This window comes from Paroedura picta, chromosome 5 (assembly GCF_049243985.1).
Source record: "Paroedura picta isolate Pp20150507F chromosome 5, Ppicta_v3.0, whole genome shotgun sequence".
NCBI lineage: Eukaryota > Metazoa > Chordata > Lepidosauria > Squamata > Gekkonidae > Paroedura > Paroedura picta.
The window spans coordinates 67,878,364-68,166,641 of record NC_135373.1 but is presented as its reverse complement, the minus strand read 5'-3'; the positions used below and the strand labels follow the sequence as shown (position 1 = coordinate 68,166,641).

Here is a 288,278-nt window from a genome sequence, read left to right as displayed (position 1 = left end):
TCAAAGCTATTTATTAATAGTCATATTGGAAGGTGGTATTTATATCCCATCTTATCCCCTTCAACTCAGAGTTGCTAATATTACTACAACAGATTGCAAATATACAAAAACAACAGAAAACCAATTAGCAAAATAAAAATGCTGCACAGGTTTAAGCACGCACATTAAAAGTATAACCAAATTTGTGAAAACAATTCACTCTCCATTGGAGCTGCCAAGATTTTTTTTTTTTTTTTAAACAGCCTCATGAAGTTAGTAGAGGTTCTTACCAGAAGTGACAAGGGGTAGCTTTGGGCAATTCCTGGTAGTATTCTTTGTCACTGCTGGTAAGAACTTCCAGTAACTGCATGAAGTTGCATTAAACAAACAAACAAAAAAAATCCCCCGTGACACTGCTCCCTAATCTTCCTGCTGGCTGCTTGGCCGTGCTTGGCAAACCTACTCTCCACCAACTGCCTGCTGAAATAAAACAGTTTTACACGCAGAAAGTGAAGGCACCTCTGGTAGTCATTCCAGAGGTCTGGGCCTGCAACAGAGAAATAATTCCTATAAAAATTGAGCATCTGTTGAAAGATTACTATGAAATAAACAGGATGTGCCATCAAAGGAACTGGGCAAGTATAAGCACTGATTTATATTTAATTGAACTGAAAATGAGTACAACAAAACCGGAGTCCAATAGCACCTTTAAGACCAACAAAGTTTTATTCAAAACATGAGCTTTCAAATGCAGGCACTCTTCCTCAGACTAATGAACTACCATCATAACAGTGGAAATATAAGGCAAAAGCTAATTATGATGAATTAGTAATCTATGTCACAGCATCCAAATTCAGCCATATGATGCCATATGATAATTTTTTGCTAAAACAGCCAATCAGTCCCTTTGAGTTCAGTTGTAGTTCACAAAAACATTGGAGAAATAAAACTGTCAACATTAGTGATTAACAGCTGTCACTTTATCATTTGCTGCTGGCCCCATCCGTCTCCACCCAAGTGTGAAAACATTCCTGCAAGTCAAAAGCTGTGCTGGCAACTATCTTGTCCTGAGACTAGATAGTTAAATTCAAAATTATATATTACTAACATCACATTGTCTCAAATAAAACAAATTAAAAAGAGAAGATTGTGCGGAATGTGGAGATACGAGTTGAATAAGGTTAGCATGCATAGTGAAATAAAAACCTATGTCCTTGTTGAGACCATGGTGTGCCATTGTTTTGAGTGTCATAATTACTAGCATCTCCGCAATCTCCATTCTAGTTTGTTCTTGAAGTTCTTTTGCATTAAAACAGCTGAGGTCCTTGTTGAGTGTCCTGGAAGGCTGAAGTGTTCCCCTACAGGTTTTCAGTCCTGTGATTTTTGATGTCAGACTTGTGTCCATTAATTCTTTGGTGAAGGGTTTGACCTGTTTGCCCTATTTTATTTTATTTTTTATTTTATTTATTTAGATTTTTATACCACCCTTCCCTACAGCTCTGAGCAGTTTACATAAAACATTTACATAGAACACTATCAAAATCAGTATAACAATAACAATAACATACCAACTAGAACAACTAGAACAGAATTTCAACAATAACTTTGATACTCCCTCAGAAGGTTCGATCCCTCAGTCTGGGGGGGGGGGGGCGGGCTGTAGATGGTATGGGTCAGTTGGCCTTACCAAATGCCTGGAGGAAGAGATCCCTTTTGCAGGCCCTGTGGAATTGTGGAAGTTCTGTCAGGGCCCTGATCTCCTCAGGGAGCTCATTCCACCAGGTGGGGGCCAAGACTGAAAAGGCCCTGGCCCTTGTTAAGGTCTGACATGCCTCCTTAGGACTATGTAAAGAACAGGGGGCATTGTTGGCATTTAATGGCATATACAATGTTAGAAAATGAGCATGTGAATAAGCATTTGATTGTGTAGGTCAGTGGTCCCCAACCCTTTTATCGCCGGGGACTGGTCAACACTTGACAATTTTACTGAGGCCCAGGGGAGGTCGTCTTTTGCCAAGGGATGTCGCCGCTGCCTGAGCCCCTGCTTCACTTGGTTTCCCACCATCGCCCCTGACTTCCTGCTGCCTGCTGGGGGCGCTGCCAGCAGCAGCTGTGTGCCACGCCAAGGGGGAGCCCCAGCCATGGCGGCCACTGGAGAGCACCAAAGGTGAGCCAGCAGCAGAGTGGCAGGGCAGCCCCCAAGGCAGCAGCCAGGGAGGAGGATGAGGAGGAGCCGTGGCCCGGTACAGACTGATCCATGGACCGGTCCTGGTCCCTGGACCGGGGGTTGGGGACCACTGGTGTAGGTGATGTTGTTAGGTCTAGTGATTGGCACAGTTTGGTGGCTGAGTCAGCTGTGGTGTTAGAAATTGTATGTAATTCTATAAAATGAAGCTGAGCAGCTCCCTCTGCTGGTAATTCACAGTTTAGTTAACAAGACCTTTAAGGCCAACAGAATTTTATTCAAGGTATGAGCTTTCATGTGCACGCACACGTCCCCAGATATCAGGAAGTGTGGGTGCGCCTGAAAGCTCATACCTTGAATAAAACCTTGTTGGTCTTAAAGGTGCTACTAGACACTAAATTTGTCCTGCTGCTTCAGAACAACAGGGCTACCCACTTGAGTTTAGATAACAGTAAGGTAGAAGAGCCTCTTGTGGCGCAGAGTGGTAAGGCAGCCGCCTGAAAGCTTTGCCCATGAGGTTGGGAGTTCAATCCCAGCAGCCGGCTCAAGGTTGACTCAGCCTTCCATCCTTCCGAGGTCGGTAAAATGAGTACCCGGCTTGCTGGGGGGTAAACGGTAATGACTGGGGAAGGCACTGGCAAACCACCCCGTATTGAGTCTGCCATGAAAACCCTGGAGGGCGTCACCCCAAGGGTCAGACATGACTCGGTGCTTGCACAGGGGATACCTTTGCCTTTAAGTCATAGGTGAAGATCATTTAAAACTCTTGCCTTGGCTGATTGAAAATTGGTGTAAATTGCTTTCTTGATCCGTCACAGTCACAAGGCTTCTTACCTTAATTCAACATTTTTCAATCATATGGATTTTTTCCTCAGAATATTTTTGGTCATATTTCAAAAGCCTGATTCTATGTAGAGTTACTCCATTTTAAATTTAATATAGCTGGTCTTCCCAATTGCAATGTATGGCTGTGAAAATTGGACCATAAGGAAGGCCAAGTGTCAAAGAATTGAGGCTTTTGAACTCTGGTGCTGGAGAAGACTCTTGTGAGTCCCTTGGACTGCAAGGCGAACAAACCAGTCAGTCCTAGAGGAGATCAGCCCTGACTGCTCCTTAGAAGGCCAGATCCTGAAGATGAAACTCAAGTACTTTGGCCACCTCATGAGAAGGAAGGACTCCCTGGAGAAGAGCCTAATGCTGGGAGCGATCGAGGGCAAAAGAAGAAGGGGACGACAGAGAATGAGGTGGCTGGATGGAGTCACTGAAGCAGTAGGTGCAAACTTAAATGGACTCCAGGGAATGGTAGAGGACAGGAAGGCCTGGAGGATCATTGTCCATGGGGTCGCGATGGGTTGGAAACAACTTTGCACCTAACAACAACAACATAGCTGGTCTTAGGTTGGAGAACTCTGCATAAGAGTATGCTGATAGTCTTCTCTCTGTTCTGTTTTATGTTCAGGGATATAGCAGCTGTGAAAAAACAAGAGCAAGGGATGCTTAACCCATTCCTTTGAAAATTTGTCAAAGTACTCTTGAATAGGTGATTTAGAACAGAGAAATAGTGGTCAGGGTGTTAAAGTATCCTCTCCTCTGCCCTTTCTCCTCAGTTCCAGCAACTTCTGAGGCCAATTCCACAGGGGCAGAAAAGGCCAAGAGGAACTCATCCCTGCTTCCATATGATACAGCTGCTGGGCAGGCACCCTCACAGGCCTGCCATGGATCAGGCCATTGTGTGGAATGGCAGCTATTGTTTGTTCATAGGATCTGGCAAACAGGTCTTTCTACTGAAAGAACTTAAAGTCAGATAAACCCCCTGTATCCTCCAGAGACCTGGTCCTTTCCGACATTTGAAATATATTAATCAGCCAAGAAGTGCATGCTTGCACACAGTTTTTATATGATCCAATTATTAGGACTCTGCTGATTGTTTCTATCTTTTAAGTGTGACTCATAAGCCGCTTGGAGTGTTTTCTCCCCTCTGTCTTTCTATTACTGCTGTGCAGAGTTGTATGCTTTGAAAAATTAATGAGTAGTAATAAACTGAAATGCCATCTTGAGTCTTGTTTTTCCTTTTGGGTGTTTAAAAAATTGCACAAAGCTGTAATACTCCCTTTTTAAAGAATAGCTTCTTTTCAGTGAGGGCCAAAAATCTATTTTCGTATGATACACTGGTTACATGAAATCATCATGGTCTCTCAGCTACCAAACTCCCTGAAATTCATGGTCAAAGGTGGGAGAAAATTATTAGTCACTTGTCACATATTAATTTGACCCATTTCTTGATGGTGGTTTTTATCAAATGCTAAATGCAGACTGCTGGGAGATCATTGAGAATACACCCAGTCACTGTCAGGTGGATTCAACCCGTTTCTTAGACACAACTGAACTGTCAGATGAATGTATCATCTGGTTCAAGCTCCAGCCTTACTCCTCCTTGTCTGCTCAGTTACTGCTGCCTCTGCCTCCAACTGGGAGAAATTTGTACATCTTGCTGGTGTGTTCCTGGGGTAGAAGCAGAATGATCTCATCTTGGGCCTTCCAGGGTGCTGTGAAAGACCCAGCAGCTAATGAGGAGATTTAAATACTGAATAACCGAGGGAGGAAAGACTGACTGGCCTGAATCATCATCCAGATCACTAGCCTGCTGACCTGTGAAGACTGGCTTGACAACCTCCAGCCTTCAGTCCTCCGGATGAGAGAGATCAGTTTCTCTGAGAACATGGCTACTTTGGAGGCTGGATTCTATGGCACTGTCCCCTGTTGAGGCCTTTCCCCTATCCATGCCTCACCTCAGAATCTCCAGGAATTTCACAGGGTTGGAGGGGCCAACCCTACTTGTGGTGCCATGAACATGCTGCAAGGTCCCTCCTTATATGGAATCTGTCTTCATCCTGGGAGATGATTTCTCAAGACCACCCAGGTAGTTTCATTTAAATCTGTTTCCCACATCCAAGCCCAACCATGACTATGAAGGTCAGTAAGGATTAGAAGCTTGTCTCTTCTATTGTGTTTAGTCTGATCATACTATTAAAAACATATTTGCTTAGCAACCACACACGTGTTTGGAACAATGCCAAAGCAAGATGTGGGCAAGTTACTACGCTACTGCTCATTCTTCCCTTTTAGCAACTGTATCTTTTCAATTTGAAAAGTACCTCATATTATCTGCTTTCCCTTTAGCATTCATTCTTCAATAAAAAAATTAAAATAAAATCCAGCTGCTAATGTCAAGGACTATGTATTGCTTGCTCCTGTGTATATGTATAGCTGTGTTAAGAAAGGAGTGCTTTCGAAAGCTGATAAATATGCGCTTGTTGCCACCTTAATAAAGCAAGATCCAACAAGCTTATCACAGAGGTGGATGTTGGTATCTTGCTAATCCTGCACAATCATAGAAAACAAATTGCAAGGAAGATTTAGAGGCACCAGCTATGAAAGTAATTTGCAGTGCTATCCTGTGTAGAGTTACATCCTTCTAAGTCCTTTAACTCAGTGGTCCCCAACCTGCGGGCCACAGCCCGGTGCCGGGCCGCGAAGGCCATGGCGCCGGGCCGCGGCTCCCTCTCCCTGCCTCCCCCCGCAGTAAAAAACTTCCCAGGCCGCAAGCTTGCGGCCTGGGAAGCTTCTTACTGCGGGAGGACGGGGAGAGGGAATCAGGGGAGAGGGAATCACGGGCGTGGCCCGTGGGGGCATGGCCCGATGAGCGGGTGCGGTCCACGCGGGCGCGGGCGCGGCCCGATGCCCTGCCGGTCCCCAGCCTGAGAAAGGTTGGGGACCACTGCTTTAACTTTAACAAACTTTGAAGGGCATAACTCTGCATAGGATGACACTGTTAAGAGCACTCTACACTAAAGGAAACTATCTGGAATAGAGTGTCACTTTTTGTCATTGCTGTTGTCTAGCCCTGCTTCAGTGGGGCAGGTACTTTTGTGTCTTCTCTTTTTAGCTCATGCTATGCACCCCATGGTTGCCCCAGTTCAGCTCCTTACTTTGCTAGGATTGATCCCTCCTTGAGAGTAAGCAAAGGAAATCAGTGCTAATACCCAACCCAAATAGGCTATTGGCACTATCAAAACTGACAACACTATCAATTCAGAATTGTCTTGTTTTTATCAAGGTATTTTTATTCTGCTTTTTCCCCCTGAAAGAGGCTTCGAGAAATTTCTGTAAATAAACAAAGGACACAAATTGACATCCTGGATGGGATGCCTAACATAGGCCTTAAGACCAGGGACCAACAGCTCACGGGCTCCTTCCCAAGGGCCTGTTCCTCAGCCATGTCCAAATTCAATAATTCGCAAGGAGAGAAGAAAACACAATTGCACTAGGTGGTATTTAGCTGCTGCAAGCAAGCTTGCAAGGTCTTCTCAGCTTCTTCTCCTTCATGCATTTGTCTCCAATTCAGCAGAGGTGAAGATCAACCTGAGATGCAGGGTTTTTTTTCCCACACAGTGCTATTTGCATGCAGGCCAGACTGTGACACAAAGGATCCTCAAGAGAATGAAACCTGTTGTTACAAACAGATTGCCCTTGAAGGATTAGCATGTTGCACCTGTTATGTATGAGGACATGCAAACAATGGTTTGAAGGCCAACCAGTCGCTGAACTAACTAGACTATTAATGAACTAATCCATAGGCTCTGATAAGGGCCAATCAGGCCCCTCAGTTAAAGGCCAATCAGGGCTCTCAGTGGGCCACCTGAAATGTATATAAGTTGTGTGCATGCCTGTTTTCTCTCTTCAGTGTTTGAGTTGAAGTGTTTGAATAAGAAGCTGTTGTTTCTGAAGAACTTGGAGTCTGTGAGAATTTCTACACATTAGTAAAGATAGTATCACACCACAGGATGGGAAAGCGCTAAATAATATTGTGCCTCCCAGACCCTCCTCACCTTTTTGCTTTCTCACCGTTGTCTGTCTTCTTTTTGCATGTCTTGCCCTCCTCATCTGCTGCTGGAAGAGGCAGACAAGAGCAATGTGCCTTATACGCATTGCACTTCTGCTAATTTTTAAAAAAATTATACTTCTCCATTGCAATACCTATGCATAGAATCATAGATGCATAGTGCTTGTTGGATGCCACCCCTTATGGGATCACGAGTCCTTTGATAATTTAGAAAATTAATATAGTTCCTGATTGGGGGTTGGAGAAAACTTTCAAGTGGCATGCTTTGTTGAATAAAAGTTTCTTTTATTTCTGGAATCAACTACACACGTGCTCATCTATTTGTTGCTCCAGGCATGTTGACATTTTAAAAAAGAAATTCCCATCCCCAGGAACAAGAGACAGGGAGGCAAGTGTGAGGGCAGGATGAAGCAGGAGACTTTAGCGTATTTGAGCCTCCATACCTTCCTTCTGAGCCTCCATACCTTCTGCTGGTTGCCTGCTGGTTGGTCTCCAGCAGCTAGTGCTTTTTAGGATGTTGAATCCAATTTATGCAATTCCCAAAGAAGCGCTTTAAAATGGTGGGTGCAGGGAGTTGTCAACTGGATGTGGGCGATATCATGTGCAAGGGCCATAATATTCAGCTTGCAATCAACCGGCATGAGGTTACATTTAATGGGTCCAGAAATGCCCTTTGTCTTGCTGAACCCGCAGACCTATTACCATCCATCTAAAACTTAATTTATGATAAGAAGCAGCCTGAAGATGCATCTCTGTGACGTGAGTTGCCAAATGTAATCCCTCAGCAGATCTAGATCAAACATTTCTGGTTCTGCACACCCTTTAATCTGACGAAAGTCAAATTGTAATATAATAGTTTGTGATGATTATTTCCCTAACAGCATCTTTAGAATTGTGCCGGAAAGAGTAACATGAGAAGCAGCTCTTAATGGTTTACTGGCACTTAATCTGAAAATCGTTTTCAGCATTTGAAAGGTAGATGTTTAACTTTCCAACTTCAGTGTTACCCGTGGAAGCTGCTACTGTTTCTTAAACACTCATGCCATTCAGGATTTAAACAGGGGGAGGGAAACAATGTCTTATGTTTCATAGCCTGCATTAAACAATGTGTCCCATTATACATAGAAGTGTTAACTGATTAAACAAAATCTACTTTGGATGAGAGCATTTATCCATGAATGTTTCAACTATGTCTTGATTAAAATTTCTGGAAAAGAAAATAGGTGTGTTTTGTTTGTTTGTTTGTTTGGCACATAGATATAGTAAATGATGGCAGTCCCATTCAACGAGATGTTTGCATGACGTAAATGCTCATTTCCCCATGCCTTCTGTATCTTGCACAATTCAAGGCATTTCTAGTCTAGTAATAATACCACCTGATTATGTAACCTGTTGCATTCTCTAACTAGATCAAGATTCTCCAATACATTTCTCATAAGCTCCCAGTTGCTTGCCAGTAGATGCAGAGTAGCTTCTTGCATCCTCTAGAGCAGGGGTAGTCAACCTGTGGTCCTCCAGAAGTTCATGGACTACAATTCCCCTGCATTTGCTTGCAGGGGCTCATGGGAATTGTAGTCCATGAACATCTGGAGGATCACAGGTTGATTACCCCTGCTCTAGAAGACCCAGGAAAATATCACAAGGATCAATTATGCACAGCGGCAGCTGCACTGGGCCAGCACTGGTTCTGTGTAGTGGGGCAGCATACCCTGACACTTCTTGTGTATGCACAGGAGATGAAAACCCCCAATACCCACGGTCCACTCCAGAGTTATGTATGCACATGCACAACTCCAGGGCAGACAGGTTCCACAATACCATGGCAGTGGGGGTGGGGTGTCCCTACATGAGGGTGGGATAGGGTGGCAATGCTATCCCACCATCGCAGGGTCAACAAATGTCCTATTTGGCTCTGTAACACCACACAGACCTCCTGGGACACTTAAAGTTCTAGATATGATATCGCCAAATGCAGATATCAGATGTCAAAAAACAATAGGTTCATCTGTACACCGCTCGAGGAATGGTATAAATAATTCACTAAGGGGGGGGGGGCAAGTCTGGGATAGGAAACAGGGGCCAAACGGAAGTTGGTCCCTTGGTCCTGGACCAGACTGACAACAGAAGGGGGGGCAGGGAGGGGCAGGAGGGAGGGCCAGCCAATGCTACCCAGCCCCCGCGGAGCGCTACCCAGCCCCCGCGGGGTGTGCTCCATGGGACCTCCGGGGTGTCCCAGGCTGCGGGGTGGGGAGGGAGGGTGGGAGGGGGCCGGGCAATGCTCCCCAGGCCCCACCTTGAAGAGGCGGTGGGTGCATTCTGATGGGCCTGGGGAGCAGTGCACATCCGCAGTGTGGGGGAAAGCTGGGAGGGGCCCACAGCCCCAATCTGCACAACGACAAGAGGGCAGAGGCAGAGGGCCAGGGAACGCCCCCCCCATGCCCCACAGGCCGCACCCACCACCTTGAAGTGGGGGCGGGTGCACTTCACGGGGCCTCGGGAGTGGCCCAGATCTGCAGGGGGGAGCGGCCAGGAGGTGGCCAGGAAACGCTTCCCTGCGCCCCCCCCCCGAGCACAGCTGCGCCCTCCCTTGGCCGCTGGATGTGCTCTCTATGGGGGGAGGCCCTTCCAGGCCTGTCCTTAGGGAGGGAATCTAGTACTATCATAAGTGGTAGAGGTGTGAAATTGTACCAAAATTTTGGATTGAGATACATGGGTTGATGCAAGAAATTATGAAATGTACTTTTCTTATGAATGCTAAATACATGCTGTTATGTTTCCTCCCCTGTAACTTACTGCAGTAACTAAGAGAAATTTTCTTCTCTGCAACCACTGCTGCTAGACTAATTATAGCGACAAAATAGAAGCAGCCAACTCTATCAGGAGCAGATGAATGGACAAACAAGATGAGTGAATTTGCATCTACAGTGAAGCTAACAAGCCTCCTAAATGAAGAATCACCAGAAAAGTTTCAACAGTATTGTGAATGTTTTTTAGAATGCTAAGACGTACAATGAAAGTAACCGAAAAAACAATAAACTGTGTTATGGATCAGACTGCAATAAAGACTGCCTTCTACCTTTCTAAACCAAATAAAATGTCTATTAAGAAAAAGAAAGAAAGAAAGAAAGAAAGAAAGAAAGAAAGAAAGAAAGAAAGAAAGAAAGAAAGAAAGAAAGAAAGAAAGAAGACCTGGTTACTGTACATTATGAATTAGTTTTGGTTGCATCTATTTTATGCTGTCTTGTAAAATAGAATAGTTTCAGGGAACGAGGGAAATGTAGATTATTTCCTACTCTTGCCAAAACCCGTTCCATGAGCAGCATATAAAGCAGACTGGAGAGGATAGTTTCCATTCTCGTTTCCTGTTACTTTATTTCAATGTTCATGGAAGGCAAAATAGAGCCAGTGTTGTCTAGCGACTAGAGTATCAGACTAGGATCTGGGTCACCCAGGTTTGTATCCATACTCTGCCATGGAAGGTGACCTTGAACCACTCTCATACTCTCAGCCTAACTTACATCACAAGCTTGTTGTGAGACTAAGATGGAGTCAAGAACTATGTAAACAGCGTTGGGTTCCCATTGGAAACCGATGTTTGCCTATTTCGCACTACATCCACAGCAGCCTTTCTAGATACAAATGCCCACTGTACCCAGTTGTTTGCAGCTGTAGAGCTGGGTGAAATAAAGCCAGATATACTTTTTAGTGGGCCTGAACAATGTGGTGTTTTCTGTGCCCCAGCTCCCCTTCTTTAGAAATATGCTCATAGAGACCATTTATGCACTGGGAACTTCACTGCCCCAGCTCCTGTGCAGGAGCACAAATCAGGGGCGGATGACGTGCACCAAGCCAAATGCTCCCCCATGTGGGTGCAGGAAGAGGTGGGGCAACCTGCCACAACTAAAACTCCAGCCTGCAGCCCAACATGAAACCTCCAGTGCATAAACGGTCAGAATGAGACACATAAACACATAACCTGTGTTCATTCAACTGCCTCACCAATATTTAGGCTTCACATATTTCAAAAACAGAGGGATGTTTATGCTGCAGACATGGGGCAAACAGGAAAGGGAATGCTCCATTCCAGGATGTGTAAGAGTCTGATATTGCTGTCTCATTGGTAGGAAAGTAGAATTGGCTCTGAATTCCTCTCCCAAGGTTATGCTTCAATTATCCATCTCTTTTACCCCAGTTTTCTACATCTTGGTCACCTGGTTGTTTCAGAAATAATTGATCCTTGTTGATGACAGGCCTTTTCAGAGGTCACTAATTCATTGTACCCCCATAAGCTGAGGTCAACTGGAAGTAGACAACATACACATTCCCCTTGTCCACCCAGAAACAAGCACTATACAAACCAGCTTGTTATAGTAGTTAGGAGTGGCAACCTTTAATCTGTAAGAGCCAGATTTGATTCCCCACTCCTCCACATGCAGCCAGCTGAATAACCTTGGGCTAGCCCCTGTCCTGTTAGAACTGTTCTCACAGAGCAGTACTGTTAGAGCTCTCTCACAGGGCATCTGTTGTGGGGAAAGGAAGGCATGGTGACTGTAAACTGTTCCGAGATTCCTTCAGTTAGTGAAAAGGGGGATATAAAAAACCAACTTCCCTTCCTTCTTCTTTGAAACCAGTGAATGCATTTCAGATTGCACAGCATTACTTATAGGACTCCATAGCAAGGAACACCAATGCAATCTCAAATTCAAGTGAACACAGCATTTTAGAATGTGCTTTCCTGGGTTGATCTAGACATTACTAAGGGAAGGCACTTTCTTTAGAACTAAACGTTCCCGCCTCCCCTCTTTTTCTGCAGTCCACTGACCTGCCTAAAATGCTGTTCATGAGGAAAAGGTTGCACTATGAAAAGCAAACATCTTTAAACCGCCCGTGGCGCCACGGGCGCCACGGACTATATAATTCGTTAAGCCCCCTTGAGGTGGGCTTTGTCCGTGATGAGGAAGGGTCCGGATTGGACCCTTCCTCACGACAGACAATTGGGGGGACCAATTGGCAGGCGCAAAGCGCCTGCCGATTCGTCCCTCCGATTCCCAGCTCCAGCAACTGCGAGCCGCGCGAAGCACGGCTCGCAGTTCCCCCTGGCCTGACGCGGCGAGAGGCGCTCCGCGCCTCTCGCCGCGTCAGGCCGCCGACCCAGGGAGCCCCCGGCAGTCGCGCAAAGCGCGGCTGCCGGGGGTTCCCTGCCTGGCGGGCTGACGCGGTGAGAGGCGCGGAGCGCCTCTCGCCGCGTCAGCCCGCCGCCGCCGGAAGATCGCCGCCGCCGACCAGCCTGCCGCTGCCGACCAGCCTGCCGCCACCGACTCAAGTAAGCACCTAGCGCCCGCTGCATTCCCCTGCAGCGGGCTTGCTTACTAGTTTATTTATATTTTGCTTTCCCCGATTGGTTCTGGGTAGGATATATAATTTCCCCCTTCTCTATCATCACAAGAACCTGTTAGACTGAAGGGGAGTGACTGGCCCTAGATCACTCAGAACATTTCATGTCAAATGGAGATTTGGGATAGGGAAAATTGCTGGGTATGGGCAATGTTCATCGGCTACCATTGTATGGAGCCACTCTACAGATCATGACTGGTTGATGCACACAACCAGAATTCAGGATATACGTTTAAAGGCCTTGGATCTTTCCTAGTTTTTGATGGCAACTCCCTGTGTGTCTTAAATGCCAGTCATCATTATAATTCTACTGGAAAGGGAGAATGCAGCCTTTCTACCTGAACGTCTATGATATTTTGATCAGTCTTTACACTTGTTACATAAGGAGGACATTATATGGTCCATATATAGTGGCAATCTTGGTATTGGCAGGTGTTGGATGGTTACTAAAATACTCATCTATTATCCTTGTTGTGAGTCTGCAGCATTTCACATTCACGTTAAATGCAGCTGAAAATCAGAAATGGGGAACCTCCAGTCGTCTGAAACAATTCTGGAAGAGGCCTCTTTCTGCACCATTCGCACACTTCTCCATGAGCAGCTGTGAGATTAATGTAACTCCCAATAAATTGCCAGAGCAGCTGCAAATCAAGAGATAACATGTAGTTATTTTTGCTCCAGTACTTTCTGAGTGAAAATGAATCCTACATAAATATTAGGAGTACTTACTGTTATGTTTGAGCTGTGATTCTGGGAATGGTGCCTACAATTATTCTACTTTATTCATACTTCCATATGCCACAGAGTATCAAATTACTTCTCAGCTCCACCTGCATATAAAATTACAATCAAAATATGTATATCTTTGTTAAGTACACACTTTCCTTCTGAAGCAGTGGGCATCCCTTATTACACTGGGTTGGATCTAGAGTGGAAAGAGCTGGCAGAGGAAGATCTTTTCCCCACTTTCACCTTTCCACAGGTGCTTCCTTGTGCAATTTGAATATGCTCTAATCCTCTATGGAGTACCCTTACAAACAAAATGCATTGTAGCTGGGAGGGGTGGGGTAGAGTAAGGGGATAGTAAAGTGAAAGTGCAAATAGAAAGTTTATTCCATCATTCCAATAGAAGAGAGAAAGGGAGAAAAATTGCCTAATTTCCTCTTCTCACTGCTGTCACCTATGCCATGGCACATATATGGGTTTTCTGACACCCAGCAGAGATTTTCAAGGGGGCTGCTGGAGAAAGACAAAGAGAGGAACAACATTCCATTTGTTATGGGATGAAGCCCCATGTAATGTGTTTTTAACTGGCATGAACTGAAGACTCATGTGCTATAAGTCCTTGGACCAAATAGAGAGAGGAAGAGTTTGTTGTCATCACCTTATTGATAACACAGAACCCTAAACCTCTCCTTAATTGGCTTCCTGGGCAAACTTTAAAAAGGGGAGCTCAGAATGAAGAGCTTATAAATACATTTGAAATTCATATTGTGAATGAGAAATTTGGTATTTGAAATTCAGAACTTCCTTTGAATATGAAATTTTAGTTCATAAGTTGACACTCTCAGGTAATTGGTATTAGTTGGTATTAGTTGTATGTCTGATAACTCTAGCTCAGATGGTGATAGAATGCTAAAAGAAAGGAGGATTAAAGCATTCAGGAGCTCCCCCAAAAGAAGATGAGAGAGAGAAACGTCTATGTTGAAGCAGCCTTTGGCTACTGTATTACTTGGAAAGTGTACTGGAATATATATGAACTTGTATGTATGCATGCATGCATTAACTGAATAATAAGCTTGCTGTGAAGGGTTTGCATTTTTTTTTGCTTTAGAATAACTTCCAGTTATTCAAATATTATTTTCGTGAAGTTTTGACCTCATGAGTCCAAGGTTTTCCCTTGAGTTGATGGTTTTCATGTGCATAGTCTCTTGATTTTTCTGATAAATGAGCTTGTAATCACATGAATTATATGACTCTATTTGATCATAGAATCATAGAGTTGGAAGGGACCTCATGGGTCATCTAGTCCAACCCCCTGCACTAGGCAGGACACTCACATCCCAATAGCTCATCTACCTGCCACCCCCTTGAGCCTTCACAGAATCAGCCTCACTAAACTTGCAGAGGATCTCCAGCTGCCTCTTGTCTACCTGCCCTCCAAGTTTGTCAAGGATTTGCAGTGTCAAATTATGCCCCCCAAAAGAAAGTGCCCAATCTTCCATTGTTTCCAAAAGAGGGGGGAAGCAGCAAAAATTTTGCAAGGGCAATAGAAGCCCAGCAGAACAGAATCAGTCCCAGAGGATCCGTGCAGAGAGGGGCATTTTTGCAAGCCCAGTAGAACTGATGTAGTGCAAATCCAAAAGAAGTAATATTGAGTCAGGGAATCTCTGCAGCAGAAACTGAAGGTAATGGGGACATTTTTGCAAACCCAGCAGAACCAGTGTAATGTACAGAGTGCCCAGCCATACCAGAGGTGATTGAATATACTTGAAAGTTTGTGGAATGTTCATGCCAGTTAAAAAAGGTAAAGGTATCCCCTGTGCAAGCACCGAGTCATGTCTGACTCTTGGGGTGACGCCCTCTAGCGTTTTCATGGCAGACTCAATACGGGGTGGTTTGCCAGTGCCTTCCCCAGTCATTACCATTTACCCCCCAGCAAGCTGGGTACTCATTTTACCGACCTCGGAAGGATGGAAGGCTGAGTCAACCTTGAGCCGGCTGCTGGGATTGAACTCCCAACCTCATGGGCAGACAGATTCAGACAGCATGTCGCTGCCTTACCACTCTGCGCCACAAGAGGCTCTTGCTCATGCCAGTTAGCCAGTCACAAACTTTAGTTCATGAATAATGAATCAATGAATATTCATCACAAACTTTACTTCATGAGTTGGTTTGTGTCCACCCCTATCCCTGAGAGCCTGTGGAATTACTGCCAAGCAGAATAGGCAGTACTGACCTTCACAGCATGATGTATGCATATATGATGAAAGATATAATCTCAAAGGAAGATGCCATAGCTCTGTGACAGAGCGCCTGCTTTTCATAAAGAAAGTCCAGGTTCAAGGTCTCCCAACTCGAGGTAAAAGAGTAAGAGAACAGGTGATGTGACTGCTTTCCCTGACACCCTGCAGCATTACTGCTGAGCAGAGTAGGCAGTCCTGTTCTTCATAGTCCAGGGTTCTGACTCAATATACTGCAGCTTCATCTGTTTGTGTAACTATGACTTGCATCCAGTCTTGGCAACAGCAGCTATGGCCTTTGTAAGAAAAGCAGATTTTCTATGATACTGTAGTATTCTCTCTCTCTCTCTCTCTCTCTCTCTGTGTGTGTGTGTGTGTGAAGGAAAATTCAGTCATGTAACCTCCCACCTGCGTTTTGAAATGGTATAGTGCCAGGAATGAACCTATGTACATTCACTGATTCGTCATGCAGCAAATGTAAAGTCAATGTAAAAACCTCCAACAACTGAACTGCTCATGAAGATGTCATCACAAGTACCTTTCAGTCATAGTGTTCAGATAACTGATAGAAAAGAGACTCAGATAATATAACCCACACTTTCTAATCTGTTTTTCTGATAACAAACTTTTATACTCAAATAATTGTCTACTCAAAGCTATATTCAAGAAGAAAACCAGATAGGTATCCAGTTATCATAATCTGATCATTATATTGTAATCTGATCATCGTTGCCCATTGGGGCTGTGCCTCAGGATTGCAGTCCTTTCCTTAGGAACTCCAATTTGTTGCTGAATTTTCTACTTCTGTGGGTAGTAATAATCTGATGTGACATAGAAAAGAGGTGAACTGTGGTTTTCATACATCATTTGTGTCTTAAAAGAAACAGAAAACCCGTTTGAAACCACATTTTCTAATTATGGTTTGGAAGTAAACTGTGGTTTTTGGAGAACATAGTTTGCTGTGGTGTTTAAATGAACTAAACTATGCTTTCCAGAAACCACCATAGTTCATCCAGTTCCATAACCACAGCAAACTATAGTTTCAATAAACCAGGAAGTTGAAGAAGAGACTGGAATACATGACAGGAGAAATGGAAAGAGGTAAAAGTAGTAGGTAAATCTGAGAAATAACCCCAACAGGTGAATCATGATTTGGCCATGATATCTGAAACTATGCTGCAGATCTTACAGAACTTTAAATTTATTTATTTAAAAAAAATAAAAGCTATATAGAAAAAGGCTGTAAGAAAACTGGTGATTCCAATACAAAAGCATCTGAATTGTTTATTTTCCCCAATACTTTATTGTTAATGTGAATTTTTTTTTGCAGGGCCTTTTCAACTGGAAGCACAAATGTAATACATAACAGTTATTTGTAGAGTGCTTTATTCAATTAAACAGGTTTGGTCTCAAAGACCGTTTATGCACTGGGAACTTCACTGCCCCAGCTCCATTGCAGGAGCACAAATCGGGGGCAGATGAGGTGCACCAGGCCAAATGCTCTCCCATGTGGGTGCAGGAAGAGGTGGGGCAACCTGCCACAACTAAAATTCCAGCCTGCAGCCTGATATGAAACCTCCAGTGCATAAACGGTCAAAGAGAAATCTCAAACAATAGGATTTAATACTTGGAAATATCTGGATAATGATTGAACAATATAACCCACTATCTGAAAAAAGAATAAAGACGCAGAATCCATCACAAAGTAACTAAAATTATAGAAATCAAACTTTAAAGTATTTTTAATAGTCTCCTCCCATCCAATATATTGTACAAGATCATCCAGGTTTATCTTTGGGAGTGGTTCTGTCCCAACAATTGAGATGCCCAGGCTTGTACAAAAAGTATTGCACCCTCTGGAAGAATTATTTTAATAAGTAAGCATCATACAGCTTTATTGTTAAGCAAGAGACTTAAGAAAGACTTATGGGACATGCATTCAAGGTTCAATATAATTAGATTAGGTTTTTTCATTCTTGTTGGACAGTTTTAACTCATTACATCTCAAGGCAGATGTTGAAATTTTTTTAAATGTTGCAATTATCTTAATTTTTCCATTCTGTTTGAAGAATAATCCTAAAGTATATCAGGCCCACAACCTTTGTGTCATATCTCTTCTGTGTTTATATAAATGATCAGCTTCATACATCATCATTATATACTAAAACAGATCAAATGAAATTATCCAAGCCTGAGGGTAAAATGAAAACTTGGCTCAGGCAATGAATGTAGGTCCCTGAGGTGAACTTCGATGCCTAAATGGTTAGGTAAACTTCATAAATAAAGCTGTTTTGACAGATACTTTCATGCCAACACAATGATTCCATCTCAAAATGTCATCACATATAAGAATGGAACTGCAGCTAAAGGAGGAGACAGCTATTTGCATGTATTTTTCAGGAAAATTAATTTACCATGTGACAGGCTCTTCCTCTTAGCAGCTGACAAGATTTCTCATTAATGTTTAGTGATCCATCAACATATTTCCTGTGTTTATAAGCTGTTAAATATCATCCTGTGGGGTGATGTTATGAATTTGTGAGGCAGCTGAAGATTTACTTCAAAATGTATACAAGGAGATTTAAGAGACGAAGAAGAGAAATTCACCTCAAATTTTAAGGACCTGGTTTGGGAAACATTCAACATTAAATGTTAAGATTTGCCCATTGTGTTTTGAGAGCATTTTTGATGGTGACTTTTTATGTCTCTTACGATGCATTTATAAGTCAAGTATGGAAACTACTTGAGATGATTACGAAGTCTCATACAGGTATAATATAGAGATACACCAGAAAAACAGGGAGATATGCTTGCATAGCACCCTGCTGATGTTAAGCTACTGTAAAGCTGAGTGCCTGCACAGTTATTCTAGCACTGGAGGGGCTATACCTTTTTGTTTGCATATTGAACATCCTTAGAGCATACTTGGGGATCTTCAGTAATAGGACCTCTAATCTAGAGAAAGATACCTTTGCACAAAGAAGGAGAACTTTTTGCATACAGCCAATCAACAGACCAATATATTGCTAATATTTCTCTGTTTAGAACCTAAACTGTTACTCCACCTCAGTGGCCTGAACCTACCACTCCTCCTACTGCTTCCCATACAGGTAAGCCAGGGAAGGAGATCCCCTTTCTGCAAATGTATCCTCTCATCCACAACTCAGCAACTTTTATCCCTCAATGGCTGTCAGCAGTGTGTCCCATAAAGGTAAGTATGCTTAGTGCAGAAAGTGGGGCCCATTTATAACGATATACTGGCAGAACTTCTCCATAATCCTGGTAGAATGTCATACCAGTATAACCCTATGTACAAGCAGGGAAAACAGGGGACACAACTGCATTGCTCAGTGATTGCAATCACTTGAACCCTTGCTACTGCAAGCCGAGCAATCATGATGCCTTTTGCCTTGCAGAGTCAGAACCCAATAAAGTAGCTCGAGCATAAACTGCAAGAGATGGCTAAATGTTTTCTCAGACTCTTCAATGTTTGTAATTAGTAGCAACTTTGGTGAAATGTAAGAGGCAGAAGCTTGATAGACAAATTAAACATTGGCATAGTCTCATTTGTTAGCATTTGTGTTGCTTAGTGGTAATCATTATTATTTGTCTGTTTACATACTGGCCCTCCATGGCTTGGAACCAGGATATCAGAAAGGCTGTCTTCTCCATTACTCTCCAGCCTGGAATGAAGAACACAGGGGAAGTGTCCAACCAATCAAATAAGTTTATCTGGTGGGCACACGAGAGAAGGCCTTTCAATGGAGCATTCTAACAATTATGGAACATGGAAGCAGCAGAAGAGAGTTTTATTTTGGACTGCTTTTGACTAACTTGGTTTATATTTATTGGCAGTCCTAACAGAGATTTTAATGGTGGTCTTTTGTGTTTTTATTATTCTTGTTTCATCTGCACTGTTAGCCACCTTGAATTCCACAGAGTATAAAAGGTAGCCAATAAGTGAAGAGGGAGGGAGGGAGGGAGGGAGGGAGGGAGGGAGGAAGGAAGGAAAGAAAGAAAGAAAGAAAGAAAGAAAGAAAGAAAGAAAGAAAGAAAGAAAGAAAGAAAGAAAGAAAGAAAGAAAGAAAGAAAGAAAGAAAGAAAGAAAGAAAGAAAGAAAGAAAGAAAGAAAGCTTTCCAACACCAGGGTTCTCAAAATGGTTTACATTAAAACCATAAACCTGTACAGTGGGAGGGGTGCCTGGCTTATGCCTTTATCCTTTTGGATTGCTCCAGTGATGCAATTGGAATCTAGGGAATCAAACCTTCTACTGGAACACCACTCAGGCACAATGGAAGGGAACCTGCCTGCTTTCGTCCAGTCCTTCTCATGAAATTATTACCAAATTGTTTTCTAGGATGTTCCATTTACTCTTCCAGATTCCATTTGCTGCATAGAGCCATGGCGCACAGCCAGAAACTAGAGGCTCCTGACCAGGGCTGCCATGTTTACAAATGCAAGTTAAAAGAGATGATAGGCCCACTGTTTTTGACAGGGTTCCTCATGGTGTTCTGATGGATAAACTAGAGGACTGCAGTGCAGACTGGCCATTAAGATAGTTTGATGGATAGATAACTAGTAGGAGAACCCAAAGAGTAGCCATCAATGGTATTTCATTTGATTGGAGGGAGGTGAGCAGTGGGGCACCATGGGGCTCAGTTCTGAGCTTGGTACTTTCAATATTTTTATAAATGATCTGGATGACAAGGTGCGGAACTACTAATTAAAGGTGTAGATGACACCAAATTGGGAGAAGGAGTGAACACCCCAGAAGATACAGAATGTAACAAGATCTGAACATACTGGAAAGGTGGGTGGAACATACTGGAAATGGGTGCAATTCAACAAGGATAAGTGCAGTGTTCTAGACCTGGCTAATGAAAATGAGAAGCACACATACTGGATGGTACGTATCTTGGTAGCAGTGTGTGTGAATAAGACCTTGGGGCACAGTTATATGATAAGCTAAATATGAGTAGCCAGTGTGCTGCAGTAGCACAAAAGGCAAATGTGGTCTTGGGATGTATCAACATAGGCATAACATCCATATCACAAGATGTCATAGTCCTGCTGTGCACTACATTGTTCCAGCCACACCTAGAGCACTGTGTACAGTTTTGTAGGTTTCACTTCTAAAAGGAAATGAACAGAATGAGCAGGTGCAGAGGGGAGTGATGATGATCCGGGGCCTGTATCAAGCCCTATGAGGAAAGGCTGAGGGACTTGGGAATTTTCAGCCTAGAGAAAAGGAGCTTGAAGGGGGATATGATTGCTCTCTTTAAGTAGAGGAGGACAAAAAACTGTTCCTGTTGGCAGCAGAAGATAGGACTCACAATAATGGGTTTAAATTATGTGCAGAATGGTACTGGCTGGATATTAGGGACAAATTTTCAGCAGTGGAATCAACTGCCAAGGATGCTCCAGGCTGGTCCTGCACTGACCAGGGGATTGGACTGGATGGTTTTCCAGTCCCTTCCAACGCTATGATTCTATGATACTATGATTCTTGACAAACAGGTGGGTAGAACCTACAGCCAAATTTGGTGAGCCCTTCTTTGAACAGTGATTATTCATAGCTGGGCCCCCAGAACTCCCACCAGATTCTGGACACTTCCTCCTGAATACATTTTAACCTGTTTGCATCAAGCCAGCACCTATTCAGACAAGCAAACCTTCATGAACAAGATGTCCCCCTGGAAATATCAACAATATTCTTCACCACAAATGTCATTTCTTCTCTCTCCTTGACTACCACATAGTTGTGGGTCATTGCCAGTCCCAAAAGGGTGCCTCCCCACAAGGTATCCTCCCTTACCAGAGGGAAAGAGAGAACACCAAAGATGTTAACACAGTGTGACAACCCCAATGAGTGTGCTCAAGCATTTCTCAAGTGCTTTTCCTCCCCTTTTGGGGGTTTTGTGGTCTAGGTGTTCTCTTTGTTGCTACACCCAGTTTTAATTATTCCATCTGCTCAGCACAAGCTAGTTTGTCATCTCTTCCGGGAAGAGATCCTAATATAAGAAAAACCCACACAAAAGGTCTACAGCTAATTATTTCTGTAAGCCTTTGTGTATGGGGAAGACCAAGGAAGCCTTATTTGTTCTATGTCACATACTATATAAGACCCTTTTCCAAAGAGCCAGTGGCCACATATAAATTCTGTACTGAGTTCTATTCTATCTCAGTTTCAGTGAATGGTGGAAACTGTTGCTTCATAAAGATGATAACTTGTTCTGTCAGAAATCTTTGACTCTTCTTAGAGCTACACTGACAGCATGTTCTCTTTCTCTGCAACATGAGTAATCTCAAGCTGTTTCTTGTATTTTCAGGAACCTGATTCCGTTCAAGTCCAAACCTACTGCCTGCCTAGTGTCTTATATTGATTTAATTATTGTTTTATTACTAGTACAGTACATCATAGTTTTATCTTCAGTAGACAAAATGGAATTTTACATTTTATAAATAAATGAAAAAGGCTCATTTGCCCATTAAGGAGTTGAATAAGCAACCTAGAGGAAGGCATTTTAGAAAATGACTGAACAAAGTGCAATGGAATAGCAAGTAGAGAGGCAGAGCGGCACAGTGATTAACATGTTCAACAAACACAAGGGACACCTGAGTCTGAATGCCACTTTGCCACAAAGCATGCTTGCTTGACCATGGGCTTCTTAGTCCAACTTACCTTATAGAGCTGTTCTGGTAATAAAATGTGGGAGGACATACTGTTCATATATACTGCCCTGTGTTTCTTGGAGAAAGGACAGGATAAAAATTTAAAATACAGAAAGATGCATACACATATTTTAAAATGGCCATTTAAATGGGATGTGGTCTCAGTGCAAAAAATGTCCCTTTCTATTTAGCTCTGCTGGAAGCATAAATCTCATTTAAGATTTTTCTGTGAAGGCACTGAACTTCAGCTAGGAGACACAGACGCAGTGAAAGGCATATGGCATATTCCATTTCATTGTAATAGCTGTTTCCCTTACAAGAAAATGAGCCCACTCAGAACTAATTAATATGTCAAACCATGTTAAAGCATACCGGGATTCAGAGTGTGGCTGCTGTCACAGCTCAGCACTCGGAGATTATTATTTACTAGAAATTAAGCCCACTGTAGCAGCAAACGGTGGCAGGGGCTCATGGGAACTGTAGTCCATGGACATCTGGAGGACCACAGGTTGACTTACCCCCATGCTAGAGCATAGGGAAGAATAAGGGAGGAAAGGAAGATTGAAGAGGGAAGGATGGGAGTGAGAAAGGAGGGAAAGGGGTGGGTGAAGGGATGAATAGAAGGAAGACAGGAAGGAAGGCAGGAAGTGTGTTAAAGAGGAAGGGGGAAGAGAGCAAGTGAGAGAAAGAAAGAGATAGGCAGGAAGTAGATGGAGAAGTAGAGGAAGTCAGGAAGGAAAGAAGGAAGGGAAGAAGGAAGGCAGGCAGGGAGGTAGGTGGACTTGGAGGGCAGTGGGGGGAAAGGAGGGGGGTATTTGAAGGGTCCCTGGGGGGGAGTCGCAAGGGTCAGCGAATTGGGAGGGGGAGTTGGGGGGAAGAGATAGAGAGAGAGGAAGCAAGGGAGAAGGAAGGAAGGCAGTCAGGGAGGTGGGTGGGCTTGGAGGGGAGTGGGGGAAAAGGAGGGGGTATTTGAAGGGTCCATGGGGGGAGTCACGAGGGGGGCAATTTGGGAGGGGGAGGGGGGGGGAGGGGCAGGAGAAGGCTCTTGGCCAGGGGGGGTGGCGCGGCCTTCTGCCGGCCCCAGTAGCTCCCTAGCAGCATGCAGGACACCACGAGGGAGCGCCTGGGCCCAGCAGAAGGCTTGTTGCGGTGGGGTGGGCGGCGGGGCCTTCTGCTGGGCCCAGGCACTTCCCCGCAGCATCGTGGAGGCTGCAAGGGAGTGTCTGGGCCCAGCAGAAGGCTCTTTGCAGCAGTGGGGAGTGGCACGGCCTTCTGCCGGTCCCAGGGGCATCCTTGCAGTATCCAGGATGCCGCAAAAGTGGCATAGGGCTGGCAGAAGGCTCCTGAGCAAGGGACCTGGGGCGGAAAAGGAGCAGGGAGGCTGCGTCTTTGACACGGCATCCCTGTTCCTTTCCCAAGTGGGAGGAGAAGCCGGGTGGAGGACTCACTGGGTGGCCATCCTTATGTGTCTGCGTGGTGATTCCCTGGCCGGGCCAGGCGAGGCTGGGCCAAGCAGCCAATGGGGAGCCGCACAAAGCTTCGCGGCTCCTGATTGGGCCCTCCGAGTTTTTATCCCGGACAGAACCCGCCCTTTCTCCTCCCACATTGCCCTTACCCTTTTATTTAATACTGCGGGAGTGGTTACAGATTGTTCTTTTTATTTACATTGAGTCTTTGATGCTCTTGAAACCATACAGGATAAAAATAAAGATACAGTCCTTCTACTACAGTGTGTATATGCCCCCCGCAAGGCCCTGTGCTCTGCGAGTGAGAATCTTCTGGTTGTTCCCGGCCCTAGGGAAGCACGCCTAGCCTCGACCAAAGCCAGGGCCTTTTCAGTCCTGGCCCCCAGCTGGTGGAATGAGCTCCCAGGAGAGCTGCGGGCCCTGCGGGATCTTTCAACGTTCCGCAGGGCCTGCAAGACGGAGCCCTTCCGCCAGGTCTATGGTTGAGGCTGGGGCTGCTGTGGTACATCGACTGCTCTCCTCCGGGCTTCTTCTTGAAGACCATTGACCTCCTTCTCCTCCACCCCCCTTTTTTTTAGGAAGGGGGGTAGGAAGGGGATCTTATTATTGTGCCACAATGCTGTGACATTTTAAAGTCTTTTAATGGGAGTTTTAATGGGGTTTTAAGACACTGTAACCCGCCACAAGCCATTTGGGAGTGGCGGGAAATCAATCTAAATAATAATAATAATAATAATAATAATAATAATAATAATAATAATAATAATAATAATAATAATAATAATATAGAAAGGACTTTAGAAGTTCAGGCCACTATTGGCTGGTGAAATACGGAAGTTCTGTGTAAATGATTCAAAAAGGATATGAAGAATATCCAACAGGGGGCATCGAAGATGTATATTTGGCACATTCCACCGTGAGTTATTCTGAGAAAGGGTGGAATAAAAGTCAAAACATGGACAGTCAGACCGACATATGCTGGATGGATGGATGGATGGATGGATGATGATAGACAGACAGACAGACACACAGATAGATTTATTTTATTATTTTAAGCAGGTTGGTACTCTGTTCCTCTTTGTATATTTAAATTCTATCAACACTGGGCACACTGAACAGCTATAGTCACCCTTATCCATGGTTCCTCTATATATTTATGAAACAGCCTAGGGGGTGGAGCGTGTCCGGCTGTCCAAGTTGGAATAGGGCCAATCAGGGTGCAGCCAGAAAAGCTTTCTGGACCCTTTCAAGGCCCATTCTTAGGAATGGGCTTTGCAGCTAGTTCACAAAATAATGCCTAACATGTAAGGCTCAAGAACCTACTGCTGCATCTCAATGTATGCTGGTGGTTCTTTGTTCACCAGTATGAACACATTGTTTCTACAGTAGAATGCATACATAGTAACTTCACCATGTGTGCCAAGTTATTTTTAGTTGCTGCTCAATGTTGTATTGCAGTAGTCCCCAACCTTTTTATCACCGGGGACCACTCAACGCTTGACAATTTTATTGAGGCCTGGTGGGGGGGGGTAGTTTACTCCTCTGCTCTCAACCACTGCCCTAACGCTCTCTGATCGCTATGGTAATGTTTAAACATCCTTTCAAAATAAGATACAGACATGCCACAACAATGAACATAAGGAACATTTTATTTTCATGGAAATTTTAACTCATAACAATGACCAATCAATGGGAACCCCGAGCTTGTTTCTCTGCAACGAGATAGTCGCATCTTGGAGTGATGGGAGACAATGACACCTGAAGTGTAAAGGGCCGGGGGGGATGAAGTAAAGGGCCGGGGCGGGGGGGGGGGAGAAGGCGTCCTTTGCGGCCCACCTCCAATTAGTCGATGGACCACATATGGTCTGCGGCCCACAGGTTGGGGATCGCTATTGTATTGTACTAAACCATCCATCTTCAATCATAAGTTAGGGACTCTCAAGTGTGTCAGCCTTTAGCTGGCAACTGATGATAGGATGATAGGATAAGGAGGCGGACTATTTCTGAATTGGAGTCCCCTCCCCATGTCCATGTTTTTAATGAACCAAAGAAAAAAAAAGATTTTCATATCTAAATTCACCTATCCAGAAGGATATTCGAATTTCACTCCAACTTATCATGTGTTTTTGAAATCCTCGGAAGGGCCAATATTTTCTTTTCTGTGAATGCTAACTCTGATGTTTAATGGGGAATTCCTGTATTCACTTCCCCCTGCCTCCAGTAACACCATCTGCCATCTTGTGGTGCCTTCTGTCACACATAGACCCTACTAACCATTTTGATAGTTGCCTACACTGCCTACACTTATGCCCACATCCTTTGGTCATCCTCCAGGGACAACAAGGATTCTCTTCTCAAAAAAAACCTGTTGTTCCATCTCCTCATCTCCTCCAGCGTGATTCCACTCATTTTTAAATAAAAAAATTAATTGTGTTACATTGCAATACAGCACCAACATTATTTTTAAATTATTATTCAGTTCTCTGGTTGGAAGTTTGTCTGTTTTGTTATGTGAACGATTGATCACTTATTTTTCTGAAACTGCACACATAAATCATGACTGTAAAAGGCATCTTCAAACTTAAGAAATAGTATCTTATCACTGCTATTTTAAATCCCAGCCACTTCTGTTCACCTACAGTGTTTGCTGTGTTGTATGTACTTGTGTTCTACGTTCCATGATATGGGGGAAGGGGAGGCAGAGGCAAGCCCAGCTAACTGATCAGTTATGGAGCCAAGCTTCACCCTCTGCTCCCTCACTAGGCTTCCTTTATGCGTTCCACGTGGAACCAAATTAGATGATGGCGAAGAGACAAGGAAGAACTGTATGCTGCGAGGAACTGTATTCTGTGTTTTTGTGACCAAAGAATCAGAAGTGGGGTCATTCCATTGTACAACATAGTTGAGGAACCTGAAATACACGACATTTCATTGCATGTTCTTACCAAAGAAGAATAAGAAATTTCCTCCAGCAGGTAGTTTTCATACCCAATGGGCCATGTTTGACATGTTTATGCAGAAAGGATATTTCAGCCTGATTCCCCACATCACATTCTGTACTTTTAAAGAACTTTTTAAGAATGTTCAGGGCAAGGTTTCATAATCTGTTCAGAGGTCAAGAATGTCAGCTGGAAGGGACAAGCTGGAACAGCAGCAATGGCTGCAATAGCTGGATCAAAAAGATGTTGGAGGCAGGATTGGTAGTGAAATACAGAAAGATGCATACACATATTTTAAAATGGCCATTTAAATGGGATGTGGTCTCAGTGCAAAAAATGTCCCTTTCTATTTAGCTCTGCTGGAAGCATAAATCTCATTTAAGATTTTTCTGTGAAGGCACTGAACTTCAGCTAGGAGACACAGACGCAGTGAAAGGCATATGGCATATTCCATTTCATTGTAATAGCTGTTTCCCTTACAAGAAAATGAGCCCACTCAGAACTAATTAATATGTCAAACCATGTTAAAGCATACCGGGATTCAGAGTGTGGCTGCTGTCACAGCTCAGCACTCGGAGATTATTATTTACTAGAAATTAAGCCCACTGTAGCAGCAAACGGTGGCAGGGGCTCATGGGAACTGTAGTCCATGGACATCTGGAGGACCACAGGTTGACTTACCCCCATGCTAGAGCATAGGGAAGAATAAGGGAGGAAAGGAAGATTGAAGAGGGAAGGATGGGAGTGAGAAAGGAGGGAAAGGGGTGGGTGAAGGGATGAATAGAAGGAAGACAGGAAGGAAGGCAGGAAGTGTGTTAAAGAGGAAGGGGGAAGAGAGCAAGTGAGAGAAAGAAAGAGATAGGCAGGAAGTAGATGGAGAAGTAGAGGAAGTCAGGAAGGAAAGAAGGAAGGGAAGAAGGAAGGCAGGCAGGGAGGTAGGTGGACTTGGAGGGCAGTGGGGGGAAAGGAGGGGGGTATTTGAAGGGTCCCTGGGGGGGAGTCGCAAGGGTCAGCGAATTGGGAGGGGGAGTTGGGGGGAAGAGATAGAGAGAGAGGAAGCAAGGGAGAAGGAAGGAAGGCAGTCAGGGAGGTGGGTGGGCTTGGAGGGGAGTGGGGGAAAAGGAGGGGGTATTTGAAGGGTCCATGGGGGGAGTCACGAGGGGGGCAATTTGGGAGGGGGAGTGGGGGGGAGGGGCAGGAGAAGGCTCTTGGCCAGGGGGGGTGGCGCGGCCTTCTGCCGGCCCCAGTAGCTCCCTAGCAGCATGCAGGACACCACGAGGGAGCGCCTGGGCCCAGCAGAAGGCTTGTTGCGGTGGGGTGGGCGGCGGGGCCTTCTGCTGGGCCCAGGCACTTCCCCGCAGCATCGTGGAGGCTGCAAGGGAGTGTCTGGGCCCAGCAGAAGGCTCTTTGCAGCAGTGGGGAGTGGCACGGCCTTCTGCCGGTCCCAGGGGCATCCTTGCAGTATCCAGGATGCCGCAAAAGTGGCATAGGGCTGGCAGAAGGCTCCTGAGCAAGGGACCTGGGGCGGAAAAGGAGCAGGGAGGCTGCGTCTTTGACACGGCATCCCTGTTCCTTTCCCAAGTGGGAGGAGAAGCCGGGTGGAGGACTCACTGGGTGGCCATCCTTATGTGTCTGCGTGGTGATTCCCTGGCCGGGCCAGGCGAGGCTGGGCCAAGCAGCCAATGGGGAGCCGCACAAAGCTTCGCGGCTCCTGATTGGGCCCTCCGAGTTTTTATCCCGGACAGAACCCGCCCTTTCTCCTCCCACATTGCCCTTACCCTTTTATTTAATACTGCGGGAGTGGTTACAGATTGTTCTTTTTATTTACATTGAGTCTTTGATGCTCTTGAAACCATACAGGATAAAAATAAAGATACAGTCCTTCTACTACAGTGTGTATATGCCCCCCGCAAGGCCCTGTGCTCTGCGAGTGAGAATCTTCTGGTTGTTCCCGGCCCTAGGGAAGCACGCCTAGCCTCGACCAAAGCCAGGGCCTTTTCAGTCCTGGCCCCCAGCTGGTGGAATGAGCTCCCAGGAGAGCTGCGGGCCCTGCGGGATCTTTCAACGTTCCGCAGGGCCTGCAAGACGGAGCCCTTCCGCCAGGTCTATGGTTGAGGCTGGGGCTGCTGTGGTACATCGACTGCTCTCCTCCGGGCTTCTTCTTGAAGACCATTGACCTCCTTCTCCTCCACCCCCCTTTTTTTTAGGAAGGGGGGTAGGAAGGGGATCTTATTATTGTGCCACAATGCTGTGACATTTTAAAGTCTTTTAATGGGAGTTTTAATGGGGTTTTAAGACACTGTAACCCGCCACAAGCCATTTGGGAGTGGCGGGAAATCAATCTAAATAATAATAATAATAATAATAATAATAATAATAATAATAATAATAATAATAATAATAATAATAATATAGAAAGGACTTTAGAAGTTCAGGCCACTATTGGCTGGTGAAATACGGAAGTTCTGTGTAAATGATTCAAAAAGGATATGAAGAATATCCAACAGGGGGCATCGAAGATGTATATTTGGCACATTCCACCGTGAGTTATTCTGAGAAAGGGTGGAATAAAAGTCAAAACATGGACAGTCAGACCGACATATGCTGGATGGATGGATGGATGGATGGATGATGATAGACAGACAGACAGACACACAGATAGATTTATTTTATTATTTTAAGCAGGTTGGTACTCTGTTCCTCTTTGTATATTTAAATTCTATCAACACTGGGCACACTGAACAGCTATAGTCACCCTTATCCATGGTTCCTCTATATATTTATGAAACAGCCTAGGGGGTGGAGCGTGTCCGGCTGTCCAAGTTGGAATAGGGCCAATCAGGGTGCAGCCAGAAAAGCTTTCTGGACCCTTTCAAGGCCCATTCTTAGGAATGGGCTTTGCAGCTAGTTCACAAAATAATGCCTAACATGTAAGGCTCAAGAACCTACTGCTGCATCTCAATGTATGCTGGTGGTTCTTTGTTCACCAGTATGAACACATTGTTTCTACAGTAGAATGCATACATAGTAACTTCACCATGTGTGCCAAGTTATTTTTAGTTGCTGCTCAATGTTGTATTGCAGTAGTCCCCAACCTTTTTATCACCGGGGACCACTCAACGCTTGACAATTTTATTGAGGCCTGGTGGGGGGGGGTAGTTTACTCCTCTGCTCTCAACCACTGCCCTAACGCTCTCTGATCGCTATGGTAATGTTTAAACATCCTTTCAAAATAAGATACAGACATGCCACAACAATGAACATAAGGAACATTTTATTTTCATGGAAATTTTAACTCATAACAATGACCAATCAATGGGAACCCCGAGCTTGTTTCTCTGCAACGAGATAGTCGCATCTTGGAGTGATGGGAGACAATGACACCTGAAGTGTAAAGGGCCGGGGGGGATGAAGTAAAGGGCCGGGGCGGGGGGGGGGGAGAAGGCGTCCTTTGCGGCCCACCTCCAATTAGTCGATGGACCACATATGGTCTGCGGCCCACAGGTTGGGGATCGCTATTGTATTGTACTAAACCATCCATCTTCAATCATAAGTTAGGGACTCTCAAGTGTGTCAGCCTTTAGCTGGCAACTGATGATAGGATGATAGGATAAGGAGGCGGACTATTTCTGAATTGGAGTCCCCTCCCCATGTCCATGTTTTTAATGAACCAAAGAAAAAAAAAGATTTTCATATCTAAATTCACCTATCCAGAAGGATATTCGAATTTCACTCCAACTTATCATGTGTTTTTGAAATCCTCGGAAGGGCCAATATTTTCTTTTCTGTGAATGCTAACTCTGATGTTTAATGGGGAATTCCTGTATTCACTTCCCCCTGCCTCCAGTAACACCATCTGCCATCTTGTGGTGCCTTCTGTCACACATAGACCCTACTAACCATTTTGATAGTTGCCTACACTGCCTACACTTATGCCCACATCCTTTGGTCATCCTCCAGGGACAACAAGGATTCTCTTCTCAAAAAAAACCTGTTGTTCCATCTCCTCATCTCCTCCAGCGTGATTCCACTCATTTTTAAATAAAAAAATTAATTGTGTTACATTGCAATACAGCACCAACATTATTTTTAAATTATTATTCAGTTCTCTGGTTGGAAGTTTGTCTGTTTTGTTATGTGAACGATTGATCACTTATTTTTCTGAAACTGCACACATAAATCATGACTGTAAAAGGCATCTTCAAACTTAAGAAATAGTATCTTATCACTGCTATTTTAAATCCCAGCCACTTCTGTTCACCTACAGTGTTTGCTGTGTTGTATGTACTTGTGTTCTACGTTCCATGATATGGGGGAAGGGGAGGCAGAGGCAAGCCCAGCTAACTGATCAGTTATGGAGCCAAGCTTCACCCTCTGCTCCCTCACTAGGCTTCCTTTATGCGTTCCACGTGGAACCAAATTAGATGATGGCGAAGAGACAAGGAAGAACTGTATGCTGCGAGGAACTGTATTCTGTGTTTTTGTGACCAAAGAATCAGAAGTGGGGTCATTCCATTGTACAACATAGTTGAGGAACCTGAAATACACGACATTTCATTGCATGTTCTTACCAAAGAAGAATAAGAAATTTCCTCCAGCAGGTAGTTTTCATACCCAATGGGCCATGTTTGACATGTTTATGCAGAAAGGATATTTCAGCCTGATTCCCCACATCACATTCTGTACTTTTAAAGAACTTTTTAAGAATGTTCAGGGCAAGGTTTCATAATCTGTTCAGAGGTCAAGAATGTCAGCTGGAAGGGACAAGCTGGAACAGCAGCAATGGCTGCAATAGCTGGATCAAAAAGATGTTGGAGGCAGGATTGGTAGTGAAATGCTGCTCCTGTGGAAAGGGGTACAGCAAGAAGGGTAGAGTGGACAATGTCCAGATAGGGGCTTGGAAGTATAACAGTTCTCCAGATGATAGAGATTAGTCCCCTTGGAGGAAATGGCCATTTTGGAAGATGGACTCCATGGCATTATACCTTGATGAGATCTCTACCCTCCCAAAATCCAGTTCTTTACAACACTGGATTCTGTTGCAGGATCCGGGTTCAGATTGATCAGAATTTGGCAGGATTGTGAGTGGGGGTGGGAAGCGAGTGCAGACAATACCCAGGCCAAAATATTCCTCTTCAACCAGGCTTTTACGGAAGAGGTTCAGGGTGTTTTAGTCCCAGCCAGTGGACTGTTGCATTCACATCATTTTCGAGTGTTCTGTTTTATAAGTGAAGGACAGAAACTCATTACCAGTCAAACTTATGCTATGTGGAAAGCATCTCCCACAAGACTGGAAATTCTGGCCTCAATTTCATGACTCTTTTTTTCCATGACATACTAACATAAAACGGGATGGAACAATACGGCAGAGATCTGCTGGGGGCGGGGTAGGGAAACAAACACCGGGCTTAATTTAACCATTATGCAAATGAATAACTGGCCTTCTGCTCTTTCTTGTCATGTTGTTCTTTCTTTGCTCAGGATTATGATACACCAACAATATGTAGGCTTCCTTGACAAAGCCCATGCCTCCTACATCACCAGTCACCCTGAGTCCATGCATTTGTTACATCTTATTTGATGGTCATATCTAGTAGGAGCATCGAGCCTTGTGGATAAACAGAGAGCATCAGAAGACATTGTTACAAGCTGTATTAAATCCCTACAATGTTACAGTACTAGGGGGGAAATATTAGATACTTCACTGTTGCAATAAAAATGATTCAGTTCTTTAGCTAGTTGACTTCTACTGAGCCTTAGCAATAACTGTGTTCCTAGTGCAGAGCTGGAGCAGGGAGCTGCCATATCACATGGGCAGCGGCTAAATGGCAGCATTGGTTTCAGCACCTCTACTGCTAAGGCAATCTCTTTGTATGCAAAAAACAAGGCCGGGTATCGGAATACATGGATCACACACCTCAATACAAATTTGTACTTGTGTAAATACAAATTAAATAAATAATGTTAATTAAAAAAAAAAAACCATGCTACGGGATCAAATGCCAACCTTCTTTGCATAGTGAAAGGGAGCTTCTATTGCAGTCGAAAGCAGAGTTACTCCCTTCAAAATCTATTCAAGTCTGTGAGTGTAGCTCTGCTTAGGATTGTGCTGCTAGCCACACAAAAGTAAATGGCTCCATGAGACCATTGTTATTCCCGGTTTTATTGCCTTGTCTCCTTCTCCCTCGCATTCCAATACAAAAGACCCTGTCCCACTGAGGCTGAAGTTTCTAAAATGGGGTTTCCATTATAGTTCTGTTTTCAAGCACTAATGGACTTTCTTTTCCCAAGAATCCTCTATTTGCAATAATCTTTGGATGTATGGCCTGTCAATTCAATGTAGGCTACTTCTAACTGCTGGAAATTCCAGTATAACCAGAAAGCTAGTAGTCTTGTGATAGAGGCTGATTCAATAGAAACAATCACTGTACATATTCTAGGTGCTGATGTAGTATGGAAAACTTGGGTTTATCTTATTTTTATGTAGAACAGCAGGTCTGAAAAGTTACCAGAAGGTTATGAGACCTAAAGTGCTTACTCTTTGGGAGGAATCTTTCCTGCATTACCTCCTACAGTTTAATTCGATTTTATCTGTTCCACATAGCTGAGCCAACTAGGAAACACATGATACCTTTGTGCAGTGAAACAGTAAACATGTAAGTACAGACCTTTGGGGATTATGCATGCTGAATATTAATCATGCTTCTGGAATTCTTCAGTCATTATTTAGAATGCTGCATATAATAATAAATATGATGCCTGGTCCAGCCCAGTAGACCTCCTGAAAGATCCCCACTCCAATGGGCAACTTCAAATTATGATTGATCTTCATAGCAATGCTAAAATATTCCCAGACTGGTTCACCTGGCTCATGGTAATTGGGTTGGTTACCTTTTCTTCTCTCAGATAAAATTCTAGCTCATTCCCCCAAGCATAGCAGCATGTAGGTCAGTGTCATAAATTACAGTTGCTCCAGTGAAATACAAAAGTTCTGGGCTGATTACACTTCTTGTTTTTCTTCTCCCAAAGGTCAGTCTGTCATCTAGCTGGGTTCTGTTTCCATGCAACTTCTGCTATTGGGGAGGGCAGCAATACATAGGAAAAGGGAGGCCAAGGAATGTATGATAGCTTCAGCGTGCACTGTCTTTTTCTGGTGGGCAAACAACTGTACAAATTTGGAAATGGGACTCCCATAAAATCATGATGCATTTTGTTTGTACACATAAAATCAAAAACTTCATACATGCTTGCAGATATTCTTGGCTACATAGGATCTATACATCTAAATTTTAACCATTCCTTCCAACATTTTATTATCAGATTACCATACTTTGCTGCTTGGGATGTAATCTCTTCATTCTTGTCTTCTAAAAATCTGTCTTTCCTGGGTATTATTGTGCAAAACCATTGTTATGAGTCAGTGGCTGCTCAGTTAAGGGTTAAGTGTGAGGCAATTCATTGGTTTCCTGAAGCTATTTTGTGAATAAGGGCTCTGATAGAGGAATAGAGCTATATTAGCATGGAAATATATCTGAGCAGACTTTTAACAAAAATGTGAGATAGGTTAATCTGATATCTTCCATTATAAACCCAGGCTACATGTTATCGGTTGAATCATACAGGCTCTACACAATCAACCAGACCACATTTCTGTGTGACAGGAACATTACGCACAGCAGGTCGTCCTCACCCCTGTATATCAGGTCTTCCCATACTGAAGATGGTGCAATAAAATTTGCATGGATAACTAATTAAATAATGTGATTGCATCTATATGATCCCTTAAAGCCCTTGTTTTGTGCAGCACTGAATAAGAGCACAACTTTCACATAAGACTGTATGAGGAAATAAATAATTTAGACGGGTGTTTACTGTTCTTACATACGCATCCTATAATTGCTCGTTTAATGTTATCACAAGCCCTAATATGAGAGATTTTTTTTGATAACCCATTTAATTTCAATGGGAGAAAGGGTGTGGCATGCAATCCCACAAAATTTCACAATAACGTGCCTTCATTTGCCTGCTACATTAATAGCCATGTGATTACTCTGAGCCATTACTCTCTACTTCATAATGGACTCTCTCAGGGAGTTTTCAACACATGTCCCATGGGAACTCTTAACTCCTTTCATCTACACCATAGAGATGACCAAACGTTGGAATCCGTTGAATCATTTGTGGCTCCTAACTGAAACCACAAGAGTTATTTAACTGCTTTGCATGGTCCTGAACATTCATTTGTCTGTTGTTTGTAATGTAGTGTCTTGCCTCACCTTGACTAATAGTAGGGCCAGAGAGATAACACTCTGCCGTTTAATCAAATGAAAACAACGGCTCTAGCTCCAAGGTGAAGTTTTATTTCTAAGAATCAAATGGCTTGGTGGTGGTGTTTTTAATTGTCCCAAAGATCAGTAAGTTCTCTTGAGTGGCTGTTAAAGGACCAACACTTGAATTGTTATTTGACTCAATTTTTCAGAATTTACTAACACCAACAGAAACATTTGCTCTCTGGACGCTTTTCAGTCTGACTTCAGGTTAGGCAAGGGACAGAGACAGCGCTTGTGGCTTTAACCGATAGTCTCCATCTGAATGCAGGCAAAGGCCATGACTCCTTGCTGCTCCCACTGGATTTATCTACAATCTTTAACACTGTAAGAAAATGTCATTTTGTTGAAACCTTGAAAGTGAGAAATATGTATCAGGAAATGTTCTTTCACCTCATTTAAGTCATTCCTTACAGTCCAGACTCAAAGGGTTGTTATTGTGGGGTTTCACAAAGTGCAGTCTTATATTCCATGCTATTCAACCCCAATATAAAGCCCTTAGGAGAAACCATTCATTGTTTTGGAACTGGTTGCCATCAGTACATGGATAATTTCCAGATCCATATTTCTCTGTCCAACTCCCCTGGGGGGGGGGTGCTAGAGGTCTCCAGCACTGCCTGACTGCTGTGGTTAAACATCTGACACTAAATAAATTGCAGCTCCCCCTGACAAGACAGAGGTACTAGAAAGCCTGAGGTCTTGAAGGATATCATGCTTCCCATTTTTAATGAGATTCAGCTGTTTTTGCACTGATTTACATTATATAATCCACCTTGAGTTTCTGTGAGAAAGTTGGACTATATGTAAAGAAATAAATAGGCTTATTTTTGTAATCACAGCATTTAATTCAAAAAGCACATGACTGACAAGGAATGTCTAACATAGCATTCTCTTCTAGATTTGAATCATCCAGGGATGTATATTGTTTCAGCTTGAAACCATTTATTTGATTAATTATTTGCTTATTTGTTACATTTCTATACCACCCTCCCCTAAGGCTCAGGGCGGTTCACATGAAACATGGGAACAAGAACAATACAGAGAAAATCAGTAACCATAAATAACAATAGAACAATAATAAACAGTTTGAACAGCAAATTCATAACCAGCAAATTCAAAAATCTAGATGGACCTATGATTAGTCGGTTTAGAGATGAATGTCAAGGGAGGGGGCCCAGTGGAAGATGTTGGTTCTGGTCAACCTCAACCAAATGCCTGGTGGAAAAGCTCTCATTTGCAGGCCCTGCGGAATTGTTCTAGTTTCATTAGGGTCCTGATCTCCTCTGGGAGCTCATTCCACAAGCTGGGGGCCAGGACGGAGAAAGCTCTGGCCCTGGTTGAGGTCAAGCAAGCTTCCTTGGGGCCAGGAATAGCATAAGAACACCACCAACACATCATCCATGGGCACTGGAAGGTGTGTGATATGGCTGTGTTAGAGGGAAGCACTATTGATGCATTTATGAAATTTATGTTACATAATGATCACTTTCATATGTATAGTTTCTAAGTGGCTGATACTGCAGCTCTTGGCTGTTTGACCCACAAATTCTCTCTCTCTCTCTCTCTCTCTCTCTCTCTCTCTCTCTCTCTCTCTCACACACACACACACACACACACACACACACACACACCAACAACAACAACAACAACACACCACATTCCTTGACATGCAACATCAAAATTATTAGATTATGCAGGATTGTCTCTTAAGGATAGTATAGGGAGAGTCATATACATGTGGTTCTGATAATTGTGGATATTTCTAGCAGCACTTAGTCATTGTAAGATATTTAAAAATGACCATAGTTAAAACAAATACTCTTAAAATGCATTCCTGTTAGGCGGCCTGCATCTCGGACGGCCTCAAGAAAATAAAGCCTTAACATCTTACTTTTTGAACCAGCTTACTCTTGGCAATTTATATAGAAGAAACTTGACTTGATCTGTTCTTCTCTGCAGTGCCACCACTGTGGAATGGCAAAGGATAGTACTGCATCCAAAACACAAGAGGAACCAGGCAACACAAAGAGCTGCCCAGGTTCCATAGGGCTGCAGTTATTCAGGTTCTAATTGCATCCCAGTTAGATCTTTGCCATGCACTCCAACTAAGGCTGCCTTTGAAGGCTATTTGGGATCTCCAGCTGGTAGAGAATCCAATCGCAAGACTACTAATTGGTATGCCAAAGGGGAGTTCCACAGGCTCCCCATCTGAGTGCTGGTGTTTAACTTTAAAGATCTAAATGGCCTGGAGTAGGAATCCTGAATGACCACCTGCTCACATCTGAACCTGTCTAGACATTAAACTCTGTCCCTGGGGCTCTGACCTGTGTGCATCCACTATGCAGTAAGACAGTGAGCACTAGAGAGGGCATCTGTTTTCCAGTGGCACCTCACCTGCAGAACTCGCTCTGTGCTGAGATTTGCTGGCCACCTATGCCTTGAAAATTAAGGCATTAGGTTAAGGTAGCTTGGTGCCCCTGAGAATTAATGAGAATTCATTGTGTTGATTTTCTGATGGTTTTAAAATATTGTGAGTCATTTATAGTCCTGTCTGGTTTGAGGCTGTTGTACTAACATTTCTGATACTTTGTTCTCATTACTGATGCTTATTTCACTGCAGCAGATAATTTTTTGCTTATCTTCTTCTTTTTTTCATTATATATGTTTTTAATTTGTTGCAAAATTGTACTTTTTCAGTGGACAGACTTGCAAATCTTTGGGTGAGTTTCTACAAGTATTTTCAGTAAATGGTCAATGCATCTTGGCTCTGCAAAGCTGCAGACTCCAGCTTGGCTTCCTAGCCTGAGCTGCATACTGAACCAGTCATCTACCTTCACCAGTGCATTTTCATCTTACTGTATGCAAGGGGAGTCCTTTCCCCTTTGCTGTGAATCCCTCTTCCCTCATGAATTAGTGGTGGGGCATCTGCTTTGCATGCCAAAATTTAAGTCCCTGGCTTGTTATAAGTCAGTTTAAATAAGAGGCCTGGTAGGATGCCAGCTTTACATGCAGAAGGCCCCAAATTCAATTCCTCGCATCTCCAGCCTATTAGGTCAGTGGCAGGTGACATGAAAGCCCTTAGCTTGAAATCCTAGTGAGCAACTTTGCCAGTCAGAGCAGATAATACTGATTCAGAAAATGGATGACCTGACTCACTACCAGGCAGCTTCATATGTGCTGGTGAAGACACATCATAATTATCCCCACCAATGACAAATGGCAGCAATTTGGTTTGTAATAACATAAGCTTTCTGTAATATATCTTTTGCAGTGTGTGGAGAGGGGAGGCATACATAGATGGAAAGATTCACTTAAAAAAATAAAAGAAATTGTAGCGTAAAAATCATGGGTTCTGGTTCTGGTTTCTGTGTTTCTTTCCCTTGCTGAGTAGAAGATCAAATGCCATCCCAAGTCTTTCTGGTATGCTTCTTTCACCCAAGATCCTCCCATCCCTCAAGGCATTGGGGCCTTGGTCAGCCCTGCTGGTGGTAACTGGAGCCTATCCCACATTAAGTGGATTTAGCTATGCTATGGATTAATAACTTGCTGGGGATAGGCTGGGTGTGCCGATGCCTGTCTTGGTGCAGGGTGTTGTACTAACTTCGAAAGCAGCTCTCCCTTTTCATTTTGTTCCTCATTAGCATGTAGCATTCCTGTAGCTGAGATGTCAGGGATGCAGCCCACACTGAAGGCAAGGGCCAAATTCCCATTGATGTAAAGGAGCTGGAAGGAACTCTTGGAGAATCACCACCAGTTTTTAAAAATGGTTGCATAATCAAATTATCAGGTATATATTCCATGGCTCATTAAAAGTTTAGCTTGGGGCTTATTGACACAGCTGTTTCATGCTATAATAAGAACATTAAATGCAAGAGAGAAGAAAGGTGCTTCAGAGAAGTGGTTCTATGGTGTTTTGGGTGCTTCTGAGCAGAACCACGCTGGTTGTGCCAGATGTATTGCCACTGCTAACATGGCAAGGGTTGTCACATTTATATAGCTGTTTCAAGATTGTTTTTTAAAAAATATTTATTTAACTCTCCATACCTGTTCTCCTGTGCTCAAGGCAACTAACAATACTCAAAGCAACACATGAAACAAGGCACTAAAAGCAGCCCAACTTTCACATGTTATAAGACAATGTAGCATTGTATACTAATCAACTCCCGAAAGGCTTTCCCAGGAGACAGTTCTTCTCCAGTTCTTAAAACTTCTTAAGGTCCCGTGCTCAAATGATTTTCTCAGGAGAGGATCTTCCACAGTCCATTGCAAAGTAATTGTTGGTGTCAGACTTGGATTTGGAAGATCCAGGTTCAGATCCCTATGGTGCCATGAAAGCTCAGTGGCTGACCTTGAGCTAGTCACACGCTATCTGTCTCACCTACCTCAGAGCTGATGAGAAGATAAAATGGAGGAGCGGGAAATTCTATTCTAAACTTCCTTGGTCCCCATGGGGGAGAAGATGAAGATTTAGACATATGTCTACAGATACATTTCTGTCTACCTTCCAACACCGGCATTCCATTATTTCATAAACAACATCTTTCTGAAAAATTCATTCTTTTTATAAGAATATAAGATGAACACTCCTGGGCCAGGTCAGGGAGCCATCTAGCTTAGCATCTCATTTTCCAGAGTGACTAACCAGAGGAAGAAGCCCACAGTTAGAAGCTAATAGCCTTCTGTTTCTCCCCATCATTGGGGTATTCAGATGGATGCCCTCAAAACACTAATGTCACATAATTCTCCCTCTTCCGCATTTTATCTACAGCAGTAACCCTATGAGGTAGATTAGGCGGATAGACATGACTGGTCCAAGATCACCCAGCAGACTTCTATGACAGGCTGAATATTCAGATCTGGGTCTCTCAGATCCTAGTCCAATACTCTTATCCACTAGACCAAATTGGCTCTAAACAGTGTCACATCTCTTCACACAAGTACAAAATCTCACCAACGCATGACTTGGTGGGGTCTGTCTCTTTTGCTGGATAGTTTTCAAGTAGGTTAGATCTCACATGGCTTGGCAGAATTATTTCCAGAGTGTGCAAAGGGATGTTCAATGCTTTAGATATGCAAGGTGCACATAAGATGAAAAGTGGGTTACAGCAGCTCTGGGATTGTAGGCAGCCATCTCGGTTTTCTTCCAATTAATTTTCAAACTTGTTAGATGCCAGATCCTAGCTTGTGAATTCTTGTTCTGCCTCCTGTTAATTCATTGTTCTCTGCTTCCACTGAGTGCACCATACTGAGCAGGATTCTCATTTAATTTTAAGTATTTTTTTGCCTGTGATTTTATCATTTTCAAGGCCTTCAGCCCTGAGCTATCTACATTATACTCTCCATATTTAGGGTTGGAAGAAGCCTTCCAAAATTCCAAACTGTAGCCTCGCAGCTGATAAGTCATCTACACCCATAACACTTACAATTATAGTCCAGATTTAAAGAATTATGAAATATTTATAAAGGCATTTTTAGCCCAAGTTCACTTAATGGGCTTCAATAGCAGAGTGGAGATGTAACTCTGGATCTCCTAGATCCTAGCTTGAAACGTAACACCTGTCACAATCATCCTCACCAGCAATGAGCATTCATATGATAACATGTTGATCTGCTCTCTCAGGAAGCTGAAACAGCTGTGAGCTCATTGGATGACAGAACGTACCCTCAGCCAACTAAATCAATAAAGTGTGATGTGTCACATTGAGCTGTGTTCCTGCTAGTCACATCCGAAGCAAGCAGTTCATCAGATTTGCCCAAAGTAGTCAGGCACAATCAGCAAAAACTTAGGGTCACACTGCATGAGAGGAGATGCTCTGTGTGCTTACTGAGCCATTGGTGTACAAAGGATACTGATGACAATGAGTGATTGCAGAAAAACTTCCACTCAGACTGATTTAAGGAACAGCAATCAGTGATGCAATGTGGATGTTATATGCTTAATTTCTGATATGGCTCAACTCCTGTTCCTGCATTCCCTGATAACCCCAGACCAGTAGCACCAAGCTCTTTAATGAGGCTCAAACCTATTAAGTTCAATACCCCTGATGGAACATTCCCAGTAGGCCCTCTGCCCATTCCATAGCTGCCCGCATAAAAGCTGTGACATTTAAGAAACAAGTTAACAACTTAACAATTCTAACAATAAAATCCCAAAACTGTCTTATAACAGGGTGGGTGGGTGGGAGCTCACTGCTCTCTGCTGTGTCAGAGGGGGAAAGAGAGTGGCATGACACAGTCTGCACCTTAAATAGGTGCCACGGCACTTGCATGCCACCCACTTCCTGTGCATGCTCCCCCCCTTTCCTCCTCCCTTTGTGCAACATGTGGACGAAGGAGGAGCAGAAGGAGGAGGAGAAGGAGAAGTAGAGTTGGTTCTTATATGCCACCTGCCCTGCCACTTTTTCAATAGCAGCTTGGGGTCATAAGTCCCCACCCACATTTTTCCTTCTTGTTATCTGCACAGCAACCTTGCAAACTATACTGCACTGAAAGAGAAAGGCTTGGTTAGGGATATCAGTCCCCAGGTGGGACCTGGGGATCCCCCAGAATCAAAGCTCACCCCCAGACTAAAGAGATCAATTCCCCTGGAGAAAATGGCTGCTTTGGAGCATGGAACATTATACTCCCACCCAAAATCCTGCCCAGTCCCAGTTCTGCCCCCAAAGTCTCCAGGTATTTCCCAACCCAGATCTGGCAACGCTAAGTTTGGCTAAGATCAGGCATGCACCTATGCAGATTTGCACCACACAGTCCAGCTGCAGAATCTGGGTGGGAATAATAATACAGAGTGTTGTTTTGATTATTATGCATTTGAATGCTTGTATTCTTGACATTGTTGCATTGTTGCCCATTTGAACCCTCAAGACTAGTCAACATCAATGTAAATTTGGTTTTTGTTTGGGACAGACCAAATACAAAACATTTAACCAGGTTTTGCATTCGGCCCCAATTAACCATGTAGATACCAGGCTGTGATCATGTAAAAAAACAAGAAAAAAAAGATTAGAACACCTGGAATTGTCCTCAGAGAAAAGTTCTACATTTTCTCTCAAGTGGGTTCACAAGTATTAAAGCAAAGGTACTGATGTACAAACAGCACAGCATGAAATAATTAAAAAGAAGATGAAAAGGAAATTAAAAGGCATCATTCCTTTGAAACTGTTCTCATTGAATGTCCTCTGTGTCTCTTCTGCATTTTTCCCAGCTGGTTATTTGTCATATTTTCCTATCAATCTTGCAAAAATTCCTCTTCCCAAAAGATCACATACCTGAACTGCATTTCAGGAATAGTAAACAGCTGCAGAAGACTTTAATCCATGAAACTACTTGTTATTTGGATTTTGATCCCTCTTTGGTGCTCTTTTCTCATAACATAAGAGAGCATGTATGAGAAAAATATTTCAAAGAGAAGAAAGCTAAGTGGAGCAGATCAGAGCGCTAGCAATAAAAGTCATATGTTCTCAATAAAAATTATTCCAGCTATTTTAACAAGATAAATCAAAGTCCTCAACTTGACCTGTCTGGGTAATAACAACCATGGTGCCACAAAGACTCCTCAATAGTACCACTGCATGGGGGTTTTCAAAATGGCACCAGGGAGAACCCTCCCAGCCTATGCTTGCCATTTCTAGAGCTTGAATGAAGATTTTTAACCTTAAAAAATGCCTACTATTATTTGTAGTGGCCAGTGACGGGCTTGGAGGGGGTGCGATGGGGAGAGGCCTCGGCCACTTAAACCTCTGCCAGCTGAGGCCCCTCTGACTTCCCAGGGGGAGAGTGGCAGGGCAGTGTGGCTAGCTGACATCACTTCATGGTACCTCAAAGCCTGAAGAATATTTCAGTGGTACGTCCATGGTCAAAAGATTGGAAAAGGCTGACATAGCACTTTGAAATTAGTTTCAACATCTGTCATCCAAATTCCATGTAATTTCTGAGGGAGGTACTTTATAGCAGCTGCAAGGGAGGTGGATAACATAAATTCATCTAATGATTCAAGTTCATCTCTAATGCTATGGATAAAAAAGAAACCCTATCCATATAAAATCTATTTAATTATACCTTTCTCTAAGAAGGCAATTAGCAGGCTAGGTCTAGCTGGGAGGTATTTCACTGAATTCCTTCTCTGTCCCTCTTGAAACAGGGTCCAACATATAAATGCACCACCTGCTATTCATTTTGTAAAATCATGAAGCAGATTTCATGCACAGGCTTGTGCAATGGTACTCTGTGCTTCAGTTGACCACCCATGTTCTTTCTGCACAGTGCTTGCTGCTCTCTGAACCTTGCATAGGAACTGACTGGAAATGAATCCTCTCACCCTCACCTGCTAACTTCACTTCAGGTTTGCAGACCCAGAAGTAACCAGTTTGGCTAGGACAGCAGAACTTCCCTCACTACGTATAGGGGTGCTGCACATTTCATGCTGAACAGTTCAGCAGCCAAACCAGAATTACAGCTCATCTTCAGTTCTCCTGAAGAAAATGGATATTTGGATGGTGGACTCTAGGGCATTGTACCTCACTAAGGTTCACCCCAGGGTCTGCTCCAAAACTCCAGGAATTCCCCAGCCTGGATATGGCAACCCTACCTCCCCCCATCCGCTGCTGGTGACTAGGGAGGACATGGACCAACAGTGAGTCTGGCTGGAAGGGCATCAGCTTAGGAGAGGTTGGTTGTTAGGAGCAGGTACTGTTCTGCTTGCAGGCCCCTAAGTTGGAAAGCACAACAAATGCAGAGAAGGTGGAGACTCTGCTCAGAACTCACAGCCATGAGCCCTAGGCTTGGGGAGGACTTAAGGGTGGGCATGGAAGGCAGGTGGGTGGCACAAGGCGGATGGATGAGCAAGAGGTGTGATGGCAGAACAACTCGCAGGACTCCAGGATCTTAGGCAGAGATCTTTCACATAACTGCCCAGCCTTTAAACTAGAGGTGCCAAGAATGGAACCTTCTTCATGAAAACAGGGCACTCTGCCACAGAACCAAGGCTGATCCCTATGAACCTTTCATGCCCATTGACTCCAATGGCAGAGATTTAAATCTGAGGTTAGCTTTGTCATGAAAATCAACAAGACATTAAAAAGCACTTGATTTCAGCTGTTCAAACCCAATTGTTGTTTGTTGTTATTACTATTTAACACACCCATTTTCTTCAAGTATACATAGTTCCTAGCAATTTGAAAAAAGGTGGTCTGAAATATTCAATTAAGTACTCCACCAGAAAATCATGTATCCCCTTACTTACATGGCTCTTGGTAGAATAACTGTTTTCCATCTTGTTTCCAAATACACGCTCTTTTCATGTTTCTTTTCTGCCTGGGGATGTATTCCATTTTACCAAGTGGCTCTAATCACAGGCATTGATTTGCACAAGAAGCAGAAGAAGTAGGTCACTCACCATTATCAGCCTTCTTGGCTGCAAATACATTTTCCTGGACAGTTTAAAAAACCACATGCTGAGCTGTTGCATGTGATTAAGAATTAGTCCTGAATAAATAGTGACAGCTTGCATCCAAATAGTTTAGCTTCTACCTTATTATGCCTAACAATGAAATAATCACTCTAATGGTGATTAGATTATGCAGTCATAGAACAGAAGCATGGGCATTTACCCATAATAGGACAAACAATGTTCATAATAAGTAGCAAGCAACTGTGAATGGCAGGTCTTTAATCCAACAAACTCCTACCAGATTTCTTCTTTCAGCATCAAGCTGTTTTATAGGATGTTGTAGAGTTTAAATATGCAAAGAATTATACAGCACTGGCTGTTTAAAAGAATAACAGTTTTCATTAGAAAGAGATATAATTTTGTAGATAGGAGATGAGGAAGAGACCTAACTTACTGTCTAACTGATGTTCTGCATTCAATATGCCTGTTCTGGAGACAAGCAGGGAAGAAGTGCGCTCAAAGGAACAGGAAGTCAACTGAGCCAATAAGGATATAGAAGAAAACTATTTGAAAAAAAATATTAGTCTATTCTAACTAGACTAAACGCACATCTCTGATGCCCCCTGCAGGTTATTCTTCACATCCTTTTGAATCATGCACATGACAGATCTTAAAAATTCCAATATTGGAAAAATGGCTTTCTAGAATGCCAAAGGTAGTCTTCTTGAGACACAGACTGGGTGGTGAGAACATCCCACCAATGAGGAACAAGGTAGAGGCAATCTAGAGTTGTTGTTGTTGTTAGGTGCGAAGTCGTGTCCGACCCATCGCAATCCCATGGACAATGATCCTCCAGGCCTTCCTGTCCTTTACCATTCCCCAGAGTCCATTTAAGTTTGCACCTACTGCTTCAGTGACTCCATCCAGCCACCTCATTCTCTGTTGTCCCCTTCTTCTTTTGCCCTCAATCGCTCCCAGCATTAGGCTCTTCTCCAGGGAGTCCTTCCTTCTCATGAGGTGGCCAAAGTATTTGACTTTCATCTTCAGGATCTGGCCTTCTAAGGAGCAGTCAGGGCTGATCTCCTCTAGGACTGACCGGTTTGTTCGCCTTGCAGTCCAAGGGACTCGCAAGAGTCTTCTCCGGCACCAGAGTTCAAAAGCCTCAATTCTTTGACTCTCGGCCTTCCTTATGGTCCAACTTTCGCAGCCATACAGTGCAACTGGGAATACCATAGCCTTGACTAAACACACTTTTGTTGGCAGGGTGATGTCTCTGCTTTTTAGGATACTGTCTAGATTTAGCTTTCCTCCCCAGGACCAAGCATCTTTTCATTTCTTTGCTGCAGTCCCCATCTGCAGTGATCTTGGAGCCCAGGAAAATAAAATCTGTCACTATCTCCATTTTTCCCCATCTATTTGCCAGGAATTGAGAGTTAGGAACCCCTAAAGACCTTGGGTAAATTGTGAGCACTGGACAGAATTACACCTTATTTCTGGGGCAAGAATTAACCCTCTTAACAGGCCACTCATCCCTATGATGATTGCAAACAATGAAGAACTCAACCACCAGATTTCAGAGGTGGTTTTGGAAGATTCAGGAGTTCAACATAAAAATTAAACACATAGCTGGTCACAGCAATGTGGTTGTCGATTTCCTTTCTAGGAAGGACATAGACCTTTAAAGGAACATAGGGTCTTATACTCTTGTATTCCTATGTGTAGTTATGTGCTGGATGACTTGCATGTAGATTATTTACTATCTACTATGTATCTTGTAAATTTCTTTAAAGTGATTTGTTTGGATTTGTTGTATCTTGGAAAAGGCAAGTGTGAAGGAATGTGTTTTTTTCTTTGGTGATCTGAACTGAAGAAAACCTTCACTCTTTTGAGTTTTTAAAGTTTTGGTCTCTTGGCAGAGAACAAACAGGAGGGGGGAAGAACATTCAATACCTTTCCTACCTCACCTCAGCCACCTTTTAAGAAATGCTAATAGCTAGAGACAATGGAATGGTCCACTTCTTCCCCCTCCAAGCAGGAAACAGAGATTTGGAGGAATAAAGATTAGAAAGATTTCAGGGAGAAGCTCCTGGATACTTCATGAAAAACTTCTTTGACGTAGCCTGACTTGGTCATTGGCTGGGGAAGGAGAAATGATAAAACTCCTGGGAACAAGGATGAAGGGTGCCTTTGGTACTGATTCCATTGAAACATATCTCTGGAGTAGGAAGTCATTGCCATGTGCTGGCTTGTACACAAGAGGACTTGAAGGTAATGAAACTCTAAAAACCTGTAACTTTCTAAGCTAAGGAACCTTGTTTATGTTTAACAACTGATAGGGCATGTATAGAAGGAGGCACAGAGGAATTGTATTGTATACTTTTCTTTTGAATACGTTGCTTAATTTGCTGCTTTGCTAAAAGTATGCTTGTGAAAACTTTTTTTTTAATAAGTGCTTTATAACTTTTTATTCTGGTAGTGGTTTCCTGTGCCACATAGACCTCCATCATTATGGACTTGGTATTTTAAAAGGAGTGCCCAGGAGGAAGGTGAGAGCCATCAGTTGACAAGGGGCTACTCCACTAGTAGTGCACAAGACAGCAAGCTGTCACCATGGTAACCAGACTCTGGATAGTGGGTGACACAGAGACAAGGCCTCAGAACTTGGAAGGGAAGCTGGGAGTCTTGACCCTCCCAGTGGGTCTATAGTGTTCTGTATAGATCTCACTGCTATGGCTCTCATAACTGGAAAACTCAAAGGCTTTTCACATCTACACTTGAGTATGATTCATCTCAGAATGAAAAGGCTGTCTGAAGGGTATTCTTGTTCAATGGCCAGGCTGTGAGCTCACTGAAATCAGCAGAAGAATTTCCATCAAATTGAATAGACCTTGGTCCATTGAAGTCTTCTGTAATTTACTGTGAGCCCAGTAATACCCCCTTCATAGTCAAGGGTCTGGCATTGCCAAAATTTGAGGGCACTCACAATTAGGCAGCATTTTCTGCTTTGTAAATCCTTGCCTTCTGTTTGACAACCATTGGATGCCTTCTATACAGCACACTGGACAGGCCTGTTCCAATTGGCTTTCCCTAAGAAGATCCACCAATCTGCACAATCCTCAAGAGAGTTTTTTTTAAGGAGAATGTTCTTTTCTTTAGCTAAGGAGAAAACCCTAAATGGAACTGTCTACTGGATTTGTCAAGCTATTTGAGTTGCCATGGAGTCTGGAAAACTACAGTTGCTTTCCATGCATTTCCAAAAGCTTCAGCATGTCTATCAAGCCTGCTAGTCTGAAAAGATCAAAGCTGAAGACTGATGGGTGGTATTGTAAGTCAACTGCAAAATTTTCTGGAGGTGTGGGAGAAAATGATTGCTCACCTATGTCACGGCTTACTCCTATCTTTGCATCCTCTTGTTCATCAGAGTATATATAGCAGGTTAATTTAAGCATCTTCTAATTACCAAAGAAAGAACAATAAGGCAGGCATCTTATTTGTATAAGATGACAACTTGTTGGTGCTGCTCTCCATCCATGTTATTGTTAATACTAGTTTATGCGTCTCCGTTTTTATCTTTCTGCTGGGTCTGCTGCTCAGCTGTTAGGTTTAAATTACTCCCAGACATTTAAACTCTCCTGATCTGATCCCTGCTGCTTTGGAGAAATGGAGAGAAGAAAGCAAAGGTTTACATTTTAAATGGCTCACAACCCCATATGAACAGGGTCAGTTCATGAACTGGCATATCCATTCATTCATGTTCATCTTTCAGCCTGTGGTTCAGTCACAGTCTATGAACTGAACAACAAAAATGCAGTTTGTGCCCATCCCTATTTTAAAGTATTGAATCCAACATGTATTGACTTCTTCAGGGGACTGGCACATACAGAACTGACCTTGTGAATGGCTTGATCCTCACATGAAGGTGCCAGGTATCATTCACCTCCTATAAACTCTGGGATCAGCTTTGTCACTCTATGAAAGAGTAATTCATCATATCTTGGTAGTAGGGTTGTTTATTCAGTGAGAAGCCAGAGTGGTATTAATGGAATAATAATATAATAATAAACCTTTCTTGGCATAAACATTAATGGAATATTGCTGATCCAAGGATGGAAATGGACACATTTTCATATTTATATTAGTTTTAGCTCATCCTTCCTCCAAGAAGCTTAGGGCAATATACCAGGTTCTCTCTTCCTCTGTTTTACTCTCACATCAATCCTTTGAGGTGGGTTAGCCTGAGAGAGAGAGTGACAAGTCCAAGGCCCTAAAGAGAGCATTGTGGCCGAGTGGGTCTCCCCAGTCCAAGAATTTATAATCCAAAAATCTAACTGATCCAGACCACTGGCTCTCTAGGAGTTTAATGTTAAAAAGAGCCCTACACAGAATTGCATTCTTCTAAACCCATTATATTCAATAACCTTTCCAACTAGTTTTACAATTATATTGAAAGCGTACAAGTAGGGATCTGCAATCTGAACCAATATACCTCCCGAAACAAATTTCTCATTGTGGTATGTAGAAAAGAATCTTCTCCATCATTCACAACCAACATCCTTAGAAAGTAACACATTAGCTGAAAGTCCATCATTATAAATCCTAGCATGTATTGTTCAATATTTTTAATGTAGATTGCTTCCTTCCATATCTTAGGAGTGGTCTGGAACAAAACTGTGTAGATCTTTTATCATTTATCATAAACAACTTCATCCCTGTCCCATTCAGATCAATGGAAACTTGTTGTTCTGAACTGTGGATCGCACTTAGTGTGAATAATTCTGTCCGTTGTTATCTACCATCTACCAGTATTCATAATTCATGAAGTCAAAGTAACAACCTGGAAAAATATGTCCAAAGACATTTTAACATTTACCTTCCATCCATTTGATATTTTTCATGCATTTTATTAAATTCAGAACTCATTACTTAGCTTACTTATGCTGATAAATTTTTAGATACTGGAAGTGTGACTTACACTGATAAAGCATATCATGTATGCAAAGGGAGAGCTTTCAGAAGCATGCTGAACTTTCCTTCTGTGCAGCTTGAAATTGGATATCCCACATTCATACAGGGAACACAATATTCTCTACTTACAGAACTTAATTGTCTCCAAACTCAAGGATCGGATACCCAAACACTTATGAATTCTTTATGTGTGATTGTTTTAAAGTTCCTGAGTTCAAGATCAGCTTGGAAGGCAACATTATTAATTATTACTCACCTGACAAGCCATCCTCAAAGAGTTTGTGCAGCCCAACAGTTTGAAAAACTCTCTTTCTTACTGTTGGCCCCGGAATTCAGCTGTGTATTTTGCCCGGCTCATTGTCATTCAAAGAACACATGAACTTAGTGAAAATCAGTGCCCACATTTCTAAGCAGACATGTTTAAGGCTGAGGCTCATGTCTGATTCTTACTGTTGCACATGGATGGAATTCAGGTATAGGCAAAACTGTATCTGTGACCTTGCATAAAAGGTCCTTACCTATCAACACTGCGTCCCTTCAGGTGAGACTACTGTAAACGATCTAGGACTAAAGATGGCCTTTCCCTCTTATTGCCAACTTTGGTTTCTTATATCCTTTTCTCATACTGAAGAGAATCTGTATGCCCACTATCTGAATACTTTCACTGAGGGCCGTTCCGCATTCGTCCAAAATAGCACAATAGTTACTAATTGAAATCGCTACAGTTTTGCCGTTATGCACAATGTCGTTGACAATCTGCAACACTCCTGAAACCGATCTGCAAAAAGCGCTTCGTTGTAGCGCTTTCAGGGAAATCCCAAAAAGCGGATTCACCCTCCGGAAAGCGCTACACTCCTGCAACCAATCTGCAACACTAGCGGAAAAGTTCTGTGCGTTACCATTGTTGCAGTTTCTGCAAAGTCCCGCCCCCTAGCTCTCTGCTCTCGCCATTTTTTTTCTTCTAGCGAGCGGATATCAACGCACTGGCAAGCCTTCGTTTACCCAGCGAGGCTTCCCCGGCTGCAGTCCCTCTGTTTAAAGTCACCAAGCACAAGCAACACAGAGGCCCGTTTGCTGGTTTATTTTCCCTTTATTTTTCACACTATTTTCGGCTGAAAATCGCGCCCGTGAGGGGGGGGATTTTTTTTTCCACTCGGGGGGAGCGTGGCAACGATGAAATGGCAGCTCAAACACCACCTGCTAGCTGGATGGGTCTCTCCGTTGCAACGAATCAATGCAGATTCGTTGCAATGTGTATGTGTGTGTTTTTTTTAAACCTTCCTTAAAGGGAAAGGGGCTGCTTGGGAGCATGATAATGGCCGCCCATTGGCTGCTTGACGGCCAGGGGCAGGACACAGCTCAGCAATATCGCTTCCTGTCTAGCGATTTTTGCCGAGACTGGAAACCTGTGGGAAACGATAGAAACGCAACTGGATTCCACTACAAAGGCAGGTATGCATAATGACGAATTCCACTATTTAAAATGGCAATTTTTCATTCTGCAAACAATTTGCAACATGGATCCGGTGCGGAATGGCCCTGAGTTTTAAGCAAATTAAAAATTAACATATTAGCAATATCATCTGCAGCAAAGTTCCATTCCTTTAAGCCTATTGACCTTAATGGCCTTATAGGAGTGCAATTCTGCTTAGAATGCCATTATGAAAAAGTAAAGAGAACTAGTGATTGACTCATCATGCTTTATGGTTATTTGCATACCATTTTCAGTCACTCATAAAATCTGGCCACAATACAAAAACTTGTTGACATAGAGAGAATGGTAGAACCCCTTTGAGTATGCCTATGATCTGCTGCTCATGGCTCTACTTTCCCAAACCAACATTCATAGCAACTCTTAGGGACAAAATAGATACAGGTATTCTTCAGAATCCTCTGGCTCAGTTTCTCAGGTGAGAACATGTCTTCAGTGGTGAGAACATATATATTTTAGAATAAGTAACCATGAGGGGAAGATAGATCCGGATGGGAGAGCTGAAGAAGGAAGTTTTGTGTCCCCTCCATTCCCTTTACGTGTTTGAAACTCAACCTTCCAGAATTCTTTTATTTCTGGTAGGTAAAAAAGATGGGTGTCCTCTCTCTGCTGGTATTTCCCCTATCTATACTAAAAAGTTTTTATCAATAAAATGGCATGTGGGAACGTATTAAATGCCGTTTTACCCAACTACCAGAGTCCTTTTTTAGGAGTCAAAAAACCTGTTTTTTAAAGCTAAACTACTGAACAGGGGATCTGATTACAGATACACAGCATAGCATGTATGCTGGTTTTAAGTACACTATGCCTGGACTGTCTGATTAAAAAATGGATGGCTAATCAACAAAATATCTTCAGCCCATTTTATTCTGCTAGTATATTTTATTCTGCTTAAAGAGAATGAGACTTCATGACCAATGTATGATGAAATATATTTAAAATTCTTTCGAGAGTACCAAATTCAACAGTTGCTGTTTCTCCAAGAAAGCCATCTACGTGAAATGTAAAGGAATGCAGAATGTTTCTGAAATGCATAAACAGGATCTGAATTTGTGATACGTTCCCCATGCCCTGTGGTCAATGGTATATAATCTTATACTAAGTAAAGGATCGAACTAGCAAGTGAGAAGACCACCAACAGTGGGATGGTTGCAAAAACACTATGAAAGTCCATCAGATATAGGATCAGAATTCTTTAGACTCCAGTCAATAGAACCCTAGGATGAGGCAGTCGAGCATCACTTCCTGCTGAAGACAAAGGTCACTAGTATCCAGTCCAAAAAGGAAAATATTAAATGAACTCTTGGTCTGAAGAGGTGTTGCTTGTTGTTGACTGCCCACAAACCCATGCATAAATTGGTGGTACAGACTGTTGAGAAAAATAAAAGCACTGTATAAAAGAGTTTATCATTTTTTTTTTACAGTTCCTCATTACAGCTGGCAATTTCAGCAACAGATGATCTCATCGTCTGCAGTGCGCCTGCCAAAGAGCTTGCATACAAATAGATGTCTTTGTACCATGGGCCATAGAAACCTGCATCAAATTGGCCTTCTTTCCTTAACTTGAGCAGCACAAACAAAGATGAGCTTGTTGCTAACCAAGAAGCAAGAGCTTTGTTTCATAAGACTCTCTGAATGTAGGATGCTTTGCCACAGGAGAAGGTCCTCAGCTTTTTCCCCCTCCCCCCCCCCCTTTTTTTTTTTGAGGAGGATAAAAATGAGGAGGGAGAAAAGAAAACAGCAGAAGAATGGAAAGCGGAAACTAGCCAACAAATCAAAGTGTATACTCCACTACTAGATATTGGTGCTGAAAGTATGGTGAACCCCCACCCTTTTTGTGCATACTGGTCGCATTTCATGAGCTGAATAAAAATGAAAGGGAAAAGAGCTTTAATTAATTAGATGCCTTTTGATTTGTAGAGCAAAACTGCTAAAGCAGATGCAGTAGAAAAGAGGATTAGATTGTCCCTTTGCTGACACACTGAAATTTTCTTTTGCCTTCCCCCCCTTTTTTGGGTAAACCCCCTTTCAGGAAGGTTTGCCTTTAGTAGATTCAGCACAGCTAAAGAAACTGTTGTATTTGGTTACAATGGCAGTTCTCATAAGCCTAGACAGAATATGTGAGGAGAGAGCTAATATTCATTGAAATGTAAGGTTTCATTAAGAGGGACAAGGAAAAGAAAACTGTTGAGTCTGAATTCCTTCAAAACATATGAAATGGGTACCATCAAAAGGAAACTTGAAATAATCCCAATTAGAGACCCTCATTTTGAAGAGTGTGAATAATAAAATTCATATGCCTAAATTTGGTTTACAAGTTTTGGATTATCCATCTGTTTCTTCATTTTAAAATCTTTATTGAGTAATTTCTGTTGTTCAAGAATGTTGTAGTTTGATGAAAAACTGAATTAAGAACTGTTATTATTTGCCTAATTTGTGCTAGTTGCCATGATATCAAGATTTATTTTGGATTGTTGCCCAAATACATTTCAATACAACTTCTTCTATACCATGAATCAACAGAGCTTCATTATGCTTATCTATCTCATTTACAGCTCATTGTTCTATGACTGAACACTTGCTTTGCAAGCAGAAGATCCTAGATTCACCTTCAGCCTCTGATAATATGTCTGTGAAAGCCCAGACCTTGGAGGTTAATCACTGTTGGGTCTCATGGTCCAATGACCTGATTCAAGTCATGTCCACACATCCTATTTATTTTTAATTAATAGTTCTAATATACATAATTTAAAGATAGTATAGTTCTTTAGGTACAAGTTTTTATCCAAAACAAAATAGAAGGCACATTATAAATATTTCCAAATAAAATTCCAAAGCATTTCATCTAAATTCAAAAACGCATCTTACATTTTGATCAGGCTTGAATTTGTTCTAATCTAAAGTGAATGGTTGCCAGGTTTTTACACATTTGCCTTGAATATTCTTCAGCTTATCCTACATATTTTTAATTCCAGTTATTTTGTTTTTCATCAGGGTGAACTATAATTTGCACATTTAACTTTGACTTCAGTAAATTTAGTTTTTTTCCAGTGTTGAGCCAGAGATAATCTTACTGCAACCGGTCAATTTTCTATTGATTTCTTTCTTTCTGATTTCAAACAACTGGAAAACATACAGTATAAAGCAAGCTTACGATCCATTAACAAGGTAACTCTTAGTGTTTCTCCTAATGCGTTGAGCACTTCTTTCCAGAATATCTCTGCCATAGGACAAGACCATTGAAGACAGAAAAGTGAGACATCTTTACTACTTTATCTCCAGCATCCTTTCAAAATGGTCTTCCCTAATTTAGCTGCTCCGTTTAGGGTTCAATACTATCTGCATAACATCTTCACTATGTTTTCTCATATATTTATATTCAGTGTACTGTTCTTAATATCCATATGCAGATAAAGCCATTCTTAATCTCTAATATATATCTGTAGATCTCTCCCCCCCCAAGCTTTATAAGAGAAAGGATTTTTGTCCAGGTGTATTAAAAATCAAGCGACAATGTTTCTCGTCCCTTATGTGGAACATCTACATAAGGGACGAAAATCCTTATCCCCTGACCACTCCCTCCTCCCCCCACTCCCTTTCCCTACCTGCCTGTGTGGCTCCTGGGCACAGCAGCTGGTGCAGCCTTGATGGCTGGGTCCCGCACTGGGACATGCTTGCCACTATGGCCGCTCTCTAGAGTGTGGGGAAGGCCTCGAAAGCCTAGCGGGGGGCAGCACCAATCCAGCAAGGCCCAGCATCAAGGCGCACTTGCCACCACCAGCCCAGCAGTCTCCTGAGGCTGCTCCTGCTCCTTTGAATAGTGGGAGTGGCCTTGGAAGACTGGCAGCAGTGCAACCAAAGCAATGAGCGCACCTCAGTATCAGGCATCACTGCTCTGGTGCTACTGCCACTGCCACGGGCCATCTACTGGCACACTCTCTAAGGCAGGATAACAGATGTCATGTCTTTCTACATCTCCATTTGCCAAATTAAATACATTTATCTATATTCTACCCTAGCTTAGAGCTATTTATAGAAGTTTTTTCAAATTAATTTGAAATACTGACAGTGTTTTAACATGTTATGAAGATGATGCCTATGAAGGTTTATTTAGTAGATACATAGATCCCCTTCCCCAGGTCTTTGAATATTCCTTCTCTACAGCAGCAACTGTAACTTTGGCCACATCAGGAGAAGGAAGGACTCGCTGGAGAATAGCCTAATGCTGGGAGCGATTGAGGGCAAAAGAAGAAGGGGACGACAGAGAATGAGGTGACTGGATGGAGTCACTGAAGCAGTTGGTGCAAACTTAAATGGACTCTGAAGAGTGGTAGAAGACAGGAAGGCCTGGAAAATCATTGTCCATGGGGTCACGATGGGTCAGACATGACTTCACACCTAACAACAGCAGCAGCAGCAGCAGCAGCAGCAGCAGCAACAGCAACCCCATGGCTCACAACAATCCTTAATACCTCCTTTTGGCTCTCTGGTTGCAGGAAACCTATGGAGATGTACATTTCTGTTCACTCCAAAAGTCAGTTCAGTGAGGCCTTGATGATGCCTGAGCTATAAAAGAGAGTCAACATGCACAGTTCATTCCATATTACTGACATGTGGAAGGCTGCTTCCATATGGTGACTTTCCTGTTCAATACAAAGCTTAAGTGCTATTAGTAGTTAACAAACTGGAATACCGAATACTGTCCTATCTCCCCCCCTCACCCCCTTTGGTCTTGGATAAAATATGTAAAAAAATATTTCATAGCACTTACTTGCATAAATCTATCAATGTATCTAGACTCACTGCCAGAAGAAAAATACATATAAATGTCCATTTTTATATATTATTATTTACTAGATTTGTATACTGCCTTCCTGCAAGCAGCTCAGGGTCTTGAACAACATGAATAAATAACATGTGAAACATAATAAAAATAAACATTATTATCTTTAAAATTTAACAAAACTGTTATTAAAAGCAGTTCAAGATGTGTTTCAACAGTTGTCTGATCCTGGTAGACTTTGACTCTATTCAGTTGATCTCCCATGGGCATTTCATCTGGGGCATTTTGGTGGGGACCCAGTGGATGTTACCAAAATACTATTTCAGAAAACATTCACCTGCTTTCCTCATGCCAATCAAATGAAAATTAAGTTTCCATTTATCATAACTTCCTGGATTTACCAGACTGCCTTGATAGCCCCTATTTATTCAGAAATATATATATGTCCAAATACATTTATAGTGCAGTACTATTCTGAGATACTCCCTTAGAACAAAGTAACTACATAGGATGGCACTGTAACAGAGGATAGGTACAACATGGATTTGTGTGCATCTTCTAAATCTTTACATTTAATAGAAAGTGAGCAATTTTCTTTTGCACAGATATTGAAGACATGTCATTTGATTTCACCTATACTTTACAAGCTGTCAAGAAAAAATCCTCAATATATGCAAACTGTTAAGTGAATTTCATGTTGTTTTTTGATATTCATGTTGAATCCATCTATCCTGTATTGGATCTCAAGGTTTACCCTTTATTCCCACTGGACTGGCACAAAATAAGTCCTACCTGGACCAGCACAGTAGGCACAGGTAGCATTCCTTTACCCTCAATCAGTTGTTCATCATAATACTCATCAAATTCCACCAGGAGTAATTAATAGGTGTGAAAATCTTATTTGTTTTTCTTTGCCTGTGAAGAACTGTGATACAAGTTTCCTGCCAGCTAGTTGCACATCAAGATGAGGCTGAATAGTATCAGTTACAAAACGTTTGCACTGAAGGATAACAGCAAAGCAGGAAGTGTGTAGTGTTGTTAGATCTAATACTGGCTATTAACAGTTATTAATAATATTAATATTATTATTAATAATAAGTTATTAATAAGGAAGCACTACCTGCTGGGAAATGTATGGTAGAACAGAACCTACTTTGTTTTACTGAGTGGAGTAATTATTGTTATAAACATACTTAAATGCTATAATAAAACTAGTTTGGAACTTAAATTGTATGAAGATGATGGATACAACAAAATGCCTGGATGCCCCACAGCTTCAGTAGAACAAGAAGCAGACTTTCTTTCAGAGCTTGTATCCAGAGGTTGAACCAAATGATCCCTGTGATTACAAAAAACAGGTTGTTTACTTTGGCAACCAACCTCTTCCTCCTGGGTGGAGAACAGACAGAACCCACCTACTAGGTCACCTGGGAAGGGCTGCCTTGTGATGTTCCCAGTCCCGCTGAGACCCAATGAGACCCTACATTTTTTGCCCATTTTACCATATATTCTTTCACATTTCCTTCAACTGACTCAAATTTCAACAAAATGTTATACATCTTAGTAATGACATGCTCATCATTTGTACATAATTGTATTTCAAAAACAGTCTTAGCTTAGTCAGAATCATGTGCTTTTTCATCTATCTTTAATCCTTCTAGTAATCGTACATAAAATAACTTCTTGTGTAGAAATCCATAATGCTGTTTTCAACAATAATCTGAGTCTATATTTATTCCAAATTCATAAAATGGTACATCTAGTATAATGATTTTTACACCTTCATTTGTCTCACCATAGTGCCATATTGTTCTCAATAACAAAAGATATTTCAATACTGGAGACATTACCCAATATTGCAAAGGTGTCCAGCCCAAGCATGTCAGTATTTGATTAACCATAATCTGGTTCCTCTTATCACGTTTTTCTCGATCAAGAAGGGCACTCAAGTCATTAATTTATACTTCATCCTGTTTCAGAAGTGATCTTGACTCACCTAAACTTTTGTGTCACTTCACTTCAACCAAACTAAGGTATATTTATCATGTTGCCTTATCCAGGCTTATCTAGTTACTTAGGTAATTAATTCTTAGAAACCTAGTATAGGTGCTGTACATTTTTATTGTGTCCAATTGTGCTTGTGACATTGTTCTGGAATAAGAACAGGCAATAGTCACTTTGACTAGTGTATATATTGATGGTACAATTAAATTTGGTAATTATCATTTTCTTTACATTCAGTAAGACTAAATATATAAATTATAAAACTACAGTTCCAGTCATATTGGTCCAGAAAACTTCCCTTGCAAGTTCTAGTATGGCATCTTGCTTTGCAAATTCACATTTTTAAAGGATTAGATGTAGGAAAGTGTTATCCAACTCACCGCTATCCAACCTCAGTGTTATTATTGCTGCTTTCAGCCCAGATGAGATCTTGAAAGATCTTTCTGTTTGAGTTGAGTAGAGGTCACTGAAATAGAGCTTTTGCCCATTCATGGTTTTGCTGATGTTAGAGTCATCAGTCAAGTGCATGGCACAGAGAGCTTGGGAAAAGTCATCTAACAAGTGAGAAGGCGGAGAAGTGGGACAATTTTAAAAGTAAAGGGATTAGTTCAGCAGGAACAAAACACCTTGCTTCTGGGACTAGATACTTTATATCACACCCCCCCCCTTCTTCCAGCTTCTCAAAGAAAATCAGATAGAAACTCAGGATAATTTGGCAATACCAACTTAGGCTATACTGAAGCCCATTCCTGTAAATTTATTATTTTTGTCCTATTGGACTTATCTTTACTAATTACAATCTGTAAACACAAATGAGCAGTAATCAGGTTGTTGTTATGGTAGACTCCTCAAAGAATGCTCTGCCAAATATTCATCTTTATTTGTCCCTTGTCACTTCCAAATTTGAAAAATAAGGTACCCTGTAAGCTTTTATGGGTTGATTCCCCTCCTACATTTTTCTCATGTTTCCAGGGACAATTGTAAGGTACAATTTTATTAAGATATTTTAATTTACAACCTAGGAAAGATTGAAGATTGTATTTCAGTTTCATTCTGCTACTCTGAACAACAACGTGCCTATCATTTAAAAAAAGAACTGGGAATATTACTTTCTGAATTCTCCTTCATAAATCTTAATGTTTCATATTAGTTAATACTCTCAGCATCAACAATTTCACTGGGAAACTTCATAAAAAGAGAGGAGAGGAAATGGATTGTTCATTGTTTAGACAATGGATGATTACTATGCTTCAAATGTAATTTTCCTCCACAACATGAAGGCACTCCATTATTTCCAGAGATTTCCATTGCTTCTGGGCAGCAGGCAGGACTGTATGTTTTGGTTTTTGTTCTTTCACCTAAAAACCTATGTTGACAGACTGAGCTAATGACCAGAGGATTCAGAATCAAGGTTCAAAGTGTGGGATGTACTTAGACACAACAACCTTGCATTCTGTTACTCCTAGAATCTCAGCTGTTACAAATCAAGTCACCTATATGACTGAAAGCAGTTGACTGGTGTTATTACAAACTGTTTTTCCTCAGTCTGTATCCTTCTTCATATAAGACATATCGGAATAAAAGAGAAAAATCATTAAGACAGAAAAAGACATTATTTAACGGTGGTAGTTTCCAAGCACAGCTCTTTCCAAGCCTAACTCCATTCTCTTATGAAAGAAGGATCTTTAATGACAAATTGATGAAAAGTACCATCAAGTTGAAGCTGACCTGGCAATATAACATAGTTTTCTAGGCAGAAAACAAACAGAGGTAATTTACCTTTGCCTGCCTCTGGGTAACAACCCTGGACTTCTTTGGTGATCTCCCATTTAAGTAATGACCAAGGACAACACTACTTAGCTTCCAAGATCTAATTAGTTCAGGCTAGCTTGGGCCAGTAATCGGGGGCTATTATGCACATACAGGTTTTCACCAAAATCAGCACACTGACCATTTTAAGTTGTCATTTAGTAAAACAGTCATGTTTATGTCTGTGCTCTGATACTGCATTTTTTTCTGCATATGATTATAAATTTGAAAGACTTAAAATGGCAAATCCTTAAGCGAGGGGAGGGTAATTCCTCCATTGTACTGGATGCTTATTGGCAGACCATGGTCAGCTGCAATGTCACCTGGCACATGCTGTTGGCAGGGCCTCATGGAAATTTTAGTTCATGGACATGAAGACCTTAAGAAATTTCCATGGGGACACACAGACTTTTGACTGCCAACACTATAACATTTCCCCATGAGAGGTATGCTGTTCCTTGTAAAGAGTGGATTGAAATGCCTCTGAGGGAATGAATAAATTAATTTCTGCTGGTGTGATGTTGTTATAGCAGAGGTGGGAGAGTCTGCACCAAACAAGGGGTGCCTCAAGCTCCCATTGGTGGATTAGGGACTAGGGGCTCTCTGTCCCCCCCATTTGTCTGTAGTGGCACAGGGGAGGAGACCAAAAACACACTAACTTTTATGTATGCATAAACAGGTACATTGTAAAACAAAAGTTGTAGTAAATGTAGTTTCAAATACTGTGATGAAAAGATGCAATCACTGCTATGATTGGGGAGAACAATGCATATTCAAAAATACTATGATAGGTTTTCGGTGGCGAAAACAGCGTCACATGCAGAATTTTTTAAAAGTGTTTTTAAAAAGACGTTTTACGATGTTTCCTGCTGTGCATAACAACCCCTGGTTTTAATAAAAAGATTTTTTTAAGTGGCCCTTGGGAAAAGACAGCAGACTTTGAGTAACATTTGGTTCAGGCCAGTGACATCTTTGGCATGATGTTAATAATGTCCTATGACCTTAAATTGGAGACAGGATAATAGCTAGCAAGAAACATATATGAAACTAATGCAAACCATATTCTTGAAAAAAGGGTTAAAAGAAAAGTTAGACAACAGGCAAGAAGTGAAGTCAAAAAAAGCTACAAGCTATGAAGTGGATATTTTCAGGGGTTCCTAAATACCATGATGGCCAGTATGGTTACCAAGCCCAAAGTGGGGCCTGGAAATTACATCTGATCTGTAGACTGCAGAGAACAGTTCTCCTGGAATCAGTGGCAGCTTCGGAAGGTGAACTCCATAGCATCACATCCCTGCTCAGCTCCTCCTCTCCCCAGACTCCACCCTCTCCATGCACTCCACGAAACTGCCAAATCTCAAGCAGTTTCCCAAGCCAGAATTCACAACCCAATCAAAAAAGTTCCATTTTTTTTTTTGGGGGGGGGAAGCATTACTCAAGCTTCTACATTAGTAAGATACTAGACATGTCTACTGGAATTTGGGGTTAGTCGGCTTTTATGGTCTGCTGAACACCTTTGTAGCAGCACTCATCTTTATATGTTCCCATCATTGCAGCTGCAAGATAAGCTTTGTGAGAAGGTAAGGGAGTTTGCAAAAAAAAGAGTCAACTGACTGCCAAGTTGGCAGGTGACAGGAAAACATTTTGAATAGGTCAGGTAGGTTTGCCAACTCCAGCTTGGAAAATTTCTGCAAATTTGGTAGTGGTGTCTGGTAAAGATGGAATTTGAAGAAGGAAGGGAGGATGGTCAGTGGAGAGGTGATGAAATAGAGTCTAACCTCTGAAGCAGTCATTAACTCCTGGGGAATTAATCTCTGTCATCTGGGTATGAACTCAAATTATGGGAGGGCTCCAAGCCCTGTCTTGAAGTTGGATCTCTCTGACCATTCAGTTGATTCTCATGGGAAGCCCAAGCTTTCTCCAAGAATCCTCTGAAAACCTTTGAAAGAACAGTTCATTTCAAACCAATATGAGAGTAGTTGGAACTTTTCTAGTTGGATGTGGTCTGCTGAAATCATAGCATGTCATTTCCTATTTGAATACTAAGTATTCCAGTTGATACCCTTTGCATAACCAGGTACCACACCGAGGAGGGAGAAAGCTATGTGAGGTGCTCAAGCACAGAGGCAAAGTACCTGTTTAAGAAAAACCCCTACCAAAGGAACCAGGAGGCCATCATTTTCCTGTGTTATTTTATGCAATCAGCTCCACAGTTATCGGTCCCCTGAATCACATTCAGAATCAGAATCTATTCCAGTGGTACAATGCTTTGATTTGTAACAGCTTGAAATGAATTGTTCCTGTGTGCTGCATGAAAGAAACACAATAAGGCATTTTTGCCGCTTAAGTCTGACGCCCTTCATGTTTGCCTCTCTGCTGAGATGTTATGAATGCCACAAATAATCTCTTAAAGAACTCAGTAAAAAGAAATGAGGAAGCAGAACTTTGTCTTGATCACAGAGCCGACAGAAGCTCATGACATTCAGTTACTGTTAAGCTTGGGTTTTTCGAACTGCTGTTGCTTGGCAACTGAGTCACCCTTCTCTTCTAGAGGTGTCATTTGGTTAACTGAACTTTCTTCTCTTCGCACCATTGCCTTAATAGTTAGTAAATAATATCAGGAAGCAGTTAATGCCAAGGGCCACCCAGAGACACTCCATCAGCTTCGTGCCATTTATTATTTATGCCATCGCTTTCTGGTTGCTGTCTAATGACCCACATTTTAGCAGTGGTAGAGATGAAAAGATATAATTGGCATATCAGTTGCTATGGAAGAAACTCCTTGAGTATAGCACCCTCCTTCTCCTCTCCCTGCCACCCTCCACAGAAATACAAAAACTTCACAAGAGTTCCTACTGACTATAAACTGTAGGGTGATTTCCTAGAAACCCCCATGCAATCTACCCAATATTCACTCACCTTCTTCAAGTTAAAGTGATTGATTTTTTAAATATCTCTGCAATATCAAATATACAATATTATCGAGCTACTTCGGATTCAGCAGATTATTACCCTGCCCTTCTTCCATGAATCTCTCTTCTGATTCAGTGGCACCAACTCTGTGAGAGACATCAGGCTGAGGGAGATGACCAGCCTAAAATCACTTCGAGAGTTTCATGGTAAGTAGGGATCTAAATCATTGACCATTTTTGCACGGAGGGAGTTGCAATCGTGGGTTGGTAAATCACACGTTTGAAGCCCTCCTCATGGGGAGACCCCTCCCGCATTTTCCCTCTGCCCCATTGCAGCTTTTTGCCTCTTTATGAGGCTGCAAGGGAAAACAAGCTGAACTTCTCCCTCCACTCCTTGACTTGTCAATCACAGCAAGCCACCAATCACAGCACAGCAGTTCACTCATGGACAGAAACTTCCCCCCGCCCCAAATTAATTTTTTTAAGGCACTTCCACTTTGCTGTGTGGTAATGCCACAACACACATGCATTTTTTTAAAATGAAAATCAACACTGTTGTGTTGCTAAGGAGAAACACCAGAATGATACAGCATTCCCTCCCCACTTTTTATATTCCTATTTTTTTTTTCATTTTATTTCTGTTTGGTGGATTTCTGTGATGCTGAATATGGTCCCTGGAGCCCAAAAAGACATTTTGTATTAATGGTTGGCTTAAAAACAAGGTGCTGAAACTTCTGTATGATCAGGAGAAGGCTGCTGGATCACCCATCCTCCCCCTTTCCCAGCTCATTTCCCACCTACAGGAAACAGAAACGGGACTTTTTTTGCCTGCCTGCATTGTGAGAAGGCTGTACATGGTAACTGAGGCCCCAAAAGACATTTATTTTTGTTGATGGTTGGCTTAAAAACAATATGCTCAGACCCCTGTATAATCGGGAGAAGGCTGACCAATCACCTGCCCCCCTATCTTTCCCAGTTCAGTCCCCACCTCCAGAAAACAGAAAAGGGGCTGTTTTACATGCCTGATCCCAAAAAGACCATGGACACTTTTTAAAAGATTTTATTTTACCTTTGACAATGTAGCTTTGCAAACTGCATCATTAAAAAAAAATTACTTGGAACAGGAAACGGAGAGGGAAATGTTTGTGAGGGTGAGACAAAGTTGCCAAGACTATTGCACATTTCCCCCTCCATACGGGCTTATCCCTGGTTGCTCACCGATGGGACATACAATTTAGAGATATAAATCCAGTTTTGGCAATTCCTGAAATCGTGGGTTAAAAATGGTCAAAATTCAACCCAGCTACTGGATAGCCTTGGGATGCAGCTGATGTCATGTGGAGGGGGCTGTTAAACCCACCAACATTTGAAAGCTGCCCGGCAAAAGATTCCTTGTGCAGAAATGGCCTAAATCTCCTTTTTCCCAGGCCTCCTCCTGACACAATCAAACACCTTCCCCCTTTAGTGAGTTTACTCTGGACCTAGGGCCACTGCTTCAATGAGTCTGAAGCAGTCATTGCTGAGTAGCAGGTAATCCATGCATCCTGGAAGTCACAAGCTGTGCAGGTTTCAAATAGGCATACCTATAAGTAGGAATGTTGGGCATGTGATGTCATAAATATAAAGGAATAATGTTTTGCCTAAATAGCAGCTGATCTTAACTTTAAAGCTAACTCCAAGTAACTTTCTTCCTTGGCCACTGAAGCAATGGGAGAGCTGCTAACAATAAAACAGGCCTCAGTAGCTAATACCAGTTTGAGCTACAAGCAATTGCCAGGTAATATCATTAACTTCATGCCATAAAAGTTAAAGGGACAGGAGACCCCTTACCCATCCAAGTAGGCAACACTGGGTATTAGTGGTGATATCTGGTAGTAAACCTTGCTTATTCTAGCAAAGTTGTTTTTGATGTATCTTCAAGGAACACACAAACTATAAGCCTGTCTCATACAATAGCCTCCTAATGTAAAAGCAAAGGAAAATGAAAATGCAACTGAAATGAATGCTTACACGGGGACAGACCATAGAAAAGCTTCAGGCTGTTAGGTCTTTATGACAAATGGCTACTGTTATTTATTTATTTATTTATTTATTTAATTTATGCCCTGCTTTTCTCATCCATGGGGGCCCAAAGGGTCTGACATCATTCCTCTCTCTCCTCACAACAACCTGGTGAGGTACGTTACACTGAGAGGGTCTGATTGGCATAACGTCACTCCGCAAGCTTCCATGGAAGGGTGGAGGCTCCAGCCTTGCTCCCCCACATCATAGCCTAATACTCAAACCACCACACCACTCTGGCACAGCATAAAGACTGTCCTTAGCAAGAATTTATTCTGAGAGTTAATTGGGCTAGTGACATTGTTCTGGGACATGGAAAGAAGAAAAAACTGGTCTAACTGCTCAAGCTGAAAGAACAGCCAGTATCAAGTGATCTTGCTCCTAGTGCAAAATCTCTCCAAAGATTTTCCCACTGAAAGTAAAGCAGCTCTCAAAGGGAAAATCTGCTGTCATCCCAAATGATGCTAGTGCTGTGCATACTGGGGACATTGTTAATGGACAGAGCCTCTCACACTTGGAGGATCCCTGTATCACTGCCAGTGTCAGTTCCTGAATGGCCTGATTTGCCAAGGAAGTGCCACTTTTGTAATATACACTTTAGCAAGCATGGAAGCAATTCCCACTTTCACACCCACCTCCTGAATTGGCATGCTTTGCCCTCTTTGTGCCAGTGCTGTTGGCATCCTATTCGCTGCTATTCTGCCTTTCGTGGAAGGTCAGTAGTGCCTGCGGTTGCTTGCAAAGAAATTAGACTTGCCAGTTTGTGGATTTCATCAAAGGCACACAGGAGAGCCAAGACCCTGATCCAGAGCTCCATGTGTCCTCTAACTCACATATGGAGCTCCTCTGCTGACAAGGCTCCCCACTGACTTCAATTGAAGGGACATTTCAGTATGCTGTTGGCTCCATCAGAGACAATGGAGAAGCTCTGAGGACTGGATGTGAAAGTGTGATACTGAACTTCTTACACAAGAAACCACTCACTGAATTGTGGTGCCACTGAATGTTTATATAAATTCAGGTGGTAATAGACCCTTGCCTACTGCCGTGTAAAAAGCCTTTGCTACACATAGCCATTTACATCATAAGCCTATTCAGCTGATTCTGAGCAAAGTTTTTGGACCAGTGCAGGATTTAATTTTTATTTAGCCCATGAGATGAGACACAGAAGAGTCATGTCCAGAGACAACCACTGTCTACACAGAACAGGAGGCAAATCACAGTCTGTTGCTTGCTTTGAAATGGTGTCTGTATTTTGAGCTAGGTAGGCACAGTCTTCCAAAAGTTGCTGCCCCCCACTCCTACTGAAATGAATGGATTTTGATGTGTTTTCACTATCCATAAAAATCCCTTCAGTTTCTGAGACTGTACCCTAAGATGTATAGCTTTAGTTTGCATCCCATGCTAAGTTTGCCCTTGCTGGAATCCTGCTCAGATCAATCTATCCAAACCTATGTGATTGTCTAATGATGGCAATAGCAATTAAGTGTGGCATGGAATGCAACATGTTTGCCAATTAAAATACTGATTAATGACTTTAATGTTCAGTGGCAAGAGACAAATTAGCAGCCCCATGGTGAACTACTGATTAGAAAAGGGTCACTGAGTTTCACAGGGTCTTTCCTTCATACTATGGCAATATGGTCTTTGGGAAACCCGACCTTTTAAGTTTGCAGAAGGGTGGCAAGATCTATGGAGATGTCCACAGTGACATAAAGAAGAGTGATTATTCAAATCATGGGGAGGAGAAAAAGCACTACAGAGGATGGAGTACTGAACCTGAAGAAGTGCAGGCATGGTGAAGAAAGAACAAATGGGCATTGGAAAGCAGAACGGAATGCAAAGTGGATGGCCTGAATGGGAAGCGGGGAAAGGATTGTAAGGGGGACTGAAAAGAAAGGGAGGGGCTGGGGACAAAGGGTGAAGGTAAAGAAGGGGGGAAGCAAAGAGCGAGTTGAACACAGCAAATGAAGCGAAGCTCAAGAAACGCCTTCAGCAGGGCACTTAGCGATGAAGGTCAGGACAGCTTGGAGGGCAAAATGAATTATCCAGAGGCTTGCAATTTAAAAACTTATAATAAAGACAGAAATCCTGTGGGGGTTTTTTGAATAACTTTTTTTTGAGAAACTTCTGAGTTTGCTGAGTAGCAAACATTGTCCCATTTCACAAGTTTTAGCTATGGAATACGCAGTTTGAATTTACAAATGCTACAAATTTCACTTGAATATGAATTGACTAGGCTGGTAGTGGCAACATGGCATAGCAATGCCGACCTCCAGGTGGGATCTGGAGATCCCCAAGTTTTACAGTTCATCTCCAGGTGACAGAGATCAGTTCCCCTGGAGAAAATGGCTGCTTTGTAGGGAGGACTCCATAGCATAATACTCCATTGAGGTCCTTGCCCCCCAAATCTCACCCACTCCTGGCTCCACCTCCAAAGTCTCCAGCTGGCAACCCTAGGCATAAGCTTTCTTGGTCTCATCCGCATACAGGAATATGCAGAGCTAGTGTGGTATAGTGTGACTCTGCCCCAGATCTCCTGGAATTTCCCAAGTTAGAGCACCTAACCCTGTGGGTGAACTTGGGTCAGTCACATACTCTCAGTGTAGCCTGCTGCACAGGTTTGTTGTGAGGATAAAATGGAGAAGAGGAGAACAATGTATGCTGCTTTGGGTCCCTGGTGAGAGTGAAAGGCAGTGTATCAGTGAAGTAAAATAAGTGTGCTCTTCTTGTACCCTTGAAGTAGCTAATTAAGAATGCCAAGCATATTAAAATTATATATATATATATATATATATATACTAAAAAACACATAATCATCAGAAAGCCTTGGAAGATGAGCTTGTATTTTAAGCCACACTGAGAAATATCTGTGGGGACCATGTTTCATCACCTACCCTTCCTCTCCCTACGACAGAGATCCTTGTAAGACTGAGAGAGCTCTGAGAGAACTATGACTACCCCAAGGTCACCCAGATGGCTACATGTAGAGATATGGGGAATCAAACTCAGTTTTCCAGATTAGGTAGTCCTTCAAATATCCTGGTGGTCCCAGAAGGTGCAGGGCTTTGAAGGTCATAATTAGTACTTTGAAATCAGCCAGTAAGTGAATTAGTAGCCAAAGTAAATTTTAAGATGGTAGGTGACATGTGTGCTTTGTAACTGATACTAAATAATTGCACTTCCTGACTTTGAACAAGTTGAAACATTTAAATGGACTTTAACAAGTCAGCAGAGCACATTGTGGTCCTCTAGCCTGGTTATAATCAGAGCAGGGACATCTGGAGCCAAATCACCTTTCCCGCAAACTACCCAAAGCAGGTCAAAGGTGCTGGAGATATTTTTCTTACAGCTCTTCTAAGCACCTCTGTGTTTACAACTATTTCAGCTATAAACACTGATCTCATAGAATCCCCAAATTTCAAAACTCTTCTTTTCAGGGAACTACACAGGCTGGCTCCTCAATCCTTGATGTGGAATACATCACATAAAACCTTTATTGGCATTATATGGAAGAAAACCAATTGACAATAGTACATAAAACAGATAGACATGGAACAGAGCAACCAACAGAGCTTCCATCTCATCTGGCTCTCTCACCTATTGCTTCTTCCATCATTTCTTTAGAAGAAACAGAGCTGTGTATCATGGATTGGGATTATTAAATCTTTTTACAAGTATAACTGCCTCTCTGCACAAACAATATTGAATACATGCATCCTTGTTGAGTATCTTGGGCATTGTATGTCTACATGCAACTGTTAACAACAACCTCAGTGGGAATGACTACCATTATTCAGGCTTTCTCAGCCAGGGTTTTATGAAACCCTGGGGTTTCTTGACAGCCCTGGAAGGCTTTCCCAAATTGATGGTAATTAATTATTATATTAAATTTGTTCAACATTTAATCAGGTGATGTGACCATATATGATAATGTCAATTTGCTATCCACCCCCCTCCCAAAATAGCTAATGTTGAACCAGGAGGGGAGGGGGCCCCAGGTGGATATGTACACAGCTATGCTTCCCAACCATTTTCTGCATGATCTTGCCACTTCTGGGGTTTCTCAAAGCCTGAGGACTGTTTCAGGGGTTTCTCGATGGCAAAAAAGTTGAGAAAAATGGCATTATGTGATCACTTATTCTAGCTGGGAAAAGAAGTGAGTAACAACTTTGTGACTTTGCTAAGCAGTGCTCTCTTTCAGTCCACTAGGACTTGATTGCAAAACAACTTCCCTGATTTGAAGCCACACGTCATACTTTGGCTACAGAAACAAATCAGTGACTCTAAGCGAGAGAATGGGTTGATATCCTAAAATAATCATATAAAGAGGTGCTTAGAAGAGCTCTGAAAGTAAACAAACCCCTGATGATTACATGTTCAGTGCCAGAGAAATAAGATGTTATGAACATCTACCCACTCTTTCTGATGGCAAGAATTGCATTGTGATATATAAATCTGTGATTTACCATAAAAAGGAGGACGTGCTGGAATAAATGCAATCAACTTTGGCGAAGGGCAGTTGCAAGTCAATATAAAATATATTTTTGTCATATGGAAGACATGCTGCTGATATGTTCTCAATTTTTAAAAAAATATTTAAAGCATGAAAATACAGTTCTGACTGAGAACGGTGGGATCTGGTGAAACATTATTTGTATTTGCTGTCCTTATAAAATTTCCAATGCATTTATGGGTTTTGCATCTATCATGTCATGAGTTTGGTACAAATGACTGGATATTTTGTCCTTCTTTAACAAATCTTAAAAAAGAGTATTCTCTCCATGAAAAGAGATTCTAAGGCTTAATAAAAATAATAGAATAAATTGGAAAAGTTAACAAAATGCATATAGTACAAACAAATGTTCCAAAGTTATTATTGATGTCTTCTGCAAACAAATCTGCAAAGAAAAAAAAGTATTTTGTTCTGGCTGTGAACAGTTATTGTTCCTCTCCCATAGTCCTTCACCTTCCTTTGAAAGTTCTCCTTCTTCACAGTACTCATGGTTTTAAATCTTGAAAGTATCTTTAGTATTCACGGCACACAGCTCAACACTATTGCCAAGAGATGCAAGTCACAGAGGCTTGTGTCTTGAATTGGAATCTTTCAGAGCTATATTAGAAAGTGGTCTCACTTGCTGGCTAACATGCTATATAACTCTGTTGTCATGTCCTATCAATTTGAACATCTATAAGTATTTTTCTCTAACTTAAAACACACTGGCAAGATCTGGAAAGTGGGCTGGGCAGTGGTAGCGGCTATACAGTGAAAGCTTTGCTTCTGGACACATAGTAAAGCAACTGGAATTCTGTTGCTGTCACAACTGGAAATAAGTCACTGGATACAATGATATTTTCTGTATCAAACAACTTAATGCAACTTTTACAAAAAGCCAAGTTCAGCTAATATAATGGCTGAAGGGAAAGCAGCATGATACAGCATGATCTCGTCAGATCTTGAAAGCTAGCAAGGTCAGCCCTTGTTAGTACTTCCATGAGAGACTACCAAGGAAGACTCTAGAGGAAGGTAATTGTGAACCACATCTGCTTCTCACTTGCCTTGAAGGCCCCTTGTTGGGGGTCACCATAAATTGGCTGCAACTTGACAGCACTTTACACACATACAATGGTCGTTTCACCTTGGGAAGTCCAGCTGCAAACATGCACTGGGGGCACATTCTCTAAAGTATGTGGGACAAGAACGCTTTGCCACCCTAGCCTCCCCATCTCCCCTCTAGCTAGGCCAAGGCCAAGTGAGAAAACCAAAGGAATTGTTAGTTGATGGAGTGGTGAGGCAAGGCCAGAGTGGTTAGGCCAGAGCCGCTTCTCTGTGCCATTTCCTTGTTTCCTTTCTGAGCTGGGTCTACCCAAGCAGACTATGCTGCCCCCTTCCCCCTTGTGGCAGCTGGCTCCACCATTTTCACCTCTGGAGGGGAAGCAGCAATGGCTGTGAGCTCCATGGTTGGCTGCCAGAGGTAGCATGGCTGGGCGGCAAGGAGCCCCTCTGCCCCATGGCCTCCTCCTTTTCCTGCTCATCTTCCCTTGCTTGAACATTGCCACCAACTCATCCATGGCTTTCATTCAAGGGCTCTGTGGCTGCTAGGCTAGAGAGCTGCTGAGGCAGATCTTCACCCATCCTGGGAGCCCTTGACCTGAAAGGTTGTTCAGCATGGAGGACAGAACTGCATTTTTGAGGGAAGCGGGTCACTGTTGATGCCCCTTTCTTTGCCTGCCGCCCAGAAAGCTCAATTTCCTGCCCAAGGAAGATTTCCCTAATATCCCTGAGGCCTTTAAATGGCTGCAGAGCAGGGAAAGCATCTGCAGGGGCCCGCTCTGTGGCCTTCATGCTCCCAGAAGTGAACTATAAGATACACCACAATGGTCATAGCATTATTTAAGTTTTGGGTACTTATTGCTTCTTAAATTACTTGGGTTTGCAGTCCAAGTATATACTCACAACTAAGTCCTTCAGTATTCATTGGAGTTTCCCCCCCAAATAAATGTGCATAGTGAAAAATATATATCTGCCACAGATTAGCAGCAGTAAGAATCTAAGCATTCATACACAGGAGGATATATGAAGGCATCATTTTCATCTTAGCCCACACAATAGAACTAGAAAATAGCCAGTCTAGGACTGTGATACGTAGTGGTTGTACAGCTATGAGAAAGAAAGAAAAAAACCATATGCTGTGTTCTCCTGTTTGCCTGACAATGTAAATAAAAGTGGATACAGGTTGGTTGTTGGCAAAACATCTTTGAACTCCATCTACTTTGTATAAATTGTGCAGCAACTTTCAGATAACATTTTGGAAACCTCAGAAAGTACACTGGTACTAGCATAAGCAGCAAAGGTGTTGTGAGAAATGTTCTACTCAAAATGAAAGGAAAAGGGAAGATGGGAGCAAACCCAAGTTAACTTGTTCATAGCCTAGCAAGCATCATTTCTGATTTCATGCCCCTCTGGCTGTCCTGAGTTGCTGTGAACAAAGCCTGTCTCGGTTCCTCTTCCCACACAACAAATGGCACCTGGGCAATGATGCCAGATTTTTTTTAACACTATGTAACCGATAAGATGAAACCCACATACTGGCTGTGTAGATTAAAATTTTGTGACAGATTGCATGGATGCACTGTATGCTATAAATATACTTGAAATGGTAGGGTTCTGCAAGGCTTGTACCAAGGGGGGGGGACGACAATTCTACATAGAATGGTTTATGACAGATAGCTGTTGTAAAGAATCTGAAATGAAATTTGTAAACAGTTATGGTAAATATACAATTATAAGTTCCACTATAGTTATAAAATGAAATGTGTTTTGTCTACATCACATTTTCTCAACCAGAGTTTCATGAAACCCTAGGGTTTCTTCATGGCTCTGGAAGGGTTTCCTAAATGGATGGGAATAAATTAGTTTTTAATATATATTTTTAAATTTGTTAAACATTTATTGGGTGATATGACCCTATATGATCACGCTGACCCACCTTCCATCCCACAGTGGCCAGTGATGGGCATGGAGGGGGTGGGAAGGGAAGGGGCCCTAAATGGGCATGCACACAACTACTTTATTTATTTATTGGATTTTTATCCTGCCACTCCCAGACAAGCTGGCTCGTGGCAGTACACAATATAATAAGAACACAACCCCCCCCAAAAAAAACATACAATATAAAACAGCTAAGAACAACACAGATGGCAATCACAGCAATCCCTCATTAGGCCCTCATACTTTGGATCATCTATTCCTGGCTATGGTAACTAGACATAAATCTGGGGGTGATGGTAGGCCTCCTCTCGGGGGGTCCAGATTGTTCATCAACATGGAAGGACCCACTCTTATCACCAAGTATTTGGTCCAGCATTAACCAAAAACCTGGTGGAAGAGCTCCATCTTGCAGGCCCTGCAAAACCCAAAGAGCTTTGACAGGGACCTCGGCTCTTCAGGGAGCTCATTCCACCAGGTAGGGTCCAGGACCGCAAAGGCCCTGGCCCTGGTTGAGACTATGCTTCCCAACCATACTGTTCTGGGGTTTCTTGAATCCTGAAGAATGTTTCAGTGGCTTCTCAATAATTAAAAAGTTGAGAAAGGCTGGTCTACATCATCCAATTAGCTACGACAGATGGATTCTGATTAATGTGGCTTACAGAGTAGGGGAGTATGAAACATATATCCATGGAGAATTATTATCACAGAATAGAACAATTACCAGTGGAAAATGCAGGGTGTTAGCTAAACAGCATTGTTCATAATATCATATTGAAAGTCTTGCGGTGGCCAGGTTGCTCAGCCAAGAAGACTGGCCAATCATAACTCTCTTGAAAATGCAGTGTCAGCAATAATCTATTCCATTTAGGCAGCATCCTCAATTCTTTTTTTAAAAAATCCTTTGAAAAAACAAATGTTTATTGTGAAATACAAACTATCCTCCTCTGGTAAGCCTGGTCATGAAAAAGCTCTTTAGCCTCAGTCAAGTCCTAGAGAGCTCTTGGCTTGAAGCAAAACAAGTCAAGTTTTTATGACAAAGCTGGGAAAAAAATCCCATAAAGGTTTTCGTCTATAAAGAAAATATTCATTATTGGTTTAAGTGGTTAAACAAATAACCATCTGTGTGAGCAGTTTGCCATACAGTTTGCCATACAGTATTGGCATGCCAGACCCCTTCACATTTTGTTGGGCTGGCATAAACTGGATTAACATGGTAGATCATTAACACTAACTACTTATTTTGGGGCATTTCAGGTGATCACTAGCTGGGGACTGTTAACCTGTATGGTTTCCAGGCGAAATTTGTGTTATGAGAGAGATCTCTTTAAATCTTTTGCAGGGAATTACACTTCCAAGAAAAGAGTTTGGATACCAAGTTACATAATTCATGGGATTTTATTGGTATATAAACTTTGAAAATAATTTGTCATTATTTTATCACATGATTTTCCCCCCAGAATGTACCCCTGCATGGGAAAATAGGTAGAATATAACCCCGTGTAGAGTAGCATACCGTGATAAAAGTAGATCAGTTCCCAATGAAAACTGGTGGGTGTTAGCTGAACAGGATTGTTCACAGGATCATATTGCATATTGATCTACTGGTTAGTAGGTCATATACTGTTAACAGATCAACAGTTGTTTGAGCTGTCTTTTCCAGCCCTTGAAAAGTTTTAAGGGCCTGCTCAAGACAGCATGAAAAACAACCTCTCCCTGTGCAACTGTTTTTCATGCTATTTTTCACTTTAAAGGGACTGTAGAAGACAGACAGCTGCACGGCAAGGAACACCAGGAACTGGTTTGGTTTGTTAAAGTGCCTTCCAATTTGGTTAGTTGTTCAGTTCATGATTCAGCCATTAACCAAACTGCATTTCCCCAATTTGTGCTCATTTCTATCACATTTTACATGAAGTTCACTGCATCTCTAACTTGAGCACATTGATGGGACTATTTAACAGTATGTGTGTGACAATTTGTAATTAAGAGCCAGGTTTGATCCCCCATTCCTCCACATGCAGCTTATTGGGTGACCTTTGGCTATTCACAGTTCTTAGAGCCCCACCTACTTCACAGGGTGTCTGTTGTTGGGCTAGGAAGGGAAGGTGATTGTAAGCCACATTGAGGCTCCTTTGGGTTGTGTAAAGTGAGGTATAAGAACCAACTCTTTTTCTTCTGATCTACCTGGTAAAAGCCAGGCAGGAATAGCTAGAATTGGTGGTGTACAACATTGCTTCCAAGAAAGCTTTACACGGGTGGCTGTTCAAGCCTTTCTCCAATAATCTGGTTGATAACACTGCCTACTGTTCAATTATAGTGTTGCCAACAAACCTTTACTCTGAGTTACCCTGTATTTATTCAGAATATTTAAAAAACAAAAACACTAAAATAAGACAAGTACTTTAAAATGTGATTATGTGATTAAAATCCCAGCAATGAAATTCTAAGCAATGAAATGAGTAAAATCAGCAGTATAGAAATTTACAGAAAGCTGTAGTAAGAACATCAACAGTCAATAAAAAGTTACCTGAAAGCCTGGGTGAAGAGAAATAGAATCAAAGAATCATAGAGTTGGAAGGGGCCATACAGGCCATCTAGTCCAACCCCCTGCTCAATGCAAGATCAGCCCAAAGCATCCTAATGCATCCAAGAAAAGTGTGTATCCAACCTTTGCTTGAAGACTGCCAGTGAGGGGGAGCTCACCACCTCCTTAGGCAGCCTATTCCACTGCTGAACTACTCTGACTGTGAAATTTCCCCCCCCCTGATATCTAGCCTATATCGTTGTATTTGTAGTTTAAACCCATTACTGTGCGGTAATACACCATAGGGAAGCTGGGGGTAGGGGAGGCTTCCTACAGCTGGAAATCACAACTGAAAGAATACTGTCCTAACTTGCCATTTGCCTCACATCTGTAGATGAAAAGAACCATTAGCAGGGCTTATGATAACAGCCATTTGATGCCATTGGTCACAAGACTGTTTGTGATCACAACCTCAGGGCCTAGTAGATGTTTGTGGTATTACTTCTGGAAATGTCAGACCAATCAAACTGAGTTTATTTTCTTGAAGTTGCAAGATTCTGCTTTTTGGGAGGAGCAGGGCAATAAACTGAGCACAAATTGTTCATCTAGAATACCGCATTGATAGAGAGATTTGATCCATACTTCTCACCCCTCTTATGTTACAGGTGAGAATGACAGATTATTTTAAAAGCACAATTATCATTCAGGTCTGTTCTTGCTAAGGAAGCAAGCTTGTGTATCTGCTGCATTACAAAATGCTATGAGGAATGCTTACACTGCAGGTTTAGGCATCTCAGCAATCCGTTGCTTAAGTGTGATCAAACTGCTAAACAGCAGCCACAAATCCTTAGATAACTTTTATTGAGGCCAGTCCAACTGACCCAAACATATTGCAAGTTTTATAGAATCCTTTATTAAGCAGATGTTGCAAAACTTTAAAAAATGAAGGAAGAAAAAGGCAAAAATCATGAATCCAGCCCTTGTTGAATCAGCTTTGATTCTGGATGTTGGCAGATTCACAGTTTTTAGTATGGCTAGTACAGATGTTAGATTATAGTTCTAGTATTCTGAGAAGAAGAAATAAATCTAAAGGAAATCCCCACATCCCCTTCCCTGAATATTAGTGCCTTGAGGCAACATTAGAATAAGTCCTCAGCCTTTGTTCCCTGTCATTAGTCCTCCAGAAAAGATCTAGACTCCTGTGTGAGGCAGGGTGCTAGATGAGATGAACCACTGGTCTGATCCAGGAGCACTGTTCTAATGTTTTTGTGAAATTCATGAGTTCCCTTTGACCATCAAAAGGCCATGCTGGGAATTATAAAACCTGCATGGATAAAAAGTTTGTGCAATGGGGGCTGGATTAAAAAGGTAAAGGTAAAGGTATCCCCTGTGCAAGCACCGAGTCATGTCTGACCCTTGGGGTGACGCCCTCCAGCGTTTTCATGGCAGACTCAATACGGGGTGGTTTGCCAGTGCCTTCCCCAGTCATGACCGTTTACCCCCCAGCAAGCTGGGTACTCATTTTACCGACCTCGGAAGGATGGAAGGCTGAGTCAACCTTGAGCCGGCTGCTGGGATCGAACTCCCAGCCTCATGGGCAAAGCTTTCAGACGGCTGCCTTACCACTCTGCGCCACAAGAGGCTCTTCAAGAGGCTTTAGGTGAGACAGAATGAAAAAGATGGCTTGATCCAACCTGAAATCTAAAAAACCCAAACAACTGAAGTTATGGTGGCAAAAAAAATCCCTGTTTGAAAAACAGAATGTGAAAAGATCTTCACTGTAGGAGAGGGCAGGGTTGTCTCCAATAGTAGGAATTAAATATTTTACTTAGGGTGTCTTGATACTTTTAGCACCCCCTTACTGACCCAATGTTGCCTACAAGTAACTTTTATCTTGTTTTATTTTAATTTACTTCATTTGTTGTCATTTACCTTTCTTAAGGGGATTGATAAATAATAGACAAAACTCTTTTTCCATACGGAGATTCCTCCTCCTCACTTCACAATGCACCCACACACAGTGAAGGAGAAGCAGTGTAATAAGAAAGACTAAGATCCTGGGCAGCTGCTGCCAGTATGAGTAAACAAGGCTGATTTTGATAAACTGACAGTCTGATTCAGTATAAGGCAGCTATATTTGTGTATATTAGGCTGTATGGATTGTTGTCTGGATTGTAGGCATCAGTCCGGGCTGGTTCTGCACTTACTTTTTTTTCCTGTTGTCGATCCTGAATTCAGATCCATTTGAACCCAGGTTCCTTTTTTCAAAATTGAAACAAACTGTGTTCTATATTGTGTGGCTGCTCTCTCCTTCCTGCTTGATTGCGGAAGCTCAGAGGGGGGAAGGAAGCGGCGGTCACAAAGTTCCAACCGGCATTGATGGAGCACAAGGGGTTTATTTCCTGCCATTCAACAGCCAAAGCAAGTGTGTGTGTGTGTGTGGGGGGGAGGAATGGAGTACGAGGCTGCTTGCTTATTTTTCTTTCCCTGAGCAAGTGAGAGGGGATCAAAATAAGTCTTGCGAGGGAATGGCAACTGGGAACCAGGTAGTCTTTGAACTAACGCCCTGACCAATCAACAACAGACTGCTTCGCTACGTCAGCATTGGAGGTGTGGGTAAGGGGGAGGGAGTTAATCCAGCAAACCACAGAACATCTACACTTAATACTGGGACTTTGGAAGTGGTTTTCTCAAATGTAACGAGTTATATCTGCTCCTGGATATTGCAGGGGGAAGGCAGTATCACTGCAGATCAATCATAGACCCTGCAGAGGGAAAATTTAAAGTGCTAAACATCAGAATGGAAATCAAATAATGTGTAGATGACTTTTTAAAATTTGGGGTCACCAGGGATAAAAAGCCTATTCCAGATTCAGCCTTGGTTACTATTCACATTGTCTTCCTTTCCCTTGCAACACTCAGCTCTCTGGGAAGCCATGAGGAAAAATGGGTAACAGCAAGAGCCTGCACCCATTCATCTCAACCTGTCAACACAAGAACAGTCAGTGCCTGTGCAAACTGTGGTCTTCTTCTCAGTTCCAAGGCCAGAGGGGGTGAAGATGGAGAAACTTTTGCCTTTGCCGGCTCTGGAAACATGCCCAAGGCAGATTAATACAAAACAGTTTTTTATGTGAAGCAGGAACTCTGCTCAGTAAAATTCCTGACAGGGGGGCTATGCCTTTCCTATTTGCTCCACAGGGATCTCTCAGTTACTGGATAAGTTGCATAGCATTAGTAATGGTGGAAAAATTTCTGAATTGGGAAGGTTTAGAAAGAACTGCCTACACTGGGAAACTCAGAGATCAGTACATATCAGTTAATAAGCCCCTCTGTTCATGTCACACTTTTAATGGGATCAGCCTTGTACCATGCTTCTCATTTTCCATTCTGTCTTACCAGGTAGTTGTGGTATTGCATTGACAAGATACCTCATGGTTTGGATCATTTTATATTGTTGGGTCTGCCATAGCTAAAAACTGCCTGGTAAATGCCGTTGCTATTCTGCTTATATGGGAACATAACAGTACGTTGGATTAGACCAGTGGCCCACTTAGTCCACTACTACTAGTAGTAGTAATAGTAGCAGCAGCAGCAGCAGCAGCAGCAGCAGCAGCAGTTTATTATTGTGGTCATAGACCATCAAGCATGTGACCAGCCAGTTGCCTTGGAGAACCAACAAACAGGCCATAAAGGTCTAGATCTTGATACTATCTTCCAGCACCAATATTTGGAACTTTGCTGCCTCTATCTATGGCAGCCTTTCTCAACTTTTTTACTGTTGAGAACCCCCTGAAACATTTGTCAGGCCTCAAGAAACCCCAGAAATGGCAAGATCGTGCAGAATATGGTTGGAAACCATAGCTGTGTACATATCCACCCAGGACCCTTGCCCTTCCCAGCTCCTCTAGGCCCATCATTGGCCATTTTGGGAGGGGGTAGCAGGTCAATATGACCATATATGGCCATATCACCCAATAAATGTTTAACATACACACACACATTAACTTCCACCCATTCAAGAAAATGCTGGTTGAGGAAGCCTGATCTATGCCGACTCCCTTAACTTACCATGGCCAGTGACCACTGATAGACTTATCCTCCATGGATCTGTCTAAGCTTCACCTACACATGGCCATCACTTTGTCCATTGGCAGTGAGTTCCATAATTTAATTACTTATTGAGTGAAGATATATTTCCTTCTGTCTGTCCATCAACTTATTTGGGTGACCCTCTGTCACTCTCTTATAAACCTCTGGCTACGCACTCAACCCCCATAAAATAGCTAAACCAGGGTTTAAAAACAAAACAAAAACAACTTTCTGTTTTTTCAATGGAAACTACCATGGGGGGGGAGGGAGGAAGGAAGGAAGGAAGGAAGGTTGTGCAGATAAGACTCTTGGAACAGGGCTGAGCTTAAATGAGTTTTATTTTGCCTGATATGAATCAAGGCCAGACTATGGGGAAGCATACAGCATCCATCACTAGATATTGTCTTCATCTGTTCCATTCACCATTCCCAGGGTAAGTATGGTTTCTATGTTTGCAGGACTCTGGATCCTCCTGATGACTTGCTGGCCCCTCCCTGGGGGACCTCAGGTGTGATACTAGGCTCTTGCCATGTCCCCCCATTCCCCTGTCTAGAGGTTTCTCATCCTTCGCCCTCTCAGGCTTAATCAGGTAAGTTGGCACCTCTCCACTCTCTCTCTCTCCCAAAATGTCTTTTGGGTGGGAGATTGAGTGCAGAACATTAGTGATGAATGTAAAGAGTTAACCTTTTCCCAACATTCCCTTTCCGCAAATTGCCCTTTTCCCAACTGCTTTTGCTTCTTTGGAATTTCAAATGCACATTTGGAGCAGCAAACATACTTGGAAATCTGAAGGAGGAAAGGGGTTCTTGGGAATGTTTTGAAGTGGGGAGCTGGCATCTGAGTTAAGGGTTTACCAGTATCCCTAATGCAAGTCCTCCTCCCAAACCTGTTTGTCCTTAAGGAATGTGGTCATCAGGGTTTTCTCACATGCATTTGTGTATCCTCTGCTTGGGTGGTTGATTTGCATGACGAAAATAAAACAGCATAAAGGGGGGGTTGTCTGGAATCTAAGATGGGGTAGGTGTCTCTGGCTGGAGCTAGAGTTTGGCCTAAAAGTTACTGCTTGGAGTATACAATTTCAGGGGTTAGAGCATCTGCAGGTACTACAAGAAATACTATGGTCTCTCAAAAGGCAGGTAAACTTGGATTATATATATTATAAGGCTGCCAAAAGCCAGAAGTGACTTAAGTCAAACACACGCACAATCAAAAAGAAATACATTAAAGGTGAATTAAAACTTCTTTGCATACAATGTTTTAAATGTTCTTATGAGTGAAACCAAACAGCCTCTCTCTAAGAACTTGCATGAACTTGCATAGAAAAATAAAGTTGCAGATAAGAGCAGCTTGTTCCCTAAGGGTGAGTACTTCTCCCAGTGAGACTACTCCCTTCCTGAACTCTCAGCCCTTGTCATAAAAGAAAATCTGTGCAACTGCTTTAATATGTTTCAGGGAATGGATATTCATTTGATGCCCTGTCGAAGATAAAGAATACCATGTAGAACAGATATTTTCAGCTCCTTCAATTATTATGATAACCTGGCACCTTCTGGTTAATGAAGCAATCGATGTGTTTGAAATGGTAAAAAATGTGAATAGGCCACTTTGTCATTACTAATAATACATCTAATACTGAGCTAACATGAATCCTGTAAAAATAACCAGAACAACATGACAGAAAGTATAATGACATTTACAATATTAATTGGTTCACTGTGGCATAAACATGTGAGTCATAATGCCCCAATAAACCAGATTGTCTCTAAGGGTCTGTGGGACTTTTTGTTTATATGAATTGACTTGGAAGAACAAATTATGTGCACTTGCAATCAATTCTGGTGTCTTCATTACTGAGCAGACTTTCTTTTCATTTCATAAAATTCCATTTTCACCATAAACCACACTGATGAGGAAGAACTCAGCAGGGGCTTAACTGACCTGGGTGATCTTTACCAATTCAGCATCAACTGGAAGATGGTCCCACCTACTCTAACTGGATTGTTTATTCTGTCAACTGGATCTCACTTTTGTTTTTATGCTGTATGCAAGTATATTGCATTGCTTAGTTTTAAAGACTAAACTTCATTGTGTGGTAGCACCAGGCTATAGGGATGCTAACTTCAAACAGGATTTGGTGATCCCCTGGATTATAGCTTATCTCCAGTTCCTCTGGATAAAAATGGATGCTCTGGAGGATGCTCTATGGTGTTGTACCACACTGAGGTCCTTGTCCTCCCCCAAACTCAGTCCCCAAATCATCAGGAGTTTCCCAACATGGATCTGGCAACCCTGCCTACCCCCATCCACTACCAGTGGGTGGGTGGACCTGGCAACTCTATCAGGTTAACATGGCTATCCTTTGGAGTTCTGTATGTATAATTCAAACATTTATGTATTTTCACTCTAATTACAATTATTCCACTAAAAGATGTCACATTACATATTTTGTCATAGCTGGCAAGAGCTATCTAATGAATTTTTCACCATCTAAAAGCAGACTATAAGCTACATTTATCTATTTTAATTATGCCATCCTTCTGACAACCAACCAAGGAGCTCCATAATCCTCTTTTTATAATTGGAAGTTAAGGTTGCTAAACATACAGTGAATGATATATGGCTGGTGATTATTAGATGTGACGTATTGGATATAATGTTGAAACAAATGATCATTCCCAGAGATAACGTAGACCAAACCCACTGATTAATTTCTAATATCGGAGGTGCCAGGTTTCAAATCACATGCTCTAACCTAGAAGTTCCTCCCTCTGATACCAGACACAGAGGACAGCTGTAGTTACTCAGGATGCATCAGATTGCTGCATCCTGAGTAACCACAGTTATGCTCACAACCAGGGGCAGTAGACCACAACAGGAAAGCATGATAATGATAATAGTCTCTAGAATGGAAAGTGCCCACATTGGGCAACCCACATTTGTACCTTGATTCTGTGCATGCATATCTAGAAATATTGCTGAATTCATTTAGTTAGAAACTGCTTAAACTGTCCAGAGATCTGCTTGAAGTGGTTCATGGCATAAAAACAAGAGAACAAGGGCCAAAAGTAGCCAGCTTATCTACTTCAAAACCCTTTGTCACTCCATTACATGTTACAAATGGCTTTTATCCATGCAGGTTACATAATCCCCCTCTTGGCCCTTTTAGTAGTCATGTGAGATCCCATCCTCCTTTTTTCATCAGAGAAAAACTCATTGGATCCAATCCAAAACCATTTAAAAGAACAGCAGCTGCAGTTAAAAAAAGAAAGCCCGCCAGTCATAAAAACAGAGCAAATAGAGTAAATACAGTAAATACGGCAAATACAGTAAAGAATAGTATTCAGCAGATAAAACATAATAAAACAATTTAGCTGGGAACAATGAACAGGAGACATTAATCAGCCCTGAGGTGAGAGGCAGACCATAAAAATAAGGACAGCTAAAGATACAGAATAACCACTTAATTAAAATCCTGTATAAAGAGAATTATCCTTTTACCTGTGGCCTAAAAGTCAGTAGTTAAAAATTCAATGGGACCATTTTCAAAGTATGTCTCCAAAGAGCTGCCATTCTTTGGAGGTGCCAACCTCAGGGTGCCATTCTAAGGAGAGTCACACTCATCTTAAGCCCATTGACTCTGCTTAGAATGGCTCTGTTAGTGCATGAAGCCAGTTCCATGGGTGAGACAGCCAGTGATTCTGAGAGAATGAAGCGTACTCAGATTGAAACTGCAGGGAAAGAACTTGCATTCCCAATCCCCATGCTCACATTAAGATCAGGCTGAAATACAGGGATTAGAAGTACAATAAAAAAAATTCTAGAACACTTGAGGGAAAGTAGAACTTAGCTGTGCAATGTTGCATAGACCCAGCATCTTATCTGGACCATGTTGCTATGCAGATATGAACCATTAGCACACCAGTACTACATCCAGGCTATGGATCTTTCTGCTTTGTACATGAACCAGGAGTCTTGTTTAAACAAGATGCTAAGTGTCTGAAGCACTGCACAGGTTAAGGTCTCCTTACTGTAGATCAGATCTTGATTTTGCCACATTTGTCAATGCTGAACCAATAAGGAACATCCAGATTCAACAGCTTGCCAGAAACAAATTAAATTGTTTATTGAAGTACAATGAACAACATACCCATCATGATTCTCTCTTCACTCTTGATAAATAACAAAATATTCATATAGTATAGATATAAAATGCCATCAGATCCAGGATGTCAGAAGTTGTGGAAATAGCAGCATAATGTTGGAAATAGCAGCATAATGTTTAAGACAAATAGCAGTTGGAAATAGCAGCATAATGTTTAAGACAAATAGCAGTTGGAAATAGCAGCATAATGTTTAAGACAAATAGCAGTTGGAAATAGCAGCATAATGTTTAAGACAAAGGATAATCATGACCATTAGAATCAGTGTTTTGCTAAAGGTAGGAAGGAGTTTGGAATTTAATTATAAAGGTAAAGGTAAAGGTATCCCCTGTGCAAGCACCGAGTCATGTCTGACCCTTGGGGTGACGCCCTCTAGCGTTTTCATGGCAGACTCAATACGGGGTGGTTTGCCAGTGCCTTCCCCAGTCATTACCGTTTACCCCCCAGCAAGCTGGGTACTCATTTTACCGACCTCAGAAGGATGGAAGGCTGAGTCAACCTTGAGCCGGCTGCTGGGATTGAACTCCCAACCTTATGGGCAGAAAGCTTCAGACAGCATATCGCTGCCTTACCACTCTGCGCCACAAGAGGCTCATCTGGACAAATTCCAATAATATGGGAGAGATTGTATCTTCAGTATGCTCACATTCCCACATAGACATGTATGTATGTAGGTAGGTAGGTAGGTAGGCATGCATGCATGCAGTATAGACATGTCCTCACCCCCAAAAGTCCAGAATGTAAGACAATCCCCTTCAAAGATTATACAGAAAAATTGTTTAATGATTATTTACAGTGGTCACCTCTTTTTCTTAGTCTTTTTAGTGCATGTGAAAAAGCCCAGTCTTTTTTTTTCAAGTAAATGCACAGAAAAGAAAGACACCATCATTCTAGTAAGGTTAGTTTCCTAACTTCAGCTGATTCAGGGGCTGCCCCTCTCCTTCTCAGCACACACATTTATATACCTTCTTTTCTGAAGCAGTCATCAAAAGACACTACAGTTACACATGAAAGTAGTTCTGAGGGTCCAACCTGGGGTGGAAACCTTCTTAGTTTCAGAATTGTACAGGGTTCTCTCTCTATGGACTTGTATTTCTTTGTAGCTTTTGCTTTCTGCTGGCACAGCTCAGCACCCATATCTCATTACTATGGCATTAGGCTTTGGATCTTCAGTCAACTTCCAGACATCTACAGAAGATCACAATTCTCATATCATGAAGATCCTTGCAAAATCACTTAAAGTGACATTTAAAGATACTTTGAGCCTAGCAACACCTTTAAGACCAGCACGTCTGACAAAATCTGTATGCGCACAAAAGCTTATATCCTGAATAAAGGTGCCACTGCTGCTTCAAACCAAAATGGCTATATACCTGAAATTAAAAGGAATGTATTTTTTCTAGGGAGCATGGAGTCCATGGCTTTGTACTACACTGAGGTCTTTGTCCTTCCCAAGCTCAGATCCCAAATCATCAGGGTATCCTAACCTGGATCTGGCAACCCCATTTTTGATCTTCAGCCAACTTCCAGATATCCACAGATCACAACTCTTATATCATGAAAATCTTTGCACAATTATTTAAAATGACATTAAAGGAAATGTTGAGTCTAGCAGCACCTTTAATATCAACACATCTAACAAAATGTATATGCATGCAAAAGCTTCAAACCAATATGGCTACCCACCTGCAATTAAAAGGAATATATTCTTTCTTAGAAGGATGGAGTTTATGGCATTGTACCCCACTAAGGTCCTTGTCCTCCCCAGGCTCAGTTCCCAAATCACCAGTTTTCCAACCTAGATCTGGCAACCCTACCCCCCACACAGACACCCCTTGCCAATGGCTGAGTGAACCTGGCTCAAAAAAAAAATAAAAACCCTAGTATACCAGAATTTTGAAGAACATAAAGTTGTACATTCCATTCTACCATTTAACCTGCTGCCAGTTCATTACCAGTTTATTCTGCAGTGAGCTTTACAGCAGTCTGGCGTGCCTTCAGGAGCTAGGGAAGAGGGCTACTTCACTCATGATTTGGGGCATGGATTGTGTATTATAACTGTGACATGCTAAACCAGCAGGAATTGGCAGTGCCAGCATTGGTCTTAGGCTGCCAACAAGCCCTTGAGACCCTCTCGGAAGCATTTCTCCAGCATTATTAGGGTGTAGCGGTAATTAGGTCTTAGAAGACCCAGGTTCAGGGTTGCAAGCTCCAGGTTGGGAAATTCCTGGATAATTTTGGAGTAGAGCTTGGGATTTCAGTGGGTATGCCATGGAGTCCATATTCCAAAATGGCCATTTTATCCAGGGGATTGATTGCTGTTGCATGGAGAGCAGTTGTAATTCCAGATTTCTAGCCACTACCTGGAGATTGGCAATCCATTTTGACTTACTTTGATTCACCCAATCAAATTTACCCTAGCTTTACTTACTAGGCTATAATAAGGATACAACGGTGATAACCCTTTATTCTCCCATAAGATCCTCTAAGGAAGGATGGGGTTAAAAAAAAAAAAACATAACAGAAGCATAGGGTACGTAAAAAAAAATACCGTTTTGGATGTTTAACGCAAAATTTGCTCCCGCAAATGAATCAACCCTCAGCTCAATCAATGCTTCTAATAAAAAAAAGATTACTGCTAATGGAAGGGAAATCTCCCCTCTCCACGGTGGGGTTGAGCGTTACCACGACTGAGGTGGTTCCTGTGAGACAATGGCTTGGCCGCCGTCACGTGGTCCTGTTGAGCAGAAGGGGGGCAATAAGAATCACTAGTCAGTCCAGCCTCCTTGCATTATTTAACTCCCATTTTTGCCCAGCGCTGGCTTCTTCACGGGAGGGAGGATACCAAGTCTAGCAGGGGGACCTTAGGCTAATTTGACCACAAGCATTTGAAAAGGTGGTCATATATCTCTCGCCCCTCACTCGTTATTGTTACCTCCTTTGCTCGCACTCTCTCCCTCCCCCGCTCCCTTCTCTCAGCCGCGCTCGCGTCTAAAACCAAACGGCGAGCCTCCCGCCCGCTCCCTTTGGAGCGCGCGCCTTCTCACGCTCGCGCCCTCTCTCTTCCCCTCCAACCGCGCGCGCGCGCCCGCTGCCCGACAGCGCCACTGCACTGGAGAGAGCTGGGTCTGAGGCAGCTGCAAGTCTCCGGGAGATGCGCTTTCCAAGTCGGTGCCTGCCAGAGTCTCCCGCGGGTTCCTGCTGAGAAATTCCTTCTGGTTCGGCTTCTGTCGGGACCGGTACAGGCTGGAGCGGTTGACCCGGTGAGAGCGGCGGCTTGCTTGGGAGAAGAGAGAACTCAGCAGCGGGCTAGCTTTGCGGGAGAAAGCCGAGCCGGCTTGGAAATGCTAACCCGCCGGCATTGGCTGCTCGCTTTCCTCCAGCTCTTCTGCATCTTCCGAATAGGTGAGTGTTGTCGGCCTTGGGCTCTTACCGCGGGGGGGGGGGGGGGATTCACATCCCTTTTTTTTTTTTACGAGTGCCCGGTGGAACCTGCTGCCAGCATCAGGATCTCCCAGCTTTCCCTTTGCCCAGAATGGCCAGAGGGAAACTTAAGAAACCGACCACCGTTAAAAGACATGGGGCGCTGGACTACGCATTCAGCTCTAAGCATACACTAGAAAGAAGGGCTGGTTCTCTTTGATGAGCTGGGTGTCTCTTTAAAATCCTTGCGATCAAGGCGATCTGGCACTGTTTGCTTCTAGCTTTCCTTCTTCCTCTGATGCTGCAGGAGCCTCTGAAGAAGTGGGGCTCTATCACAGGAAAGCTGAGGCTGGCCTCAAACGTTGTCAGCAGGTGCCACAAGACGCTTTTTCATTTCCGATGTTCCATCTCCAGCCCCTTCCTTTCCCTACTGCCAGTGAGGGAAATTGATCTGGGAGAGTTCCACTGCTGTCATCTGCTCCCTTCCTTTGCACTGACTAAAGCCATCAGGTACCCGAATCCAAATTGCATCGCTATAACCAAGGAAACTCCGAAGGCACAGTGCTTTTGATGGGGGGCTGTTCCTGCCATTCCTCCTCTCCCCAGCAGGCAGGATGAGGCGCTGACATCTGCAAAGATAAGAGAGAAAGATAGGAAGACTGCTTACAACCCTGCACAGTGTCAGTAACAGGAATGTACCTGCCTTGCAGCGCTTGATGTTAGATAGTGCTGCATGTTCAAACAGTTAGTACTGGGTAACCTGCTTAGGTGATTCTGGCTCCATTGAGATGAATGGCACTCACTGCAAATATGTTTCGGAAAGGGATGTTGCGACCAGAGGGGAATTCCTCAGCTTATTAATGCCTGCTGTGTGCAAAATGTAAGCATCTGTGCAAAAGCAAAACAGCTAATCAATCCATTCATGTGCAGGACCCCCATATTCAGATATTGATTCTTTTTATTGGCAGTGCTATTTATATAACTAAATGAATGTGCTGGATGCATTTTCTGTTGTATTACCTCTGTGTTGTTGGGTAGCAGTTTATTGCAAAAAAACCCAGTAAAAATGGTAGTAGTGCTATAAGCAAGTAGTTTCAAGTATTATTTATAAAAATAAGAACTGGATTCTTTGATTTATATGTGACATGCAGTAGTGTTTCTTGTAACATTACTAGCCAAGCATACTTCTGGTGGGGAATGTTTCCTGACCTGTGAGTGAAAGCATTGTTGCAGTCAATCATTTATATACAAGTCCATTTTTCCAACAGATAAAGTAGGTATTAACCTACATTTTTATCCAATAGGTTCTGCTGCTTTTGGTACATTAAACCTTTGTAAACCATGAGGATCAGTGTCATATCTAGCTAAGCAAGAAATTTAATTACAATAAATGTATCAGCTGTTGCACATATAAAATAAATCAAGTGTCCTTTTGAAAACTTTGTGAAGATTAATTTGTATCTAAATCTGAGTGGTTACATGGATGAAATTGCAATATTTTATGCAATATAATGGCATTCTTATATCTTCATTAGTCACTATTGGATGTTTTGCCTTGATGAGTTCAGCTTAATGGAAATTAATTGGCCTATGGAGGAGTAGACTCAGTGTATGTTGAAATCTATACAAGATGAAGTAAGTATGAGCCTCAGAGGTTTAAGGAGTATGGTATGCCAGAGAACTTACTGTGCAATTCTGAGCATGCACACTCAGAAGTACCTGCCACTGTGTTCAGTGAGACTTACTCTCTAACAAGAATGCGTAGGACTATAGGAATATTTCCTTATAATCAGTTAACTTGCAGTTAATGTCTTATTTTTGTTTATATTATATTATTTGTTTTTACTGGAATGTTTCTTTAAACAATCAAGGGGTGAATTTTTTTTTCTGTAAACACTAACTCTTGTTTCAAAGGTGTGAAGCAGAACCTGGCTTGCATAGAGTGAAATTCTCCCTCACTGAAGCTTTGGAAAGATTTCTGTGAATTTTCCTTTAGGGAGCAAAATTCTTAGTTGTAATACATGAATTCATTGGTGTGCTCTATAAAAGTGTGTGACACAGATCAACGTCTTTATTCATACATCAAGTATACCATCAGCTTTTCTTGAAGAGCACATAATTGTTTTCAGGCATGACCTGAAGGGGTCGTTTGGTCTCAGTAGCAGTTCAGCAGTTCATTGTGGAGGACTATTGAGCCAGACTACTTTGTGTGATGAATGATACAATGGTTTCCATGCTTGTACTAGAAATTAGATTATAAGATTTCATTTGGCAATATGTTGGTCCTGACATAAGTTTCTTGTCCTAAGCTACTGTGTCAGTTTTTACACTCTTGGATATAATTTTGTTGTAGATTCTTTTATTTCAAAAATTAGTTCCAAAAGTTGGAAGGAAATTGTGTGTACTTGTGTGAAAGGTACTTTTGATAACTCAAATAGTCCTGATGTCCAAAACTTTTGGTTGTTGGAGACTCTGGCGGTTGGTTTCAGACATAATATGGCAAGGCTCCGTAGACTCAGTTTATGCTTAGTTTCTGAAATTTAATTTCCTTGAGCATAGCATTTGTCATGCTTATAGTATATTTCCTTGGGTTCTTACAGCCCCCTCAAACTATTCTTTCTTATCACTTAGACCAGCCTTTTTCAAACTTTTGACTGTGGAGGAACCCTTGAAATATTTTCCAGGCTTCGAGGATCCCTGTAAGTGTTGAAGACCCCTTCAGAGAAGTGGGCACAGAAATAAGATGTAGGAGCCAGCAAATCAGTCAATCAATTGATCATTTACCATTTCCATTGTGGAGAAAGATACTAGGCCTGTAGAGAAACAGGGAGAATAACCTCTAGTGATGTCCATGGCCATTCAGACTTCTGGGAAAGGCCATGTAACCTCTGAGGAGCTTTTGCATAATAGTTGAGAATCCCTGTCAGACCATGGATGCACAACATATGGCTTGCAGGCCACATCCAGATCAGCCACACCATGCTGAGTGGCCTAAGGCTGGGGGAGGGAGGTACTGGCATAGCAGTATTAATACTAGAAGAAGAAGAAGAAGAATTGGTTCTTATATGCCACTTTTCCCTACCCGAAGGAGGCTCAAAGCGGCTTACAGTCGCCTTCCCATTCCTCTCCCCACAACAGACACCCTGTGAGGTGGGTGAGGCTGAGAGAGCCCTGATATCACTGCCCGGTCAGAACAGTTTTATCAGTGCCGTGGCGAGCCCAAGGTCACCCAGCTGGTTGCATGTGGGGGAGTGCAGAATCGAACCCGGCATGCCAGATTAGAAGTCCGCACTCCTAACCACTACACCAAACTGGCTACTACTACTACTACTACTACTACTATTATTATTATTATTATTATTATTATTATTTGGACTTGCATACCACCACTCTCAGCAAGCTGGCTCGTGGCAGTTCATAAAGAAGAAACAATGTACAAGTCTAAATGTACAAGTCTAAATAAAGCCGTAAGGGCTTAGGGGGAGGAGTTAGGGCGGGCTCTGTCCGGGATGAGGAAGGGTGCCGATTGGCTGCTTCCTCCGGACAGACCATTGGCGGGGCCAATCGCGGCTCGCAGTTGCTCCCTTCCCGGCGGCCTGACGCGTCGGGAGGCGCAAAGCGCCTCCGATGCATCAGGCCGCTGGCCAGGGAGCCCCCGCCAGCCGCGCTGCACGCGGCTGCCGGGGTCTCCCTTGCCTAGCGCCCGCTGTATTGTGACTACAGCGGGCTTGATCACTAGTCTTAAAAATAATCCTCAACATCATAAAAAGGTGGTATACTCTATATACTAATAAAATTTCTGCTCATATATTGGACCATCGGGCCAGTGCTAATGGAAATATTGACTGGCAATATATAATAGATGACATAGGATCCCTAACGCCACCTGATACTGCACACAGGGACCGAAAAGGGGGGAGGGGGACCAGATTGTACACCCTGGGGTTACCATCCAGCCCTAGCCAAATGCCTGGCAGAAGAGCTTCATTTTGCAGGCCCTGCGGAACTCAAAGAGTCCTGACAGGGCCCGCAGTTCACTTGGGAGCTCATTCCACCAGATAGGGGCCAGGACGAAAAAGGCCCTGGCCCTGGTTGAGGCCAGGCATGCCTCCTGGGGGCCTGGGACTTCCAGCAAATTTATACCCACAGAGTGAAGTGCCCTGTGGGAGGCATAAGGATTGAGTTAAAGGTAAAGGTAAAGGTATCCCCTGTGCAAGCACCGAGTCATGTCTGACCCTTGAGGTGATGCCCTCGTGCATTTTCATGGCAGACTCAATACGGGGTGGTTTGCTAGTGCCTTCCCCAGTCATTACCGTTTACCCCCCAGCAAGATGGGTACTCATTTTACCGACCTCGGAAGGATGGAAGGCTGAGACAACCTTGAGCCGGCTGCTGGGATTGAAAGCTGCCTTATCACTCTGTGCCACAAGAGGCTCATCCCTGCGCCACAAGGATTGAGTTACAGACATCTAATCTGGAAGTGACCGTTGCATGGATTACAGTGGCCAAGTGTTCTGGGGACAGGTAGGGCGCTAGTTGCTGGGCCTGGCATAGATGGAAAAGCACTGCCTGACCTACCTTAGTGACCTGAGCCTCCATAGAAAGGGAGACATCAAAAGTCGCTCCCAAATTCCTGGCTTGCAGAACAGATGTCAGTTGCACCCCATCCAGGCAGGGAAGATGCGTTTCCTGCTCCTGTCCCCTTTAACCCAGCCACAGAACCCCCATTTTGGTTGAGTTTCAGGTGACTCTTCCTGATCCATCCAGCTACCACTTCCAAACAACTGGTGACTGTCTCAGGGGGAACATCTGGTCGGCCATCCATCAGGAGATAGAGCTGGATGTCATCTGCCTATTGATAACATCGCAGCCCATAACTTTGGACCAACTGGGCAAGTTGGTCTTGATGTGTCCAGCCTTTGGATTGCAGCAAGAAGTCTCTTCTCCCCTCACAAAGGGCTCTGAACACCAGTTCTCAGCTGTTCTCTGGTCTGAGAGGCAGTGTTTTGACCTCACGGATACAAGAATCCCAGACGAGACAAGGAAAATTTCCCAGGGAAGGGGGCAGAGAGAATGCCACCTCACATCACAGAGACCATTTGAGAAGCAGCATTCTGACACCACCTTTCCAACAGTTACATGTTACAATGGAGCAAGGTAACATCATGCGGTGGCTCACTTAATTCTTATCAAGATCCATCATGGCCCCTCTCCATCGTTCTATATTCTGCAGCTAGATATATGCTGACTCATGTCTTTCATCTTGCACTGGCTTGCCCCAGAAGAATGGGCTTTTATTTTCCTTACTTCCTCTTTCACCTAGGTTCCATTTGCACAGTTGTTTGTCTTTCTGCTTACAAAGAATAATCAGAAATCATCAGAACAAGAGCTGTGCCTGAATGTCAAAGCTTTTACAAACAGGAGCACTAGTAGATTACCATATATTATTAGCAGGTTAATACAGCATAATTAAATTGATTGCAGTTTCATGTAAATGTTAAACTGCACAGGGGGCAAGATGGAACCCCCTAACAGAATAGTATGGAGGTGTTCAACTGTCCCCAGTGCCCCTTTCTGGAACTGATTAGCTGGTAGTAGTGTAGTACTCTTCTCTAGATATACAGTTTGGCCAACTGATGCTGGAAATGACAATGGCATATATGTTTTGACAGCTCCTCAAGAGATCAGGAAGACCCAGCTGGTTCAAGCTCTTCCTGTCCCTTAACTCAGTCATCAGGGTGACTAATCAAATTTTTACTCCCAAGGCAGATCAGAATGTAGTTTGAATTGAAATCTTTTGAGAAACCAACAGTGCTTAGAAGTACATGGTTACAACCCACTCAATCATTTTACCGAAAAGGGAAGAGTATTGTACCAAACTATAGACATAAGTTCATATGAGTCCAAGGGTGGCTTCTTCAGGAAAGGTTTCACAAAGTACACCTTTCTTTAACATTTTCAAAGTAATGGTGGTGAATTGACACTACAGTGAATTGTTGCCATGGCCCTTGTTTCCCTCACAACATGCTTGAAAATGTTTAGACCCAATCCACAATACAGTTGAGCCAAAATACTGGATTTCAGCTTGTATACACCCATTTACTTCATTGTGACTCAAAAAGACTTCAATAATACTTTGGTTTCCTTGCTTTATCTTTGCATGTGAAGTAGTTCTACTGAAGACTGTGGGATTATTGTGAAGTAATTAGTTTGAGTGCTGTCATCTTAGCAAGTCTTGTTTTCCTTCTTTTTTGCACTTGTCATTTAAGTGGTCAGTTCCCACTGTGGCTCCTCTAATTAGGAATTTAAGGGGTGAGAAGGTTCAGCTCTCTTGCTGACAATTTCAATTCTTTTTCAAATGGGCTACTGTTTTTCAGGTTTCTCTTCCAAGAGTGAGAAGTCTGGATTGGTTCCAAAATCTTTGTATCACAAATCAGAGCCCTGTTCTTAGAACTTCAAGCACTGTTTGTGAGGTGTCCCAGTATGACATATCCCTTGGCTAATCAAGATACTGTGTTCATATGCTACTTTTCTCATTCGGACATGTTACAGTTTGAATATATCACAGGATCCTGCACAGGAAAATGTACATGTGTAGGAAGAAAGGTATTAAGATTTAAAGTAATCAAACTGAAAATTCACTGAACAGCATAGTCTTCCAAATAAACTGGCATTGTTTATTCCAAAAGCTAATTGCAATTCACATAATACCTTTTATTAGGACCAGCCAAAATGACCCAAACATTATACAAGCTTTAGCGTTCACCAGAACTCTTCATTGGTCTGGATGATCCAAAGTAAAAGGAGGCAGGAGCAGGGGGAAAACAGATGTTTTAGGCTATGATTTGTAAGGTCAGTTCTAGTCAGCATTCCTGTGCTTGATGCTGGTGAGCTAACTAACTAAACAAGTAAACAAACAGAGTTAAACTGTTGGGTTTTTTGTTTTTCATGACCAAATTGGTGACACGTCATACTCCAACATATGATTTCAGAGGTGGCAACAGAGCAAGTGACTGTTCTATTTTAATGTGTCATGTAGTTTACTTAATTGGACAGCTACCATGTTGGGACAAGTCTTCATAGCAGTGGTAGCATTTCGATGGACTTCTGTTAGGGATACTAGTAGAATTACAGTAATATTTAGATCATACTTTTCTTGGCTGCTTCAAATACTTCATATACATTATCTTAGTATCTTAACACAGCCCATGGCGCCGCGGGCGCCGCGGACTAAATAAAGCCGTAAGGGCTTAGGGGGGAGGAGTTAGGGCGGGCTCTGTCCGGGATGAGGAAGGGTGCCGATTGGCCCCTTCCTCTGGACAGACCATCGGCTGGGCCAATCGGCAGGCGATTGGCCCGGCCGATTCCCGCCCTGCCGAGAAGGGAGCAACTGCGAGCCACGCGGCTCGCAGTTGCTCCCTTGCCAGCAGCCTGATGCGTTGGGAGGCGCAAAGCGCCTACAACGCATCAGGCCGCTGGCAAGGGAGCCCCCGGCAGCCGCGCAGAGCGAAGCGCCTCTCGCCGCGTCAGGCCTCCGGCCAAGGGAGCCCCTGGCAGCCGCGCTCCGCGCGACTGCCAGGGGCTCCCTTGCCTAGCGCCCGCTGTATTTTTATTACAGCGGGCTTGATTACTAGTAACTTATATGTTGTCAGGTACAGTAGTTTTATTAGGTCCATATTACAAATGTGTGAAGGCTGTGTGTGTGAAAGAGACAGCAGCTTGCCCAAGGCTACCAATTTAGTTCATAAGTGAAGTGAAGTTTGAGCCAGAATCTTCTTGGCTCACAGTTCCTATAATCATTACCATACTGTAGCACTCAAAAGTACTAAAAATGCTGTCAAGTACACCTTGCCTGTGGCAGTCTGCACACTGTACTTTTCAAGTAGTATGAAAGCTGCCTAAGTCATAACAGTGTTTCTTCACAGGAGGAGCCAATGCTGGATTTTACAGCTTCAAGGAAGAAAAGGGTTAACACACTGGCTGAGAAATGGTCATGATGGGAGATTATTGTAAGGTTACCATTTGTGGAATCAGGACAGTTCGAACTGAATGTGTACAAGAAGGTGATATGGATCTAATGTGCAGATAACCTTTCTAGATGTATGTGTTGCAGTATTATGCAAAGCTGATACATAGCAGGGGGGAAATGAGTGGCATGATTGGCTTGCACCGTTCTGTACATTGTCAAAAGTACGCACTTATATCAATCCATATGTACATACTGACAGCTTCACATAAGTAGAAATGCAATACAGTAGTTCAGTAGAAATTGTAAGTGTTGCATATTAAAGCAACAATGAAGTTTGAAAAGCTCATATAATGCTTTCTGCTTCCTCAGGGAGACCGGATTGCCATTTAGTTCTATAGCATTGCACTTTCAGGATCATTACCCTATTCTTTAAATTTATGCTCAGTAAATCAGTCCTATGTATCATAAAGTGGAAGTGTTAATTGCATCCCTCCCTGATTATCTGCAGCAATTCCTGCTTATTTATTTCATCTTTCTTTCATCTTTCATTTTTATCCTCACAACTACCCTCTGACTAGGCTGAAAACATGTGAATGGCCCAAAGTCACTCGGCAAGCTTCCATACCAAGTAGGGATTCAAACCCTGGTCTCCCAGGGCCTAGTTAACACTCTAACACTACAGCACACTGGAGATCTCTCTCTCTCTCTCTCTCTCTCTCTCTCTCTCTCTCTCTGTATATATATATGTATGCATGTATATATACATACATACATACATACATACGTGTATGTATGTGTATATGTATACATACATACATTTTGAGAAATCTACTAATTTTAATTTTATTATCCAGAATTATCCCAAGCCTAAATGTGTACGTTTGGTATGTGTTAAAAATCCTGACTTGGTTGATAAATGAATAAAGCTTTAATCAGCAAAGGAGTTAAGTCAGTTCTAATCAAGCCAGTGGGAGTTTAAGCATTTATTTATTTACTTCATTTGTACCCTTTCTCCTACTCTCTGTGTTATACTCATAACAACCTTGTGAGATAGGCTAGGCTGAGTTGTGTGTGACTGTCCCAAGGGCATCCAGGAAGCGTCCATGTCAGAGTGGGGATTCGAATCTAGATCCTATTCTGATATGTGAACCACTAATACGCTGGCCTTTTCAATAGAAGTGCTGTATAGATTGGCTTGTAAGCTTATTATAGTTAAATAACAGTTATAGCTGAGTTAATGTTAAGTAGTAGGAAATGTTTGAGTGCTGGAAAGTTTTTTTAATGAAATGAATGCATTACATTTGGGGACGGGGATTTCTGCATACATTTCGAGGTTCCTTCTTTCAAGCACAATGCATACTGAATGCTGCATACAGAATGGAGCCAGATGTATCTTAATGAATAAAGACCTGTTTCTGTGCTCCTGCTAATAGAATCTCACACACAGTCATTAACGTATGTAAATTTTCTTGGCAAATCATTAGGAGGTTCCCTTTAATGTGACTAGCTTACTGTTGACGATAATGCTGTATCAGCTAATTTTGGCATTCTAACACTGAGTGAAAACTATTAATTTGAACTTAATAGGAATAGTTTATTTTTAAGACATTAAGATTGAAGGGGCATGTCATCTAGCACAAATCAAACCTCTGGGGCACTATAAATTAAGAAAGCTAGAAAACTCACTGAATACCAACATATTAAAGGCACAAGGTTAGCTTCCCTAGGGATGCAGACAGTTACCAAGGGAGAGATGCATAAGCTCATTTTCTCTTCTCCTTTTTCCTCCAAAAGTGATGTTGCCTGGGAAACATAGTTCTAAGTCATCCCCTTCATTAAGTGCAATATAGGATACTCAGTTTGCTTTGATTTGACTCAGCCTTGTAGTTAGCTATTTAGCTTCTTATCCAGGGCAAGGAGCATTTCTTTCCAGGCAAATAGTGTTCCTGACATTCTGTTCAAGTATGTTGTGGCATGCATGTATACACACACAGGAATATGTAAGCCATTGGGCTGCTTATGTGTATTTGAGAGCTAGGCTTTTGTCTTTATCTGTGAAGCTGTTCTGTCTTCCAGTGGTGGCAGTCAATGGAAAAATCTGGAGCAGGATATTGTCACCTTTTGATAAAAGAGCATCAAATACAAAAATTCAGAACAATTTTACAATTAAAAATGCACATTATCTCTCAAGCTCTGTGTCCTGTACCACATGGATATACAATTCTTTCCTCTAGGTTAGATGAATCTTTACAATGCATAGGCTCTCAGTGAAACTGCCCTGTTACGTTAATCTGTATCCAATGTTGTATTTCTACCTGCTTGCACTATTCATGGGGAGAAGTAACAATATGGAGATGCTGTTCATATGCCAAATGGGTATGAATGTTTTCTCAATATTCTTTTTTTTCTAGGACATTTTAATGTATTCTCACAAAAGAGTTAAAACACAAGCACAATTCTCATGTAGAAAAGATAGCCACAGTTGCATAGTGATTAAATATATATTTACAGTGTTAGGGAACTGGTGATTTGTGACTTGACTGAAGATCATATGACCTTAGTTTGTTCTAGAACAGGGAAGATTGTGGCTCTCCAGGTGTCCATGGACTACAAGGACCATGAGCCCCCTGATTTCATATCACAGTTTGTCCACCCCAGTTCTAGAACAAGGCTCAGCAGCTGCTGTAAGAGATGTTTATAGTAAAGTTTATTTTAACTAGAGTCACCAACCTCAGGGTGGCACCTGAAGATCTGCCAGTATTACAGTTGACTTACAGACACCAAAAATCATTCCCCGAGAGAAAATGGCTGCTTTGGAGAATGGGCTGGCATTATACTCTGCTGAGGCCCCTCCACCTCCAGGCTCTACCATTCATATCTACAGATATTTTCCAACACACATCAGGGAACCCTAATTTTAAGCCACCCCTTATTGTAGTAGTCTGTCTATGGATTAGAGTTGCCAGGTCTTCCCTGGCTACCAGTGCAGGCAGTAGTACTGTCAACTCCAAGGTTGGGAAACTCCTGGAGTTTTTGGAGGAGAGCCTGGGGAGGATAGGGACCTCAGTGGAGTATAATGCCACAGAGTACATAGAATCATAGAGTTGGAAGGTACATCATGGGTCATCTAGTCCAACCCTCTGTACTATTCAGGATAGTCACAACCCTGTCACTCATCCACTGTAACTTACTGCCCCCTTATGCCATCACAGAATCAGCCTCTCCGTCAGATGGCTATCCAGCCTCTGTTTAAACATTTCCAAAGATGGAGAACCCACCACCTCCCGAGGAAGCCTGTTCCACTGAGAAACCATTCTAATTGCCAAGAACTTCTTCCAAATGATCTGATTTATGATAATCTGTAGGTTTTTCAAGGCAAGAGACAAATGGTTATTTGCTATTCTCGCATCTGCCTAGCAACTAGGGTTGCCAGGTTCTCTCTGGCAGCCAGGGGGGAGGGGGACACTGGCAGTGGGGAAAGGCCTATGTCAATATTGCAGCAGCTATGAAGCAATGTCACTTCTAGCATGTATAAAGTGCTAGAAGGTACCTTCTAATGAAGGTAGAAGCCATTTTTATCATAGAGTTTCCCCCCAAATACCAGAACATATGATATCATAACAAATCAGTTGCTTTGTGCACTCTTTAAATGCCTGCCTACTGTCTCAGTTGGGGGTGGGGTTAAATGGTGTGGTGAATCGCTGCCTGAAAAAAGCAGGGGGGAGTATTTAAAGGGTGTGATAAATCGCTGATCTCCCTCCCTCGCCACCCCATGAAGCAGAGAGCTGGCTTGAATTGGGGAAGATAGATATATGGAACTCTGCACCTGCCCTATCTGATATTTAAAGAGCCAGCTGCTAGTTCACACTGGAGAGAGGAGGCACAGGAACCCTGCATCTGCCCTCCTCATTGTGTATGGGGGGAAATTTGGACCTGTTCAGATTCAAGTGAATCAAATTGTCCAAATGTGAGCCAGGGAAATGTGCTTCAGACCATTTCAGATTCAGCCCAAATCGATTCAGATCAATACCAAAATGGTGTGAATTTTTTCCCTGTGTACATGTCTAATAATAATCATCAAGAAATAAAATAGGACAGGCATAACACTCAGCAACATGCATTCTAACCAAATATTAAACTACTATTCTGTAGATAATCCTTGAATTCTTTCTTCATTCATTATAATACTACTGAGGTTCAAGCTAGGTTGAAGTGACTGGCTCGTTGAGCATTATGACCCAAGCAGGGGTTCCAGCCAGATTTTCCAAATCTGGCATGTAGCACCGCTTCAGCTCTTTCTACACATCCACTCTAGTTTTTCAATAAGGATTCTCATTTAAACCAGCCATTCAGAATACTTCCCTCCAAGTAGATATGGCACAAGATGCGGATTAGTTTGATTTGGGAATGTGAAAAGCTTTCCCTTCCCAAATGTAACTGCCCTCCCATAACTGAACTAAAAGTAAAGGAGACATTTAACTTTCAATGGCCAGTTTTTACTTTTGTGCCTTTCTATTTTCTGTAGAGATTTATAGCATTGAGAAGAAAGCAGAACCTGCTCAGCAATGGGTTCATTTTCAAAAGTCTTGTTTTAGCCACCCCGTATGAGTTTGTATGTATGTTTCTGAGCACACACATACACACAGGCAACCTCATAATTTCTGGTTTTTAAAATAATATATCAGATTTCCTTGGTTTTCAGATTTTATGTTTCTGCCTTTAATATTAGATGTGCTGGTTTCTTGTGTTTGTGTGATGTGTGATTTGTATTTTACATTTTAATGGTTTCTTGTGTTATTTTTATGCAAGCCTCTCTGAGCAAAATTTCATCATATAAGCATGGAGTTGGAAGATACCTCCAGGGTCATCTAGTCCATCCCCATGCACAGTGCAGGAAACTCACAGCTACCTGCCCACCCAATTTCATGGCCAGAGGATGCTACCCACCCCAGAAAGTCAAAATCCCTGTTCAGTCTGGCCTGGAGGAAATTCACTTCCCAAACCTAACATGGTGACTGGCATTTCCCTGAGCAAGAAAGGTTTACAAGAGCCAAGCACTGATACAACAATTCCTGCCCATCCACAATCCTCCCAACATATTTTATTTCTCCAGTTAAAACATTTGAAAACAGCTATAGTATTATTTAAAATTTAATAAGTAAAGATCTCATAGAACAAGGCTGAATCTTGTTGATGGATGATGAGAGATGACAGACAAGGCAGAATCACCAGTATCACTAAGCATCATCACTATCATCACTAAACACGAAAAATAATAAAGCTCAAATTGCGTGCAGAAAACTCACTCCCTACCTCCTTGGTCCTCCCTGTGGGCTTGCCTTCAATAGGGAGAGAGCACTGTCTCAGTGAGGGCCAATAAGTTCAAATTGGGTGCAGATAGGGAGAGAGCACTGATTGTCCCCAATGGGGGTATGTCACTATCCCAATGAGGGCCAATTAGTTCAAATTGCATGCAGATAAGGAGAGACCAATGAGGGCCAGCCAGTTCAAATTGCTGCAGACAGGGAGAGAACTTTGTTTTCATCAGCTCAAATTGTGTGCAGACAACTCACCCCCTACCTGGCCTTCGCTGGGTATGTGTTGCCAATAAGGACACTCTTGCAATTAGGGCCAATCATGGGGCTTATCTGTCCTCCTCTTCCTGCTACTTGCTGGATGGAAGAGATGACGGTCTCTCTGAAAGGCACTGCTGCTGATAAGTTGCCCCATCCTCAGCCTCTTCCTACTCTCCATCTCCCCCAGGGAAGGAAGGGAAGCTAGCTGCTTCCTTTATCTCCTATGTTGGTCTCAGGTTTCAGTTCTCTGCTAGAAAGAAGCACAGATGAACTGATACAGGAAGGCAGAGAGAATCAGTATTTCAAAAACAGAATGCTAAGGGACAGACAGAATTCAATGAATGTCTTAACTCAGTCCAGGGAGTCAAAGGCTGGTTCAGCAAGTCCAAGGGTATCAGCAGAAGGAGCAAGTCCACAACCAAGGCCTTCCAGCCTCGAGGAAATATAGGCTGTCAGCAGCCTCTTAGTCCTCATTCTTTGATGATTCACAGTCTTCTGCAGTTAGCAACTGTCTCGCTAACATGGTGTAGTACCTTTTAGATTGGAGCTCTCTTCCAGCACTTAGCTGATATTGCTTAATTGGCTTAGGTAAGTCAGGTGAGCTGACAAGGCAGGGAGCTGCAGCTGGAGGCTGGGCAGAATGAGGAGCTCCTGCAACAACTTTGGGATCTAAGCTCTGATTTGTCTGCAGCTCCATTCCCTCTTGGTGGTCAGAGCTCTCTGCCTGTTGAACATCTGGCTGGGCTAAGCTCTCATCCAGCTGAGGCTTGAGTAAAGCTCAGAGCTCCTGGCAAGGCTTTTCCTTTGAGGAGTCCTCCCTAACAGGACCTGGACTCCCAACACTTCCCTGCAGCTGGCCATCAAAGTGCTCTTTGCTTTCCCCCACCCTCCTATTTTTCAGATGGGTTGGAGTGATCCAGCAGCCTTCCACACACAACCTGGCCCTTGGAAGATGTGGGGGAGGGGAAGGAGGCAGCCCCTCTCCCACAGCCTTACCTGTCCAGCCTGTCCTTTGGGAGATGTGGAGGGTAGGAGGGGAGCAGCCCCCACAACTCTTCCTGCCTGATCTGTCCTTTGGGAGATGTAGGGGGGTGCTTCCCAGCCTGGGAGATGGGGTGGGAGGGAAACATGCAGCTCCCCCATGGCCTTGCAACCCAGCCTGGCCTTTGGGAGATGTGGAGGAAAGGGCAGGAAGAGGCAGCCCTGTCTCAGCCGTCTCTACCTGGCCCAGCATTTGGGAAATGTGAGATGAGGCAGAAAGGAAGCAGCCCATCTGCCATGGCCTTCCCAAGGAAGGTGGCAACCCACCCCTTTGTGGCCTTCCCAGCCCAGCCTTTGGAAGATATGGGGTTGTATGGGAAGGTGGGGACAGTGGGGACCTGTGTAGACAGTGTTGTATGTGGGTGTGGGTAGTAGGTTCAGTGTCCCTTCAAAACAGCTGTTTTTTCCCAAGAAAACTGATACCTACCTTCTCTTCCCCTTTATCTCTCTTTCTTTCTCCCTTTTTTCTCCATCTCTATCTTCTTTTCTTAGATCTTCCCAAAGATTTCCATGACTACACTTGGAAGTTGGCAACCCAGCTCGCTGCATATGGAGGGGGAGTCAGGAATCAAACCCAGATCTTGAGATTTAGAGTCTGCTACTCTTTACACAAGAAGAGCCTCTTGTGGCACAGAGTGGTAAGGCAGCAGACATGCTGTCTGAAGCTCTGCCCATGAGGCTGGGAGTTCAATCCCAGCAGCCAGCTCAAGGTTGACTCAGCCTTCCATCCTTCCGAGGTCGGTAAAATGAGTACCCAGCTTGCTGGGAGGTAAACAGTAATGACTGGGGAAAGCACTGGCAAACCACCCCGTATTGAGTCTGCCATGAAAACTCTGGAGGGCGTCACCCCAAGGGTCAGACATGACTCGGTGCTTGCACAGGGGATACCTTTACCTTTACTCTTTACACACTTAACCACATTGGATCTCAATATCAAGGGGGAGGGGAGGACCAGAACCCAGAAGTTCATGGTGCAGGTCTGTGTGCTAGCACTATTGTATTCTTTAAGATCTTAGTGTTGGCCAGGAATATGGGCATGATTCTTGGTGCCTTCTTATCATCGGAGGCACAGACCTCCATAGTAGCTTGCCTGGCATGTTTTCATCTATTCCAGGTGAGGCTACTAGTACCCTATCTGTCCTCAGAGGACCTGGTCATGGTGATCCATGCAACAGTCACCTCTTGGCTGTAACTTGATCTACGTGGCCTTTCCTTATCCTTGAGCCAGGGCCATTTCGCACAAGGACCAATGTTGCCAATTGCTTTCACAAAGCGGAAACGCTATTTTAAATAGTGGAATCTCGGCGTTCCGCATACCTTCATTTGTAGTGGAATCCAGTAGCATTTCATTCGTTCCTCACAGGTTTCCGGTCTCTCAGGAATCGCTAGAAAGGAAGCGATTTTTTTCTGTGCTTGTTCCCGCCCCTGGCCATCAATCAAACGGAACAGCCAATGGGCGGTTGTTATCATGCTCCCGAAAGCCCCTTTCCCTTTAAGCACAGTTTTTTTTTTAAGCACACAGTTGCAATGAATATGTGTTGATTCGTTGCAACAGCTGGCGTGTGAACTGGCGATTCATCGTTACCACATTGTTTCCCTGAGTGGGAAAAATATCCCCCCCCCTGCACAGACGCAATTTTTGGCCAAAATTAAAGGGACTGGCGAACAGGGGGCTGTGTTGTGCTTGGGGACTTACAGGAGCTTTAAAGCACTTCTGTGGAGGGACTGTAGCCGGAGAAGCCTCGCTGGATGAATGAAGCCTCGCTGGTTCGTTGCTTTCCCCACTCCGAGGGGGGAAAAATGGCGATCGCTTCACCGGAAGTTCAGAGGAGAGAGCCAGGGGGAGGGACTTTGTTGCAACCGCTACATTGAGAACGCACATGTCTTTTTCGCAAGTGTAGCAGGTTGTTGGCAAGAGTGTAGCGATCTTCTGAAGGTGAATCCACTTTTCCCGATTCCCTGGAAATCACTACAACGAAGCGATTTTGGCGCTAGTGTTGCTGGAGTGTTGCAGATTGCTCACGACGTCATGCGGAACATAGTTTTAGTGGCGAAAACAAAATGCAAGACTAGTGCTATATTAAAGTCGTGCGGAGTGGCTCCCAGTAATTGCAGCTGTTAAAGAATGCAGTTGATAGGGTTCTCACAGGAACATCTTAGAAGGACATCTTGGAGGACCCATATCCAGCCAGCACTGAGGCAGCTGCACTGGTTGCCAGTTGCTTCCCAGATCAGGTTTAAGGTTTTGGTATTAACTTTTAAGTCCAACAGCTGTCCACATACCTGAGGGACCTCCTATCACAGTATGTTCCACACAAGGTTCTCCGCTTTGCAAGTGGAAACCTGTTGTTGGCCCATGGGAAGTGTGCCTGGCCTTGATCAGAGCATTTTTGGTCCTGGCCCCAGCCTGGTGGAATGAGCTCCCAGAAGAGCTGAGGGCCCTGTCAGAGCTTTCACAGTTCTGCAGGGCCTGCAAGCCAGAGCTTTTCTGCCAGGTCTTTGGTTGAAGATAGGGTAGTTAAGATCAGTGGGCCTCTCCTCTGAATCATAGAATCATAGAGTTGGAAGGGGCCATACAGGCCATCTAGTCCAACCCCCTGCTCTACGCAGGATCAGCCCTAAGCTGAACAAACAGAACATCTAGCTACTCTCTTTATGTCTCCTGCTGAGGCATGGACTTGGGAGTATGATGAGCAGGAGGGAAATGTTGGGAACAGTTAGGACTCATATGGATTCTTGCCACTGGGGAGGGACAATATATTAAGATTATTGTTTTTTATGGGATTTTATTGTGGAATTTTTAATCCGTAACCCACCACAATCCAGCTAGTTTGGGAGTGATGGGCAATAAATCTGTAACTATGTCTAAATAAAAGAGGTAAGGCATCCTGGGAAGAGTTGGTGTTAAGGGTTATGGGCCAATCAGATCTATCATTGGTGCCTGTAGGCCTCTGATTGGCTGTCCACCCATTGTCTGCCCAGTTAGATTAGAACTCCCACTCCTAATGGTCTTTCGACAATTTTGCTGCTTCTTCACAGTCTCTGGCGCCTTAGACACCGCTCCTGAGGTGAGTGAGCTGCCAGAGGTGCCTGAGGGCTCTTCAGCTTCGCCCTTCTGAGACAATGGGTCCTGCCTACGGAGCTTAGGGAAGCCAGCTTGTGTCTTCTCTGAGGGGAGCACCTGCCCCACCACCACCTCAGCCGCCACCTTCCCCCTCTTATGGACCCTGGGACACACCAGCCGTTAGGATGTCCCTCCCATCTGCCTAACATGGAGGCTACCAGCACGTGCCTCCACACCGCCTCCCACCAACTCTGCGGCATGCCCAACAGCCCTGGCCTAAACTGCAGAGGGGAGGGCCAGGGGGAAATACCATGGAGAGGGGAGGGCCCCTAGAATTACGATTCCAGGCTAAAGTGTTATCCTAGAGAGCAAATGGATGCTTTGAACGGAGAACTAATCGGGGATACCAGTTTTCAGGTGGGATCTGGGGATCCCCTAAAAATATAGCTCCAGACTAAAGAGATCACCTCCTAGAGAGAAAATCGATGCTTTGAAGAGAAAACTTTTGATACTGCAATTGGGCATACCATTCTCCATGTGGGACCTAGAATCCCCTAGAATTACAGCTCTAGACTAGAGAGATTAGTTCTCCTAGAGAGAATTTGGGTATTTTGAAGGGTGAACTCTCTGGTACTGTAATTGGGGATGCCGGCCTGCTGCTCACCTAGCCCTCCTTGGAACAGTCCTGGGTGAGTGGCAGGCAGCTTTCAAATGTTCTCCACCTGGGTGCTGGGCTGCCCTTGGTGTTTGTTTCCTTGCTTATGACTGGTGGTGCTCAAAGACTGATAGGGGAGGCTAGGAATTCCATGCTGCCCAAAACACTCCTGCAGGCTGCTCTGCCCAATTTCCTTCTATTAGAGAGGAAGGAGAAGAGTCCTTCCTATCCTTGCCTTGGGAACTTGCTGACATCATGTGGAGGATGAACCATGCCTTAGTAGTAAATGAGGTTGAAGTCTGTCCCAAGGTTATTTGGGGGTACCTCCTTGCCCCAGTGTCCTCCTGATTGTTCTAGGGCAGGGGTGGCCAAACTGTGGCTCTCCAGATGTTCGTGGACTACAATTTCCTCTCAGCCCCACCTCCCACACAGGGTGTTAAGGGAAGAGGAAGGCCTTCCTCCCTTTCCACCCACCCTGAAACAAACCTGACTCCCACTTGCATCCCCCCCCCCCAAAAAAAAACCTTCCCCAACCAATCTAATGCAGCCAGGCCCCAGACCCCTTTCTCCAACACAAATGGCACCATGGCCTCCAACACGAGCACCTTGGGAGCTGCATGCTGCTCTACCCAGCTTTCCCCCTCTGTGAAAAAACCCTCCCCACCACCCTCTGCCACCCAGCCCCCTTGAAGCCAGCAACCATTCTCATCCAACCTTCCCTACTCCACTTCACAACCATATCACCACTACCACACACCCATTTCCCACCACAACACCACAACCCACACACACAAAACACCCCTTCACCCCAGGACATCCCTCGCCTTCCTCTTTCCACCACCAAGCTCTAGCTCCCACGGTATTCCTGGATATAATAGGCTTTACCCCTAGTCTAAAAATAAATACATTGAATAAATAGAATTAAATATTTTCCTGTTATGATTTTTTTAAAATAATGTGGTTGAAATATTAACAAATTTCTGTTCTCCATCATGGCACAGTCTCTGGCATACACCCCACTATTAGTAGGATACACCAAGAGCTAGCTTGATGTAGTGGTTAAAAGCAGCAGCTTCTAGTCTGGTAAGCTGGATTTGATTCATGCAGGCAGCCGGGTGACCTTGGGCTCACCACAGCACAGATAAAGCTGTTCTGACCGAGCAGTAATATCAGGGCTCTCTCAGCCTCACCCACCTCACAGGGTGTCTGCTTGGGGAGGGGAAGGGAAGGCAAATATAAGCCACTCTTGAGACTCTTCCTGGTAGAGTCTCTTCATCTACTGGTAGATTTAATAGTGTCTACTGTTTACCCCGGTAATGACTGGGGAAGGCACTGGCAAATCACCCCGTATTGAGTCTGCCATGAAAACGCTAGAGGGCATCACCCCAAGGGTCAGACATGACCCAGTGCTTGCACAGGGGATACCCTTACCTTTACCTTTTACAGTTTACCCACTGGTATTTTTTTTTGTCACCAATTCTTGTAAGCCTCCTCACTGCCCACGCTCACAGTTGCTCACGTTGCCTGCATGCCCTTTGCCTGAGCCCTGTGAGCACTGCGTGTGGCTGCTTTGGCTGCCCCTGTGACTTCCAGGAGTGAAGTTCTATTTTAGTATTCCATTGCTTCCCTTACTTAATTAGAGTACTAGAATATACTCACACTGAGGTGCATGAGCATGAAATAAGGTTGCATAAGAAATACAGGACAAAACTTTAAGGAAATGAAATATGAATATTATGATAGTCTTTTATTTTATAAGATTCTTTAAAAGCATCTGGAGCATTAAAGCATTGTAAACATTCTTAAATACACTGAAGTTAATTACAAGGATCTCATAAATTGTGAATTCAGTTGTCATATTTTGTACATATTTTATTGTTTTTTTGCTTCAGGTTCTCTTTGCAGTGATTCCTTTTCCCCACAGCAAGCATGAAAGGAACAGACAACATATTTTAAATTATATTTATTCATTGTCAGGCCAAAGATTTATTCCCTCACAGAAAAGCCATTAGGTAGCACTATATAATAACAGCTAATAACAGTAAGAATTGTTTAATTTACCCTGCATTGCCTGATCTTTATTTTATTACATCTATTATAAATTACCTATTCGACATCAAAAAGCTTCATAATAATTCCTTGCTTTTAGCATATAATTTGTTTCTTGCTGGAAATCACTTTGAATGAAAAGTGTATTGTTTTAGAACACTGCCTTCTTTCATACAGACAAATCAATGACTTGATGAAGGTGAACTATATAATCAAAGCATGCAAATCTGATTCAGCCTTGATCCATTTTACATTACCCATATTGGCAGAAGCTTGATGTTCTGTAGGCACGGTTGAAAGCATAAGTTTTATATCGCTAAACTGAAAGCCTGTCTATCTCTGGTAAGTTAGTCCAAGGCCTAGCCTCAATGATTCATGGGTGTACAAGGAACACATCAGTCTAGTGGCTACATTTGAGTTTGGGGTCCCCACTCTGTATCTCATGTAACATTCAGAAGTGAGTTGTAGGATCTCTTCAATTCCTAATTTTTGGTACCTGACAGATTGCACATGGTGGTACACATGGAAAAGAGGCTTCAGTCTTCCCTTTTGTGTCATTTTATTGACCTTAAACATCCTGTTGTAGTGTTAGTGGGTGAGTTGCTGTTTAACAACATGCTTGAATAGTCAAACAGGATCAGGCAGCTACGGGCAGTCTGGTATAAAGTGAGATCATTCAATCTAGTTTGTACCCCTTTGGGTCATTTTTTTTACTAGGTTGGGCCTTGCATGGCTGAAACTTTGACTGACCACTGTGTCTTTGGTCTGGTCCACTAATATATGGGTTAGAGGACCAAAAAGCCTATATAAATATCTTACATTAGTTATTTATTTTCTTTCCTTCCTTTGCACAGCTCTTATATATGCAACCTTTTGCACATTTCTTTTAATAAGCCTTATTTGGGGGATTTCAGTATAAACCCAGTACCTTGACCTATTTTGGCTACAACTACCAAAGTCAGCAGCCACCCAGGGAATCAACTTACCAATGTCCTGGGCAGCAGAAGTGTTAGCAGCCTTTAGATGGCTAACAGGTGGGCCAGACACACAGCTTTCAATGATCCAGGTCTCAAGAGGCAGGCTTATCAAGCAAGGTTCACAGAGAGAAAACCAACTTCCAGCAGCTGTGTTGAATAGGGTAAGAGTGGAGATAGGCAAGGGAGACAGAAAAGGGGAGGAAGAGAAGAGATCAGGGCAGGGCAGGGGTTGAGTATAAAGGGAGTTCTGGAATCCAAGCCAGAGAAGATTGTAATAGTGGGACTGTGGATGCAAAAAGGCCATGAAGACAGAGATGACTCCACATGGTCTGGAGAGCCTGGGTCCCATTCTGAGGCTTGCGGGAGTGTCCCAGCAAGGGTCTCAAGATGGTGGAAGGTGATGTCTTTCTAGGTGCCCAGGTGTGGTACTCTCCAAGTCAACCTTTCTCAACTTTTTTACCATTGAGACACCCTTGAACATTCTTCAGGTTTCAAGACACAACAGAAGTGGCGTGATCATGCAGAATATGGTTAGAAAACATAGCTATGTACATGTCCACCTGGGTTCACTCTCCTCCCTACCCCCCTGAAGGCCCATCATTGGCCGTTTTGGGAGGGAGTAGATGGGTCAACATGACATCTGATAGAACTCTGGCATACAGTTTTGGGATCCACTTCACCACCATTTTAGTGTTAGAAGAGGCTAACTCACAGATAGAGAGAATTAACTGGGGGAGATAACAGACAGAAGCATATGAAATTACTCCCTGAGGATATAAATGAGATGAATAAGAGAAAGCTTTCAGTGCTGAAAATGGATATATAGTGTTGAAGTGGAGAAGAAAGTCAGCCAGACTGTGGCCTGGAGGAGCCTGTGACACAGAGAAGTAAGAACCCTGTATGTGTGTGTATTTCTCTCTCTCTCTGTCTTTTTATACAGAGAGAGAGTTTGTGTCTATATGGGAATGTTATCCTCTGGAATAACACACATCCATTATATGATTTACAGAAGATACACAAAGTTGTGGAATATGAAAAGAATGCCACTAAAATAAAATTTCCAAATATAGGAAGGTCATTCCACTGTTAGCACAATCTGTACTATATGTTTTTATAATAGGTACATAATCTCTTAAGACTTCAAAAATGTTTTGTGTTTAATTAGGTAGACTTGTACATTTCCTCAAATATGCTCCCTGGAAGAGCTTCTTGTGCCGCAGAGTGGTAAGGCAGCAGAAATGCTGTCTGAAGCTGTCTGCCCATGAGGTTGGGAGTTCGATCCCAGCAGCCGGCTCAAGGTTGACTCAGCCTTCCATCCTGCCGAGGTTGGTAAAATGAGTACCCAGCTTGCTGGGGGGTACACGATAATGACTGGGGAAGGCACTGGTATTGAGTCTGCCATGAAAACGCTGGAGGGTGTCACCCCAAGGGTCAGACATTACCCGGTGCTTACACAGGGGATACATTTACCTTTACCTTTATGCTCCCTGGAATGTTAGCATAGAAATGTTCCAAATAGAACAAAGGTTAAATGGATTAATTCAAGCGTATTTCTATAAAAGCATGATATAGCTATACATATGAGGAAAAGGGACATTTTTAAAAGGAAGAAACACTTTCAGCTGTGTTCTGTGTCTGTGCTGTTTATTGGATTTCTTGTTTGGGCAGCAAATTCGTTCCCTGTATAGGATGAGCATTGTTGTATCTGTCCTTGACTTATGAAATATTTTTTTTCAAAAACACCTGTTATTAAAAATTGCAATTAGTCCCAAAACAAATACATTTTCAGCCTTTAGGATCAAAGGCAAATATTCTTATCTTCATAATTAGATTTAGATCCCAGGTGAAAAGGAGAGACCCTTTTATTAAAACCCATGGGTTTAGCTCAGCAGAAAATTACTTCAGTGGACATTTTACAGAGCCCTAGGTTACCTAGGGGAAAGAAATAAGCAACATACTTATTTCGTGATAACGTTAATGCTGACAGCATTTCTGTATTTGGAAGCTTACTAATAAATTGCTTGTTCTCTGAAGAAGAACACAAAGATGTATTCTGCATGTGATAATGAGCCTAAATGTTTAGCTGTATGATTATCTGTTTATTTCTGAAAGCAGAGACATTCACAGAGGCAACAGAAGATCAACCCTGAACTTTGCTTGCCTCACTCCCCTATAGCTACCATTCACCCCCTCCACCAGAGAAATTGTTATCTAAAAACATTGGAATTACTAGGTAATTATAGAATTATAACAACCTATTGCAACAGTGTGCTAATTCAGAATTTCAGTTTTTAAATAGTACATCTCAACCCCTTTTTGTTTCTGAGTTCCATGATGTGTTCACTCTTCATCTTTCCCCATATATCTCTGCACTGAAAAGGGTCAGATAAAAGCTAACAAGTACTAGATGGTGGCAGTAGATTACTATAATATTATAGTGCTATGTAGTGACATAGGAATTCTACTGTGTGTGTTTTTTTAAGAAGCAAGGAAAATGGCACCAATGTGATTGGGATCTGCAAAAATGCATAGCTTCTTCTACACAGCATCCAAGTTGCTTTGGGTCTACCCAACTAGATTAGGGAAAGATTGCAGCAAAGCAAGAAAGAAGCAGGATGAATAGAGGATGATAGTCTGTGGATGTCCCTTAAAGACAGTGCTGTTGTAAGACAGCTGAGATTGAACAAAATGTCTGCTGAACAGTGACCGTGTTCAGGTTCAGCCTAAAACAAATCTCAATTTGCCCCCTTTCCGCATCAAAGTGGGATAGTCTATCTTTTGTCATAAACCTATTCTCTGATACCTATGCTATATACATTACAATGAATTATGCCATCAAAAATACTTTAAATAACAGATTTAAAGGACTGGATTTTCTGAGCTTCTTTCACTGGTAGGGTATTTGTTCAATGTAGGAGGATACTCCTTGGTTCAAAATTTCAAATTTACCATAGAAATTTTGGAGCAGAAATGCCACTGTGCAAGTAAAAGTGATGGTGGGAGGATCATTCAAATAGTTTTTCACTAATTATTCTGCAAATAATTTATAGCTAAGAGCTGCTACTGAGCTACCAATGATTAAGACCTCGGCAAGGCAATATAATACTAAGTTATGGAGTCAGATTCCATTGGTTTAAAATATGGTTTCAAAGAGGATTTATCACAGCACAGATTTGTAATATATTGTTAATGTGCTAAGTACAACTAATACATACTCTCTAAAGGTTGAATAGCAGAGCTTCCTCGTTGGAGAGTGTTCAAAATGGAAAAGCCGGAGATGAGACATTTTTGAGTTACCTTATATAACTCAAAATCTTTTTGTTGTTGTCCAAGACGCATTCCCTAGCTTAGAAAACAGTCTACTAAGTTGATATATCACATATTTAAGATTCATGTGAACATTCTAAATATTGTGCACACAATAGTTTATTGTTGCAGGGGATGTATTACAGCTTTAATACGGGCTTAGTATTGGCTGTTAGTGAAGTAATGACTCCAGAGCACAATATAAAGCTTTAACATTTATTACTCTATAGGAACACTTCAACTTTGTTGTCAGAGACAAAAGCAGTTAGATCATGATTACTGTGCCAGTGAAATCTTGGCTCTGTTCACAGATTTAGATACACTTTCAGAGATCTTGTATGAATAGTTGGGTTCTGAGTTTGTGTCCATGGCAATCTGTTTAATGTGTAAAGGAAGTTACAATGGCGTTAACCCATGAAAAGGATCAGTTGTTTTCGTGGAAAACAGTAGAGACATGCTTTGCATTCATATAGCCAAGATAATCGGACTTATGGTAAGTCTAATTCACTAAAGACTTTTATTTCAGGGATGGCATTGATCTGTGACCTGCAATGATCATATATGTTTGTGTGTGTATACATTTGTCAGTGCCAGTATGCTTGATGCAGTTTTCAACACAAATGTAGTTTCTATCAAAGCAAATTCTTTGACAATCAGATGAAACATACTTAATATTAGAAAGTTTTGAAACATAATATGGGAAAATGTAGGGGCCATATAAATATTTAATTTTCCTGTTCTTATTTGATAAAGTTTTTACAAACCGATGTCTCTCAAGACCAGTTCCATTCATTCTGTCTTGGTACTTCGAACTGAGTGAAATGCTGGCTGAAATACTGGCCAAAGTAGAAGACAGTGGACTTCAGCTAGCCAGCAAATCAAAGACTTCTGTACATTAAAATCACAAAATGACATATCAGAATCTCTCACTGGACTTGCATCCTTAAAGATCCGTGATAGAAACATAAGATCCAGTCCCACTCATACATCTGCCTTGATCTGCATGAACGGTTACACTTTACTTTTTTGTTCTCTATGGCAGTGATCCCCAACCCCTGGTCCGGGGACCGGCAGCGGTCCGTAGATCAGTTGGTACCGGGCCGCGGTTCTGTCTAAGAAGTTAGGTGCTACAGCCCACCAACGTCGACCCAACTTTGCAGAAGTCCAGGTCACAAAGCTCCCCTTCTCCATTCCTGCTCTGACTAGGACTCCCTCATCTCATGTCCAGGAGCGCCGTATTCCCAGGGCAGCCCACACAACTCCGCGGCAATGAGGTTCCTGCCTGCTGCCTTCAACGACCACAGCGAAAAGAAACAGAGGCCAGCTTGCTCCCTTGTCCTTCTCATCCATTTGCCCAATCAGAGGAGCCGTAGTGGCCGTCAGCTAAGCCCACCCCTCTGGCGCCATCCAATGACGGATCCTCTAGTAGACTACCCCCCCCGGCCCTCAGTAAAATTGTCAAGCATTGACCGGTCCCTGGTTATAAAAAGGTTGGGGACCACTGCTCTATGGAACAATCCATGTGGTGTGCTCTGTTTTGTAGCTCGATAAAATTTTCTCCATTTCTGCAGTGTGTTTTGTGTATCCTGGATAGTTCAATTTAAGCACTGAATACTTGTTAAATAATATGACAACAGCAGTAATTTGATCTGAATCCCTGGATGTTAGGATCAGTTTAACTTTGTCCTTTTCTTCCTTGTAGTGAGAATAATAATGATCATTAATACCATAGAAAATAATATAATAAAATCATTTTGGGATGAGTAACTCAAGAAATTGTAAAACAGATTAGAGTCCAGTAGCACCTTAGAAACCAACAAGATCCATAACTGGGCAACTTGCCATGTATACAGAAAAATGTTAATTTGTTGTGGGGTTTTTAACAAGAAATACTCGCAATTGTCCAGTTATTACTGGGCATGCAGATTGCCATTTGAGACCCACAAAGGTTCAGGTAATAGAGGCATCTGTTAAACAGAAGGGGAACAAAAATGCATTAGTGATCCCTTTAGTGCAGTTGTGTCAAACTCATTTGTTATGAGGGCTGGATCTGACATAAAAGTCACTCTGTCATGCTAGACCATGTGTACCATTAAATGTAATACCAGGTACTGGAGATATAAACTTTATAAAGGACACGGACAAACACAATATGTTTTAGTCATACACTAAAGCAGTTGATTCCCAGCAGTGATAGCAATCAATGTACTGGGGAAACCACAAAAACCCCAATAAATATATTTAAGAAAAAGCTCTGGATTGCTAGCTGGACGGGGGAGGGGGAGGGGAGGAGACGGGGAGTTGACTCCAACGAGTAGCCATCTTTTAATGCACTGGGGATTTTAAGGCTTGTGTATTTTTATTATTTTATTGTAAACTGCCACAAGTCTCTGAGAGTGGCGGTATATGAATCAAAGAATAAATAAATTAAATATGCAAGAATACATTCCCCCCCCTCGAACAGCTACCATAAAAGGGAGGATATCTTAATTTCCATACAAATTAATTACTTTTTGTATTTATACTGCTTTTAGGAGACAAGTCATCTTCCTTGCAAGTAAATAGGGTGGTTTTTCAACACACACACACTACACCCAACCTCAGCAGCCAAGCTTGGCAATGATTAATCTCTTGCTCTTTATTTCATCTCCTCCAACATCCTACCACTGAGAATTTTGGGGAGGCGCACCACACTTCCCCATCACTGTTCCACCCGTATCATCATCCTTGTGAGATAGCCCAGGCCGAGTGACCAGCCCCGGGTGACCCAGACAACAGGCTCCTGCCTCAGGAGGAGTGGGGACAGGACCTGGTTCTCAGATCTACCCCCATGTTCTCATCCATCCTATATCTCTCACAGAAGTGGTGGGGCTGAAGGAAAGGCCTGACAGAGAGGCTGTTTCCAAAACCTCCAAGTGGTAAATTTTGTCCTCCAGCAACCCCTTTTCCCTCACAGAATTAGAACATGTGATGGGTAGAAGGGAGGCCTAATACCTGTGCCAGAAATCCCAGCAAGACGTGCTGGCACAGGGTTTACTACAGAAACTTGCTCACCTGGGCTGATTCTGCAGTTCCTTTATTTTTTCCATTGTCGATCCTGCTGAATTCAGATCAATTTGGACCTGGGTCTTTCTCCTCCCCTCCTCCTCCCCAAATTGAAACAGAAAGCCTTCTGCACTTGATTGGGGAAGATCAGAGGAGGGAAGGGACTGCTGGTCATTAGGCTGCTTTGTTTATTTTTCTTTTCCTGAACTAGCGAAGGGGGGGGGGGGTCAGGTGAAGTCCAACTGGCATTAGTGATTTATTCTCTTTTGACTCCTGAGCCAGCAGCAGCCTCTCAGAGAATTAGGCAAATCTCTGCTGAGAGAAGTGTGGGCTTTTGAAGTGTCGTCACTTTAAAGCAGGGCAAAAATAATAAGTCTTGGGGGGGAAGCCTTACAACCGGGAACCAGGAAGTCTTTGAACTGATGCCCTGGCCAATCAGGAAAGACTGCTTTGCTATGTCAGCATTGCAGACGCAGAGTAGGAAGTTAATTCACAAAAAAACAGTAATCTACACATATACTGGTGGCTTTCAAAGGCTTTCAAATATGGCGACTTATATCTGCTCCTGGATATCACAGGGGAAACGTAGGGTCACCAAGGATCAATCATGCATGTTGCAGAGGGAAAAAAGTGCCCCAAATCAAAATCAACCCCTAGAGGAACAATCAGGCCGTGAACACCCTATTCCGAACTGCCTCCCCTTTGCCTACCAGCCGTACGAAGAGGCAGCAGTCAGGTAAGCTGGCCCCTGACCCAAGCAGATCCATTGCAGCCTTGCCAGACCTCAGCAGAGCTGCCAGGTGTGTGGGGGAGGCAGGAAGCCCCCACCAAAGCTTGTGCCTGCCCTGAGCAGCCCTGCCGTGGACTCGCCAGGCCTCAGCAGAGCTGCCCAGATTGGGGGGGGGGGGGAGGCTAGAGCCCGTTGTATTTTTTGTACAATGGACTTTTCTGCTAGTATTCTATAAATGTAAAATAGTACATAAAAGCAGCAGTTAAAAACACAATAAAACAATCCTAGCCACTATGTGGCAACCCCAGAGCATCTCAGTTTCCGGGGGGGGGGGCTCCATATAGAGGGAACCCAAGATGTTAACTGAGTCATCCATATCCATACTGTTAAATAAAAAGGCCTGAAATGACCTTTAGAGGAAGATAAAATTATACTTAAAACACAGAATAGAGAATAAAATATACCACTCTGTTTTATTTCTTTTTTGTCATAATTGGGGACTCAGACTGTGAAACAGAAAACTGGACTTTCTTAAGGAAGAGCAGATTCCTGGAGCCAGTCCAAGTTGGGATTTGTTTGATCCCAAGGGTTTTTTTCTAAATGATTTTTTGTCAGAACCTGAGGAGTAAGGGCAAAACAGTCACCTCTGTTTCCCCAGAGACACTTGGATGGTCAGTAGAAACCACTGCAAAACTAGCTGTTCATGCACTGAACATTTTTGTATGCAAAAGACTACTTAAAGAATAAGAGAAACCCCTTAAAATTAGCCTTTTGCCTATTCGAAAAATAGGTGTTTTAGGTTTTTTTATGAACTTTTTGGCACAGAGAGGGTATGATTTGAAAGATTAATCTTAGTAGTTTTTGGTTCTGTGTTATAAAAAAACATTCACCTGCAACACAGAAACAAAACAAATATTATGAAGCCTTTCAAAATAAGTCTTTTGCTTGCTAAAAATGAAAGGTTGAAAATGCTTTCAGAACAGAAAGTGCTTGTTTTAGAAGGATTGTTATCTCTTCTTGTTTCTATAGCAACATATATATGTGCTTTTTCTAGGATCTCTGAATCTATGGCACAGAAATTATTTTAATAAAATATTCCCCAGTATTTGCAGTCTTGGCAGACACCAGCAGGCATCAAAATGCAACCTCTCTTGGACTGCTTATCAAATTCATGATATATGAGGTCCCAATCCAAAGAGTAGTCTGCAGTAGGGAGGACCAAGTTTCAACTGTAACAGCAATCCTCAACAGATTTAGTGATCACTCTAGTCCACTTTGTGTATCTTGCATGATATTTGAGACTAGCAGCAGTCCTGGACTTAGTTATGTGATGTCTCAGCCGGCACAAAATTGCACCCTTACAATGAAGATTCTATAATATACTGGTTATCACATTAATAACTATTTATATTCAGTTCTGTTTCTCTTACATCTGAAATCTTTATAGATTTCTTGTGGAATTGCTTGGAATCAGTTTGAATGCCAATTGCAATGCAATAAATGAGTGTGGGTTTTATAATTTTATAATTTAAGACAAGTCCTGGTAATTCCTTCTCCATACTATCGGTACTTATCCATATACTGTCAACTGGTCTAATTTTAAAAATTAGCAAGCTGTATTGCAAAAATCGAAGAGCCTCTTGTGGCGCAGAGTGGTAAGGCAGCCGCCTGAAAGCTTTGCCCATGAGGTTGGGAGTTCAATCCCAGCAGCCGGCTCAAGGTTGACTCAGCCTTCCATCCTTCCGAGGTCGGTAAAATGAGTACCCAGCTTGCTGGGGGGTAAACGGTAATGACTGGGGAAGGCACTGGCAAACCACCCCGTATTGAGTCTGCCATGAAAACGCTAGAGGGCGTCACCCCAAGGGTCAGACATGACTCGGTGCTTGCACAGGGGATACCTTTACCTTTACCTTTTATTGCAAAAATCATTCTCCTGATCACCATCAAAAATATAAAGGAGGGAAAGTATAATTTAATTTGTTCATCTAGCACAGTGGTTCCCAAACTTATCTGGCCTACCGCCCCCTTTCCAGAAAATATATTATTCAGCGCCCCCTGAAAATTAATTTTTTAAAAAATTTAATAGCAATTAAACAGAAAGAGGTCATTCTTAGTCAAATCTTAGCCCATCACCACCCCCCTGGATCGCTGCAGCACCCACCAGGGGGCGGTAATGCCCACTTTGGGAATCACTGATCTAGCATGTTCAACCAGCCATGGGCTTCTTTCTCCTTTTCCTTTCCCACCTCTATGATATACTTCAGGGACATCCAACGTGATGCCGGCAAGGATCTTTCCTGGCACCTGCCAAATGTTTTTAGGAAGTAGGCAGGTTCAGATGGGGCTTTTGTCCAGCAAGGCTTCTGATTGGCTCTGCAGATTTTTTTCAAAAGGGCTTCAACCAAAGCTTTTACTACAGCACAAGGATCTTCACTGTGTTACTGAAGGTATACGCCTAACCACACTTCCTGACACTCTGTGGTAGGCTCCATCTCCTAGGGAAATAATTTTGTGGTTGACTTCACCTCTTGCAGTAGTCATTCTGTGGTTACACCCTTTGTCAAAATTCCAGGTGTCCACGGGCTCTAAAAAGCTGGGGACCTTTGACATATTTTACCAGTGTTGCCTTCATCAAATTCATGTTTTTCATCCACTGACATTTAATTAAAATAATAATAAATAACAAATTAGGGAATAAACTTTATTTGACTGGAGATGTTGGTATAGAAATTACATGTTGCCCTGCCTTCAGTGCAAGGTTCTTAAAACTTAAGTGTGTCTATATAATATGTAAAAACATTGATCCTGCTTCTTGATTGCTGAAACTGTCATTATTTGCCTACTGAAGTTCCTCATGGAACTTTAAAAGTGTAGCATTCTGTCATGCCTAAGCTCTACCTCTTTTTGCATTTGATTATGCAACAGATTGTTTGAAGTAATAATTAAGAGAACACTGGATAAAGGAAGTTCTCTGGAACTTCCAGAAAAGTTCCTGGAAATAGCAACTAATGCTTGAAAATCAGAGCTTTCCATCTTTTTAAATGCTCACATAAAAGCAGTTTTGAAAGCCTTTACACTGGTAGGGACTCGGGAGTGCTAGCTGGAGAACCACAACCCCTACCATAATACTGCAGGTTTCAAGATATCTAGAATACCAAATGACATTTAAGTTTATGACCTTGTTGATGTACACATACAGTTCCTTTTGACCATAGTGGGTTATGTAAGTGCATAAGAGCATCGTGCTTTATGATAGGTGCACAGACATCATACTCTTTTCTGTTTCCTGACTGTTTCCTGCAGATATTTGTTAATTAGATTAATGACCCAATTTGCAGCATAACTTTTTATAATGAGAATATAATTGACAGGCTGTTAGTGAAATGAGTTTGCCTTACTTTGCCAAAGCAAAAGATGCTGCAAGTATGCTCACCTCCAGTAATGGGGTATATTGCTAATTATTTATGAATGTGTTCATTACTAAAATGATTTGTAATCCAAACCAGCAAAAGCACCATGAAATTAATGCAAAGGCTTATTCTAGAACCAGATCTCCTCATCTCGCCATAGCTCTTCCTACCAACTGCATATGTGCAGCTGATGGGAACCTCCTGCCAAACAGCAAGCTGTTCAGTTTTCTTCTAATGATGCCAACTAACAGAAGGTGACCTGGAAGCCCTTGAAAATTCATACCCCTTTCTACTAATCGCTCCCACCGCCTTCTGTCCCTATATGAAATGAGTGAGATTTTTCCATTAGACTATCATAGCAGCTCATCCACTTTCTTGCCTTTCTTCTCATTCAAGATGCATGCACACATGTGTGAATGAGGCTGAGGCTCTTAATGAGGTCCGAATTCACTATGAGGCATAATTAAGTAAGTCATGTCAGGCATGAGTAAGAGACTTGTCTTTGGTAACTTCTCACTTCTTTTCTTAGGATGGGAAACAGAAAGATTCTAAGCAAATCCTCAAATCATAATGAAAAAGCTCTAAGGCAGGTATCAAATAGAAATGGAGACTGCGGTATTAATGGAATAATCAGTAATTAAACAAGGCACATACTTGCTGTCAAAGTAATACTTAATATGTTAGAGCACCAAACACTAAAATGCCTGCAATAAACACAAACAGTCTGAATTACCAAACAAAGCCTTGTAACAAAGCATAATATGGTGGGAAATAAAGGATGGCAGAGAGTATGGAGGAAGTTATTACCATTCATATTCTGCATGAGGATACCACCTGGAGCAGCAAAAGGATATGCAGCCAGCAATTCAAACAGAAGAGACCTGTACAAACTAGAGGGTTTGGAGTTCCATGAGGTAAAGCTTGACAGGGGAATCGAGAGAGAATCTTGGCAGTAGTTTTATTCATTCGTACATTGCCTTTCTCCCCAATGGGTCCCAAAGCTGTTTCCATCATTTCTTGGCCTCCATTTCAGCTCCACAATAACCATGCGAGTTAGAGAAGACTGAGTGTGTGTGACTGACCCAAGATCACCCAAGCAGTTTTCTGAGACAGACGGGGGATTTGAACCTTTGTGTCTCAGACTTCAGATCTTAGTCCAAGACTCTAACTACTACTTGACACTGGTTCTCAAACTCCCGGCCATAATCCAAGGAAGAGGCCTGCAGAGTGAGAGTTGTGAGTGAACTAAAAGCCCAGTGTATACAGAAAGGACGCTTGATTTTATATTTAGCATGGGTTGAGATAGTGCTGAGATAGTCCTTGATCCAGGACATAGAGAATAAAGGGAAACAAATATTTGGTCTTCCCAGGCTCAAAGGGAAGATGGCTAATTTCAGGTGCAACTAGAGGAAAGCCTCTCAGTTGACTGGGGAAGTTAGAGGCAAAGGATTCCCAAGCCCTGGAAACATCTCTACTCTGAAGAGGCAGGAAGGCTTTGTGGTGAAAAGAAAAAAGTGTTTCCTTGCCTGAGCACTTTCCAAATGGGAAAGGTGGATTGAGAAGAGGTATCATTTTGTCCCTGGAAGGTTCTCTTGTTATGTAGGGCTTAGACAACACTGTAGACACTCTGCATAAAAAGCACAGTGATTGACCAGTAATCATACAACAGATTCTTTTATGGATGGATAACATTGTAATCCTAAACAGAGTTATACTCTTCTAAGACTTCAATATACTGAGGGTAGGGCTCTACTGTGGGTCAATTATTCTGAGCTCTCTCTTAGGCCTATTATGCACGGCCTCTGAAATGGTGGCATGGAGAACGCGGAGGAGGAAGAAGCAAAGCAAACCGCTTACGCACGGGACGGAACGCAACGGCGGTAAAACCCAGAGTATCCAATTATGCATGCGGCTACTCCGGAGCCACTTCTGGTTGCGCCCTGGTCCCGGGATGCTCCACTTTCTTCCGCATCTTGCCAACGTGGCTTTTTCGGTGGCATACGCTGACTCTGCGCCCAGTTGCCGCCTGCAGCATGCATAATTGGTGATTTTAGCCGCTGCCATTCCACCCCGAATGCAGACCTTCTACTCCGTGCATAATGGGCCTTACACCAGACCTAACCCTGGGCTTGCAGTCATCATACAAGCTACCCATGATACCTTCATAGCTATGCTTCAGTCATGTTGAATGACTCTTTCCAATTGGTTCTTCTGTTAACTCACCTACTTACTGTTCTGCAAATAATCAGCTCAGGCTTTCAGGACTGCTCTTTAAGATGGGTTTTTTTCTAATTTCTGAGTTTATCAGAAATGGCTGTTCAGTTGCTTGATCAGGAGGTCACATAATTGTTAAAAATTATCAGTGGGTAACTGCCAACATTATGGTTCTGTGGCACTTGCTCTAGCAGTAAAAGTTACACAGAAGATCACTGCCATATTGAAGCAGCCGTTGTTTGGCTTTCTGTTTGACTGGTTAGTTTTTTGAGTATTTTGTTACTGAACACTGTATTTTTGTATATATATATGTGTGTGCTTAAAAAGCTTTTGTAATCTTTCAGCGTTGGAGTGGGAGCACAGGTCTGTTTCAAATAAAATAACATAGGACATCTTAATTCAGAATTCAATACTTTCAGTGGCATAATTTTTAAAAGTAAAAATTAATTCTTAAAACTAAACAGCCCATCAAAATTTAAACTCATTCTGGCAAAGAAATTTATCATGTTATGAAAACAAGGTCAAATACAAAAACCTAGCAGGACATTTAAATTATGGACCTCTTGCATTGGGTTCAGTTTGACTCTTATTACACCCTATATGCCTGCCTCGTGTCTTTATTATTTGTACTACTCTCCCCTATTTTTCTGTTCATACATTCCCTTCCATTTTAGCGATATTTCAGCAATTCAGCCAATAGCAATGGAGAATTCACTCACTAACTAATAATAGCTTGTGGTTATATTGGGTTTAACAAGTGCTTTTGAGTTTTTGTGACAATATGAATTTTTGTGACAATTGAGTTTTTGTAACAATATTTTTGTCAAAAAGAATACTTTACTAGCAAATCTTCATATTATCTGTTTTGCTCTGATGCCTCATTTCTATAAATATTAATATCAAGGATCCATGCACTAATCTTATGTTGTGCTTCTTTGATGTGCTATTTCCTGCCACGCTTTACCAGTCAGAGATTATCAACTGTGCTTCTGCAATTTCTCGTGTCTTAGGGGTTCGCTAGCGGGAGGCTGAGGCCAGGATGTGGGTAGGGTGGCCATTGGCAATGGTGTCACTGCTGGGGAAAACCCAGCAGTGACATCAGTCCGCTCAAGGAATTGCTAAAAGCTCTATGCTAAAACTCTGGTTGTTTGTGTCATTAATGCAGATTAACTCCCCCCCCATTAGATTCTAAACCATTGTTATCCTCCATATAAGAAGGGAGGAGGAAAGAACTAGGTACATGAGTAAGCACCTTAGCATGACTATTCTCAATTCAACTATTTGTCTCCCTCCCCACACAGTTTAAAAAAATATCAGAATTAGATTCATTAATTCCTGCCAATTCATTCATCCATGCCTTTTTAGTCAATATCAATGCATTTGTTGGACTTTTTTCCATGAAAAAGGTAATTACAAATTCAGTTTCCTTCAAATATCATACTAAGAAGACATTAAACTTGAATGTGCACAAACCTAACTTGTTCCCGTGCTTGCCCGTGTACCTAGCAGCTTCGGTTCAAGGGAGAAATAAACAACTGGGACTCATAACTGATTCCAGATAACTACAGCTTCATTTTGCACAAGGAGCTGCTAAAGCATACCAGAGGAGGGGAAGGCAGTTTTCTGATTGGAAAGATAGAAGAGCTGGGAATTAGGGTCTAGGGGTCAAATGCCAAAGACAGCACTTTGAATACCCATATTGATGCCTGATCTTAATATAACCTCACGAAGGGCTATGAGGCATATTATTTCTGTTTATTCTGTGAATAGAATACTACACAGAGAAAATTGATGTACTGACACTGATTATGACAGTTCATTCGTTCTTTGACATCCTCTGTGCTTCTTGAAACTGACATGATTCTGTTGCGCTTATTTTTAGAATTCGTTTCTGGATATCTCAGACAGCAGAGGAAAATTATTGAAGACTGGTCCTATTCAGGTAAGTGCATTATTTGCTATTTCATGATGCTTCATTATTATGAATATATAAGCAAATTGTTTTTCCTTTCAGCAGCAAATTCAGGTAAATCAAACCAGCTTGGTAAAATTGCATTTTCACTTGAAATATAAAAAGATATAAAAGGGATTGAAAGAAGTCAGGGAATGCTTATGCTCATTCAGCTAGCACAAAGAACAAAAGAGCCCTGCTGGTTCACACCAGTGGTCCAGCTAGTCCAGCATCCTATCTCACACAGTGGCCAACCAGTTCCTCTGGATGGCCGACAACAGGACATAGAGGCTGAGGCCTTCTCCTGATGTTGGCCCCTCGCTCTGAGATTCAAGTATGAGTGCCTCAGTCACTATGGCTAGTAGCCATTGATATACTTGTCCATGAAACAGCCTAATTCCCTTTTAATGCTGTTTATTCCCATAGCCATCTCCAGATCCCCTGGCAGTTAATTCCTCATCTTAATTACTCTCTTTCCTTTTGTCTGTCCTGATCCTACTGCCCATTGGTTTAATTGGATGCCCTTGAGTTCTAGTATTTGGGAGAGAGAAAAATTCTCTTTGTCAGTGCTCTACATCCCATGCACAATTATATTTGTTTGTTTTATTTTTTATTTAAATTATATACCCCTGCTCTTGGACTAGCCATCTCAGGGTGGTGAACAACAAGGTATATAACACTTACAGAATAAAATACACAAATATCATAAAAGCCAGATAACATTAAATTATAAAAATTAATTTTTTTATCTGATCTAGGAGAAACCTCAATGGGTTTCCAGGAAATAGTCAATGGTTGTGGTTCCTTACCAAAGGTGAACTATAGGGGTTAAATGGATCTCAGCGACCCTTTGAGTACCATAAAAGGAGAGCTATTAAGTTTGGGAAATGAGTTAGGAATTGCTAATTCAGGTGAATGGTTGCAAGGGACATGAGATTAGGAAACTTATTATCCCAAATAATAAACCTCCCTAGGGGAGACTGTGTGCTTACATTTATGAACTGGCTGACAACTATTATACTGTCATTTTTGATCATGTTATTAAAGGAAGTGTTTTATGTGTATCTAACTGTAAACTTCCAAAAGTACCGACAGGATTTCAAAGAGGCAGAGAAACTAGAGATCAAATTGCCAACATACTCTGGATCATGGAGAAAGCTAGGGAGTTCCAGAAAAACATCTACTTCTGCTTCATTGACTATGCTAAAGCCTTTGATTGTGTGGAACACAACAAACTGTGGCAAGTTCTTAAAGAGACGGGAATACCAGAGCATCTTATCTGTCTCTTGAGAAACCTATATGCAGATCAAGAAGCAACCGTAAGAACCGGGCATGGAATCACTGATTGGTTCAAAATTGAGAAAGGAGTTCAGTAAGGCTGTATACCGTCGCCTTGCCTATTTAACTTGTATGCGGAGCACATCATGAGAAAGGCAGGGTTAGATGAGTCACAAATTGGGATCAAGATTGCAGGGAGAAATATTAACAGGCTCAGGTATGCAGATGATACCACTCTAATGGCAGAAAGCGAAGAGGAACTAAAGAGTCTGTTGATGCGGGTGAAGGAGGAGAGTGCAAAAGTTGGCTTGAAACTCAACATCAAGAAAACAAAGATCCTGGCATCCGGCCCTCTCAATTCCTGGTAAATAGATGTGGAAGAAATAGAGGTAGTGACAGATTTTATTTTCCTGGGCTCCATGATCACTGCAGATGGGGACTGCAGCAAAGAAATTAAAAGACGCTCCTGGGAGGAAAGCTATGGCAAATCTAGGCAGCATCCTAAAAAGCAGAGACATCACCCTGCCAACAAAAGTGCGTTTAGTCAAGGCTATGGTATTCCCAGTTGCAATGTATGGCTGTGAAAGTTGGACCATAAGGAAGGCCGAGCATCAAAGAATTGAGGCTTTTGAACTCTGGTGCTGGAAAAGACTCTTGCGAGTCCCTTGGACTGCAAGGCGAACAAACCAGTCAGTCCTAGAGGAGATCAGCCATGACTGCTCCTTAGAAGGCCAGATCCTGAAGATGAAACTCAAATACTTTGGCCACCTTATGAGAAGGAAGGACTCCCTGGAGAAGAGCCTAATGCTGGGAGCGATAGAGGGCAAAAGAAGAAGGGGACGACAGAGAATGAGGTGGCTGGATGGAGTCACTGAAGTAGTAGGCGCAAACTTAAATGGACTCTGGGGAATGGTAGAGGACAGGAAGCCCTGGAGGATCATTGTCCATGGGGTCACGATGGGTCAGACACAACTTCACACCCAACAACAACAACAACTGTAAACTACCCTTCAATGAAAAACTGCCTGCAAACAATATATATTTTTAAAATTCTAGTTTTGAAAGATATATCTCCTTCATTCACATTGTGAGGTTTCTGAAATCATTAGCTTGTGCTTAACCAGTAGAAATCTGCTTGTATTTTAGGGGTAGAGCAGTCAGATCATTCATTTTTGCACCCTTTCAAATATCTAGGATCAGTCGAACTAAAACAGAGGTCTGCTTGTATAAGTGTCAGGGCCATTCCGCACTCGTCCAAAATAGCACAATGATTACAAATTGAAATCGCTATTGTTTTGCTGTTATGCACAACATCATCGACCATCTGCAACACTCCTGAAACCGATCTGCAAAAAGCGCTTCGTTGTAGTGCTTTCAGGGAAATCCCTAAAAGTGGATTCACCCTCCGGAAAGCGCTACACTCTTGCAACCAATCTGCAACACTAGCGGGAAAGTTCTGTGCGTTACCATTGTTGCAGTTTCTGCAAAGTCCCTCCCCCTAGCTCTCTCCTCTGATCTTCCGGCGAAGCGATCGCCTTTTTTTTTTCTCTGAGCGAGCGGAGATCAATGCACCGGCGAGCCTTCGTTTACCCAGCGAGGCTTCCCTGGCTGCAGAGCTGTTTTAAGTCACCAAGCACGAAACAACACACAGCCCCGTTTGCTGGGATTATTTTCCCTTTATTTTTCACTGTATTTTCAGCCGAAAATCGCGCCCGTGCCGGGGGGGGGTAATTTTTTTTTTCACTCGGGGGGAGCGTGGCAACAATGAAACGGCAGCTCAAACACCACCTGCTACCTAGATGGGTCTCTCCATTGCAACGAATCAACGCAGATTCGTTGCAACATGTCTGTGTGTTTTTTTTAACTTCCTTAAAGGGAAAGGGGCTTTTGGGGATCATGATAACGGCTGCCCATTGGCTGCTTGACGGCCAGGGACAGGATGAGCTCGGCAATATCGCTTCCTGGCTAGCGATTTTTGCCGAGACCGGAAACCTGTGGGAAACAATAGAAACGCAACTAGATTCCACTACAAAGGCAGGTATGCATAACGACGAATCCCACAATTTAAAATGGCGGGTTTTTTTGTCCCACAACCATTTTGCCACTTAGATCCTGGTACGGAATGGCCCTCAGTTTTCGTAGAACAACCTGTAGTTTCACCATAAATACTTCATTAGCAGGTCCAAAGTACCACCTTATTGTCTGGAAAGATGTTAGGCTGCTGCTTCATTTTAGACTTCACTGGAGTTGTTTGCTAAAAAATATTAATTTCAAAAGAATGTGTTCCTCACATAGAAACTCTCAAAGAACTGAGGACTGGTGGTCACAAATATTTCAGCAGGGTAGTGATGGTGATAGATCTCAAAGTATCCCCTTCTTTGTCCTGGGTATCTGTTTGCTTTTCTTTGCTTTTCTTTCTTTTTTTGTCCTGCATACAGCTAAGGGAAGTAAAAGCCCAGATAAATAATTCTTCTATATAGGCTTTGTGCAGTCTATGAACATGCATTCAAGGAGATGACAACATATCCTCTCAGGTAGCAACACTGGCCAGAGATGCTTTACAGCTGCTAATGTAGCCTCTGGGTTTCTGTAAAATCTGCAGGCAGCTTTCTCTCTCTTTGGTGTTCAGACTATGAATGAGTAGTGTTTAATGAACTTCCCTGGTGCAATTTCTAAATGATTGCCAGTGCAATTATGCCTGCACAGCTGAAGTGTGCAGATAAAGAACTACCTCCAGGGAATTAGCTTCCTTTTCTATGAAACCGACCCTTACCCTAGCACCTGCCCCTCAAGCTAGTCTTTTCAAACAAATATGTTTTTATACTTTGTTTGTTTAAAAATTCTTTCTGCTTATATATTTATATCATGTCTACATGAAGGACCACAGGTCTCTTGAATAAATCTTACAGGAATACACACTGGAGCTAGCTCAGAATGGTGTACTTCACATAATAAAAAACAAGGGATCGTAATATTGTTTCAGTGGTCTTTTTAGTTAATTTCATGTATTGTACATGCTCACTAAAGAGGAATAATTTTGCATAGGGTTACATATTGTGGTCATGACCCAAAGAAATTACAAAAGACAACTGCATGCATAGTCGAAACATTGTGTTGCATCTGCCACAGCAGTCGTCAATACTAAATCAGCCAACTGCTCCCTGATTCTCATAATCTCACAAATATCACATATCTTAATTTATGTGAATAAAATATTTGTACAAATGGTTCTTTCTTCTCTGTCACTGTAACAGGACTGTGACACTGGAATTCTAACTTCCTCTTGTCACTTACCCACATGGTTACAGTGACATCACTCATCGCCTCTGGTCATCTCAAGTCATCATATCACAGGGATAATGTCAAGCGCTGAGAGAACTCACAACTAGCTTCTTAATAATCAGAAAGCTTTATTGAGAAGTACTACATGCATCAAGACTGGCGAAGTCAAATCTGACCTGAGTACAGATTTGCTTCTTCTTATCAATACAATTCTCCCGCTCAAAACTTGAAAGTTCCCAAGGGAGGGGAGAAGGAGAGAAGAGGCACATGCAATTAAAACAGTGATACATTCTCATGGCCTTGACTGGGTGATAGCGAAACCGGGCCCAGCCGAGAGGCCTCAACAAGTGATAAGAGTTACAACAACATATATTTCACTTTTAATAGTTAGCATGATTACAGGACCTGAAGCAACCAGGCGCCAAGCAATATAACTGTCATGGAAGAACTCAGGCTAATTTATGACAGGGATTCTACAATCCTGACAGATTATAGGTGTTTTTAGCCATGTCATCTTGCCAGTTTTTGATGTTGAAACACCTCTTATGTGCACTTGGCGCTGGAATGAAATGGAAATAGTCATGGATGTGACATCCATCCATCCCTCCCACCCCCCATTCCCCGAGCACAGCGTAAGAAGCAGGGAAGAGGCAGTGCAAGCCAGACTCAGTGCCAGGCCTGTCCAGCCACCTTCCTACCCATTCTTCAGGTGGCTCTTGGTGCAATGGCTGTCACCAAGGGCCGCCAATGAGAAACAGATTGTGTTTCTACGTAATCTGATTCTCTGGGGCAGGGAAATTACATTGGGTACATGCTAATTCCAATGTCACCATCACTCTACCTTAGCAATAGCAGGAAAGGAATCACACAAGACAACATTTGGTTATTCCTTACAACAGCACTGTTAATAAAATAAGCTGGGAGACAGTGGCTCGACCAAAGTCACTGAGGCTGCTTCAAGACAGAGGCATTAAAATCTTTCAGCATCAAGGTAGCAGTAAATGGTGTGGGAACGGTGTCTGCATGCTTTGCTTCCACGCAGCTTGCTTTGCCACTCCCTGCAACACTTGCCCTGTCCCTCCCGTTGCATCGGTGTATTATGCAGGGGTCCCCTTAAGCCCTTAAAAATGTCTTCTTTCTTTTCCTCACTGTGTTAGAGTACAGCTTGGCCAAGTTAAAGGACTGTAAGAGTTGGTAGATGCCACACCCACAGCAACTCCCCTTTACTTCAGAGAAAATTGAATACATCTTTTCTATAAATGCAAAGAAAGTGAGAGCGGGGCAAAGTCATGCACAGTGTTCTCTTTACTATGAGGGTTGCCTGCTTTACTTGTGTGGGGAAACCTCCATTTAAAAGCAGATCCAGTAAGCTTTCCCTTGAGGTGCTTGTGGTTGAGAATGCCCTTCACTCTGTAGGGCTCCTTGAAGTTCACCATAATCCAATAAACATATGATTCTATGGTAATCTGGAATAAAAAGAGTGGTCTCCTTTGTACTATTTTCTACGCTTTCCATGAAAGGTCACTTGTTGACATTTGTATATTACAATAAATCAAACTATATGCTTGAGCCTCTAGGCAAACATGAAAAGTTAAACAGAAGGAGATAAAAGCTTGCTCCATTAACAGAAATTTGAGCACATTTCCAGTTGTTGGAGGGAACAGAAACTAAACATATGCAGAAGTACAAAGGGTGAATTGCGATGGAGCCTTTTGACTTTGAAAGACACATGTATAGTGACAATCATGAAAGAACACACCTCATTTACCAAAATTTCCCACAATGTTAACTGTATCCAGAGAGACATAGGAAAAGACAGCAATTAGGATTTGAAACCTGGGCAATTTCATTATGCTGTATGTTAATTTACCCTCTCACTCCAGTTTGGTGAAGTGGTTAGGAGTGTAGATTTCTAATCTGGCCAGCCAGGTTTGAATCTGCTCTCCTCCACATGCAACCAGCTGGTTAACTTTGAAAACCACAGCACTGATAAAGCTGTTCTGACCGAGCAGTGATATCAGGGCTCTCTCAGCCTCAGCCACCTCACAGGGTGTCTGTTGTGGGGAGAGGAAACGGAAGACGACTGTAAGCCGCTTTGAGACTCCTTCGAAGAGAGAAAAGTGGCATATAAGAACGAATGCTGCTGCTGCTTCTATAAGTCTGAACTGATTGTTTTCATTCCATGATATTGTATCTGAGGACATGTGCGTGAACACAAAAGCTCCAAAAGGAGAAAATGACTTTCTTAAATTTTGTCTAAAACCTTTAGAACTTGCCTTTTCTTTTAAGGGTAGTATTCAGGTTATGTTAGCGCCAGACTTTTCGCAATTTTGCATTTAAAAAAATGAAATTGAGTTTCTACACCAATGAAGAGGGGAGAGCCACAAGGATTTACCAGAATAGACTGTTAAAATGGCTTTGTTGTTGTTAGGTGTGAAGTCGTGTCTGACCCATCGCGACCCCATACATTGCAACTGGGAATACCATAGCCTTGACTAAATGCACTTTTGTTGGCAGCTAAAATGGCTATCTGACAGTAAATACAGATTTAAGAATCTGTATTATTTTTCAAAAAATGTACCCTTCATGGATCTGACTAATAAGGATATTAATGCTAAACACGATGTGCTGTCCCATCAAAAAAACTGGCTCTGCAACACAATCCATTATAAGTTGGTATGCAAAATATATACTTTCCAAGAAGAAAAATCAGAGAAAAAAGAAAGGTGCAGAGTACATACACAACATTCAAATTAAAACCATACCAACTCCAAATCAGTGAAAATCAAGAAAAAGCCTTAGTCTCTGACTTTAAAGTGCTATGATCCATTATCTCACTTGCACCTGTTTCTGACTCCATTTCATTCTTTATCTTTGGAAACTGCAAGTCAGCATGACATTAACATTCCCAGAGAAGGGCCTTTAGTAGCCAGACCAACATTTGAAAGGGCCCGAAACAACTACAGAAAACAAGTTTCTTGACAGTATTTTATGCTGTGATAAATTAATCAGTTTCTATTCTATAAGTGGGGCTTATAGACATGATAGTTCTAAAGAACAAAAATCAAATAATAGCTGTACAGAAATACAACGGCGCAGTTTCAGTTAAAAAAAAATTGACAATGCAGTCACAATTCTAAGCAATCATTTTAATTAAAATGTATAGAAGCAAACACATACAAAAAAGGTTCTGAGCAGGGTGTGGAATTATGTCTTCCATCTTTTATATCATTGGTCACTTAATCATGTATATGAACATAGGAAAATAGAAAGAACTAAGGACATATGTATTTATGACTATATGAAATGATAGATAGATAGATAGATAGATAGATAAGCAAAAATGATCTGTGATCATTTTCTGTGCTAGCAGATGTGGAACATTAGTAGTTTTTATTTATTTTTTTTAATTGTACATCCAGCTAGGAGATAAGTTTCTAGTAGCGAATCTGTGTCCTGAAATGCTATATTTGTCTCAGAATGTGAAGTTTCATTATGTAGGGAGCAGAGAAATAAAATTAATTTCATGCTCTGTGGAGATTGAGATTATTTATTTATTAATTTATTTATTTTATTTATTCGTATTTTTATACCGCCCTCCCCAAAGGCTCAGATGTTAATTGTTCATACTATCTGAGAAATATGACCAATAAAAGGAAATGTTTTGTCTTCTTAGTCTCCCCTGTTTCTTTGAGATGAGCCAACATCTGCTCTAATGGAAGGCAGGGAAATGATGTAATGCTTAATATAGAAACTAGACATTAAAATGTTGCAAGATAGTGATGGAGGAGAGAACAGGTGTAGAATGGGACTTCTCTTCCCTGTGAGTATCTTGTATGTTCCCTACTTGTAATTAGTAATACGTCAATAGGCCTATTTTATTGTCCAAGGTAGTTCTTCTGTCACCTATTTCTAAAAATTATTTACTACAAGACCACATAAAATGGTTTTAAAGAAGGAACACAGACCCAGTTGTATTTTTTTTCCGACTGGAATAACTAATCACTTTAAATCTAGAGTGGCCAGGTACTGATCTTCTGATGTTGTTATGACTGGGCTTTAGAAAGGGAAAGAAGGAATAAGTGCCCGAGAGTAATTATTAGGTGAGGGAAAGTGAGGATGTGTCCTACCTCCATTATACAGACCTAGGCTGAATCTGCACTTACTTTGTTTATTCGCTTGTGGATCCTGCTGAATTAAGATTGATTTGAACTCGGGTCTTTCTCTATCCTCCCTACCGATTGAAACAGAAAGTATTCTACACATGATTAGGGAAGTTCAGAAGTCGGGAGGGGGAAGCCAAGCACAACAGGAGCCTCTTTCTTTCCTTGAATGGGGGCAGGGGGGGAGAGAAAGAGAGAGGATTGGAGACAGCAGAGGAGGGGGAATAAATCCAAGAGGAAAATCTCTGGTAAGAGAAGTTAGGGCTTCTGGAGCTTCTGCTGAGAGAAGTTAGAACTTCCCCTTTAAGGGAAGCCTTGCAACCTGGGAACTGATGCCCTGGCCAATCAGGGCTTTTCTATAGCATTGGAGGCTCGAGGCAGCAAGTTAGTTTGGGAAAAGTAGAGAGCTGAACCTTTACTTATACCAATTTTTCAAATATCCAGGGTTATATCCACTCCAGGATATTGTGGGGGGAAGGTAGGGTCACTCTGGATCAGTTATGCTTGTTGCGGAGGGAAAATTTAGATTGCCCAAAATCAAAATGGAAATTGCATTCAGTGTGGATGGCAGGGATGAATCAACCTGGGATTGGAATAAAAGCTCCATGCAGATCCAGCCCTATACTATGGCACTGGTGATCTAATGGGCAGTTTAGTCACAGTACAAAACAAAAAGGAAACACAGAGCTCAGTGCTATACTGCAGCATTTCCCAAACTGTGGGTGTTGACTGAATAGTGTATTGCAAAGGTTGAAAAAATGGATCCCGGGCTGTTGAAGTTTTATTGTTTGGTGTATGCTCCATTTGTTTTTAAGTTAGGTCACCGTATCAAGTACAATTTGGACTTGTAGATCACTACAACAAAAGAATTGGTAACCACTGCTATAGGGGGATAAGTACATTCTGCATGCAGGAGCCTTCATGACTTTGTTAAGCAGGCTATTTCAATAAGCAGGAGCTACAACAGAGAATATTTGGGTACAGGCTGGCATTGATCATACTCAGATGTTGAGTGGCACCTCCAGAAAGCTTTACTGTCAAAGCAGAGCATGTGTAGAAATGCAATCCTGTATATTGAGACACAGAAGTCCCAGACATGTCATCACAGCACTTTATGGGCATGTTGAAGCTGAATGTCATAAATATAATCTGCTCAGTTTTGGGGCTTGGCTTGTGATTCTGGATAATATTTGCCATAATAATTCAAAGAGGAGAATTCAGATTTTTAAAAGTAGCAAATTCATTTTGCTTCTGTGAAAACGGAGCTGACATTCAGTTTTTAGATATGGAACCTCAACAATAAAATTGGGGTCAGGAGTGAATGCAGGATTCTTGTTCACATGAATGACAAAACAGAGGAGAGGCATTTGTAATGCAACTGAACATCATCTCCTAAGCCTTGTGTGTCTTTACTGCTTTTTTTTGGATCATCCTCTGGGTTACATTCCCCAGAACATGCATTAATAGATCATTTAGACAGGAAGAATACTAGAAAAATTGTTATGTATGGTTTCCTATATAATAAGAGGATTTACTGATGAAATTAACAAAAAAAATTTCCAGATGCAACCTGATTAAAATCTCTACTCTCTTTACATCACTGGTGTTAAACTCTGAACAACTGAATAACACTATAAATCTAGAGATGAAATATAAAAGGAACCCTACCTGTCAATATAATTTTTAATCTAAACTAGTCTTCAGAGGCCCTGATTTAGGGCCCCTATTCTCTGAGGCTACATGAGAAAGTGCCTTCTCGGTTATGGAACAAAAGCTTTGGCCCTCCATCTCCAGAAAAATTATCCTGTCTCCCTTTATGATTGTCTTCCACAAGTGGGTAAAGACATTTTGCTTGACGAATTGGGTGGGAAAATGGCACTGGAATATTTAAAATAAATAAATGTAAATATGCCAAACAAAAATATAGAACCAGATTAAATGAATGAAAAAGTGCAGACTCCTTAAGCCTGGTTCTACTTCCTGGTTGTGCTAACTAAAATAAATATGAGCACATTCAGGCAGAAATTGTGATGATACCATTAACTGATAGTATTGTTAAACAAGCGGCATTGTGACCTCGTGTATGCAAAATACAGACGGAGGATTGACTGAATTGTTCAGGTTTAGAGGGTCTTTGTGCATGCTGTGATCATATGAGTGCCTTCGTGTCCCCATTAGCATTCCAGAGCTGAAAACAGGCAATTTATGTGTGTAAACCATATTAATGCATCAGGATCTATGTGTGACTTCCCACTTGCTTTTACACTGATGGGAGCTATATCACATAATTGCATCCCAAACAAGGCTCTATTAAACAAGCTACAGAGCATAACATATTTTCCTCCTTTTAAATTTAATGAATGTTTAATCTTGTAACTGAACCAAATGAGTAGCCGTGTTGGTCTGAAGTAGCACAATAAAATCAGAGTCCGGTAGCACCTTTAAGACCAACAAAGATTTATTCAAGGCGTGAGCTTTCGAGTGCAAGCACCCTTCGTCAGACTAAGAATTGACCATCATAACGGTAGGAACTGAACCAGTTGTACTTATTATACATTCAGCAACAATTATGATCTTGATGGAGGGTTGCCAGGTCCCTCCTAGCTACTGGCAGGGCCCAGAGAGAGCAGCAGGGAGGCCCAGCAATGTATCAGTTACAACTAGCATCTTTTGAAATTCCTTTTTCTTGTAACTTTACTGTATTCTGGTGGTAGCAAAGCTCAGCAGTATGCTACAGGGCAAAGTAAAGAGCTTGTGCTTTTCCATTCTTCTCCTGTTGGAAACCTACATGGAGAAATATAGATAGCTACTTTGTGGCAGGACTAGGCATTTTCTTGACCCTCTTATTAGCAGTGGTTCTGAGTGAATGGCTTCTCATCTCTTTTTCCGCCATAATTCTTTATTTCACCTCCTGAGCAAGGCAGCCAAGAACCAGCCTTTATTCAGATCACAAGCAGTTACTTTTCTTCTCATTGATCACTTTTCTGGGTTTCCTCTCCACGCCCACAACCTCACCCATTCCTTCCCATGTTATTCTCCTATAGTGAATAGACAGGAAACAGTTGAATAGCGGGCATGAAGCAAAATAAGTTCATTGGATGGATACATTTTGTTACCAAATTTTTTTGTCAGAAACACCAAGACCTAGTGTGAGCTTGGCGGCCAAAAATGCAGTAGGTTCAGTAGAGCTGATATTTTACTTCCAAGTTGAAGTTCCAATATCAATATATAGGCAGCACAGAGCTGTTTTCCATCTTCCCATATGCTCGCCATGAGCCTCTGTGATGTTTTGAATGCTCTTGTAATAATCATTTTAACAAACTAGTTTGGCTGTTCATCACAGTCCAGATCCAACAAGAAGTGTTCTTGTTGTATTGTTGAAGGCTTTCATGGCTGGAGTCAACTGGGTTTTGTAGTTTTCTCGAGTGGTGGGGCTGTGTTCTTGTAGTTTTTGCTGCTATCGTTTCATCTGCATCTATGGCTGGCATCTTCAGAGGTCTGTCACAACAAGATGTGTATCTCTCTGTGGCACATAATACATGTACCTGTGACAGACCTGTGGAGATGCCAGCCACAGATCCAGGCAAAATGTTAGTAACACAGCCTGAGAAAGCTTCACAAACCTATGGTTTTGTCTCTTATAAGGATAAAGACAACGTGAAATGCTGTACTCAGAATAAAAGCTTTCATCTTGCATGTTGAATCTACATTGAGCTAAACCCTTTACATAAGAAGTAATGTCAAGGGTGTCAAAGATAAGGCCTGGAGGCCAGAACCAGCCCAACCAGGGCTCTAATGTGGCCTGCAAGCAACTGGTATAAGAAATGGAACAGGAGGCTGCTTGGGGTGGAGGGTGCACCTCAGTTGTGGCTTCAGCATGGTGGAACAACCTCATCTGCAACAGTCAAGCAGAACTGCTTCAGGGACAGCTGTGAGATTTCAAAAAGGTTCATGCCACAACAGTGACAAGATTTTATTATCACAAGATTTGTATTAATTATCAAATATTTAAATTCGCAAAATAAAAATATTCCTGTGAAAAACTTAGAACTATGCACTTTTTCTTACCAAACTTAGTTTTGCAGTTTTAAAAGCTTCCTTTTTAAAAAGCTGTATTAATCAGCTGTTTCTGCTCCAGATGGACAATTAATAATTAATACTCATTAATGAATACTTTACTTTCTGCCTCTTCGCGAATTGGAGATACCTGATGTTTTTTATTAAACCAAGAATAAAACATAACAGGAAATTTAGAAGGCTGGGTAGGAACAGATAATTAGTTCCACAGGCAAACTAATGAATATAATGTGCAAAAAATACTGTTATTATTTGGAAATCAGATAACTTGGAAATCAAAACTAAATTTCTGAATCCTCTATTGAACAATGGACAATTACATCATTGGTTTGTTTGTTTGCTAACAAAATGTAGATCCTGTCTTTCTCACTCAGAGTTATGTTCTATGAATAAAAAGTCTATTTTCCAAATTTGTATTCTATGCCAGTGGTCCCCAACCTTTCCGAGGCTGGGGACCGGCAGGGCATCGGGCCGCGCCCCCGCGGACCGCGCCCGCGGGCCGCGCCCACGGATCGGGCCGCGCCCGCGGGCCGCGCCCACGCCGCGCCCGCGGGCCGCGCCCACGCCGCGCCCGCGGATCGGGCCGCACCCGAGCCGCGCCCACGGGCCGCGCCCGCGGATCGGGCCGAGCGGGCGTGGCCCGCACAGGCGCGGCCCGGCCCTGATTCCCTCTCCCCGCCTCTCGCAGTAAGAAGCTTCCCGGGCCGCAAGCTTGCGGCCTGAAAAGTTTTTTACTGCGGGGGCGGGGCGGGGAGAGGGAGCCGCGGCCCGGTGCCATGGCCTTTGCGGCCCGGCACCGGTCCGCGGCCCGCAGGTTGGGGACCACTGTTCTATGCCAAGGAAGTAGATATTTAACCTTGTTCCAAATGCACACATCCAAGGGAACAAACATATACTAGAGTCCTGGAAGAAGGGAAAAAATGTCAGGATGAGAGAGCAGTTAACAACACAAAAAATTAGTGATGATATGAGCTGAGGTTTGTGGAAAGCCAGCCAGGAGGAGACCTGTGAGAATAATCTTTAAACCGCCCGTGGCGCCACGGGCGCCACGGACGATTGGTCCCTCCGATTCCCAGCCCCAGCAACTGTGAGCCGCGCACAGCGCGGCTCGCAGTTACTCCCGGCCTGACGTGGTGAGAGGCGCAAAGGGCCTCTCGCCGCGTCAGGCCGCCACCCGAAGGAGCTCCCGGCAGTCGCGTGAAGCGCGGCTGCCGGGGGCTCCCTGCCTGGCGGCCTGACGCGGCGAGAGGCGCAAAGCGCCTCTCACCGCTTCAGGCTGCCGCCGCCGCAAGAACACCGGCCAGGGCAGCCACCGCCCCATCGGACCGCCGCCGCTGCCGGAAGAACGCCGCCGAGGGAGCACCCACCCACAGTGAGTCCCTAGCGCCCGCTGCATTTAGCTGCAGCGGGCTTAATTACTAGTAATTACATGATTGCAGAAAGGATATCCAATTTCTAGCCCTGTGAACAATAGCTAGGAATTGGGAATTTGCTCATTCTGATAACCTTTTTTGGATACATAAGTGATAGGACAAAAAACTCTTGTTATCTAGATCAGTGGTCCCCAACCTTTTTATCACCTTTTTGTCACACTTGACGATTTTACTGAGGCCCGGTGGGTGGGGGGTACTTTACTCCTCTACTCTCAACCACTGCCCTAACGCTCTCTGATCGCTATGGTAATGTTTAAACATCCCTTCAAAATAAGATACAGACACACCACAACAATGAACATAAGGAACATTTTATTTTCATGGAAATTTTAACTCATGACAATGACAAATCAATGGGAATCCTGAGCTTGTTTCTCTGCAACACTCGAAGTGTGTTGTAAAGGGCGGTGTGGGGGGGGAGAAGGCGTCCTTCGCAGCCCACCTCCAGTTAGTCAAAGGACCACATGTGGTCTGCGCTCCACAGGTTATCGCTAATCTAGAAAACAAAGAAATACATATGCCTTTAAGATAGACCAAAATGGGGTTTAGTCCTTTTAAAATGGAAAATAGTATCCATTTGACACCACTTAGAAATAGCTGGTAATATAGATTAATCACATTCTCTGTGCATGAAAGATTTGCATGGGCTAGAAACTGTCTCCCTGATGGTCTCATTTTGTGGATGAAGGAACTTTTTTTGGTGTAGGGAAATATTATGTCTGATCCCTTACATTTTTATGTTGCTGTTGCTTGAGACTTTCATGAAATATACTAAGCACCTGTATAAACTAAAGTAAAAGGTTTTCTTGAATGAGCATTGTTGCATAGTTTACTACTTCTTTATAAAACAAAATATGTTAGTGCAAATTTATTTAACTATTTACTTGTGTTGTTTTTGATGTTTAGGAACGTTAAATCAAACATACTGGGGGAAAAGATATCCAGCATGCAATGGTGCCAAACAGTCGCCTATTAATATTGATGAAGATTTAGCGCCAGTAAATGTAAATCTTAAGAAATTGCAGTTTCAAGGCTGGGAAAATGAAACACCAAATGATACTTTAATCTACAACACTGGCAAAACAGGTACATGTATATCTGCTGCTATTAGTTAACATTCATGAAAGTGAATTTGTTTTGTATGAGACAGTGTCTATGAGTTTTTTTTAATGATCTCTTGAGTTACTTTTTAGCCTGTGAAATTAGGATTGTTGCAGCCACTGAGAAAACAGCAAGTAATGCACTCAAGCATCAAGTCAAACTGAAATTATATACATAAACAAAAATCCCCTTGAAAACACCTGAACAGTGTCAATCCATTATGGCATGTTTACTGAAGAGCACTTTCTACTTGATAATTATGTCTGTTAATAATAATACCTGTATTTGACACAATGATATGTTGTTATACTGATGTTTATGCAACTTACATGTGAAATGATTTAAACCACTAGTTTGTAAAGATGATTATCATTATTTTTGAGAGATGCTAGCTGTACAGAAGCCTATCATTAGTACATAAGATGAGGTAACATCACCAGCCACAAATAAGTGTATCAGGGCTGTGAGCCGTATAAATGGTCAGTAGATGGGTAATGCATGCTGCTGAAATCTGATCTGTGGGGTTTTACTCTTTGGGATATTCCTGTTAGGAGAATCCTGTTGTGTCTCACAGTGGGCATGGATTCAAAGAAATAATAAATAATAATTATAGAACTGGATCCACCTGATTTGCCTTAAGATTGTATTTTTCAAAGGGCAGGACAAAGTTTGAGTCCAGTGGTAACAAAGTTTTATTTTTGTTAGTGGTTAAGGAAATTTTGTTTCATTGTGTCTGAAAAAGTGTGCATGCACACAAAGCTCATACCTTGAATAAAACTTTGTTGGTTTTAAAGGTGCTGCTGGACTCAAGCTCAGTTCTGTTGCTTCAGACCAACATGGCTACCCATCCAAATCTATTTTCACAATATACATTGCTTGAAAAATCTGATCTGGGGAAGACATTTAGGGGAATTTCACAAATAGTTTGTAGCATAGCATTTTATGTAGCAACTAGGGGCAAAGCCGGTTGTATCCAAGAATACAATGGGCGCTAGAGCTTGGCAGTGGGAAGAGGAAGGGGAGGAGTTGTCCAGTCTGTAAGGGCATGGGGTTGAATGTGTGTGTTGTGTGGGAGGTTGTGGTGGCGTGGTGGCAAATGAGGACATGGGTGTGGAGATATGTGTATCAAGAACCTGTGGTGTGGAATGTTCATTGAGTGTGGGAGAGGACTGACCTTTGGGAATTGTCATAGTGGTTACAGATGAGCTTTCCAGAGCCATGTATTCAGATATGTGAAGGGAAAATCAGACTGGAGACTCTTCTTAGGGGAAGATTACATGGCAAACAATTCCCCCCAGTTCTGCATCATTTCCCTTCTTGTGTGAATTAGGCCATAGACACTGAAATGCCACTCTGCCCTAATACACATGGGGTAGTCACAGTACACAGGTGTCCAACCTGTTCCTTCTTTTCCATTTTTTCACTGTTGATAAAATGTTATGTGCCCACATGCTTCTTTCATGGTTGCTCCTTAGAAGATGAACTGATTTTTGTACCCTGTTGTTTACTACCCAAAGGAGTCTCAAAGCAGTTTACGAACACCTTTTCCATTCGTCTCCCCACAATAGTCAACCTGTGAGGTATGTGGGGCTGTGAGAGGTCTGATAGAACTGGGAATGGGCTGCAGTGACCCAGCAGGCCTCAGGTGTCTCAAAGCATTTTCCAATCGTCTTCCCTTTCTTTCCACATAGGAGACTCCCCATGAGGGAGGTGGGGTAGAGAGCCTCACAGGGAAGCTGGCAACCCTAAGAGGAAGACTCTTTGTGCAGAGGAGTCTTGACCTTAGTAAGGTTTTTCATACTGGTTTTTTATTTGCCAGGCAAAGGTTGGAAAAAGTCAAGTCAGTTCCTATGTGTCTCAAGCCATTTACTTGTTCACTATTTACAGTTTCAGGCTGTAAATATTTATTTAGATCTTCCTGCACTTTCCAGACTCACATGACTGATGCTGGTCTGCCTGTCTGCGCCCCAGAATACAAACAGTTGCTGGTAATGTCTGGCTACAGCCCATAGTCCAGGAGGGACACATCTGCACTACTCCCTCCCAACTGCAGGCAGAATTGGCTCCTTTGAAGGCTGGACTCTGAGGCATTGTATGATTTTGAAGTCCCACCTCCAAACCTCCAGGAATATTTCCAACCCAGGGGTAGCCAACCTCCAGGTGGGGCCTGGAGAGCTCCTGGAATTACAGCTCCCCTGCAGAGAATAAAGATCAGCTCCCCAGGCAGAAAGGGCTACTTTGGACAGGGTTGTGGTAGAGAAGAAATATTTAAGGCCTCCCACACAGGTTGTTGTTGAATTGAAAGACTTGAGGCCTACTGCATAGGGTTGTTGTTCAAATGAAACAGGAGACAAAAGGCCAGTTTCTTCTGCAGAATAACACTGTGCAGTGGCCTCAAATCTGCAGAGAGTTGCAAAGAAGAAAGACACATGGCTTGGCTGTGTCTAATCCCTGGCCAGAGCAGTATTTTAAGTGAGAAGGGGCTTTTCTGTGGCCTCCCCGTCAGGCAACTGTTTGGCAGAAGGGGAAAGTCCCCCCCCTCAAAAGGAAGGCCCTCAGTCTCCCCTGTGTTGCTCTTGGAAAGGCCTCCCTCCCCTCAGTCAGAGCCTGTCAGAGGCTCATTCGCAGCAGGCCTGAAGGGGGGAGGGGGAGCACTCTGCAGCCTCCTGCCAGCTCTGTCAGGGTTCTGCGGCAATTTGCAGTTGGACATGACAGTTAGGACAGCCTTGGAGCGAAAAGGGCTGGCACAGCCTGTCCAATCCTCTGTTCTCATCCCCCTTGGCAGCCCTACTGACTCCTCTCCCTGCAGTGGTCAGGGGCAGACTGGCAGCAGTGTCTCCAGATTGCCCCTGGCTGGGCTGATTGGATGGAATTTTGGTGAGGGGCCAATCGGAAGGCGCTTTGCGCCTTTCGACTGGCCTCTCCGCTTGTCAGTCCAGGGCCAAGGGGCCAATTGTTGCCCCCCTCATCCCGGACTGAACCCACCCCAACACCCCTTACTTTTTTATTAAGAGGGAACAGATGATGATCATTCTTTTTTGCTCAAAAAAAAGAAAAGAAGAGATTGTACTGTTAACAACCAAGTGTTTGGCTAAATTTAATACTGTTCTCTGGAACCGAGTTATAGAATTTCTTACATTTTTATTTCTGTATTCCTCATAATAATTAGATTTGGAATGCTGATAACAAATAGTTCTCTTGTTCTTTTATGAGTTGGATGCTAACTATGTAATGAAGCTATTATTCTGTGGCTGAAATCCATGATATTTGGGTTTATTTTTGTTATTTCTTTGAGAATTTTTTAAAAGAAATTGGAGCCTTTTGCTGCTGCTGCTGCTGCTATTGCTGCTACTAATGCATAGGCAGAGTTGTTTACTGTTGGGCAAAACCATACTGATAATGTTAAAATATTACATTTTTTAAATTTTAATTTGACTTACAATACATTTAGCTATTATTTTTCATTATAAAGTTCAAGATAGATACTTACTGCTGTCTTGTGTTCCACAGAATCAGTAGGGTATAGAATTATATTCTAGGTTCATTTACTAATATAAGGAAACCAACACCAATGGCAGTACAGATTCGGTATTTACAAAAGGCTCCAAAGGAGTGCAGAAGGGATTTTTTGAGATGAGAGGGTTAGGAGGGTGGCAGAGCTACTGGCATCCCTTGAGCCCATCTAAAGAGACTCTTTGGACCACCTTTAAGTTCAAACAATGCTGGCATCATAGCCAGGAATTTTGGCTGCAATCCTCAGAACACTTTCCTGAGAGTAAGCCTCATTGAATAAAATGGGACTTACTTCTAAGAAGATCTGCTTTATATGGCTCACTTTGCCTCCCAAAAAGCCATGGGCATGCCATGATTAATAGCATCTGTAATACTAAATGCAGTAGGATATCCTTTATGCTGATTTTTAATTATTCCCTCCACTTCTAATGTTGATATATTTGAACCACAAATTTTGTTTTTCTTAACTATGATAAATGACAGCTTTTTTCCCCTCTTTAGTGGAAATTAATTTGACAAATGAATACAATGTTACTGGAGGAGGTTTAGAGGGTGTATTTAGAGCAAGCAAGATAACATTCCACTGGGGAAAATGCAATGCATCACATGATGGATCTGAACATAGCATAGATGGACAAAAATATCCTCTTGAGGTAATAAACATGGTGGATTGGGGTCACTACCAGAATGGTGATATTTGTTACATGTATACTTTCATTTTTAAAAATAATATTCTAGCCAGGGATTTTATATGTAATATATGTAACTAGGCAGTTTTATTTATTTCATTTTTGCTATCTTAAAACTTTTTAAATATTTTCAAGGTAGCTGTCTTTGTGTAGCCCGGTCTAACATTTTAGAGAAGATTTTGATGTTGAATGTACACAAAGTTATTAATTTATTTAGATTTTATACCATTTTCTTTCTCTCTTCCAATATCATAACTTATCACATATAATTGTATCATATCTATGGCTTACCTTCATCAACTCAGTGGAGTCTTCACTAGGGATTCCAGTCCCCAAGTGGGACTGGGGATCCCTTGGAATTATAGCTCATCTCCAGACTAAAAAGATCAGTTTCTTTGTAGAACATGTTTCCTTGGGAGGGTGGACTCCATAGCATTAGTTCCACTGAGGTCCCTAAATTCCCCAAATCCTACCAACTCCCGACTCCATCCCTAAAGTCTCCAGGTATTTCAGCACACAAAGCTGGCAACCCTAATCTTGACAGATACGACTGAGAGAGAGTGACTGGCCTAACCATGCTGGTTTTCAAGATAACATTTACAAAGGCTTCATTAATCTCTTCAAATCTCAGTTAAAGTATTCTGCTGTTGAAATGAATGGACACAAAAATAGGGAATGTCTCTATGTTTACATGTCTTTTAAGTTAGATAGCAGAAAAATTGATTGATTAACTTCACCTATGCCCCACATTTATCCCAGTGGGGACACAAAGTAGCTTAGATCTTTCTACTCCATTTTATTCTGACAACAACCTGTGAGGTAAGTTAGGCTGAGTGTGTGTGACTTGCCCAAGGTCACCAAACAAGCTTCCATAGCAGAGCGCAGATCTGGACATGGATCTCTCAGATCCTAGTCTAGTACTCCAGGCACAATACCACACTGACTCAGCATGACATAACTCATTCCTAAGCAGTTGTGAGTGTACAAAGCTACTCTTATCAACCATGTACACTCCCCTCATTCAAAAGAACATAAGAAGAGCCCTGCTGGATCAGACCAGTGGTCCATTTAGTCCAGCATTCTGTTTCACACAGTGGCCAACCAGTTCTTCTGAATGGTCAACAGCAGGGTGTATGGACCAAGGCCTACCCCTGATGTTGCCTCCTGGCTCTGGGATTCAGAGACTTAGTGTCATTAAATGTGGAGTTTCGCAACTCTGGGCAGGAGGGGGAAGAGGGGCTTGTCCTTGTCATGTCCAGCTGTCAAGTTTCTCAGAACACTTCTGAAACTCAGTGCAGCTGGGAAGCAGAACCCTTGTAGATCCCAGCAAGAAAATGTGCAGTCCTAAATAGAGTTATACCTTTCTAAGTCCAATGAAGTAAATAAGCTTAGAGGGTATAACTAGCTTTACTCTGTTAAATGTGCAGGTGTTGTTCAGAGTTAAGAAAACCCTGCATATATTGTACCTTTACATTTAAATACATTTTGTACTAGAGTTTAAGCAAATGTATACTGGTACTTAGTAAGTCTACAACCTAAATAATTTGGGCCCCTTTGATAAATTATTAGGTTGATTTGAGACAGAACATATGTTTGTATGCCCTGAGGTTCTCATCAGCTCTGCCACCTGTATTAGCTAGAGGAGACAATAACAACTTCCAGTCTTGTTTTTAGCGTTTGCTAACTCTATTCAGTCTGGGGCAATGTGTGTTATGTTTCCAGGCACTGTTTGAATCATTTGGAACGGAGTCCTTTGTGTTTCTGAAGGGTTTTATCTGAAGTAAATTTATGTATATAGTAGTTTTTGCCTAACCTATTTTTGGAGAGCTAAATGGCTAATTTTGAAATAAAATAATGTTGTATTTTCAGATGCAAATCTACTGTTATGATGCAAATCAATTTGCTGATATAGATAAGGCAATCGAAGAAAATGGGAAAATAAGAGCATTATCGGTTTTATTCGAGGTAATCCCTGTTCATGTGCATTGGGTCATCTTACCTTTAAAATATTATATCTTCCATCTTAAAAATAAGAGTTCCACAGTAGCATGTATGCATGATTTTTTTCTAATGCATTTTGCATAAGCTGCCCTTATCCACTTTCATGTTTTGGCATGTACTCAAACAATTTTTTATGTGTAAAATATTAATAAGATGTACTTGTATAGTTTTAAAATTAGAAAACTGATTAAAAATTGAATTCCACTTACAAAGAAATCAGCCAGCTTTTCCTTTTCTGCAGGTTGGTCTGGAAGATAATATGGATTATAGCTCAATTATCGATGGAGTGGCCAGTGTTAGTCGCTTTGGTGAGTCTGTGAGGTAGCCTAAGAAACATTCAGCATGAGCACTATTATTCTTTTTTCTGAAGTCGACATTCTTCTACCTGAGTGCACATTTTAGCCCATAAATATGATGGCTGCCTGAAGGTATTTCAGATCATAACAAAACACTATGACTTAATGAAAGCATTTTGCTCACGTCTGCTGGTAAGATTTAGTGCGGTAAATTTAGATACTGGGATTATGTAAAAAAACTGAACATTTTATTTTTAAAAATAATCAACACATTTCACAACTGGAATAAATGAGTCTAATCCAGCACATAATTTTTTGTTTGTACATAAGTAGGAATGCAAGAAAAATGCATGGTATCCATCTGTTCTAAGTCAAATTTATTATATCCTCACTTGTTTCCACTTCTACAATATATTGTGCGAACTGTGTCAAGATATAAATATTTTAATAAATAAACTAATTTCAGGCACTACTATATACAGGGAGGAAAGCACTCGGTGTTGCACAAGATCTTGCACAACTAGAATTGTTATACATTCATTGTGTTTTTGGTGGTACCTTTATGAGTGCCCAAACTACGAAATCATATATTTAAAGTTATTAGAAATATTGAGCAAACAAAGATAAAATGGCTGTCAGTGACAGTGTGGTTTAGGTAAGTATGTAGTTTGAAATAAAGCATATGATGTTTTTAGATGAAGGAAAGCCTGTGATGCTGTACCTCCAGTTCCACTAGCAAAGGTCACCTGACTGAAGATGACCTGCTGAATACTATTGAGCTATAATGGCTTGCAAACCTATTCTCCTGGGTCTGTACAATCTTTTAGAGATGTATTTCATCACCACATCTTATCATAGAAAATGCCATAATAAATATGTGAAGAAGTATGTACAATAATTGGATGACCGTAATTTTTTATATTATATGAGAGGGAGAAATATTCTTTATTTTCTTCACATGAAGAATAATTTTATAAATCTGTGTAATTTAAACTAAGAAGCTCCCAGCACTTTTGCCTTTTCTTGTAGGGGAAAAAAAATACCCTGATCTCATCCCTTGATCATTTTGCATTTTTCTGTCTGAACCACTTGCAGTTAAATTATATTCACTTTATTTAAGATGGGACAACTGGAATTAAGCACATCATTCTTAATGTGGCATGCCATGGAGTTACATAAATATTAGCAGTGCTACATACAATCCCTTTTTCATTACCCCGAACAAAGAACTTGTCTTTTCACTGTTATTCATCATTCGTATTTTCAGTGAATTATCAATTATCACACATTCAAATTCTCTTTCCTGCGTTAGCATACCCTGTTCAGATTTTTACACCACTTTAAACTTACATTGAATCCACTTGATTAAACCATCATAATTATATATACTTATGATAATATTTAAAGAAGTGAATTTGTGAAAAAAAGTCTTAAGCAATCAGAAAGCCTGCTTTGATGGAAGAATAAAAGTGTTCACTGTTACTGCAAAATTAATTAAGAGCACCATAGATTTGGTGACAGATTTTTCAGAACAACATTCTAGCCACAAACACTTAAGAATTCCTTGAGAAGTGATGAAATTTTCATCATTAGGGCTTTCAGAGAATCGATTCTAGGTACTCACATTTAAATTGCATAGTATTTCAAAGCCAAAGCCAGGGCACAGGGGATAGTAACAAACAAATCATGTTGATTTGGAGAGAAAGTGACCACGGCCTTTTGCTGAATACTATCATAGGAGCACCAGCACAGGATAGGGCACGAATCTTGCATTGGACAGCCTCCCTGTTGGCTGATATGCAAAACCACTCCCAGCCTGCCTGCCATGGGAACACCACAGGATGGCAAATCCAGAGGTCCCACATGCACATACGCCACTGCATAGTTCCCTTGCCAACTGAGGGTAAAAGATGTGAGCCCCCAAGCTGGGCATGACATGGAATGGTCCCCACCACAAGACCCTTTATGGGGTCCCCAGACCAGGAGAAACAACTATGTATGCTTGGCTTCTCCCAAAACCTTAATCCTGCCTTATACCAAACCCACCTATAATAGCTGTGAAAAGAGCACACGGAACCAATTATCTCATTATGCCCCCCCCCATAGGACATTATGATCAGGTAAGATCAAGGAGAAACTGGCCTAAACCAGAGCTAGGGCTTTTTCAGTGGTGGAACACTCTGACAAATGAGATCAGAGCCCTGTGGGATCTTCAGCAGTCCCACCAGGCTTGTAAGACAGAGCTGTTCCACCAGGCTTACAGTTGAGGCCACGAGTAACATCTAAAACCTTTAGCTTAGCTGTTTGACCCCACCAGCCTGACACCTATACAGGGTAGAATATAAATTGCAAAAGAAATAAATGTAACAGAACCCACATCTCGCACGCCAATATGAAATGCATCCAGAGGGAAGTCCTAGGAGCTGACTGAAGTGGCTACACTGGCCATAGCTTCTTGAGTAAAGGAGTCTGGGCCAGAATGAAAGTTCTGGCTTCCCACTACTCCTGGAAGTCCCTCCCCTCCCAGGTTGACTGCCCAAGCTGCAACTGAGATCAGTCACTGGGGCCTTCAACTGCTGCTGCTGAACAGCCAAAAGGGAAAATCCTTTCCTTTTGCTGGCTCCCCACAAAAGGGTCTAGGGCAAATCCAGTGGCCATCACTACCTGTTCTTTGTTACCTGACATCTAGGCAATGGCTTCCAAATTAAAACACAGCTCCTGGACATGCTCTGTATTTTGCAACCACAAGAACAAATGTGTACCTCAGTGGCATGGAAGGGCTTTGCTAGGTAGGTAGGAGGTTCAATGTCTGTACATGCTCCATGTCACTTAAACTCAATTACTAGGAGCCAATTATTAGATTACCAAGACGGAGGGAGACTTTAAATCTTCACTTTATACTGCTACCTTTTTGGGCCCGCCCACCTCTTGTTTTGTCCCTTTATAGTGGGTATAGTCCAAATTTCTCAGGACTGCATTACAGGTGCCAAACTGTGTCTCCAATTTGCAGATTTGCTTAGAGACAGGTATATCCAAAACTGAAGCTAAAATTGCCTTTGCATCTATTTGCCTGTGTCTCAAGGTGCACTGGGCCATTAAAGGGTTATTACCTATAATTTTTTCTGACAATTTCAGATCAAAATGGTTACAAGTCACAGAAAAGAGAATAGAAAGCCTGGATTTTTCTTCTTTGATGCTTCATGGGATAGGAAAAGACCAAAGCAAAATTATCTATTAAACAAAGGACTGAGGATATAGAGAGACAAATGGATCTTTTGCACATCCCAGAGTATTTAGTGCCTTCATGTTCAAGATATATACATTTTCCAGTTGTGAATACCTTTTTTGGGGGGGAAGGGTGGAAATCATAAAGGGCATTTGCATTGGCAAGTTGCTCAGCTCTACCCTCTGCAATTCTAGAGGGTCGATACAAGAAAATTCCTATAGCTGTAAGAATTTGTCCTTGTAATTACGGGGAGCTGGAGACCATAAAACATGTGGTATTCAAATGCTCATTCTATATGCCAGCTAGAATTTGTCACATCTCCCCTTTATGTAGTAGGATAGATGCAAGTTCAATGAGGGAAAGAGTCTATTTCCAGGCAGGATACTACATTTTTTGCCTTTGTATATAAAGGTAAATGTATCCCCTGTGCAAGCACCAGGTCATATCTGACCCTTGGAGCACTTCAAAAGATAATTAGTAAATAATGATGGAATCCCATTACTCAAAATACATCTCAACATATTTATGTTGATTTTTAAGTTTTTCTATTTTAATAATCGCCTGTGCAAGCACCGGGTCATGTCTGACCCTTGGGGTGACGCCCTCTAGCATTTTCATGGCGGACTCAATACGGGGTGTAAATTGTTCTGGCTAGATGCTGTATTAAATTCATTCATTCATTCACTTTCAACTGCATGCACTGCTGGAGAGGAATCCGTGTTTCTGCTTAAATCTTAAAAGTTACAAGAAGAAGGAGTTGGTTCTTATATGCTGCTTTTCTCTCCCTGAAGGAGTCTCAAAGCGGCTTACAGTTGCCTCCCCTTTCCTCTCCCCACAATAGACATCCTGTGAGGGAGGTGAGGCTGAGAGAGCCCTGATATTACTGCTTGGTGAGAACAGCTTTTTCAGTGCTGTGGTGAGCCCAAGGTCACACAGCTGGCTGCATGTGGAAGATGAGCAGGGAATCAAACCTGGCTTGCCAGATTAGAAGTCAGCGCTCCTAAATCAGCCAAGCTGGCTCTCTTTTGTTATGACTGCAGTGTCCACCTGTAAGCACAGTTTTTCAAAAATCATTGCTTCAGATTATAATTTTCTGTTTGGAGTATCAGGTAAGCCTTGTCCCCAGGAAACCTCCATGCACAGACTGAGAATACAAAGAGGAACAGCAAGTATGAGTATGCTAGCCCCATCCCCCCCCCCCCAATCTACACGTTTGCTGGCTTATGAGCACTGGCCCCTAGGCTGTGTCCATGTATACACTTCCTCTTCATAACTAGTGACTCTGCTTTCCTAGGATTAACCATCAGAAAGAGGTGCTGTGCTCATGAGTCAGTGATCATGTGGGGGTGGATGGCAGCTTCCACCTGATTGTGCCCTCTCTCCCTTTCTTCATTGTGTAGCATTGGACAGGTTGTATGTACAGGGTTGTTTCAGCCTAAATAACTTTTGTGATTTCCTCAGCTATACCAGAGCAAAGAAGTTCACAGAATGAATTACATAAACTCTACAGCTTTTCTCTTTTCTCTTTTGAATTGCAGACCTTCCACGGGATATACTAAATTATGGTCATATACAGGTGCTTTAAATGTTTTTCTGCCTGGACCGTAGACCCCAAATAAGCTCCAGGATGTTGTAATTGTTTATTTTATGCAGTCTTGCTTTAGAAATGCAATCACTGTTTGCTTATAAATATTGTTTTGTTTTTTTTCAGGGAAAAAGACTGAACTGAATCCTTTTACTTTGTTGAACCTTTTGCCAAATTCAACTGACAAATATTACACTTACAATGGATCTTTGTCAACTCCTCCCTGCTCAGAAACAGTTGAATGGATTGTATTTAAAGATCCTGTTAACATTTCAGAAAACCAGGTAATCTGCTTAACCTGTATAGAACAAATATTTACTCATAATGCGATAAAAAACCTATATTCAGTTTTTTGTCGTGGCTGGCTGGCATGTTATTTAAAATCACTTTTCATAGGCACATCCACATATCAAAAACCTTTTTTCTGTGAATTTTGATTATTTACAGACAAGAAACCTCTGGTCATAGAACAGTGGAATATAGAGAGAGTTCATAATTTGTATATGTTATTTGGTATGTGGGCCATAAGGAGAAAATTGAGTGGATAAAAGACTTAATACGTTGTTGTGCAATGGAGGTGAAATCTGCATGGCTCTTATTCAACCACTTCATTTTCCAGCTGGCTAAAGAAGGTGGTTAGGGTTGCTATCCCAATGATGCTTTCTTGGGAGAAAGCCCCAGGGAATACAATTGAACTTACTTTTGAGTACACCTGCTTAAAATTGCTCCTGAATCCATTGGTTACAAAAAGTGCATGTTTTCTGGTGGCTAGGATGTTGCCTATATTTCTGTGTACTCAGATTTTTGGTCTATCAAATTTAGCAGATCCAACAGTAATACTTTATATAATCCAAGATTTTACCATCTGCATCTGAGAGATACTATGATCTCCCCCACTCCCCAAAGCTGGCTAGGTAAATAGAAATTTAGGAGGAGGGGAGCACTACCCCCTCAGTTTTGCTTTCGCTGCTATAACATCTACCGTGAGGGAAAATATTTTATATTTGAAAAGCTGTTTATGTGAATATTCTGAAAGAGATGCATTTGTGTGAGCTAATGTAGTATTTTTTCACAGGTTTGTAAATGTAATTACGGGAGTTAAAAGAGCTGGGTTCCTTCCAAGTGTTGTGGCCTCAGAATATGAAAAAAAGATGAAACATGTTTGGAGCTCCAATAAGAGCACCAAAGTTGATCCCTGTCATAACTTTTTGTTTAGAAGCTGATAAATGCACTGGGAAGATTATGCTGGTCAAGTGCATTGCAAGTTGTTTTCCCAGAACAGTTAGAATTTGTGGCAATGTGGTATGGAAGAAAGGTTAATCAGGATGCACTGAGGAAAATGGAGACAGCAAATTAACCATTATGTCTTGTGAACTGGAAAAGCTAAATCTGTTTGTGTCTATAATGAACAAAAAGATAATGTTGACAAGATCTGGGCACAGGGAGGGAATTGTACATTTGACCAGGGTTTGCTGCTCCTGCATGAGCCATCATGGAGTGCAAGTCTATTACAGTAATATGGCCTATTTAAGCCAGTTTCACACTTCTAAAATCAAACTTCCTGGTTTTAGGTTTGCTTATGAAATATTTGCTACATTTTTCCAGCTGGCAGTATTCTGTGAGGTCCTTACCATGCAACAGTCTGGTTATGTGGTGTTGATGGATTACCTGCAAAATAATTTTAGAGAACAGCAGCATCCATTTTCTGTCAAGATCTTTTCTTCATATACTGGCCAAGAAGAAATTAATGCAACAGGTATTTATTGTTTACTTGTTATTCCTCAGTTTTACCATTTGACCATGTTTTTACTGCAATTCAGTGCTTCTGTAAGAAAGATAGTGGCTTAGATTCAAATCTGCATTTGTATAGCACAATCAGCAAATCAGCAATCCCACCATTAATCTATTGGGCAGGTAGTAAATTGAGTCTTGCTCGCCTGACCCCTTTCTTGAACAACTGATTTCTGAAATTGTGCATTTTCTAATTGGAGTTATGTGAATGTTGTCCTAGGAGCTGGATTGTGGGCAGGAACCATATCCACAGCAACAGTCTGCATATTTACCTCTCTATTCAACTGGAAATATATACAAAGAAGCTTGTTTCCCCCATCCAGACATAGATCCCAAGTAGCATCAAGTTTTAACTTGCAATGGGAAAGTACATTAAAATAACTATAGTTGTTTTTTTTAAATCCCTTTTAAAAATTCATTTCAATAATGGGAAAGAACATTAAAATAACTCTAGTTGTAGAGTTTTTAAATTCTTTTTTTTATGCCCCCCGCAGGGCCTTACGCTCTGCGGGTACGAACTTATTGGTCATCTTATTGGTCATCCCCGGCCCCAGAAAAGCGCACCTGGCCTCAACCAGGACCAGGGCCTTTTGGGTCCTGGCACTGACCTGGTGGAATGAGCTCCCGGAGGAGCTGCAGGCCTTGCGAGAGCTTTCAGCATTCCGCAGGGCATGCAAAACGGAGCTCTTCCGCCAGGTCGTGGGATGAGGCCGGTCCGCATGGAATATCTGGCCCCCCCTTACAGCGGCAGTAGCATACTCCATCTGGCACCCTCTGTTCTCCCTCCCCCTCGATAGTGGGTTACCACGGGGTAGAATAGATATGAACTGTGTTTTTACCACATCTTGTTCTATTGTCTGGGGATTTATGTATGATATGTTTATATGTTTTATTGTATGTTTTTATTGGGGTTTTATATGTCTGTAAGACACCTTGGGCCTCCAGGGAGAAGCAAGGAATAAATCTAAATAATAATAATAATAATAATAATAATAATAATAATAATAATAATAATAAATTCATTTCAATAATGAAATAATGAATTCTCCAAACTGGAAATAACAAGAAACCTTGTAGTTTCAGAAAAAACACAAGCCTCACAAAATATACAAGGGGCAACATTTGATTTACTGTTGATTGTACCTCACTCTAAGCAAAGCACCATTCCCACAACTTTAAACGATTTTAGTTGGGTTGTACAGAATTAGATGGCAAATAATCTGTCATTGTTCAGTACTCTAGTTATTACCCAAGGTGTTCAGAGAGACATGTGCAAACTTCTTTGGTCCAAATGGAGGGGAATAAACACATACCAAAAGATTTGAGACTGAAATGAAAAGTGATGGAGCCCCAGAGCAGACTAAGAAAGGGAAATAATGGTTGTAATAAATTGAAATGATCAGAGATCATTTAATGAGGAGAATCAGACTTATAGGCAGACAGTCAGAGCAATGTTTCAGTACATTTCAGCATGAATTACAATGCTCCTTATCAATACCATCCCAGTGTTTACCCCTACAGAACAGTTTGTACCTCAAAGAATTTGATAAAGTGGGCAAGAAGTAAGCAGAGAGAAAGAAAAGAGGGGGGAAAGTATTACCTATCCTTTTCTATATTGGCGAGTTGTCTGGAGTTGCTTAGTCCTGTTAGACCGTTTACACACTGGAGGTTTCATGCCAGGCTGCAGGTTGGAGTTTTAAACATGGCAGGTTGCCCCACCTCTTCCTGCACCCACATGGGGAACATTTGGCCTGGTGTACCTCATCCGCCCCCAATTTGTGCTCCTGCATGGGAGCCGGGGCAGTGAAGTTCCCAGTGCATAAACAGTCTGAGACACACCAGCTAGGGCTTAGGGTCTGAGGAATAACACATTATTCCTCAAACCCTATTCCACACTTCATCCTTCACATCAAAATACTCCTCTTTTCTTAATCCCTTCCTCCAGGCTTGTCTTGCAGCTCCCTTTCATTTAAACCAGTGGTTCTCAACCTTCCTAATGCCATGACCCTTTAATACTCCTCAAGTTGTGGTGACCCCCAACCATAAAATTATGCAAGTGTTCTTTCACAGAAATTAAACCGAAACTGACCAATGGCGTGAAGATCCATTGTTCATGATTCTATACAAATAGGGTTTTTTCTGTGGTTTCTCAGTTCAGTTCTGCCTCTTGTCCCACCATGCCGATCTTGCTCTTTTCCACCTGCAGGAAGAGCGGCAACAGTGGTAGCACCCCCCCACCCCGGCCAAGCTGTTCACCCTGTGAAAGGGTTGTTCAACCCCCAAAGGTGTCCCGACCCCCAGGTTGAGAGCCACTGGTTGAAAGGGATGGTGCGGTATCAATTTCAAGTATTTTTGTATTCAGTAGTTTTTACAAATGTTTTCCAAATACAAGTATAGAAGTGTTTAAATATCAAAGCCTTTTTTTCTTTCTGGTCCATTATTATTATTATGAATAATAAAGGGGGAATTGATTTAGATTGAGAAGGTTCTCTTACACTTTCCAGTGTGGTGTCAGCTATTAAATATTATAGACATAGAATAATACTATTGAGTAAGTTTTGTTTCCCTTACTTGTGGTTATATAGTAACATTTAACAAAGGAATTAATGTATAAGATTATCTAGAAAATGGAAACTGACACTATCACAGGTTAACATGTTTATATTGAAAGCTGCAAGATATATTATTTATTTGTTGAATTGCACTGATTTATTAAATCTTCTGTGTGTTACTTCGATATTACTGTGTAACTGTTTAGGAGTGTATACATCAATTCTAGAAAGCAATATAAACCTCGAGTGCCCTCTTGTGTTCAAAATACAAATTACAGAGTTAATTAAAATTTTAATAACTTTGCGAGATATATATGGATTTGTATTTATAAGTTCTCCATTAACACTTTTTTTATTTGTTTTTGCATTCTTAGGAGGGGGAAATAAAACATTTTATTTCACAGCCATATAGCAAACCACCTAGATGTAAAGGTAGCAGATAAAAGCCGGAATGTACATTTTGCTACTCCAGTACAGAATGTGCTCTTTACCCTGATAAATATTTATTAGGTATTGGAATATCAAGTAAAAAAACAAAACCAGTTTCCCTTAAATGAAATAATCACAATGAAGACTGATAAGCATCACTGTTTGGTGACAAGTTAGAACTAAAATAAAATATAGCATGTTTCTGTATTGTGAACATAGTCTTCAGATGGCAGGTCATTCACATTTAGCTTCTGTTCACTTGTGAAACCAGTGATCTCCACTATGTCACCACAAACCTTTGGAATTTAAGGCAAGAAGACAAAAAAAAAAAAACAGAGGTTCAGCATGGCATCATTTGTAAATGGTTTGTTGTACTGAGAAGTATCTCTGCAGTTAGCTTAAAAATGGCAACAAAAATATGGCATGAGTTAATCACATGAAATATCTCCTAGCCTATCTCCAGCTAGAGTGCACTGATTCCCCTGATTCTCATTTTAAGGCAGAAGACTTAAATATTTTTAGAGCACCAGAGCTGCTTTTTTCTCCAACCTTAAATTCCAAAAGCCTCCCACACATCCTCTCAAACAGTTTGCACTTAGCAATTACTGCTGGCTTTTAAAAAAATTACTATAGTGACGAAGAAGAAGAGTTGATTCTTATATGCCGCTTTTCTCTACCTAAAGTAGTCTCAAAGCGGCTTACAGTCGCCTTCCCTCTCCACAACAGACACCCTGTGAGATGAGTGAGGCTGGGAGAGCCCTGATATTACTGCTCAGTCAGAACAGCTTTATCAGTGATGTGGCGAGCCCAAGGTCACCCAGCAGGCTGCATGTGGGGGAGTGGGGAATCAAACCCAGCTCGCCAGGTTAGAAATCCACCCTCTTAACCATTGCACCAAGCTGGCTCCTACTAATGCATCATTGTTCATACTTCCAGAAAGCTGAATAATTAATTTTAATGTTGACAGCCTGAAGGGGGATGGGGAGTCCTGGTGGCTTAACCAGCAACTGATTTGGTGGCATTTATATTGATCATTTCATTTCCAAAGCCAAGAGGATCCTGTGGTAGTGAGCTTTCTTTTAATATTACATATGTCTTATTCCTGAATTTTTTCAAATGAACTTTAAACAATTCTTTCTCTTTTTTTAAAGTTTGCAGCTTAGAACCAGGAAATGTCCAAACTGATCCAAAGAACTATACCAGCCTTCTGGTAACTTGGGAAAGGCCACGAGTAGTATATGACCCAATGATTGAGAGATTTGCTGTTTTATACCAACAGTTAGATGGAGAAGACCAGACACTGCATGAACATCAAACCGATGGGTATCAGGACTTGGTAACTAGCTATTTTATAGAACTGGAATCTCTTATAATTATTGTGAAGGAATACATTTTCTTAAATACTCTTGAAGGTTTGGGCACAACTAATTAAAAGTTGTCACAATTCTTTTTATGACATTTACCAAAGAAAACAATCAGTAAGAATAAACGAAGGATTTCCATGGGTAGAATGTAACTGCATAATTGTGGTAAAGGAATGGCAACAGATACAGATACATAGAAGAAGAAGAAGAAGAGTTGGTTCTTATATGCCGCTTTTCCCTACCCGAAGACGGCTCAAAGCGGCTTACAGTCGCCTTCCCATTCCTCTCCCCACAACAGACACCCTGTGGGGTGGGTGAGGCTGAGAGAGCCCTGATATCACTGCTCAGTCAGAACAGTTTTATCAGTGCCGTGGCAAGCCCAAGGTCACCCAGCTGGTTGCATGTGGGGGAGCGCGGAATCGAACCTGGCATGCCAGATTAGAAGTCCGCACTCCTAACCACTACACCAAATTGGCACTACACCAAATAGCAGGTACAAGTCATTTCTTTTACACCAGACTTCTTGGTGTGGATAGTATAAATAGTAGATTTACCCATTGTGGTTACCAGTTTCTGGCTGATCTAAGCCCCCGTCATCACTTGCAACTTTTGTGGTACTTATCAGTATCCCATGGCAGTTATATTGTGATGGTCTTGTAGAATACAAGCTTGTGATGGTAAAGTATGTATTACAGGCTTCAGACAGTGCCTTTCTAAATACACCATTTTCCCAAGCCAAAATGGCTGTGTTTGAGTAATTTGCCTGGCTTTAAGAATACTAAAAATATTGTACTTTTTAATCAAGATCCAAGTACCTCATAAATCCCATTGTTGTCAAGTACACATAGAAACATGAGAAATAGTCAAAGTCAAATTTTATTTATGATCATTTAGACCAATGTTCTAATATTCAATTAAAATATCAAATAAGGAGTGTTTAAAATATAAAATATAAACTGTGCCAGGATTAAAACTCATCATTGAAACAGCAGTCACTAAAATGAGAAATATAACCTTTAAAACAAGGAATCTAACCTTTCAAATTAAAGTATTGAATTAAATAATTGTCTCTATCCTTCCAGGGAGCCATTCTGAACAATCTGCTGCCTAATACAAGTTATGTAGTGCAGGTAGTTGCTATTTGTCCTAAAGGCATTCGTGGGAAATACAGTGATGAAGTCGTTGTTGACATGCCTTTAGATGATCCAGGTAAGTGTCTGCATGATCCGGAGGTAATTTTTAGTTGAAAATCTTCAGTGCTGTCTTATTTGCAAACCAGCTGAAATCACAATGCAATGAAATTTCAGTATCAATGCTTTCAACTTTAAATTCTGCTCTGAATCTATTATCTGATACTGTGTTATTATTTTAGATTATGAACCATAATCAAATTCACTTTTACTCTGATTCCAGCAATCTGCTTTTCCCTAAGAAGTATCCACATTAATTTATAATAGTACTTAGAATTTAGTTCAAATTCCTGCCCATCCGTGAGTTATATGAATGAGGGATTTGGACAAATGATTAACATTGTTTATTATTTATACATTATAGTATTCAGCATCAGCAGTTACCAAACATGCCCCCATTGATTCTGAAATATTATTGCATGTTGCTTGTGTAAAATGTTATGTCAATGCAAATGTGGTGATGGAATTCCCTTGCTTCTTAATGTTGGAATGCAAAAATTCAAAGTAATTAACAATTACATTTTGTTTCAAAGCTCTGTTTTCACCCCTGACTGTGAAAGATACAACATCAGTTTTACTCTAAGACTCTTTTGCTTAATCTGTTACTGAAATAAACAATGATTTAATTTTGTAATTAGTTGCTATTCTATATGACTCCCCTAATGTTATTTCTACTTTTATGTGTATTATACTCACTTTCAATGAAATCTTAGTAACAAGGGTGTTGTTATTTCTGTACTTCATTATCTATCCTGCTTCTCTGAAATAAGTATAATTACACAGACAGAAACACTGTTTGGCAGAGAAAAAACACATTTTAATTACTGGGGAATACAATGATTTTTACTCCCGCTACATGAATAGCATAAGATTCAGGAGTAGTTTTTAGAGAGACACAAACTTCTCAGGTAGGCACAGACAGTAGCTACAGATAGGAATTTATTCCTTATTACCCCACTCCCAATAGGGACCACTGCTGGTCCCGATGTTCCACTAGTGTATAGTTTCTTCTCAATCAGGGCAATACAAGTTACAGTTTGTTCCACCTCTCAGGGTGATAGGCAGTGCTTGGCAAGAGAGGAGAGAAACTGGGTTTTTTCTTCCAAACGCCTCAAGAGTTTCAGATCATCCAATATAAATATCTCTTTTTTTCTGACATGTTTATTACTACATCATGGATGCAAATAAGCCCTGCCCAGTCATTTATTTATTTGTTTGTCTGATTGATTTATATACCACCCTTCACTGCAATGTCTCTACATACATACATATAATAGAAAGGTTAAGAGGGGTTAAATTTATTTATTTATTCTATTTATCTACCGCCCTCCCCAGAGGCTCAGGGCAGTTTACATAAAACGCAGAAAACAGTACATGGAACTCAGCTTTTCACAATAACAATAACATTAACATTAAATTGTAACAGAAGTAACAGAGTATAACGATGCAAACAGATCCAGAGGAGAATGTATGGGTGGATTTCTGGGAGGGAGGGAGCAGGGGCCCTGTAAACTTTGGTTTTACTAGCTTATTGGAGTTATGAATCAGAGTACAACATGGAGCAGAGTATACATTGCATTTCAAAGAACAGATATAACACAGTAAAGATTCCACATCTATTCCTATCTTATTTTAACAAATAGAAGGAAGAAAATTTGGATTTTTAAAAATTGGGTCTCTCTGTATTCCATAACTTTTGCTATTTAAAAAAAATGCTGAAGCCATCCATTGATACTAAGGAGTCCAAGAATGCCATTTTGTAGTGATTTCAGTCAACTGTATCACAAGCTTTTCATGCAAAACCTTTTCAGCCATGGCATATGCAATAGACAGGGATCTGATTTGATGATACATTAAATATAAGTTGAGCTAGAGGAAACCACAGCCCATTTATTTTATTTATTATTTATTTTATTTATTATATATGGCAACTCCAGTCCAATTCACATTTAACAGGTGACCCAGCATTCACCTTCAGAATTGGGGGAGGGGGGAGAGATTGGATCATTGTGGGGCTCACATGGCAGTGGCACATCTCTTGTTATCCGCACCACCGTGTCCTTCCTACCTGCGTTCCCTGCTGCTTCTCCAGTCAGAGTCACAGGCCACTCACTCACCTGAACTCTGACTTGCTTGCTCACCAACACTGTTGTCGCTGTCTCCTCCTTAGCTCACCCAACAGCAGCTTTCCCACCTTCTCTACCACCTACCCCCTTTCCTCATTACCTCTCCCACTTCACTGCTGTACCTTCCAGCCACTATGGCTGGGTCTGATTGTTTACAGGGTTGCTAAGCTACCCTTAGAATGGCAGCAAAGAACCTGTGATGAAGTGTCATGAGAACTTGTTTTTTCCCCCATTTATAACTTTGTAAAAGTTTTTTTTTAATTTAACAACCTTTTTTTTCTTTTGGGGATGTTTGTGCAAACCTAAGGGCTGGCCCAGGCTTGTACAAACACTACCCGAGTCTGTACCTGGCCCATTTGTACCTCACTGCACAGCTAATTAGCCCTTTTGAGTTCAGTTGTAGTTCACAAAAAGTTTTAATTACTAATATAGACAGTTTTATTTCTCCAATGTTTGTGTGAACTACAACTGAACTCAAAAGGACTGATTAGCTGTTTTAGCAAAGAATTATCATATGGCATCATATGGTTGTTCATTAATCTGAGGAAGAGTGCCTGCACTTGAAAGCTCACACCTTGACTAAATCTTTGTTGGTCTTAAAGGTGCTATTAGACTCTATTTTTGTTGCACCATAGACCAGTTTAAGATCTCCTTTAAAAATCATCAGCCTTGAATGCCCATATTTGTTTTCTTGCTTCTTGTGGCTATGTTATAGCGGTAACCCTACTTGCTCATGTGAACGGACCACATCTTTACAAGGTAATTCCCTGATCATGTTCAAGTAACCTGGGATGCAAGTATGCTTTTCTTGTAGCGTCTAGATTCTGAAATCTATCAAACTATTATCAGAAAATGTATGAGGGGAGATGGCAGGATGACAGTATTTCTCAAAGAACTACTCAGGTTCATTCAATATATTACAGTTTATTCTTCGATCTCATAAAATCGTGTGGCTGAAAATAATTATCCCGTCATACTTTTGAACATATTTTTGTTCGCTGCATGGCTTCTGTCATGGAGGATAAATTTACACCATAGCTGTTTGTTGTTTGAATACAGTGTCATTGCTTGACGTAGAACTGAACTTGTTTCTTTCTTCTATGGAGAATTAGTGAGAGATGGATTATTTCCAATTTATCAGCCATGTAGCTAATGTTTTATGTTATCTCAAGTATAACTGTAGTTTTAGTAGCTGTGTAAATAGTAGCAACAGCTGGTGAAAATACAAGGATTTTGAGTCTTATGATGCTGCATTTTTTGAAAAGTTAGAGAAAATTGGAAATATTTATATGTTTTAGACCAGTGGTCCCCAACCTTTTTATTACCAGGGACCACTCAATGCTTTTTTTTTTTTTTTTTTTTTTTTATAATGATTTTTTTTATTTTCATAAAGATAGAAATATAATCATCATTTGAGAATATACGACCCCACATTGACTCCACAGTGATATAAACTTTTGCCCAAAACTCTAAGAGCCATGAGTCTAAGAGCCGTCCGCATTTCCACTACATTAAAAAAAAAAAAAAAGGCCTGTTTAGATATACAAAAGAAAAGTTATACAATCTAAGAGCTATCCTAGCAGATATTTCTAGGTTTGAGTTAGATGCTTAACATTAAACATTTCTTATAGCACAGTATGAGTTTTGGCCCTGTATCAATACCCTGATGAAGGGAGAGGAAAGTAGGGCTTTGCCTTAAAGATATACAAAGAAAAAAAATTACAAAAGGATTTCATAATTTCTCCTTATCCTTAATACAGATACATCTACAAACCATTTATACTTGACCCATTCTAAGAGCCATCCTGAAAGGTATAAGTTGAGAGCTTTGCATTTTCTACAGATCAATATGGGCTTTGGCCCTATAACAATACACCAATAATAAAAAAAAAATAATAAGGGGGGAAAGCCCCATTTTATATTTCCAACGCTAACGATTATATTACCTATATGCCTACTAAGAAAAAGAAACAAGAGAGAAAAAAGGCACTGCTTCCCCTTTTTCATAAAAGTAGCAATGTAGAATACAGTATATGTTGTTAATACAGAGAATAATAAGATTTCCAGGTTTAGATTAAATGCTTAACATTAAACATAAAACAATATAAGCTTTCAGTCTTCTATAGCTTCTCCTTATCCTTGGTTCTGATACATCTACAAAACAATTTATGCTTGACCCATTCTAAGAACCATCCTAACAGATATATTTTCAGATTTAAGTTGAAAGCTTAACATTAAACATTTTCTACAAGTCAGTGTAGGCTTTAGTCCTAGGACAATACACTAATAGAAGAAAGAAAAAATAAGGGGGGAGAACCCCATTTTACATTTTCAGCACTAATGATTATATTACCTATATGCCTACAAAAGAAAAGAGACAAAAAAAACAAGAGAGAAAGAGACACTGCTTCCCCTTTTTCATAAAAATGGAAATATAGAATACAGTATAACATTAAACATAAAACAATATGAGCTTTCGGTCTTCTTAAGGGGGTCTCATCTCGAGGCTTGCTACATCTTGTCGTTCCCGTAAAATTATATTCTGTCCCATAGGCCTTTGGCGTAGAAAGTGCAGTTGTACTCTTTCCCGCAGAGTATGCATCGATAAATCTTGAGGCCGTTGCACCTCCTGGACTCCAGTATCAATACAATTTTTTCCCCAGAGAGATCCTTTAAATCGGTTTCTTTCACTGCAGATCCATATTTCTTTTGATTGATTTTTGTACACTGTTGCTTTGAGATGGCTGTATGTCTTTTTAAAAAGGGTGTCCTTATCTGGGCTGCAGAACTCCGGCATCCTATTTTCCGTCTCCAGAATTTCAGATTTCTCTTCTACTGTTGGTTTTCCACCTTGTTTAGAGCTGTCATCAGCCACTGTTATTGATGCATTATTCCTGTTAAAGACGTCTTCCTTGGCATCTTGGATCTCCTTGAAGATATGAATTTCAGATTTCTCTTCTGCTGTTGGTTTTCCACCTTGTTTAAAGCTGTCATCAGTCACTGTTATTAATCCATCATTCCTATTGAAGACTTCTTCCTTGCCATCTTGAATCTCCTTGGAGATATTTTTGATCAATCCATCTAAGAATACTTTGTAATCTTGGGTTTGTATCTCTATTAGATGAGCCAATCTTTTTAACATAGACATGATTTTGACTTTTAAAAAACCCGGCCTCAAACAATTTTACAAGTGGCCAGTAGAGGTCCTCTGTTTTATCCTCTAATGTTCCGGCACAGGCATGTGACGTATTAAAGTCAGTTAAGGCACAGAGTTCTCGTGAGATTTTCCCATTCACAGCTCTTATCTTCTTATCTTCGAAAACCAAAACAATTACAATAAGAGCTTTTGCCAATTAATTCGAGTTGATTTGAGTCCTTCTTCTGCTTAGTTAGGAGAATTAGCCTGCCTCTTAACGAGGTGGCTTCAGGCAGAGCAGAGTAAGAGGAGGGGGGAAACAAAGGGCTTTGATGCAGGAAGAAAGACGAAGAAAAAAAAAAACGAGAGATACTTGCAGTAAATGATGTTTTGGAACTCAGCCGATGTCCTCCCCTCAGTTCAAAGCGTTCATTTGTAGTAAATCATCATGTAGGGTTGAAGCAGATACTTTAAGATTAAAGAAAGAAAAGAAAGTCCGAGGTAGAAAATGGCAGTCGTCCTCTGGACCTGGAACGCTGACAGCCTATAATCCAGGGAGATACACTCCCTAAAGGATTGGAGACGGCCCCAAGAACTTCCTGGGTAGAAAGGTGAGGTGGGGTTTGCGTACCCCTCCTCTTTTCTGCCAATTGCTTGCACAATTGACCCCTGTCAGGCTTCAGAGATAGCAGAGCAGATGCCCTGCCACCCTCTCAGGACGACATCTTTAGCCACACCAGGGACCACTCAATGCTTGACAATTTTACTGAGGCCCACTGCCCTAACGCTCTCTGACTCTGGTCGCTATGGTAATGTTTAAACATCCCTTCAAAATAAGATACAGACACGCCACAACAATGAACATAAGGAACATTTTAATTTCATGGAAATTTTAACTCATGACAATGACAAATCAATGGGAACCCTGAGCTTGTTTCTCTGCAACAAGATAGTCCCATGTGCGCCTGCCGGATCGTGGATGAAGTAAAGGGCCGGGGTGGGGGGAGAAGGCGTCCTTCGTTGCCCACCTCCAATTAGTCGTCGGACCACATGTGGTCCGCAGCCCACAGGTTGGGGATCGCTATTTTAGACTACAATGGGTTCATATTCTAAGAAATGTCTGCAATTCTATCTAGATAACCTGTCAACAGAAGGGAATCACATATCATACAAATTATATTGTACATTTCTAGATCTTATAGTGTGGCAAACAGCAAGTGTGAAGCAAGTTTCATTGAGACTGTTTCCACACTAGGGGGTTGGGCTTGGATATGCATTTGCACAGGGTCAAGTTTCTCATCCATTTCCGCATTGAAATTCCCCTTCTTGGGCACAGACCCGATTTGACCCTCACTTGACCCACACCAGCGGAATCCTCCGAAATCCTTTTTCACTTTTTGAACCAGGAGCTAACAGGGTCTAAATCAGGACTAGCCAGCATTGAAACGTAGACATTTGGGTTTTTCAGTATGACATTATTCCTCACCCCACCCCCATCACATCACTTCTGTCATCAACTCCCCCAACCTCCTCCACCCTTTTATTTTTTGAAAGGCAGATTGTATTACAATGCAATTCCAGCATAACAAGATAGTGGTTGTTGGCTTTATGAGGAACAGTGGAGCCTCAGAACAGCAAAGGGTGGCATGCTGTGTAGGCAAGCCACTGTGGTGATCTGGAGAAGCGTCGGATCACTGTGGATTCAGGCCTGCATAGTTCATCACCCTTCATTACTCCATGGCTCCAGGAAGTGAAGGGGTACAAATTCGAAAGGCAAGCCTCAGCATCCAGCTGGATGAGGGTCCAGATCTCCACAGAGGCCTACACAGCATGCCTCCCGCAGCACTCTGAGACTCCAGGCAACAAAGAGGAGGTATGTGGTGGGTAGGGGGCAGTTTTGTGGCTCGAGGTGGCTAAATTATGAAACATACACATACACCCCCAATTACTCCACACATATTCCAGGCAGCTAAATTATGACAACATACGTCCCGAGGCTCCAGGTGGCAAAGAGGAAGTGCATGGTGGCGGGGGGGGGGGAATTTAATTACATTGGAACTGCATTATAACTTGATTAGGGTGATTAAAAAACACTGATTTCAGACTTGGAAAGGGGGTGTTCGAAGGCAACAAAATGGTGCTGGCAGATGATTGGGTGTTTTTGTCATGTGATGAAAATGAAGATTTTTTAAAAGATTTCTGGGAAGTTTCCACTTCCTGTCCTTTGAGCTTCAGGGCAGAAACAAATCTGGGGGCTGTATTCAGGGGCAAAAAAAAGGGGGAAGGGGGGTAAAGGCTCTCAGTGCAGAACTTGACAAAGGTCTAGGGTGTGATCCTTTTTAAAAGCAGGAAGAACCATGAAAGGGCATCTGGGTGAGTCCTCAGTGTAGAAACTGTCTGAGTCTAATTTCTTGAAATTAGATACTGGGTACTGCACAGGCAGGGGGAGGGTGGGAGGGGAATTTTAATTGTTATATTGTTTTATGCACTATTGTGAGCCACTGTGAGGCAACTTAACATGGGAGAAGCAGCCTATTAGAATAATTAATTCATTAATTAACAAATCTCGTTGATAAAGGCTTGATCTTAAATATAACAAATAAATGAAACTTATTGTGAGTTTATTACTAGGATTGCATCCATTAGCTTGTTTCTTTTTCTTTTTTAAATCACTCATCCATACAACTTGTCTAGATTTTTGGATAAAGCAGTTGTTCTGCGTAAAGTGTTTTTTTTTTAAAAAACAATATGAAATTCAAAATAAAATTCAAATCAAAAGAAATTCAAACAAAAATTACAACAAAAATAATGATGCTTCTCTTTAATTAAAATAAAGGTTGTTTGAAAAGTCTACTGAACAATTTTAATATATATGTATTATGGAAGTGCCATATTAAGTGTGGTTAATGGATATGTAAAACTTTCATTATACACAATTGAGAAGCCAGGGAATATCATCATTATTTTTTACCTAGCCAACTAATCTACAGAAAATAACAGGTAAGACATTTTTTTAAATGTATATATTATATCTGCTTTTGTTTGTAGATGACTTTTTAATGTTATTCATTTATTTTTAAAACAATATATTAGCTGTTTTTTAAAAGCCAGAAAAAAGCCCCCAAGACTCCTCTAGAGGGGGCCATGGCCACTGTGGGGGGGGGAACGCCGACAGGGACCTGGCTGGTGGGAGAGAATTCCCAGCATTGGCATTCTCTGGGCAGGGTGTGTGTTGCCATGGCAACAGGGGGTGTGGGTGAGCTAGGCGTCAGTTAAACGGATGGCCTGACATTGCTTGGCCTCTTTTCCCCATCAGGGCACCCAAAGACACAAAACCCACCCTCCCTCCCTGTTTATGAATTGTTGGACTATTTGTTAGATGTTGGATTGTATTGTTGTTTAATTGTCACAGCTGGCGGAAATGTAGCATGGGAAGGATCAATTTTGGGGTGGCTAAGCTTGCTCGCTGGCCTCCCCTAGATTTGGGGGGCCCCTTACGGGGTTGTGTGGATGCGGATGCAGAGCCTGGTTGAAGGCTTGCATTTCCAGGAGGCAGGAGAACCCAACAGAGGCTGACGCCCGGAGGGGTCACTCCATGTTGCCTCCCCCCTTTTTCAGCCTGCCATGATGTCCAGGATTCTGGGCTGGATAGCCAATGCAACCTGTTGAGGGGCAGGCTGCAATGGGCTGCCTTGTGGTCAGCTGACCACAAGAGAGCAAATTTCTCTTCCCACGCTCAATGTATAATAAAGGCTGTGGCCAAATTTTTATGCCAAATTATGGTTGTCAGTGTTCTTATTAGGCGGTCAATATCCCTCTGCAAGGCAATGAGTATCCTATCTGTCAAGACACCTTGTTATTTAAGGAGTAAACCAGTATGACCTTTAGTCTCTGCATTCTGGAATAAACCAAGTGCAGGAGGAGAGGCTGTATTCTTGAGGATTGTAACCTTGATAGGCCTGACTTTTTTAAAAGTCTTTTTGGCGGTTATCAATAGATTAGTATGCAGGAGACACAACTATGATTGCTAGCTCTGAGTTGGAAAATACTTGGCGCTTTTAGGACCCTTGGGACCATGAGGTTTGGCAAGGGACCTCAGCAGGATACAATGCCATAAAATGTTCCCTCAAAAGCAGCCAATTTCTCCAGGGAAACTGGTCTCTGTTGTCTAGAAATCAGTGATAATAGAGGGAGGCCTTCAGGCCTCACCTGGAGGTTGGGATCCCTAGTACATGCATTTGAATACTTTTCCTGTTAACTGTTAGGAATGGTATTTCCACTGCTGAATCACACCTTGCCTCTTGCATCTCCATTTTTCTACCAAACTCCTTGTTAAGTCCTCCACAGTAACAACACAGAATAGGCCTAGGTCATTTGGTAATGCTATTTGTGATATTGTCATACATGATTTCTTTTTTACAAAATATGCTTGATGTATCATTTCTTATGCAGACATGTAGTTTAAGATACTATTTTTCAGAGTAATGTCTCTGGTGAGATTAATATATTAGTTTATCTACTGAATTTTTTTGTTTGTTTTATAGAAATTGAATTTACAGACTTGATTGGATCTGAAGACTATGAGGTATTGAATCATCTGAAATCCTTTCCTATTTCCCGATGCCAGGATCACAAAAAGCTTCCATCGATATACTGCAGTATATTTCAAACAAAAATAAAACTTTCATAGTATCATTTGTAGAAATATTTTTAAAAAATACTAAAGCAGTTTACTGGAACTTGTTATGAAATCTGTAAGGCTGCCCCTGAAGATGTGAATGCACTTTCTGCTTGTTTCTCCCTGCAATGTAAATTTTTTAACACCCCTGCTTCAGTTTATTGACTGTTGTTTCAAGAGGCCCAAAAATTTGGATCCCAGTTGTATCAAGGCACATTTTTAAAGACTGGATCATTCTAAATAATAGAATAATAATTGTTTAGTTAATCAGAGATTTAGGGATTTCCCCCCAAAGAAACATCACATGAAACCATGGTTTTATTAAACTACTAGTAATCAAGCCCGCTGCAGCTAAATGCAGCGGGCGCTAGGCACTTACTGTGGCGTCGGTGTTTCGGCGGTGGCTGGCTTGCTCGGTGGTCGGCGGCGGCGGCGGCGTTCTCTTGTCGTGTGCGGCACTCTCTGGCCTCTGGCGAAGCACCCAGGCCAGCGAGCGCAGGTCCGGCTCCTCGGCCAGCAGCGGCAGGAGCGGAGTCGCGGAGTCGCGGCTGCGACGTTCTCGCAGGTCCGGCTCCTCGGCCAGCAGCGGCAGGAGCGGAGTCGCGGAGTCGCGGCTGCGGAGTCGCGGCTGCGGCGTTCTCTCGTCGTCGGCGGGCTGGCGCAGCGAGAGGCGCTTTGCGCCTCTCGCCGCGCCAGGCCGCGAGGCAGGGAACCCCCGGCAGCCGCGCTTTGCGCGACTGCCGGGGGCTCCCTTGGGCAGCGGCCTGACGCGGCGAGAGGCGCTTCGCGCCTCTCGCCGCGCCAGGCCGCCAGGCAGGGAACCCCCGGCAGCTGCGCTTCGCACGACTGCCAGGGGCTCCCTGGGGCGGCGGCCTGACACGGCGAGAGGCGCTTCGCGCCTCTCGCCGCGTCAGGCCGGGAGCAACTTATTATTGTTGTTGTTGTTGTTGTTGTTGTTGTTGTTGTTGTTGTTGTTGTTGTTGTTGTTGTTGTTGTTGTTGTTGTTGTTGTTATTATTATTATTATTATTATTATTATTATTTCTAGACCGCCAGGCCAGCCAGACCGGCCCATGGCGGTTTACAATAAATATATAAAACTATTAAAACCCTAATAAAAATACAAATTATCAATGGCGACAACAACAAAACCTATCCTTTTCCATGAAACCTCAACTCTGCCCACTAAAGATAGTCCAAGGCGGTGTCAGCCTAAGGGTCCTGTTCACAAGAACGGGAAGGAGGGACCCGATCTTACCATCCCCGGCCCACTGCCCACTCTCAACCAAACGCGTGGTAGAAGAGCTCTGTCCTGCAGGACCCACAGAACCCAGAGACCCCCAACAGGGCCCTCAGCTCTTCCAGGAGCTTATTCCACCAAAAAGGCCCTGGCGCTGGTCAAGGCCAGGCGCACTTCCTGGCAGCCCAGGACAACCAGCAAATTCATACCCACAGAGCGGAGGGCTTGTAACATACAATTTGGAGAAAAGTTTTGATGAATTCAAAAGCTTGCATGCTGTCATATGTCTTTGGGGTTGGTACTAATAAAAGGCATTGTATATATTATTTTTCTGGAATTTACACAAGCATGCTGTTTATAGTTTTTAATGAGAAAGTTGCTTTGGTATTCATTGGAAGAGAAAGCTGGAGGAAAAACAAACAACAGGTTCTCTGTATTTCTCCCACTGAAGGCTCCCTTTTGTTCGGTTTGCTTCCTAGTCAATCATCCTTTTATCTTTCCTCAGCATCTTCCTTTTTTCCTGAAAAATCCACACAATTAAGTGTGATTTATTAGGTAGCATACAACTTCCCTGCTATACCACTACCTGGGACACTGTTGTTTTTCCCTAGCAAACCATATCCCAGGTACTTCGGTAGTGATTCCCACAAGCATATCAACACTTGCCCAAGGAGTGTAGTCAGTCCAGACAACTCCTGGTTGTCTTCCCATCTTCACAGACACATCATGGCAGCACAGTATCAATCGCATCTGCGAGAAGACACTCAGGAGGACTCTGATCAGGTTCCCTGTTGTTGGTCCAAGCTTTTGAAATGGCTTACCAGAATAGATGCAGAGTTTACATTGTTGAAGGCACACAAAACAGTTTTATTTCAGAGAGCATTTGGAGGTGGGTGAAAAGTCTCAGCAGACTTAACACTATGTTTTAGAATATGTGTTGATGTGCATTGATTTGTATGTGAATGGCCTTTTATTTTTGTGTTCTCCAAATTGTAGTTGCACTGTTAGCTGCCAGGGAAATAATCAGAACATGATTTTTAAAGGAATAAATAAATTAGTGGGGTACAACAGTGGACAGACTTGGAGCCAAGTAATCAACGTCCAGAAGAAGTCCCAAAATCTTTATCACAATGAGGCATTAGTCCTTTGTCTTCCTGCATGCATAGAGACAGAATGGCTTATCTTTCAGAGCTTAGTGGAGTCCCAGATTATGGCTCAGTAAAGTGCCCGATCTCCTTCAGTGCTGCCCAGCCCATGTGCTAGTCCCTAAATGAATGCTGAAATACTTGGTTAAGAAAGCTGCAATTACATTTGAGGCAATCAATAATTATAGTTATAATACTCTAGTCCTATTGTGACTGTCCAAAATATTCATTAAATATGCTTGAATGTGGTTTTGTTCATTGAATTAAGCCAAAATTATTAAATTAGAAACATCTGTAATTAAGAAATATCCTACCACAGTTATACCCTTACCATCAGTTGTGTTTGGGTGCACATAAGAGCCTCTTAAAACAGAAGAGCCTCTGGTCAAAAATTCCAAGTTAGCAATAAAGCCTGATGAGCAGAGAAAAATACACCACTGTATTATGCAGGAAAAACTACAATGTTTATTTCAATATAATCTACATCCCTTTATTCAGACCTTAACTTTGTTGTATTTGTGTATGTGTTGTTGTTTTCTAAAGGAAGAAGAAGAAATGGAGGAGGCCAGAGCAGGGGTGGGATATGAAGCTGCAGTATTTCCCAGTACAGACAGTGTAACAAACCAAATAAGGAAAAAAGAATTCCAGGTGACAACATCTAGCTACAGTCTGGAGAGGATGGGGACAAAATTCAATGAAGCTGGAACACACAGATACTTAGCAAGGGAGGAAGACTTTTATGGAAAAAATGATCAGTCCAAATCAATTCATCATCCAACCTCTCAGTCATTTTCTGAAATACCAAAGGAACAGAAAGACGAGACTATGGAATCCCACGTGGTTACTGCAACTGTCCCTCCAGCAAGCAGCTCCACCAAAGGTAAAGGGGAGGAATATGCACACACTTCTGACAATGAGCAGACAAGAGTCACTGCTTTTGAAAGTAGCGAAGATGATATAGAGGTGTCTGCTTTTAAACCTGATCTAGATACTGATGACTCTTGGAGTTCTAGTCCTACCACCTCTTCTAAATGGTTAGTTACTGCAGAGACATCCCCAGAAAATACCTTTAGTTCAGGAAGCCCAGAAGCAAGCATGCATGACGACCTTTCTGAAACCTATATTAAAATTCCATCAGAAGATTTAGCACATCCAAGACCTGAAGATTCTGCAGAAACAGTACTTGCACTTGATGAGAATTCATGGTACCTTAATGGTACAGGTATTGCTGCCGTCCCATTGGATACTAAGCAGTTTTTTCATACTAGTCCCCCAAATTCTGCTGCAATGCCTTATCCCAGTGGTCCACTGCTTTCACAAGACGATTCTGCTGTGGATGTAGAATTGCCACATTCTCCCACCTTTGCTTACTCCCCTGCGGAGTTGTCACCTCACTCTGTCTCTGCAAATTCTGAAGAACACAGCTCTGCTACTGCTCCCAATGAGGCACTCTTTCAGACAACTCAGCCAGTGTTTAATGGTGAGATACCACTTCAACCTTCCTACAGTAGTGAAGTGTTTCCTCTAGTCACCCCTTTATTGTCTGGTGCTCAGATGCTCAGCACTTCCCCTGCTGCATCAATTAGTGGTGTCACCTTGCATGCTACACCTGTATTTCCCAGTGTTGATGTGTCATTTGAATCCACCCTGTCTTCCTATGATGATGTGCCTTTGCTTCCATTGTCCTCTGCTTCCTCCAGTAGTAAAATGTTTCGCCATCTGTACATGGTTTCACAAACATTCCCACAAGCTTCTGCAGCCATTGAGAGTGATAAGGTATCTCTGCATGCCTCTCTGACGTTGCAAGAACGTGGCACGTTAATTCAGTCAAGCCTTGCTCAGTTTCCTGATGTGACATCACATCAGACAGTCCACAGCGCTTCAGAGACATTGATATTTGATCATGATAGAACTCACTTGTCCCACGCTGAAACACGCAACAGTGATTTAGATATGCATGCACTGTCTACAATGTCTGAACTTACCTATGCTTTATCTAGTAATGTGGGCTCTCTCCAAACTATCGCTGCATCCTATTACTCTTCAGAATTCGCTCATGATTCTGTTGGCACCTTTCAACAGGGTCTGCTGTTTAGCAGCTATAGCCATGTGCTGGTGCATAAGCCTTCTTCTGCAATCCCACAAGCTGACGCTTTGCTGCGGCCTACGTGTTCTTTGTCTAGTGAAACGGAACAGTCTGATGCATATTCTGGTAGTGAGACCCCTTTGCCTGACACAGATATTTTGTCCGTGCTTAAAGCTTCTGAGCACAGTCCTTCCGGTGAATTGATAGGCAACACACCTGGGTTTAGTGGTGATGTTGAGACACTGCACAAAAGCAATGTGATGCATGGATATGACAGAGAACTGCAAATTCTTTCTTTCAGTGAAGTGGCTTCCCCTGCTGGAAGTGATATGCTGACTGAACTCCCAACAGCAGTTTCTAGTGATGAAACTAATCCGCAGGATACAGCCGTGCAAGAAATCCTCATTACTGTTTCTAGTGCAAAGGGAATCCTTCCAGTGTCTTTTGCTTTTCCTGTTACTAAGGTGTTTGATGCTGATGTCAGTAAGCTCTCAAAAAGTCATGTTCCTATTCCGCCTTTGCGTGTTACAACCCCAGCCTTTGATGAGACTTTCCTTAAGCCTGTGCTTAGTGTGACCGCAGAGCAAGCTTTCTCTACCCCTGCTTCTAGCAACGTAGTGTCTCCTTCCACCCAACAGTATTTTTATCAGGCTTCAGCTACATTAAGCAATAACTCATTGCTGCAAACTTCCTTTCAGACCTCTGCTGATGTTTCACTGCTTAGAGCTGTGCCTAGTGATCCAGTATTGATTGAAAAGAACACCAGGGCCAATAATAGTAGTTCTGCATTTGATCAAATATTGCACCAAGTGATACCAGGTTCTGCTGCAAATAAAACAGTGCCGCATTCTACGCCGGCGTCATCTGCTGTAAATAGCTCACATACCACCAGTAATGCAAGTGTAACTGTTTCTGATGTGAGGCATGAATATATTCCCCATGTTTTGGTTAACAGCAAAGACATACACCAGGCTGCTCCTTCAGTGCACAGGAATTCTGAGTCCGATGAGTCAACCAGTTTAGAAAGTACAAATGCTTTCCCCCTCAAAGCAGTGAACACAGCGACTATCCCTGTCTTGCCAACTGATACGTTACCAAATACTTATGCCACCAGCCATAGTCTTTCAAGTGTTTCTCAAAAGGATAAGGTTGTCCGCTTTCATTCAGGTTCAAATATTGTTGATATTGCAGAACCTATGCCAGAAGTAACTTCTAATTCTATTCTTCATGCCTTTACAAATGTACCAGATATGTATGTTACCTTTTCAGCTGATTCTCTTGGCACTGAAGGTGATATTAATTTAAACACATTTTTAACTCCCACTAAAGTAACTGCTCAGTTGTCAACTGCTGCCAATTCTGATTTGTGGTCTTCTTTTGTTGATGAGGATTATGATTATGATAGTGGCTTGCCCATGAATGGTTGTCATACATGCATTTCCCCTAGAGACACTCAGGAGGAGGTAGATGAACCAGATACAAAGGTAAACATTGTGAATGATCAGCATAATCTAATTATCAATTCACACACTGAACTATCGAAAGAAAAGGAAGAAGAGAAAATAGCTACATTCACTCTATCAGATCCTAGGATAACCCATGATGTGGACCAAATGAAACACAGACCACTCTCAGGATTGGCTTTGAAAATCAAGGCTCAAAAACAGAGTGATCCATCCACATTGGACAACCAAATTCAGACTGGTAGCAACCCATTGCAAAAGGCACCAAAGTCTAAGTCATGGGCAGTTTTGGCAAGTGATGAAGAGAGTGGTTCTGGTCAAGGTACCTCAGAGAGCTTTAATGATAACGAGACATCTACAGATTTCAGTTTTTCTGACCTTAATGATCATGACTCTGAGGGAACAGTTGGAGCAGGTAACTCAAAATTAACTTCTACATCACAACAATCATCTATAGCATCTATACCTAGTGGTCACTCACCAGTATTCAACATTTCTGAGGCAGGTTAGTTATGGTTGTCTGTTGCCTCACTTTGCATAGCTGTAGCAGCATTCTGCTAATGGGCATGAAAGGAAGATAATGTGTTGAACAAAGGAGATTACCACATGTGTTTCAGCTGCAGGTACAATAGAATAGAAGAGGGATAAAGCACTGAAATAAGTTGCTTGTGTATATAATACTAGATTCAAATCTGCCAGCTAATTTTGTTTTAATTCAGAGTTTCTTGCAATTATGAGACAGTAAGAACAATATGCTGCATTCCAAGGATTCATCTACACTTCAAGTTAAATGATTATAACTATTGTGATCTATCCAAATTGTCTTCAGGATTGTTCTTTTCTAAGACTACTTAACATTTTTAAAGGTTTTCTTGACAACTTAAATAACAGTGAACAATGTCTGGAGCTGAAACAATGACAACTAAAACTCTTTGCAGTACAGATACACACTAAAATTATAGTTTTCTATTTAAAACCTAAGAACATTTTGGCTACCCAAATATTTAGTTGTTGTGTGTGGCTTGAGAGATGCTATAATTCTTTAATTATGTATTTTGCATGTTCAGTTGGTAATGTAAAAGATGTTTGATCATAATAGAAAAATATTTTTAATTTTGGTTTTCCTTCTTTAGGTGTGAATAGTTTGCAAAATATCATGAATTTATGTCTAATCTGCTGTTTTTCCTCCTAAAATTTCTATTTGTGCTGTCTAGTGAAACAAAAAGATCTCTTAGGAATTCTAAGAAATTAAAACATTTTTGAAATTATATTGGCTACCAATTCATCTGATGTGGCTTTCCCAAAAGAACCATGAGAATTGTAGTTTAAAGAGAAGCACTGAGACTTCTTTGTTAAAGGTTTGTCACCTTTTACAAAGCTGTAATCCCCAGTATTCTTGGAAGATGAAATGAAATTTAAACCCATACCCAGTCTGTACTAACAAGCTATATTTGTTTGAATGTGTTTCCAACAGGGGGCAGCATTAGCAAGCTAATTCCCTTACTCTGAGGGAATAATTGGAAAGCTTGCAGATGCCTGTGGCTTCAAACCTTGGCCTAACTTTGGCCACAATCACAGGAAAGCAATACAGGAATTTTGAAAAAATATGCAGTTATTCTATTGCAGGACTGTTTGCTTCACTGAAGATACACAGAAGCCATATGGCTTAAAAATGAAAAATGCACTGTTCATCCAGAGTGTGTGAAAGGCACATAAGATTGCAGTACTGAGTTGTTTTCTGCATAAAATCTTTCCTGAATGTAAACGGTTAAAGAGAAAAATTAAGATCTTGGTTTCCAAAGACAATGTTACATGAATTAGAAGTAGCATAATTTATATATAGTCAGTTGTAACTAAATGTAAAATCCTTCACTGCAATTGACAAGAAAGGGCTCTAAAAGGATGGTGTTAAAGAGCTTTGTATAATAAATAATGGTTAGGCAATAGCTCTTGTTGGCAACTGAGACTCTCTGTCTTTTCTCTTTAAAGCCCTTCCATGGGAATGATTTCCTTCTGACATATTACTTATTTTTCTGTTCTTCTAGCAGCAATTTAAAAATCATTCTACCAGAAGGTCTTACTTCTCATTTATGGATGTCTAGTTAAATCTGTTCTTCATATGACAGTAATAAACACTGAACTTTTAAAACTGTAATGTGAAGAGTCTCTCCTTGCTAAGGAGAAGAATTAAACATGTGGTGGTGGTGCATGAGTTATAAACATTTGTGAATGCATATTTTTACCTGAAATCTTTTATCTATTTAAGCCTGCTTTTCTATGTACATAAGTGGGATAAAAGTCTTAAAATACCATATATCATGTAATTCATTGAATACGTTTAATAAGAATGTTTACTGTAGGATTGGCAGGGGCTATGGGTCAGAGATGGAAGGCCCAGGTTCAATCCCTGGCATCTCCAGGTGATAGGCAAGACTTCCACCTGAGATCCTGGAAAGCCACTACTAGTCTAAGTCGGCAGTGCTCACCTTGATGGACTAATGGTATAACCAGTATAAGGCAGCATGAAGCTGCCTCATACTGCCTCATAAGAACCACGAGCAAATGGTCTGCTAGGGGAACACAGTTTCCTGTCTCCCTGTGATTTTTGAATTTACTCCACCAGATGTAAAACTGCTTCTGAGGGCTGTAGATCATTCTGAGATATGAGTTGTGGGGGGAGGGAGAATGCATGATGAACATGAAGTTCAAAAAATTGCAGATCACCTTGTTCTGTTTGTACAAGTGCCTTCTGCGATGCCAATGCATATAGTTGTTACGTTCATTTGTTTGTTTTAGTGCAAAAATACTTCATATAGCTGATTTTAAAAATTCTTACAACAACCCTTTAAGGGAGACTAGTAATATTATTCCTCTCCTAGTATAGAATAAGGGCTGGCAAAAATTTACTTACATCCACTTTTTGTGTTCATGGCTAAGATAAATTCAAATTTCCTAAATCATCTCTCATTCTCCTTTTAATCTTTATATGGTATTATATCTGTTTTAGCTCTTGTCATGTGAATGACTTCATTAGTAAATAATCTTAGGACGACTTACTATAAGCAAAAAGTCCAGTATGCCACCACATTCAATACTTTATCTTGGTTGAGGACTTATTATAAAGTATCTCTTTGGTGATGGGGAGCGTTTTTTCAAGTGAGTCCTGTGTTTTGATATATCTGAAAATACACTCTGGGAACACCTGATATGTTTGCCTAGGTTGTTCAGATGTTACACATGGAATCCAGGTTAATCAAAACTTTTTTGAGGCTAAAGCCAATTTATCTTGCCTGGATGAAACCAACATGTATGTTTAGGAAACTTAAGAGAGGTATCTGTTATTTTTGTATGACATGTCGATTATGATCCATTATGATCTAGCAACATTGGCTTGCACTGCCAGTAGTTACAGCAGCAACAGGCCCTCCCATCTACACACAGGCATTAATTCTACTCCAAATTGATAGGTTTTTGAGGAGATAATTAGGTATAGAGCTAAATACAGGCCTCAAGTGATATAAATGCTTTTAGAGTGCTTTTCAAATGTGCAAGAGAATTCAATGCTTCTTGTTTATAACCAGTTCTGTGCTAATTGGTTCAAAAGTTAAGCATAGCTTATGGACAAAAGCTACCTAAGATGCATTCAGATTTCTTTCTGGGGGGGGGGGTATTTTCCCTTTTGAAGTCTGCAGTCTGTTGTTATTTGCAAGACTGAAAGTTATTATATTTTTCAAAACTCCCTTTTCCCACTCAGCTCACAGTAGAGCCTTTTTCTGAACAAAGAAAAGTATTACGCCAAGTATGTTGAGATATCAAACTATACAAGCACCATATTCTTAGTTACTGTAATTAACTGGCTGAGAGCCAGTTTGGTGTAGTGGTTAGGAGTGCGGACTTCTAATGTGGCATGCCGGGTTCGATTCTGCACTCCCCCACATGCAGCCAGCTGGGTGACCTTGGGCTCCTCACAGCACTGATAAAACTGTTCTGACCAGGCAGTAATATCAGGGCTCTCTCAGCCTCACCCACCCCACAGGGTGTCTGTTGTAGGGAGAGGAATGGGAAGGCGACTGTAAGCTGCTTTGAGCCTCCTTCGGGTAGGGAAAAGCGGCATATAAGAACCAACTCTTCTTCTTCTTCTTCTTCTTCTTCTTCTTCTTCTTCTTCTTCTTCTTCTAAAAGCTCTCTTGCCCTTAACACCAGCTTGACACAAAGAATATATGATTGATCAAATATTTCCGGACCATGTCCTTTTACATACTGATTAGTTGCATTCAAAACTAGAGAGCCAGTTCGGTGTAGTGGTTAGGAGTGTGGATTTCTAATCTGGCGAGCTGAGTTCGATTCTGCACTCCCCCACATGCAGCCAGCTGGGTGACCTTGGGCTCCCCACGGCGCTGATAAAGTTGTTCTGACCGAGCAGTGATATCAGGGCCCTCTCAGCCTCACCTCCCTCACAGAGTGTCTGTTGTGGGGGGAGGAAAGGGAAGGCGAATGTAAGCCGCTTTGAGACTCCTTCGGGGAGAGAAAGGTGGTATATAAGAACCAACTCTTCTTCTTCTACTACTACTACTGCTACTACTACTGCTACTACTACTACTACTACTACTACTACTACTACTACTACTACTACTACTAAGAAATCAATATTAGTACTGAAGATAGTCAATTCCTTGAACAGATAGTTCAGAGAACAAAGCAATAACAAATATATCAGTTTTGCTAATAGTTACCATAGTCCAAAAAGCCTCAGAATCCCTGTGCACATTTTGAGCTTGTCTGCCCAGTTCACCTTCCTATTTTGGAGAGCTCTGCTTGCAAATGGTGTTTTCCAGGAGCAGCTGTCTGAATGCATCACAAATGTCACTGAATTGAAAGCTATATATGATAAATTTTTAAAAATCACTTTCCATAAACTATATTCACTAAGACATATCCCAGTAGTCCACAGTATATACTTTACTCCTATTTTAAGTAGGGAATCTTCCATTCAGTGAAACTGTTATTGACTGATCTTTAGCATTCCTGCCTGAAGTATGTGTGCATGAAAGCTTATACCCATCATTATATTTTGTTGGTCTTCAAGGTGTCCCTGGACTCAGACTTTGTTCTGTGTGCTCAGTCTTTCTGATTCAGTTACCTTCCACAGGGTGGACGTTGATACCATGCCATCACCACCACCTTCAATTGCTTTCTAGTTTATTTCAATAAAGAGGACAGCTTTGTGTATGATTCTTTGGTTTATGCATTTCCAGTTCTGTTTGAATGCATGCGGAAGCCAATGCACAGAAACTCATCAGTGCATACGCATGGCTTTGGACTGTGCCATTTGTATAGAGATGACCAGCAGCTTGTGGGCTAAGCAGGGTATTTATCATTTCCATTTCCAATTTCCTTGTTTTCTTTGAAAGATCGATATGATGGAGTCTACAGTAATGAAATGAATTTTTCATTTATGCCAGAAACTGTGTGGGCAATGTAGATATAAAAAATTATTGCATCAGAAAAATGCAGAAAAACAGATTTTAAAAACTCTACCATTTCCATCAAGCTCTACCAACCTTGATTTTAAGAAGACATTCCAAATCCTCCTGTTTTCTTAGGCTTTTCCTATAACAACTTTACAAGTCACATTTTGAATCTCAAGGAAGACTCTGTTCAAGATACTTGTAGTGCTATCCTAAGCAAACTTACATCCTTCTAAACTCAATTAAGTCAGTGGGCTTAAAAGGGTGTAACTCTGTTTAGAATTGCACTATAAATAGCATATGACAAATAGAAATGTGTTACACAAATCGGTTTTTACATGGGGATAGAGCAGATAAGGAATGCTTACAAAATTATCAATAAAACCCTGATTTTGTGGCCTGACTTATAATGTTTAAATGTTGGAAAAATACATTAACATAAAGTGTATTTTCTCTGTTAAGAATGTTTTTGCACTTACAACTAGTAGCAGCTTGCCTAAGTTAAAATATAATATTGAAGCAACCTTTTCTTCCTGGCACTAACCTGTTGCTATAAAACTGCATCAAACTTCTTTTTGTTTTTATCCCTCTTCCAAGAAAGGGAAAAATGCAGTAGTTGAAAGATGATATTCTGCATTGCTGTGGTACGGAGTTGTCTAAGCTATGATCCTGTGCTTTGCCCTCTGTCTGCTCATTTGCTTTAAACTGGTTTGCAAATATATATATGTTTTCTGCAGTTAAATAAATAAATAAATAGAATGGTAAGTGACTCATGGTCAGTTGTGCTGTGCCTGATGGCAAAGTTTAAATACAAATTGTTTCAATTTTCTCCGACTACAGAGGCAAGTAATAGTAGCCATGACCTCCTAATAGGTCTCGCTGAACAGAAGACAGTTATACCACTTGTGGTCGTATCAGCTCTGACTTTCATCTGTCTAGTGATTCTTGTTGGTATTCTCATATACTGGAGGTAAGATTTTGGTGCTACTTTTTATCTATGCTATTGCTGTCACTATTAATCCAGTCTTTCCTAAGTGGATATGCTATCGTGGTCTCATGTGCAATACACTGGTGTTTTGCTGTGAGTCAGCTCATGTGTTATGAAGCTGTAGGGGAAAACTAAATGGCACCCATCTCACCTCTGAAACTAGCTGCTTAAGACAACACTGCAGAAAAATTAAAGAAATATTGGACGAAGAAATATTGGACTAAGAAGTCCAAGGCTAAATATACATGTACAGAATAGCTTACGGCAAATAGCTAAGGCAAAACCCTGGGCAGAACAAATGTGACAATTCTTTAGAACTCTGTTGTGTGTCTGGCCATGAGTGCGCAACTGTAAACAAGAGACTGTTGGAACATTTCTGTTTGATTCTGTGAAGTGTAACAGATTCGTACAATGGCATAAAGCCACACAGGGAACCAGTAATTGCAGAACACAGATCAGCACCAGTACATTCAGGTATAGATTGACCACTTAATTGACAGAAAAAGATTCCTATGGGCTACTGCCCTGGAGGGTCACTGGCAGCCAGGAGCAAGCAGAGCCAAGTCCAAGTTGACATTGCAAGAGCACTTTATGTCAAACCTGACCAGTAGTGCTGGTGGGGAGAGGTACAGGAAACAAACATAATTAAGGAGACTCCTATTGGCACTGCTTGCCAGATCTGAGCTAAGTAATCCTTGCTGTCACTACAGTAATACATTCCCAGTCTGTCTTTAAATGCATTCCCTAATATTCCATAAGGAAGGCTGAGCATCAAAGAATTGAGGCTTTTGAACTCTAGTGCTGGAGAAGACTCTTGCGAGTCCCTTGGACTGCAAGGCGAACAAACCGGTCAGTCCTAGAGGAGATCAGCCCTGCCTGCTCCTTAGAAGCCCAGATCCTGAATATGAAACTCAAATACTTTGGCCACATCATGAGAAGGAAGGACACCCTGGAGAAGAGCCTAAGGCTGGGAGAGATCGAGGGCAAAAGAAGAAGGGGACGACAGAGAATGAGGTGGCTGGATGGAGTCACTGAAGCAGTTGGTGCAAACTCAAATGAACTCCGGGGAATGGTAGAGGACACAAGGCCTGGAGGATCATTGTCCATGGGGTCGTGATGGGGCAGACATGACTTCGCAGCTAACAACAACAATATTGGTGCATTGTTTTTGGTTGCAGCATCAAAAGTGTGTTATACCCTAGGCACCCTCCTAACATGCTTTGTGTGTGTGTGTGTGTGTGTGTATGATACAGTAATTTATAGTATCAGTGACATCTGATTGCTTGCATTTCCTGCTAGTACTTGAAGAAGACTTTTAAGGGCATTGAAATGAATAGTCTATACATGTGCCGTAAAAAGAAATACACAATGTGAAATATATACCATAACTTGTTTGGAAATTCATTTAAAATGTAATGATTCCCTCCTTAATAAAAGCTCAGGGGCAATTAGCACCCTCTTTGTTCATCACATCATTATTGCAATATCGAGGGTTGGTATGTGTGCCTGGATTAGCTTTCACATGTTTTAAATGCATATTGGGTTTACATTAGGGCTGTCTACTTCCAAAAAATGTATTTTAATTTCAGGTTTGGGTGGGTTTTTTAAAGGGCATGAGGAAGAGGTTGCTTATTTTTGTCATGTCTCAGTTTGTTTATTTTGTGCATACCTCATTCCCAAGCAGCAGGAATGGAGAGGGAGGGAGCATACATGCCCCACCTCTCAACTGCGTTAGAGCAGGCGTAGTCAACCTGTGGTCCTCCAGATGTCCATGGACTACAATTCCCATGAGCCCCTGCCAGCATTTGCTGGCAGGGGCTCATAAGAATTGTAGTCCATGGACATCTGGAGGACCACAGGTTGACTACATCTGCTTTAGAGGACCACTGTTTTCTATGAGAAAACCTACCCTCCAAATGCCTTGAAAAGAAGGGCTCTTTAAAATATAAAGGGACAGCAGCCTGGTACCGAAAATTTGAGGTGCACTGGTAGACCTGGCCTTCAAGACTAGGTCAACTGTTCATAGACAGTCTAATTAATCCATCCGGACAGTGGACATGGTATCTTGCATTCAGAGGCTAGGCCTTCTCGTGAAAAATAATTGCCCAAATATCTGAGAGACAGGCTGAGTTTCCTCCCTCCCTGTTCTTGTGCTTCCTTGAACCATAAAGCACTCAAAAAATTCTCAGAGAAAAATTATCACTATGCCCAGAACTTCAGAAATGTTTGGAGGTCATAGAATTATAGAACCATAGAATTGGAAGGGACCTCCTGGGCCATATAGTCCAACCCCCTGCACTATGCAGGACACTCACAACCCTATCTCTCATCCACTGTAACCTGCCACCCCCTTGAACCTTCACAGAATCAGCCTCTGTTTAAAAATTTCCAAAGATGGAGAACCCACCGCTTCCTGAGGAAGCCTGTTCCACTGAGAAACTGTTCTGTCAGGAACTTCTAGCAGATGTTTAAACCGAATTTCTTTTGAATTAGGTCATTTAAGTACTACTAACCAAGGCAGAAACAGCTAATGTCTGGTTTAATTTTGACTCAGGTATATGCAGAAGAACGCCTGTAGTTTATATAGAATGCAGTCCTAACTAAAATGATGTTTTTTGTTCCCACTGATATTGGTTTTCACACATACAGCTGTGAGTCATCCACAGTTAACTAATTAGGATCTGTTTATGTGAACCAGCCCATAAAAGAGAAGTGTATAAAGGGCTGCAGATCTCTTTTTTTAATCTAGATTTACCTTCATTTTGTGATGGATGTTTCTGTGAGGATTTATGGTGAACCGTCTGCATTTTGTTGACAAGCTTTTCTGTAGCTTTTCAATGTGACATGACTGTTCATACTCATCTTCCAAAAGGTTTTATCTGAAAGGTTAAAAGGTCTTTGAGCGAAAACATTGTCCTAAACTGTAAAACCAGGATTGCATGGTGTCCTTTCAGTAATCCAACATGTGTTCTGATTTTGTTCTTTACAGATGATGGTGTGTTCATTTTGTTTCTTTTTGTATATGTACACATTTTGTTTCTTTATATACACACACACATGCAGCTTTGTGGCTTTAATCTTTCAAAACCAAATACATATCCCATTAATGATAATATCCCTTAGATTATGATTAATTTAATCTTTTGAGTTATTTCAGTGTACCACAAAATAGAATCTGTAATTCTCTGTTTTGTTAATCTAAAACAGAAATTGCATGGACCACAAGAGGTCACTAAGATTATCCTTATTTTTCTGTGATATAACAACTAGATCTGATTTCAGGAAATAAAAGCCTGTGCAGTATTGCACACACCTCCTATTAAAGTTTTGGGGATCTTCGGAAAATATTGGATCATTAAATTATAATTTTTGATGTGCTCCTGTGTGGACATATACACTATGAAGTACAATTAATGGATCCATACTGTAATCCATTTCACCTTGCAGAACTTTCTATGAGAGCTGGTTCCCAATTGCTTTTTCACATTTCCGTGATAATGCATGCAAGAGAATGTATTACCCTCAAATAACAAGAATAAAGGGGCAAACCACACAGCATGCAGAAAGATCCATGATCTCCAGATGTTTAATTTGTTTTACTAAATGTAGCCATCAAAGAGAGAACTGCTAATTTGGTCGGGAAATGGCATGGGGCTAGGATCATTTCATGGGACTAGGATCTCCACATTCCATTTCCCTTATTTAAATAGCCTCACTGACATTGCTGTTTGCCACTAATGTATCCCTTCTGAAACTTCCTTAGCTTCCTTAACCAGTTTGGTGTAGTAGTAAGGAGTGTGGACTTCTAATCTGGCAAGCCGGGTTCAATTCTGTACTCCCCCACATGCAGCTAGCTGGGTGACCATGGTGTTGATAAAGCTGTTCTGATCGAGCCGTAATATCAGGGTTCTCTCAGCCTCACTTACCTCACAGGGTGTCTGTTGTGGGGAGAGGAAAGGGAAGGCAAACGTAAGCCGCTTTGAGACTCCTTTGGGTAGAGAAAGGTGGCATATAAGAACCAATTCTTCTTAATAGTTTTTTTTTTAAGTTGAGAGATCTCCTGGTGTTGTTTCACCCTGACTTCACCTTAGCTGTATATAATGTTTGTTTCTTTACCCTATTATAAAAAGTTTACCCTATTATATTTTTACCCTGCTTGGCTGTATTTGCCTCTTATTGTTTTATGCCAATAAAGGTTATTATTATAATGTTTGTTTCATATAGTAATTGGAAGTAAAATTGCAAAGGACCACTTAAGCTATAGTCTTGTGAACATTTAGCTGTGTGTAAGCCCCTTTGAAGAGCCTCTTGTGGCTCAGAGTGGTAAGGCAGCAGATATGCAGCCTGAAAGCTCTGCCCATGAGGCTGGGAGTTCAATCTCAGTAGCCGGCTCAAGGTTGACTCAGCCTTCCATCCTTCCAAGGTCGGTAAAATGAGTACCCAACTTGCTGGGGGGTAAACGGTAATGACTGGGGAAGGCACTGGCAAACCACCCCATGCTGAGTCTGCCATGAAAACGCTAGAGGGCGTCACCCCAAGGGTCAGACATGACCCAGTGCTTGCACAGGGGATACCTTTGCCTTTATCTTTAAGTCACTTTGAAATCATTTGAACTTCACATTCAAATATGTATAATTAAGATATGGTTGCAGGAATATCATAGCAAGGAAGAAAAGGCCACAACTCAGCTTGTCTTTGTACATAGATCTATATACTTTGAACATTTCCATGGTCCCTCACATAATAGGTAAGCCAAGTTTAAGACAACACGTTGTGCAAGTCTGAAAAGCCTGCTCTCATCTGCATATTAGGACTTGTGACTTTAGTTTTATTCCTAATCTCAGTCCAGTGCTACCAAGGAGTCACAGATTCAGATAAGAAAGGGCTTCCTAAGACTCTTAATAAAAATACCGTAACTAAACACTATGTAGAGTGGTTCAGGAGGGAAGGGCAAGTACCCTTTCCTGCTCCTCACTGCCATCTCTGCAATTCCCCCCTCACCTCTCCATATCTCTACTCCAGTTAAGCATAATTCCTATCTTTTAAATCATAGCTTAGATCAATAATTAATTTCCTTTGTTCTACAGCATTAAATTCCAAAGTATCTGTAACTAAAGCCAAATATAATTTAGAATGGATTTCAGTTTGAACTCTGTGGAATGGTTTAAATAGTACCATTCAAATCAGAGAAACTATGGTATCTTGAAACACTGTGTTTAATCTTATTAATCAGATTAAAAGTTCCATAAAATTGCAAAGGAAGAAAAAATGACTATAGTCCCATTTCCCATAAACTAGAATGTAATAAATTTAAAATTACATCCGTGCCTTTTTCTTGTTCAGATATTTTTGTAGTTAACAGATCGTAAGTAATACTTCAGACACAGCAAATGACCCATATAAAGTGTTATTAGCAGGTTTAATTATCTGAAGATTGATTTTTTTTAATTAAGTAGAGGCTCCATGGTATAAAACTCAATTTGGTTATTATAAGCTTTGGAATTACTTAGAATAGTCTATTTCCAGATGTCTTTTCTATTGTCTTCACATCTGGGGTATGAAAGAAAATTCAGATATTACAGTCAACATTTCCCTTCCAAATCCCTGCTCCATTTCATTGGCTAAAATTACTACCCTCTCTGCATTGCCATTAGTGGCTGTGATATGGTACGGTAGGATGCACCAACCTTTCTCTGGAATGGATTGCTTCTTAATTCAGCTTCAAGGAAACTGATCTCTCAATGTAGTATAAAAAGTGATTTTAAACACAGGTCTGGAAGTATGCTAGCTTTAGAGAATGTGAAAAGGGACCATTAGCTGACTTGAATCTGACTGAGGCAAGAATATGACACAGTTCAAGCCTGGACAGCAGATTAAGGTTTGCTCTCATTTCCACCCCCATTTCCCATTATGATGAATGCCTGCTACATCTTCTGCTTCTTATTCAGGTAAAAATTATTTTAAAATTTAGTAGGGGGGTTATTATGCTGCCTATTTATGTGGTGTTTTGAACTGTTAATCCAGGTGTGAGCATCTTTATGTCCCATTGAGTTCTATGGGGGAGAGGGAAATAGTCAAATGGTTAATTCTTCCACGTTGAAGTATTGAGGCGTAGAGGGTTTTGAATTGTGCCTTTAATGGTGAGAGCTGAATATGTAGATCTTGGATACATAATAAGTGTTTTGATACGTTACATTGTTTTCCCATAATGGCTGTCATTCAAGAATGCAACCAGATTTGTAGGTAGACAATATTTATTAATGTGAAATATTATTTCCTGTATGTCTCTGTTAGGAAATGCTTCCAAACAGCACATTTTTATTTAGAAGATAACACATCACCTCGAGTAATATCCGTTCCCCCAGCACCAGTCTTCCCTGTGTCAGGTAATTTGCTTTGAATTTATTTTTCTGAACAATTGCTATTTTCTAAACGGTGGCAGATAATGGTCACTCATATAATTAAATGTGTCAGTCTAAGCAAATTTACACCCTTCTAAACCTGCAGGGTTTTAGAAAGGTATAACTGCGCTTAGGATGGCACTGTAACTTAAGGGAGATTTGGCAAAGAGCTATCACACCAGTGTGACTTCTAATTGCCTGCTCAGGACAAACAATAAAATATGTGACTTGCTTCAAGAGTTTGATCCAGTGTCAACAGTCCGTGAGTTCTAGCAGGCCCACATGCAGACCTGGCTATGAATGCCACACCCCATTTGGTTTCTTATGGAGTTGGCTATCCTTGAGAATCCCAAACACAGCAGCATGTGCCAAACCTCTGATTGCTCTCACTGCTCCCTGTACTCATGAGAGATCTTGCCAAGTGTCCTCTGGTGTTCTTAGCTTTATTGCAGGAATTTTTTTCAGCCACTCTCTTTGATCAAACTGATTGTAATTTTATGTATCTCTGCATGTAAACAATACATAGGTAATTGATGAAGATGTAGGAGTATAAGGAGGAATAAAAGAGGAGTATTGGTGCAGTGGTTAAGAGCAGCAAACTCTAATCTGGGAAACCGGGTTTGATTCCCCACTCTTCCACATGCAGCCAGGTGGGTGACCTTGGGCCAGTCACAGTTCTACTACTAGAACTGTTCTCTCAGAGCAGCTCTCTTAGCCCCACCTACCTCACATGGTATATGTTGCGAGGAGGGGAAAGGAAAGGTATTTGTAAGCCACTTTGGGATTCTTTGGGGTAGTGAAAAGTGAGGTATAAAAAACTAACTCTTCTAATAAATGCTTACCTAATTGTTTTTTTAAAGAGGTCAGGTTGTTGTTTAGCTTAATGTTAATAAATAAATAAATTTCAGCAGGATTTAAAGTCACTTCAGTCTAAAATTCAGTTTTATGATTAGACTTCTAGATTCAGATATTCTGATTTATGCTGTAGTTTAGACTTCATCTCTGAAGTCTATTTTAATCCAAACAAATAAAAAGCCTTCTCTGCTATAGCATTTTTCATTTTGCACCTTTCATTCTTATCAGATGTACCATTCTGAGAGTTAGTTACTAAAACCATCGAATAAGATTTGTATCCAGACATGTATTTGATGCCCTCATCCATACACAATATTGTACTCCATTGTACGGAACTAATTGGGAGCAAACAAAAGAGCAGCTTATATCATTCACATGTCAACTGAGCTTGAAGTCTCTTACTACAAAGGATTTCATTAAAGTACAAGCTCTAAAACCTTATGCCTTGAAGCCATAAAGATACTTGAGCCAAGTCACAAAAAAAGATGATAGCATTATGCAGATTAAGATCAATAAAAGCAGCTGCAATTCATATTTCGAGAGCCAATTTGGTGTAGTGGTTAGGAGTGTGGACTTCTAATCTGGCGAGTTGGGTTTGATTCTGCATTCTACCACATGCAGCCAGCTGGGTGACCTTGGGCTCGCCATGGCACTGATAAAACTGTTCAGACCAAGCAGTAATATCAGAGCTCTCTCAGCCTCACCCACCTCACAGAGTATCTGTTGTGGGGGGAGGAAAGGGAAGGCGACTGTAAGCCACTTTGAGCTTCCTTCAGGTAGTGAAAAGTGGCATATAAGAACCAACTCTTCTTCTTCTTCATATTACTAAACAAAAGGAGCCATGCTAAAGTCTATAGTTTTTGTTATGCGTAATTCTCATCCATAGGCATAAGTTCTCATTCCAAATCAGAAAGTCTAGAATCAAAACTTCATGCATGCTGTTAGACATATCATGGGGAACTCTAGGTACCAAAAAGATACTACTTTTTAGCACAGACTGAAGCTGCATATATTACTCAATTGTGTGTCTTTTCTCCAACGTTTATTTGGGGAGAGGAATAATGCAGTCTGCCTCACATAAATAATGTGGGACAGCTATCTAATTCTCCCCCTTCTGATTCTTTCAAGTGGGTAGCCATGTTGGTCTAAAGCAGCACAACAAAACAAAATCAGAGTCCAGTGGCACCTATAAGAGCAACAAAGATTTATTCAAGGTGTGAGCTTTCGAGTGCTCATGCCTTGAATAAATCTTTGTTGGTCTTAAAGGTGCCATTGCCTTCTGATTCTTATAATCAAACACGCACACATCCAGAAGTGGAAAGATACAAAGCGTTTAATCTGGACATATATTTGTGTGTTGCACACAAAGAACTCTTTGCTCTGGCAGGATGTTTGAAAACTCTGCAGTGGATGGATTTTAGGAACATGAAATAAAAAGGAGCCCTTAAAGGACCAACATGAGTCTCAACGAAGAAAGATCTACTGCCATTTCTGTTTTCCCACTATTTGCCTTTGATATTGTGTTGCAAATACTTTTAGAGTGATTGTTGTATTTTCTTGCAGTCTTTTCTATCCACTCTGAAGCCTTATAAGTTGCACCACAGATATAACTAAGTTCATATAGCTGCCTGATGCTATAAAGTTATAGAGACTGCCTTAGCAGCTGAATGCTGACTCTTATTTAGGGTTTAGAGTTGGGAGGATCACCAGAGACTGCCGCTTCTGAGAAAAGCATCAAAACTTGCTTTCAAGACTGGTCCAAATTCCACAATTCAACGGAGACTGGAGTGCTATAAAAAAGATGGTTGCAGTGTTTGGTCCTCAGAGCCGAGGAGGAGTTTGATGGAGCAGGTTTTAAACAAATCCAATATAATAATAATAATAATAATAATAATAATAATAATAATAATAATAATAATAATAATAATAATAATAATAATTTGTGGCCGTGCCTTCACCATTCGGCCGTGAGTTGCCGACGCGGACTGGAAGGGTGAAGAGTCTGGGACCCATGTGCATGGAGCTTTTATCGGGATTGTGGGTCCCGCCTGCCTCTTTATGTTGTGCATTCTGCATAAGTGCATCACGCACCCTGCCCAAGCCAGAGGGCAGTCATGTCTGCTTCCAGCCTGCCCTCCAGTGCGTCAACCGGTGGCGCAGTTGATTCCTTGCCGCGCATTATCAAAAAAAGGAAATCACTCATCTTCGGGGCAGGGAGGAGGAGAGGAGTGCTTTGGTCATGATGACTGTCTGGTAATTAACAATGGACTGGAGGTGGTTAGGAGTGTGTGCGAGAAAGCTGGCAGAAACATTATGCACCAAGCAAAAGGCAGCTCAAAATCAGCTTCCAGAAGGAGATCAAGATTAAAAGTGGTTTCAAAAGACTCCTTATAAAAACAGAGGGAAAGAAAAAATGGCATAAAAATTAAAGGGACTGAAATCTGCATGAAAACTAGGGGTAAATTGAAGCAGGATAGAGCCAGAACTGATGGGAAAACTCATAAAGAAAAGCCCTGTTTTTTTCCACTAACAGAAGGTGAAGGACAATTTCTGTCTTCCCACTGCAGACTCCTTGTATTCCTCAGGGTCCTTTATCTTCCTGGAATACTCAGTGGAAAGCACTGTGCTCCAGAGGGATGTAGTAGCAAGGAAAGTACCACTGATGGAAAATTCAGTTTGGATTGAACTGTTGGTATTTCTCTCTCTCTCTCTCTCTCTCTCTCTCTCTCTCTCTCTCTCGAGTTCCAGACAAGGAAGCCGACTTTTTAATCACTACTGTGCATTTCTAAAACAGAATGGGTACAGAATTGTGGCAAAGTTCTTCCCTGGATTTTTTTTTTAACAAAAGAATATTGTGCTGTTTTGTTGTTTTTTACTGAAGTACTCTCTGCTCTTTTTCTGTTGCACCAGTTTTGTCCAGTTAGGACAGAGGGTCTGGTTGATCTTCATGATGCTTTACTTTGTCCTTCCGTATTCATTTGGGAACATTCAATATTGAATTTTACTATGTACATATCTGTACCACTCTTTCCTACCCAATGGGACCCAAAGTGGCTTACAATGCTGTTCTTCTCTCCTCCAGGATACTTACAACTCTTTGAAGTAGATTAGGTCAAAAGAAAATGACTGCTACAAGATCACCCATATAGTTTCCATTAATCTGAAGCTACCAAATTCTAGTTTGACACTCTTAACTACTACAGCATGCTGTATCATATTTTAGGCCTGCAGGATTCAATACATGATACATCCATTTGTTTCCATGGATCTGTTATCTAACCTTATGCAATTATCCCAGTTTTTCCAGTTTAGCGATTGTCTCTCATTTTATTAGGCAACATATTTGGTGCCAGGCTTCTTTGCCAAGGTTTAAGATGGCATTGCACATTTGCGCAATTTTTCTTAGGCTTGAATGGCTAATTCAATTTGTGTATTCAGACCTATTCAAGTAAAAACAAGAACAGATGGATTTATTGGTAACTGAAGCCTAAAATATATTAGGTGTTATTAAATGATGAAACATCTGTTGATGTAAATAATAATTCCTTATATGGTTTGTAGTTTCCTCCTCATTTGAAGCATATGTAAAATAGCACATAAGAAAACCCCATGGATCAGACCAACCATCAGTCAAGGCCAGTGGCCGAACAGAGGCCCACAAGTTTCTGGAAAGCACATAAGTCAGATATGGAGAATGAGCTGAATTTATGAAACATTTTCTGTTCAGAGGTTAAGTGGTTTAAACCTGTGAGACCTTTTGGCAATTAACTGAAGGAAATGTTACGCTTTTTTAGCATATTGTCAATTGAATGTTTTCAGAATCCATAGAAAGAGCCAGTACATTTTTGACATTCTACTGGACAAATGTTTTAATATATTAAATGGCTTCTAAAATCACCAGCAAAAAATGCAGGCACAACCCTTCCCTGAAATATGAGCCATTGATGAAAATCATCTGCTTTAGAAAGTGATTCATGGTGATGCATACTTCTGCCCAAAAGGCAAATGATGAAAAACTCTACATTTCTGAGCTATCGCTTGTGTATTTTGAGTACACCCCAAAGAGAACAAGACATAAATGACAATTATTATGTAAATCCCACTGTAGAGTATAGAGCCTCTTGTGGTGCAGAGTGGTAAGGCGGCAGACATGCAATCTGAAAGCTCTGCCCATGGGGCTGGGAGTTCAATCCCAGCAGCCAGCTCAAGGTTGACTCAGCCTTCCATCCTTCCGAGGTTGGTAAAATGAGTACCCAACTTGCTGGGGGGTAAACGGTAATGACTGGGGAAGTCACTGGCAAACCACCCCGTATTGAGTCTGCCAAGAAAACGCTAGAGGGCGTCACCCCAAGGGTCAGGCATGACCCAGTGCTTGCACAGGGGATACCTTTACCTTTTACCCACTGTATAGCCTGTCTTCAAAATCATTTAACTCCAAAATAATGGGCTTGATCCCAGGAAAATTGTGCCATAAATTGAATTCTAAGTTACATTGACCAGGAGATTAATCACAATTAAACTCAATACTTTCCAGTAAATGTGACAGGTTGTAGAAGACAGTGCACAGGTAAAGGTAAAGGTATCCCTTGTGCAAGCACCGAGTCATGTCTGACCCTTGGGGTGACGCCCTCTAGTGTTTTCATGGCAGACTCAATACAGGGTGGTTTGCCAGTGCACAGGTAAAAACGTTTAAATCCTACTCAGTTCAATGGCCTTGGGCTGCCTAACTTCCTTCTGATCAGACCAACAATCATTATCACTGGGAACAAACTCTTGATTGAGAAATGTGATTGTAAGAATGAAAAGTACTGAGACATTGTGTATTTTGTCATATACTTGTGTGGATGAATAGAAAAGATGATGGTTTGTATCTCAGAGGGTCTCTTCTCCTCCAATAATATGATAGGGGTACTGTAGACTGTTGCAGGAGCAGGGAGGCAATAATTGTGCACCATGAGAAGAAATCCTTGTGTTCATGGAAACATCTAGAGTGGATGCAGTCTGTATGATTGTATCTACAGAACCATGAGTAGAGCTTCACTCATGCTCCCAGGGTATAGGAGACTCCCCAGGAATAGTGGTAGGTGCAGTGCATGGGGCCTACCATACAATCAGACTTGCATCAGATGGACACAGCCAGGAATAGGAGGAATAGGGGTTTAGGATTATCTGACCACCACCTTTTTGGATTACTGTTTGTTTTTCTGTTTTATCTGGTTTTTAGTATGTATTTATGAGGTTGTTTTTTTAACATTGTAAGCCACCATGAGCCAGCTTGTCTGGGAACGGCGGGATGAAAATTTAATTAATGATAATAATAGTGAGGGAACTGTGATAGAATAGGAAATCTGCAAAAATGTCCTTACTTCTCCAACAGAAAATTCACTCTGGATGTAACTCATGGCGTTAAGTTAAATCTCTTCCTTCTCTGTGTCTTTTCACTTTTAAGAAGATGTTGGAGCAATCCCAGCAAAGCATTTTCCGAAACATGTTGCAGATTTACATGCCAATAATGGGTTTACTGAAGAATTTGAGGTATGCAATATTGCCCCATTAAAAATAATAATACAAATAATATTAAGAGCAACACAAATTCAAAGCTGTGCTTAAGCATTCCTGGGTGTTAAAATCCTAGATGTTTATGATACTATGCCATGTGATTTGGGGGAGCAGGGTTTAACCCCCGATAACATTGTTTATGACCATGAAGAGTCTAGATTTGATCAGGTTGAATATGCGTATCATCTGTCCTTTGGAGTATGGATTCCCGTATTTGGCTATGAAAAGGGAAAGACACACAAGCACAAGGAGTATGAATATAATGTTCTATTTGCATAGCCAGTAGTGAGGCACCCATACACAAGCTACTCAGAATCAAAATGACTAAGACGTGTATGTTCTCTCTTTGCCTTTTCTGAACCTCAGTGCAAACTTGTATACCTTCCTTAAGGTAAATGAGAGGGCTGCCTTGTCACCACAGGAGAGAAAAGTGTCAGCTTGATATATTATACAGGAGGCATGGAAAAAGAAAGTGCAAATCACTCACACTCCCTTGCCCCCTCCTTGTGTACAACATTTGAAACTGCCCTAGATAAAGATGGAGTAGTTCTGCTGAACTATATTTGAAACATTTGGTCAAAACTTAATGGTTCAATGACACACTGTAGTTGCTCATCCAGAATCTTAGAGGCCCAGCTCTTCCGCATTGATGATTGTTGCACTTCAGCTGGGTTTTCAGTTGTTATTTAGTTTTGACAGTGTCACAGAAAGAAACAATTTACGCTGCTATGCAATTGAAATGTGATTACATATAAGTTCATTAAACATCTAACTTCTGTTCATCACATCACTGAAATAGAGTTTAACTTCATTTGCAGTTCATGTATGTTAGCTTTTCAGAGCATGACCAAATGCTTGCATGTTTTTGCCTGGGGAGGTTTTCGTGCATAGTGTTTGCACTAGCAAAGCAAGTAAAGTAATTGGAATTAATAAACCACTTTCCCTGACTTAGAGTACCATTGAAATCATGAGCTACTAAACATTGATTGTACATTGAATCAACCATTCCAGTTCATGTTAATTGTTAGGTATCTTGCTATTGACTTCAATGGAAGGCAGATTATGTCTCTAGCCACTAAAAACTATGTTCCCAGGTGAATTTCTTTTACTTTTCATGTTCTTATTAAAATGGCCTAGCATGATTCTATTATAAATGTATATCTATATGTGTATATTTATCTCATAACCATAATTGCTTTCCATTGTATTTGTAATATATAAACATTTACTCATTTGTTGTGTGCTGTGGAATTTGATTTATTTTTACCTTTTTTGCATTCATTCCTTCATTAGACACTGAAAGAGTTTTACCAGGTAAGGAATTCTTTCAACATATTTTATTGTAGTAAAGAACTAGTTGCAAGATATCATGCATTATTTGTGGGATGGGGACTTTGTATGCAACTGTGTGTGTAGTTATGTATTGTAAATCCCATGTACTGGTTTTCCTTTTTCAGGAAATCCAGAGCTGTACTGTAGATCTAGGTATTACCTCCGACAGCTCTAACCATCCTGACAACAAGAATAAGAATAGATATATAAACATTGTGGCATGTAAGTAATTGTATTCTTCTGTTTTTGCCTGTAACCCTCATGCATTCTACCACTTATGTTCAAGGACAGGTGAGCATCTTCTGGGTTACCTAGTCCTGGACATTACTTTTCATGGAACTTATACTGTAGCAATACTTTGCTAAAGTTCAGGGCTTGAATTGCCAAGGGTGCTATAACAGGAAACCCTCTAGCAACCTGGTTCCCACCTATTGCCCACCTATGCCTTAAGTGCCAGCAAGAGGAAATATGAGGGGGATGAGGGCATGTAGCAGCATTTATAGGATTTGCAAAAAAGTATTGTTTTACATAGGATGTTGTAGAGCATTCCATGAAGAGATCAGAAGTTACAACAGTGCATCAGTGTGTCCCTAGAGAGTTAGTACCTACTCCATAAATGCACCCAGGGGGTTTGGATGGTCAGGAGAAGTTATTCACCCCTGGAGCTAAGCTACATAGAACTATTGAGCTGGACAGGATTTCATAAACATTTCTCTTTACCCCCTTCTCCACCCATTGATTCATCATGAATCACCACTTGTTTGTTATATTTATCATTTTAAATACATTAGTAATTTGCTTTGCACTATTATTTCTCTGTTGTCGGTAGTATAGTAGATCCATGCTTCTTTCTTTTATTGGATTTACATAATTCTGTGCACTCCTGAGGAAGTTATATAAGTCCAGTTAATCTTTTCTTTAATGTCTGGATACTAATTCCATCACCCATCAACCAAAAATACACTAAAAACTGCAGATTTGTATATACGAATAGAAAGGCCTCATCTTTCTGAGGCAATGAGTAATTTGCTATGGGTAATAATTAGTGCCCCTAATCTGGACATAAAATTCCATTGGCATTGAAGTACTTGTGCAGTAAATTCAATGGAGCCCAGGTGAGGCTTACAATGCAGATGTACATCTTCAGCTGCACATACTGAAAGCTGTATTTGCACATAGTAAGGATTAGAGCCACTGTTTCTATTCAAGTACAAAATGTTGACATGGTTCAAATTAATGTTGTATATAGATAAAATGGCCTTTCTGTTTTAACAAGTATTTTCATAGAAAAATATTACGTTAATAAAATGTCAGTAGTTATAACCTTTCCCCCCCCCCTTCAATGCAGATGATCACAGTAGGGTTAAGCTTGCACAACTTTCAGACAAGGATGGGAAACTGACTGACTACATTAATGCCAACTATGTTGATGTAAGTGCACTTTTCTTTCACTTGTCCTGGATTGTGAGTTGGCCTACATAGTGGCTAGAGCAGGACTTTTGCTTCAGCAGCTGCAGATCAGAGATATTTCCTTTCTTTTTCCAGTTCTATGAGGGGAGGAAGCCAATTCAGAGTCTAGCAAGCCAAAGGAGAGGTGGAATTAATGAAGAAAGGATATTATATGTGCTAGGGGGTTGGACTAGATGACCCTAGATGTCCCTTCCAACTCTAAGATTCTATGATTCTAGTGCCGGTATATAGAATCCAGAGTGGGTGTATTGAAGAGAAGGCCACTGCTTTGTTTATTATGGCACACTTGTAGCCCCTCAAAGAAAATGGAGGCATGTTTGTGAAGTTTCCCGCAAGAAGTTTGAGTCTAGGCTGATCAACAATGGCCATCCCACAGCTGTTCTCTGAGTTTCATGGATACACAGAGACTTGATCCTAGATTTGTCGCTTGTGAGACTATGCATTGTTTAATAATCCAAAAGGCCTCAAATCGCAAAAGAGCACTTCTTGATGTCTTGATTGACAGCTCCAGTTTCCTTAAATGCTGTCAGTGGGACTGATATATTTGTAATACTTCAGGACAGCATGGACTGAGCAGCTGATTGCTCTGCTCTTCTGCTTTAAGCTGCTGACAGTGGCTGCCAAACAGCCTTTAAGCATGATGGATTCTCAGAACTGCCCATGCTCAACTGGTGGTTCTTGTACCTGTGCTGGTTCTCTGCAAATGAAAAATTTGCAAATGTACTTCCTGCCCCCCAAAAGCTGCTGTTCCTGTTGCCCAGCTAGCTGCATAAACTGTGCACAGAAGCTGTATCCACAAAGAGCCTCTGTCGAATACGTGCACTTTGTTCTTTGTACATGCTCTATATAACCGAAAAGAGTGTTTGACAGGAATGAGCATTTTGTAGTGGTTTTGCATGTTGGGGGTGGGGAGGAAAATAAAAGCTGTGATTTAACGGGGGGGGGGGGGGAGATAGCATGGATTAAGGAACAGAAAGGGCTTTTTCACTGCTGGGTATATTTATGTCATAAATTATAGTTGGTGCTACCAGAAGTATGAAATTCATGTTGAATCCAGTAAACTCAAATGCTGCAAGGTAACACACCCTTGTGTGTGCTGAATTAGGTTTGTTTGCACAAAAAGAGGCATTTTGCATGCAAAACGTAGATATAAGTCCCCAAAGCCCCTGCTTCTATGGTTATGTTTCTGTTAGGACTACCCACTGTATGTTTCTGCAGCATATTACATAATCGTATCATTGTGCATGTTTAGCTTGAGGCAAGGTGCATGTAACTTTGGACTTTACTGTTGAAGCTGTTAACATCAGACCTTTGGCAATAAATGTCATTCTCCAGAGAATTCCAACTTTTGTGGATAAACCATATTTCTCTTTCTTTTTCTTGCGTGACATATTAATTAATCAACATTTTTTTTAATGTAGGGTTACAACAGACCAAAAGCTTACATTGCAGCTCAGGGGCCTTTAAAGTCAACAGCTGAAGATTTCTGGAGAATGATTTGGGAACATAATGTGGAAGTCATTGTAATGATAACCAACCTTGTTGAGAAAGGAAGGGTACAATTATTTTGTTAAGATTATTTGTTTCATTTTAATATATGCTTACTGACTTCAGTTACCAAGCTACAGCTCCATTCAATATCAACAGTAGTTCTTAAGGTGGGAGGAAAAGAATACTCACTAGTGAGAGCCAGGTTGGGGTGGTGGTTAAGAGTGGCAGCCCCTAGTCTGGAAGACCAGGTTTGATTCCCCCTCCTCCACATGCAGCCAGCTGGGTGCCCCTTGGCCAGTCACAGTTCTCTCAGAGCTCTCTCAGCCTCACCTACCTCACAGGGTAGGAAGGGTAGGTTACTGTTATACTGTGTTGTGTTTGGTTGCAATTGTTGGTTATTGATGTATATGTTTTACAGACTGTTTTATGTAAGGTTCTTTGTTATAATGTAAACCGCCCTGAGCCTCCGGGGAGGGCGGTATAGAAGTATGATAAATAAAATAAATAAAAAAATAGGTGATTGTAAGCTGCTTTGAGACTCCTTGGGGTAGTAAAAAGCGGTGTACACAAAAACAGTTCTTCTGTTTTCAGCACTCCATGATCTCTTTATACATATCTGATAAAAACTACAGGCATTTCCAATTGTCTCATTGTCAGAGAACAAAAGAAATGCTCAGAATAAAGCATTTTCCTTTTTCATAGTTCATTCTCATGAAAAGTAATCTTAGTCAATGTTGTTTTAAGATGTAAGTTTATGGTGTCTTTTCAAGCACCATAAGGTCATGTTCCCTTCCCCCCCCCCCTTTGTTGGAGACATTTCATAGACAAGAGAGAATCCTCTTGCTTACAATTAGCAACATAGGCAAGATTGGCAAAGTTCATCTTCAGAGAATATATTATTTAAATACTGTATGTTCCTTTGACTGGCAGAGAAAATGTGACCAATACTGGCCTTCTGATGGTGGTGAAGAATATGGAAACTTCTTAGTCACACAGAAGAGCATTCATGTGCTTGCCTATTACACTGTGAGGGATTTTACTATTAGGAACACCAAGGTGAAAAAGGTAGGTGATGTAAATGTCAGTAAATGTATAGCTTAGGCTAGCCTGATCTGGTCAGATCTTGGAAGCTGAGCAGGGTCACTCCTGGCTTATATTGGAATGGGAGATGGGAGACTAGGAACACCACCAGGGTTGGGACTCAGAGGCAGGCAATGGCAAGCCATCTATTGCCTGGGAAACTCCATGGGGTCACCACAAGTCAGCTGTGATTTGATGGCAAAAAGCAAACAAAAGCAATGTATAACTTCCACATATTAGGGAATCACCGCCTTTAAAAATATCATTGTGGGGAACATTGGCTTCTTTCAAGGAGTTCTTGCTTCAGAAAAATTCTCATGAATTCCAGGTTTAATATGCATAAAACTTCTCATCCTTTCAGTTCAAAATGAAGTGACCCTTTTGTGGAAATTGGCCTTGTACTAATCCAATTGGTAGATTCCCGAAAAGCTGACATATTGCTATAGGACTTAACCAGAACATGGAGGAAGGAAGGAGTATCAAGCAGCTTGGGAGATTTGTTGCTTTGATTACTTTTCTGAATTCTCTCTTCTGCTGTCTGGCCTAGATGTGGTCAACACAGAGATGGTCTGTTTTCCGGGTGGTGTTTGTAAAGTGTTAGTTGTGTCATTTCTGTAATGAAGCACTAGTCTCTATTTCAGTTTTAATAGCTAATTGTTCTTATCTCTTGCAGGGCTCCCAGAAAGGGCGGTCCAGTGGCCGCTTAGTTTCGCAGTATCATTACACTCAGTGGCCTGACATGGGTGTCCCTGAATATACACTGCCAGTGCTCACATTTGTTCGAAAAGCATCGTATGCCAAACGCCATGCTGTGGGACCAGTCGTGGTTCACTGCAGGTCTGTTTACCTGGGGAGTGGGGCGGGTTAAATTGAAGTGTAATTATTTGTAATATTGATAAGATGACTTTCTGTGGAATCTCAAGGGTGCTGATCTTAAATATAGCTTCATTAAAACAATAACCATGCTACCGAAAATTGCAGAAAATTTGCTGAGTCTGTTGCTCATGTGCTTAGAAACTTTTAAAGCAAAGTTTACAAAAGTTTGTTACAAGGGATTTAAAAAATTAGTCAGGAAGCTTAAAAACTCCAGATTAACCTCCCCCCCCCAAAGAAAAATTGAAGTGGAAAAAGCACTGCTTTAAAAACACACTGTGGAAGGGCCCTTCAGGCAGTCTAATATACAGGACTGGGGTATCGGTGGAGACTGTTTCAAAATAGGTTGAAGAAGTGCACAGTGCTTAGTGGGAAAGGACTACAAACATGGACTGCTCCAAATAGCACAGTCGGTGCACAGGTTCATATATTACTTGTTTATCTATTTGCATTACTCGCAAAAATCTAATGACTGCTCCCACAAATCTCTAAGTTAAACAGTATAAACATAGCAATGGCTCAGAAGCAATGCGATTACCACATAAACCACTGCAATTCATTTTATTTATTTAACAAAATATTTATATCTCACCTTTCCATTTAGATAAAGGTGTCCTTGCAAGTTATCTATGTCCACTCCATTTTCTTGAACAGTTGGTACATTTTAGATGCTGCTAAGACACTGGTCAATCCTCCATGATATCTAAAGCAGGGCTTAGCACCATGTCTCCTTTTTACATCCCCCTTTTTCTGGCTGCCTGTGTTTTTGTGAAATGCTGTTTTTACAGTTTGAAGAACTGTATCAGCTAGAACAGTGGTCCCCAACCTTTTTATCACTGTGGACCAGTCAACGTTGACAATCTTACTGAGGCCAGGGGAGGTAGTCTTTTGCGAGGAACATTGCCGCAGCCTGAGCCCCTGCTCCACTTGCTTTCCCACTGGTGCCCCTGACTTCCTGCCACTCGCTGGGGGGCACTGCCAGCAGAAGCTGCTGGAGAACACCAAAGATGAGCCGGCGGCAGAGTGGCAGGGCAACCCCCAAGGCAGCAGCCGGGGAGGAGGACAAGGAGGAGCCGCGGCCCGGTACCGACTGATTCACGGACCCGTACTGGTCCCCAGACCAGAGGTTGGGGACCACTGAGCTAGAACATCTGCTACTCCCCATTTACCATCTGATTACCATCTATCCCTGTGGCAGGGGGTTTGGGGAAGTTGTGGAGTAGAGGGGGAGGGAGGTTATTTTTGCCACTGGGGGGGGGATAATTTTATTTTATTGGGGTTTTATTGTGGGGATTTTAATGTGTAACCCTCCATGAGCCAGTTCAGCTGGGAGTAGTGGGCAATAAAATATAGACAGCTTTGCTGTTTGATAGATTCAGCTATCTTCATTCGTGTTAATGTTTCATAGTGCTGGAGTTGGAAGGACAGGCACATATATTGTATTAGATAGTATGCTACAACAAATTCAGCATGAAGGAACTGTCAATATATTTGGATTCCTGAAGCACATACGAACACAAAGGAACTACTTGGTTCAGACAGAGGTAAGAGAAATGTTTGGCTCTAAGTTTCGTATTATTTCCCTAGCACAAGAGTTTATAAAAGTTGACAGGCACTTTAAAATAGATTGACAAAATATGGCATAAGTAAATGTAAAGAGTTTTGCTTCAGGATACAATGAAAAGAAAGCAGGACTTACAGTCTGAAAGCTATTTAAATTTGGATTTTGACATAAGTGTTGGGTTCATGGCACTTGTTTTTGTTTTCTGGCCCTATTGGTACTTATGATGGTTATAGGTGGTTTTTAGTAGAACAAATGGAGTCAAACTGTTGGATTTTGGTCTTTTCCATCACCTGCCACTTAATCCCTTTAACAGGTGATTGAACGTAGGAAGTTCTGCATGAAAGGCAGATGCTCTGTTACTGAGCACAATCCCTCCCCTTTAAGGTTGAGATACTTTTACTGGGTTATTGTTTTAATTGTTCTTATTTTGTGAGGCTCTGTGAGCAGTTTTTCATAGAATGGAATAAAAGAACCATAGAGTTGAAAGGGACCTTTAGGGGCATCTTTTCTAAGCCCTGTACCATGCATGAATTCATAACTACCTGCTCACCCACGGTGACCCCAATTTCATGCCCAAGTGATTCTTCCACCAAAAATCTCCAGAATCCAGCCTGGCCTGGAGGAAACTCACCTATCACCCCACAGCGGCAATTAGCAATTCCCTGGGTATGCAAGGAATAGCCACAAGAAACAAACGCTGGCACATCCCTTCCTGCCCACCCACTCACAGTCTTTAGAGCCAGTTTGGTGCAGTGGCTAAGAGTGCTAGCTTCTAATCTGGTGAGCCGAGTTTGATCCCCCACATGCAACCAGCTGGGTGACCTTGGACTCACCACAGCACTGATAAAGCTGTTCTAACCGAGCAGTAATATCAGGGCTCTCTCGGCCTCACCTACCTCACAGGGTGTCTGTTGTGGGAAGAGGATGTACCCATGGAACTAGGGACAACTTCAGGACCAGTTTAAATTGCATTGTCTGCTTTGGCAAAGGTGCTGCATTACTGTTGGTTTGCTCAGAAGTACATCTTGTTTCTTTTTTGGGGAATTCCACATGAATTTCTGATTTGATGTTAACATGAGCATGCTTTTAGAAGCTCCTATGCAGACATGTAAAATGTGTCAGACTATGGTAATCTGCAATTCTTACTTATTTCATATGCATACCAGACAGAATTTCTGCCATTTAGGATGCTAATGAGTGTCTAGTAATATAGGCTGTTTTAAAATTCATCCAGAAATAGCATATGCTTTTGGTATAATGATAATATCTATAGTACAAATATATATATATATAGCGCACCTTAAAGGATCTGTCATATTATCAATTAAATTGTTTCTTTTTTCCTGACCAGGAGCAGTATGTCTTTATTCACGATGCACTTGTCGAGGCAATACTTAGCAAAGAGACAGAAGTATCTGAAAGTCACATTCACGCCTATGTTAATTCTCTCTTAATTCCTGGGCCAGCAGGAAAAACAAGATTAGAGAAGCAGTTCAAGGTGAGATCCTGTGGATTTTAAGCAGTCAGGTGTGCCAGTACAGCACTAAGAAGTTTATTGTATTGTTGGACCACAGGATCAGCAGAGGAAGTTTTAGAATCCCGTAGAGATTTTAGGCTGCTTTAAGACATGTTTGATACTGCATTTTCAATGCACCTTAGCAATTGCTTGCTATTGGAATTCCCTATATGTAGTAGGAAAATACAGTTGCACATGATTGATGAAGTGCACTGAAGTGCATGACTGTGTAATCCACTTTGAGTCCATGTGAGAAAGGCAGGCTATAAATAAAGAAAATAATTCAACATGTGTGAAAGCAGCTTTAGGAATTGGAAGTTACCAATGTGGCAGAAACAAGATGCTTACATTCTAATAGAGTTTATACTGCAGAGCCGTTTTCCCCCTGATGTCCTGAAAAGCCACATGTGCAGCCTTTACGTGGCCATTCCTGTGTATGTACCTATCACGATGTTCAAGGAGCTGAATGAAAATCAGAAGATATCATTCAGAAGCATGGTGGCTCACAAGTTTCACCATTGAGACTCTTAAGCACCAGACCTCAGCAACTGGTATGTCAAAAAAGGGCAAGAGGCAGAAGGCAAACCTGGATCACATCTAGTCGATTAATATCCAGCCCTCAAATAGAGCAGAATGTGTCAGTGCTTTCTATTTCTTTTCATTTTTCCTCTGCAAGGAACAAATCATTGTATACCCTTGCATTTTATAGGATTATAATAACTAAAAAAGGGGACAACCGTAAGAGCCCTGCTGTATCAATTAATCCCTCTGGAAGAGGTCCAAAAACAGGGTATAGAGGCCAAGGCTATCTCCTGATGATGTCACCTGGGTGTGTGCCTCTGAACATGGAGGTTCCCTTTAGTCAACATGGATAGCTGCCGGTGATAGACCCATCTTCCAGTCAAATCCCCTTTTAAAGTTATCTGTGCCTGTAGGGATCCTGAGCTGGATAGCCTAAGATTTCATCAGATCTCAGTAGCTAAGCCATTTTAAACCTCTGTTTTACTTCTTTTTGGAAGGGGGGAGTGAAACAGAGGGCTTAAATGGCCCCACCGCTGAAGACAAAAGGTCTAAGAATGTTCTGGGTCAGTGCCTTCTCCAAACCTGGGTTCAAGGGGTACAAACCAACCAAATTCTGATGGATTTAGGGTTGTGATCCAGTTCATGCCCATCCCTATTCAGGAGTCTTTGATGCAGTATCTTGTTAGAAGCCTTTTGAAAGTCCCTATATATAACATCTACATATAACATCTACTGGGTCACATGCTTGTTCACTTTTTCAAAGAAAAAACAATTGTTGAGACAGGACTTCCCTTTTAAGAAGCCATGCTGATAGCAGGCCTTCTCCCTCTGTCTCTAATAATTCAGTCTTTAATTACAGTTTTTCCAAATTTGCTTGGGACAAACGTTAGGATGACTGGTCTGTATTTCCTGGTTCACCTTTGGAATCCTTTAAAAAAAATGGCATAACATTTGCTACTCTCAGTGTTCTGGTACAGCAACTTAATGTAGTGATAGTTGATCTACTAACCCATAAATGTAATCTATGTCCCATTTATTTATTCTTTATTCTTTATATTTGTATACTGCCCTCCCCGGAGGCTCAGGGTCGTTTATTTGAGTTCCCTGAGAACTCTCAGTTGTATGCCATCAAGACCTTGAGACTTATCCGTTTTTAATTCCCCCAATAATTTGTCTCAGTTCAGTTCTTCAGACTCCCTTCCTGAAAATAGTGGCTGTGGCATGGGCACATGCTCCACACTTTCCACAGTGAACAGAGATGCAAAAATGTCATTGAGCTTCTCTGCCATCTCTTCATATCCCTTTGTCATCCAAAGGCCCCACTGTTTCTCTGGCTAGTTTCCTGCTCCAGATATATTTAAAGAAAAGTTTATTGTTTGTCTTGATGCTTTTAGAAACCTGCTCCTCAAACTGCCAGAGCCTGTGGTTCCTTCTGTTCAAATCATCAGGGCAGACCTTCCACTTAAGAAAGTTGTTAGTTCAAATTCCACATTTGCCATAAACTAAGGCAAGACACTTTTTTTTAGCCTCAGTTCCCTGTTTGCAAGCTGACTGATCCTGCAGGTTGGTAAGAGATATGAGATCATTCATCCTTGTGACCCTATAGAAAAATATACGTGTTCTTGGTCTGATCTTATATTACATCTATATTTAACTTGAAATAGACAGTGTTCTTTTTATTTCTGTTGTCTTCAGCTTCTGAGCCAGTCTAATATACAGCAGTGTGATTATTCAATTGCACTGAAACAATGTAACAGAGAAAAGAACAGGACCTCATCCATCATTCCTGGTAGGTTTGTTGGGAAATGGGTTGTTGAATATGAGAGCAAAATCAGATAAATAACAGCCATCTATCCAATATTGTAACTTCTGATTTTGTGCTGATTTGGTCACAATGGCGTATCATGCTGTATTCTTTCCTTTCAACACTACCATGTTTAGATGTTGTTTTTACATAAAGTGTAAATGGCATAAAAGATTTACATTAATCAGGAATACCAACAATGAAAATTGGTTAAAAGTTTTACATCCGCAAAAGAAAACCCAAAGTAATGAAAGGAGGAATATTCATAACTTCCTTTGTACCCGATTGTTCCCCATGCAATAAGGAAGAAATTGGCAGACAAGTCCCAGGAAAGGAGTATTGCCTATTTGGTATTAGGCCGTCAAATGAAGATGAACCCACAAAAGTGGTTCTGAGATTATGTTTATTTTTGGAATTAAAGTAGGATATTTGCTACGAGGAAGGAATTAGCTCTCATATTTGTTTTACAGTGGAACGATCTAGAGTTGGTATTTCATCATTGTCAGGTGAAGGTACAGACTACATCAATGCCTCCTATATTATGGTAAGTCAAAAGATTTTTTTTTTCAAAGACATAGTTTTGTCAGATATCTGTAGAGATTCCTTGGATGGATTACACTTCATCTGTAGCTTTTCTGTTTGCCCTCAAATAGTATTCAAAACAGAGTAAGGCTAGACAATCATTAAAATAGTACATTGTGGAAGGGTTGGTAATATTAAATTATTTGTTAGCCTTGATTTGGACTAATATTTATTTCCAGCTGTTCTGGGGAAATATCAGCTGTCTGTTCTTCTACTTCTATGGGAGAGCCTGCCTATATCTTCACCTGAAAAGAGCTCTTGCCTCTGTCACTACTATTCCTATTAGTCCCAACTAGGAGTTTTCTTGCCACTTTCACTGTGTTTTGAAACTGTACCAAGTTTCTTCTCAAGGAACTTAATTGCAGAACAAGTAATAGTGGAAGGGTGGATAGAGAATAGAGAGAAGCAAGTAACACACCATTATCAATCAGGTCGCAACCCCTGCATTAAAGCCAGATGAGACTGTATTACCAGGTCATCTCAAGCTTCAGGGGATGATGGGAGCTTCAAAAATCACTGGAAAAATACCATTTTGAAGATCAGATTCAAGAAACATCATATGGATTCTGCAGAATAAATATGTGATATACACCTATATCTCAGGGGGAAACATTCTTGGCTTTCTCTGTGACATGGTAATTTGCTATATATAGGAATACTTACTTCCTGAGGAAGTCATCACAAATGGTCTGTACAATTCAGCTGTAAGTTTGGTACCCTGTCTGTCGTTTAAGTATTCGACTAGAATCTTAATTCATTGTACAGATTTCTTCTACAGGCATTGAATTGAATTAAAATTTGTATCCGCTCTCAACTAACAGTATTTGCTTTGCAGGGTTACTATCAAAGCAATGAATACATTATTACTCAGCATCCTCTCCTACATACCATCAAAGATTTCTGGAGAATGATATGGGACCACAATGCTCAGATCGTTGTAATGCTTCCAGATAGTCAGAATATGGTAATATTATGTTGTGAAATCAAAATACTTTGTTTTTCATCAGTATTTTCATCCAGTGAAAGTATGTCAGCAATATGAATGATATATATTCTACTATTTGATTTCCTTATTGGTTCATTTGATAGTCATTTTGATGTCCGGAATATGAAAATAAAATGCTGCTTTTTTCATTATAAAAACAGGGATGGCAAACTGGGGTTTTATCACATTTTTTAATGAAAATTCTAAATTAAAGTAGTTATACTATGTTACACAGATTGTGTATATTATTTGCTTCACAAAATAGCTACATTTAGCTTTTGCTCCTGGAAAATGTTGCATTTGTTTAGAGGTTTCTCTCTCTTTCTCAGGCTGAAGATGAATTTGTTTACTGGCCAAACAAAGAGGAGCCTATCAATTGTGAGAGCTTTAAAGTCAGTCTGATTTCAGAAGAACACAAGTGTTTATCCAATGAAGAGAAGCTTATAATCCAAGACTTCATTTTAGAAGCTACCCAGGTATTGTTGCTACCCCAGCTTGTAATAAAAAACTTACTGTGTTTTGAATTGTGAAATTCATAGCCTACATCAAATCATGCAGAGTTAAATATTTTGTCAGAAGATTGTTTTCATAAAGAAGGGAACTTCAAAGATTGTCCTGCAACCTATGTGTTTATAAATGCCATTAAAAGTTTCATTTTTATGTTAACTTTTATGAAGCTGTGCAGCCTGATGTCCAAAACAATAAATCTAAAGTTAATTCATTTTTCCAGTCTCCATATTTGAAACTACATGCTCTGTATTTTTATAGTACCATCCTAGGCACAGTTAGGTCTCCAAAGCCCACTGACTTGAACTGACTTTTAGAAGGATATAAATCAGTTTAGAAATGCCCTTTTATATGCATAACATGAACAGTTATGGACATGGATGCTATTGGCCACTCATATTTTGGCACTCTTTGTGCATATATTGATGGCAACTGAACAGCCTCAAAGAGCCATTATAAAGACACATAATCCTCGATTTGGGTTGTCTGTTATGTCATTTAAAGAAATCAAAGAGTATACTCAACAGCTAAACTAATACGAAGGCAGGTGAACAAAAGTCGTGTGAAGTTCTATGAACAAGCAAAGATAAAGACAATCTCTGCCTTGAACATTTTAAGACAGACAGAAGATATTAATTTTGTATTTTTCTTCTTAGGATGACTATGTTTTAGAAGTGAGGCATTTTCAGTGTCCTAGGTGGCCAAATCCAGATAGCCCAATTAGTAAAACATTTGAACTTATAAATGTCATCAAAGAAGAAACTTCCAACAGAGATGGACCCATGATTGTGCATGATGAGTAAGTACTGAAATAAGTGGTGTACTTGTTGGACAGCTATATTCGTACACTGCTCACACACCTACTCAACTGGACTTTGCTCTTAAAAATAATACAACCAACTGAATCAATTTAAGAAAAAGTAAGACATTTTTGTAGCTGGCATTACAAGATGCAGGAAAGGAAGGACAAGAATTTCAGAAAAAAATGTACTTCCTATCATCCCCAAGATCATATTACAAAAATAAAACATACAAAAAGCATTAGCAGTGTTTAAATATATAGAGACTTCAGGGTATTTTTAGTGTAATGAACAGGGGACAAGTACCTGCGCCAAACCAATGGGTTTGTGCTTTTTGGTATTCATGTTCCCAGTTCTTAGGCAATTTCATTATTTATAGGTGATACATTTTTAGAACCAGTGAACTGGCCAGAAACAGTCATGTGATCTGATCCCACCATCCACCCCCCATCCCCCTTAAATGGCATGTATTAAGAAACATGGTGACCTTCTCAAAGTGTTGAAATAACCCATTTGTGTGTCTCTCACTTATGCCTTCAAAAGACATGGAGGAGTGACAGCAGGTACTTTCTGTGCATTAACAACGCTCATGCATCAACTAGAAAATGAAAACTGTGTGGATGTTTATCACGTAGCAAAGATGATAAACTTGATGAGGCCTGGAGTCTTCACAGACATAGTAAGTATATAACGATCTGGTGCCATTTTCAGAATTCCATCACCATATGGATCAACTGTCTTAAGCGTTTCATCATATAGCTGTTTTTACACCCAGCCGGGGCTCCTCCCACATATGGTCATTATCATCCGATAAATGTTTAACACATTTTAAAAATATATCAAAAATTAATTAACTCCCATCCATTCAGGAAGCCCTTCCAGGGCCACCAAGAAACCCCAGGGTTTCACGAAACTCTGGTTGAAAAAGCCTGGCCTAAATGATGGAGATATGTGAACACTTATTCCCAGCTTGTGTATTGCCCCTGCCCTTCCAATTACCAATGTCTAGTAATGAACTATGCATAGTAGCCCTCTGGTTTTTCTCTTAATGGTTCTGAGTTGTAAGCCACCTGCCTCTTCTTTTGTACTCTGTGTCACAGTTGACAGCTCAGATTCTTCATCTTTTGCAAAGAAAGGGGCTATGTCATTATAAAACCTGATGGAAGAAATAAGGTGAATCAGTTCAAGATGAAAATTCCACTGGGTGATTCTTTTTGAAATTCAAACAGCTGCCCCTTATATGTTTGATGCTTTTCTGTTCATTTCAGAAGGTAGTGAAGTGGACTAGTCTACAGCAACACATACAATCAAAAATAGGTCATCCTTTTTAGATGTCACAAAGACTAAATCTGCTCTTTTTTTCAAATAAGCACCCATAGGCTCTTGCACCTGAAAATCACATCCCTGAATCAGTACTCAGTACTGAGTACTGGAGATGAAGGGTGATTGCACATCTGTTTTATGATAAACTTTTTGATCCTAGGAAATACCTTTTACCATAATTTTTAGGGATAGGCAATTCAGGTTGGATAAGTCTGAAAATACTCAAATCAATACTGATTCGGGTACTTTTTGGCATTATCTGAACCTGGCTGTACAGGAAAGCAGTTTGAATATCCCCTCCCTTCCCGCACAATCCAAGTGATCCAGGGACAGAAGTCTCTCCCAGGACCAGCTGGAGGTTTGGCTTACAGCCCGACAAACAGCTGATCCCACTGAGAGACTTCTCTCAGTGCAATCAGCCATTTGGTGGGCTCCCAGGTATTTAAAATAAACATCTAGTCCCTTAAAATACCTCAGATCCCAAATAGATTCACCCAAACCCAAATTCCTTTAATGATAATGGGTAGCAGCCAGAATCATTTCTTGCTGAATCTAAACTATACCAAATTTTCCTTTGGTGTACATCCCTAGTCAGACTCCTAGATTCTTCTGAGGCACCTCATGCTTATAAGGTGTGTGGTCATGTATATGATCAAGAGGACAGTGTATAGATGTGATGCACCTGCCTAGGATGAGTCCAGCACGTTTCTAGGCAGTCAGCTACATACACCAAAGGAAACGTATTTTCACCAAAATAGTGTAGTAGAGTAGATGAATCATCAGACCAAGAAGTCAACCCACAATGAGTGTACATATATAACAGGCATGTTTCCAAGCATAAGTTCCCACTTTACATTTTTATGTATGCTGAAAACAATCTCAATGTATACCTTCAGCTTGTGAGATAGTCCAGTCCACAGCACTGGCAAGTCTGAGTTGTTGGCATTTTCTCTACTCTGAGGAGGTTTATGCCATTTACACTTTTTCAGCCGTCTGCAAGCAGGGCTTCCTATTCGGTCCTGAACCAACCATCATAAGTAATACCTCCTCTAATCAGAAGCCAGTATTAAATGTCATTGTGTAGATATTGGATTCAATGAAAAAAAAATAAATGACCCTTAAAATGATTCAACATCTCAAGAACCTGATGCTGTTTTGATACCTGGTATGAGTAAGAATAGCAGAAAGGAAAACTGTCAAAATTATAGCAAAGTTCTATTTACATTCAAAAAACTGCATGACACATTTTCAGGTTTCACACATGAAATATTATTACAATCCAGACCAACCACAATAATCTTGTGTTGTTTCTACCCCTCCTACGTTTAGGACCAGTATCAGTTTCTGTACAAAACTATCCTCAGTCTTGTTAGCTCAAGGCAAGAAGAAAATCCTTCAGTATCCATAGACAGTAATGGCTCAGCTTTACCGGACGGCAATGCAGCAGAGAGCCTCGAGTCTTTAGTTTGACTACAACCAGAGTCCAGCATTCAGTGCTAATTCAGAGCTGGGGGGGTTTCAGCCGGGGTTTTTTCAGTATAATTGCTTTAACTTACATAGAAATACATTGGGGAAGGGGGGATTTTTATATTTCCCGTCTTATGGGGAAAAACACAATTGTTGCATATGACTTTATTGCTGAACTTATATCTTTAACAATGTGTGCCTTTTTGGAAAAAATTCTTGTAATGCATTTTATTATGTTTGGACTAATTTGATTGAATAATGTATTTCTAAGACTGAAATTGTGGTCCTCTTACAGTATTAGCATTCCACTTCTCTGGCTTTATTTTAGCTTAAATTTTACCATAAATGTAGTCACTAGGGGTTCTCAGCAACACACATCATTTTTTAAAATATCTGCCTTACTGTTATTTATAGCATTTCTTATGTTTGCTAGAAATATAACTTTTATTATGTTAGATTGTAAATATAATACTGTTATCTGTAATATTCAGCATTTTAAGATTTTGGTAGGCATTTAGTTGATACTTACTGTAAATATTTCTATAGTGATTCCATGGACCAAATTTATATTTATAATTGTAGATTTTTTATATTTTACTACAAAGTCAGTTTTCTAGTTCTGTGTACTTGCCTTGTTAAAATGATGTAGTTCAGTACCTGTTTTTAATTTTAACAAAGATCTCCTGATATTATTATTATGCACCCTAAGTAAGTAACCATATCTCTGCATGTGATTTTAATTTTTGTGTGGAACTGAAAAAATACTTGTTTTGAAATGCGACATTTCTATGAGAATAACATCTGTATTCAGCATTGTTTAAACTGTTTTTACCCAAGGCATTGCAAAAATAAATGTCAATATTGCAGTTTGTGTGTTGGCACTGTTTAAGGTAGATGCATTACACAAAGGCATTTATTTACTTTCAATAGCAGGGGCCAAAGAAATTGGGGTCAGGCATTTAAGATGCAAAGCAATGTTCAAAAGCCTGGATATATTCAAGATCAGTGTGCAAAAAAAAAAATGCAGTGGGTTGTTATTGTTAAGAGAATGCAGTGTGGTTACTTCTTCTTCTCTTGTTTTAACAAGAGCAATAGGCATTCCCAAGGACTACATCACATTTAGTGTGAAAGCAAGAATGTGAAAGGCAAGTGTTGCCATCAACATGCATCCTTAAAGGACATCCAGTTCTGAACAGATGGTTCAGGTCACAGTTTTGACAGTTCCAGTCCCTTTTTTGGAGCCAGAAAGAAACGAAGAGAGGGACAAGTTTGAGCAGTGTTTTTTTCATGTTTCCTCTCCTCTCTTATAGTCACATCAACTTTTCTGGTCCAAAACCTAAACTGTAGCATCTTACTCCCCAAATCCCTCCCTTATCCTGCCCAATTCAGAATGGCTCTCGACTAAGTCCTCTCCCCCCCCCTTCCAATGCACATATCTTGGTGCTATAAATGTCAGCGACAGTACAATAGAGAGGCCTTACAATGCTGGGAAGAGCCTCTTGTGGCGCAGAGTGGTAAGCAGCAGAAATGCTGTCTGAAGCTGTCTGCCCATGAGGTTGGGAGTTTGATCCCAGCAGCCGGCTCAAGGTTGACTCAGCCTTCCATCCTTCCAAGGTTGGTAAAATGAATACCCAGTTTGCTTGGGTACTGTAATGACTGGGGAAAGCACTGGCAAACTACCCCGTATTGAGTCTGCCATGAAAACGCTAGAGGGCGTCACCTCAAGGGTCAGACATGACTCGGTGCTTGCACAGGGGACACCTTTACCTTTTATAATGCCGCGATTCACGGAGGTTCAGGTTCCATGCTTGCACTATACAGGCATTTAGGATTTGTTGACCATCACACAGTCAAGATTCTTACCTTCTCTGCAAGACATTCAGGGACAGGTGAGCCTCAACCCCAGTTTATGGGCTTTCATAAACTAGTGCCTACCAGCTTCTTTACAATAAGAGAACTGCAAAAGCCTACTGTAATTGGAAAATTTCACAACCTTAATAAGATCAAGGCAGGGAAACCTTCAGTGGCACAGGGAGAGAATTCAGCTTTCTAATATTTTTATTTATAAAAGGCAATAGGCTAGCCTGAGGAAACTGCATAAAAGTATTCCTGTCTATAATCAAACAGGTGAAAACCTTTGGGGCCATTAGTGGAAGATGATCTGAGCTTTCTAAAGGAGCAGGGCATATGTATATTAATGAACTGCCTTTTATAGCATATGTGGGGGCTCTAGGACTGAGCTTCCATCATATTAGACATTATTTAAAATACTTTATAGCACCTTTCCCAATCAAGGTCCATAAATGCAATTAGAAGTTATACAATTCAGTTATAGCTCTGCTATGAGAAGAGTATGGATCCAAGTGTGAATTTCCATACCTGTTTGAGAAGTCTTTCAAGTTACATCTGTCACTGGCTTAAAACTGCAGACAGTTTCCACAGGCCAACCCGTCCCCTTTTTAGTTTCCTCAAAACAAGCACTGAAATTAAGCAGACAACATCATTTTCCCTTTACACTAGCCTCCGGGATATAAGTGGCACGGGGTTAATTTTTTTGTTGTTATGGCAGCTTCCCTAATCCTGTGTTTTAATTCTCTTACCCACCCAAAAATTGGTCTCTCCCACCCAAAACACAGAACCCAACTTGTCTTGCAAAAACAAGGCAAACCCTCAGTGCACAAAGTGATACTCCGTTCTTTGCAAAACACTAAAAGCAGATCAGCTCTGAAAAATGAAAGGTAGAAGTAATCACCTATGACAAACAAATAGTTCTTCACTTCAGTGTGGCAAAGTTCCTTAAAAATAATATCCTAAAAAGTCTACCCCACAGCCTCCAGTTGTCCCTTCCCTCTGCATCTGCAATTAAATTCATCATTTTAGCATGCTGACTAGTTATTTAAAACATAAGTCCTTAGGATAATCTCTTTATCAATACATATTGACTGGGGGAGAATAAAGAATTATAAGAAAGCTTCCATAATCTTAAACCTGTGCTGGATTACCCATTTTTAATAAATATGCTTTGGTTCCTAAACAGAGCTAAGCAAATTCCCTCAGATAAATAGGACATATTCCAATTAATTTACATTGTAATCCATGCAACAGACTCAGAAGAAATGAAGCTTGCTTATGTAAAACTGGGTCAAGTGTATAAATAAAGTTATTCAAGTAACTGCAAGCCATATAAGACATCTTTAACTAGCAAAGTCAACTTAAGTCTTGTTTGCTGTTTTCAAGCTGCCACAAAAAAGAAGGTTGATGTGGGGCGGGGGGGGGGGGGGAGGCTTGACAATGAGCTACCCTTGTCAGCATGCTCACAATAGACATCTCTCTGCCTAAATTGCCATTTACTGCAGAAGCTGAAACTGTCAACTGCTTTTCATTTTGCAAAAGCTCCTGACACTCCAGTAACACATTTCACCTTAATATGTGTGACTGAAAACACTGTCTTCATTTATGTGGACTACAATGAACAGTGGAAGAAAGCTTTGGAAAAATTGTACCGATCCTTGTCAACATGAGGAGAGATAAGACCTTAATCTTTCAGCCTGAAGAAGGGCTAACTCAGCCCCCATATGAAGAGGCTTTGTCTCACAGCTGTCTCTTATGCTTCTTGCTTAGAGGAGTTGACCCTGGCTGTTTCTTTCCAACAGCATCACTCTTGCAGAGTTAGAACAAAACTGTTTACCAGAGTGGGACAAAAGGAAGCTTGAGAGACCTCACCTAGAACAATGGCAGTTTTACAATCAAGGTGAGGCTACAATTTCCTGAGCAAAAAATAATAAAATAAAAGGGTTGTTTGTCTCGGATAAAGTAAGGGAGAAGGAAGGGGCATTCTCCTCCTCTTCAAACAATGAGCCCTGAGAGATCATTGGTGAGATTTCCCATCAGCTTGCAGCTCCGTGTTGCCTCTCCATGTCCCTGCAAAACAGTAATTCTTTTTGCCCCTCCCCTTCTTGCTTGGACCCTGAGTTCAGACAATATTTTGATTTATACTTTATGTAATTCCACATTATTGCATTATTCAGCACAATAGTATATTAATTGCCTCACTCTTAAAGCAATCACCTGCTCATAACCTAGCAATACAGCTTATATGCAAATATGTGAAGGACCATGTTAGTGCAAAAGCGGAATCACAACAAAGAAATAAATAGCAAAGAAGTCAAATTATTTTATTTAGTATCATACGGATTGTAGCAAAACAATTGGATTACTTAAAAATCAGTATCTGCATATTCCTCAAAACCTATAAGGAAACAATGCAGTGATTCAAACCTATTCAGAAATAGAAACACGTAGAAACACAGAAACTTTGACTGATGCACAATCCAGCAATGCGCGTACATTGTTCTATGCGAAGAATTAAGACTCCTAAAAGGAAAGCTCCAAAAGCAGGAATCTTTTTATTCATGAGAGAAGTTCGGCAGAAACAGAACTGAAGAGCTACATCTGGGATTTGGGTAGAGTTTGCTTTTTAAATCACAACCATTTGTAATTTAAACTGAACAGCTGATTGGCTAGGTTAAAACGGCTGACTGCCATTTCACTGATAGATTTCACTCCCCTCCTCTTCAAAGCAGAGACAAGCAAAGCTGACTTGTAAAATGGCTGGCAGTGGGCAAGTGACATGGATAGCTATGAGCTATTTGAACCTAACAGCTAGCGAGCAGACCGCCCTGTTCAGCCATTAGGTTTAAATGGCTCAAGTCCCTGAACTGAACCAGATGAATACACAGGGAAATGTTCAGGGAGGGTATCTCCCCTGAACCTCAGTTCAGGAGCCACAAAACGGGCCAAATTTTGGCTTGTGAATCTGTTCATGCCCATCTCTAGAAAACACTACTTTGGAGCTTTACTCAAGAACATCACAACATTACAGATGGGCAGTAAGGATGTATACCTTGAAAAAAATGGCATTTTTGGATCCATATATCAGAGAGATGTATTCTCAGTTATCTGGGTTCCAAATACGTTCTGGAAAATTTAATGGGGCACATTCAATTGGTACCCTCAAAGTAGCTATTATATTGCAAAGGAACTTCAGAATCAGACTGGAATGGGAGTCTGCTGAGTTTAAAGTTATTACGATACTCAGGACATGGAACTCCCAAGACTTAACAGAGATATTGGCTATTTATCTCATGACACATGCTAACATCATTCAGTACTCACATCTGTTGTAAACTCCTGTAATGTTGATTTGCTACTATTCATAGGTCTTCCCAATTGCTTTCATCCAGCCTTAGAAATATTTGCTGTTCAATTACTTATGTGTCTTGACTCTATTTGGTCCTTCCTGGCAACAACTTCCTCACATATATGTAATGGTTGGTGACTGTTGTTTCAATTTATCTGAAAAAGCGTGCATGCTCACAAAATCTGACATCCAGAATAAAACTTTATTGGTCTTAAAAGTACCACTGGCATCAAACTTTGTTCCAGGACAAATAGGAATCAAACACTCAAGACCAGGCTAAGTAATGACTGGCCAAAAACCTCCCCAAAACAGACAGAATCAACAAGTCCAAAGAACCAATACAGAACCAAAGAGTCTCAGATGAATCATGGGACAAGTACAGGTCAAATCAGAGAATCTTCCAAGCTAAATTGATTTACCGAGAAATGCTGCACATGCTCAGCAAATATCAAGTCAGAGAATCCAAGCCAATGTTGAACCAGACAATCCAATGCAAACAACAAACTCCACATGAAATAACCTGAGCAAAGAATGTAATACTGCAAGACCAAAAGAAACCCAATGCAAGCTAAGCCGGTCTGGCAAGACCAAGTTAAAAAAAAAAAAATTAACAGCCTCAGGAGCATTAAGTCTCTGGCTTCTGGTATTCCTGGTTACTCCTGAATATTTCCAGGATATTTGGGACTGATTTTCCACTATCCCAAAAACTCCCGAATACCTTCCAGACTCCCATCTGGAAAATAACCAATAAGATATTTGGGGGATATGTATTCAGACTGGAAATATTCAAACACACATCCCTAATGGGCAGCCATGTTAGGCTGTAGCAGCACAATAAAGCAGAAGTCCAGTGGCAGCTTAAAGACTAACATTCATTCCATCATAAGCTTTCATGAATCAAAACTAAGGGGTGTGCTAAAAAAATGGGACTTTATCAATTCAAATCTATTGAATTAAAAAAATATATATTTTGGCTGTGGTTTGTTTGTTTGTTTTGTTTTGTATTTTTGGCCTGTAAGACAGAGCTCTTCCACTAGGCTTTTAGTTGGGGCCAGTGAACCAGATAACATCTACTGATCAAAGTCACTTCCAGACAGAAATCTAGTTCTAAGACATCTGAGTGATACATTTGCCTACAGATGTTGACATTGTTTCTGTTAAACAATTTTAATTTAGCTTAAACCTAATTTTAACTGTAGGTTTAATTTGCACTGTTATATGTTTCCATGTTGTACACCCCCCATGAGACAGTTCATTGGGAGGGCAGTATAGAAATTTAATAATAATAATATTTCTGAAAAATCCAAATCCTAATAATGGTCTGATATTCAGATCTGGGATTTTTCAAAATACTTGAATGCTGCCTGATTCCATTGGTTTATTTAAAGTTTTCCCTACCCCAATTAGCAGTGATTCTTCAAGACCTCATACAGAGCTCTTATCTAGATAATATACTTCAAATGTCAGCAATGGCCTTTAAGTATCAAAAATAGATCATCTTATGGAAGAAGGTTTTGGGAATGGACTTGTATCAGTTTGGCTACCTAGCTACTCCTAAGCAGGAAAACCAAATGCTTTGTACAGGAGAGCTGAATGTTTCATAAACTGGTTCATAAAAGGATTATTCCCATGGATTTCATCATAAAGTGACTGTCTCTCCAAAAATGAATCATGTAAGGATGAAAAGTTGCCTTATATACATTCTTTGAAGAAACAGTTATTTAGCTACTTATTCTGAAAATGTATACTGAGTTTAGTAGAAGTTCCTTAGAATAAGCAGTTTGAGAATGGGATTCTTTACATATATCATAAATTAATAAACAAAAATCTGAGTTTGGGCTCACAAAAATATATATTACAGTTTTCTCCAGCTCTTACATATTTTAAAGACAAGTTCACCCCTGAAAAATAAAGCCTTGATTTTACTACACATAACAATAGTGCAACATATTTTAAAATACAATCAAAATGTTTGGACATTGGCAGAACAAGTTCAATATAAAGGATTTCTCTTTTGAAGGCAACTACTGTTCCAGATGATTAATAAGGATGATAATTAATAAGGACATGTTGACCATATAAGCTGATGGGTAAGTAATATGTAAGTTCTCTTGCACAAGCCATTTCCAGGTCCACAGGACCTCCACAAAAGCCATTCATTTTGGGAGCACCTGGGCAATTCTTGTTCATTCAGCGGGGCTTGTGCAGAAACACCTTGCACTGGGTCATGCCTCTGGACAGTTTGCTTTGAGTTATGCATAGAAAACTAGAGACAGATAGGAAAGCCTTCCCCACCCAAAAAGACAAACTGTTTTTTATTGCTTGATAACACTCTGGATATTATATACAATGCCTTCAGCTTGAACCCGTTCCAATATAGGTCCATATACATTCCTCGTCAATGGGATTACCATGCCTTTGGTGTTAATTTCCCCTGGAAGATAAAAGTGATAAATCAATGTCTATTGGGTTCACATTAATAAAATTAAAAACTCACACAGAGCTGCTTTGAACATGGCTGAGGATCAGGAACACAAAAGCGCCTACAAATCTACCCATCTACTATCTTCTACCATTTTCTGAGGTCCAGCTTGAGATGCCCCTGCTTTCTAAAGCTGGACTTTGGGATTTCTCAATGGTATTCACAAGATTATGGAATCCATCTGCCCCTTCTTTAACTGTGTTCCACCAGTAGGTAAAGGTTTTCGTTGTTGTTTTGCTTGGCATTAACTTCAACAATCCCCTTTCTGCCTTACAAATTAATTTGTAGTTTTGACTCTTAGATGTGCATTCCAGCTCTGGATTTAGTTGTCTTTATGTTATACTTTTATTATGCCTGCTCTAAATGTTAGCCACCTTCCTGGCCCCAATCAGGCAGAAAAGTGGGATTGTAAATATTGTAAATAAATAATAGTACTATTTATAAGGATTCTTGTCACATTTACAGTCACTATAGTAATAATGTTTCTTTTAGGAATGGTATTACACCATCCATGACCAAAACAACAGCCCCCCACCCCAAACCAGATTACCTTGACAAAACATAGGAAGAGCCTTGCACATACATACCATCAAGAACCATCTTGGCTGCAATGGCAGCAGGATACCCTACAGTTTTAGCCATTGCAGAATATCCTTTAACATCACCATAAACTACCAGACTGATGTATTTTTCTTCCAAATGACCAGATGGATGACTGATTCCTATTTCATTTCGCATAACTATCATATCTCGCTCTCCAGTACCTAAAAAAGAGGCAGAAATCTGTATTTCCATTTCTTTATGCTGGAAATAATTACAAGAGGCAAGTTCGACAATGAACTGTAAACATGTGTCATTATCTCCAGAGTCCCTATCTATACTTTAAGGGGCATTAAGGTATCCTCTCCTATCCTCTCTCATTTTGCTTCTGGTTCCCAGTGAAACAGGTTTTCCCTCTCTGAAACAAAGCATTTTCCTGCTCTGTGGTAGGAAGTGCTTTCAAGTTGCAGCCAATGTATGGTGACCCCACAGATGAGCAGAGGTGGTTTGCCATTGGGCCTCCTTGGTGGTCTCTCATCCAAATACTAACCATGCACTTTTAGCTTCTGAGATCTGATTAATTCTTTGTGTTATATCAGAATAGAAGTGGTCCATCCGCTTCAACACTATTGATGATGATCAATCAGGTGTACCGAGGACATGCATCACTGAGGCATAATAGAAGCATTCATCTCTGTCCCCAGGCTTTGATAGTCATACAAATACTGCCATGGAAAGTGAAGGCTATAATTCTCTTCTACTAGAAATAAACAACACTCCAGAAATTAAACTAGGCATATTCCCCTTGCAAAAGTATCCTATAATAGTTAACCACTTGTTTCATTTTCACTTACGCTCTGGGGGTGAGAACCTGTTGGTCGTCCCCGGCCCGAAGGAAGCGCGCCTGGCCTCGACCAGGGCCAGGGCTTTTTCAGTCCTGGCCCCTACCTGGTGGAATGAGCTCCCGGGTGATCTGCGGGCCCTGCGGGATTTGTCAGCTTTCCGCAGGGCCTGTAAAACGGAGCTCTTCCACCAGGTCTATGGTTGAGGCTGGGGTCAGCGAATCAGGGACATCGCTCCCCCCCTAGGAGTTGGAGTGTACGCTACTCCCTTATCCTTTCCTCTTCACCTCTTAATAATTGGGGGAGGGACGGGATTTTTAGCCGCCATGTTAGTAGATTGATGTTTTAATGGGAATTTTAATGGGATTGGTTGTTGTGACCCGCCTCGAGCCTATCGGGAGAGGCGGGAAATAAATCCAATAATAATAATAATAATAATAATAATAATAATAATAATAATAATAATAATAATAATAATAATAATAATAATAATAATAATAATTGTTTCACATACCAAAAGACAGCTTGATCTCCATGTGTTTGGCCAATGCACCCACTAATGTATCTGCACTTGGAACAGGCTCATCTCCAAGCAATCCCAACCTGAAGTAGTGCAATAAAAATGAAGACACTTGTCCAAACAAGCACATTACATATGCAGGGTAACTATACCAATAGAGTGCTTCATAGAAATATTGTTATTCCCAGATAGGGAATAGGGGTGCAAAGTCAGAAAGGCTTGCTGGGTGATGTAGCTCTTCTACTACAATTAGAAGGAGGGGGAGAGAAACTGGGATAGACAGCAACTTCTTCACCTAGTAATCTGTCCCATCATCAAAAGCATAGCACCTACACTACATCTGTGTGGCCAAGGCCCTTGACCCTATTTCTGGGGAAAGGGTTGGTGGCACAGCACACACATCTCCATTCCATAAATGCATTTGGTCTCAGACTGGCTGGAGATTAGGCATGTGCAACATGTCTCTGCTTCACTCAGCTTGATGCTGATACAGTGAAATTCAAGAAGCAAGGATTTCTGTGCCGTTTCAGACTAGCTATTGACCTACAGACAAAACCTTGTTCTAACAGCTAAAAGCATTACTTCACATCAGATCTTCACTCCAATTAAAGTTTCTAGGAACCTGAGGCTGGTTGAGGGAACAGCTGTTTTCTGTGCACTTAATTGGCAGTTCTGTTATGTGTCATATATCTGGTTATCTGCAGAACAGATTTGGAGGCATGTATATAAAGAATGGTTGTTTCTGCAGTCTCCTACCATTCGATTGCTTCCAGCTGCCTTTCATCCTTGTCCAGTTTAAAGTAGATGGCTTCTCGAAGATCATCCAATTTGACAGATGGCTTTAGCCCCAGAAGCTTGCACATCAGCTCTTGCTAGGTATGAGAAATCAAAACCATCATCAACAGCAACACATGACTCTCTGAAAACACTGAAGCCTTAGGAAGACTGGATACTCTGCAGGATTTCAGAGTGGTAAAAAGATACATGGTCAACTTTACAAGAATAATGACAGGAAGCTACTGGAAACATGCTCTAATGCCATCTTTGATGCACTAGAAACATAAAATTTGGAACAGAAGGCTTTTGAGTGAGATACGTCCTCTGTCAGGAGCATCTCTGGGAAGGGAGAATTACATGTAAGGATACTGGTTGTCCTTTCTGATATACTAGAACTCCATGGTGCTTTCAGAAAATCTACAGTGAAAAGGTTTTACTCTGAGTCATCATACTTCGCCACCATTTCCACCACTGAAATAAGGGGAGAGGATTCTTTTTTAAAAAATCAGTGAAGAGTAGGGTTGGGCGCTTTGGTGTCCGAAGCGGCCATTCATACCTGAAGCAGCTAGCACCACAGTGTGGGGGAGAGGGGAGGTGGCCACTGGCATGCCAGCACCCACGCCTCCCCCCCCCCACGCCGCAGCGCTGGCTGCTTCGGGTGTGAACAGCTGCTCCCTAGTGAAGAGGCTATACCAGAGTTTGTGGAACTCACTTGGACAAAAACCACATGGGGATAAGCTTACATGGAAGAGGGGAAATTGGATGAGCAAAAAAAAAAAAAATGGTAGGATCCAGCTCTATGAATTTTAGCCTTCCATCCTTCCGAGGTTGGTAAAATGAGTACCCAGCTTGCTGCTGGGGGGTAAACGGTAATGATTGGGGGAGGCACTGGCAAACCACCCCGTATTGAGTTTGCCATGAAAATGCTAGAGGGTGTCACCCAAGGGTCAGACATGTATATATATATATATCCTTATCCATGGTTTAAGAGCCTCTTGTGGCGCAGAGTGGTAAGGCAGCCGTCTGAAAGCTTTGCCCATAAGGCTGGGAGTTCAATCCCAGCAGCCGGCTCAAGGTTGACTCAGTCTTCCATCCTTCCGAGGTCGGTAAAATGAGTACCCAGCTTGCTGGGGGGTAAACGGTCATGACTGGGGAAGGCACTGGCAAACCACCCCGTATTGAGTCTGCCATGAAAACGCTAGAGGGCGTCACCCCAAGGGTCAGACATGACTCGGTGCTTGCACAGGGGATACCTTTACCTTTACCTTTACCTTATCCATGGTTCCTCTATATATTTGTGAAACAGCCTGGGGGGTGGAATGTGTCTGGCTGTCCAAGATGGAATAGGGCAAATCAGAGTGATTGGCTCTGCCCCTACAGCTCCTGCCCTCCCTTCCTGGATGGTAGCCACATTCCTCTGTGATGTACCAGAGACAGAGAGAGACACACAGAGCCCTGCCAGACTGAACATGAGCCCTCATTCCCTTCTATCGCTCCTGCTGTGAGGGATACAGAGAGAGCTGCCCCCAAGCTGCTGACAGAGATACAGAGAGAGCTACCCCTGCTGCCACGGAGAGAGAGACAGACAGACAGACAGAGAGACCTGCCCCAAACTGCACACCAGCCTTCCTTCCCTCCTACAAACCTCCTATATATATGTGTGTGTGTGTGTGTGTGTGTGTGTGTGTGTGTGTGTGTATATGTATATGTATGTATATGTATGTGTATGTGCGTATATATATGTATTGTTGTTGTTGTTATGTGCGAAGTCGTGTCCGACCCATCGCGACCCCATGGACAATGATCCTCCAGGCCTTCCTGTCCTCTACCATTCCCCGGAGTCCATTTAAGTTTGCACCTACTGCTTCAGTGACTCCATCCATCCACCTCATTCTCTGTCGTCCCCTTCTTCTTTTGCCCTTGATCTCTCCCAGCATTAGGCTCTTCTCCAGGGAGTCCTTCCTTCTCATGAGGTGGCCAAAATATTTGAGTTTCATCTTCAGGATCTGGCCTTCTAAAGAGCAGTCAGGGCTGATCTCCTCTAGGACTGACTGGTTTGTTCGCCTTGCAGTCCAAGGGACTCGCAAGAGTCTTCTCCAGCACCAGAGTTCAAAAGCCTCAATTCTTTGACGCTCGGCCTTCCTTATGGTCCAACTTTCACAGCCATACATTGCAACTGGGAAGACCATAGCCTTGACTAAACGCACTTTTGTTGGCAGGGTGATGTCTCTGCTTTTTAGGATGCTGTCTAGATTTGCCATAGCTTTCCTCCCCAGGAGCAAGCGTCTTTTAATTTCTTTGCTGCAGTCCCCATCTGCAGTGATCTTGGAGCCCAGGAAAATAAAATCTGTCACTATCTCCATTTCTTCCCCTTCTATTTGCCAGGAATTGAGAGGGCCGGATGCCATGATCTTTGTTTTCTTGATGTTGAGTTTCAAGCCAACTTTGGCACTCTCCTCCTTCACCCGCATCAACAGGCTCTTTAGTTCCTCTTCACTTTCTGCCATTAGAGTGGTATCATCTGCATATCTGAGGTTGTTGATATTTATCCCTGCAATCTTGATCCCAATTTGTGACTCCTCTAATCCCGCATTTCTCATGATGTACTCTGCATACAAGTTAAATAGGCAAGGCGACAGTATACAGCCTTGCCGAACTCCTTTCTCAATTTTGAACCAGTCAGTGATTCCATGTTCAGTTCTCACTGTTGCTTCTTGACCTGCATATAAATTTCTCAAGAGACAAATAAGATGCTCTGGTATTCCCATCTCTTTAAGAACTTGCCACAATTTGTTGTGCTCCACACAATCAAAGGCTTTAGCATAGTCAATGAAGCAGAAGTAGACGTTCTTCTGGTACTCCCTAGCTTTCTCCATGATCCAGCGTATGTTGGCAATTTCATCTCTAGTTCCTCTGCCTCTTCGAAATCCTGCCTGTACTTCTGGAAGTTCTCGGTCCACATATTGCTGGAGCCTAGCTTGTAGGATTTTGAGCATAACTTTGCTAGCATGAGAAATTAGTGCGATGGTGCGGTAGTTTGAACATTCTTTGGCATTGCCCTTCTTTGGGATTGGAATGTAAACTGACCTTTTCCAATCCTGTGGCCATTGTTGAGTTTTCCAAATTTGCTGGCATATTGAGTGTAGCACTTTTACTGCATCGTCCTTTAAGATTTTGAATAGTTCAACTGGAATGCTGTCACTACCACTAGCTTTATTGTTGCTCAGACTTCCTAAGGCCCATTTGACTTCACATTCCAGGATGTCTGGCTCCAGGTCAGTAACTACCCCATTGTGGTCATCACGGATGTTAAGCTCGCTCTTGTATAGTTCTTCTGTATAATTTTGCCACCTTTGTTTGATCTCTTCTGCTTCTGTGAGGTCCCTACCATTTTGGTCCCTTATCATACCCATCTTTGCATGAAACGTTCTCTTCATATCTCCAATTTTCTTGAAAAGATCTCTGGTCCTCCCCATTCTATTGTTTTCTTCTATTTGTTTGCACTGTTCATTTAAGAAGGCATTCTTATCTCTTCTAGCTTTTCTCTGGAATTCTGCATTCAATTGGGTGTATCTTTCTCTTTCTCCCTTGCCTTTCACTTCCCTTCTCTCCTTAGCTATTTGTAAAGCTTCCTCAGACAGCCATTTTGATTTCTTGCATTTCTTTTTCTTTGGGATGGTTTTAGTTGCTACCTCTTGTACAATGTTGCGAACCTCCGTCCATAGTTCTTCAGGCACTCTGTCTATCAGATCTAATTCCTTAAATCTATTTGTCACCTCCACTGTGTATTCGTCAGGGATATGATTTAGTTCATACCTGAGTGGCCTAGTGCTTTTCCCTACTTTCTTCAATTTAAGCCTAAATTTTGCAACAAGAAGCTCATGATCTGAACCACAATCAGCTCCTGGTCTTGTTTTTATTGACTGGATAGAACTTTTCCATCTTTGGCTGCAGAGCACATAGTCAATCTGATTTCTGTGTTGACCGTCTGGTGATGTCCATGTGTAGAGTCGTCTCTTGGGTTGCTGGAAAAGAGTGTTTGCTATGACCATTGTATTCTCTTGACAAAATTCTACCAGCCTGTGCCCTGCTTCATTTTGTACTCCAAGGCCAAACTTGCCTGTTATCCCGGTTATCTTTTGGCTTCCTACTTTAGCATTCCAATCCCCCATGATGATAAGCACATCATTTTTGGGCGTTGCTTCTAGAAGGTGTTGTAGGGCTTCATAGAACTGATCAACTTCATCCTCTTCAGCAGCAGTGGTTGGGGCATAGACCTGGATCACTGTGATGTTGAATGGTTTGCCTTGGATTCGAACTGAGATCATTCTGTCATTTTGGGGATTGTATCCCAAGACTGCTTTTCCTACTCTCTTATTGATTATGAATGCTACTCCATTTCTTCTGCGAGATTCTTGTCCACAGTAGTATACCTGATGGTCATCTGAATTAAATTCACCCATTCCTGTCCATTTTAGTTCACTGATTCCTAAAATGTCGATGTTCAGTCTTCTCATTTCTTGTTTAACCACGTCCAGCTTGCCTTGATTCATGGATCTGACGTTCCAGGTTCCTATGGAATAAAAATCTTTACAGCATCGGACTGTCTTTTCGCCACCAGTTACTTCCACAACTGAGCGTCCTTTCGGCTTTGGCCCAGTCGCTTCATTCATTCTGGCGCTACTCGTACTAGCCGTCTGCTCATCCCCAGTAGCATATTGGACACCTTCCGACCTGAGGGGCTCATCTTCCAGCGTCATATCGTTATGCCTATTGGAACTGTCCATAGAGTTTTCATGGCAAAGATACTGGAGTGGTTTGCCATTGCCTTCTCCAGTGGATCACCTTTTGTCAGAGCTCTCAGCTATGACCTGTCCGTCTTGGGTGGCCCTGCACGGCATAGCTCATAGCTTCACTGAGCTACGCAAGCCCCCTTGCCACAACAAGGCAGCGATCCTTGAAGGGGGATATATATGTATATATATATGTATATATATATGTATGCCTATTGGAACTGTCCATAGAGTTTTCATGGCAAAGATACTGGAGTGGTTTGCCATTTCCTTCTCCAGTGGATCACCTTTTGTCAGAGCTCTCAGCTATGACCTGTCCGTCTTGGGTGGCCCTGCACGGTATAGCTCATAGCTTCACTGAACTACGCAAGCCCCCTTGCCACAACAAGGCAGCGATCCTTGAAGGGGGCAAGAAATGACAAGACTGAACATCGACATTTTAGGAATCAGTGAACTAAAATGGACAGGAATGGGTGAATTTAATTCAGATGACCATCAGGTATACTAGATGACCATCAGGTATGCAAGAATCTCGCATAAGGAATGGAGTAGCCTTCATAATCAATAAGAGAGTAGGAAAAGCAGTCTTGGGATACAATCCTCAAAATGACAGAATGATCTCAGTTCGAATCCAAGGCAAACCATTCAACATCACAGTGATCCAGGTCTATGCCCCAACCACTGCTGCTGAAGAGGATGAAGTTGATCAGTTCTATGAAGCCCTACAACACCTTCTAGAAGCAACGCCAAAAAATGATGTGCTTATCATCATGGGGGATTGGAATGCTAAAGTAGGAAGCCAAAAGATAACCGGGATAACAGGCAGGTTTGGCCTTGGAGTACAAAATGAAGCAGGGCACAGGCTAGTAGAATTTTGTCAAGAGAATACAATGGTCATAGCAAACACTCTTTTCCAGCAACCCAAGAGACGACTCTACACATGGACATCACCAGACGGTCAACACAGCAATCAGATTGACTATGTGCTCTGCAGCCAAAGATGGAAAAGTTCTATCCAGTCAATAAAAACAAGACCAGGAGCTGATTGTGATTCAGATCATGAGCTTCTTGTTGCAAAATTTAGGCTTAAATTGAAGAAAGTAGGGAAAAGCACTAGGCCACTCAGGTATCAACTAAATCATATCCCCGACGAATACACAGTAGAGGTGACAAATAGATTTAAGGAATTAGATCTGATAGACAGAGTGCCTGAAGAACTATGGACGGAGGTTCGCAACATTGTACAAGAGGTAGCAACTAAAACCATCCCAAAGAAAAAGAAATACAAGAAATCAAAATGGCTGTCTGAGGAAGCTTTACAAATAGCTAAGGAGAGAAGGGAAGTGAAAGGCAAGGGAGAAAGAGAAAGATACACCCAACTGAATGCAGAATTCCAGAGAAAAGCTAGAAGAGATAAGAATGCCTTCTTAAATGAACAGTGCAAACAAATAGAAGAAAACAATAGAATGGGGAGGGGACCAGAGATCTTTTCAAGAAAATTGGAGATATGAAGAGAACGTTTCATGCAAAGTTGGGTATGATAAGGGACCAAAATGGTAGGGACCTCACAGAAGCAGAAGAGATTAAACAAAGGTGGCAAAATTATACAGAACAACTATACAAGAGCGAGCTTAACATCCCTGATGACCACAGTGGGGTAGTTACTGACCTGGAGCCAGACATCCTGGAATGTGAAGTCAAATGGGCCTTAGGAAGTCTGAGCAACAATAAAGCTAGTGGTGGTGACAGCATTCCAGTTGAACTATTCAAAATCTTAAAGGACGATGCAGAAAAAGTGCTACACTCAATATGCCAGCAAATTTGGAAAACTCAACAATGGCCACAGGATTGGAAAAGGTCAGTTTACATTCCAATCCCAAAGAAGGGCAATGCCAAAGAATGTTCAAACTACCGCACCATTGCACTAATTTCTCATGCTAGCAAAGTTATGCTCAAAATCCTACAAGCTAGGCTCCAGCAATATGTGGACCGAGAACTTCCAGAAGTACAGGCAGGATTTCGAAGAGGCAGAGGAACTAGAGATGAAATTGCCAACATACGCTGGATCATGGAGAAAGCTAGGGAGTACCAGAAGAACGTCTACTTCTGCTTCATTGACTATGCTAAAGCCTTTGATTGTGTGGAGCACAACAAATTGTGGCAAGTTCTTAAAGAGATGGGAATACCAGAGCATCTTATTTGTCTCTTGAGAAATTTATATGCAGGTCAAGAAGCAACAGTGAGAACTGAACATGGAATCACTGACTGGTTCAAAATTGAGAAAGGAGTTCGGCAAGGCTGTATACTGTCGCCTTGCCTATTTAACTTGTATGCAGAGCACATCATGAGAAATGCGGGATTAGAGGAGTCACAAATTGGGATCAAGATTGCAGGGATAAATATCAACAACCTCAGATATGCAGATGATACCACTCTAATGGCAGAAAGTGAAGAGGAACTAAAGAGCCTGTTGATGCGGGTGAAGGAGGAGAGTGCAAAAGTTGGCTTGAAACTCAACATCAAGAAAACAAAGATCATGGCATCCGGCCCTCTCAATTCCTGGCAAATAGATGGGGAAGAAATGGAGATAGTGACAGATTTTATTTTCCTGGGCTCCAAGATCACTGCAGATGGGGACTGCAGCAAAGAAATTAAAAGACGCTTGCTCCTGGGGAGGAAAGCTATGGCAAATCTAGACAGCATCCTAAAAAGCAGAGACATCACCCTGCCAACAAAAGTGCGTTTAGTCAAGGCTATGATCTTCCCAGTTGCAATTTATGGCTGCGAAAGTTGGACCATAAGGAAGGCCGAGCGTCAAAGAATTGAGGCTTTTGAACTCTGGTGCTGGAGAAGACTCTTGCGAGTCCCTTGGACTCCAAGGCGAACAAACCGGTCAGTCCTAGAGGAGATCAACCCTGACTGCTCTTTAGAAGGCCAGATCCTGAAGATGAAACTCAAATACTTTGGCCACCTCATGAGAAGGAAGGACTCCCTGGAGAAGAGCCTAATGCTGGGAGCGATCGAGGGCAAAAGAAGAAGGGGACGACAGAGAATGAGGTGGCTGGATGGAGTCACTGAAGCAGTAGGTGCAAACTTAAATGGACTCCGGGGAATGGTAGAGGACAGGAAGGCCTGGAGGATCATTGTCCATGGGGTCGCGATGGGTCGGACACGACTTCACACATAACAACAACAACAACAATATATGTATATATATATGTATATATTTATATATGCATTTGCTTTTTGATCCTGAGAAACATTTCTTCATTCCTTTGAGCGTTGCTGTCCCTGGAAGTTGGATATATTTCTTACTTTACTTGGTTGTATTTGTAATATTCTATATTCATTACAATAAATGATAGGTGTATATGACCCAAGTCTCAGCTGAAGCCTCTTGGACCCAAGAAAGAAATACTCACCCATTTCATAGAAGGTGCTGCTGCACTCAGCAGAAGGCACCGCTCCGGGTTTATTAATCCCAATTTTACAAAGCCTCCTACAGCTTTAGCAAAACCCTGGAAGAAAAGAAGACAAAGGTTACAAAACAGAACAGTGAGCTCAGGCTCCTCCCCACCATACAATTCGTCAGTACAAAAGAATCTTCATGGTGGATCAGGCCAGTGGCCCATCTGAGCCAGCATCCTGCTTCACGCAGTGGCTCTCCAGTTGTCCTGGAGGACCAAACAAAAACACCTTAGACTTAAAGGTCAAGGCCTTTCCCTGATGTTTCCTCTTAGCCCTAGTTCCCTTTAGCTACTTTGGCCCTGATGGACCTATCCTGTAATCTAATCCCCCTTTAAAGCCTTTACTACATTCACTTTTAACCCCTTAATCATCTTGGCCACCCTCTTGTGCATTTTTTCTACTTCTGCAATATCTTTTTTGAGATAAGCTGACCAAAACGGTACATAGTACTCCAAATGATCTGGAAGTGGTACTCAAATCTTGATCTGGAAGTGATAATCAAATCAATCAACACAGCTTCTACAATATTACAAACTCTGTGCTTTTCTTCCAAATGGCTAATGCAAAGCAAAACAAAAGTTACCATCAAAGAATTCAAAGACAGTTCACAATTCCTACATATGAACACACTGATCACCTCATCCAGTACTTGTACCAGGTCTTTAAAATCCCTCCTAACTGAGACGCCAACCCAAGACTTTATGTGTATAAAACAAATGCTCTACTACCGAGCTATGCCATCTCACGATACAAGTTTCATGCATTTTAAAATGAGTATTTCCAACAACAGAAAGGTGTCTCACCCGCAGTATTCTATCGCTACCACCATTATTACACCATCATAGCCAGAAGTTACACTTTGCACAGATGAAAAAGGCTATTTACAGGAAACCAGACTTTACTTTGAGTAGATAAGATCTGCAATGAATGCTCACTCATACAGATATCGCTGGTCACATATGAAATAAACCTACCCTGTATCGTAAAGTCCCTCTTAAAAGTGTGTGAGCTGATTGAATACCATAGGGTTCAGCATATTTGGTACTATCCCTGTTTGGAAAACCTTCCAAATTTAATCCAGAGAAAAAATCCATGGCAGTAACAGCATCAAGCAAAGCTCCTCCAGCTGGAATATTAACAATCTAAAGGTTATGGAGAAATAAAAAATCATGTCAGTATATTATTAGGAGTGGGGGGGGGGAACCCCAAATCCACTTTAGGAAGTTTGATTCCTCAACAGATATAAGGCTGATCTCTTCTTTCTATTGCGGGGCCACATAAACCACCCTTGAAATGCCACTCAGGCACCATGATGTTTCACATTCTCCATGGAGCAAGAGGGCAAAACAGCCAGCCAAGCCACCCTCTCATCTTAGCTCTGCTATCAGTTGCCCCAATACTCATGTGTGCTGCATCCCTCATTCAGAAGCCAATTTGGAGGACTTCTGTGATGTAATACAGATCTTAAATGTTTGATTTAGCAATTGCTCCACCTTTACATTTTTACAGATGTATACAAATTAGCTTACCTCTCCATTTTTTAAATAGGTGGCAGGTTGAACAGTATTGAGCAGAACACCCTGTGGATTCCAACTGAATTTGTATCTCAGGGGATTATCAGCATGCTCTGGAGCAGGCAGACCACCACAGAAAGATGTGTACGATACCACCTTTAGTTGAAGAAAACAAATAAATCTAATTAAATTCTATTTGTTCAGAAATGTGTGGTACAGGATGGGATAAAATATAGCTCTGCTTTACTCTGTGGCACTGAATCTGTGGCACTGAATCTTCCTGCACTTATTAAACTATTTTGCTATTATTTCAGACTAGCAGTAGAGCCCGCTGTCCAAAAAATACAGCGGGCCCTAAGGGGGGGTTTGCTTCCCCTCCCCCCATGTAGGGAAACGCTCTCCAGGCCCCGGGGCTTGGGGAGCGTTTTAAGGCGGCAATGCAATTTTAAAATGCTCTCTGAGCCCCGGAGAAGGTGAGCCGAGCCTTCCCCGAGGCTCAGAGAGCATTTTAAAACTGCATTGCCGCCTTAAAACGCTCCCCAAGCCCCGGGGAAGGCGATCCGCGCCTTCCCCGGGGCTTGGGGAGGGTTTTAAGGGCCGGGGGCCAGGAAGCCTACCTTCGCTCTCGGCAGCCAGCAAAGTAATGGCCGCCATGGAGTGAAGGAAAGCTCTGGTGGGGGGGGTGGGGGGGTGGGGGGGGAGGCGCTTTGCGCCTCCCAATTGGTTGTTGGCCGGGCAAGCAGCCAATCAGCAGCCGCGCTGTGCGCGGCTGCTGATTGGCAGCTTGGGGGGCCAATCGGAAGGCGGTTTGTGCCTCCCGATTGGCCCCTCCACTGGTCAGTCCAGGGGAAGGGGCCAATTGGCACCCTTCCTCATCCCGGACAGGGCCCGCCTTCAGGGCCCTTACTCTTTTATTTAGTCCGCGGCACCGCGGGGCTGTTTTAAGATAAAGATTTCAAAACTATTTGTAATATTTTGTTTTAATATCTGAGTTCACTACTCTAATGTCACTAGATTCATCAGAAAATGTTTTATAATCCATGTATTACCTGGAACTGATATACACCAGCCACACAGCAGACTTAAATTTGGAATTCCATGCAAAAGAATGAGTGAACACACTGACACCCATTCAGTTCAAGTCAGTTACAGATAACTCCCATTGTTTTCAGTGGCGCTTATAAAGCAGCAACTACCCTGAACCACTGGATTTCATGGGTAACTTCACCTGAATCCCCTACCTTGGATTGTACTTATATAAGGAATTTGAAATGGTATGGTCAAGGTAAATATATTAGAATTCATGCCAATTTCTACAGGCATAAATTCCTGATAATTTACAGAAAAGGGAAGGAAAGCCAACCCCCCCCCCCAGAGCCCAGACACAGGGGGAGTGGGAAAGGAGCCTTTAGACCACAAGGGATCACAACTTCACCATAAGATATAATGAAATAAGATTTCACTGGGAAGTAAAGTTCCTCAACAAATCTACTATCTACTGGACTTACTGTGGCTCCCACTTTTCTCGCATTGTCAATGCATTCCATTGCCAGCATATGATCAAGACCAGGATCCAAACCTACTTCACTGACAACCGTGATGCCAGCAGCCTCTACACTAAAATAAAAGAGGGTGAGTTCAAACCAAAGATCAGAACTATTATTATAAATTTCTATACCACCTCTCCCCATATTACAACAATAAAATACAATAGCATACAAAACTAAAATACAGTTTAAAACCCCATCCCTGCCCCCTAACCCTCCTTGTTCCCTCTGCCAGCTACCGCAGACTGGAGATGGTATCATATTAATAAGTAAGCAGGTAGGGAGGAGCCAAGAAAGAGGAGATGGTGAAAGGCCCATAAAGCTTCGAATTGCCCTGGTTTCAACCAAAGATGTGGTGGAAGAATGAAGTTTTACAGGCCCTGTGGCACTTTGACAGCTCGGTTCAGGCCCAAATCTCAGCTGGCAGCCCATACTACAAGGCTGGAGCCAGGGCCAAAAAGGCCCTGGTTCAGGTGAATGTCCTTGTGGTCAGGGATCACCAGCATTATTATTTAACAAGTACCTGTACCCCCTCACCCAGTTGATCCAGGGATTCAGGCTGGGCTGAAACTAGTATGCAGATGACACCCAGCTCTTTCAGTTAATGTATAGCCATCTGCTGACACCACCAGACTGCCTGGCCAGATCTCTGGAGGCCATGACGAGCTGGCTCAAGGGGAGTCAGCTGAAACTGAATCCAGCCAAGATGGAAGTCCTCTGACATGAGGAGGGACAGTTGATGCAGCTCCCAGCTCTGGACGGAGCCCAACTAACCTTCTGTTAGGAGCCTGAGCATTCTGGGCTTGCATATCCGAGGGACTGCCTCTCCAGATATGTTCCCTGGAGAGCATTATGCTCTGTGAACACCAATTTGGGGAGAGTATTGTTCCCTGTGGGAACGCACAAGTGTTCTTCTAAAAAGAGAAATTGGAACAAAAAATGGATTCTACCCTGGACCTACCTCTGCTGCAGTTCTTTCATAGCTGGTGTCAGGTAACTAGCAGTCACCAGGTTCACTTTGTTGTCAATACACTTCTTAGCAACCAAAGGATGGAATGAATAAGGTAGCAAACTAAAGAGACAAAGAAGAGAAATAAAATTTTGGCAACTAAGTAATCATTTCTGCACTCTCTCCATGAGTGTAAAAATTAAATGTTTTGACAGGCAAAAATGCCTCCAACTAAGTAGTCACTTTGAACACCGAGCAGTTGCCAACCATTTTATGTAATTTTTATAGCCAGGCTTTTATTTTATACTCTTGTTTACTGCATTGTTCAATTGATATTTTTCTTATGTATAACTGATTAGGTTATATAAAATTTTGGTATGATTTAGCAGGCCTTTGATCACTTCTACAGATCTCAATGTATTTTTTGTACTTGTACATTGGAAATTTGCTGGTCCATGACTGTATTAAATAAGTTGATTGGTACTCTTCCCAGTTCACATTCCGTTTCTAGGACAGAATAAAAATTGGTAACAGGCGCAAGTAGCTTGGGATATTTTTCATCCCTCAGAAGTAGCCTTATTAAAGAAAAGCCTGGCAACCCCTTCTCTAGGCCAAGAGCCTGTTGAGCTTGTGGGCACTTCAGAAATACTGGGCATGGGCAGTGGGCACCAGTTTATTCATGAGAATCCAGCAGAGCCCAGGCAGTTTGGCTGTGGCTAATCCAAGCACTGCCCCACATTCACTGCCTGGGACTGTTGAACAACTGCATGATCACCAGACCACCAACCTGATCACAAGATCATGCTTCTTCACCATGGATGATAATCTCTCCTCGTCTTTGGTGACATCCACAACAACAGGAACTATACTGCTGTGCTTCTTAGCCAGTTGCTCAAGCTGTTCCTTCATTATGGACGCTGTTTGGGAGCAAGATTCTCAGGTAAGATATTCCCTTGTCACAATGCTAAATACTTCTCTGAGCCAGTTTTATCCAAATGGATTGTAAGAACAAAGTTTGAGTCCAGTGGCACCTATAAGACCCACAAAGTTTTATTCAAGCACACAAACGTTTATACCTTGAATCAAACTTTGTTGGTCTTAAAAGTGCCACTGGATTCAAACTTTGTTCTGCTGCTTCAGATCAACACAGCTACCCACCTGAATCAAAGGGATCATGTAATTCCCTCACGTCACAACTACTTTTGCATGCATTTGCCTATGCCATCCGGTCTAATTGAAGGTCAGTATTACATTTTTAAAAAATCAGTAATAACCAATACTGCACTTGCCTCCTTTCGTGAAACCACACTGAAGAAGATATATATGGTGTATAAATGATAAATCACAAATATATTGACTGCTGCAAAAATATGTACAGCAGCAAATTAGAAAATTTCCAAGAGGAAATGTCCAAGAGTAAAATAATCTTGGTGATTGAACTCATGTTGAGTTATTTGGCAAGTACATTTGTAGAATGAGAGAATACCAATACATGATAAACAGACTAATTTTGAAGATGGACTTTCCCCATATATGGTCTTCACTATGCTGCATTCTGTGAAATTTAGTATGATCATTTGCTTATTTACTATCTCAACATAATAATGAGAAGAAAAATAAATAGCCTATTCCAAATCAGTACAGCATTCGAGCAGACAGAGAAATACTCATCTATCGGTTTTGCTACATAGTTAAGGAAACAGCTCAAAAATTTTCAGTAGCACCTTAGTCAGTACTAAAATATCATGAAGTAGAATATTTTTCATGCAAAAGGACAGTCCACATAGAAAATCTATATAGCACTAGATTGGATCTCGTCTAGTTCCTCTCATTTAGACTTGTTCAAGCACTGAGGTCTTAAGGAGAGGGCCTTCTTGTAGTTCCATCTCTGTCAGAGGTGCAAGGAGAAAAGACATGCAAAATGGCCTTTTCTATGGTGGCTCCAAACCTTGGAACAACCTCCCTAGAGAGATTCACCAGGTGCCTACATTGTATGGTTTTTGGCACATAGTTAAATTGCACCACTTCACCCAGGACATTTAGCACCACTTCATTTGGACATTTAGCTAGGGAGGGAAGGAGGGAGGATGGGAGGGTTATGTTTAAATTTATTTTAGATTATATTATATACCTTATTTTTATTGTCATGACTCACCCTGGGACTTTTTGATGAAGGGCAGGATATATTTTTAAATAAATAAATAAATAAATAAATAAATAAATAAATAAATAAATAAATAAATAAATAAATAAATAAATAAATAAATAAATAAATAAATAAATAAATAAATAAATAAATAAATAAATAAATAAATGCTTTAAAGTTGAAGAAGACACTTCTACAAGTGGAAATGGTTGGGGGACACGCACTATCTTCTCCCAATTTATCCTCATTATTCCTGAGGTTCGACCACATCTTGCAGGTTCACTGCCAGCTTCTACTGGAGGAGGGGGATAAGTTACTGTTATGAGTGCCACGAGTCACCCAAATGGAATTTCTGCCCTATGGGTTACTTTGAGATCTTAAGATTCTCACAAACCTGTGGTTATTTCAACGTTGGGGTCTCTTGAGAGGTATTCTATCACAGGCCCAGAGACATACCCAGATCCCAGTAACAAGACTTTCCTCTTCTTATCCATTGCCAGTGATTGAGTGTATTCCCTAGAAAAGGCAAAAATAAATGGAGAAATAGACGTATTGGCCACTAAAACCAGTTGATGTGTGAGTAAATGTTAAAACAAACAAACAACACTCAAGGTTAGTATGATAGCTTAAAGTCTACTGCTGTCCAATGTCAGCCAAGCATTATCAGCTCCTAAATTGGTAGCAAAACTAATGCGTGGTTTCAGCCTGATATTTCTGGTGTCTATCAATACTGTTTCCTTACATTTACACTCATATCAACACAAATTACTATTCAGTATTTTTTTAAAGACTTACAAGACCCTCACTTTGGGAAAATGCAAGGTGACCTTAAGAGGCTAGACTGCCAAGCTTACACATCACTGACAATGTACACCAGCATCTGCATGACGGCCATTTGAACATGACAGCCACTTTGAACACAGTCCAAGATATTCAGATACCAGCATTACCTTATCAGTCCATTGGATATGCTAAGGGAGTCCCAAGGCTCATTCAATCAGTCAACTCTACAACCTGTTTTAGAAACACCAGCCCAGTTCTTCAAATAAAAAGGGGCATGAGTGTATCTTCAACACTATCAGTTCTTATGTAAATGTAGGATAGCTAGTTTCTAGGAAAGCTTGGATCCTGGCAAATCTCTTCATCTCCAAGGTCAGAAGATGAGACTAATCAGAGCTCAAAACTCTAGGCTGCATTATGACTAATCCCCTGGCAAGACATCTTCTAAGGTAGATAGTTTTCCAAAATGCAACCTTCTAATGAATACACATCAATCATATTTCACCCCATTGGAAAGTGATTATCTTTCTGCAGATCAAGCAAACTCAAGAAAGTCATGACCTACCCTGGGAGCAAATATACACTTCCCTATACAAAGCAAAGGAACAAGCTCTCCGTAAATTGTGGGTACTGCAACATCACTTTCAATCTAATCTGATAGCAGAAGAAAATTAATGTTATCTAAAACTGTCAGATAAAAATTCTACACCAGAACAGTTCTATTTTATGGTCTGTATGAGTTATGGAAAGTAAACTTATGGAAATGAACGCAAGTTACAACATTTATTCAACTTTTCCATCATTGAGAGAGGTTGGAAGGGCCTTCAACCCCTGCTGTCCTTGCAATTCTGTTCAGCCATCTCAAACATCTAACATTGTATTCATTGCATTTAAAGAAAATGGAGAAAGCTAGGGAGTTCCAGAAGAACATCTACTTCTGCTTCATTGACTATGCTAAAGCCTTTGATTGTGTGGAGCACAACAAATTGTGGCAAGTTCCTAAAGAGATGGGAATACCAGAGCATCTTATTTGTCTCTTGAGATATTTATATGCAGGTCAAGAAGCAACAGTGAGAACTGAACATGGAATCACTGATTGGTTCAAAATTGAGAAAGGAGTTCGGCAAGGCTGTATAATGTCACCTTGCCTATTTAACTTGTATGCGGAGCACATCATGAGAAAGGCGGGATTAGAGGAGTCACAAATTGGGATCAAGATTGCAGGGGAAAATATCAACAACTTCAGATATGCAGATGATACAACTCTAATGGCAGAAAGTGAAGAGGAACTAAAGAGCCTGTTGATGCGGGTGAAGGAGGAGAGTGCAAAAGTTGGCTTGAAACTCAACATCAAGAAAACAAAGATCATGGCATCCGGCCCTCTCAGTTCTTGGCAAATAGATGGGGAAGAAATGGAGATAGTGACAGACTTTATTTTCCTGGGCTCCAAGATCACTGCAGATGGGGACTGCAGCAAAGAAATTAAAAGACGCTTGCTCCTGGGGAGGAAAGATATGGCAAGTCCAGACAGCATTCTAAAAAGCAGAGACATCACCCTGCCAACAAAATTGTGTTTAGTAAAGGCTATGGTATTCCCAGTTGCAATGTATGGCTGTGAAAGTTGGACCATAAGGAAGGCCGAGCATCAAAGTATTGAAACTTTTGAACTCTGGTGCTGGAGAAGACTCTTGTGAGTCCCTTGGACTGCAAGGCGAACAAACCGGTCAGTCCTAGAGGAGATCAGCCTGGGCTGCTCCTTAGAAGGCCAGATCCTGAAGATGAAACTCAAATACTTTGGCCACCTCATGAGAAGGAAGGACTCCCTGGAGAAGAGCCTAATGCTGGGAACGATTGAGGGCAAAAGAAGAAGGGGACGACAGAGAATGAGGTGGCTGGATGGAGTCACTGAAGCAGTAGGTGCAAACTTAAATGGGCTCCGGGGAATGGTAGAGGACAGGAAGGCCTGGAGGATCATTGTCCATGGGGTCACGATGGGTCGGACATGACTTCGCACCTAACAACAACAACAGAGAATCCTTGGGGGGTGGGGTCCCCTGAATGTTTGATGTATCTAGCTTACACAGGGTCTGTTCTATACACTCCTGAACCTGTGCCTGGCATTTCCCTAGAAAGTACTCTCCTGAAGCCACCTACTTTGGCAAGCCTTAACCTGGGCCCCATAAATCCAATCCTCACCAAACTTGGGTAGAGGAGAGTCATACAGAGATCCAGGGAAGAGGGAGTTCTACTACATCATGAACCTCACAAGCTGAATCATTTTGTTTAGCATCAAACGTTCATGACAGTCCATGGTTTCTGAACCACTAATGCCAGAAATCAAACCAAATTTTCCCGGTTCATGCCCATCCCTACCAGTCACCCTCTCTCAACCTACCTCACCACTCAGGCTTATTTTGGGAATAAAAAAGGGGAGAGCCAAATCCATCTCCCTAACCATCCTGGTGAAAGGCATGACCAAAATGTGAGCAGGGGAGATGTAGCTCTCCCCTACCACCACCACCCCAAACATCTTAAGAGAGATGTTGGGGAAAGTAGGCAGAAATTGAACGCTTTTTAAGAAACCAGGTTCTTTAACTTTAACTAATAAAACGTAGCAGATTCTCTCTTCTGGCAAAAAAACCATAATCCTTTGAAAGGATTAAAGTAAGTGATTTTGAATTCATAGAGAGGATTCTAGTCATCCTTACTGCCAGCCAGGACAAAGAAGCACTGCTTCCTTGATCTTGCATAAGAGCAAATTAATACAAGCCTATTTTCTTGAACCCCACAAGTAAGGAGTCCAACCATCCCCACAATTCAATCACCTGCATGTTTGTGACCTGCATGGTGAGGTCCATATTCTACTTTCTAGAACAAAGGAAATTGCTTGTAATGAGTCAAGAAAGGGCTTCCACAAGGAGGCCCACCTTACATACTCAGACTATGTGACTAGATGGCCTTTACAAGCAATGCCATTCTTTCCAGGTGCAGGAGATGCACCATAGGGTAGGGAGCCACTAAATACAGAAAAATTATTCTCTGCTCAGAACAGCAAAGAACTGTTGACAGTCATCCATCTTGTGTCAGCACAATGACACACCTGAACCAACAATAATGGTTGCCACTCCACAGATATGTCCTTTATCTTTATCAAACAAACAAGATTGCAAAAATCCACCACCATTAAAGAACATATATAGACGCAAGAAGGCAAAGCTGCATTTAAGTCTGAGAAGCTTTTTTTAAAAAAAAAGAAATCTATGGATTACCTGCTCTCCCTCAGTTTCTGGATATATTTATACTTATCAGTCAATGAACCATTGGACGTAATCACTGCCTATAAAGCATATGAAACATATCATTATTTTCCTTGCAGCTGGCCTTCACAAGTTTAAGTCAAGAAAAAGGGAGTAAATGCCTTCACAAGACTTACATCTCTAACGACGGGTGAATAATTCTGGCTCTCAAAGGGCTCTGAGGCATCAGATAACAGCTGTGGAGATCAAAAATTTGTCTTTACATCAGACAAATAATAATTTAATACATCAGACAAATAGTTATTTTTCAAGAGAACAGCCTTCAGTTTCAAAGATTGCCAAAGTGTTAACTCAAAATAAAATGCAGACTGACTGCGTTCCGTCTAATTCTTGTGTTCCGCCTAATTTTTCAACTGTTGCCCACTGGTTACTCAACAGAACATAGTTTTACTGGTCTGCTTAGTAATTTTCTTTTATTTTATAATTAGATTTCTGCCTTACCCTACTCAGCATTGCCAACTCAGGGTGGTTAAAATTACAGTTAAAACAATTAAAATTATTCAATACTTGCTTTGGCCATGGGTCCTAGTTTCTGCAACCCCCTTTTGCATACAGAGGATGTGTTTATTTTAGGGCGGGCCCGTTCAGTGGTGACAGTATCAGCCATTCTCCATGTCTACACAAACTATTGTGGCCATGTAAGAAGGACTCCAATCAAAAAGATGGAAGACAACAAATATGAAAAAATTGTTTTATCAAGTTTTTGACAAAACATTGAGAAAGAATAAGCCCTACTGCCTCTCCACTGAAAATAATAATTCAAAGACAACTAAAAGATAGGTCAATTGAATTTCTTTGCACTCAAGATTTAGTCAATGACCAAAGGAAAATGAAAAGTTGGCAAAAGCTACAAGATGGGAAAACAACTAATTGGTTTGTCTATTTCCAATAGGCTTCAATAATGAAAGAATTGAAAAGTTCTGATGCAAGGCTAGGAGAACAAACTGACTTTGAAAAAATGATCATGCAAGATAAACCACATCTTATGGGCAGAATTTATAAACTTTAACTTATGAAACAGAGACAGAACTAGTGAAAAATTGTATGATAGATGCAGAACTTTGGAGAACCTATTGCTATGGAAGACTGGGAATATTTGTGGTGCATAACTTTGAAACTAACAAAATGTCAAATCTTATGGAAAAATTGGTCTAATTTTTTTATAGGTGGTATCTGACTCCTAAAGTGATTTGTGAAATGTCTAACCAAACATAATGCAAATGTTGGAAACGTTGTGCAATATTAGGATCCTTTTTCCACATGTGGTAGAATTGTAAATTGTTTAAAAATTCATGATAAAGGTGAATGCTAAGCTACAAAATATGTCGAAATGTAAATTTGCATGTGAACAGAAATATGTGTTATTGAGTGTTTTTCCAACACGCTTACCTAAGGATTGTACAGATTTTTTTTTAATGCAACAACCGCAGCAAGACTTATTACTGCTTCCAAATGGAAACAAGAACCACAGATGAACTTATGGTGTGAGAAGATCAGAGAGTTGGCAGTGATGGCCAAATTAACAGCTATAGTGAATCAAAGATCAGCTGAAGAATTCCAAAGATGCTGGGCGACTTTCTTAACTATCTGTAAATGCTATCTTTCTAGTCTTTCATTCTAACCTTGTCATCTATAAAGATAAAATTTATATATATGAACCCATATATATATATATATATGGGTTCATTTTCATATAAAATGAAAAAAGTATCAATCATTATCTTCCCCAACTAAAAGCCTGGCGGAAGAGATCTGTTTTGCAGGCCCTTAGGAACTGAGCTTGCTCCACCAGGTAGGGGCCAGGACCAAAAAGGCTCTGGTCCTGGTTGAGACCAGATGTATTTCTCCTTCAGGTATGCCAGACCTCAATCACAAGTTACTAGAAGACACAGGGATGGATCATAGTGGCAGCTATATCTTGTCCAGGGCCTCTAGTTGCCCAGCTTTAAGCCAATGCAGCCATAATTATTAACATTATCATTTCTAGTGTGTCACAAAAGCTCATACTCTGCCACAAATGCTGTTAACGTCTTTAAGGTGCTACTGGACTTTTGCTCTTTTCTATTTCCATTACTAAATCTTCAAAAATACAGTCATCAGCAGGGCTGAGGAGAAAGAAAAACTCTAGTCCTATGTCTCCTAGTCCATATTAACTTCACCCTTACATAAAGTTATGAATGAAATTCAAGAGACACAGAATTTGCCACAGACTTAGCAAGAATCTAATAGCACTTTGGTCTATAAGGAAAGCAACAATCCACTGTTGCCACAAGGGTAAAGACAATTTCTCTTCTTAATGTGAACTACAACATTTTTACAATAATAGCTTAAAGGCTGAAAAGGTGTATTTTATATGTTATACATGAGAAACATACATGATTTATTCCATGGAGATACATGAAAGACAACATTAGATGTACTTTAAATGCTATTAAACATTTGAAGAAAAAAAGGTGAAAAGACTATTTTCATGTTTTTAGATACTCAAAAGGCATTTGACAATGTTCCTGGGACATTAATGATAGCAGTTTTGAAACATCTACAATGTGGGGAAATTTTTTTCAAATAGATTCAAAGTATATAGACAAAACAATACCAAGAATTATAATGAATGGATCTTTATCAGAAAAGATTGAAATTCAAAAAGAAACTCGACAAAGATGCCCAATCTCACCCTTACTGCTTATTTTGGTTTTGGAGATCTTAGCCATCAGAATAAGAAAAAATAAAAATATTACTGGAATAAATAACAGTGAAAGAAAAATTAAATTGAAAAGTTATGTTGGTGACCTGGTTATTTCAGTAACTAATCGATATAATTCAATGGAATGTATAGTTGATCAAATTTGCAGATCTGAACTATACTCTGGATATAAACAAAAATAAGACTAATATAATCTTGTATAACATGACAAAATGAATAGGAAAATTGAAGAGAAAAATCAATGGGATGTATAACAGTTAAAAATCAAATATCTGAGCGTGAATTTAATGTACCAAAGTGATACACTTTATAAGGAAATTATCAGAAAACTTGGATAAAGATAACTGAAGATGTACAGAGATGGGAAAAACTAAAAATTTCTAGGCTAGGATGGATATTGACAGTTAAAATGAATATTACCCAAGATGAACATTTTGTTTCAAATGTTACCAATATATATTGAAGACACAATTATTAAATCTTGGCAAAAAGCTATCAACAAATTTATATGGAATGGCAGGTTGTAAGTGATTCTATAATAAACAGTCTACCTCAACAAAAGACTGGAATGGTGCCACTTATTATCATTCAAATTAAATTGCTTTAAAATCACTTTACTTAACTGATATATGGGCTTGGCACCAGTAGTGTCCTGAGCTCCTCCCGAAATTACAATTGATCTCAACTACAGAGATCAATCCCCCTGTGGAAAATGGCTGCTTTAGTGATGCCCTCCCCAAACCCCACCCTCCTCAGCCTGCACACCCCAAATCTCCAGAATATTCCCAAACCTGAATTGGCGACCCTAGCTTGGCCTCTTGGTGAAGTTTGTTAGGGAGTTATTGTCCTCAAGGGGGAGCCACAGAATTTTGCGGAAAAAAGAGAAATGGAGGAGAAACGAAGATGAAAGCTGTTAGAGGTTTGTTCTGCGCATCCCCTGGTAAGAAGCCCAGCATAATATTCTCTTCAGTTAAACAATCCTTGCTTTGACACTCCTAGCTTTCCTTCTGCACTAGAGTGCTTGCTTAACAGCCATTAACACCCTTGGAAAAACCATTTATTTCTCCTCCAGAGAAGTTCACGCAATCAGTCAGTATCCAAGTCCTCAAAATAGGATTGGGGGAAGGGGGAATAAAAAAAAATCAGCCTGCTCAGGCTGATGGGTGCAAAATCAGCAGGTGGAGGAACTTCCACAGCAACAGCTAATGCCTGCAGCTCTCCCTGCTGCATAAGTACATTATCAGTCGAGAAGCGGGCAGCCACGCATCAGAGTCAGAAAAGCAGTCAAGCCCACTGAAGCCAGGCATGCTGCCTTCCAGAGCAGCATTTTCTCTGCTGCCTTTCAGGGGGGCTTGCTGCTACTGTGAATGCCTAGAGAAAAGGATCCTGTTCCCTGCTTTTCTAGCACGTGCATGGAGAGGAATGGTAGCTCAGCATATTAAAATCACTTGGCAGTGGGCAGAAGACCTTCAAGGTTCTGGCCCTTGATTGCTCCTAACTGCAGTAACTACCTCCCCTGGCATTCGGCACATGGCGCAAGTTTCTGGTCCCTGATTCTCTGGGTCTGCTGCCCCCAACCCAGCAATGACACAGGCCAAGGCATACCTGAGGAGGTCAGGAAAGCTCCCATTCTCCTGGCTTTCTGCAAACTGTGGAAAACTGAACTATTCAGAAGGAATTTTCTGCACAAGTACTAAAGGTGCACAGCATGAAATGCCTTCACAGATGACTTGGAAAAATGCTTGGGATTTGTGGTCTTCAATGCTATATGGAGCATATTGTAAATAGGATTCTATTATATCATTTCTGTATCGCTTAATGTGTCACATTCTTTACACTGTGCTTCTATTCCTTTCTGGTAGTTCCAGATTTCTAATATCCTAATTAATTTGTTATTGAATGTCCCATTCAGTCAACTGGACTGACTCACTATGTGTCCTAATCCTATTTGAGTCCCTATGAGAAAGGCAGGTTATAACAAAGAAGCACGCCGGACCTCAACCAGGACCAGAGCCGTCTCGGTCCCGGCCACCACTTGATGGAATGAGCTCCCTGAAGAGATCAGAGCCCTTCCTGAACTACAAAGTTCTGAAGGGCATGTAAAAGAGAGCTCCTCCACAATGCATTTGGTTGACACCAGCTGACTCAACAACATCTGTTGGTCCCCTAAACACCCCACTCCATGACCCGAGCCATGATCCTGATCCAAGCCATGCTGACCTCCCACAGGTTTGTGTTAAAAGTTGAGAGTTGTCACACTGTGAACCACGGTTATGTTACTGTCACTAGATTGTATGCAACATCAATGCCGCATGGCCTCCCTTCCCTGCTTGTCGGTCAGTGGGTCCCATGTTTGGAAGTGTTGGAAGCTACTCCATTAAAACACTCAGCAAAATTATTTCCCTAACCTGACAGTAGATGGAGCTAATACCTTACCTAATTCTGTTAACCAGTAAGGTTCAACTTTAGCTGGCAGAGTTACTGTTTTGAGTTTGCCCAGGTAACTGGACTGATGCTTGTCTTGCCATGCTACATAATCCCTGCCACTGTGATATGGCAAGAGCTAAGGAGACATTGTAGGTCAGTGGTAGACCAACTGCTTTGCATGCAAAAGGGTCTCAGTTCAATCCCGTACATCTCCAGCTACAGAAGCCAGGTAGTACATCACGTGACCCAGGTAAGCCACAGCCAGAAAGTATTTATTTTTACTTCATTTATCCCCCACCCTTCTCTGGAGTGATATCCCAATGGAATAACATTGTTCTTCTTTCCTCTATTTATGCTCACAACAAACAACCCTGTGAGGTAGATTAGGTTGGGAGTGTATGATTGGCCCAAGGCCACCCTGTCAGCCTCCATGGCAAAGTAGGGATTCAAAATCCCATCTCCCAGATCTTACCTGACACTATAGCCAAGCCTTTCTCAACCTTTTTACCGTTGAGAAACCCCTAAAACTTACTTTGGGTTTTTTTAAAAAACCAGATTTCATGTAGAATATGGCTCAGAAGCATAGCTGCCTTCCCATCCTCTTCAGGCCCATTATTTGTCATTTTAGGGGGGCTGGGAGGGCCTGATAACCTGATAAATGTTTAACAAAATTTGTAAAAATCTAAAACATTAATTAACTCCCACCCATTTGGGAAACCCTTCCAGGGCCGTCAAGAACCCCCAGGGTTTCTCGAAACCCTGCTCCAGCTGCTACACCAACCACATGGACCCTTGACAGTACTGATCTTGATGGGCTTTGTCTATGACAGCATCATGTCTATTGTGTTCCAATCTAGCTCTAGCAGGGCCTACTTCCACATGGCTAGTTGAGGCAGAATATGGTGGGGTGTCCAACCCTAGAGAAAGCAAGAAGGTAACACAGGATTAAACAACTGAGGCACTTTGGAAACAGATAGACTTCAGTATCACCAAGGACTGTCAGTAGCCACCAGTCTTGTGCAGAAGAGAACTATGCTTTATTGCTTGCACATACTCTTCATTGGATGGCTCATAAATGCAAAATTGGGGGGAGGGATTGCTCCATGCAACGCTAAACAGGAATCATGTCATACAGCATAGATTACTCTTATTAACACCACAATAATCCATTTTCTGACATCCAGTTGGATTTTACAGCAGATTTCTTACCTACAGAGCAGACCAGTAGCACCATACACATTCTTGAGCACCCAGATTCACTCACCCACACATACTTACCATTTCTTCAATATAAGGGACAAGCATGTCTCCAAAGCATTCTGTTGATTCTATGGGGAGCTGAGCTGGCAAGTTATCAATGGAACACATCAAAATCCCAAGGCCTTCCACACTGAAAGAAAGGACAATGGGATTCCATGTTATGCAAGTCCTTGGGAAGGCCATCCAATTGCACATTGTAATTAGACCTGGCAACCTTCAGGCGGTGGCTGGCCATCTCCTGGGATTACAACTGATCTCCAGGAAATAAAGATCAGTTTACCTGGGGAAAATGGCTGCCTTGAAAGATGGACTCTGTGACATTAGTCCCTCCCCAAATCTCATCCTCCTGAGGCTCCACCCCACCTCCACCCCCTAAATCTCCAGGTATTTTCTAGCCTGGAGCTAACAACCCTGATCATAATTACATTTTTTAAGACAAAAAAGTTGCTTTGTAGACTCTGCTTATAAAACAAAAGCAAACCAGCAGCAAGTAAAAAGTCCCACTCACCTGTCATGAATAATGTGCTGGTCGGCATCATACATACAGAAGGGGCTGTCAATTGTGGTACATTCTGTCATGAATTCTATGGATCCACCAGTGTCTGCCGAAATGTCACAAACTGCAATGAGCCTAGAAAAGTTGCGTTTACAACATATAACCAGAGCCAAGGAAAGAAACAAGCCCCTAAATATTCTATTACAGGTTGTAATTGGTTTAATAAGTAATCCTATAGTCCTAAAATATATATGTTCCTAAGAAACGTTAAGAATCAACAACAGCACTCTCTGAAAACAAGTCCCAACTGGGACCAAAAAGAATTAGATCTGATAGTCCTTCTTGCCTGCATGTTCAACAGGTCAGCAAATGGTGCACATATGTTATCATCTCTCTAGAGAGCAACAGAAGGTATGTGCGTGGAAGTGATGCTCTTGTATTGCAAGACCACTTAGCTGCTCGTTTGTACTTTACAAGGGTGCAATTCAACACATGCACCCCAAGAAACATTTCTTACTTGTGTGGTAGTTCCGGGCAGCCTTCCGTAGCTGAAGCAGAAGGTCTGAGGGGTGTCAAGAGTCTCTGTGCATCCTGCCTGCTCAGCAAACGTGGGGTATTCTGCTCCCAGTAGATGCCATTGATTAGACAAGTCGCATAGGGTGCAATCTGAAAAAGACAGTCAGACATTTCTTGATGGTTGCAGTCACCAGTTGCTGGATCCGGAGTCTTCACTCTGTGACTGAAACTGCAAAGGAAATGCAACTCTGCATGTTTCTTCTGACAGGGGGCCTCAGAATCATGCAGGTATACGGAATATCAAACACATCAGGATAATCATCAGCTCAACAAACAAATTATCAACGGTTCACACAGACTAGACTGACCTCAGAGGGGCCAGAACTGGGCTTCTCAGACCACTAGCTCAGGTAACTGAGGAGCAGATCCACACTCTGTACAGAGGAACTCAGAGTACAACTAACACATAAACAGGAGAGTGCTATGCTCACATCAGTGTTAAAACGAGATGTGTAGAGCTCCGGATGCTTGTCATATTCCACTGGGTCATACACCCCATCGCTCTTCCTCACAAGATGATGGTGTCGACTGAGCACAGTCCCGTACACTTTTCGGAGGTCTGCAAAGGAATGCAATGCATGAGAGATCTATACAAGACTCTGCAAAGTTTCTGAGTATGTTAAAGAGGTGCTCTAGGATTACCTCCAGTTCTGGAGACCTCCTTCAGCTCATGGGGCTCTACAAACTCACATGGGAGTGCATTGAAAATTTCTTGAGCACCCTATAAAAAAGAATTGACCCTCAGTTACACTGGCTATACCAAATACTACAAAGTATGCAGGCTGTCACAGACCCCGTCACTAATTCCAGATAATGAGCACAAGGCTGTCGATCTGGTCAAGGCCAGATCTTGAAGCTCGAGGGGACAGGCAGTGGCTGAGCAACAGAGCACCTGCTTTGCATATAGAAGTTCCCAAGTTCAATCTCCAGCAGTAGTAGGTAATGTGAAAGACGTCAGTATGAGATCTCAGACAGCCTCTGCCAGAGACAGTGCTGACCTTGAAAGATCAATGGTCCCACTCAAAACAAGGCAGCTTCCAGTATCAATGCAATTCATTTGTTTGGAGAAAGGCTGTGGGGTTCAACAGGAAAGCACCTAGAGCCAAGGTGCTCTCCCTTGCACTCAGGAAGAGTAGTCTGAAACTCAAGCCCTCCAAGACGGAGGTTCTGTGGCTGGCCAGAAGGGAACAGGCATGCCTGGATAGGGTGCAATTAACACTTGCACTAACCACCAGGAATTTGGGGGTGATCTTTGATGCCTAACTTGGAGGTTCAGATCACAAATGCAGCCCATATGCCATTTTCCCATCTTTACCCCTCATGCTGTTTCTGAAAGTTCCCTGTCCCCCAAAAGCACTTCTAGGATTTCAGCATGCTGCAGTGGAAAAAGGAAAGTTGTGTTCCATTAGCAGAGTCCATTGATGGTATTTTGGATCCACCCATTAATTTTCATGTGGAAACATAGAGGAGCTCAGTCTTTCAAGAAAGAAGAAGACGAAGAAGAAGAAGAAGAAGAAGTTGCCTTCCCCTTCCTCTCCCCACAACAGACACCCTGTGAGGTGGGTGAGCCCTGATATCACTGCTCGATCAGAACAGTTTTATCAGCGCCATGGTGAGCCCAAGGCCACCCAGCTGGCTGCATGTGGGGGAGTGCAGAATCGAACCCAGCATGCCAGATTAGAAGTCTGCACTCCTAACCACTACACCAAACTGAATCTTAAGTACATGCTAAACTGATGTGATTCATACTATATACTTTAGTTCCTCTGAGAAATTAATTAACATTACACATTGAAATATCACCTTACCTTAGAAACATTGCCAGTACCTGTAAAAACAAATGTTATGGGACCAATAGATTTCGGCATCAAGCCCAACGAAATTTCATAGCCACAATCCCGAACTGCTTGCACAGCCTGGCTGCTGTTTCTGTAGTTATGAGCCATTCCGATGTGCTGAAACCAAAGGCAGAATGCTGGCATTAAGAGGCCTTTCTGGCCATTTAATAACATCCTAACCACCTAAGGCTCATAACAATAATTTTGTACATAGCCTTACCATGAAAGGAGTATGGTGACCCAGAGCAAGAAACCGTAATCCCATTCCATGTAAAATATTGATCATACCTAGTACACAAAGGTGACAAAAGCCAAGTCACATAGAATTCACAAAACTCCAAGTGGCCAAAATGCCACCTACTTCAGTTTCTTGGGCAAGAAAGAACATCCACTTCCAGTCACAGTTTCATAGAGTTTGAAGGTACCTCCAGGGTCATCTAGTCCAACAGGAAATTCACAACTACCTGCCCACCCACAGTGACCCACAGTGACCCCAATTCCATGCCAAATGATTCCCGCCTCCCTAAAAAAAACCCTGAGAATCCCTGGCCAGTCTTGAAATTCCCCTTTCTGAGGCCAAAGTGGTGATCAGCATTTCCCTGGGCATGCAAGAAAGGGCCACAAAAGCCAAGCTCAGACACAATCTCATTTGTCTAGCCACTTACAATCTGCCTAAGTTTAGAGAATCAAGGTAAGTTCACATACAAGATAGCCAAACCACAAAGAGCCACAGTGATCTGTATCCAACCACACAATTCCCAAGACCTAAGGGCACTATTCTTTAGAGGGGATGGTGGTTCAACCAATTTCCCCCTTCCACTTTGTTGCCATTGTGTCTACGAGGGGTGTACTGACACCCAGTAGAAAATGGGGGGACACTGTGAATGGCAATAGGAGTGGGGAATTAGTAGAAATGACCATCTCTTCTTTTTTTTTAAAATTTAAATGCCCTTAACCCTACTACTCTGCTTCATTGGATGCAGGCCGTCATTAAAAGCATTCACAGAGATTTCAGAGTGGAACAACATTTCCTGCTTCCAAAATCCTCTGAAGCTCTTTTTCAGACATGGGAAGAACAGACATGTTATTGGGGAGAGGGGAGAAGAAAAGATTGTGGCAGTAAATCCTGGCCCCAAGTTCATTAGAATTGATTTATTAAATTCATTTATACCCCACCTTTTTTTCCAATGGGGACTCAAAGCAACTTACATAATTCACCTGTCTTCCATTTCATCCTCCAAGTAACTGTGTTAGGTAAACCAGGCTAAGATAGTGTGAATGGCCCAAGGTCACTCCGTGAGCTTCCATGGCTCAAGTGGGGATTTTAATCTATGTCTTGCAGATTCTAGTCCGACATTCTTTAACTACTACACCATATTGATTGAATATATGCAATATGTCTACATACCTGCAACACCTGCCCACTTTCCAAAAGCTACAACTCGCACACCTCTGTGATCCACCATTTTCTCATAATCTATCAATCGAATATCCTAAAAGTAAAATACAAAACAGTTAATTTTCTCATATGATGAATTCCCCTGTGTATTTAAAAACAATATTTTTACAACAAACTAAACTAAAGTGAATGGAAAATAAATGGTTTCTTATATAGATACAAGGTAACAGGAATTTTCCTGCACAATTTCCTATTGAATTGAATGGAATTTGTTTAAATGGAATGGTAAAATATCCAAATGCTTCCTTTCAATGTACAGTAGCACAGGAGAATATCCTGGCAAAGTATGCCTTTTTAAAAATTCAAAATGGCCTGTTTTGCCTGCAAGATGAGTATTGTTTCTTTATAACATTATACAAATATTTAAAGTATTGCTGACAAAAATCACATAATCTAATACAATTTAAGTGGGATTTTACCACTTGTCTTTTACCTCAAATACCAAAACATAATGGTCTTCTAAGTAGTTCATATATTTTCTGCCAATACAACATAAATCTTGACTCCTCCAAAAAACAATCTAATATCAAATATAGTAGATGATGTTGGTGATCTACCACCAATAGACTAAAGCAGTTCAGCCCTCTAATGAAGCCCATTACCTAAAGGATGGCACAGTGGCTTTATTTAATTTATTTATTTATTTATTTATTTATTTATTTATTTATTTATTTATTTATTTATTTATTTATTTATTTATTTATTTATTTATTTATTTATGTGGCTCTGTTTATTTATTTATTTTATTTATATCCAACCACTCCTGAAATCTGGCTAACGGCGGGAAACAATTGATAAAACCCCATAACAATAAAATCCCATTAAAACACCAATAAAAAAATTAGAAAACAATTACTTAAGAACACATGGCAGTACAAATCTCAGCCTCCCCATACCGGTACACCTGCTCCTGAGGTAGCAGGGGGCTATGTCAAAGAAGATGCATCCTAAGGGGGGGGGAGTCTCTTAGAACTTCTTGCACTGGCCTCACCCATAACCCAGCAGAAGAACTCCATCTTACAGGCCCTACGGAAAGCTGGCAATTCCTGCAGGGCCAGCAGCTCTTCCAGGAACTCATTCCACCAGGTAGGGGCCAGAACCAAAAAGGCCCAGGAGAGCTTCTCTGGGGCCACGAACAACCAACAAGTTGGTACCTGCAGAGTGCAAAGCCCTGCAGGGGGCATAGAGCCCGGGAACATAAGTACTCCAGAGTAATCGTCTTCCCTTCCTCTCTCCACAACAGACACTCTGTAAGGTAGGTGAGGCTGAGAGAGCTCTGACAGAACTATTTTGTGAGAACAGTTCTAACAGGACTGTTGGTCACCCAACTGGCTGCATATAGAGGAGCAGGGAACCAAAGCTAACACTCTTAACCACTACACCAAGTAAATGGGACTGCAAACTCACTTGATTGTATCCAATACATTAGTTTATTAGGTTTCATTTAAGAGGTTCTACCAGTCAATGGGTTTAGAAGGGTGTAACTCTGCCTTAGACAGTAGTGGGGGGAAAAACTCACTGTGGTTATTTCTGAACCATTTCATGGAAAAACAACATCATACTTCAAAAATAGGCTCATTTACCTCCAGCTGAATTTACATTTCCCAATAGTATATGTAAAAATAGACAGTAATCTTATTTAAGCACAACAGTACCTTTCTTAGGATTTCATCCAACAAGGACATATTTGCCTCTTGGGCTTTAATAGTATGAGAGAAGAATGCATATATCTTCTTGGGGATTAGTTTATCCTCTGGAGGTCTTTTCACACCTAAAATCAGACAGGCCTCTGAAATATCTTCCTGTATAATGCCACCAGCTTTGACATAGTCCTAGAAATGGACCCCAGAAAAAAAAACCTCAGCAATTTGAGGGATACAGTCAAATGCCAATAACATCCCTCTGTCCTATTCACTCATTACTGTGAGCAACTATCCCCCTTCCTTGCAAAGAGGATGCTGCCAAAAGAGTATTCCAGCTAACTCCCCTGCCAGTTCTACATAGGATTTTAAAAATCACTCTTTTTCATAGTAACAGACACTAAAAATCTACAGTCTAAGATATGGCTGTTTCTTTCACATCATTGGTGTTCTCCGCATAAGCACTGCTCTCACTGTCCATCTTTTCCCAGACAAAGTAATAATGAATTCAGACCATAAGCCCACCTAAATCACTGCTGACTACCTGAAAAAACCACAGCTCTCCTTGTTAAAAGCTAAAGATTGTTTCCAGTCCCGCTCCTGGAGAGGTTAGAAACTGGCAAGCAAAATATGTTCTCTGCCACAGAGTCAGAGAAGGACATGTTCTTCTGGGGCTCTTCCCAACACCTTCTCCTCTTCCTTTCTTCCTTTCCAATCACCACCTCCTTTTACCGATCTGGTTTCTTAGATCCCACCCCCCGTCAGTATTTATCACCCCTCCTTCCCTAATGAAAAAAGACAATTCATCCAATGGCTGCCAAACCCCCCTTCTGATGGCCAATTCAATCTCTCCGTGAGATCAGGAAAGATCAGTTAATAGGGGATTTGCTCCCCACATTATCCTTTGGTGGCGGTGGCAGAAAATGCCATCAAGCCACAGCCAATTTATGGTGACCCCAGAGGGTTTTCAAGGCAAAAGACATTAGGGATGGTATGCCATTGCCTGCCTCTGTGTAGAGACCTTGGGTTTCTTGGTGGTCTTCTATCCAAATACTAACCATGGCCACCCAGGCTTAGCTTCCAGGATCTGACTAGCCTGGTTGACTACAATATCCATCTCTGGCTTCTTATCAAAGACATTCAATAGCATCACATGTCCTTTCCATATCATCACTACTCATACCAAGACTTACCTTCTCATGGATGGCCCTTCGGTTAGATGGCTGCACCAGAACTTTGTATCCCAGGCTGGCTAACACTTTGATGTGCCGCGGGGCCAGAGGTGCTCTTCTTTCCCAGACATTAACATCCTCCCTCCTGATAGCCAGCACAGATTTATGATAATGCTGCCATCTGAATAGTTGCTGCCCATGTCTGCCACCTGAAGGTCTGAATGCCTGGAACATGGTGAAACCTGACAGCAGCAAAGACAAAGTAATACACCAATACAGCCTACAGGTGCTTGGAAATAGTTGCACACATGCAAAATAATCTGGTCTCCTTAGAAATCTGCTGTAAAATCTTGATATCCACTACTGTTTTCCACAATGAGTAACATAAAAGTCATCATTTACTATAAGTTGCAATTACTTATGCAAAAGTTAGATCCAAAAAAAGTTTTTTTGCCATAAATGAATTATAAAGGAAAAAATTGCAAGAGAAATAATTGAGTAAAATATTTAAAAGTCACATTAATGTTTCAAAAGTAAGTGGTTGCTTATTACAATTCTGGGATTCCAAAGAGTATAATTGCAAAAGGAATGGGACTAGCTGACCTAGGCCAGAGGTAGACCTATACACCCCTCAATTCTTCCAGCTCTACCCTCAAGCAACTCTGAAATTGGTCAGGATTCTTAGAACTGTTCTCCTTCCCTCCCTCACACAAATCAGACTCTGTCCATTTATTTTTCACCCTCTGAAGTTGGGTGGTGTGAAAGTATTATTACAACATAAGCTTTGGCAAGTCAAAGGCTCACAAAAGCTTGTGTTGTGGTAGCCTTCAAGGTGACAATGCACTCTTGTTTTATGATACAGTCAGTCTGGAACTCTTTGGCAGATTTGACTCTATTCAGTTTGGACTCAACAGAAACTTGGAGAGGCTAATAGTGTGGGAAAATAATTAGTTCCCTTCTGAACATCCCTCCCAAACACAAAGTTACACTTTACAGAGCCTCAGACCCCGAGTCTATCAAGGTCAGTACTGTCCACTTAGACTGATAGCAGTTGTCCAGGGACTTACCCACCCCCTGATCTTTTAACTGGAGATGCCTGGGCCTCCTGCATGCAAATCAGATGGTTTGTCACTGAACAATGGCCCCTGCCTTATAGACCCCATTCATATTTCTTTGAAAGTTCATTTCTGGTTGAGCATAGGTCCTGTACACTCTGACTGGATCTTTGTCTTCTTCAGTATGTGACATGCCCCTATCTCATATTACTGAGCCTTCTAACATTCCCACCACCCTCTTCTGGTTTGTGTACACATTTATAATGGAGAATAACATTTCAACCATCAGAAGCAATGAACTCCCAAATGCAATGAACTCCCAAACCATAATAATGTGTGTGGAGGGGGGGGGGAGGTGGTGCTTTAAAATGTTCCACTTTATTGCTTTACACAGAGAAGAGGATTTTAGAAACGTTTATCCACAGCTTTAATAACCTGATTATTGCACCTATCAGCACAGTGTAATTCCACAAATACAGCCACAGTTGTTAGGCCTGTACTGTGCTCTTTTCCCTGTTTGTTTGTGGCAAATCACAATTACTCACAGAGGAGTCACTGAAAGAATACCCCACATCCCTCCTTCACATACACACCCCTGTCCTCACAAGTATTCCAGATACCCACAGGTGGGGAGGGCACACTGCAGTGCTTCAGTAGTTGTATGTTCACACACTTGCATGTGTTATCAAAACCAGGAAGAAATGGTGACATGCAGGTACATGCACAGTATTTCTCCTACTGGAAGCAGCGGCACATACCTGTCCTGGTTGCCAGCTCCACTTCAAAACAGGCTCTTAAAAGATCATATTAACATAGCACCAATAATATATGGTTGCCATGACAACAACCAAGAACTATTTTTAAAAATGAGATTGTGCCAGCGTAGTATAGCTGCCCTGACCTGGACAACCCAGGCTAGCCCGATCTCATCAGATCTTGGAAGCCAAGCAAGCCAAGGGTCAGGCCTAGCTTCTATTTGGAAGGGAAACCTCCAAGAAATATCAGGGTCATGACTGGCTCTGAATCTAGGGATCTACAAGGTTGTTGTGACTTGACAGCAAAAAATAAAACAAAATGTATAAATGTTATGATTTCACTTGCCATGAAAAACCTCACTGGGTAACCTCAGGTCAGTCACTCTCTCAGTCTAACCCAGTTTTTCTCAACTTTTTTACCACTGAGAAACCCCTGAAGCATTCTTCAGGCTTCAAGAAACCCCATATGTGTTGCAATGGTGCATAAAAGGTTGGGAAGCATAGCTATGTACACACCCACCCAGGGACCCTCCCCTTCTCACCTTCTTCAAGCCCATCATTGGCCATTTTGGGAGGGGGGAGGTCAACATGGCCAGATATGGTCATATCACCCAATAAATGTTTAACAAAATTTTAAAAATATATAAAAAATAATTAACTCCCACCCATTCAGGAAACTCTGAAGTGGTGTGGAAAGGTATCCCTTCTGCGCAACCATTAAAAGTCCTGGAGCCCAGCCAGAAAAGCAAGGGGGAAGCCCCAAATCCAGGACAATCTTTGCATTAAAACTCTGGGAGCAGAAAAGGCACCAAAAAGAGAAAAAGAGTACCAAAAGTAAACTGAGAAGTGTGTCTGAGTCTGTGAAGGCAGAACTAGAGAACTACTTATTCCTGTAAGGCATATCAACTGCAAGGAGGAGGTGGTTATGTAACTGATGAAGGGCTCTATTATGGATTTTAATGTTAGAATGTTTTCTTTAATTATTTTCCTTTTTAAAATGTTGTTACCCACCCCGAGCAATTGGGGAAGGGTGGGCTAGAGATAAATAAATTACTCAAGATGAACATAGGCACGTGGGGGTGGGTGTTTGTGTGTTTTCCCAATCTTGACCCCTCCAGGAGCTCTGCTGCTGAGTGAGTTTCCTTGTGAAACTATTCTGAGCATGCCCTGGGAAGGGGGATTTGGAACCCTCCTGTGCGGTGCATCTGCCACGGGGGGCTGCTGGGAACAGCGCCCCCCCCCTCCCTTCCAGAGCCATGCTAAGGCTGCATTCCCCTCCAGGCAGCATGATTCATCCCCGTCGTCTCTGGGTCGCAGCGGCACATGGAGGAAGACAAAAGAGGGTGGGGGGAAGTTGTGCTCCGGGCGACGAAATGCAACACGGCAACCCCGCAAAAGAGCACGGCTGCTGAGGCGGCCCTTCGGGCAGGGGATCCGGACCCACGGCCTCCAGAGGCAGCTATGCTCCTCCCGCGGAGGGGTGGCCACGAAGCAGGCTCAACAGCCGTGCTCGAAGGGCGCGAAGCAGCGGGGTCAGCTCCCTTCGAAGGCAGCAGCTCCGTTGGGCTTTGCACGGGTCCCTCGCCGCTCGGTGCGTCGCCTGAGGATCCCCGCGGCCTAAGACTCCGGCATGCCTCCGGGCTCCTCGGCCCCGGCCCGGCTTTCCCTCCCTCGCTTACCTCCTGGCGCGCACGACGAGGCCCCGTCTGCACCCTCCCGGGCAAGGCGCTGACGCAGGAGGCGGCCCGGCAGCCCATCGACCCAGCCACGCTGCAGGGGCAGGAGAGGAAGCCTCCCTCTCCCCGCCTGGCGGCCAATCCCGCGCGACCTCACGGACACCGCCTTCCCCTTCCGCCACTCGGAGGGGCTGTCCGGAGTGACGTCATGGGCGAGCCCCCACCGCGGCTCTCCTTCCCCCGATCCCGCCCCCTCGCCCTGCGAGCCTTTCTGGGAAGGAGGGCGGAGGCTGAGCAACAAGCGGCTGCTGAGGAATGGCCAGAGGCTGTGGGGGTCGCCGCTCGGTTGCAAGGAGCTGGACGTTCCCCCCACGGAATCGGCGTCAGGCGAGCTGTCAAAGGCGCGAGGGAGAAGGCGAGCGGAGGGGAACGCATCTCACTCAGCCCCCTTAGCGGGACAACCGAATGCAAACACCAGAGTCAACAGGGGATGAGGCGCTAGCCCTCCGCAGGCATTGCGCTGCCATTCCATTCCCGCGCAGGGGCAGCCTGCCAGCTGTGCATTTGGTGAGCATGAATCACTCAGTCACCTCGCATGAGAACAGGGCAATGCGGCATGAAGATTTCTATCCTGCTTTTCTGCCCTTGCGCAGACCACCAAGGTGGCTTACAAGTTAAAATACTTTATAAAATACATTGTATAAGAAAATAACAACTGGGGTATTTGTAGCCTTCCATTCACTACCCAAAGGAGTATCAAAACAACTTACAATCGCCCTCCCATTTCCACCCTCTCAGGATTTCTTCTCAGAGCCTGATTGGCAGAAAAGCAGCCATTTTCTCCAGGGAAACTGATCTCTGTCATCTGGAGATGAGCTGCAATTCCAGGACGTAATTCCAGTCTGGATGCCCTGGCCTGGACATGCCTGATTATGCCCAGTCGAATCTCAGAAACTAAGCTGTCTTGCCAGGACCACCTTCTGGTTCCTGGAAAGAAGAAACAAGACAGTGCTTCCCCCCCCCCCCCAAAAAAAAAAAAAACCACTGAGATGGAAGAGAAAAGCCCCTGCAGATGGGGAGCTGAAGCCCATCAGAAAACATGTTTGCCAAAGAGCACCTTCATGACTTACAACCATGAACAGGGGTAGTCAACCTGTGATCCTCCAGATGTCCATGGACTACAATTCCCATGAGCCCTTGCCAGCATTTGCTGGCAGGGGCTCATGGGAATTGTAGTCCATGGACATCTGGAGGACCACAGGTTGACTACCCCTGTCCATGAACACCAACAACACAGCCCGAGGTAGAACATAGCCTCAGTCACAGTATTAACAAGGTCCTCTCATGGGACCCGACCATACATGGCTGGAGTTTTTGTCACAAACGTCTTCTTCCTTCTTTAAGCTGGTAAGCATCCCTTGTAAGATTTGCTATCATTAAGCAAATATATAAGCATGATTAACTTGGACATTTAAACTCCACTTTTCTCCCCACTGGAACTAAAAATGACTTTGAGAATTGTTTCCCCCTTGTCTTCACATCAGCTCTGAGAGGCAGGTGTGAAAGCGTGACCAACAAGCTTGCACAGCAGGATGGGGACTGGAACCTGGGTCCCTCAGATCCTAATCTGAGATTTTAGTCCTTGTGCCATGCTGGACCTAAGGATTTGATTCTATTAAAAGATATTTCGGCCCCTTTGGGAATTAACAGGTCAAGAAGCAAAACATTTTTAGCAACGGGTTTCACTATCTAAATGCATCAAGAACTTCAGGGATTTCATCATAACCTTGTATTTTTATCTGAACAACAGCACATGGTGAATTGTGCCCTGCTGCTTTTGGTTCAAGCTAACTACTTAACTCACATTCCCCACTCCGCCCCCTCCTTGGCATGATGACGTTTTTTACAGCCCAGTCAATCAACAGTCTTTGTTATAAGCACACTAGTCCAAGATTGGCATGACAGTCCATTTGCTAGTCAAACATTTCCCATTTACCGCTCAATTGACTGCCAATTATTTGACTGAGGTTAAATATTGCCAAGCATTCCGTGATGTAAAGCATGCTACTGTGCAGCCAAGTAGGCTATCTTCTTGAATTTAGTTTGTGAGGAGTCAAGGCTGCTTGCCCCACAAGTCCATGTTGTCTTTATAAGATTTTAGAAGCTGGGATGGGGAAAGATCCAGGCTACAAGCTTCACAGATCCCAGGAACTTGTCAACATCCATCAAGGAGACTTGAGTCAGAATGGTCCGTAGATAAAACAGGCAGTATATTAGGCAGTTGTTCCAGCAGACCTGTGTTACAGTCAGCATATAAATCAGAATGTAGTCTTGATATTCCATATCATTATATGATTAAAACAGCAGAACAAAGAGAGTAGAATCCTCCACTGAAGTCGGGAGTCCTGTACCTGGGTACTGAAGTTACTCGGCTGGCTGGGATCATATTTTCAATGGAGACTATTGTTGCCTTGAAAGGGAAAAGATCTGAGCTCCACAAACACTTGAATACAAGTACTGGTTGTCACCTTGACCTGACCACTGCTGTAGATGCTTTAAAAAAATCCAGATTCAACTACTCTACTATGATGCATTCTACTAGCAAACTGCCTGTAAACAGCATTTTTAAATGACTCAGTACAAACATAAGCTGCCAGAGTTTAACTGGAGCTTGTTCATAGCATATAGCTCCAATACTGTTCCATCTTAATTGGAAGAGGCCCAAAGGCTGGGCATTTACTTGGCTTGAAGAAAGTACCAGGTCACAAACATGCTGGATCAGACCAGTGATCCATCTAGTCCAGCATCCTGTCTCACACAGTAGCCAACCAGTTCCTCTGGATGGCCAACAACAAGGCATAGACTTTCCTCTGATGTTGTCTCCTGGCTCTGGGATTTAAAGGGTTAGAGCCTTTGAATGATAGAGGTTCCCCTCGGTCACCATGGCTAGTAGCCATTTATGGATTTATCTTCCATGAATCTATCTAATCCCCTTTTAAAGCTGCTTATTCCTGTACCCATCACTACCTCCTCTGGCAGTGAATTCTACATTTTAATCACTCTGTGTAAAGTAGTATTTCCTTTGGTCCATCCTGAACCTACCGCCTATCAGTTTCATTTGGGAGAGGAAGAAAAAGTTCTCATTGATAACTTTGTCCATTCCATGCATCATTTTATAAACCTCTATCATAACCTTAGTTATTCCTTTTTTCTAAACTGAAAAGTCAGAGAGTATTCAGTCTTCTTTTATAGGAAAAGTCCTCCAAACCCCTAATTGTTGCCCTCCTCTGTATTTTTTCCAGCTCTGCAATGTCTTTTCCAAGATATAGTGACCAGAACTATATACAGTATTCTAAATGAGGCCGCATCATAGATCTACACAGGAACGTTACAATATTAGGCTTTTAATCTCAGTCTTTTTGGGCTCCAGGGACCATATCCAGCCTTCTCACAACTCTGGCAGTCAAAAACAACCCCATTCTGTTTTCTGGAGGTGGAAAATGAGCTGGGAAAGAAGGTGGGTGGATGATCAGGTATCCCTCTCCCAATCATACAGGGGTCTGAGCACTATGTTTTTAAGCCAACCATTAACACAAAATATTTTTCTGGGCTCCAGGAACCATCTCAGAAATCCACCCAGACAGAAATAAGGTCCAAAAGAACAGAAATCCCCCCCCCAAAAAAGGGGGGAATGCTGTATCATTCTGGCATTTCTCCATATCAACATTGCAGTGTTGATTTTTATGAAAAATGCATCTGTGTTGTGACGTTACTGCACAGCAGCATGGAAGTGCTTTTTTTAAAAAATAATAATTTCGGGGCTTGGGGGGGGGGAGAAAGTTTCAGTCCATGAGAGAACTGCTGTGTTGTGATTGGTGGCTTGCTGTGACTGACAAGCCAAGGAGCGGAGGGAGAATTTCATTTTCCTTTCCCTTGCAGCCTCATCAGTAGGCAAAAAGCCATGACAGGGCAGAGGAAAAACGTAGGAGTGCTGCAAACGTAAGGTTTACCATCCCGTGTTTGTAAGCAGGAAGCCACTTGCGTTTTACCCCTCCGTAAGGAAATGGTCAAGGTTCTCCTCACCTGTTAGGAATACTCAGTATTTCCAATTGAGGGCACCACATTTTGTTTTTGTTTTTTTCTGACAGAAGCAGGAAAGTATTATTTACAAACCTGAATCATGACTCTTAGAAAAGTCCCTGGGGAGACTTCCTAAATCACTAAAAGTTATTGAGCTTCCAAACAGTTTTTTTTTAATGAATTACACAGGAACAGTTTCAGTAGTTGTATGTCTGTGCTTTCCTATGAGTGGATCAATTCAAGCTACAATGAATGCCATCTTTATTGGAAAATGAACGTGTTTGTATTTACAGGTTCCAAATACGGATGCTAATAGAAGGCAATGATCCAACTTCTTTAACATCAGACCATACACTGCTGATTTTTGAACAATCTTCCTTTCATTATTTAGACAGGAAATTTGCAGAGATGAAACTCAGGCCTAAAAGCAAAGTATATTCTACTAACTAACATTCAATTGCTTTGAAACAAAACTAAATTTTATAACTAGAAAACAGATTTCCAAGGATAATTTTTAGGCTCACCTTGTTTTAATGACACCCAAGAACAAAGTGCTCTGCTACTTTTTCACATTCCCCCCCCCAAAAAAAATTATAAAAATTCAGGAAAAAATAAATTCCTTTGAGAAACAATACATATTCTGTTCTGCTTACTGTCCATTTTAGGTCACAACCTAGAGCCTCTTGTGCCACAGAGTGGTAAGGCAGCCGTCTGAAAGCTTTGCCCATGAGGCTGGGAGTTCAATCCCAGCAGCCGGCTCAAGGTTGACTCAGCCTTCCATCCTTCTGAAGTCGGTAAAATGAGTACCCAGCTTGCTGGTAATGAATGGGGAAGAAGAAGAAGAGTTGGTTCTTATATGCCGCTTTTCCCTACCCGAAGGAGGCTCAAAGCGGCTTACAGTCGCCTTCCCATTCCTCTCCCCACAACAGACACCCTGTGGGGTGGGTGAGGCTGAGAGAGCGCTGATATCACTGCCCGGTCAGAACAGTGCCGTGGCGAGCCCAAGGTCACCCAGCTGGTTGCATGTGGGGGAGCGCAGAATCGAACCCGGCATGCCAGATTAGAAGTCCGCACTCCTAACCACTACACCAAACTGGCAAACCACCCCGTATTGAGTCTGCCATGGAAACACTAGAGGGCGTCACCCCAAGGGTCAGACATGACTCGGTGCTTGTACAGGAGATACCTTTACCTTTTAATGCACATTTGTGTGGCACATCACTTCTGAGTCCTCCCATGGGTTAATGTAATGTAATGGGCACATTCTATCTTGCAGGTGTTGTTAATTGGGCATCTCTGCCTACTTAGTCCTTATCTTCAAGATAGAGTAGAGATAATTGGCTAATCATGAGAACCTGCACCCACAAAATGGCAGGGGGAAGTCAGGGATGATGAGGTAATTTTCTAGAAGGTTCCAGCAAGAACATGTCCTATTTGGATTGTTATCATCCCCTGACTCCACTTAGTCAAAAACATAATTGAGCTAAGTGCCTGAAAAAAAAAATAGATTGAATTCTAATGGACTAAAGGCCTGGATTATGATAGACTTATATTGCAATAAGTAACACAGAAAACGTTTCCACCTTCTAATCTGGGACTGTATGGTTGTACCATCTGACACAGGCTTCAAATGTTTTAGATAGTTAGGGTAGATGTTCTTGTTTTCCTTGTATGATTTTAAAGTTGCGGCCTAAAGACAAATTGGTTTTTCTGAAATATTATTCAAATACATTATCAATATATTTTACAAAGATTATTTTCTTGAGCATTCCAGGTTAAACTCCTTGACAACATTACAAGCAAAGTAGGCCAAATGAACACAGTGGGATTGACTTCCAAGTAACCTTCATTAATTCTGATGTGGCAGAACATCCCCATTCTGACCTGCAGGCCCTGTTCTACTGTGCCCTACAAGGTGTTTGGCTAACAGTGGCCATCCAAGTGGCATGTGTCTCTCATCTGGCTTTTCTAGCACCTGGAGGGACTTCTCTCTCTCTCTCTCTCTCTCTCTCTCTCTCTCTCTCTCTCTCTCTCTCTCTCTCTCTCTCTCTCTCTCTCTCTCTCTCTCTCTCTCTCTCTCTCTCTCTCTCTCTCTCTCTCTCTGTTGGTTCAATCACTCACATCAACCAGCTTTTGTAGGAATTGTCTGCTAAGAGAATCATGACTCCTTGTTTCCTTTTTCGGCGCTGCCATTCTGAGGTCTTTGTGTCTCCCAGTTCCCAGCATCTGGTTAACATAGGAACAGCTTACTTCCTTATGCACCACTGGGAGGGAGAGCCATTTGCCAACAGACTGCCCAACCACTTCTTCCTGGCACTCCTTTTAAATTAGTATGCCTGGAACAATGGAGGTTGGTACAGAGAACTGCTACTAGCATAAAAAGTCATGATGTGTTTATTAAAAAGAAAATGTCCACACTCATCCTCTCAGCACAACAACAACTGAGCAAGGGGCCAAAAAAAGTGTAAAACCCAATTCCTCTGCTCAGGCCTGCAGACATGCACATGGCAATGGCTGCTTCCAGTCACAGTTGAGAGTACTGTTTCCTTCCATGGAATTGGGGGGGGGGAAACCTCCTCTTCCTCCTCCTCCTCCTCCTTTTTATGCCCAGGAGTTGTATATCATTTCTCTTACTCCTCCCCATGACCAGGCCAAGACAAGCTCAAGTAGCTTTTCCTGCAGTTTCTAGAAAAACACTTTTGCTTTCAACCTACAAAACTCTATTGCTTGCAAGATGTCACCTGTCTAGCTGGAGAGGAATGTGTGAGACTTGACCATCTCACTGCATCTAGCATTCCTAAACTCCAGCTGGCCAAAAATGTGACAACATGGGTCCTTACAGGGATCCAGTGGAGGGCACACATGGCAACACTGCTCTCCCAGCTACATTGGTGCCAGATTGGAGACTTGAAGATGGCTATCAGATACCCTTACTGTACTTACTGGTTATATTTATTATGTGATCTTATATTCTGAATGATTGCTTATTTTATGTTGTTACCCACCAACTAACTCCTCCCTGCCAGTACTCCAGGAAGGCCATGTGACAAAAATAAAGATTTATTTTTTTAATTTTATTTAAAGTCCTGGTGGATAAGTCTGGTAAACAACTAACTCCTCCCTGCCAGTACTCAGTTAAGAGAGAGAAGGTTATGCTCAGTCCAAACCTCCCAAGAAAATGCATTTCTTCACAATGGGTGATTAAAAATGCCAAGCAAGAAAGATCACAGGGGTCCGTTGTAATGCAGTCATGCATTTCTGGAGCAATTATTGTTAGAAAATCTTACTAGGGTTCTGTTCACCCTTCGATCTGTTCACCTTGAGTGGACAGCATCAAGACAGAGGAAACTTCCTTAATTCATTTTTCATGTAAAAGTTTTGTCACTCTGTTTTGGCAGGTTTTGTTTTGCCTGGCACAGGTGTCCTTTAGGAATCTGGGTGGTCAAGAAAGCTCACAGAAGAAAAATAGCTTTGCAAGATCAACATGGTGTAATTAAGCAAGAGCATCTGTCCAATACTTAAACCAAGGCAGCAGTCTCTTACATCCCTTTTGGTTGGGGCCAGCAGCCGCCAGGTGGGACTTGCCATAGACCTTTATCTTTGCAACCAACAAAGGCACTCAGCCGCTCAGTGTATGGGAGAGGGGAGGTGTGCTGCAAATAATTCTTAGCATCTACATAGTGCCCTTCAAGCATTAGGAACCCTTCAAGCACATTCTCAGGAATGTTTACAACAGCCCTACAAGGCAGGCCTGTCTTGGTTTTCTCTGTATTCCAGTTGAAAAGAATGAACTCCAGATTCTTTAGGATGGGGGAGACTTCCCTTGGCAGTAGTATGAGTGAAAAGCATCTAGGAGTTTTAGTAGACCATACATTGGTGTGGGGTTTGGAGATCAAGACATGTAAGGAAAGATTGGGGGAGCTAGGTCTGTTTATCCTGGAGAGGAGATGACTGAGAGGGGATCTGATAACCATCTTCAAGTATTTAAAAGGCTGCCATGTAGAGGATGTTCTCTCTTGCCCTAGTAGGATGAAATTTATTAAAAAGAAATTCCGTCTAAACATTCAGAAGGTCCCTGACAGAGTGATTTCTCAGTGGAACAGGCTTCCTCGGGAGGTAGTGGGTTCTCCATTTTTGGAAATTTTTAAACAGAGGTTAGATAGCCATCTGACGGAGAGGCTGATTCTGGGAAGATTCAAGGGGGTGGCAGGTTAGAGTGGAAGAGTGATAGGTTTGTGAGTGTGCTGCATAGTGCAGGAGGCTGGACTACAATGACCCGGGAGGTCCCTTCCAACTCTATGATTCTATGAAAGATAGCTTGCTTAAGACAGAGATGAGATTTTAATGCAGTGCTTGACATCTCACCCCCTCAGGCCTCATAGTGCATCAATGCCAAGGAGATGGGACAGGCCAATAGGACTGGTCTCTATTTAAATTTAGAAACTGCATAGGTCAGAAATTCCCAGAAAGAGGTTTAAAAGCCCCCAAAGAAGTTACTAATTGCCAGCTTCTTTCCTCTCATTTCCCCCTCCAGGCAATTTCTGCCCAGTCCCCTCCTAGCTTTCCTTCCTCCAGTTCGCCTGCAAAACTTCAGTTGCTTCTTCTGCCTGCCTGAGGGAGCTGATGATGCCAGCTGGAGTTTGGCACTAAGCCCATTTCTTACTACCCCAAAGCACGCCTAATACATCTTAGCTTGGCCTGCACCCCACGCTCGCTATTCTGCCCAGAGACTGCCAACCGTGCCAAATTGAATAGTGTTTATTCTACAGGCAGAATTCCACCAGGAGCTGGGCTCTGACAGTCAGACTCATTTTGATGTGTGAGCTAATCCAATTTGAATCTAGAGTTCCTAGAATGTACAGCCGGCACATTATGCAAGGCCATTCCTTTTCTTCACAATGCAGAAGGGGGGGGGAGTTAAACCCTTCACATTTCTAATCGGAGACAATTCTCTCGCACCCCCCACAGAAGCCATTTTCTATTTGGCGTGCAAGCAATATATATGCAGAGTACTATCCCATACGTATTTTATATGAAAACACACTCAGATTTCATCAACAGCTTCTTCCCAGCATATTTGCAATAACAACATACCCTTTAAAAAAAATCCCCTCCATCTCCAGGAGAACTTTTGATTTTCACACCCACTTTATTCTGGCCCCAAAGTTATTTGTTTTTTGCACCATAACGACTGGGAGCTACATTTTGATGTGCCAAACAATCAGGGAAAGGCTGACCCTTGAACTCAACAGGAAAGCCCAGCAGCCAACTCAGCTGAGTGACAACAGTCTTTCATGCCGCAGGGACCACTTGGTGGAGACTTGAGCCCTGACCACCACAGAGGTCAGTCTGCTTGCCAACAAGCAGCCACTGCCATAATGGCCATGGGCTGGTCTGAGCTGATCAGGTGCTGCACCACTGCCAACATCACAGAGGAGCCATTGGACTGAGTTTGTTTTGACATCCCAGGCAGCCCCTGCAAACAAGTCCTGACTTGTTTGCAATGTGAACAAGCCTCAAATGTTGCTTTATTCTGAGGCCTGGAGGCTTTCTCTTCTCTTGCTCAAAGCCACAGCAGTAGATTTCCTGGTTTAGGCAGTCTTGGGCTTATCTTATTTTGTGTATGGCACCTTAACAAATTGAAGTTTCTTTCTTCCCTAGGTAGGTGGGGTTTAAACTATGGTTCTGGTGTGATTTAGAAAGGAATTCTGGTGTGATTTAGAAAGGAATTCTATTGATGTCATCCCCAATCAACAAATCTGCCATGATGGTTTGGTTTAGGAAAGAAAAGAAACATGCGAAACCAAGAAATCATTGGTATTTTAGGCTGTTTCATGTCACAAGTGGTCACTGGGATATCTGAGGAAGTGTGCAAGCACACGAAAGCTTATTCCTCGAATAACACTTTGTTGGTCTTAAAAGTGCCACTGGACACAAATTTTGTTCTGCTGCTTTAGACCAACTGGGCCACCCACCTGAATCTCACATCACAACTAGCTGCAGCATCCCAGTGTCACCTGGTTAGCTCTTCCTATGTTGCACGTGTGCTTCTATTTATAACTATATTTTTTATCCAAGAAGAAAATGGCTAAAGGGAAGTTTGCATTAGCAAACCCTTTCTCTGGTTTTATCCATGGGTGGGAAATAATCTGAGTTAGATAATGGCAGACAACAAAATAATCCTGGGTCAGATCCATACAATTTCCCCTTGTACTATGGTGTTAAGCTTATTATTAATACTGGTCCTATATAAAAATAGAAAAACATCCTTTGTAATATTTTTTGTTGATTTGCCTCTAAAGAAAATATATTTTAAAACACTTAATAACCAGTTATCCTACAGTGTGATGATGCTAGCTGAGTCAGTAGCAAATATGGACTTTTACTTCCTATGACAAGAGATCCCAAACCTATAATAATCACACACACTATATCTGCACACACTGAATTTCAAATATTGCCTTCTGTTTGTTTGCAGCAAATATGGATTGCTTCCTTCTTCATCTATCCCAATCCTAAGATTTTATTTACAAACAGATGGCTTTGTTTCCCATCTTTTAGGATTCAGCATTAGGTTGCTTTGTTTGGGACAGAGGTCTTTTGCTGTGTAAACACACTAATGCCATTATAAGAAGTTTAACATTACAAAAAGGAAGGGAAGTTGTATGGTTAGCATCCCAACCACAGGCACCCATTAATTTCCCATCATCCTCCAAAGGAAGCATTTTTCTTTTAATTCAAAAAGGGCACTATTTAAAGGGTTATATTTTTATGACCCACTTTGGTTTGCTATACAGAGAACTTTAAAGAAGGTGGAATTAGTAGCAGGTTTAAAAACAAGATAGAGTTTAGAAACTGGAAGTGTTATCGGTTCCCGTTGGGCTCCAATACTGGAATTATGATTGGGGTGTTGGACAACAATCTGGGAAATCAGAGTACAAATCCCCACTTTGCCATGGAAGCTTGCCAGTGAACAAGTCACTCTGTCTCAGCCTATATTGCATTGTTGTGAGGATAAAATGGAGAACAAGAAACTAATGTGCACTACCCAAAACAACTTGGAGAGGACAAAAATGTATATAATGTGCATTTTAAAATATGAGTAAACGTAACAATGTAAACATGAGTAAACATGACAAAGTACATAACAGAGAAACAGAGAAGACCACGAAAGCACATGCTTGGGCAATCAAAATGGGGGATGTAAAGACACTGAACCCTAGAAATTGGATATTTCCTGAGAGAAGGGGAAAGCCAAAGAGAAGAATAAAATATTTTCAGCATGTGACTGTTTTTCATTGGTTCGCAATATGGAAGTTGTCGAGGGATGTCCCAGTCCCAATAGATTTCTGTTCCGAAGGAGTCCCAAAAGGTGAACTCTTGCAAGGATCTTCAGCCGGATTATTATGCCTGGAATTGACAGAGTCTCTTTTCAAATGTCTCCCAGTGCTGGCTAATAGCCCGGATAAGTTAATTAACAGCCACTTTGCACAGCTGAGAGTGCTAATCAGTAATGAACCATCAAAGCAACACTCCAGTTCTCCAGGCTGCATTTCTTAAACTTTTGCTTTCTTTTGCTTAGATCTCACTGACAGGCTGGTGCCCGGTCACCACATTAGAAACTCAGCAATTAATCCCAGCATCATACTGGGGATATACAGTCCTTATATGTGGTTTCTGTATTGGCCAAGATTTTGTTCTGCATACAGATTTTGCACAGGCCATGTTGTCAAAGGGATGCCCATTTTGCCCCACCATATCCATCAACCATAAAGAAGGATTTTTCAGAAATAATTTTCCCTCTCCATGTATTCTTTATTTAGATATCCATACCCAGCTTTGCTCTAACCCAGATGGCCCAGGCTAGCCTGATCTCAGGAGATCTCAGACACCAAGCAGTTGGTTTTTATATGCTGCTCATCTCCAAATGCTCTTGAGTGTCTATCATCAGTTTAAATTTACATCAATTAAAACCCTATAACATTACAATTTAAAAGACATTAAAACCAACATCCTAACTCTGGCAGCCCTATGCACCTGGCCATTGAGATGTTACTGGCCAAGCACAAATGGAGGCTAATGGGGAGGGGGTTTTGGCTGGTGGAAGAGAGCAGTCTTACAAGGCCTCTGGAGCTTAGGGAGCTCAGTGAGGGCTGGCACTTTCGATAGCAACTCTTTCCACCAGGTTGAAGCCAAGACTGAAAAGGTCCTGGCTCTGGTCGAGGCCCAGTGCTCCTCTCTGGGGCCAGGAATGTCCAGCCTATTGGAGCTGGCTAAGCAGAAAGCCCTTGGGGGACATTTTCAGAGAGGCAGTCCCTCAGGTATGCAGGTCCCAGACTGCATAAGGTCTTAAAGGTTAAACCAACATCTTAAACCTAATCTTGAACTCGATCAGTAGCCAGTGCAGCTGTTGGAGAGCTGGTTGTATATGTGTTCTTTGTGGGGTCCCAGATAGGACCCATGCTGCTATGTTCTGGACCAACTGTAACTTCCAGATCAGGGATAAGGGAAGGCCCCCATAGAGTGAGTTACAGTAATCTAGCCTGGAGGTCACCATCATGTGGATTACTGTGGCCAAGTGTTCTGTGGCCAGGTGAGGTGCTAGTAGCTTTGCCTTTGGGGAGGGCAGTATATAAATACAATAAATAAATAGAATAAATAAATAGGTGGGGTGCTACTTTAGTGACCTAGTAAGGGAGGCATCAAGAGTCACTCCCAAGTTCCTGACTGTCTGTGCAGTCTGTAACTGCATCATGACTAGGGAGCTGCACTTCCTCATCTGGGCCCTTCCTTCCCAGCCTCTGTCTTCAGGTGGCTTTGCTGGAGTCACTCCATCATGGCCCTCAGACACTCAGCCAAAGAAATGGGGGAAGTATTTGGCTGGCTGCTCATGAGCAGATAGAGCGGGTGTCATTCACATATTGGTGACAACCCAGCCTGTACTTCTGGACTAGCTGGCCTAGAGGGCATATAAAGATGTTAACTAAGATCAGAGAGAGAATTGCACCTTGTGGAACCCCACAATGGAGTTCATAATGGCACGATCACTCTTCCCCAGTTGACCACCTATGCCCCTGACCTTGGAGAAAGGGGCCAGCCATTGAAGGGCTGACCACCATATTCCCACATCAGCAAAGTGGCAAGCAAGAAGCTCATGGTCTACTAAGTTGAATGCTGTGGTAAAGTCTAACAATACCAGCAGTGCTGACCTGCCTCAGTCCAGCTGTCTCCAAGGGTCATCTGTCAGAGCAACCAATGCTGATACTACCCTGTGGCTGGGTCAAAAGCCAGGCTGGAATGGGTCCAGTACCAAAGCTTCCTCTAGGTACTCCTTTAATTGGTCTGCAGCCACCTGCTCCACCACCTTCCCCAGGAAAATTAAATGCGAAACAGGGCAGTAGCTTGCAGGATCCTGTGGGTCCAAAGTTTGTTTCCTCAGCAGAGGTCACACCACAGACATAAGTCAGCCCTCTGCCTACACAAGGTGGGGATGATATATGGAGCTGGGCCTTCAGGTCCCAGTGGTCTGGCCATGGGAAAGAATGCACTGGTTAGTATTCAGACAGGAGGCCACACAGGAAGCCCAGGGTTCTTAAATAGAGGTAGACAATGGCAAGCTTAGAAGAGTTCCTTTTTATACGCAGCTTTTCTCAGCTCAAATGAGTCTCAAAACAGCTTACAAGCACCTTCCCTTCCTCTCCCCACAACACCCTGTGAGGCTGGGAGAGCTCTGATAGAATTGCATCGCGAGGACAGCTTCTAGCAGGACTGTGACTTGCCAAGGTCACCCAGATGGCTGCATATGGAGGTGTGGGGAATCAAACGCGGTTTGCCGGATTGGAGAGTAGCAAGCTGCTTCAGGAGGCAGAAAAGTTTTATAAATTCTTCCACGTCTGCTTCTTGTTTAGTTTATCCTCATTGCTCCTCTGACTTGTCCATCACTGTTCGAAATCATTCCTTGAAGCTGTAATAAATGCCATGTCCTAACGGTCAATCTTCCTAAGGCATGCACATATCCATCATTTCAGCATGGAGCATGGGGGGCTGACTGGCATGTGTGAACCGCTAGGACACAATGCTTGTAAAGGACTCGAGTTCAAGCTTTTATTTTAGAGTCACTGTGTAATCAAATGATGACGATGCATGTGTGCCTGCCCTCATTGATCACCGAGTGTGAAAACAAACCTGAATGTAGGCAACAGGCACACTGAAATACAACAAAGAGAATCCCAGGTTGGTTGCTCTGAGGATGACTAAACTATATGCCTGCGACACCTGTCATCAAAGAAAGTGGACCGTACTAGTACTATATTCATTCCAGGTGCCTGGATCAGGAGGGGGATCCACTAAGTGTAGCACAAAAAACTGGTACACACCTGCATCAGTATCTTGTCTACTCAGCCAGATAAAATGCTGAATACTGATTCTGCTCTTCTTGCTATCAGTGAAATCAGAATTTAAATAGAAAGCTGTTCAGTAGCACTTCCAGAAGCAGCCATTACATTTCATATTATTAAGTATAAGATAAAAATGAAAGTTCAGTTAATATATAATGTAGAAACAAATCACTGTTAAGCAGTTAGTTGTCTTTCATGTCCCGTTGTCAATGCTCAATTTGTCTTGTCTAACCACCAACAACTGCCAAACGCAATAAATTGATTTATATCGGGGATCTCCAACCTGTCCTCCATGGTGCCCATTAATGGACCTCCTAGAGTCTGTTTGCCACTTCCCAAAAATACTTAATCATGACAGCAAATGGCTCATTCTGACTATCCAGGAGGCCTCATCTTTGTTCTCTTTAGGTAGCACCTATTTGGAAATAATTGCCCCCATTTTAGGGGCTCCTTCCGAGACTCCTTGAAGCCTGAAAAACTATTTCAGGGGCTCCTCCATGTCAAAAGGTTGAAAAGCTCCTTTAAAGAATTCTGTAATTCAATCACAGATGTCCTAGACCTTTTTATTGTTTGCCTTAGTGCTGAAGCCTAGCTGAAACAAGGAGGAAATGAATACGATTTTAGGATAGGGATCTTATGCTGGGTTACTTGCACACAAAAAAAGCCTATACCTTGAATAAAACTTTGTTAGTATTAGAGGAGTCACTGGACTCAAACTTTGTTTTATTTGGGAACAAACCCCATTGAAGAAGCAGAAGCAGAAGCAGAAGCAGAAGCAGAAGCAGAAGCAGAAGCAGAAGCAGAAGCAGAAGCAGAAGAAGAGTTTTCTCTCCCACTTTTCAATTTTGTGTGTGCGTGTGTGAATGTTTCAGTTCTTGTTGCACAGGCATTGAGGACATTGTGTGGAAATATTACAATGTTTTCACCATTAAGAAGAAGAGGAAGAGTTGGCTCTTATATGCCACTTTTCTCTACCCGAAGGAGGAAGCGGCTTACAATCGCCTCCCCTTTCCTCTCCCCACAACAGACGCCCTGTGAGGTATGTGAGGTTGATATAGCCCTGAGATTACTGCTGGTCAGTGCTATGGCAAGCCCAAGGTCACCCAGCTGGCTGCATGCATGGGAAGTGGGGAATCAAACCCATGTGTCTGATCGTAGCCTTCCATTATTGCCATCTGGGCCTTATAGATGTCTGGCCATTATTCCAGTTGTTTATAAAGGTTAATTTTTGGAATAAGCAACTGATTGGAGCAGGACTGGATTCTAATCCTTCTCATTGGCTAACCTTGCTCAAAATCCATCTCCCACTATTTCTTGGGGCTGTTGACAGGAGAAAGTTGGAATCCTGAATGCATTTGGCTAAACTCCTTGGAGAATAGGCAGGATAGAAACAGAATGAATAAATTCATGAATCTCCATCTTGGAACCAAACAAGACATCAACAAGCCCAAGTTTTCACAGCAGCAATTGATTCTCATTCACCTCCCTTCGGCCTGTAATGTTCATGTAAAATATATAAACAACCTGAGAGTGTTGACAGGTTCAATAACCAACGTAGTCTCCAGGAGGCCCTTTCATTTATTTTATACTGTTAACGTTTTATATTCTTACAGCCTGTGGCCATATACAATAAACTCAACTCATCCTTCTGTTTATGGATGCCATTTCCCAGACCTCTAAACTTTCCAGGCTCCCCCACCTCCTCCAGGAATGAGGATGTATTTCTCTTCCCAAGACACAAGCACTCTGTTTCTCTATTTTGGCTTGTGCTAATAAATCCCATTCTCTGATGGAACATTTTCAAAATGGCATATCTAATCCTATTATTCTTGTGGGCCCATGGCTGGCCTCAAGGGTGTCTGCTTTCTGCAAGTAAATACTGCTTCTTCCTTACATTGAATACCCGCCCACGTTGAAAATACTCAGGGCCCCACCTGCTCCACACAAACCTGAACCATGTGAAGGATTCAGCACTTTAGGAGGGTTTTCAGAACTGATCTTCGTCTCGATTTGGCAGAGCCTCACTCCACTCGCTACTTACCTGGTACATGTTTACCCTGCCCTTTCTCCAAGGAGCTTTGGGTGTGGCCCATTGCTCTGCTGGCATGGCAGTTTGCAGAGACATCATCTCCTCCACATGCACTTCTTATATGATGTTTGCTGAAGGGGAAAACCTGCAGTATGGAATTGTGGGGTGTTGGCAGATTTTACGTTTGTCCAGCCCCTTCCAAAGAATCATTCTTTTCTTAGGTGCCAGGACTCAAACCTATCTGCAAGTCATGCCTTCTGCCCAGCCTGCTCCCCTCTCCTAAATCCTGGTGCATCAAAGCACATTAGGAGACACAGTGTTTTGATTACTTGATATATTTCATGGCTGAGCCTCAAGGAACCCTGTCCCAAATTAAGCCCAAATTCCATAAAATGAAACCACAGGAAATTCAATCCTGAAATACTAGGATTTAAATGTATTTAGTTTTGCATATTTGGAAAAAAATGCAAGTAACTTTAACATAACCCAGTTGAAGGATTAAATTGAAAAATGGAATGTCTTTCTCTCATTCCATATCCAAGGAAAAGTTAAGTATGATATTAAGGCTTGCCAGTAAACATCAGACACCAATCTTCCTTACCTTGCTCAGTTTGTCAATTCTTGGACTGAAGAAAAATATAAAATTAAGCTGTAGGTGATCTCTACTCATTCTTCAGCAGTTCTCTGAGCTGCCATGGTGGCATTCTACCCACTTCCGTTGAGCAGCCAAATTGATTTTAACCCAGAGTCTTTCTGCACACATTGGATAATGCACTTTCAATGTGCTTTTGTAGAAGAATTTTCCAGGGCTGATTCTGCACTTACTTTGTTTTTTCTGTTGTGGATCTTGCTTAATTCAGATCTATTTGAACTCAGGTCTTCCTCTGTCCCCCCTCCCCGTTGAAACAGAAAGTGTCCTGCGCGTGATTATGGAAGCTCAGAAGGGAGGGGGCACTATTGAAGTAGGAGACTTTCTTTTCTTGAAGGCGGGGGGGGGGAGAGGGGAAGAGGATTGGAGACAGCAGAGGAGGGGGAGAAATCCAAGAGGAAAATCTGTGCCAAGAGAACTTAGGGCTTCTCCTTTAAGGGAAGCCTTGCAACCGGGGAACCAGGAACTGGTGCCCTGACCAATCATGACTTTTCTACAGTGTTGTCGGCTCATCAGCAAGTTATTTCGGGGAAAGCAGACAGCTGTACGCTTACTCATGATAAATCCACTTGTCTTGGGGGGGGGGGGGCGAGATGAGTGGAGATGAGGACCCTTGATTTCATCCTCCAGAATTAAGAGAACTGGCTTCCATGCTGATCTCTCAGCCTCTCCTACCTCACAGGGGCTGAATCTGCAAGCGGCAGGGCAGGTGAGCAAAATGGGACTCTTAGAGGGGTATCAAGCAGAAGGAATTGCATGGAATGTGATTGTGGGAGTGGAGCCCTCTTCTACCCATGAAAGGCCCAATCCCTTTATCCACAGTTTCTGCTCCTTATTACTGGAAGTGTGCCACTCTCCCACTCAGGTGACATGGACAATGTCAAGGGGAGATACAAGTCCTTCAATGGAACACATATTTGTGTAGGATTGCCTATTGTTATCATTTATTGGGATGTGGCTTTAAACCAGCCTGTGTTCTCTCACACCATTAGTCTCTCAAAGTCAGTATGGTCTCCTCTGACTGACAGCAGCCCTCTGGGGTTTCAGATGGGGCTCCCCCCCATTATGTATTGCCAGATCCTTTTAAGTAGAGCTACCAGTGGACGAACCTGCTTGCTGAACTGCTCCTGAACTGCAGCTCCTCTCCTCCCCTTTCTGCTCCTGAACTGCAGCTCCTCTCCTCCCTTTTCTGCTTGGTCCCATCTCAAAATCCAACAGGGACTTATCTTCTGAATGTTTTGTGACATACTTTTATATTGAGGAAATGCCCCCTGACTTCATTCCCAATGGGTTTCAGAGACTGACTTCCCTCAGTCCTGAGCATTAACTTATATTGCAGCACAATGAAAAACCAAAGGAACACACAAAGACCCCAGACACTTTACTCAGAATGCAGTGATATGATTAGGTCATCATGACATGGATTCAGAACATGAATCTTCATTGCATGCATTTCCTGTACAGTTGCACTGTTGTTCAATAGTTTCATGAAAGTATCTTAGGTTGAATCAGACCACTGGTCCTTTGAAGTCTGCAGGCCAAGCAGATGTTCTTCTTAATGAACTCTTGGTCCTCTTCCTACAAGATAGCAACACAGCACACAGATATGTGCAGCTGAAGTTTTCCAAATCAGTTCTTTCCCAGTCCAATTGAACTGTGAAGAATAGGCCATTTGCTTGATTTCTATCCACCAGGCTGCTAATGACGCCATCAGAATCTGGTCAGGAGAAAGTTGGCAACTTTCTAAGTAGAAACCAAAATAGATTGGAATCAGGGTCTGGTATTAGGTTGGGGGGGGGGACTTGCTCAAGAGCTTTTGAACAAGTATTGGTCATATGACTGTGCATATAGAAGATGCTGGCTCTAGGTGGCCATCTTGGTGAAGGCACAAGGTGTTCTTAAGTGTTTTTCTGCCCCCACAAACCCAGCAATACAATAAGTAGTGATGTGAGATTTCAATCCAATACTGGAGATCAGTTCCAGAAACATGAATCCAGACATAGCCTAGAAATACTTTCCTGCCAGAGAGAAACCTGCTCAATAGTGTGTCTCAAATGAGGGCTTAGGAAGCAGTCCTTAGTGTTGATATTGTCCTCAGTCGTATGTTCTCCTGTGCCAAGCAAATGCTCTACCATTGAGCCACAGCCCCTCCCTCCCTCCCCAAACAGAAAGAACGATGTTCAGTCTCACGGCTTGGTCTGAAAAATGGAAAGCTCTGAAGAAACAGTGAGGCTGTCCGGGCATTCACAGAGAATTCTGGCTTTTGGAGGCTGGTTTCCATCCCTTTCTTGTTCAAGAAAAATATTCAGTGCCCCCAAACTGAATAACTGCCTTTCCTTTCTAGAAAAAAGGGAAACTTTTATTTCCATTTAGCTAGAGCAGGTGTAGTCAACCTGTGGTCCTCCAGATGTCCATGGACTACAATTCCCATGAGCCCCTACCAGCATTTGCTGGCAGGGGCTCATGGGAATTGTAGTCCATGGACATCTGGAGGACCACAGGTTGACTACCCCTGAGCTAGAGGATATTTCAGCCTGCAGAGAAACGCCACCTACCACCTCCGTTGGGAGTGGCAGCCTTGTGGGGACAACTTCAACAGAGCTACTCTTTGCAGCTCGACTGTATAGGGAAAGTATCCTTCAGATTCTATGGCCAAAGGCTCCTTGGGAGCAGGTGTCCAGGAGAAGTAGTTGGTGTTCTCATTCTGAAATATGGCCTGGCAAATAGCCTTCGCTCATTAGTGGGGGTTTTTTCCTTCAGGTTGGGGCCAAAAATAAAATCAGTGCAAAAAAGTATTGGGATTCTGACTTAATAACATATTGTTTCCATATTTTAAAAAACTATTTTCTGCTATTTTTGGTTTCTAGCAGATTCTCTCCTCCCCAATATACACACATACACACACATACATTTTAGGCTGTTCTGACAGTGTGAACGGTCTGCTTATTTGGGGAAAGAACCCACTCCACATTAGGTGGGCCACCTTTCAAAAGACCCTGGGCACAAATGCCCAGTGGGGCTCCATGAAGACTGGCCTTCTGCTGAGCCAGGCGACTGGGCTGAATGGGCCACCCACCCCACCCCATCCCTTCAACTAGTCCTAAGGGGGGAGGGGAGGAACTTGTGCCCCAGTCCTCCTGTCCCTGCACCACCCTCCTCCTCCCCAGTTGGGACCCTTGCCAACTGAACTGGTGAAACCCAGGCCGTGGCCAGGGCACCTCGTGCAGTGGCACAGGGAGGGCTGGTCAGGATCCCCATGGGATGACCTGCAGTGCTCAGCTGCCCTGCCACTGCCAGGGGTGAGCACAAAACTTCTCTTCAGCCAGCCACTCTGCCGCACCAGTAAAGCAACCAGCTATGACCAGAGCAAGGAAGGAGCACAGCCGGAGAGGTTGTTGGCACAGTTCAAGAGTCCTGCCCCATTCCAATGTTGAAGCTTTTTCCTCCTTGAAATCCCTGCTCCATCCTGAAGGACTCCACTCGTTGAACTTCTGCCATGGTTCTAGGCACGGGAAGAGGACCAGTTTCCCACCCTGGAAGTGGAGAGATTGGGAAGTGGTGTAGGGAAGAAGATGCTGAGGACTACAGCGCATCCAAGGAGGATGGTCCACTGCTCCAACGGGCTGCCTGGGGCCAGCCGCAGCCTCTCCACCACCCCACGGCCAAGGGTGACCTCCACCAAGGGCCTAGCTGAGAACTCTTTGGGAAATGCACAGCAGGGCACCATTGCCCTCAACCCACCACCCGCCCACCCCACAAAAACCCCTCCAGGTTCTTGGCTGCTTTCCTCCGCTGCCCCGGCCCTTACCGTGTGTCGTCCTCCCCCCCCCCCGCCCCATGTCCTCATCAGGGACTCAGCTCATGTGTTCCTCGATGGCCATTTAGACCAGGGGTAGTCAAACTGCGGCCCTCCAGATGTCCATGGACTACAATTCCCATGAGCCCCTGCCAGTTGCCCTGCATCCCTTTGCGCTGGGTGAGGCAGTAGCTTTTGCGGAGGGTGAAAGGCTCAGCCCCCCTGAGATGTTCAAGCTAGGCCTCCATTCAAGGGCCCCTGCAGTCCTCAGAGCCTTTCCCTGGGAGTCAGCCCGCTGAATAAATCCCAAGGAACCCTGTTTAGGATCACTCTGCCACAGGCCTGGGATCGGGTTTGAATTCTGCTCCACCCAGTGAACTGCTGTGTAGACAAAGGTGTTCCTACACACTCGCACACATACACACACAAGCACAAGGTTTCGATTTTTTTTTAAATGCCACCTCTGGTTCTTCTGAGGAGCCCACTGATGCCAGGGTCGGGCCTGAAGAGGTCGGCAGGCTCTTTGCTTCCCAAGGACCAGTGGTAAGGGCGCTTCTCTAAGAAAAGTCAGGTCTCCTTTCTTGAAAAAAATGGTGTTTTTCCTGGGGAGGCAGCATGAAGGACATGGATGGGCATTGTTTTAAGAAAAACGATGCTCGTTTCTCCAGAACGCCGCGGGGGGGGGGGGAGTGTCACGAGCAGCACCCCAAAACGCGCTAGCGTCCCCATCCCCGACGGCCTCTCTGGCGGCAGGAGGGCCCAGGGAGCCGGGGCTAAGGGGGGTTACAGCCGAGGGCCAGCCAGCGCCGTCCACCGCCTCCCCGTCCCCCGCTCCCACTTTCCCGGGCTGCTGGCGGTCGGTCCCGTCCCCTCTCCCTCTGTTTTGCAGGCCGCCTCTGGCCCACCCAGGGCGTCCCCTTCGCTCCTTCTCTCTGGGAGGGCTGCAAGCCACGCCGCCGTCGGCCAAGAGCGGGGAGCCCCTCGGCCACTCCCTGCGCGCAGGGATCCGCCTTCCTCCCGAGAGGCCGCAGACCGACGCCGGCAGCCCATTGACAGCTCCGTCCTCTCGTGCAGCCCTCCCGGAGCCCCCGCCCGGCCCAGCCTTTTATCTCCCACCACATCCACAAAGTTCATCCAGGGTTGGTTGGTTGGTTGTTTTTGCGCGTGCAATAATAATAATTATAATAATATTTTTTAAAAAATACAAGGGGAAATTGCCAGTCCGTTCCTGCGAGCCCCAGTCCCCTCCACACGAGCCCGGATGGGCCGAGAAGGAGGGGGGCAAGATGCGGCGGGGGGGGGGCGAGTTCGAGGGCTTCACAGAACCGACCAGCAGGCCAAGCCAGTCCAGGCGCGGGGCCGGGCGGGGAAGGGCGAGAAGGAGGGTCGTATGTACAGTCCAGGAAGGCGAGTGGGAGCTGCCGCAGGGTTGCCAGATCCACAGGGCCGCTGCGGGCCCACTTGCCCGGAGACCTGAAGGAGCCCCGTTCACACGCGACTGCAGGAAGGACAGTCTGCGTGTCCAGGGGACCCGACCGGGACGGAACCACAGGCACACCCCCACCCCCAGCCCCACCCCCAGCGGGGGTGTCGATTATAAGGCGCCAGGGCCTCTCCGCCCCCCCGCCCCAGACAAATCCAGCCTCGGCCGATTTTCGAGCAAGACTCTCGCTCGCTTCCCATTGGCGACGTCGAGGGGAGGGCCCAAGGGGGCCCCAGTCAAACAGGAGGGAAGAGGCCTTCCCAGATATAGGGAAGGGGGGCGGCCTTCCAAAGGAGAGCGATTCCAGGCCATTCCGGTTTCCTGAGGCTAGGCCTTGGCCTTGGAAAAACAGCTCTCCAAGGCGAAGTCGGTCCCGTTCTCCGCAGCTGCCTCTTTGGGAGGAATGAGCGGAAGATCCCAAGGGGACCTGGGGCTTGCCCTCGAGCCAAAGGAAGGAGATCCCCTTCAAGGGGGCGGGCGGGCGGGGGGGGGGGGCTCTGCGCATTAGAGACGGAGCCAGGCCGTCTTCGGGAGGGCTTCTGCCTCCTCCCTCTCCGGGGATGCGAAACAAACCCATCGTCAGCCGCAGTCGGCTCCGCTTGAGCACCAAATCCCCAAATGCGCTTTAGTTTGTAGTGTCGCCTGAGCGATGCTCAGGCGCAATACTGGAACGCTGCGCACAATTCCTTTCGCGGGCAGGGATCAGGGTCCGGCCCTTCTGCACTCCGAGGTGGTCTCTGGAAGGAGGAGGCGCCTTCGGACGGCGAAACAGCCCAGGATTTCGGGCTGCCGAGTCGCAGCACTGGCGCACTCAGGCACAGGCGCACATCCAGACATGCCCGAGACTGCTCCAATCCTGCAGTGATCTTCCGGGCCAGAGGGACAGTCCCGCCGGATCCAGAGGCTTTAGGAACGGGACAGAAGAGGGGCCCTTTCTCGGCTTTCTTTTTTGAAACGTGAGGATCTGGCAACGCTGGGCAGCTTCCAGACAGGAGCGCCCCCGCCCCTGTAGCCAGCTCAATAAATACAACCCGGGAATGCCTGGGTTTTTTTGGGGGGGGGAGGGGGGTGTTGTCCTTGTCCCTCAGGCCCCCTTCTTCGTTGCCTCTCTGCGGCAGTCCCGGCAAGCAGGGCGGCTTGGGAGAGCGCGAGGCTCCGCTTGGGAAGAACCTGCAGCCGCAGGAGCGCCGTCGGGGCGGCTCAAGGGCGGTGGAGCAGCTGCGGCGGCGGGTCCGGCTCGCCGGAGGTTCGAGGCAGGCCCAAAGGAGGGACGCCGCCGCCGCCGGTGTCGTGCAGTTTACGGACGTGTTTCTTGAGGTCAAAGTTCCTGCAGAAGCCTTTGCCGCAGGTGGGGCAGGTGAAGGGCTTCTTGTCGTTGTGGGTGTGCATGTGGAAGGTCAGGTTGTACACCTGGTGGAAGGCCTTGTTGCAGATATTGCACTTGAACTGCTTCTCGCCGCTGTGCGTCAGCTTGTGGTTCTTGTAGTTGCCTGGAAAGGGGGGGGGGTTTGCAAAGACAAGAAAGGCGGTGAGGAGGGCGGAAGGAGACCCCTGCCGCCGCCCTGGCGCTCGCTCCCCCTCCCCACACACTTTGCCTGGGTCTTTTGCCTGGAAATCCAAAGTGAATTCGAGGGAGAGAAAATTCCACAAAGCGATTTCAGCGGAATAACAGCAATTCGGAATCTGTTTTATGCCCCGAGCAGTTATGTCCGCCGGATGCATTCGCGGGACTTCCTCGGGGGAATTGGATTATCGGGTCCCATTCCCACGAAGAATGTCAAAACACGGCCGCCGCTCTGAAAGCGTGCTACGCCCCGCAGGAAAAGGTATTCTGGAAGGGATGTTGGATTGAGATAAACTGGTTTAAAACTGAAATGCCACCCACACGCCCACCGCTTCCTAGTAACCTGCATGGGGCCTTGTCGGTATCCTAGACCCTTGACTTAAAAAAACAAATGGGGAACTCGAAAAAAGATCTAAAAGCAGCCAATCTTTAGGGACTGAATTCAGTCTGGTCCTAATCGGGTTTCTGGAAACCGATCTACAGGTTGACTCTAGATTCGTCGGGGGGGGGGGGGGGGTGAGGTTACCGCGCTTACTTCCGATTAAACAAGTTCAGCAAAGGGGACGTTACGGCGTTTGATTTTAACAAAAACCCAGTCGTCGATTAGGTTCAAACGGCAATGCGCGTTTTCCAGGAACAAAAGTCCAGTTCCCCGCTGCTTCTACACCCGTGTTTCAGCCGGAGCCGGCGCATATTTCCCGGCTTCCCAACCCCAGGCGTCCAACGGGGCTCTACCCCGAATCCTCGTGCTCCGACGGCTGCCCTGTAGGCGCAGGCATTCTTCAGGTCCGGATCCCGCCAGCCACCTTTGTATCCGAGACAATTAAAAACCATGGCGGGAACCCCGGCCACGAACAGCTGCGCCTACCGTCTTGAACCTTCGCCAACAAAACCGACGCGCAGGTTCTGAACCCAAGACCCAGAACCCGCAGGCAGGAAGCGCCGACGATGGTTACCTTTTTGGTGAAACCCCTTCCCGCAGAATTCGCAGACAAAGGGCTTGTAGCCGGCGTGGATCCGCGTGTGGGTGTTCAAGGTCGAGCTCCGGTTGAAGGCTTTCCCGCACTGGCTGCACTTGTGGGGCTTCTCCTGCCGACGGGGAAAGGAAACAAACGCACGGCCGGTTGCCGGACCCGCGGCAGGGCAGCCCCGGCAGGGCTCGCTCCGTCCCCTGGGCGCCCGGGGGCCTCAGCCAAGCGCCCCCTCCGCCCGCTTTCCCCCCCCCCCCGCCCTGCCCGCGAATGGGACGCCGGAGCCCCAGCCTCAGCTCCCACGCAGGCTGCGGGGGGTCTCAGAAGGCCTCACTCCCCAGGAGGCCCGCCGCGCCTGCCGCCCAAGGACCCTGGCCCTGGCCGGGAAGGGAAGGGCGGGTGACGGTGGGGAGAGTAGGGCTGGAGGCGAGAATACACTGAAGGAAAGATTTGGAGGGAAGGAAGAAAGGGGGGAGGAAGGAAGGAAGGAGGGAGGAAGGAAGGAAGCCAGGCCGCCAGCCTACCCGGGGTGCCGCGCATCTTTGGCGCCTTGGCCGGGCCGAGCCGAGCCCGCCGGCGGAGGGAAGGCCAGAGCGGCGGAGGCGGTGGCTGCCTGTGGCCCTGGCCGCGTCCAGGAAGCCCCGAGGGAGACGGAGGGGACGGCGCGGCCGTCGGGCTAAGGCGCCTGGCGGGGTACCTGGGTGTGGATGATCTTGTGCCGGCAGAGGGTGCTGGCCTGGCGGAAGCCCTTGCCGCAGACCTTGCAGACAAAGGGCCGGGCGCCCGTGTGCACCGGCATGTGGCGGGTGAGGTTGTAGTGCGCGTTGAAGACCTTGAGAGCCGGAGAGAGGGGGAAGGGGGAGAGAGGCGCGGTTAGACGGGCCGGCGGTGGCGGCGGGGGGTGGAGGTGGGGGCGGGTGGGGGGCACTTGCCTTGCCGCAGACCTCGCACGTGAAGACCTTGGGCTTGGCGCTGGGCGAGCCGCGGCTGAAGTCGCCCGCGACGCCCTTGAAGGGCAGCTTGTCGGCGGCCAGCAGGTGAGCGGCGGCGGCGGCGGCGGCGGCGGCGGCGGCGCTGTGGAGCTGGGCTGCGGCCAAGTCCTTGAAGGCGGGCGGCGGATACTTGTCCGGGCCGGGCGGCAGCGCCTGCAGCTTGTTCCTCTCGGCCAGGTAGGCCTTAGGCGCCGTCGGGGCTTGCAAGGTGGGCGCCGGGCCGGAGAACGGCGGGCCCAGGAAGTAAGAGGCCACCGGGTGGAGGCCCAGGCTGGCCGGCGGCGGCGGCGGGTCGGTGGCCCGGCTGAAGTAGCCCAGGGCGCCCAGGGCGTGGAAGGACGAGTGGTTGACCACGCGCGGCCGGACCAGTTTGAAGTGGTGGTGATGGTGGTGCTGCTGCGGCGGCGGGGGCTGCTGCTGCTGCTGCAAGGAACCCAGCTCGGCCGGAGGCTTCAGGCTCAGCGCGCAGCCCAGGGACGCCGCCGCCGCCGCCGCCGCGGAGGAGCTGGACGTGGACGACGTGGAGGAGGAGGAGGACGAGGCGGAGGAGGAAGGCGGGTCCAGGGCGGGCTTCCTGGCCTCCGAGCCGGCCTTGGCTAGGGGCTCGTAGGCCAGCGGCACGAAGGGGATCATGCAGGGGATGGAAGGCCCCAGGCTGAGCTGCGGGGGCTGCTTGACCGCCTCCCCGCCGCCGCCCTTGCCCCCCGCGCCCTGCAGGAAGTGGGGCAGGAGCGGTAGAGCTTTGGGCTCCGGGGCCGTCCTGGCCATGATCCTCTCGATGGAGAAGGCCAGCGGCTTGGAGGCGCTCAGCATGTTGCTCCGAGGCGGCGCGCTCAGGCAACCCTTGGCAACCGTCGGGGGGTGATGCTGCAGCGGCGGTTGACGCTGCGCCTGCGGTGGCCCGCTATTGTCCATGGCTGGCCCGGCGGGCTCGGAGCGAGCCTCTCGGGCGGGATCGGCCCCTGGCGCGCCCGGTCACTGAGCTGCCCGGAGGGAGCCTCCCAGCCTCCCGGCTGCCTGACCCGCCATCTCCGGCCGAGCGGCTGCAGCCGCCGCCCCCGCCGCCATCCTGAGCGCCCCCGCCGCTAGCATCCTCCTCGCCCGCTCGCCCGTTGCCCGCGGGACCGGCGCGCCCAGCCTGGCGGACTCATGCCGGCCCATCGCCGTCTGTGCGCTCCTCGGACGGCGGACGCTCGCTCTCCTCCTCGCGTCTCTCGCCGTCTTTTGCTCTCTCAATGGAAAGCGTTGGGTCAATAGCAGCAGCCACGATCCCACCAATCGTTAACTTCCAAGAGGAGAAGGTAAACTAGATAATTGCTCAATTCGCTTCCAACAGGCACTAGGAGGGGGAAGGGAAAAAGTTGCGCCCCCCTCTTTCCTCCCCACCCCCAAGAGCGAGCAGCTACTTTCCATTGGCGCCCGAGCCCTCGCCTCCCGCCCAGAGAGAAGGAGGTGGCTCTCCCCTCCCCCTCTTTCCCTTGATCTCCCCCTCCCCTTTTATTATGCCCAATCTGTTTAAACAGGCGGCGGAGACCTGGAGATCAATTTTCTTGTTTGCCTTTAAGTGACATCATCTTTTTTCTTTTTTAAAAAAAGGAAAGGAAAGGAAAAGGAAACACACCAAAAAAACAAAACAAAGGAAAGAAAGAGAAGTCATTGCGAAGAAGGGAAAAGAGCCCAATTTCGGGCTTCTAGTTGGCAAACAAGGTGCCGCAGAGAAACTGGCACTCGGCTTGTCAATTGCAGCCCCGGCGGCCTCCTTGGGCGCGCACCTGGCGCCGTGGCTTGGCTGCTCGGCTCCTGCCCCGGGTCCTCTCGCTCTCCGCCGCCTTCTCTCGGGGCCCCTTCGGAGGCAGCCCTTTGGACGTCCACGGCTTCTCCCCGCGTCCTTTTGTGGCCGCCGCTTCCACGCCTGGAAGGACGCCGCCCAGGGCCTTGGCCTTCTCCAAGTGGCCGGGCGGGGGGGGGGAGCGTAGAAGGGGCCGTGGTCGGGGCAGAGAGCGGGCGGCCTGGAAACGAAGGGAAAGGCCGCGCTGGTCGGAAAGAGAGGTGTTGAGATCGAAGTTGCAAAGGTGGCCAGGGCGAGAGGTCCCCGGGAAGGACCACTGATCAGGCAGATCCCAGCCAGCTGAGGCGGGCAGGGCGGTGGGGAGCCCAAAGGGCCCGAAGGAGAAGCTCGTTGCAGTTGTGCAAAAGTTAGTCCGGACGGATGCGAAATGCCACGTTGCATTGGAATCAGGGAAGAGGGAGATGCTGTTCTCCTCTCGTTGATGCTGAGCGATGCGGGGTTCCCAAATGGTCCACAGAACGAGGGAATTTCTCCAGCAACTCCTATTCTCCGTCGACTTCGAGAGGCGCTGGGGGAAAGGAAGAAAGCTCCGTCGATTTCAAGGGAAATCAGTAGAGCGGTTGTCTTTTTGTGTGAGGGAAGCGTAGCGCTCTCCTGACTTTTAGATCCCGCGGCAAGTCAATATTTGGATTTAAATTTATTTTGTAAAAGTGGTTAGTCTCAATTTGGGGAAAAACAAAGCACTGATCGATATTATTTGTGTGTGTGTATTAGCAAACAAAACCGTGCAACTCCTCCCCCCAAATCTGCCACCTTTTAGCTCTGGAATGGCCCCAATAAAAACCCATCGAAGTGAATTAGGGGGGAGTCTTTCGGGGCCAATTGATTCTGAGCGTGGAGATGATCCACTAATTGAGCACAAATCTCTCTTTCCGAAACTGGGGGCAAGGGCTATGTAAACATGTCCAGGGCGGCGCAGGCCTGTATTCGCCTCGCCGAAGGAGGGGACCGCGAAGCTTGGGCGGGGGGAAGGGGGAAGGGCTCGCTGGCCTAAAGGGTTTCCGAACGGCAGTCGAGCTTCTGGCCGGGGGGGGGGGGCGGGTTGTCCTCAACTGCTGGTTCTCCACACTCACAAAGCCAAGCGCAAGAGTGCGTCCGGTCTGAGCTCGTTCTTCGGCCGCTTGAGATGGTTGATGACCCTCGGAACCAGAATGGTGGTGGGGGGGGGGGAGGCGCAGCCCCTCGCATGGCCTGCAATGGGATTCGCCTCCTCAGTCTCCGGATCGGAGTGTCCGTGGGGCTCCGCGTCCCTCCCTCCCCCCCCCCCGCCCCATCCTTCGGGCGCGTCTCGGTCACAAGAGGGAATCTGCCGAAGGCGGGATGGGGCAGGGGAGAAGAGAAGCCTTCCCCGCTGGATTCGCCCTTCTCTCTGGAGGCCGGCCCGCAGCAGGTGGGGCGGCTCACAGCCTCACAGTGTCGCCTTCCCCGAGCAGGTCGGGGGCCCTTCGAAGCCTGCGTCTCGGTCCCCTTCCCCCCCCCCCCCCGAGCGCGCCGACTGCACCGCGCCCGGCACACGCCAGGGCTCCTGCCGCTGCTCGGGGGCCTCTCGCCGCCATTGCGCCAATCCAGGCCTCAGGGACGGTTCTCCAGGCGGATCTGTGTGCGTACTCTCGACGACCCAAGGAGAGCCGCTCTCCTGGCCACGGGCTCCGACGCCGCTGCCCAGCGCTGCTCCGGCACAGACTTTTCTGGCGTGGGAAAGGGAGTGGAGGCCCGGAGCCCCCTTGAGGCCTGCCTTAGAGACATGGAGATGGGATGGAGATGAGAGTGACCCTTCCATACACAGAGGTAAAGTGCGAGCAGTAAATGAGCATGGAGCCTCACGAGAATGTTTAGCGGATTCCAGAGGCGAACAGGAGCAAGGAGTTGAGTTGATAAAAGTTACCGTTTGTTTGGCTCCGATTCCGGCGGATAACGTCGCGAAGGCCCCCGATGTGTCAAAATGGGCAGATTTTTCTTTCGTTGTGGGATGCTGAGAGCAATGGAGGGAGACCCTTTCCCCGGGCCTCTGGCAGGATTCCCCGACGAAAGACCCGCCTGCCCAGTTTGACACATCTCTTTCCTTCATTTCGTTAATCCCTGGAATCGAGCCCAAACAAACGGTAACTATTATCGACTGACCTTGTTGCTCCTGTTTGGCTCTGGAATCTGCTCAACATTTTCGTTCTGCTGTATGTTAATTTACTGCTCGCAAGTATGACCTGGTCCCTGCTATTTCCGTGTATCAGGAAGGGCGTGCGCACAGCCCCGGTCACATCCTGCAGGGAACTCCTAGCCGCCCCTGGACTCCGACTTGGTCCTGCTGCTTCCGACCCACCCGGCTGCCCACTCAGAGCTGTTGTCTGGCGTGCGTTGGGCAGGAAAAAGAAGTGAAACTCTCCGGCGACGCGGAGGAGGAAGGGAGGCGCCTGCCCAAGCCACCGCCGCCTCCATCCGCCCGGGACGGCTGGGCAGAAAGCGAGGACTCCATAGGGGCCCGCGCGCCCTTACGCGCCGCACGGCGAATGCGGGCCGGCCTTCGTCCCCCCCCCCCCCATCCTCGGCAGGCGGGTCACTGGCGGCGTGCCAGGTGGCGCAGCCAGGCCCTGGCCGTTTGGCGCGTACAAAGGATCGCGGTGCGCATTTCCCGGCCTCGCACCGTCACTCCTGCGCCTGTTTCCTCGCCAGGGAACCCACTCGCTTGAGATCGGTGCGCGTCGGGCCGGCTCCACCCGTGGGAAGGGACGGTCCCTCGACGGCTGGCCCGCGAGGAAGTGTTCGGCAAGCGGGAAACGAGGGCAAGGGGCCGGATCGGGACCTTTCGCACCCCTTGACGCTCTTTGCCTCGCGAGGAGATCGTCCTTCCAAAACGGGACCCCCACCCACCCCACCCGCGCCGCCTCGCGGCCTGAAATGGAGCTCTCTGCTGGGCCACCACGGGCTCGGGCTCGGGCGGGCTTCGTCAAAGCATTTTCGAGCTACAGTCTGGGCGCCTCGGCTTGCCGGCAGCGCCACGCCAAGGGAAGGCGAGCTTTGCAGTGGGCGAGACAGGGCTGCGGGGCCACGCAGCTCACTCGGCTCTTGCTCTGCCCACCGATCCGCCGGGAGCCCTTCCCGCAGGATGCCGGCCTGGCTTTCTGCGGAGACTGGTCGCGAAGGACCACGACGTCTCCCCGCCGCCGCCTGCCTCGCTCGTGCTGCTCTTTCCTCGGGGGGGGGGGAGGAGGCGTGTGCAGCCGCTTCCTTACGGCGGCCTTGGGGTGTCTGTGTCGGGTCCCACCCCCCGAGCCAGCGCCGGGGCGGAAGGCAGGGGTCCCAGCACTGCGAGGCCGCCAGAAGAAGCGGATCGGCGAGGGGGCGCTGCCGCGCTCCTCCTGGCTTCCAGGGACTCCTCGGCCGGACCTCTGACCCCCCCCCCGCCCGGCATTTTTGCGGTGCCCCGCGGAGCCTCCCTCTGGCGAAGGGCGCCGCCTGCCGAGGACCCCTGCCTGCCCCGGAGTGCCGGCGAGAGCCCCAAACGCCTCCGCTGGGAAGCGAACGTCAGAAGCGGGCTTTGGCCCCAGACCAGGGTTCCAGCGGGGAGACCCCCGAATCCGGAAGACGGCGGCGCTTCTGGCCAAAGACTCGGGACCCCGTCTGGAAGGAGGCCAGCGCCCACTCTTCCGCGCCAGACCCCGTGCAAGAGCGCGCCGCCGCCGCCGGGAGGAGATCCCAGGGCCACCCGCGGGAGAGCCGGGCTCACGCCGCCCTGGCATTGCACACTCCCGGCGGCCTGAGGCTCGGGCCCGCCCGACAGCTGCGAAGGCTGCGGGAGGCCCGGGGCAAAGGGACTCGCTTCGGGCCATCCTGGGCCAGGGGGCTCCCTTCCCTTCCTGCGCTGCAGGGGAGCTGCTGCAGAATCCTGCAGCGAACTAGAGCTTGTTGGCCCGCTCAAGGGCCAGCAGAGCGGGCAGTTACTTGGGTGGCCTTTCTCGCTGCCACAAGGCGCAAAAGCCTCCTTGTTCTACACGAATGTTGGTTTGTGGAGGGGGAGGGGTGTACATGACCCTCCATGGGACCTGATCATTCTCTGCTTCTTTGCAGTTGCCCCTGCTATAGTCGGTAAGGGACTTGCCCGGAGCAGGCTGCATTGGGGGATGCGAGAGGTCCTGATCCCCCCCCCCCCCCCGCATCCCTTTGAGCCCAGGTCTCCCTTCAGGCAAGAGCTGTGACTCATACCGAAGTTCCCAGCTTCAATTTCCAGCCCCTCCAGTTAGGTAACAAGTCATGCCAAAGACCTCTGCTTGAGACCCTGGAGAGGTAGCTTTCTCTCTGAGTGACGATTTTGAGGGATCCATAGTCTAGTTCTGGATCAGGCAGCTTCGTGTGTTCATCTGAGATACCCACCCCTGTCGTTCCAGCTCCTTTCTTCTCCCAAAGAGCTACTCTTTGTTTCCCCCCAGGGTGGGGGGTGGGGGCAGAAGAACCCAGGATGTCTGCAGAGAGAACCCCTCTGGAAACAATTATCTCCACCATAGGAGGAGGTATTACTTGGAACCCCAAAACATTTCATGCGTGGCCGCAATCCTGTGGTCGCTGTTTTGTGGGTGGCTGCATTCCTCCCTACACTGAACCCTACACAGTTTGGGTACCGGAACAGGACTCATGCCCTGAAGGCTGCTTCCTACAAGTAGTTCTGGCCCTGTCTGGCCCTTCTTCTGATCGTAATAAGCCTTTCTGATGGCTTAGCAACTGCACTGAGTGCAGCCCCTCAAGGGTTTGTTGATTTGTCAAAACATACGCACTTGTGGGCTAGAAGTCAAGAGCTTTTACTACAATGAATTTTTGAGGGACCAAAGAGGATCCTTTTGTTTTTGCTCCATGAACCCACCAGCAGAAGTCATTACTCCACAATGTTGGGACACAAATTGTTTGCATCATTGAAACGTTTTAAAAATCAGTTTGGCTTTCAGAAGGCACACTACCTTCGTTTGGTCTGACAGATCAATCAAGCAACTTGCATTAAAAAACAAACAAACAAAAACCTCACTTCTAAGACAGATATTCTTAGACCTTTTAAAACAGAACAGATTCCCTGTAGCTGTCCAGCAGCTAATAACATAAGGAAACATTTCACTGTAATAATGCTGACATGAGAGGCAGCTGGCAGACTTTGTGAAGAAGGGTGCTTCTGTACGAGGAACAAAGTTCTGGTTAACGATTACGCAATCAAAATCAATGACAATTGAAACCCATGCCGAAATCTGATGGTGCAGATTTGACCTGCAGGAAAGCTAGAAAGAAGAGGCACATTTTGTTTTGAGTTTGACTGGAAGGCTTTATGTTCTGGAAGAGTGCAATCATTTATGTTTTGATCTGGGGAAAGCGGCAGGACAAAATGACTGTTACGTGCTTGTCTCCTATTTGTTCCCAAGAGGAAGAAGAAGCCAGAAAGAGATGGATTTATTTCATTTACAGTTTGCCTCTCTCTCATCTGAGAACCCAGAGCTTACGTTGTTCTCTCTTCCATTTTACCGTCACAACAATCCTGCAAGTTATGTCAGGCTGAGACACTGGCCCAAGTTCACCTAGCAAGCTTCCATGACAGACTGGGGATTCGAACCTGGGTCTTCTAGATCCTTGTCCACACTCTACCTCTGTATCCCTCTGGCTGTCTTGCACCTTGAGAACAGAAGTTGTCAACCTGTGATAAAACCCCTTGTAAGGAGAAACACGGAGAAACAGAAATCCAAAATAAAATAAATGATTCTCATATCCTATGTACATGTCTGCGGTTTTATGCACATAACTGTTGTGATTTTTGGAAGAAGCTTCTCTCTGTCAGTTTTTGACATTGGGGGCAATGTCATGAAATCATTTTGCTGCCTTTTGGAAGGACTTGCTGTTGCTACTGTACAGACTGAGAGAATAGGGCATCATGCCTCTTGCCTCCCTTTGCACTCACCCTGAGAACAGCAGAGCAACTGAGTTCATTCAGCAGCAAAGATCATTCCTTTGTAGTACAGTCAGGCTCAGAGACTATTGCTTTCTCTTCCTGTCACATGACAGCAGTGCCCCGTGGCCTCCCACTCCACACTTAGTTCAGTGGTTAGGAAGCTGTCATCTGTGGAGAATGGGTGGTGTGTGTGTGTGTGGGGGGGGGGTCCTAGATCCAGAAAGATTGAAGACCGTGAGAGATTTCAGGTAGTGTTCAGTCGACTTGCTGAATTTG

At 42.8% G+C, this 288,278-nt stretch overlaps 3 protein-coding genes across 8 annotated transcripts; 1 reads left to right on the top strand and 2 right to left on the bottom strand.

Annotated features, from left to right (window-relative positions):
• Positions 1-85,312: 85,312 nt before the first annotated feature.
• On the top strand, positions 85,313-209,211 carry PTPRZ1 (protein tyrosine phosphatase receptor type Z1). Of its 6 annotated transcripts, none has more exons than XM_077338392.1 (30): positions 85,313-85,910; positions 121,847-121,906; positions 137,055-137,234; positions 141,264-141,415; positions 143,321-143,416; positions 143,694-143,760; positions 148,686-148,843; positions 150,165-150,315; positions 154,483-154,667; positions 155,778-155,904; positions 165,692-165,732; positions 168,753-172,173; positions 178,067-178,196; positions 184,509-184,600; positions 190,920-191,005; positions 192,323-192,343; positions 192,487-192,583; positions 193,710-193,792; positions 195,253-195,387; positions 196,253-196,387; positions 197,076-197,239; positions 198,684-198,819; positions 200,191-200,337; positions 202,573-202,666; positions 203,152-203,225; positions 204,099-204,227; positions 204,578-204,724; positions 205,412-205,554; positions 206,099-206,234; positions 208,208-209,211. In XM_077338392.1, the coding sequence occupies exons 1-30, from the start codon at positions 85,850-85,852 to the stop codon at positions 208,346-208,348; spliced, it is 6,789 nt and encodes a 2,262-aa protein (XP_077194507.1). In that variant the 5' UTR covers positions 85,313-85,849; the 3' UTR covers positions 208,349-209,211. The 6 variants fall into 6 exon arrangements, with proteins under 6 accessions (XP_077194507.1, XP_077194503.1, XP_077194502.1 ...); XM_077338388.1 differs by having other exon boundaries at positions 168,753-172,263; positions 190,923-191,005; XM_077338387.1 differs by having other exon boundaries at positions 168,753-172,263.
• A 6,633-nt stretch (positions 209,212-215,844) lies between these two features.
• On the bottom strand, positions 215,845-254,461 carry AASS (aminoadipate-semialdehyde synthase). Its single transcript, XM_077338386.1, has 24 exons — positions 254,282-254,461; positions 250,814-251,034; positions 249,636-249,812; positions 247,930-248,014; positions 246,742-246,809; positions 246,492-246,638; positions 245,326-245,404; positions 245,115-245,242; positions 244,625-244,773; positions 244,120-244,242; positions 243,630-243,741; positions 237,337-237,396; positions 237,173-237,240; positions 233,518-233,639; positions 231,765-231,894; positions 230,990-231,100; positions 229,990-230,098; positions 228,497-228,637; positions 227,942-228,109; positions 226,922-227,017; positions 218,686-218,801; positions 217,924-218,012; positions 216,615-216,791; positions 215,845-215,979 (listed from the first exon to the last, which is right to left on the bottom strand). Exons 2-24 carry the CDS (start codon positions 251,024-251,026, stop codon positions 215,861-215,863), a joined length of 2,787 nt encoding a protein of 928 aa, XP_077194501.1. The 5' UTR covers positions 251,027-251,034; positions 254,282-254,461; the 3' UTR covers positions 215,845-215,860.
• Positions 254,462-276,396: 21,935 nt separating this feature from the next.
• FEZF1 (FEZ family zinc finger 1) lies at positions 276,397-281,580 on the bottom strand. Its single transcript, XM_077338385.1, has 4 exons — positions 280,180-281,580; positions 279,945-280,079; positions 279,233-279,365; positions 276,397-278,202 (listed from the first exon to the last, which is right to left on the bottom strand). The coding sequence occupies exons 1-4, from the start codon at positions 281,152-281,154 to the stop codon at positions 277,913-277,915; spliced, it is 1,533 nt and encodes a 510-aa protein (XP_077194500.1). The 5' UTR covers positions 281,155-281,580; the 3' UTR covers positions 276,397-277,912.
• Between the last annotated feature and the right edge of the window lie 6,698 nt (positions 281,581-288,278).

What these genes read in the sequence shown, in the direction of transcription:
- PTPRZ1 (XM_077338387.1), top strand. Translation starts at nt 85,850, where the DNA reads ATGCTAACCCGCCGGCATTGGCTGCTCGCTTTCCTCCAGCTCTTCTGC. An exon ending in GGTTTACTGAAGAATTTGAG is followed by an intron (nt 191,006 to 192,322) that starts GTATGCAATATT and finishes TTCCTTCATTAG; the next exon opens with ACACTGAAAGAGTTTTACCA. An exon ending in GATTAGAGAAGCAGTTCAAG is followed by an intron (nt 200,338 to 202,572) that starts GTGAGATCCTGT and finishes TGTTGTCTTCAG; the next exon opens with CTTCTGAGCCAGTCTAATAT.
- FEZF1 (XM_077338385.1), bottom strand. Translation starts at nt 281,154, where the DNA reads ATGGACAATAGCGGGCCACCGCAGGCGCAGCGTCAACCGCCGCTGCAG. An exon ending in CGTGCGAGGTCTGCGGCAAG is followed by an intron (nt 280,080 to 280,179) that starts GCAAGTGCCCCC and finishes CCGGCTCTCAAG; the next exon opens with GTCTTCAACGCGCACTACAA. An exon ending in GAAGGGGTTTCACCAAAAAG is followed by an intron (nt 278,203 to 279,232) that starts GTAACCATCGTC and finishes CCCCCTTTCCAG; the next exon opens with GCAACTACAAGAACCACAAG.
- AASS (XM_077338386.1), bottom strand. Translation starts at nt 251,026, where the DNA reads ATGTTCCAGGCATTCAGACCTTCAGGTGGCAGACATGGGCAGCAACTA. An exon ending in TGGATGAAATCCTAAGAAAG is followed by an intron (nt 248,015 to 249,635) that starts GTACTGTTGTGC and finishes TTTTACTTTTAG; the next exon opens with GATATTCGATTGATAGATTA. An exon ending in CAGCTGGAAGCAATCGAATG is followed by an intron (nt 218,013 to 218,685) that starts GTAGGAGACTGC and finishes GCACTACTTCAG; the next exon opens with GTTGGGATTGCTTGGAGATG.